The sequence below is a fragment of the Heterodontus francisci genome, chromosome 12 (genome assembly GCF_036365525.1).
Source record: "Heterodontus francisci isolate sHetFra1 chromosome 12, sHetFra1.hap1, whole genome shotgun sequence".
NCBI lineage: Eukaryota > Metazoa > Chordata > Chondrichthyes > Heterodontiformes > Heterodontidae > Heterodontus > Heterodontus francisci.
The window spans coordinates 79,639,661-79,928,018 of NC_090382.1; the positions used below are offsets into that span (position 1 = coordinate 79,639,661).

At 43.5% G+C, this 288,358-nt stretch overlaps 3 protein-coding genes and 1 long non-coding RNA gene across 10 annotated transcripts; 2 read left to right on the forward strand and 2 right to left on the reverse strand.

The window, feature by feature from the left end:
- Positions 1-4,712: 4,712 nt before the first annotated feature.
- Positions 4,713-33,597, reverse strand: LOC137375952 (ubiquitin-conjugating enzyme E2 A-like). 2 transcript variants are annotated; one of them, XM_068043721.1, is made up of 7 exons: positions 33,405-33,597; positions 30,203-30,283; positions 26,112-26,137; positions 24,748-24,837; positions 16,164-16,252; positions 15,260-15,349; positions 7,376-7,510 (listed from the first exon to the last, which is right to left on the reverse strand). In XM_068043721.1, the coding sequence occupies exons 1-6, from the start codon at positions 33,446-33,448 to the stop codon at positions 15,290-15,292; spliced, it is 390 nt and encodes a 129-aa protein (XP_067899822.1). In that variant the 5' UTR covers positions 33,449-33,597; the 3' UTR covers positions 7,376-7,510; positions 15,260-15,289. The 2 variants fall into 2 exon arrangements, with proteins under 2 accessions (XP_067899821.1, XP_067899822.1); XM_068043720.1 differs by lacking the exon at positions 15,260-15,349 and having other exon boundaries at positions 4,713-7,510; positions 33,405-33,595.
- A 1,609-nt stretch (positions 33,598-35,206) lies between these two features.
- LOC137375953 (cyclin-dependent kinase-like 2) lies at positions 35,207-233,123 on the forward strand. Of its 5 annotated transcripts, none has more exons than XR_010976103.1 (14): positions 35,207-35,495; positions 44,972-45,162; positions 48,882-49,076; positions 54,532-54,710; positions 59,149-59,261; positions 83,005-83,144; positions 85,353-85,441; positions 89,360-89,507; positions 98,831-99,438; positions 105,096-105,165; positions 167,019-167,181; positions 213,362-213,399; positions 221,624-221,709; positions 233,022-233,108. XR_010976103.1 is itself a non-coding variant. In XM_068043723.1 (14 exons), the coding sequence occupies exons 2-14, from the start codon at positions 44,995-44,997 to the stop codon at positions 233,079-233,081; spliced, it is 2,076 nt and encodes a 691-aa protein (XP_067899824.1). In that variant the 5' UTR covers positions 35,207-35,495; positions 44,972-44,994; the 3' UTR covers positions 233,082-233,123. The 5 variants fall into 5 exon arrangements, 4 of the variants coding, with proteins under 4 accessions (XP_067899824.1, XP_067899825.1, XP_067899826.1 ...); XM_068043723.1 differs by lacking the exon at positions 213,362-213,399 and adding an exon at positions 226,324-226,380 and having other exon boundaries at positions 233,022-233,123; XM_068043724.1 differs by lacking the exon at positions 213,362-213,399 and having other exon boundaries at positions 233,022-233,123.
- A 3,238-nt stretch (positions 233,124-236,361) lies between these two features.
- LOC137375636 (uncharacterized) lies at positions 236,362-239,699 on the reverse strand. 2 transcript variants are annotated; one of them, XR_010976051.1, is made up of 3 exons: positions 239,335-239,699; positions 238,992-239,154; positions 236,362-237,050 (listed from the first exon to the last, which is right to left on the reverse strand). It is a non-coding gene; the product is annotated as an uncharacterized lncRNA (long non-coding RNA). The 2 variants fall into 2 exon arrangements; XR_010976050.1 differs by having other exon boundaries at positions 236,362-237,100.
- Positions 239,700-259,352: 19,653 nt separating this feature from the next.
- Positions 259,353-282,936, forward strand: LOC137375954 (serine/threonine-protein phosphatase 2A catalytic subunit alpha isoform). The gene is made up of 7 exons (XM_068043727.1): positions 259,353-259,722; positions 273,826-274,035; positions 278,975-279,148; positions 279,559-279,648; positions 279,737-279,898; positions 280,981-281,099; positions 282,093-282,936. The coding sequence occupies exons 1-7, from the start codon at positions 259,621-259,623 to the stop codon at positions 282,163-282,165; spliced, it is 930 nt and encodes a 309-aa protein (XP_067899828.1). The 5' UTR covers positions 259,353-259,620; the 3' UTR covers positions 282,166-282,936.
- Positions 282,937-288,358: the final 5,422 nt, after the last annotated feature.

Sequence of the window (288,358 nt, forward strand, 5' to 3'; positions counted from 1 at the left end):
CTCCTTTATTCAGTTGGGACATATTAATCTTCCCAGCCAAACCTCCATGAGTGACAACCTTCACTGATTCCAGCCCTGTGCTACCAGATTCTGTAACATTTCCCAGCCTTGCCTTGCATGAATGTGTAATAATTCCAGCTCTGTTGTGCTGTTGAGTTCAGCAACTCCCCACTAGCTCCCTTGGACTGTTGTGCTCAGTAAATTCTTCCAGCCAGTTTCTATAATTATGCCATCAATGTTTAAATACAAATATTCTAAAACATGAAAAAAAAAATCAGTGTGATGTATTTTCCTCAACCAATAGCTGACAGAACATTCTCGTTCTCATTATTCTATCAAGGCGCAGGCTGCTGCTAGGTTGAGCCTCCTTTTAGCTTTGCAATGCAATGTTGGAAGTTATTCTTTAGGGGAATGTATTCTCCAGTGAGGATAATTATGCAAACTTCACCCTAATTATCTGCTTTTACTGTTCTTCCTGAATCAAACCAGGAAGCTGAGAGGGTGAACCACTCAGCTTGCTCTTAGAATCCCTTGGCTGGGGTAGCCCAGTGGACACTTGGCATATTGATTTTTGCTCATATCCCTATAGGATAATTCCTCATGCCCCGTGGCAGTTTGACTGGGAAGTTCAGTGGTGTGGAAAAATTAGATCTATGCCTCATATGCTCGTAGCAGTATGCTGCCATCCAGTGTTTCATGATGCTAGTATTCTGTGGGCTCATTACCATCTCTGTTTCTCAGTGAAATGTTTCCTGTGGCCAACTAAGATTCAGGATGAGGAGTTATTAATAAAAAGAAAATAGGAGCAGGAGTAAGCCATTAATCTCTGGAGCCTGTTTTCTCAATCTGTTAGATCATGGTGTCTTGCCTCCTATTTTACAACTGTGACTACACTTCAAAAGTAGTTCATTGGCTGTAAAGTTCCTTGGGATGTCATGAGGCTCATCCTTTCTGTATCTGGTATTTGCATAGTTGCACTTGCCAGCATAGGTCACGGTGTAAAGCAGGAGCAGGAATCCTGGCTGATTTATTTTCACTCAGGCCTGAGATGCTGATGTAAGTTGTAAGCCCAAACTGCTGCCTGGCTGAGAATAACTAGCTCAGTACAGACTGGCTGTATGGCTTAGTGTTACACCATGTGATGTTTTCAGTCAACAGGGGAAATTTAAATATGTTTGGGATAAATTATTGAAGCATCAACACATGAAACTATAGAGTAAATAAAAGCAAGATGCTGGAAATCAAATAAAAACAAAAAAATGTTGGAAATACTCAGCAGGTCTGGCAGCATCTGTGGAGAGGGAAGCAGAGTTAATGTTTCAGGTCAGTGACCTTTCATCAGAAAATATATCAAAATATATATTATAAACTATAGAGTAGTTGGGTACAGGTTTAGCACCCCTTCCCTTATCTATTTCTAAATGGGGGCCAAAAGTTCGGAAAGGAGGGAATGAAAACACAGCAAGAATATTGATACTCGACTGCTATTGTTGACTTCCTAGTGATCAGCTCAGAGCATTATTAACTGAGACCGAACAACAATCAGTCCATGCACCAGGGAGAAATTAAAAGGATTTAGTATGTTAAAAAGTAAACACTCACCTCTTCTCACCTATCCAAGCAATGAAATAATTAATTTTGACTATTGACCAACTGTGAGAATATTTGAGTTTACATCAAAGGAACTTGCCACAGGCGAAATGTCCTTGATTTGTGGCAGGGGTGTGGGGTGGTGAGCAGTGATAAGCTGGGATACATAATGCTAGCTGCCTATTTTTCAGGTAACCTCTCAACTATATGCCATGTAATTGTAGTGAGGCAGAACTCTGTGGCAACGAAGATGTATTCAATGTAGAATTGAGCGACCTACATCATAACAATTGTTGACAGTAAATATGGTTTAAAATCAGGCTGTTCAAAGTTCACTTAAAGTACATTATCAGAAGCAAGCAGCAGTTCATCTAAGTACCTGAGACCACAAAGACCAAGGGTTGGATTTTCACTTTGGGGATAGGAAACGCTTTTGATATTGTTTCCGGGTCTTGAACCTGGCCCCAGGGAGAAACAGTCACTCTTTGGCATTTTCATGGAAACACCCCCTTAATTGCATGGAGAAAGATTCCCAGTTCAATTAAGGGCAGTTGGCAGGAGGGCTCTCAAAGCTGGAGGGCCAGAGACCTTGCAGCTTGAGAGGAGCAGCAGGCTGCAGTAAAGAGTAAGTAACTGAGAGGGTGCTTCAAAGTGGAGGCAGTGAGGCACTGTCTCTCAAACGTTTTTCAAAAACAAGAGAGTGTGGGTGGAAATCCCTCTACAGGGTGGCCTTTGGCTGCCCCAGGCAGGCAGAGAGGGTCGATAGGCTTGTCTGGAGTGCTGCCCTACTAGCAACCCTAACCCCCACAGCCTGTTGCTGGCTGCATGCTTAGAGGCAGTTAAACTGCCCCTTGTCGTGTCAGGAAACTGGAGGCCCACTGGAAAATCCCAGTCAGCCTCCTTTGATTCTGGTTAATAGGGCTCTTAATGAGTGTTCTGGTGAAAGGTCACAGATATGAAATATTAACTCAGTTTCGCTTTCCACAGATGCTGCCAGACCTGCTGCATATTTCCAGCAATTTCTGTTTTTATTTCTTAATGAGTGTAATTGGCTACCTGCCTTGTGGAGACAGGTAGCCCTACCAGCCATGAACCTGCCTTGACAAAAATGGCCAGCACCAGGAACAGGGTCAGGAAACTGGCCAGCTGCCGCTGGTATTTTTGGGCCCCATCCGCCTCTGTTTATGACCTAGGTGGGGCTTGAAAATTCAGTCCCAAAAGTGAGTTTGTTAGCAGAGAAAAGCCAGCACTCTCTGAAAGTGAAATATGCAGACTGGTAGTTTTGAAAAAATAACAATGGTAAAGAGGAAAAAAGATTACGAAAACAGGAGCAAGATGTAAAGGAATATCAATGCATACAGGAGACTATCACAAGGAGGTTTGTGCAAACACAAGGCAAAAGCAGCATCAACATATGCTTGAACTGGCAGAGGCTTAACTGCTATTATCAGTGTAAGAAGGTCCACCACATCCTGTGTATAAACCAATGTGGGTCAATTTTACCATATTTAACTTTAAAAGGGAGAATATAGATGGATTCCTTAATTAAAACAAACCACCAATGGGACATAGGAGTTTGGACAGTATAACTGGGATGAGTGGAAAGGACAGTAAGGCACTTTCTGACTTACAGTGCAGACCATATGATAATTCTTGATTATATTTATGCCTTAGGTATTTAGGAGTAACTTTAAAATCATATAGAAAATGCCACAATAAACTCAAAATTGAAGATTCAGGGTAAGTACAGAGAATGGACAAGAGACTGGTTGAAGGGTATAAAAACAGGCAGAGTAGTTAAATCAGCACGAAGGGTGGGAAAAGTCCTGAGTGGGATGCCTCAGTGCTCAGTGATGGGACAACCACTGATTCTAATTTACAAAAATGACCTCAACACAAATTTACAGATGAGATACCAAACAAGGTGGGAAGTGAAAATGGACGAGGAATTTCACTACAGAAATGGCAAGTTGTTAAAGTAGGCAGAAATATAATGTTCTACATGCAGAAAAGTAAAACAGATGGCACACCTACTCCAACAATGGTCTTGAGTTAGCTATGGATGAAGCTGAAAGATACCTAGGAATTTTAGTAGATAATGCTAAATACATCCAACCAATACTGAGCAATGATGGTGGAGGCAGATTCAATCATGGATTTCAAAAGGGAATTGGATAATTATTGAAGAGAAAAAGTTTGTAGGGTTATGGAGAAAAGGCAGGGGAGTGACATTAGCTGAGTAGCTCTTTCAGAGAGCTGGCATGGACACAACAGGCTGAATGGCCTCCTTCTGTGCTGTAGCCATTCTATGATTCTAAGCCAACAAGATGTTGAATTAAAAGCAAAATACTGCAGATGCTGGAAAATCTGAAATCAAAACAAGAAATGCTGGAAATACTCAGCAGGTCTGGCAGCATCTGTGGAGAGAGAAGCAGAGTTAACGTTTCAGGTCAGTGACCTGAAGAAGGGTCACTGACCTGAAATGTTAACTCTGCTTCTCTCTCCACAGATGCTGCCAGACCTGCTATTTCCAGCAAGATGTTGAATTAGCTCGAACAGAAATGCAAATCAGAGAAGGTAATGATTAACTTTGTGATGTGGTCTGACTGTACCTTGAATATCACATGCATTTCTGATCACCAAGAAATGCAAGTGCAAAGTGCTTTAAGGTTAGTCCCCATTGTTAGGAGAAAAGATCGAAGAAAGCTGGGCTTTTCAGCCTGGAATCAAGGCAATCAACAGGTGATCTTAGACGTGTTATGGGTTATGAATAGATGGAAATGGGTAAAGAAAAAGTTTACCCAAAAAATAATTTTAAACTGCAAGAGTAGAACTTGGAGAGACGTGTTCAGACAACAGAAGTGTACTTTTAAGACTGATGCCAAAAAATATTTCTTCCCACAGGATGATCAATGTGTGGAATAAACTTCCAGTTAGAGTAGCAGAGGGACAAACCCTGGAATCATTTAAGAAACAATCCAATACTACACCAGGTTGATGTTAGGATCTTTTAGATGGATGAATCAAGATAGCAAAACTGACTTCCATAGTTGAAATTATCTTGTAATTTAAAAAAAAAATTCATTGATAAGGAACAGCAATTACAAGATGATACAAGTTCATTATACTTTCAAAGCACTTATATTCGCAAAGTAAAGCTTTTATTTAAAAAAAAAATCTGAAAAAGTGTTTGCATCAATACATATTGTACAACATACAAGCATCATGAAACTGCAGAGCCCAGAGGACTACCAACGTTCTTGCCAGTGTTACCTTATAAAAATGGAACACAAGCCCATCAATTGTTCAATTGTTTCCCAAGCCTCCAAGAGGGAGAGAAAAGAGTAAAAACAAGGCAAAAAAAAAAAAACACTACCTCGGCAAACATCATTACATAGTTGATATCATTAATCACTTTCTGTATAAATCACTTTACATTAAGAGAATAAATCATATTTTTCTTCAGCGAAATAGATGGCAAACAGGTACTACTTTTGAATTACTTGAACAGAATCATAAATACATTTCCTTCACTGACTTCCTTATAAAAAGCACTGTAGAATAGGGTACAAAAATGTTTGATGCACCTTTAAAAGGGAGCTTAAGTTTTAAAAGAAAAAAAATACATCTTTACAAAACAAGGAATAAAAGAAATCCTTTATACAGCATTAACAGAAATAATTAATTTTCACAAACCACAGCAGAAAGTGTAACCATTTGAAAAACATTACAACATTCCAATAGTAACACAACAGGTAATTACAGTAAAGTTAATTACAGCAAAAGCAGAAAAAATTAAAATATTTTCACACACACATGCATCACTAACCAAACTCCAAAGCTCCTCAAACGGATCAATCCTCACCTGGGCTACCAACCTCACTACGGTGACACACCTAGTAGTGGCAAGGCCTGTAACTATTCCCTCCTAGAAAATAAACACAACTTTGGGTGCTTCCTACCAAACACTTACCAATATAGATGCTCTTAATCTTCTGGCTGAGAAAGAGGCTCAGTAGCTGACATTCCTTTAAGTTTGGCTGCATGTTGGGAAAGCCACCCACCATTACTGGGGGGGCGGGGGAAGATTCTATACCAGCATGGCACAAAAGGTATTCATGAAGACCTTTTCAGGCTAATTGGTTGCTGTATCACTTAAAATAGGAAAAAAGGCTGGGGATACTCTAAATATGACATTTTCATTTGATTTTATAAATAATTGAGTTTTTTCTGCTTGTCTAAGTAGTTTTGCAGAGCCGAAACATAAAATGAAACTCTTAGCTTTACACATATACAGAACACCCCCGAGCACAGCTATTTCTTCAATATAGGAAAGAATACCAAAGGTATCCCCATTTATGGTAGCCACTAAATCAGACAATGGAGATGTCAAGAGGATACTGAACATTTATAAGATTACAGCAAATTAGGATTATTGTTCCTTTAAAAACAAATTAGATTTTTTGCTCTCTGGAGCATAGGATGCCCATTATCAGTTGAACAAAAAAAAATTGAAGTAGTATTTAAATTAAAAGCCTCACTTGAATGGGCATCAGAAGATGAGATCATATTTGGCTGTGAAGCTTCTTACCAGCAGATAACCTACGAATACTCACTGCCTATCCAAGCTTGGGTGAAAAACAGACACTTGGTTTGTCAGCACCTGTGGTATCTCACCTCCTAGAAATTAATATTTCAAGAGGGGGAAAGTGAATAATGAAAGGGAAAAGAGAAAGTTTTTTTGCTGGAACAGATGGTCTGGTGTGATAAATGATTTGAAGATCTCTCCCAAACATAACTTGTGTAAACTGACATGTGCATCGAATATATGCAGGCTTTCAATTTTCCTTGGTGCATTCCTGAATTTAGTTGTGCAGAGCATCTACAAATGGGAGATGTATCAAAGTGCGGGTAGGCAATAGTCATCCATAGGAGGCGCAAAGCTACAAGTTATTACAGTTCTGTGTGCACCTGAATAATAGAAGCACCTGCCTTTACCTGATTTACACATTCAACTTTTCTCTGATTTATCTACATGACAAAATGCTGACTAAACACAGCTGCTTCCAGTCACATTCTGCCATTCAGATTTAACAGATGGTAGTTTTCCCATGTGATAAAATAGATGCATTCCCCCCCCACCCCCAAAATAAAATGCGAGATAATGTGGAAAAGTATCCTCCTTTTGGGATCTAGTTCAGCTCAAATGTATTGCAAAACTGCATGAAAAGAAAAAGCCAGCTTACTACCAACCTATAGTGAGATCCACATGCTGTAAAAAGCAGCTCTTCATTAAGCAAATATCACAATAGGCTGTTCAAAGTTGCTGAGCAAATTACGTTGTAATTGCTCTCCTGTTCAAATGTACTTTAGGTGTTACAACTGGTGATCAGGACAGCAGCATAAAATATTGAACTAGAAGTTTAATGGATCCCAAAACCAGGATTTGCCTCCGTGCAAATCAAACTTTGTTGTTAGCAATTCAACACTTCACTCTCACTCGTATCAGTAAGGTGTGAATAAACTAGTTGGTGTAAAGTTGGATCAATGATGATGCCTAAACAAGGAAAGAGACCATAGAGTGTACGAGTTTATCAAATACTGCTTACAAATTCACATCATGCAACAAAAGAACCCTCTAACAGTACAAACGATAAAGGGTTAAAATTCCTTAAGAATGTCAGCAAAGAACGTATGCAGACTCTTCTGCCAGTCTTATGACACTTTTTTTGCATTTACTCAGGTAAAATAATGCATTGGGCAGTTAGCAGAGGATTCTTGTTGCTCTAGGTTAGCAGTCACTCCAGCTCTGCTCTACAATAGCAGATACCCTCTTCTCGTATTCCCGTTTGTTTTCTTGGTAAAGCTGTGCAGCCTGGCTATTTGCTGGACTATTTGGGTTTGGCTCATCAAGTAGGGACTAGACAAGAAAAAGCAAACAGTCTGGGTTAGATTTTGGCATTTCACCTCTGTCATCCATTTTGATTTTTGTTAAAAGTTTTTCTAATAGTAAATAAAGCTTAATCAAATAGAAAGCCTCCTCCCACTCCGCACAATTAGGTGCCCTATATCACTCTGCAACTAAAACAATGGGCAGCTGATTTTCTACCAGGCCTTTGCCAATAAGAATTTGGGACTAATTGCTACAAGATGCATGACATCGCAGGTTTTTATTCCACTTTTACTGTGCAGCTTCCATTTAGCATTTACCCTATGGCACAGTTGAGATTAGAAACTTGGGCACAGGCCCACTATGTTGGGAGACAAATTGGAGAGTGAATTAATTTTTACTAAAAAAGGTGAGAAATGTCAATGTCAGGTAAAGAAACATTTCCAATTACTTTAACTGCATCATGCAAAGGAAATATTCAAATTAGTCAAGTAGGAGGTGATAACTGGGGTTAAGACACCTTGTTAAGACAAGGGAGCTATGCCAAAAGGAATGACTGTATATTTTATATATGATTCTTTAAAACTGAAGATTAGAGTCAAAGCTGCTCTTCCTTCACCAGATACAAAATGAGAGTCTTGAGTGCACTGAGGTGAAGTGTAGCATAAACTAAATGAAGAGTAAAGTTTCAACAAATCTGCTTCAACAATGTACCTTAACCCCACTCTCTGAAGAACACACGCTACTGCACCATCCAGCCATACTAGTCGTGAGGCTGAATTTAGAGGTGGACCCTGGGTAGTTTCATGCACTAGGAGCTAGGCTGAGCCTGTCTCAAACTGATTTCTCTAGACTGGTGGGCAGGGGAAAAGATGGAAGGGGAAAAAAAGATTTAAATTAAATTAAATCAATCTCAAATCAGTCCAGGCTGAATGTGAGAGCCTTTTCTTCTAACCAACAAGATCATATTCAACTTTTTCCATTTCTTTATTTGATAAAAAGTATGTACAGATCATTCTGCCACAATTTTGTTATTGATTTTTTTTTAAAGAAGTCATACGATTAGAACAGGAGCACAAAAGATGAACAAAATCCACACTTTACTGCCAGGTGTTTGAATTTTCAAGTGGAACAGTTTTTTTTTAAAAAAAGGAAAAGTACAATTATCTCTGAGAGAAAATAGTTTGGCTAGGTTCCTAATGGGTATATGACTTCACAGATCAAAACTACCTATCAATGAGCGCAATTCTGGTGACTTAACAAAAGAACTTGCATTTATAAAACACCTTTGACAATCTCAGATGTCCCAAAGGGCTGGATTTTGCGCTGGAGGCAGGGTTCCTGCCTTTTCGTGTCCCCCCACCCCCAGAGATATCCTCCTATTTTTGTGAATCAAAGTTTTAGGAGGTGGGGACTCCCGGTCCTTTAAAGGGACAGGGATCCCGCTTCCAAGAGCTGCCAGCCAATCAGAGGGCTGGTGGCTCAGCAGTATTGACAAGGCCACCAGGAGCAGTGGCCACTTCTGGTACTGCAGAGACCTCAGGCTGGGCCCAGCGGTGGAACTTCGGAACAGAGGTAGATGAGGCGGGGTCGCCGGGGCCAATCTGGAAGGCCCTGGCTTGGGGGGCTGGTATCCCAGGAGATAAAGCTGTTCCCGGTGGGGGTCCTCCATGGGTCCCAAGTTACCCACGAAGGAGGGCCACACTACCTCCCCAAACCCGCAGGGAGCTGCCTCGTTTTCCAAGGCATCCTCCCCGCGTGGCAGTGGGATGAGGCCCTTAATTGGCCTTTAATAGGCCACTTATGGACCTATCCCAGCCCCGGGAAGATCGCAGGGCGATGGACACTCCACACCCCACCCTCCCCCCACGATACTCCCTGCACCTGGCCTCCAAACCCACCTCAGGGGGGGCTAATAAAATGCTGGCCAAAGTGCTTGACAACCAATGAAGTACTTTTGAATAGGAAACAACGTTGTAATGTAGAAAATGCTGGTGCCAATTTGTGCACAGTAAGTCCCACAACACAGCAGTGAGTTTTAGTTATTTTTATTCTTTAATGGGATGTGGGAGTCACTGGCAATGCCAGCATTTATTGCCCATCCCTAACTGTCCTTGAGGAGGTGGTGGCGAGCCGTCTTCTTGAACAGCTACAGTCCATGTGTAGGTACAACCACATTGCTGTTAGCGAGTTCCAGGATTTTGACCCAGCGATAGCAAAGGAACGGTAAGATATTTCCATTTATTGTCAGCCTGGTGTGTGACTTGGAGGGGAATTTGGAGGTGGAGGTGGAGGTGGTCGTGTTCCCAGGTGCCTGCGGCCCTTGTTCTTCTAGTTGGTGGAGATTGTGGGTTTGGAAGGTTCTGCTGTAGGAGCCTTGGTGAGTTGCTGCAATGCATCTTGGGAGATGGTACACACTGCTCCCACTGTGCGCCTGTGATGGAAGAAGTGAACGTTTAAGGTGGTGGATGTGGCGCTAATCAAGCAGGCTGCTTTGTCCTAGATGGCATTGAGCTTCTTGAGCTGCACCCATCCAGGCACGTAGGGAGTATCCATCACATTCCTAACTTGTGCCTTGTAGACAGACAGGCTTTGGGGAGTCTGGAGGGGAGTTACTTGCCGCAGAGTTCCCAGCCTCTGACCAGCTCTTGTCGCCACGGTATTTATGTGGCTAGTCCAATTAAGCTTCTGGTCAATGGTAGTCTCCAGGATGTTGATGGTGGGGGATGAGAGTATGGCATCAAGGCTGCGGTTGTTGGAGGTCAATCATCTCAGCTCCAGGACATCACTGCAGGAGTTCCTCAGGGCAGTGTCCTTGGCCCAACCCTCTTCAGTTGTTTCATCAATGACCTTCCTTCAATCATTAGGTCAGAAGTGGGGATATTCGCTGATGATTGCACAATGTTCAGCACCATTCGTGACTCCTCAGATACTGAAACAGTCCGTGTAGAAATGCAGCAAGACCTGGACAATATCCAGGCTTGGGCTGATAAGTGGCAAGTAACATTCGTGCCACACAAGTGCCAGGCAATGATCATCTGCAACAAGAGAGAATCTAACCATTTCCCCTTGACATTCAATGGCATTACAATCACTGAATCCCCTATCAACATCCTGGGGACCATTGACCAGAAACTGAACTGGAGTAGCCATATAAATACCGTGGCTACAAGAGGTCAGAGGCTAGGAATCTTGCAGCGCGTAACTCACCTCCTGACTCCCCAAAGCCTGTCCACCATCTACAAGGCCCAAGTCAGGAGTGTGATGGAATACTCTCCACTTGTCTGGATGGGTGCAGCTCCAACAACACTCAAGAAGCTCGACACTATCCAGGCCAAAGCAGCCCGCTTGATTGTCACACCATCCGCAAACATTCACTCCCTCCACCACCAATGCACAGTGGCAGCAGTGTGTACCATCTACAAGATGCACTGCAGCAGCACACCAAGGCTCCTCAGACAGCACCTTCCAAACCTCTACCACAAGGACAGCAGATGCATGGGAACATCACCACCTGCAAGTTCCTCTGAAAGCCACACACCATCCTGACTTGGAACTATATCGCCGTTCCTTCACGGTCACTGGGCCAAAATCCTGGAACTCCCTTCCTAACAGTACTGTGGGTGTACCTACCCCACACGGACTGCAGCCATTCAAGAAGGCAGCTCACCACCACCTTCTCAAGGGCAATTAGGGATGGCCAATAAATGCTGGCCTAGCCAGCGACGCCCACATCCCATGAATGAATAAAAAAATTCAGCAATGGTAATGCTGTTGAATGTCATGGGGAGGTAGTTAGATTCTCTCTTGTTGGAGATGGTCACTGCCTGGAACTTGTTTGGTGTGAATGTTACTTGCCACTTATCAGCCCAAGCCTGAATGTTGTCCAGGTCTCGCTACATGTAGCCACAGACTGCTCATTTATCTGATGAGTTGTGAATAGAACTGAACACCGAACATAGAGTCCTTTTGTTTTTGGGTATGAACTGAAATGGAGTAATTGAGCTTAACAACTTTGATTCTAACTAACTGGCATTTACAAATTGTTAAATTATGAAAATCTGACTTTTGTTGCGGTCACAATAAAAAGACTAGTTATTGTAACTTATGTGAACAGTCTCTAGTTTGCAACATGGAACTGTCATATAGCAATTGGCACTTCTGAGTTCATCAGATGTAACAGGGAATCAACTTAAATAAATGTGTGCTGGCAGTGAGAGTCTTACCTGCTGGGATCACATCTTAGGATACCAGGAGAACTACACTGACGATTTTCCAACATATATGGTGATATGCCTTCTCGCCAGTAGCACATATCCATAAAAAATGGACTGGCAGAATTTATTCCAGGTGTTGAGATAACAACCAAACCAAAACTGCTTTGCCATAAGGCACAGGCAGTCTGAATATAAGCAGCTTCACACTCAAACTAAGCACTAATCAATGCAAGCTGTAGCCATAGAAACACTCATACGCCAATCACCTGATTATAAGTAACTGAAGGAGACCCTTTCCGTCCTCAACACAAAATGTGTTGGACTAAAGACAAATTAAATAACAGAACTCTTCAAATCACTATAACATCCAACTGGCACATCCCAGTCAAGATTGTTGCTGCATCCTCTAAGAACATATTTCACTGTCAAGAGTGACTAGTGAATCCACTTAACATTGCATCACACATTCGGTAAGAAGTCAAACTTGATGCTGAATTAAAGTACTAATCTACTATATTCTATATTTATAAAATTTGTAGAGGTATAAACTATTGAAAACATTTAATCATCCAACTATCCAGGGATAAGGGATTACAGTTACGTGGATAGACTCTAGAAGCTAGGGTTGTTCTCTTTAGAGCAGAAAAGGCTAAGAGGAAAATTGATAGCACTGTCCAAAATCATGAAGTGTTTAGATAAAGTAAATAAACAGCAACGGTTTCCAGTGGCTGAAGGGTCACTCACCAGAGGACACAGATTTAAGGTGATTGACAGAAGAACCAGAAATGACACGAGGAATTTTTTTCCCATGCAATGACTGATTAAGATTTGGAATAAACTGAATGATAGGGTAGTGGATACAGATTCAATGCCGTGCCATGGTGGTGGTCTGTCCAAGGACAGATCCTCTGCTGCTTTTCTCCACCCAGGAGAGATAAGCATGACAAGGGAAGTGGGTATATGAAGTGGTTTCCCGTTGCCTTCTTCCGACCAGAATGGGAATTGAACCCGTGCTGTTGACATCGTTCTGAGCCACATGCTAGCCTTCTAGCCAACTGAGCTACCTGCTCCTGACAGATTCAATAGTAGCCTTCAAAATGGAATAGGATAAATACTTGAATGAGAAAAATTGCAGAGATTTTGGGAAAGAACACAGGAGTGGGACTAACTGGATTGTTCTTCGAAAGAGCCGACACAGATCCACTGGGCTGAATGGCCTCCTGCTGTGCTGTATTATTCTATTCCATCAGTGAACATCCCCTCTTCTGTCTTTATGATAGAAGGAAGTTCATTCATGAAGCTGAAGACAGTTGGGCTTAGGATATTGCCCCGAGGGAATTCCTGTAGCCATGATTGGCCTCTTAAAAACTACAACCATCTTCCTTTGTGCTAAATATGACTCCAGCCAGTGGAAAGTTTCTCTCGATTTCCATTGACTTCAATTTTACTAGGGCTCCTTGATGTCAAATGCTGCCTTGACTAAAGGGCAGTCACTTTCACCTCACCTTTGCCCAGCTCTTTTGTTCATGCTTGGACCAAGGCTGTAGTGAGGTCTGGAGCCATGCTGGGCTCTGCCATTTTGGAGGATGGGACGTTTGTGGAGCCTCCTCCTCCTGTTATCTGTTTAATTGCCCACCACCATTCACGGCTAGATGTGGCAGGACTGTAGGGCTTTGATTTGATCTGTTGGTTATGGGGCCCCTTAGCTCTGTCTATAGCATGCTGCTTGCGTTGTTTAGCATGCATGTCGGCCTGTATTGTAGCTTCACCAGGCTGGCACCTCATTTTTAGGTATGCCTGGTGGTGCTCCTGGCATGCTCTCCTGCACTCTTTGTTGAACCTTGATTGGTCCCCTGACTTGATAGTAATGGTAGAATGAGGGATATGCTGGATAATGTGTTTACAAATTGTAGTGAATGCTCAGGTTTGAGCTGCTAGATCTGTTCTGAACCTATCCCATTTAGCATGGTGGTAGTATGACACAACAGAATACAGGGTGTCCTCAGTGTGAAGGCAGGTCTTTGTCCCCACAAGGTCTGTGTGGTGGTCACTTCTTTCAATACTGTCATGGATAGATGCATCGGCAACAGGTAGATTGGTGAGAACGAGGTCAAATAGGTTTTTCCCTCATGGTAGTTCTCTCACCATCTACCTTGGGTCCAGTCTGGCAGACAATAATTCAGTTCCTGGCCAAAATCAGTCAGTGGTTGTGCTGCCAAGCCACTCTTGGTGATGGGTATATGGACATTGAAGCCCCCTCACCCAGAGTACATTTTGTGCCTTTGCTACCCTTAGTGTTTCTTCCCAGTAGTGTTCAACATGAAGGAGTAAAGATCTATCAGTTGGGGGAGGGCAGTAGGTGGTAATCTGCAGGATGTTTCCTTTCCCACATTAGATCTGATGCCATGAGAGTCCGTGGGGTCTGGAGTCAATGTTGAAGCCTGCCAGGACTGCTTCCTCCTGACTGTATACCACTGTGCCGCCACCTCTGGTGGGTCCATCCTGCCAATGGAACAGGATATACCCAGGAATGGTGACAGAGGAGACATTGGTTGAAAGGTATGATACTGAGTATGACTATGTCAGCCTGTTGCTTGACTAGTCTGTGGAACAGCTCTCCCAACTTCGGCACAAGTCCCCAGATGTGAGTGAGGAAGACTTTACAGGGTCGACTAGCCTGGGTGTGCTTTTGTTGTTTCAGGCGCCTAGGTCGATGTCAGGTGGTCTGTCTAATTTTTTTCTTATTCGACTCTTTTGTAGCAGTTTGGTACAACTGAGTGACTTGCTAGGTCACTTCAGAGGGCCATTTCTGTGGGTCTGGAGTCACATGTAGTCCGACCAGTTAAGGATAGTAGATTTCCTTCCTTAAAAGGACATTAGTGAACCAGATGGGTTATGACGACAATCTGGTAGTTTCATGGTCACCATTACTGATATGCCCTTCTACTACTGGAGTTAAGGTACATAATTAAAACAGGATTACAGGAGCTGCCCAGTTTGAGGGGGTGGAAGAAAGGAGGAGTCAGATTATGGGCAATTAACTGGAAAAGGTGCACAGATAATGGGAAAATTTCAAACCAATGATTAACATACTAAATAATATATCCTTGGGCAGAAGCAATATTGCAGAAATAGTTGGAAGCTGGGGAGATGAATAATTAAAATTGGAGCAAAACATGGGTAAAAAGGCATGTGACAAATCTAGGGCAAATACAAAAGAAAAATCAAGCACAATATAGAAAAATAGAAGTAAAAATGATTAGATGGGTATGAAGAAAAGATGGCAAGTAAGTTTTTTTTTTAAAGAAAGGATTTTGTAACAAAAACAGTTAAAGAAAGGGTAGGGCCAATTAAGAGATTAAAAAAAGAAAACGGGGGATAAAAGAATACCAATGAGTACTTTGCCTCTGTTTTCACAAAAAGACAGACAATGGAATGAAAGGATACACGAAGATATGATGGAGCAACTGGATAGTATAACTATAGGTAAGGAAGTAGTACTGAAAAAAGTTGATGAAACTCAAAAGTGGAAAAGGCATCAATCAGCTCTGATGGCACACACCTCAGAATGTTAAGGGACTCGGAGAGAAGACTACAACCTTTCAACCATCCTTGGATATGAAGGTTGGAATGGGGGCGGCCAATGTAACACCTTTGTTCAAGAGGGAGAAAAGGATAGTCAGGTTAACTACAGACCAGTCACTCCAACATCAGCAGTGGATAAAGGTTCTAGGAGCTTAAAATATAGGAAGAAATACTTGCTTAGAAAGACACTCTCCACCTTAAGAACTTCCAGCATGGATTTATAAAAGATAAATCATGTCTCACAAACTTTAAATACTGTTCTTTGATGGATTAATGAAGCATATTAATAGAGAATGCAATGAATGTTATGCTTGGGAACACCACCACCTGCAGGTTCCTCTCCAAGCCACACACCATCCTGACTTGGAACTATATTGCTGTTCCTTCACTGGCGTGGGGTCAAAATCCTAGAACTCCCTTCCTAACAGTACTGTGGGTGTACCTACCCCACACGGACTGCAGCCGTTCAAGAAGGCAGCTCACCACCACCTTCTCAAGGGCAATTAGGGATGGGCAATAAATGCTGGCCTTGCCAGCGACGCTCACATCCCATGAACAAATAAAAAAAAAGTGGATTTTCAAAAGGCATTTCATAAGATGCAAGGACAGAAAGCAAATTAGTGGTTAATGGATGTTTTTTGGATTGGAGGGAAAGAAACAATGATGTTCCACAAAGGTCAGTGTTGGGCCCACTGCTCTGCATAGAAGATATATAAATAAAAGCATTTGATGTGGATTGCCTATGGGGACTAAATATCAATTTGCAGGTGGCAAGAGGAGAGAACAAAATTAACTATGAAGGGGACTTTAAATGACTTCAGGAACACAGTTTAGTTAATTGGGTGAATAGATTAGATAACATTTAATGAGAGAAAAATTACCTGAATAGACGTTAAAATTGATGAAACATCATAGGTTGGGCTCCAGCGATTCTGCAGAATGTCTAAGCATATACTGCCATCTGCATAAACTGAAAATAGAAAACACTGCAGGAAATTTTGTTTCTCACAGTAAGTAGTTGATGACACTATGTGCCAACTGCAGCTGGCTTATTCCTTTGATCTTGGAATACATTGCACAAACAAATGTTGGTTATTGGCCGGGCAGCAACAGTAACCAACATAGTAATATAAGAACATAACAGGAGCAGGAGCAGACCATATGGCCCCTCAAGTCTGCTCCATCATTCAATACGATCATGGCTGATCTTCTGCCTCAACTGCACTTTCCCGCCCACTCCCCATATCCCTTGATTCCCCGAGAGATCAAAAATCTGTCCATTTCAGCCTTGTATGTACTCAACAATGGAGCATCCACAATCCTCTGGGGTAGACAATTCCAAAGATTCAAAAGCTTTTCAGTGTCTACCTTATCAAACCCCCTTCAGAATGTTTCAATGAGATCACTTCTCATTCTTCTAAACTCCAGAGAGGTACAGGCCCAATCTACTCAGCCTCCAAAATCTAGAACTAGGGGGTCACTGTTTAAAAATAACAGGTCGCCCTTCTAAGACAGAGATGAGGAGAATTCTTTTCTCTCAGAGGATCGTGAGTCTTTGGAATTCTCTTCCTCAAAAGGCACTGGAAGCAGTCTTTGAATATTTATAAGGCAGAGGTAGATAGATTCTTGATAAGCAAGGGGGTGAAAGGTTATTGGGGTAGGCGGGAATGTGGAGTAATCTGTTCAGCCATGAACTTATTGAATGGTGGAGCAGGCTCGAGGGGCCTAGTGGCCTACTCCTGCTTCTAATTTGTATGTTCATATGTTAGCCTATAGCCCATCATAGAAGAAGCCTCTTATCCTAGGAACAAATCTAGTGAACCTTCACTGTACCGCCTCCAAGGCAAGTACATCCTTCATTAAGCATGGAAACCAAAACTGTGCACAGTACACTGCATTTGGTACCAGCAAAGCCCTGTGCAACTGCAGCAAGACTTGCTTATTCTTGTACTCTATTCTGCTTGCAATAAAGGCCAACATCTCATCTGCCTTCCTAATTGCTTGCTGTACTTGCATTAGAGCATGGGCTACCTGACCCGAACCAGACGACATGTGTCGGGTTCGGGTCAGGTCAGAGCGTTCTTCCAGGTCCGGCATTCGGGCTCGGGTCAGGTAGGACACAGTGACAGCCAGGAAGTCAAGACTCCAGACTCCGCACAGGTCTGCAGTGAGCGATTCCATCCAAGGTAGAGCACAACCTCTTTAATATAATCAACTTCATTCCGGTGGTCGGGTCGGGTGCAGGAAAAAATCAAAGGACTCGGGCCGGGTCGGATGTGGTTCTGTCAGGCTCTGGTTGGGTTTCAACTGCAGACCCGAGCAGGCCTTTAACCTGCATGTTAACTTTCTGTATTCCTTGTAAGCATATACCCAAATTTAATACCTTTTAAAAAATATTCTGCTTTTCTATTCTTACTAAAGTGAATAACTTCACATTTCCCACATTATGCTCCATCTGCCACCTTGTTGGCCATTCACTTAGCCAGTCTATATCTCTTTGCAGCCTCTTTGTGTCCTCCTCACAGATTACATTCCCAGTTAGTTTTGTATCATCTGAAAACTTGGATACATTACTCTCTGCCTCTTTGTAAATAGCTGAGGCCCCAGCACTGATCCTTACTCCACTACTTGCAGCCTGTCAACTTGTAAATGCCCCATTTATCCCTACTCTCTGGTTCCTGTCTGTTAACCAACTCCACGAGCCCTTATATTGCATATTAATTTTTTATGTTGCACCTTATCGAATGCCTTTTGGAAATCCAAGTATACTACATCAACTGGTTCCCCTTTATCTACCTTACTAGTTACATCCTCAAACAACTAATAAATTTATCAAAATTTCCCTTTCGTAAAATGATGTTGACTCTGTCTGATCATACTATGATTTTCTAAGTGCATTGTTAAATCTTTAATAGATTCCAGCATTTTCCCCAATGAGTGACATCGGGCTAACTGGCCTGCAGTTCCATTTTCTTGAACAGTGGTGTTACATTTGCTAACTTCCAATCCGTTTGAATCATTCTAGAATCTATGGAATTTTGGAAAATCATAACCAGTGCATCCACCACCTCTGCAGCTACCTCTTTTAGAATTCTAGGAAGTACGGCATCAGGTCTTGGGGAATTTGTCGATTTTTAGTCCCTTAGGTTTCTCCAATACCTTTTCTTTCCGGATATTAAATTACCTCAATTTCTTCACTTATATTAGCCCTTTGGTTACCCTCTATTTCTGGTGTGTAATCGGGGTCTTCTACGGTGAAGACAGACATAAAATATTTGCTCATCGTCTTTGTCATTTCCTCATTCCGCATGATAATTTCTCCTGTCTCTGCTTCCAAGGGACTAACATTTATTTTAATTACCCTCCTTTTTATATACTTGAAAAAGTTCTTACAATCTGCTTTTATATTCCTGGCTAGTTTACTCTCGTATTCTATTCTTTTCCCCCTTTTTTTTTTAAAATCAACTTTGTGGTTGCCCTTTACTGGCTTCCAAAACACTCCCAATCTTACAACTATTTTTCACAACATTATAAGTCTCTTCTGTTTTTTCCTGATACTACTTGTCATGCACACCAGAAGTGCGATTATACAACAACCATGGACTAACTGTGAAAAGTTATGAAAAATGGACTTCGTCTTTAAAAAATGAACCTTTATTTTAAAAAGTGAACAATGGTCCAAAATGACCACCGAGGAAAAAGGGATTGGCCTTTTGTGCATTCAAACTGTCTGACAAAGACAAAAGGACAAATCTTCAAAGCTAAGAGGTGTCAATTGCACCCCATACTAAAAATATTCCAAAATTGAATGTCTTCTTCTGAAACAAAGAAGGTGCGAAGTAGCCACGTCCTGGGCCATTGTGCGATCACCATGGGGAAGACATGAGAACATCTCCTAACAGGAAGAGATTGGAGGGTGGCAAATGTGACCCCACTATTTAGAAAAAGGAGGGAAGAGAAAAAACATTGAATTACAGACCAATTAGCCTTACATCAGTAGTGGGGAAAATGCTATAGTCTATAAGAAAGGATGTGATAGCAGAACACCTGGAAAGCATAAACAGGATTGGACAAAGTCAGCATGAGTTTACGAAAGGAATATCATGCTCAACAAATCTGCTGGAGTTTTTTTGAGGATGTAACTAGTAGAATAGATAAGGGAGAACCAGTGGATGTGGCGTATTTGGATTTTCAGAAGACTTTTGATAAGGTCCCACATAAGAGGTTAGTGCAAAATTAAACCACATGGGATTGAGGGCAATATACTGGCATGGATTGAGAATTGGTTGACAGAAAGGAAACAGAGAGTAGGAATAAACGTGTCTTTTTCCGGGTGGCAGGCAGTGACTAGTGGGGTACCGCAGGGATCAGTGCTTGGGGCCCAGCTATTCACAATATATATTAATGACTTGGGTGTGGGAACTACATGTAACATTTCCAAGATGACACAAAGCTGGGAGGGGAATGTGAGCTGTGAGGAGGATGCAAAGAGGCTCCAATGTGATTTGGACAATTTGGGTGAGTGGGCAAATGCATAGCAGATGCAGTATAATGTGGATAAATGTGAGGTTATCCACTTTGGTTGTAAAAACAGAAAGGCAGATTATCTGAAAGGTGATAGATTGGGAAAGGGGGAGGTACAACAAGACCTGGGTGTCCTTGTACACCAGTCACTGAAAGCAAGCATTCAGGTCGTATAGGACTTTGGTTCGGCCACATTTGGAATACTGCGTGCAGTTCTGGTCGCCACATTACCAAAAGGATGTGGATGCTTTGGAGAGGGTGCAGAGGAGGTTCACCAGGATGTTGCCTGGTATGCAGGGCGCTAGCTATGAAGAGAGGTTGAGTAGATTAGGATTATTTTCATTAGAAAGACGGAGGTTGAGGGGGGACCTGATTGTGGTGTACAAAATCATGAGAGGTATAGACAGGGTGGATAGCAAGAAGCTTTTTCCCCCAGAGTGGGGGATTCAATTACAAGGGGACACGAGTTCAAAGTGAAAGGGGAAAAGTTTAGGGGGGATATGCGTGGAAAGTTCTTTACGCAGAGGGTGGTGGGTGCATGGAACGCATTGCCAGTGGAGGTGGTAGACGCGGGCATGATAACGTCTTTTAAGATGTATCCAGACAGATACATGAATGGGCAGGAAGTAAAGAGATACAGACCCTTAGAAAATAGGCGACAGGTTTAGATAGAGGATTTGGATTGGCGTAGGCTTGGAGGGCCGAAGGGCCTGTTCATGTGCTGTAATTTCCTTTGTTCTTTGTTCTAGGGGCAGCAAGCAATTAGAAAGGCGAATGGTATGTTGGCCTTCATTGCAAGAGGATTTGAAATACAGGAGCAAGGATGGTCTCCTTATCTGAGGAAGGATGTTCTTGCCATGGAGGGTGTGCAAAGAAGATTTACTAGTCTGATTCCTGGGATGGCAGGATTGATGTAAGTGGAGAGATTGGGTGAACTAGGCCTATATTCACTACAGTTTAGAAGAATGAGAGGGGATCTCATAGAAACCTATAAAATTCTAACAGGACTAGACAGGCTAGATGCAGGGAGGATGTTCCCGATGGCTGGGGAGTCCAGAACCAGGGGTCACAGTCTCAGGATATGGGATATGCCATTGAATTCTCTACCGCAGAAGGCAGTGGAAGCCAAGTCATGAAATATATTCAAGAAGGAGATAGATATATTTCTTAATGCCAAAGGGACCAAGGGATATGGGGAGAAAGCAGGAACAGGGTATGAATTAGACGATCAGCCATGATTCTTTTTTAAATGGCGGAGCAGGCCCGAAGGGCCAAATGGCCTACTTCTGCTCCTATTTTCTATGTTTCTATGAGAGCGATAACATCATTACCTTAAAGAGAGAGAGATGGAGAGATACATCCTAACAGCTTGTATTCTGGCCAAGCCAGAAAGTATGCCAGCCCTGCTGCAGAATCCTACATTTATATTACATAGCAGTGAAAGCTAAATCTTCAACGGAACCTTCAATCAAGAGAGAGATCTACAATCATCTCAGGCTTGCACCCAGCGAGAACTTGATTTCGAAGAGAATTCAACAGGTTTATTGTAACCTCCCCCCCTACTAAAAGCCACCTTCTTTTTTCCCTTCTCTGTCTCTTCCCATCTGCAAGTGTGTGTTAGAGCGAATGAGTGAGTGGATGCGGTTGCGACAATTTCAGGATAAGGCGTATTGATCAATAAACAATTGACACTTTTTTAAAAAAAAAAACAGGAAAACCTGTCGCTGTCTGTTTATTTGGAAAATAAGACACCAAGAGGCTAAACTCTAATACAAATATACTTGCTGTGGTCAGGTGGGGAGTTGAACAATGGAACCACCAACATCACACCACATAATGTTAACATACTCTTAACTTCCCTAGTAAGCCATAGATTGATCTTTCTCACCGAGTTTTTTTTTTAAATGGTATGTATTTTTTGTTGAAGTTTTTGAATCATTTCATTAAATGTTTCCTGCTGTTTACCTACCATATCTTTTAACTATTTACCCAATCAACCTTAGCCAGTTCTCCCCTCATACCTATATAATTGCCTTTAAGTTTAATAATTTTGTTTTGGGCTCGAGTATGTCACTCTCAAACTTAGCATAGAATTAAATTGTTTGATCATCACTTTTTTCCAGAAGATCTTTTACTATGAGATTACTAATTAGCCCTGCCTCATTACACAATACTAGATCTAAAACAGCTTTATCACTAGTTGGTTCCACAACATATTGTTCTAGGAAACTGTCGTGAAAGCATTCTACAAACTCATCTTCCAGACTACCTTTGCCAATTTGATTTGTCCAGTGATAAACACTGAAGCATTAAGAACCTGGGTTTGTAGTAAAAGAGTTTGTGAGAAGGTGGCAATTAGCAGGGCATGTGTGGCACACTGCTGAAGATAATCCATTGGAAGGTGATAGAGTGGATCCTGGGTGGAAAAATACCACACATAGGCCAAAGCTGAGATGCAGGACTGAATACAGGTAGGCCTGAATGGAAAATTATGGAAATAGAACAGCAGGACTATCAGCATTTTCAAAAAGTTAACTTGGGCGTAAACCCTTTGTCAGAAATGGGACAGTGGAAATGGATAGACAGCCGTGGTAGTGAGTATGATGAGATGGTGCTGTTGCCAGCCTGGGCCAGATTCAGTGCCTAAATAACTTCTAAATTAGGTACCAGGAAAATGCACAGAAGCATAACAGGCATGACCTCCACTTAGTACTTCTTAACAACATGGGTGTGATTGGAACTGCAGAAATTGGAGAAGCATAGGTAAAAATATAAGCCGGTGTTTCACAACACCAGATATTGATACTCCTTTCACCGCATTCTCTTCCAACTCCCTTCAGCTTTAGTAAAATTCCATGATGTGCATAAAGACTGATGTCAAGCACAAAATAAGTTTACTATTTGCATGATGTGATCAGGGTTTTAAAAATTCCCACTACTTCATCTTTCCAAATTCTCTATGAACCAGACCACAAAAATGTTTTCAAACCCATTGAAGGTGATATTCAGGGACTGCACTGCTGTTATCTTCCTTATAAAATTGATATCCAACATTGAATGACACTTGCAAAACCATGGTCAGAAAAGGAAACTCCACGTTCATTGCATTTAGTGTGCCCAGTGGAAGGTTGACAGCTCTCTCTGTAGAGGATCCCACCAACAAAGATTTATCCAAAACCCGAAACCTGGATTGTGCAGTCAGCGGTGCAGTGACAGCGCTCGCAGCTGACCTTGAAGAAAGCTGCCCACAAAGGTCTAGCGATCTCTGTGGCGTGGATTTCCCCTTTCCCAATGGCAGTTTAAATCTGGCACCAAGTCAAGGGGATCTCCAGGCGTCCAGCAGCAGGGTAAGCAGTCAATCACACTGAAGTATTCTTACAGCCGGCAAACTAGGAAGTCAAAAGCTCCGAATCCCATCACTTTTAATTTAAATTAAGATAGTGAAATAAATGACTGGATTAAGGCAGAAACTAATATATTATAAACAAACTTTTAAATATTTTAAAATGTGGATTTTTTAAAAAATGATAATTTATAGAAGGTTTACTAGACTAATACCTGGAATGGGTGGGTTGTCTTATGAGGAAAGGTTGGACAGATTAGGCTTATATCCGTTGGAGTTTAGAAGAGTAAGACCTGATTGAAACATAAAAGATCCTGAGGGGTCTTGACAGGGTGGACGTGGAAAGGATGTTTCCACTTGTGGGAGAATCTAGAAGTAGCGGTCACTATTTAAAAATAAGGAGTCGCCCATTTAAGGCAGAGATGAGGAGAATTTTTTTCTCTCAGAGGGTTGTGAGTCTTTGGAATTCTCTTCTTCAAAAAGCAGTGGAAGCAGAAACTTTAAATATTTTTAAGGCAGAGGTAGATAGATTATTGATAAGCAAGAGGATGAAAGGTTATTGGGGGCAGGTGGGAATTTGGAGTTGAGGTTACAATCCGATCAGCATGATCCTTTTGAATGGCAGAGCAGGCTTGAGGAGCCGAGTGGCCTACTCCCTCTCCTAATTGGTATGTTCGTAATAGAGAAATCTGAAATTCCACAAATGTAAAATCAGCTTTTCAGGGCCATTGATGGTGTTTAAGCAGTAAATATGAACATAGTACACTATTAAAAACCCAATTACACCTCATTCAACATAATGCAGACTTTCTCAACTTTTTTTTTCCCCCCCACAGTGAGACTAACAGTGTCAAAGTGGAAGTTTTCATCAATTCACTGACTGCTTCGGAATTGCACTCTTGGGGAACTTTAACAGCATACACTCTGGAGAAGTGTAGAATCCTCTACCGCCATAGATGGAAAACACTTATTATTCATTCATGGGACGTGGGTGTTGCTGGCTAGGCCAGCATTTATTGCCCATCCCTAATTGCCCTCGACAAGATGGTGGTGAGCTGCCTTCTTGAACCGCTGCAGTCCTTATTGTGTAGGTACACCCACAGTGCTGTTTTCCTCAGTGGAGGGGAAGAGAGGATGAAGCAGAGGAATCTTGAGGGAGAGAATAAAACCTGCAAATTTCCAATCACTGAGCTCCACAGTACTCCAATACACATCATTCAGTTATTCTAGCTTTTAATATACTACATGGTAACAGTTTAATTATGGTCTAGCCAGATTAATTTTCTGGAGTTTTGCTCAATTATCCTGGGAGGTCAATGAAAAAGTTCAGGGAAGTTTATCTTTCTAAAGCGTGATCTGTGGTGGGAAATGGAATGCATCGGGTAGAATACATGACAGGGCAGGTTGTTATGGGTTTATGGAAGGAAAAGGTTCTCACTTATCTAATTCATACTAACTAGGTTCACCTAGGAAGAATGGCCAATTGGGCAAGAAACCCCAGAAAACTGTTGTGGTAGTATACCCCATTATGAGTCAATGACATCTTAAGAAAAAAACATTGAAAAGATATAGATTGTACAAGAATTTACAATACTTACCATTTGGATGGAACATTTTTGACACAAATCTAACAGTTGGAGGCTTATTAGGATATTCCTCTGTAAATTCTATAACCAGTTTGAAAGTACCTATAAACAGAAAAACACATGACTCTCTATTGCACTTAATATTACAAAAAGACCTGAGTTAAGTGAAATAGTCGTTATGAATTAGAACTATTGTTCTCTCATTCAATCCCCCTGGTTTCTTTATATGAGCCAAACCTTTAGGGGTTTGCAATACAAAAATCTTGGAGTAAATACTCCTTCCTACAAAAATATAAGAGGTACATTTTTGCAGTATGAAAGCAGTTGTAAATTTCTATGCATTAGGCACAATGATGCAAATATTCAGGCACCAATTCATAAAGCCTCACTAAAAACCTCTTTTCAAATATGCCTTTGACTCCACCCCCCAAAGTTTCTGTTTGATGTCCAACTTTCCCCTGCAAAACACTGTACAAAATACAATTTACCACTGCAACAAGTACAGATAACGTCCTAAATATAAATCCAATAAGAGAGTCTAACCACCTCCCCTTGACATTCAACATTATCATCGCCGAATAGCCCATCATTAACATCCTGTGGGTCGACACTGTCCAGGCTTGATGGCACCTCCCTACCACCTTAAATATTCACTCCTTCCACCAGTGATGCACAGTGGTTACCGCATGTGCCATTTCCAAGGCACCTCCTAGACCCGCGACCTCTACTACCTAGAAGAACAAAGGCACCAGGCCCATGGGAAGATCCCCACAAAGACAAACGACATGGAAATATATTGATGTTTCTTCATCGTCTTTGGGTCAAAATGCTGGAACTCCCTACCTAACAGCACTGTGGGTGTACCGACATCACAAGGACTGCTGCGATTCGAAAAGTTGGCTCACCAACACTCAAGGGCAATTGGGGATATGCAATAAATGCTGGCCTTGCTAGCGACACCCTCATTCGATATATGTATTAAAAAAAATATTTTTGTTCTTGATATTGCTGCTCATGAAAATGAGTAGCACCAATATGCACACTATCCTTTTCATGTATGACCATTGGGAACTTGTGCATTATGGTGTGTCATGGCATTAGTGTCCTGCAACCTACTTACTATGGAACATCAGGAGCAAAGCACCTTTTTAAAGGGTGTTAAATCAGTCCAGTGACCCAACATGTAAACAGACCAACATGATATATAGTGAGTGTGGATCTGTGTCTTGCAAGATGCACAAGCTACCAGATAGGGAATGACGTGGTGCATGGAATAGAGCAAATTAATTTTCCCCCTTGCTTTCCAACTATTTTTCCAAATTAATTAACAAAAAAAGGATAAAGTGCGTTTACTTTGTTCAGCAATGCTAACTTACCATCTTCAAAAGGTGTTCCTTCAGGCCTAGAAACAGATAAAGTCAGGAGGTGAAAGAGAACAAGCATTAGAAATATTAAAAACACATTAGGGACCAGCACATGCCACCTACATCCTAACAAGTAGAAAATAGTAAGCCAATGAGAGGTTTATATAACATTTTTAAAATCAGTGTGTTAACATATTGTACTTTAATTTGCACAATTTAAGACTGCTCTGCTGCATGCTGTGTGTGAGCAACTGAGTCATCCGGGTTACCTTGACAACAGAGGCCACATCAGCCTCCCACGACTATTCTGAATTGGCTCCAAGTTGTGCCTACCAAGAATAATTATAGTTAAAACTTTACTGGAGCAAGTTTGTAAATATTCCTCTTCTGTTCTGGGTTTCCAGTTGCATTCTTATCAAGATTTGCCCTGGTTAGGCAATTTCAGATTCTAAAAAAGTTAATTTACACTATAACATCAATGATTGGAGCAACTTAGTAACTATTATTACCATTTTTCTTCAACTGTTCGAACAAAAAAAAAGTAGAGCATCCCTCCGTTCCTGAAACTGTTGAATCTGCTGGTACAGAACCATATAGCAGCATTACTTTGTCCCAATGCCTATTTTTCATGTGTAAGCCTGAACACTGAGTGTTGACAGGTCACCCAACTAAGTGACTACCACTGCCAAGACTGATCCAGTCCTCATCCAATACACACATGCACATTCCTCACCAGGAATCACAGGCCTGTGGTCAAGAGTAGCACACTACAATAGGAACAATGAGTCTCAACTGTAGTACCCCAATCCAGCCCAGGGATTGAACATGGGACAGTCTCAGTCAGTATGGTTAACTACCATGTTCATTTACCTGCAAGCAATGATTTAAAAAAAAAGTATTTTGTTTCAATTGAATTGCTGAATTATCTAGACTTAACAAAAATCAAAGTGGAAAATAATTTATAATAGCTGGTTACTTTAATAATTGGTAAATAACAATCACAGGATTCGTGCAAATTTTAAAACAAGCATTTTACAGCTCCCCCCATAATTTGTGAATAAATAAATCATGAAATGCAATACAAAACAGAGATATTGGCCCGGAATTTGTGACGGGAATAATGGCGAGGCTTTCAGTGCTCAATGTTATAATGGAGGAATTCTGACAGCAACTTCTGGAGTACGCAGTTATGAAAGTGCTTCTGCTTTTTGTTAAAAATATCTGTTGAGGAATTCATAGTCAAACCGAAGAAATGTTGGACCAGTTTTTTTTTCAAGTCATCAAGGGGACACTGGAAGAACTGGTTTGGCAACAATATTTACTGGTTGTCACATGATTCAAGTTAAAAATAGAACAGAAACCCTGGTAACTAGGAAAGATGTGGGCAGAGAAATGACAGTCGCACGCCCCTTGACAGGACAAGCTCAGGAGCAGCAGATCGCATCCGAGAGAGCAGCAAACTCGCAAGCTTTTGGTTGTAGTGTCAGTGTTTACCTTCTGGAATGAGATAAAGTTAGCACCTGCTGCTGAAGAAGTGTCATGGAGGAAGAGACCAGATTCTTGCTGAATGTTTAAAGAAAAGCCTGCTAGATTGGTTCTTAGCGCCGCCTGAAAGGCACTGTTCTGAGAGATCTCAGTGACCTGTCTACATGTACTCAGAGGCCCGACTGTATGCCAGTTTTGGAACACAACATATCTCATCTGCCGTTTTCTTCAAAAATGAGCAAGTATTCAGCTCAAGTGGTTTTTTTTTGTCTGTAACAGAGCTCTGAACAAAAATCCCTTTTATTTTTCCGGTTAACTGGTATACGTATGTGTGTGTGTGTGAGGGGCTAAGGTAAAAAAGGAACTTTAAAATTTTCAATCTGTTTGTTTATGCTTCATTACTGGTTAAGACTTGTTTTGTAATAAACTGATAATTTTGCTGTTCATTAAAGAAACCTGGTTAGTGTGTTTTATTCTGGAAAAAAAAAAGTATATGATTGACCATATCATTAAGTGGGAAAATTTAAATGCATGTTGTGACCTATGGAGAAGTTTAACTGGAATAAACAGTGCAGTCCTCCCGCCTCGGTCGTAACAACGCACATACACAAATAAACACGGAAATCCAGTCATTACTGGCAAGAGCGGCAGTGGTTAGCACCGCAGCCTCACAGTTCCAGGGACCCGGGTTCAATTCTGGGTACTGCCTGTGCGGAGTTTGCAAGTTCTCCCTGTGACCGCGTGGGTTTTCGCCGGGTGCTCTGGTTTCCTCCCACAGCCAAAGACTTGCAGGTGATAGGTAAATTGGCTGTTGTAAATTGCCCCTAGTGTAGGTAGTTGATAGGGAATATGGGATTACTGGAGGGTTAGTATAAATGGGTGGTTGTTGGTTGGCAGACTCGGTGGGCCAAAGGGCCTGTTTCAGTGCTGTATCTCTAAATAAAATAAATAAATAAGAGAAGCCCTGCTTATCTGCAGGGTGCAGTATTACAGTCCTTGCTGATAGATTTGACCTTTAAATGACTGCTATGGTGTGAACTTGCCCCATAGATGCACACTAAAAACGGCTGAAAAAGTTAGAACTAGTGCATTGAGAAGTAAGTGAGATTTAACTAGGCGGTAAATGATAATTACTAAACAACCTCTCTGTCCCTAAAAAGTTAATTTTACAACTATTAAATCTCATTCCTTCAGAAGAGATTTTTTTTTAAAAAGTGAGGATTCTTCAATCAGATTGGTTGAAAAGCCTTGATTTTGCTTGCCCCAGACACCATAGATACCATGTAGAGGGGGCTATGCTGGAAAATAAGCAATTAGAAGAAATCTCCACTGATAAGCCCACAAAAGGTCGGTGGGACAGCTGGCAGTGAGGTAAATGGCATGTGACTTCCTTCGTTGCTGAGAGTAAAATCTGGGCCTGGATTACATACCTAACAGGCCAGAATTAGTTCATCTTGGACAAGCAGGTGCTGAGAGGTCTGTGTTCTTTGGCTACAGAGAGTGGAACAAGAAAGACAGCCAAGGTTTGTAGTCCTCACCACTATCCAGAGTTCAGCTGGACTGTGTGCATGTGTGGAGATTGGGAAAGGTCATGATCAAGAACAGCTATAATATTCCTTTTACGAGCTCACAGGTGAAATACGGCCATTTGGTTAAGGTACCAGCATGAGTGAACAGCTTGAGAGGAGAAAATTGGAAATAAAACATGAATGTATTGCTCACCATGTCGGTAAAAGTGCTCTTTATCTGATTCACTATTCTTGTTTCATAATCCTTAAAGCACTCAGCATAAAAACTAAACATATTTTGAATCTGATGCCCTCAAATCTGATCTTTTGTGTGATTTTTTATCTTTAAAGAAAGAAGATATACAAATGCCTTCCAAGTTGAGAACAGTGTGATGGTTCTATTTCACACACCAGCTACCATTAAGATTCCTGTGGGTGGAACTGGTGAATTTGGTAGCAAATTATGAGAAGCTCTGTACTGTGGACTTGCATTGACTAAGAAGTCAGTTGTGAGTGCTTTAAACCCATTTCATGTAGACTTCTTACAGGCAGCAAGCTCTTACTGCATTAGTCTGAGCTATATTTGAACCCAGGTATCAGCAGTGAAACAACTATACATTAACTCACTGCACCACCCTTCCCCAAAATATATTTTAAAAGCTTGAAGTGTCTTGGTGTATAATTATCTATTCTTTGTGTTTAAACTGTAATCTTCAAGTACTGCCTTGCTTTGCACAAGGTCTGCATAATACATGTAAAGTTCTTAGTTAAATGAAGAATCATTTTCTTTTTGCTATTGTTTGCTCCCTCCATCCCACGCTACAATAATCACCCAAGTTCCAATTCGAAGTGCTTACTTAGGGAACACGCTATAATAGGTGAAGTCAGTGGGTGAATTGAACAGAGACCGACGCTTACCATAAAGGATTTAATGAAACATTCTCCCTCTCTTCCAATGGTAGCAGTTATGAATCAAGTAAGTGATTGCTTGAGCCCTGTTCAGTCTTTTCCAGAAAAATGCTGGATGCTTTGGTTTAGCCCTTTCTCTTAGTTAACATTAAAAGCAAGACAACATATAAAACCCCATTCACTCTACCTCCAATTACTCACCCAAATATAACTGCATTCCAGGACATTATATTGTTATCAGAAGGTGCACCACTAACACCAGCCGGAGGATCCTCTTGCAGCCTAGTCAGACACAGTACATTTTAAAACACAAACTTACTACTTCTGATTCATTAATGATAACTTATCATAATAAGGTTTAAACAGAATACTAAAAAGATAATTACTCCACTCTGTGGGTCTTGTTGCACTGTATGAACCACTGCACACAGATTTCCAGAGAGGTATGCATACAACTTGTTGATTAGTCACATCCACTTGAAGTATGATATTCAAAGTCACCCATCCAGAAGTGATTTTCTGATCATAAATGTTGTTTTGTCCAAGAAGTTTTTGGATGCAAGCCATGCAATATGACTTCTCTGTACCAAAATAGGCAAGGCAGAGCAAAACTTGCTCCCAGGCACCAACGAGTTATGCTGAAGGCAACCACTTGTGTGGGTGTAATTCATTATTGTCACTCTCTAACAGCAGATCTCCTAAGATTTTAGACTTGCCATACCCTGCCAACTCCTGTGGTACAGCACAACTGCCAACCAATGCTGCTTGTAGCTCCTAACCATATTTTGTCAGTCACAGAGCTATTTTACAATATTGAGCTATCAGAGGTGAAAAATTTAACTTGTCACATAACTATAAACCTTCTCCATTTCAGTTAAATTATTGATTAGGGTGGCTTTCAATACAGTGCTCACAGACCTGGAGAGAAATGAAAACCAACCCACATCACTCCAGGAATTACTGGAACATCCTCCATGTTCATAACAGTCCTAAAATAGATTCTAAAACAAGTTATTTTTAGAAAATGGACAGTATAAATAAAGGCAGAGCTTAACCACTCATGGGATTAAACAGACTTAAGATCTAGTGCCCTCTTTTTAAAAATGTCAAACAAGTCATTGACTGCTCAATATTGTGTTTAATTTGTGTTATCTTTAAATGTTACAGTTTTAATTGCTTTCACCCAGTTTCATAGTATACTTGTTAAGAGTGGAAGCAGTATACAAAAAGTACATAAAATATCATCCAGTTTTGTTTTTGTGTGTTTGTTTTGTTAGTTATATTTGATTGTTAAATCTTCCTCTACACTGCTCCCATGTCAGGAACTGCATGTGTTAATTGCATAACAAGACTCTGCATTTACATCAAATACTTCCACGTTCGATGTGTCACAGCCAGCTTCAAAGTATAAGTCAAATCAACTCTGCCCCAACAATATAACATAGCCTCACCCCCAGCACAGTGCGAAATTACTTGACCTAATGTAAAGTTACTTTCTCCCCTACTTGCTTCAAACTATTTCTTCTCTTCTTGGAAGATGCAGAAATTGCAGACTGCAGCCTGGGGGTGGGGGGACGTGTGGCGGGTGGACACAGTCTAAAGGTCTGCCCATGTTCAGTGACTGCTTCCTCAAATTTCCCCCTCTCTGTTTGTTACCTCCCTATGGCACCAGATCAGGAGGCCAAAGCAATTGTTTGGGCATGAACCCCAATCTTGTCATCCTACAGAGCTTTAGCATGGTCTGGATTACAAAATTTTGAATAGTTCAATAAAAATAATTGATAAGTCTACAAATAACTGCCCTGGTTAACAAATCAATATACAGACTCCTCTGATGGCTCAAGACAAGACACTACTTCCGAGCCATAAAGACTAGTAGGTCCCAAGTTCAGTCCCCCAGTCTGTACTAAGCTTAAGTGACAGTCAGGCTGCAGTGCCCATTAGAAAAGAAAAGAGGGAAAAAAATACAATCGGCCATGGTTCCCACTCTCGATGGTTCTACTATAACTCCTGCTGGAAGTGCATGTTTGGATGCTGGGGGAGAGAAGGATCACTTTAGTCATCATATGAAGAGAAATTTAAAAATATTGATATTCTAGTTACATCAGTTGACAGGAACACAGTGTACTCTATAAAGAAAATATACAATCAGTCTCACATACACTTAAAAAATGCTACATACCCAGCCAGAGTTTTTTTTAAACTAATATTTTTACAAATAGCACATCATGTTCAACGCTGCCGCTATACTAAGCGAAACATAATTGGTGGTTGCAGATACTTGTGCTATGTCCACTTAAACTGTGAAAACATTCAGCAATTCAATTTGAATGTTTTATTTCCAAATGTGGCTAATATTGGAGGTCATTTTGAACTACATGGCAGTCGGGTGAAGTATTAGCAGTTTTACATTTGTCAATGATGTTGCTTGTACCATGAGGTGATAGAGTTAAGAATCACACCAGAATTGCACTGATTGTTAATCAGTGCAAACATCATCCAGTGTGGGACTGAGCCATCCTGACCAGTAAGGTCTCTGGTTCAATGAGCTGTGTTGAGTAAGCTAATCTCAACCTACTCAGTAGTTCAGGCAGTATATTTGGCTTTAAAGAAATATCAATTTATTTAAGCACCTATAATGATCTCAGGATGTCCCTAGCCACAAAACCTATTTGTTAGTGACCTATGCTAGAAAGTGAGACACAGAATTACACCAGCACATTGTCCATGCTTACTCATGACGGATGGCAATCTAGACAATGCAGCAGAGTATCTGTAGAGCAATGCATGCAGCAGGAAAGAAAATTGGGTGAGTGGGTGGAAGAAATGTACCGCAAAACGTTAGGCACATTTGCCTATAATAATATATACAATCACAAACTAAAACAATATTTCTCCAATTTTAAATGAAATAACTTACCAAATCTATTTTAAGTACATCTATCTTATTAGCTATTGCACGGAACAAAGGAAATGGTAAACCCACACTTACTGGCAGGAACCTAACTTTGTGTTTGACTTTCCTTTACTATGGTAGGAAAACTAAGAGGCAAAAAAAGTCACCAGGATCAGCGCGACTGACACATGTACTGTATTTTACCGGCACTCCACGTATGCCCGCCTGCAGACAGACACTTTCCCAGCACCACAGGTCTGCTGCACCCCGAGTTGTTCCACCACCATCAGGGGCCTGATTCATATTAACTTTTACCGACATCCACACGCAGGGCACATACTGAGCTTGAACAAAACGAGTGGCCTGGCTGACATTGGAGGCCTTACACAAGTACACCAGATTAACCAGCATCCACAGACCGGGCGCGCGCACACACACCCCGAGCCGAGGCCCCGGAGACGCCCGGACACTTGACAAGCTCCCTTCCGCGCCTCGATCCATTTTCACCTTTTAAAGTCCCTCATCAGCCGCCGTCTCGCCGGAGTGGACATAACGTCAACAGTCGAACCACAGCAAGTCACTACGCGGTTATTGATTTAAATGTTTCCAGATTCACAGCAACAAAGAAGCCCAGATCTGCCCGCTCTGTTCCGGCTTCGGCCCAACGCCGCTTCCCACCCCCCGCCCCCTTCTCTCCGCTCCGAGTAAACAGCAACCTCCGTGGCCGGTCGGCACCGTTCCTTCCTGCATTAGCCAATCACCACTCCGGCAGTAACATAACCAACCAATCACTTTGCCAATAAAACTACCACAATGACCAATCACAGTTCAAGACTAATGCACAAATCAAAACCAGCATAGGTACTATCCTATCCAATCATAATTGAGCTACTCACTGACGCCAGCACAAATCGAACAGGAAAAGAGTATTGCAGCTTAGCCCCTTTTCACATGCGGAGGGGGATTTATTTATCTACAGACATTTGTATTTCACTTTTTCTGTGCCTGTCGAAGTGGATTTTTCACACAGCTTGATATGAAATAATGTATTAACTGTATTAAGAAACAAACTCTTTTCTTCAAGATATCTCTTAATCCATACTATGGCCGTAAACATAACTTCACCCCCTTATTGTAGATGAAGCTGTCGCGTCACCCGGCTTCTGACGCAATCGAGGTTTCTGAGAACATCGGGACGTCACTTGGCAACGGGTGGGCGTAGCCTCGGGGAAGGCGCCGGAAGGGCGTGGCCTCGGGGAAGGCGCCGGAAGGGCGTGGCCTCGGGGAAGGCACGGGTGGGCGTGGCCTCGGGGAAGGCACGGGTGGGCGTGGCCTCGGGGGCAGGGGTGGGAGGGGCGTAGCCTCGGGGGAAGGAGTGGGAGGGGCGTGGCCTCGGGGGAAGGAGTGGGAGGGGCGTGGCCTCGGGGAAGGGGTGGGAGGGGCGTGGCCTCGGGGGGAATACGTCGGAGAGGCAGGCGGTGAAAAGCGGTTCTCTCCCTGGCGGAGTGGAGGCAGGAAGTCTTGCATTGACTTTTATAAGCTGTGGTTGGGCTAAGATTGTTAAATATATTCACTGGAGATTGCTGTTTCTCTGTTTAATTATTTTGCAGTAGCAATTTAAAGAGGGAAGTGAGTCCGGGAAGATGAAGGGCTCCAGCCCCTGTACTTTAATCGGAGTAAATAATGATTGTTGTTTAAATTACACGGACATTACACGCCCGGTTTATTCCTGATTTGTTTTAACCTGCCCTTAATAAATAAATACATCCTGTTCAAGAGTTGACCAAATTCTGGGAGTGACGTTTGAGAGATGCCTGTTTAAATGTCCAGAAACAACGTGCAGACAATGAGGGAGTGATTTTCACTCCTGATCATCTGAGTCAGTTTGCAGCTGTGTCGTGTTAATTCTGAAAGGCTGCGTGGGTTAAGTGCGGAGCAAAAAAGCGGAAAGAGGTGACTAATTTATCAAACTTTTCCCCTGCACCTTCTCTAAAGGTGGAGTATTAAAAAGCAGAGGCAAAACAAAAAGTGCTGGAAATACTCAGCAGTATTTGTGGAGAGAGATGCAGAGTTGACATTTCAGAACCTGCTGAGTATTTCCAGCACTTTTTGTTTCAGATTTCCAGCATCTGCACTATTTTGCTGCTAAAAGGCAGAGCCCTGGGGAAGGCAAATTTAAATGAATCAACTCCTGTTGTGTGTCTGGCTTCCTGTTCGGATCCGCGTTCTATAACGCGGGTTTGGGAACTCCAAATTCCATTGTTTGTAGTAACCAAGTGAGTTGCTATGGGAGCGGCTGAGCTCCAAGTTATGAACACTGAGAACAGAAAGACGAGATCAAAACCATTCACAGCAGGACGATGGGTGTGGGATCAACACGTGCCTCTTGAATAAGAGTTGTGTTTACCTCCGGTCGGATTGAAAGCAGAGCAAATATTGCACCCGCTGGGTTTTAGCCACCAACCGAATGGAATTTGTTTGCTCTACTAAAGAGTGATTAAAAAAACACAACTTCACGAATCATCGCAGGATGGATGCGTCTGAGCACCACTTTAAACTAATTCTGGATTTTCAATGATTGGACTCATTCTTGAGTAGGTAGGTTATGTAGAAAGGTCGTTTTACTCGAATGCAGATATTTTATATTTAGGGGAGTTAGCAAGAATTAATTCATTTAAAATACACTGTAGCATCTGTCGTGCATCTACCAAATCACAACCTGTACTGCAAAGGATTGGTATGAATCATAGGACCATAGAAAGTTTACGGTACAGAAAGAGGCCACTTGGCTCATTGTGTCTGTGCTGGCTGAGAAACGAGCCACCCAGACTAATCCCACCTTCCAGCATTTGGTCCGTAGCCCTGTGGGTTACAGCACTTGAAGTGCATATCCAGACACCTTTTAAATGTGTTGAGGATTTCTGCCTCTACTACCCCTTCGGGCAATGAGTTTCAGACCCCAACCACCCACTGGGTGAAAAATTCTTTCCTTATCTCCCCTCTAATTTTTCTACCCATCACTTTAAAGCTATGCCCCCTAGTTACTGACCTCTCTGCTAAGGTAAATAGGCCCCTCACAATTTTGCACATTTCAATCAAACCTCCCCCCAGCCTTGTCTGTTCCAAGGAGAACAACCTCAGCCGATCCAATCTTTCCACATAGCTGCATTTTTTCAGTCCTGACAACATCCTGGTAAATCTCCTCTGTACCCTCTCTAGTGCAATTACATCCTTTCTGTAATGAGGTGACTGGAATTGCACACAGCACTCAAGTTGTGGCCTAACTAATAATTTATAGAGATTTATAATAAGTTATAAAGAGCATAACCTCCCTGCTCTTATATTCTATACCTCAACTAATGAAGGAAAAGTTTCCATATGCCTTCTCAACCATCTTAACTAATCTGTGGACATTCACTCCAAGATCTCTCACTTCCTCTACGCCTCTCAGTATTCTCCCATTAATTGTGTATTCCTTTGCCTTGTTTGACCTTCTCAAATGCATCACCTTACACTTCTCCAAGTTGAATTCCATTTGCCACTTTTCTGCCCCTGACCAGACCAACAATATCTTCCTGCAGCCTATAGTTATCTTCCTCGCTAACAACCACATGGCCAATTTTTGTGTCGCCTGCAAACTTCTTGATCATGCCCCCTACATTTATGTCCAAATCATTAATATATTCCAGAAAAAGCAGGGGACCCAGCACTGAGCCCTGTGGAAAGCCACAGGAAACAGCCTTCCGGTCACAAAAACACCTGTCAACAATTACCTTTTGTTTCCTGCCACTGAGCCAATTTTGTATCCAGCTGTTACATTTCCATGGACATTTATTTTAACCAGTCTGCCGTGTGGGACCTTGTCAAAGTCTTGCTAAAATCCATGTAGACCACATCAACTGCACTATCCTCATCAATCCTCCTTGTTACTTCTTCAAAAACTTCAATCAAGTTAGTCAGACAAGATCTTCCGTTAACAAATCCATGCTGACTATCCTTGATTAATCCATGCCCTTCTAAGTGACAGTTTATCCTGTCTCTCAGAATTGATTCCAATAATTTGCCCACTACTGAGGTTAGACTGACTAGCCTGTAATTATTCGGTCTATCCCTCACTCCTTTTTTAAACAAAGGTACAATGTTAGCAGTTCTCCAATCCTCTGGCACCACACCTGTATGTGAGGACTGGAAAATGATGGACAGACCTTCTGCTATTTCCTCCCTGGCTGCTTTTAACAGCTTGGGGTACATTTCATCTGGCCCTGGTGATTTATCAACTTTCAAGGATGCTAATCCCATTAATACTTCCTCTCTCCCTATGTTTATCACATCCAATACTTCACATCCCTCTTCCTTAACTACAATATCTGCATCATCCCTCTCTTTTGTGAGGAGAGACACAAAGTATTCATTAAGAACCATACCAATATCTTCCGATCTACACATAGGTTACCTTTTTGGTCTTTTATGGGCCCTACTCTCTCCTTAGTTATCCGCTTACTCTTAATGTATTGATAAAACATCTTTGGGTTCACCTTGATTTTGCTTGCCAATATTCTTTCATGCCCTCTCTTTGCTTTCCTAATTTCCTTTTTGATTTCACCCCTTCACTTTCTATACTCCTCTCAGCTTTCTGTAGTGTTGAGTTCTCGGTGTCGGACATAAGCTTTCCTTTTCTGCCTTATCTTACCCTGTAAGCTCCTTGACATCCATGGGGCTCTAGATTTGGCTGTTCTACCCTTTTTCTTTGTGGAAACATGCTTACTCTGAACCCCTTGAATCTCCCCTTTGAATGCCTCCTGCTGCTCTGACACTGATTTAGCTTCCACTTTCGCTAAATGACTCCTAAGCTAGGTAAAATTGGAATTGCCCGAATTGTGAACTCTAACTCCTGTTCTATCCTTGTCCTTTTCCATAATTATGTTAAAACTGACTGAATTATGATCACTATCACCAAAATGCTCTTCCATTGCCCTTCCTTCCACCTGCCCTGCTTCATTTCCTAAAACTAAGTCCAAAACTGCGCCCTCTCCTTGGACTTGCTATATACTGGTCAAAATAGTTCGCCTGAATGCACCTCAAGAATCCTGCTCCCTCAATTCCTTTCACACTAAAACTATCCCAGTTGATATTGTATTGGTTAAAATTCCATACTGCCCTATTGTTTTTGCACTTCTCAGAGATTTGCCTGCATATCTCCCTCTAACTGTTTGGAGGTCCATAGTACACTTCCAGCAGCGTGATTGCTCCTTTTTTGTTCCTTGGCTCAATCCATATGACCTCATTTGATGAACCCTCTAACTGATCATCCCTCCTCACAGCTGTAATTGTTTCTTTCACCAAAACTGCCACCCCCCCTCCTTTTTTATCCACTTCTGTATCGCGTCTGAAAACGCTGTAACCAGGAACGTTGAGCTGCCATTCCTGTCCCTCCTTAAGCCATGTTACTGTAATAGCTATTTTATCATACTGCCACATGCCTATCAGTGCCCTCAGCTCATTTACTTTATTTGCTATACTCCTTGCATTGAAGTAGATACCCTTGACCACTGCCAAACTCTTTTTTTAAATTTTCTAGCCTTTGTTTCCTCTGCCTTCCTGACTAATCCATTAATTTTCTGCCTTCCATTTCCATTTTTGATTTTGTCTCAACTGAGTCTACCCTCAGGTCCCCATCCCCCTGCCAAACTAGTTTAAACCCTCTCCAACAGCACTAACAAAGCATCTCGTAAGGAACTCAGTCCCGGCTCTGTTCAGATGCAACCCGTCCGGCCTGTACAGGTCCTATCTCCCCAGAGCCGGTCCCAATGTCCCAGGAATCTAAAGCCCTCCCTCCTGCACCAACTTTCCAGGCACGCATTCATCTTATTCTTCTATTCCTGTACACACTTGTGTGTGGCACTGGGAGAAATCTGGAGATTACTACTTTTGAGGTCCTGCTTGCTAATTTCTTACCTAGCTCAGTAAGCTCTTTCTGCAGAACCACTTCCCTCTTTCTACCTATGTCTTTGGTACCAATGTGGACCACGACTGCTGGTAGTTCACCCTCCCCACTCAGAATGCTCTGCAGCTGTTCAGTGATATTGTTGACTCTGGCACCAGGGAGGCAACACAGAGCACCAACCAGCTCTACTTCCCAAATGGCTGTAAGTTTTGAAAATTAAATTGTTATAAAGAAAAAGAAACTTGCAATTATATAACATCTTTCAAGAACTGTTGTGGGATTACACATGGATTCAGTAGTGCTAGAGGATGTGAGATAGTTAGAACAGGGTTTGCAGATGTAATTCAGTACCTACATTTAAGTCATACATTTTGTCGTCATTGTATTTCCATTATTCCTTTATCCATATTTATAATGAAACCAAGGGCTGGATATTACGGTGGGCAGGGGGGAGGCCCATCCACTGGCCGAAAGGTCGGTGGCGATCCCGCCTTCGCCGGGCCTGGGGATCCAGACAGAATTTTACGTTCCCCAAGCCCTTACTTGGTCTTGGGTGGGACTTCCACCTCATTGAGGCAGAAAGTCCCGCCTAATGGAGCTGCCGACCAATCAGTGGGCCAGCAGCTCTTAGTCCCAGCAGCGCCACCAGGAGTGGTGACCACTGCTGGGACTACACCCAGGAAGATGATGGACATCCCTGGAAAAGAGGTAAGTTTTTAGGGCCTCACCGGGGCCAATTGGGCGGGACCCGGCAAGGCAAGGGAGGTCGGTTGGGGGGGGGGCGGATGGGGGGTGTGTTGTGCGTTGAAGCAGTTGGGGCTTCGGGGGCGGCCCTCCATCGAGCACTGGGTCTCCGATCAGGAGTGCCCCCCCCCCCCCCCCAGCCTGCCAGAATGCTGCCTACTTTTGTCAGGCGAGTTTTCTGAGGCCTCGGGCACCTGCCAGCCAAACATAAAATACACGTGGCAGCAGGGTTAATTGTTAATTATGGTTAAGCATGGTTAATTAAGTTAATTGGCCACTTAAGGGCCTTGATTGGCCTGGGGCGGGCGGGCTGTTTCTCGCAGCCGCCACTCCGCGTAAATTGTCAGCGGAGGTGGGAGCCGGTCGGGAATGCCCCCCAGCCTCCCACTCTATTTTACGCCATCACACTTTTTTGGGGGCGTGCAATTCCGGCCTAACTCTGTAAACGTGTCACATTGCACTTTCCTACCAGCTGCAGCACCTCCACTGCTGGGTATTAAATTAGAGTGTGCAACGTTTACATAAGCAGTTTCCGTTATAAATGTGGACACAGGAATTTTAATTGAAAAATTGATAGGGCTGAATAGATGAACGATTTTTATATATATATATATATATGATTTTATGTTTAAGAGCTCTTGTCCAATTATATTCTGTTGTTGTGCTGTTTCCTATTGAGTCTTGCATTAAAAATAAATCAAGATGCTGTTTTGGATTTTTTTGGCAAAGCATCTTACAGTTTATGGGTTTTTTACGCCAGATATTTTCTTGGTTTCGGCATCATTCTTGGAAGCAGACCTCACATCCCCTATGATCTGCAGTGCAATATTTTCTGCCCAACAGCATCAGCCGTGGATTAAATGGGAAGCACTCTTGCATCTGAGTCACACTTCAGAGACTTAAGCACAAAAATATAGGCTGACATTCTAGTGGAGCACTGCACTGTAGGAGGTACTGTCCTTTGGATGAGATGTTAAACTGAGGCCCTGTCTGTTCTCTCAGATGGGCATAAAAGATCCAATGGCACTATTTTGAAGACGAGCAGGGAAGTTCTTCCCCAGTGTCTTGGTCAATATTTATCCCTCAATCAACAACCCTAAAAAAAACAGATGATCTGGTCGTCACACCACTGTTTTGGTAATTACTGTGTGCAACTTGGCTGCTGTGTTTCCTATATCACAGCAGTGAGTACACTTCAAAAGTATTTCATTGACTGTAAAAGTGCCTTGGGATATCCAGGGGTTGTGAAAGTTGCTATATAAATGCAAGTTTTTCTTATTCCAATGATAAGATGACACAAGGACCATAAAAATATCCCTTATTCCATACACATCCTATGGAAATATGTTACGTGCTACCACATGAATTCTCCTATCTTGGAAGATGGATTGAATAGGCACTTCACGGTACGGCACAGACTTTGGGCCAGTGGCTGGTTTACTTAAGTAAAACACAGTAATGAATAATATGCTGTTTGAGAATGTATGCCCTTACACTCCTTGGCCTATGAAAACAACAAAGGTACAACGTTTTCTGCAAACATGGGCTGTATGACGGAAGTCTAGCTTAACTCGAGGAAGCTGAGCTGGTTCAGAATTTTAAAATTCAGACAGCCTTTTCCTGTTTTCTGCAAAATTGTACACAACACTGGCAGAGGATCCTAGCAATACAAAAATATTCTAAATTTTTAAAACTCAAGCAATTCATGACAAAATCCAATTTACTACTGCCCTCATACATACAAATCCAAAGCTCCCACAAGAAAAAGGGAAGAAGGGCTTTAAGTTATATAGCACCTTTCATGAACTCAAGATGTCTCGAAGCGCTTTACAACCAATGGATTACTTTTGAAGTGTAGTCACTGTTATAATGTAAGAAATATTCAAATAACCAAATATTTAAACTTTGCCTGCAAAAGTAAATTGCTACCTCTCTTGATCACACCTAACTTTTGTTCTCCACCGGTGATATGCTCCTCCTGCGCTTTGTGGGAAATCAGGGACGCTTGCAGTATCCCTGACGAATGTGTGTGCAGGAAGTGTATCCATCTGCAGCTACTGGCAACCCGCATTACGAAGCTGGAGCTGCAGGTGGTTTCACTGTGGAGCATCCGTGATGCTGAGGACTTCGTGGATAGCATGTTTAGCGAGGTGGTCACACCACAGATAATGGCCGCACAGGCAGAAAAGGGATGGGTGACCAACAGGCGGAGTAGTAGGTGCAGACAGGTAGTGCAGGGGTCCCCTGTGGCCACCCCCTCTCAAACAGATATACCGCTTTGGATACTGTTGGGATGGCCTCCCAGCGGAAAGCAGCAACAGCCAAGTTTGTGGCACCACGGATGGCTCTGCTGCACAGCAGGGAGGGAAAAAGACTGGGAGAGCCATAGTGATAGGAGATTCAATTGTAAGGGGAACAGACAGGCGTTTCTATGGCCACAAATGAGACCCCAGGATGGTATGTGCCTTCCTGGTGCTAGGGTCAAGGATGTCTTGGAGTGGCTGCAGGACATTCTGAAGGGGGAGGGTAAACAGCCAGTAGTCGTGGTACATGTCGGTACCAACGACATAGGTTAAAAAAAGGGATGAGGTCCTGCAAGATGAATTTAAGGAGTTAGGAGCTAAATTAAAAAGCAGGACCTCAAAGGTAATAATCTCAGGATTACTTCCTGTGCCACGTGTTAGTGAGTATAGGAACAGGAGAATAGACCAGATGAATGCGTGGCTGGAGAAAAGGTGCAGGAGGAAGGGATTTAGATTCCAGGGACATCGGGACCGGTTCTGGGGAAGGTGGGACCTGTACAAGTGGGACAGGTTACACCCAGGCAGGACCGGACTAGATGTCCTCGCGGGGGCTTTTGTTAGTGCTGTTGGGGAGGATTTAAACTAGAATGGCAGGGGGATGGGAACCTGAGCGGGGAGACTGAGGAGGAGGAAACAAGGATAGAAACGAAAGACAGGGAACAAAAAGGCAAACGTGGAAGGCATAGAAATGAAGGGCAAGAAAAAAATAGGACCATAGTGCGAAATATTGCTAAGATGACTAAGAAAGTTAAAAAGACAAGCCTAAAGGCATTGTGTTTCAATGCGTGGAGTATTCGCAATAAGGTAGGCGAATTAATTGCGCAAATAGATGTAAATGGATACGATATAGTTGTGATTACGGAGACATGGCTGCAGGGTGACCAAGGATGGGAACTGAACATCCAGGATTATTCAATATTTAGGAACGTCAGGCAAAAAGGGAAAGGAGGTGGAAATCAATACAATAGTGAAGAAGCATATTAGTTCAGAGAATCTTGATGTGGAATCTGTATGGATGGAGCTAAGAAACAACAAGGGGCAGAAAATGTTGGTGGGGGTTGTGTATAGACCCCAAGACAGCAGTGGTGATGTAGAGGATGGCATTAAACAGGAAATTAGAGGCGCATGCAATAAAGGTGCAACTGTAATTATGGGTGACTTTCATCTTAATATGGATTGGGCGAACCAAATTAGCAATAATACTGCAGAGGAGGAATTCCTGGAGTGCGTACATGATGGTTTTTTGGACAAGTACATTGCGGAACCAACTAGAGAACAGGCCATCCTAGACTGGGTATCGTGTAATGAGAAAGGATCAGTTAACAATCTTGTTGTGCAGGGTCCCGTGGGGAAGGGCAACCATAACATGATAGACTTCTTCATTAAGATGGAGAGTGAGCGAGTTGATTCCGAGACTAGGGTCCTGAATCTATATAAAGGAAACTATGAAGGTGTGAGGCGCGAGTTGGCTATGATAGATTAGGGAACATTACTTAAGGGTTGGCAGTGGATAGGCAATGGCTAGCACTTAAAGAGTGCATGGATGAATTACAACAATTGTTTATTCCTGTCTGTAAAGATTGGTTCCAGTACAATCCTTCACCAACTGGCTTTCTAAAATATAATATTGCCTTCTGTAAGGAGACAAACTACAGACGCAGCAGGAGTCCCATGCGCCTCAGGCAAACTGCCATTGTGCTAAGAAAATGCCAGTTAATTTGCATGATAATTGCCTTAATTGGCTTCCCGCTGCTGCCAGGTGGATTGCAGTCCAGGCATGCAGCCCACCCCTGGGAAAAGCAGCCGGAGGCGGGAAAACATCAATAAGCCAACCTAATACACTTTTTAAAAATTTTCCTCTCTTCCCCCCACCTTCCAAACCTGCCTCCAAGGGGCTGGGAAAATACCCCCCATTGTTTCTAATTTATATTTGCTACTTGGAATGAGAAGCTCAGTGCGAACCCGTTGAATGGGCAAACAATACCTAATTGGGAGAGGCAGTTGAACCAGGAGCAGTAGCCTAGAAACTACAAAATGATCTAGTGATATTAGAAGACATGGTACTCAACATATCTAATTACTATAGGACAACAATCAACAACACAAATAAAATGCTGAAATATCTAGCCAAAATAGCAGAGCAAGAGTCACAGGAAGTCAAACATAAACTGTATAGTGCTCTGGTTAGATTACACTGAATATTGTGTCCAGTTTTGACCACCAGCGCACAATCTAGACATTCAAGACACAAGATCCTTAGCCTCAGAGTAATAAATTGTGAGGAAAAACTGGAGTTTGGTTTTCCAGCCTTGAAAGGAGGCGATGGAGAGAAATAACATTATAAAGGGAGATAAGATAGTAAATGGTGTATAAAAGGTAATTCCGGAATACAACTTAAAATTAAGCTGTAATAGTAGGACAACAAGACACAGGTTCAAACTATTGAAAGGTAAATTTAGGATTGATATCAGAAACTTGTTTTCATAAACTGATCAACAAGTGACTCCATGCACTTTTAAGTGGGATAGTGGATGTGTATGGCTGGAATTATTTAAGAGATTCTGTAGTGAAGGCTCTGGATGGATCAGTGAGGGAATTGAGACAATTTACTTTCTTCATCTGTATCAATTTTGTGAGCAGCTGTGACGATGACGAAGCACAGAGCAAGAACAAGGCATCTGTCCATGAAAGAGGAAATTAAATGGGTATATAAGGCTGTTTTATACAATCCCAGCCAACAATGCAATGGACAACATACTCTTACGCTTCCACCAATTTTATTTTGAAAACAGCCATTCCCCTCTGCAGAAGCATTTGGCCATGCTTCAATGCTTCCCATCAGACCACAGCCAGAGTCACTAATTCAGAATGGAGTGCACTGTGGATGAGAACTGCACCTTGCAGCTTTTAACTCTGGGCAGGGGTGCTCCAACATTCTGTAACCCGCACCTCCCTTTATTACTATTATATTTCATAGAGCTGAATAGGAATAAGGTGCTGTTAATTAAACACATATTCCATATGTTTTCACTGACTATAATCCATAACTCCTTATTAACAGCAACATATATATTCTGATACAGGTTAAAAAAAATCAGACCTAGAAATGGAGATGTATGAGAATCTAGGACTAGTGGGAGAGGGTACTTATGGATCGGTAATGAAATGCAGGCACAAAGAGACAGGACAAATAGTTGCCGTCAAAAGATTTCAGGACCGAGATGATGACAGACTGGTAAAGAAAATTGCTGTAAGAGAAATACGATTTCTGAAGGTAAGAGCATGAATTATTATTAATTTGGGGGAAAACTGGAGACTGAGCAGGTAGAAAATGTAATTTTAAAGTATTCGGGTGGATTTATTAAAAGTGAAATAAGTTTTCCCTAATGGATCAGTGGGTAAATGCACCATGTGACATGGTACTGAGTCATGTAAAACAGGAATGTCCTAGGTTTAGCATTTGGTCTATGTTATCAAATGTCAACTGGGACTAGGTGGTGGGTGCTCCGATATTCCTTAGTTCCCTTGGGCTAGAGAAGAGAAATATTAGACCGGGCTTCTGCTTGCTGGAAGTAATGCTGTTGCTGAGGATAGATTTGGGCCTCTTGGAATCGCAACCTACAATTCTCTACACTAATCCCTCACGAAGTATCCTGGAGAAGATGGGCATGTGTTTTTGTAAAACCCCCTCAGCAACAGCAGTGAATTAAGCAATTGGTGACAAGTAAGTTTGGCGTCTGGCATTGAACTTGGACATTGTGAACATCAATGTGACTACTATACTGCAAATTGTTCGCTGTGGGCCTTTCTGCCACACTGAAGGTGGATGCCTGTTATATAGCTGAGGAGGAAACCGTTGAGACTTGTAAGGATAGCTAATGAAGGTCCGATCTAGAGGTTGGCAATGAGAGTTGGATTGCACATTGCTGATGCTGAAGCCTTGCACCTCTGACTGATGGAACCACTGTCAGTCGGTTATAGTGTCTGTCGTGTATTTACAAAAATGGTCACAGTGCACTTATATTTTATGGTGACTTATGTATTGTCATCCAGACCTCATTAATTAGCATTTTAGCTGAGGATATTTTTGGATTAGTAGTTCCAGAATGGCCTGAAGGTTGTTTGTGTGCAAGCATGGATTCCACTGATATCAACGACTCTAAGGTTGCCATGGTACTCATATTTGGAATGAATAGGGAAAGATTACTTCCTCTGGTTTTGGAGAAGTGGTCAGGTCTTCATCACTTTAAAAATATCACTGGGTAGAGAAGTTAGAAGAAATTTCTTTATGCAGAAAGTTGTTAGAGCATAAAATGCTTTATCACAGGCAATGGTTGAGACAGAGACAATTCCATGTTTTAAGGAAAAAAATAGTATAAATACTTGAAACTGGAAAATAGAAGGATGTTAGGAAAGAATGGTGTGATTAACTTCAGTTTGCTCAGCATAGATACAATGGGCCGAATGGCCTCATGGAGCTGAAAACTTCTATGGTGTCATAAAATACTTGGCCAATCTTTGGGTTTTATGAGGGAAGCTGGAAAATGCACCAAATGCAATTTGTGTCATTTTATTCCTTATAATACAACTTAAAATACACTCTCATAGTGATTAATTTTCATAAATCACAGTTGAAGCCATTAGTTTTCAGTTTTCACAGAAAAGCAAAGTGAACTGTGGAATGTGATCCCAAACAATAATAAAAATTGTGAATTCCAAAGAAATAAAAAGGAATTTAACTTATTCAGTTGGTCATAGACCTTTATTCAGGGCTGATTTTCAGTTGTAAGTTGCTTTTTCAAAGGTTGGTTCTTTGCAGGTTGCGTCAACCTTTTCAAAGCTGTTCATTAGCTTTTCTGAGTTTAGTAGGTTATGCTTCTTGTGAGGAGTTTCTGACCAGCAAAAGAGCTCAAAGCTTTGTTTATCTGTTGATAAACAGCAACAATTGACTATCCTTCTTGGGGTGGCAAATGGAGTTGGCTCCAAGATGACATGAATGACGACGGAAGATTAGAATTCAGTCAACTCTCCTTGGTAGACTCTAATTTGCAAACTGAGCCATTCAGGTAGTTAAAACAAAAGCAACATACTCCGGATACTGGAAATCTGCACGACACGTTGGCACAGTGGTTAGCACCGGAGCCTCACAGCTCCAGCGACCCGGGTTCAATTCTGGGTACTGCCTGTGTGGAGTTTGCAAGTTCTCCCTATGTCTGCGTGGGTTTTCTCCGGGTGCTCCGGTTTCCTCCCACAAGCCAAAAGACTTGCAGGTTGGTAGGTAAATTGGCCATTCTAAATTTGCCACTAATATAGGTAGGTGGTAGTGAAATATAGGGACAGGTGGGGATGTTTGGTAGGAATATGGGATTAGTGTAGGATTAGTATAAATGGGTGGTTGATGGTCGGCACAGACTCGGTGGGCCGAAGGGCTTGTTTCAGTGCTGTATCTCTAAACTAAACTAAACTAAACTAAACTAAAATGTTGGAAATGCTCAGCTGGCCGGGCATCTGTGGAGAGATAAACCGAGTTAACATTTCAGGTCTTTGATCTTCCATTTGAACTTCAAACCACAGGTCTTCAAATCTCCAGGACACTGTTCATAATTGACCAGACAACCTGGCAGTTAAAGAGATCTGGATGGGTAGATCTGTCACAGGGGATTGAGATTCTTCCTTCTCGCGTCTGAATATCTCTTCAAGATAATGGCAAAATCACATTAGTATGATCTGCCTTTTTAAAAAATGTATTCATGGAATGTGGGCATCACTGGCAAGGCCAGCATTTATTGCCCATCCCTAATGCCTTTAATAAGGTGAGCCACTTTCTTGAACTGCTGCAGTGTGGTATAGATACACCCACAGTGCTGTTAGGTAGGGAGTTTCAGGATTTTGATCCAGCGATGATGAAGGAATGATGACGTATTTTCAAGCCAGGATAGTGTGTGACTTGGAGGGGAACTTGCAGGTACTGGTGCTGCCATGCACCTGGACAAGCAAAGGGGGAGTTTAAAAAGGGAAAAAAAGAAAGACTTGCATTTCTATAGTGCCTTTCACAGCTTCCGGATGTCCCACAGCACTTTATAGCCACTGAAGTACTTTTGAAGTGTAGTCACTATTGCAATTGCAGGAACCATGGTAGCCAATTTGCCTACAACAAGCTCCCACAAACAGCAACGTGATAATGACCAGATAATCTTCTTATTAGTGATGTTGATTGAGAGATAACTATTGGCTAGGACAACAGGAATAACTCTTCTGTTCTTCTTTGAAAAAGTGTCATGGGAACTTTTATGTTTACCCAAGAGAGCAGACAGACAGGTTTAACGTTTCATCCAAAAGGCGAGACTTCCGACAATGCAGCAGACCCTTAGTACTGCATGGGAGTGTTGGTCTAGATTGTTTTGTGCTCAAGTCTCTGCTGTGGGACTTAAACCTACAATCTTTTGACTTGAGGCAAGAGTGATACCAACTGAGGCACTACTGTGTGGTGACTAGTGCTTTGTGCTGGTAAGCTGTGCAGTTTAGCTGGTTAAATTCCAGCAGTACACCTGTGAACGCTTGGGATTTCCTAAGCCTTGGCTCTTACAAATCTGTCTAAATTCTTTAAATTAGGAAAGTGGAAATTGTCCTTGTGGAGGAAGGGTGTGCACTCCATATCAGGCAAATAGAAACTGTACTTTGGTGGATTTCTCAGTAGTTTGGCTGGAAAACTGTTAAGCACGGTGATTGATTTTCATGCTTGGCTGACTAAATAAAAAGAGACAGCTGGTAGAAGGTGGTGATATCCCCATGAATTCTCTTTCCCCAACTATTTAGTGCCCCTCCTTCTCACATTCCTGCCCAAGATCAAGACCTCGTAGAATGGGGAATTGCAAAGTTCCACTTTGTATTCTGTCTTAACCACCATGGTTCTATTTTTTAGCACAACGTTACAAGTTTCAGTAGTGAGTAATTATGATTTTCTTTATGTACACTTGATTTATTATCTGACAGCAATTTAGGCATGAAAATCTGGTAAACCTTATTGAGGTGTTCAAGCAGAAGAAACGTTTATTCCTCGTGTTTGAGTTTGTGGATCACACTGTTTTGGATGATTTGGAACGGTTTCCAAATGGACTGGAGAGTAAGAGACTCAGAAAATGCCTTATTCAGGTATTAAGGGCCACAGAGTACCTTCACAAGAACAATGTGAGTAAACGCAATTGAGGACACAAGATTTATGAATAAATTGTTTGTGGCTTTGCCCCTTTTGCATTTGATAAATATAATTTTTTTTAATATGTGTATATATGAGACACGTCAGAAAACGTTGCCAAAAATACGATCAAAACCATTGCAATAGGCAGGTTTGTGGGCAGGAGGTGCATGCTCAATGCATGATTTTAAATATATAGACAGAGGATCCTAAAGGAAATTGGATCTGTCAGTGGATTAAGCACACTGCCCCCAAATTTGTTCAGTTCAGTTCAGAGATACAGCACTGAAACAGGCCCTTCGGCCCACCGAGCCTGTGCCGACCATCAACCACCCATTTATACTAATCCTACACTAATCCCATATTCCTACCACATCCCCACCTGTCCCTATATTTCCCTACCACCTACCTATATTAGTGGCAATTTAGAATGGCCAATTTACCTACCAACCTGCAAGTCTTTTGGCTGTGGGAGGAAACCGGAGCACCCGGAGGAAACCCACGCAGACACAGGGAGAACTTGCAAACTCCACACAGGCAGTACCCAGAATTGAACCCGGGTCACTGGAGCTGTGAGTCTGCAATGCTAACCACTGCACCACTGTGCCGCTCAGCTGTCCTACCAGACTCTTGCTGTAGCTTCAGCAGGAATTTGCTGCAGCATTAATAAACCCACCTGCACTCCTACTTACTCTGTCTCTCTGGGGACTTTTCACTAAGCCACAACTCATAGAGTCATAGAGTCGTACAGCATAGAAACAGGCCCTTCGGCCCACCGCATCCATGCCGACCATAATGCCTATCTATACTAATCCCACCTGCCTGCATTAATTCCATATCCCTCTATGCCTTGCTCATTCAAGTACCTGTCCAGATGCCTCTTAAATGTTGCTACTGTTCCTGCCTCCACCACCTCTTCAGGCAGCTCATTCCAGATACCCACTATTCATTGTGTGAAAAATTTACCCCTTTGATCCCCTTTAAACCTCCTCCCTCTCACCTTAAATCTATGCCCTCTAGTTTTAGTCACCCCTACCATGGGAACAGACTCTGGCTATCTACCCTATCTATGCCTCTCATAATTTTATATCCCTCTATCATGTCCCCTCTCAGCCTCCTTCGCTCCAGTGAAAACAGACCCAGCCTATCCAATCTTTCTTTATAACTCAAGCCCTCCAAACCAGGCAACACCCTTGTGAATCTTTTCTGCACCCTCTCTAGCTTAATCACATCTTTCCTGTAGTGCGGCGACCAGAACTGCACAGTACTCCAAATGCGGCCTAACCAATGTTATGTACAACTGTAACATGACGTCCCAACTCTTGTACTCAATGCCTCGGCCGATGAAGGCAAGCATGCCATACACCTTCTTCACCACCCTGTCTACCTGTGTTGCCACTTTCAGGGAACAATGCACTTGCACCCCAAGGTCTCTCTGCTCAAGAACACTCCCCAGGACCCTGCCATTCACTGCATATGTCCTGCCCTGGTTTAACTTCCCAAAATGCATCATTTCGCACTTGTCTGCGTTAAATTCCATTTGCCAATCCCTTGCCCACTTTCCCAGTTGATCTATATCCTGTTGTAACCTTAGACAACCTTCTTCATTGTCCACTATACCACCAATTTTGGTGTCATCTGCAAACTTACTAATCATGCCCCCTACATTCACATCCAAGTCATTAATATATATGACAAACAACAGAGGGCCCAGCACCGATCCCTGTGGCACACCACTGGTCACCAGCCTCCAATCTGAAAAACAACCCTCCACTACCACCCTCTGCCTCCTATCACCAAGCCAATTTTGTGTCCTGACAAACAGGAATATTTAACTCATTATATACTATATATCTTTCTATTAGCTGTTTAAAGGCTTTGGTAAGCTAAAATCCTGATAATGGCTCATAAAACTTTGAAAAATAAAATGACTAAAATGGCAGTGAAACCAGTTAGTAATCGCGTGGCCGGAAGCAGTGGCAGCAAAGGTAGGAAGGGCAATACTGACCCCCTGGTACCTGTTGCTCCATTACTTTAATCATGATTTACTGATTTGTGAGTGTGATTACTGCTGTATGAAACAATAATTCATGGTGCCTACTGATCAATTAAATTATTGATTTGTTGGTGTGCCACTAATTCATATATACTGCCCAATTAATTCATGAATTCACTGGTGCTTACTTTTCCATTAAGTAATTTATTCATGTTCTGAATGCTCCATTAATTTATTTGATGGCATAATTTAATTTGCTTTATGGGATGTGGGCATTGCTGGTGAGGCCAGCATTTGTTGCCATCCCTAATTACCCTTGAAAAGGTGGTAGTGAGCTACCTTCTTGAACTACTGCTCTCCATGTAGTGTAGGTACATCCAAAATGCTGTTAGGAATGGAGTTCCAGGATTTTGATTCAGCGACAGTAATATATTTCCAAGTCAGGATGGTGTGTGGCTTGGAGGGGAACTTGCAGATGGTGGGGTTCTCATGCGACTGCAGACCTTGTCCTTCTAGGTGGAAGAGGTCCCGGGTTTGGACGGTGCTGTTGAAGGAGGTGTGATGATTTGATAATGCGCATCTTGTAGATGGTACATACTGCTGCCTCTGTGCATCGGTGGTGAAGGGAGTGAATGTTTAAGGTTTTGGATGGGGTGCCAATCAAGCAGGCTGCTTTGTCCTGGATGGTGTTGAGATTCCTGAGTGTTGCTGGAGCTCCGCTCATCCAGGCAAGTGGAGAGAACTCCATCAAATTCCTGACCTTTGTCTTGTAGATGGTGGACAAGCTTTGGGGAGTCAGGAGGTGAGTTACTCACTGAAGAATTCCCAGCCTCTGACCTGCTCTTGTAGTCACAGTATTTATTTAATTAATTAATTACTGGCTGCTCCAGTTTAGTTTCTGGTCAGTGGTAACCCCAAGGATATTGCTAGTGGAGGATTCAGCGATGATAATGCCGTTGAATGTCAAAGGGAGATGGTTTGATTCTCTCATGTTGGAGATGGTCATTGCCTGGCATTTTTGTGGCGCGAATGTTACCTGCCACTTATCAGCCAAAGCCTGAATGTTGTCCAGGTCTTGTTGCAAATGGACACAGACTCCTTCAGTATCTGAGGAGTTGTGAATGGTACTGAACATCATACGATCATCAGTGAACATCCCGCTTCTGACCTTATGATGGAGGAAGGTCATTGATGAAGTCGCTGAAGATGGTTGGGCCTCAGACACTAACCTGAGGAACTCCTGCAGCAATGTCCTGGGGCTGAGATGATTGGCCTCCAACAACCACAATGAGCTTCCATTGTGCTATGTATCACTCCAACCTGCAGAGAGTTTTCACCCTGATTGCCATTAACTTCAATTTGGCTAGGGCTCCTTGATGCCAACTAGATCAAATGCTGCCTTGATATCAAGGGCAATCACTCTCACCTCACCTCTTGAGTTCAACTCTTTTGTCCACGGTTAAACCAAGGCTGTAATGAGGTCAGAAGCCAAGTGGCCCTGGCGGAATCCAAACTGAGCATCAGTGAGCAGGTTGTTGCTGTTTGAGTGGTGCTTGATAACACTGTTGATGACACCTTCCATCACTTCCCGTGTCCACTGCTTCATTAATTCATGAATTTACTGGTTCTTGCTTCCTCATTAATTAATTAATTCAGGTCCCTAGTGCTTCTTTAGTTTATTTATTGGCATGTCTGCTATTGCGTTAATTCATTAATTCAATGCTGTTTGTCTTTCCATTAATTTATGATTCATTTGTTCTTCTGCCATTTTACTTCATTTAATTTATTGATTTGTTGGTTGCCTTCTGGTGTATAAATTTCTAAATTCACTACTGCCTACTATTTTGCTAGTATCTACTGCTTCATCAATGTATCAATTTACTGATACTTACAAAGCTGTAATGCCATTGTTGTCACAGGGTTTTGTTGCTTGTGGATTGTCTTGGCTTCTGATGGATCAGATTTCTGTTATATGGTGTCAAAAAATTGTTTTGATTCATAATTTGATTTCTCTGCTTTACTCTATTATATGTTTATTTCAATACTATAGTATTAGTTTCTGTTGTCCACTTTTTTAGGGTATATTGTTATCATGTTCTTTGAGCATATTGAGTTAAAAATATTCAACAGTGCACAGTCTTGACTTCTTTTATGCAATGTCATAGGAGAGCAACTAGGATGTATATATAAAGTGAAGAGCTATAACAGAGTGATTAGGGGATAACAGGGAATGCCCTGGAACCAGCAACTGCAAGAGAATTAACAGTCAGAACCTAATACCCAAACCAGAAAAATGGTTCATTCATGCTTTTGGCTGTTAATACCATTTAAACTCAAATTATCTCAGAGTGCAAGGGAGAAACGGACAGAGGAAAACGGAATAATTGAAAGCAAATTGGGCCAAAATAAGTTAACGACTCAAGCAAAAATATTGTTTTGACAGTCATTGATCTTGCAAACTGAGCACAATACAGTGGAACATTTTAATAGTTGATATTTAGCCATCTTGTGGATTACCATGCAATGAATGAAACTGACTTCTGTGTACTGTTTCACACTGGTGCAAAACATTTAAAGAAAGACTTGCATTTATATAGTGCCTTTCATGACCTCAGGATATCCCAAAGTGCTTTACAGCCAATTAAGTATTTTTGAAGTACAGTCAGTCACTGTTGTGATGTAGGAAATGTGGAAGTCACTTTTTGCACAGCAAGCTCCCACAAATAACAATGTGATAATGAACAGATAATCTGTTTTTGTGTTATTGATTGAGGGATAAATATTGGCCAGAATACCAGGAATAACTCCCCTTGCTCTTCTTTGAAATAGTGCCATAGGATCTTTTATGTCCACTTGCGAGGGCAGGGGCGACCTCAGTTTAATGTTTCATCCAAAAGAAAGCACCTCTAACAGTGCAGCACTCCCTCAGTACCTAGATTTTTGTGTTCACATCTCTAGAATGGGACTTGAACCCACAACTTTCTAACTCATAGGCGAGAGTGCCACCAACTGAGCCACAACTGGCATTATCTATGTTTCCATGTGCCTCTAATTTCCCACAGGGTGAACATCCCAGCTCCTTTGAATTGCCTGTGCAAAGCAGTTAGTGGAACCTGTATATTTCCAATTGAGGGAGGGAGGGAATGTCAATGTGATTTACCAAGATTGGCTGTTCTACATGCTCTTCTAGTAGTTGGTTGCACAATAGGTGCAGAAGAGATATGAGAGTCAGATGACCATCTACACTGTCAAGTCCATTTGCCTCTTACTGTTCTGTGGCCCAATACATTAGTACTAAAGTGCCACAATATCCCTACTGAAGTATGTGCAGTTTGAATAATCTGTTGTGATTTGAAGTGGCTTTGTGCAATTCATTGAATTTGTTTGTCACTTACACAGACAAAATTGGTAAATTATTTTATTCTGTTTTTCCCTGCTTATTTCTCCTCCAGATAATTCATCGTGATATCAAACCTGAGAATGTTCTGGTCTCGGGGTCTGGTGTTGTTAAACTATGTGATTTTGGCTTTGCCCGTACATTGGCTGCACCAGGAGAGCCTTACACCGAATATGTGGCCACTCGGTGGTACAGGGCTCCAGAGTTAGTAGTCGGTGACACCAAATATGGAAAGTAGGTACATATTATAAAGAATGCTTTTCTTTTCTTTCTCTTAGTTCACACAAGTAGAAGAATGTGCAGCTATTCCCTCCAACAGTACTGTGCTATTGAGCCATATAGATCAGGAAGGACCCTTGTTGATCCCTGGTTTGTGCTGAGCTAACTGACTTGAGTCAGGTGCAACAACAGATCTCAATATCCACAGGCTAGAGAGAGGAAAAATCAACCAAAATCTCCAGTCTTGATTACTATCCTGTGCTCTGTGCTGCATGGGCACATTTATGGGACCTCGGGTGAGGAAAACTGGTTCAGGCTCACTGTGATGCCCTTGAGGTTGAATAGCCTGCTGATAGATATTGCCTAGGATCACACATGAAGAATCGTCATTTAGGAGAGAAGAAATAAAGGGCAAAAACCAGAGAACTTAGGAGAAAAAGAACCTTGTGACCTTCTTAAAGTTAGTTGACTTTAACTAAGCTGATGTTGCTGCTGTGAACTGGCCAGAAACTAAATGAGAGGGAATCAGACAGGGAGTCTTGAGAGAGGTGAGTGCAAGGTTGGATAGCAATGAGGCTTTCAAGGACCTTGGACAGAAAGGACAGATTAGATACAGAGCGGTAGATTGAGAAGATAGAGTAGTTGAAAGCAGGATTTTTCAAAGTGAAAATGATTTTGAAAGTGGTGGGAGCAATGCTTGATGATAAGAAGATTGCAATGTTGGCAAACATGGAACTGAGAAGGAGAGCCTAGACATTTAGGACTGGGGTTAGAACATAATAAGGCATCAGACGGGGTGAGATTTATAGGGGAAATTAATCTTGGAAGATGGGAAAGAAACTGCACAGGGTTGAGGGAATTTGGGTTTTGGGGGCTAGAAACAAAGTGCATTATATATTTAAAGTGTGCATGGAAGGACTGGCAGTTTATGGTTGGAGAAAGCAATTAGTGGCAGAGAAGGGGATACAAGAATTTGGTCACAGAGAGGGAAAGGTGGTTCTAAATGAGATGATTGTCAGGCTGGTCATACACCTCATGCACTGACCTACAGACAGGTCCATGGAGTTTTCTATTGAAGGAGAGCATGGTGAGGATAGGAGACCATTTGATATTTAGTGGAGAATGAGATTAGGCGGGGAAAGAGGGCAAAGAAATTGGAGAATATGAGCAAGATGAGTTCACTCTGCAAGTTGTCACTGATGAGGAGATGCTGAGGACAAAGTTTGGGTGAGGTTGGGAAGGAGATTTTGATCTCAGGTGTGGGAAGAAGGATGTAGTGTTGGGTTGCTAGTAGATAATGAGACTTTTGAAGGACAGAGCAATGTTGGTCAAGAGTGAGGCAATCAAATGTGGAGAAGGGTAGCCAAGGCAAGACGTGGAAGTGATGTCATGCTGCCTTAATGAGTTGTGGGTGTTATTTCATTGCTGATCACTTAACAGTTGCGGTGAAGTCTCAGTGCACTAACATAACATTCTGCACCAACAAGTGGTTTCCCCTGACTTTGTTGGAGCCTCCTCTGAACTATGAGTTGATAGACTGCTACCCAGAACAGTGGAGCTTTTCTCTTTTCATTTGGGGTAGGTATTAACTGACAGTAGCTATGTTAACTGGGTAGTTGTTAAATATCTGTGTATGCTATTAGTATGTTTATGCTGTTTTGGGGCAAAGCTGTGTGGGAGATGGAACATTTTCAGCTTTTTGTGCCCAGGACCAGCATCTTATGCTTACAGGCCAGGCATAACATAGGTTTTATGCAGAGTTGTTTTTTGTTGCAGCAATTTATTAAATATCAGAACTGAGGACTCTATGTACACTCTTGATGCTGTGACACTTCAAAATTAAGTGAACATTTGAGACCAGGTGCTGTCTAGCAGCAATAAAGACACATAAAAATGTATTTCATAAACTACAAGTTATGGAAAAGATTAAGGAATGAACCTTATTAATTAGCTAGATGCATTCTATATAATAGTCTCAAGAATAATGATGCTTTCAAGCAAATAGCCTTGTAGAGAACTAAATTATTGTTAATTATTCATTTTATCTCCTTTTTTAAAATGTATTTTGTGCGGTTTTAGCTAATTGTATGCATTGTATGCAATGCTATACTAACTGAAAAGATGTTCAGAAAGCATCTACAGGGTCACAATTAAACTGCTAACTATGCAAAATAGTCTCAAGCCTGCAAGAGTTGACTAATGATGCTGTGTGGGGCAGATGACTTCAGTGATTTTTGTTCTGATTGGTTAAAGCCAAAGTGTAGGCATTAGCTCATATCCATAATTCTACTTTTTGCATTAGAAAATGATGGGTGTAGTGAATTAATTATTTGCAGGAGTGCTCTTTACTTTCTTACTCATATGGCTTATCACAAACTGAGAGATGAATATGCACTAACTCTAGGAACTGGGCAGTAATTTTACATAATTGCAATGATGAAATCTTAACTGGAAGCAAGAGTACACAAAATATGCAGGGAATTTAATTAAGTAGTGCCTGCTTTATGCTGCACTATAACAAATCAAAATGCAATAAAGTATTAAAATTTTTGTTAGGCACGGATGTTAAGGGTTATGGAACCAAGGCAGGTAGATGGAGTCGAGATACAGATCACCCAGATCTAACTGCATGGCACAACAGACATGAGGACCTGAATGGACCACTTCTGTTCCTGTGTTGTTATTCCTGAACTTTAGTAGCAATACTCAACTTCTATACTAAGTTCATAAAGAGAGAGTTTGATACTTCAGGACCTGTAAATGCACCTAATGGCTTTCCTTTTAGGGTCCCGAATTTGAATATCTGTATTTAACTGGAAAAAATTTAATTCTTGATACGCTGAATGTTAACAAGTGTAGTAAATTTCAGAATCCCTGTTAATAACAGTCATCTGTCAATATTGATATAAAGTGCTGACAATTGGGCATTTACTAACAAACTTGAAAAGAAACTAGATGGCACATTTACAAGACTATTTACAAAAGCCTTACAGCTGGGAAGACCACATTCCCAATATGGAGACTAGAGGGCAGAGAATAATTGGATTAGGGAGTGCAGACATCATTCAATCTAAAGCCTGGCTCAGGTATAAAATTAAAACCCGACCCGGGCCTGACACGACCACAGCCAGCCTGAACCTGACCCGGGCCCGAGTCCTTTAATATTTTTTTCGCGCCTGACCCGACCCGACCCGACCCGACACGAATATCCTTCATCTGTTCCGGCAGCATGCTATTCCTGCAGCTGGACTTGTGGGGAATCATGGGTGAGCCTGATCCCGTGACTTCCCAGAAGCAGCACTGTGCAGCCTGACCTGACCCGAGCCCGAATGCTGGACTCGGAATTTCGACCTGACCTCACCCGAACCCGAACATGTATTCGGGTTTGGGTCGGATAGCCAGACTTTAATTCAATCCCCATTTTAAGATCATCATTCTATCCTTATTTTTGTATTGGACCTTGATTTGATTTTATAAATTATAGGTAAATAGCAAAACAAATGAGAGTTTGGGAAGTAGAGAAGGTAAAGTTGGAGCCTAGAAATTTTTCAGTAGTTCATCATGAGGAACTGGGAGCCATGAAACAAATAAATTCTTATGTTCTTATGGTGATGCAACGTCTCACTACTGGCAAGAGGTTGTAATTATTGCTGGACAGGTATGCATAGCTGTTTCCCATTATAACTATGGATGTGTGAACTTATAACAGAAACAGCTGATACAAAACTGTGACAAAAGCATGATAACAGGAAGTAGACAGGAAATACACATAGTTGTAAGATTTTTAATCTGTTACAGATTTATACACAAGATTACCCTCTTTCCTTGAAAACCATACCTTTTAATTGCTTCTTAACAAATTAAAGTACTATTAACTAAGGGTCATTGCATTAAAGTATATTACAAATGTTTGCTTAGAATTTTAGAAAAGTGGAATAAGTTATTGACTGCTCCATTAATTTTAGTTTAGTTTAGTTTAGAGATACAGCACTGAAACAGGCCCTTCGGCCCACCGAGTCTGTGCTGACCATCAACCACCCATTTATACTAATCCTACACTAATCCCATATTCCTACCACATCCCCACCTGTCCCTATATTTCCCTACCACCTACCTATACTAGGGGCAATTTATAATGGCCAATTTACCTACCAACCTGCAAGTCTTTTGGCTGTGGGAGGAAACCGGAGCACCCGGAGAAAACCCACACAGACACTGGGAGAACTTGCAAACTCCACACAGGCAGTAACCAGAATTGAACCCGGGTCGCTGGAGCTGTGAGGCTGCGGTGCTAACCACTGCGCCACTGTGCTGCCCCCAATATAAAATTACCACCTCAATACAGTATGCACATGTGCTAGCTCAAACACACAGAACACTTAAACTCTTTAGTCTTTCAGTTCAAGGATGGTTTCTAAGAGATAACTGATTCCAATAAATTTTTCTTTACAAGACCTGTGGACATTTGGGCATTTGGATGCATGAGTATTGAAATGGCAACTGGAAATCCTTACCTGCCTGGAAACTCTGACTTAGATCAGATCCACAAGATAGTGACACAAGTGGGTGAGTACAAATCAAAAGGCTTAATTATTATTTAAGGTTTATTATGCACTATATTGTTAGTGTGCTATTAGTATAGAATGAGGAAAATAGACTCTGGGTCAAAGCAACAGGAGTTTATTTACAGGGATCTTCCTGCTAGGGTTTCTACATGAACACTGAGTAGCACAAAGTAAAAACTCATAACATCACATCCTGTGATGATGCTTAAGGTCTATATACACAATCTACCCAGCAACAGTATATGTACATTATACTACATCTCCCCCAAAGCCTGACTTTATTCATCAGGTCTATAACGCCGTGGCGTTCTCATTACTCTGCCATAGTGTGTTCTTTTGGTTGTTTGGGGTATTGAGTCTTTCAGTTCTTTTTCCTCACTTTCCTGTGTGTGAGTGGACCTATCAGATGACTCATGTTGTTTGTCTTCACTGTCATCTGGGTTATCTGTTGTTAGTTGTGTCACTGGTTCATCAGCTTTCTCTGGTAGCTGATCCTCCTGATCATTCATCAACTCTTTATTCATATCCTCCTGTACCAAAGATCTTCTATTTCTCCTTATCCATCCTTCGTCTGTCTGGACTAGGTATGACCAGGGATATGGAGATTTTTCCATCACTTCCCCATATTGACCCTGGTCTTTAATCCAAACCAAATCTCCAGGTCGTAGTTCTGTTTGGTTCTTTGCTCTGTAACACTTATCATGATTCTCCATCTTAGATGACCTTTTTTTCTCTCCTTTCTCCCTCACCCTTTCCCAGTCCTTAGCACCAACTCGTGGCTGAAGGGTTCTTGGGAGTGTGGGTAGTTGTGTCCTCAGCCTCCTAACCATTAGCAAATCACCTGGAGCCAGCCCATTCTGGATTGGTCTTGATCAGTAATTTAACAGCGCTAGCTGAAAATCCTTGTTCTTTTTCAACAGCATTTTCATGGTTCGAAACGCTGTTTCTGCTTCTCCATTGCCCTGGGGGTACCTCAGTGAACTCATAACATGAGCAAACCCTTACATTTCTGCTAACTGCTGGAAGGCCTCAATTCACCAATTGTGGACCATTATCAGAGATCACTAGGTCTGGAATGCCATCTGTGGCGAAAATCTCTTTCAGTGACTTTATTACGGCTTTAGAACTTTGGCTATGTATTGGTTTGACTTCAACCCATCTAGAGTAATAATCCATGACAATGAGGAAAATCTTCCCTCTATTTTCAAAGAGGTCCATTCTTGGGTGCTCCCATGGCCTGGACAGAAACAAGAACAACATCAGTGGCTCTCTGGAGTCTTGTCTGGTAGTAGCACATGTAATGCAATTGGAGATCATGTCTTTAATCTCCTTGGAAACACCCGGTCACCATATTGAGTTCCTAACTCTTGCTCGACATTTGGTGATTCCTAATTCCCTTGGTGTAGTTTCCCTAAGATGTCGAATCTTGAAGCTCTTTCATCGTAGACTAGTAAGTCGTCGACAATAGTAAGATGGCTTTGTTGCTCATGATACTTTCTCAGGATTGGGTTATTCAGCATATATTCTGGCTAACCTTCTTGGCAGAACTGTCTTACTTTTTCGCAGACTTGGTCCTATTTCTGTAGGTTTCTAATTTGGCATAAAATTTGAGCAGTTCCCAGAAAATCTTCTGTTATGGCAAAAGCAAAGACTTCTACTTCCTTCAAGAATGAGACATCTCCCAGTTCGGGTACATCACTTGATGCTCTCGATAATGTGTCAACTATCACATGATGTTTCCCTGGGACATATTCAGTTGTAGTGTCATAGCTCATGAGTCATAGTTGAACTCTCTACCCTTGGGGGTAATTCTGTTAACTCCTTGGAACTAAGCAACGTTACTAGTGGCTTGTGGTCAGTTTCAATCTTGACCTTGAGGCCCAGTATGTAGTCCGAAAATTTTTTGCTCGCCTATGCTGCTGCTAATGCTTCCTTTTCAATCACTGCGTACCTTCGTTCTGTCTCTGACAGCGAATGAGAGACAAAATACACCGGCCTGTGTCATCCAACTTGAGAAGGTTACTTTCAGATCAGGAAAAATGTAATCGTGGAATGAGCTAGGTTCAGCAGACACACACAGAAAGTCAGTGGAAGAATCGATTCATTTATCATGATGTGCATAAAATAGCAGAGGATTTTGACTATGGGAGTTTGCGAAAGGAACTGATTTGGGACAAAATAACGGTCAGGGTTATAGACCTTTCTTTTAAATAGTGAACAATGCTCCAAAATGCCTACCGAAGGAAAAAGACTTGGCCTTTGTCTATTACAGCTGTCTGACAGAGGCAAAGGAAACTCTTCAAAGCTAAGAGGTGTCAATTACACCCATCCTACACCCCTGCTGAAATTTTCCCGAATTGAATGGGTTCTTCTGAAACAAAGAAGATGTCAAATGCGATCACCATGAGGGAGAGACCAAAGCGTCTCCCTACCTGGAGGCGAGATGTAACATAACTTTACGTTAAAAAGCAGCCTAGAGAAAGAGAGCGAGAGAGACATCCAGAAAGTAGCATCCAAGAAGCTTGTTTCCAGCAACCCAGAAGGAACCCGCCCTGCTGTAGAATTCTACATCTACGCCTATACATCAGTGAATTATAAGTGATCCACTGTCTTCAACTGAACTTTCAACTAGGAGAAAAATTTACAAACACCATAGGCCTGCAACCAATCAGAACTTGACATCTAAGAGAATTCACCAAGTTTACCATAACTTCCCACAAAACCTACCCCCCCCCACCCCCACCCCCCGCTTATAATTACTTACCCCTTTTTTCCTCTCTATCTGTCTCTTCTTGTTTGTGCGTGTGTACACATGTGAGCGAATGTGTGAGTGGATGCGGTTCCGATAATTTTGGGATAAAGCATATTGATCAATAAACAGTTGATTTTCTGTTTTAAACCTACAAGAAAAACACATAAAACACAAAGCGGTTAAGCCCTATTAATAAAGCACACTTGCTGTTGTCAGGTGGGTAGTGAGCAGTGGGAACCACCCAAACCTCACCATGTGGCTGTGACACACTGCTTAAGAGTTCTTTTTGCTCTTCAATTTCAAGCACCTCTTCAATTTCTTATGGTCTGTATAGGGAATTTCAAGCATACGTCTTCGCATCCACATTTCAAAGGCCTCTATTTTCTGCCACAGATCTTTACTTATTGTCTAGGTTTCTGAGGCATACTGGAAAGTGGATAGAATGTAGCATATGTTATGAGTCTTTTCCTTGTTAAAAGCTTGAACTTTCATGTTGTTAACACATCCTTCATCTTCACAAAATGACTGCTAGCTATCTCTAGTCTTCTGGCATTGCATCTACCATTTTCTGTTATCATTTGCCCTAAACAGACAAACTTATCTACTTGCTCCAGTGTGACACCATCCACTTCAATCTTCACTCTACTTTCTTCAAATGTATTCCTTCTAACTACCATTATTTTTGTCTTTTTGGTATTCGTACTCAATCCATATTCTAAACTTCTAGATTTTACTTGATCTATGATATTTTGTAGGGCCTCTTCTGATTCTGCAAGTAGCGCTGTGTCGTCAGCGTACCACAAGTTTGTTAGGTTCTTACCTCCAATATTTACACCTGGAGGTACATCTAATTCCCTGAATATTTGTTATGTGTATAGATTGAATAATGTTGACAACAGTACACAGCCTTGTCATACTCCTGTCTTCACTTGAAACATATCTGATCGTCTATCTTCAAGCTTGATGCTCGCTATTTGGTCCCAATAGAGGCTCTGGATAAATCTCACATCTTTACTGTCAAAGTGACATTTCAGCAACACATCTATTAGTTTTTGGTGATAAACACAATTGAATGCTTTTTCATAATGTATAAGGCATATGTAAATATTATTTTTCTTGTTAACCTAAGAACAATCTTCAATAAATATCTAGAAATAAACAAGAATATTTACATATGCTTTATAGATTATGAAAAAGCATTTGATCGTGTTTATCACCAAAAGCTAATAAATGTGTCACTGATTGGAATATAAGAGTAAAGAAATCTTACTACATTTATACAGGGCATTGATGAGGCCACGTCTGGAGTACTGCGGGCAGTTGTGATCTCCTTACCTAAGGAAGGACATATTTGCTGTAGAGGAAGTACAATGAATATTCACTAGACTGGTTCTTGGGATGAAGGGATTGTCCTCTGAGGAGAGATTGAGTAGACTAGGCCTATATTCCCTGGAGTTTAGAAGAATGAGAGGTGATTTAATTGAAACATATATAAAATTCTTACAGGTCTTGACCGGGTAAATGCTGAAAAAATATTTTCCCTGGTTGGGGTATCTAGAACATGGGGTCACAGTCTTAGAGTTAGGGGTTGGCCATTCAGGACTGGGCTGAGGAGAAATTTCTTCACTCAAAATGAAGTGAATCTTTGGAATTCTCTACCCCAGAGAGCTGTGGATGCTCAGTCATTTGAGTATGTTCAAGACAGAGGTCGATTAGATTTTTAGGTCTTAAGGGAATTAAGGGATATGGGAATAGTGCTGGAAGGTGGAGTTGAGGTAGAAGGTCAGCCATGATCTTGTTGAATGGCAGAGCAGGCTCGAAGGGTCGAATGAACTACTTGTGCTACTGTTTTTTTATGTTCTTGTGTCAATGTAATTATATTAAAGGTGGATAGACCCAGTTACTTGCGTATAATCCTAAATGCTCTGCTGGGAGATATCCGTATGCACGCATGCATCTCCCCCTTGTATTCCTTTTTTTTTTCTCCTTTTCCCACCGTTTTTACTGTTCCTCTTCCAGAGTCTGTGACTCAAGTTGAGGTATAGTTCCATAGGTGGCAGGAATTCTCCAGTACCTTGTAAAAGTTCAGTATTGATGTTGAGCCTAGAAAGTGAGTGTCAGCAAACTGTTCAACTGTAGATGCATCACAGATTACACTGATCCTGTCTTTATCTAAGACATAAACATGCGTACACACACTCACCCAATCGCATATATGCAGAATTCTGGCTGTTTTTTTTGTTACCAAGGAACTGAAATTAACAATTGAGCCCAACCTCCACACTAGCTGAAATCTAACTCAATGCTGAGAAGAGATTTTGTACCTTTTGTGCTCTGTATGGTTCAGTAACACACCGTGTGGTGCTTATGCTCAGTACACCATTGGAGAGCTATGTTCTTGTGTTTTATTCTTCAAAGTTAGGAGGTAGTCGTTCAGCAGTCATTTGTACAAAATGAACTATGATATCATTAGTGTGCTTCAACCACGCACACTCTGGAACACATTGAGCCATATTATTGTTTATAATAGTTGGGGACATACCTATTGAATTTTGGGAATGACAAATTTGGCGTTTTATCTTCTAACTGAATATTTCATTAATGATATATCTTAATTTTGACACGCCAGGTGAACAGTCAATTGCATTAAGTACAAATGTTTGTGCAGTACTTTTGTTTGTAGATGTGAATGCATGAATATTGCATAAATAACAATATATATTTATGTTCTAATATTTACATATGTGACCAAGTACCTCAGATTATATAAAGCCAGTGCAGTAAACTTAGGTTACAGACTAGCAAGATAACAAAGTTGCTGGAAGTCTTGAGGCTGCAATCATTGTAAACCTCAGTTGGCAGTTTCACTATAAAGTTTACTCTTTATTGTAGAATTGCTCTTTTTTGAAACTCCTGAATACAGCCAGTCTGATGTGTCCATAAATCATGTTTTTTATATGAGTATGAGCCAATCATAAACCATTCCTTCTTTAAAAAATGGAAAAGAAATTCCATTTGCAAACCATAAGAACAATCAGATCGATCAACAAAATATTTTAAAATTCTTTTAAACCGAAATGAGAGTTGCTCACCCTCACCCAGTTAGGAGCTCTGCACCTTTCTAAAAATCGGATTTGTAACGTTATAAACTCATGAAAATAAATCAGAAAAATTACTCATCAGATCTTACAATCCCTCTAAGCATCTTAACTCTTATGGTCCTTCTTTCACCGGAGGGCATTTGGTTTCCTCTACTTTATTCCCGGAGCTTGGACATTTCAGCTGGACTTTGGATCCCAATATTTTTCAGGCCTGGATGCATATGTTCGCATCACCTAAAGAGTTTGCAAATATGATAATTTGTAAACTTCTATTATTTGCCTGACCAAAGAGTAAGCTCGTGAGTTATATATGCAGTCTGAGCAGACTTGAGTATTTTAGTGCTTCACCGAGGGCTGTGGCATGTGGCACAATTGTACTAAAATGTAAATATAACTGGAGGTCCAGCCTTAATCCAAATGGTTCCCTTATTGTTATTTCCCCTTACTACCAAGAGGAGATAGGTTCTCGCTATCTACTGTATTGAATCCCTTTATCATTTTAAACACCTCAATTAGATCACCACCAGGCGAGTCGAAGAGACTTAGCAGTTGGCAGGAAAAAAGACAGAAGCGCAACGGGAGAGCCAACTGTGTAACAGCCCCGACAAACAAATTTTTCTGCAGCACCTGTGGAAGAGCCTGTCATTCTAGAATTGGCCTTTATAGCCACTCCAGGCGCTGCTCCACACACTACTGACCACCTCCAGGCGCTTACCCATTGTGTCTTGAGATAAGGAGGCCAAAGAAAGTCTTCACAGTATTCTAAATGAGGTCTTACCAAGGCTCCATACAACTGAAGTAATATTCGTCATTTTTGAATTTCAACCCCCTTGAGATAAAGGCTAACTTTCCATTAGCCTTTTTGATTTTTTTTTGTACCTGTGCACTAGCTTTTTACAATTGATGTACACGGATACCTAAAATCCTTTGTTCTGCAGGGCTCCTAGTCTCTCACCGTTAAACTACTGAACTGCTCTATAATCGTAGAATTACACAGCATATAAGGAGGCCATTCTGTCCTTCATGCCTGTGCTGGAGCTTTGAGAGAGCTATCCAATTAGTCCCACTCCCCTGCTCTTTCCCATAGGCCTGCATGAGCCTATGACACAAAACTGCCCTTAATTCAGTACGCACAGACAGGCTGAGGATATTGGGGCTTGATTGTGCAGTCCTGGCGGTGGGCGTACAAAAATGGTGGGCGGCACACCGCCGCGATCTTGAGCCCGGCAGCTTATTATCATATGCAGGGTGGCCGTCGTGCTCCCACATGCCCCCTCCCCCCCCCAATCATGTGGCGTAGGCGGCCTTGGTGACGCCATGAATGGCATCAACTGCTTCTGTGCAGGCGCTGGCACCATTTTTAAAGGGCTGCCAACCTGCGAAGAAACTGCAGAGTTGCCCCCACCCCCACCCTACCAACTACACCAAAAATATATATTTGCCCCGTGTCTCTCCCCCCCCCGCCCCACAACTACCAATGCAGAGTTGACCCCTTCTCCCCCCATCTGCACTGTGCAGAGTTCATCCCTTCATTGCCCCACAACTGCACAAGGTGTAGAGTTCATCCCTTCCCCCACCCACCTCCCCCCCCATTACACTAAATATGCAGAGATCCCCCCCTTTCCCACCTTGGTGGCGCAGCTTTCCATGGACTGGAACGTGAAGGCATGTGAGTGCTACCCATCATGCTGAAGATCCAGACCTGCAGGTAAGATTGCTGCAGATTAGATTTTAATTAATGCAAAAAGATAATTTAAATATGTAAAGTCAGGTCCCGTCGCTGAGCGACGGAGGGCCCGCTACGGAGCTTCCCCTTCGGCGGGAAGATCGAGCACGGCAATCCCAGTGTTGGGTTCCATGGCAGCTGCTGCCACTTCGATCTTCCAGCTCTGGTTGTTCCCATATGGGTCTGATGTAGACATTCCAAGATATCCGATCTAAGTGAACTGGGAATGACCAGTCTGTCATTATAAACTAGCAAATCGTCGATGATTGTCAAGTATTTGCTATATCAAACTGAACCCAGGCCGTTCCTCATCCTCGCAGGGTTCTGTGACTGGAGATGAGAACTACCGCACTGTCAGACCGGTTTTTAAAAAAGATCACAAGTCAGTTTCACAGCTGACAGATCCTGATGGGAACAGCAGTTTCTGAACTTCAGACAGACTTGGGGTTTTTTAAAAGACCGTGGAAAACCCAAAATCTGTCTGAAGTTCAGAAACTGCTGTTCCCATCAGGATCTGTCAGCTGTGAAACTGACTTGCGATTTAAAAAAATTACTGATCAAGCATCTGCTGAGCGTTCCCGCTCTCTGCAACTGTCAGAGAGAGGTGGGGGGTTACAGAGAGAGAGGGGGCGGGGGGGTTACAGAGAGAGAGAGAGCGGGGGTTACAGAGAAAGAGGGGTACAGAGAGAGGGGGGCTCCAGAGAGAGAGGGGGGGGGGGCTCCAGAGAGAGAGGGGCGTACAGAGAGAGGTGGGGTACAGGGAGAGAGGGGAGAGGTTACAGGGAGAGAGGGGGTGTACAGAGAGAGAGGGGGGAATTACAGAGAGAGGGGGGGGATTACAGAGAGGGGGGGTTATAGAGAGAGGGGGGGGTTACAGAGAGAAGGGGGTACAGAGAGAGAGGGAGGGGGGACAGAGAGAGAGAGAGGGGGAGTACAGAGAGAGAGGGGGTACAGAGAGAGAGGGGGAGTACAGAGAGAGAGAGGAGTATAGAGAGAAGGGGTTACAGAGAGAGAGAGAGGAGGGGAGACAGAGAGCGAGAGAGGGGGACAGAGAGAGAGAGAGAGGGGGGGACAGAGAGAGGGAGGGAGGGACAGAAAGGAAGGGGGAGAGAGAGAGGGAGGCGCAGAGAGGGAGAGAGAGGGGGACAGAGAGGAAAAGGGGCAGAGTGAGAGGGAAAGGGGGACAGAGAGGGAGGGACAGAGACACACATACATACTGAGTGCGGGGAGAGGGGGGAGAGAGATCAAGGTCTCTCCTGACAGATGGACATCTATCCAGAGTACTCTGAATTGCTACATCAATTGTGCGGGCACAGATTGGCTACTTATGCAAGCAAAATCAATGCCAGGTATGTCACTAAATCAGTTTTCAATATAGTGACAAGAAAGTAAGCCAATGAATTAGTCTTCTCAATTAAAGCTTCGTTACAAAGTTGCACATTTGTTGTTGTTTTTATTAGTAAGATACATTTTTAATGCCTTTATCTTTCGAAATTTGGTCACCGGCCCTTTGGGCCGAACAAAAATCGTAATGCGGCCCTCTGCCCGAAAAGGTTGGACAACCCTGAATTAAAGTATTCTAAACAACAAACATATATACATCAAGTTATTTCTTAGTGTTCAATTTGTCTGCTTTCTCTAAGTACAGAAATAGTCTTTCAGATAGGAAGGTCTCTTAGGTCTGTGATTAGATTTACGAATTTGAGGTTGTGGATCTGTTTGATCAGCTTGATGAGGTGGATTATTAACATCACTCATAGGAAAAGGAAATGTATTCTTATAACCACTATCCTCAAAATATCCTGGTCTGCTCCCTATCAAATGTCTTGCATTCCACTAGCTGTTGTCAGCCAACAGAGAAGCATTTGTACCGAACAAATGTTTAATCTGCTTTGGACCTGATATTGATGAAGCAAGTTTGTGGTCACAATTTGGCAGTTTGATTCAAACCCAATCTGCAACTTTAAATTGTGGTTTCCTTGAGCCTGTACGTTGGCAAAGTATGCTTTTGTTTTATCTTGTTGCTTTGCGATTTCAACTGCTTTCGCTCTGACATCCTTGTTCACTGGCTTAAGCATAGTCAGTGGCATGCAAAAGTTACAACCTATCATAAGTTCAGCTGGTGTCTTTCCGGTCAGAGAGTGTGGGGTGGATCGATATGTGCAGAGTAGGATGTGAATGGATTGTTTGAATATGTTCCCCTCCAACATACTAGATTAGATTAGATTAGAGATACAGCACTGAAACAGGCCCTTCGGCCCACCGAGTCTGTGCTGACCATCAACCACCCATTTTTCTAATCCTACACTAATCCCATATTCCTACCAAACATCCCCACCTGTCCCTATACTTCCCTACCACCTACCTATACTAGTGACAATTTATAATGGTCAATTTACCTACCAACCTGCAAGTCTTTTGGCTTGTGGGAGGAAACCGGAGCACCCGGAGAAAACCCACGCAGACACAGGGAGAACTTGCAAACTCCACACAGGCAGTACCCAGAATCGAACCCGGGTCCCTGGAGCTGTGAGGCTGCAGTGCTAACCACTGCGCCACTGTGCCGCCACTAGCTTTCAGACTTTCCTTTATCACCCTGTTCAATCGTTCAATGTCATCATTCTGTTGTGGGTAGTAGTGTGAAGTCAGCTGGTGATGAATTCTGTAATTTGCTAGGAACTCCATGAACTGACTGAAACAAACTGCGGTCCATTGTCTATAGTGATAGTTCCGGCAAACCCCATTTTGTAAATAATTTGTCCAGAATGTCAATGACTGAAGTAGTTGTAATGGAACTTCTTGTAGTGATTTCCGGCCATTTGCTATGTAGATCATGAACAAGAAGCAAAAAATTTTGATTCCTAGAGGCTGCTTTTCTCCAAAAGTATCAACTTGGAGTTGTTGTCATGGTTTTGTTGGCCATGGGGTCGGTTTTAGAGGCACAGGACATGGTTTAACATATTTTTCACTGAGTGTACAAGCTACGCAGTTCCTTCTTCAATACAGCGATCTATTCCCGGCCACCAAACTGCTTCACAAGATCGTTGTTTCATCTTAACAACACCCGAATGATCTTCATGGGCAAGATGCAATACACATTGCTGTAGTGCCTTTGGGATAACTGCCCGAGTACCACGTGCAGTACAGTTATCACCAAACAACGTGAGTTTGTTACCCACTCTGTAAAATGGGATCAGTTCTTCCCCTACATCACGAGGTCACTCAGTTTTGAGATACTGGCTTACTTGCTGCAGTATGTTGTCTGCTGCTGACTGTCTCCAACACCTGCCGTATAACAAGATTCGTGGTCACACGCGAAATCATAGCGATCACGTAGTCTTTAATGTAGCAAGTTGCTTTGCTGGCGCTAACACTATCTGCGACAGTATTACGGCTAAGCATATCAGCTGCTTGGTCGCATGAACCTGCAAGGTACTCGACATCGAAGTTATACGAAGTAGACGATCTGACCACCTGTAGATGTATAGAGGTCGATGACCTGATCCTGACGTAGCTAATAATGTAGTCAATGCTTGGTGATCGATGCGAAGAATAAACTTTCTATCAAAAAGATACATGTGCCAATGTTCACATGCATAGATACAGGCTAGTGCTTCCCGCTCTCCAGTAGAATATTTACATTCAGTTTCCGACAACGGGCATGACGCATAAGCTATTGGCCATTTGCATCCATCAATGGACTGTGAGAATACAGCTCCAATTGCAGTTCCCAACGCATCTGTTGTGACATACCTTTCCGCATGTGAGCTGAAATGCGCAACCACTGGTGGAGATGCTATCTTCGTCTTTAACGTTTCAAATGCTGATTGCTTTGCAACAGTCCATTCCCACTGAGCCTCTTTAGGCAGAAGTTTCCAAAGAGACTCTGCGATCTCTGCGTAATTAGGGATGAATTTATGATAAAAATTGGTAATACCTAGAAATAATGCCAACTCTTTCACGTTAGACGGTGTTGGAAGGGCGTGAAGGGCTTTGACGTTGTCGTGTGACGTTACTCCAGCTGCTGTCACTCTGTAACCTGGAAAGTCGATCTCAGGTGCCGCAAATATGCATTTGTCCTTGTTGAGCGTCAAATTGTGTTTTAGAAGACGAGTGAGCACCGCTGATAATCGTTGATCATGTTCAGCTTTGTCCCTTCGTGGACAACAACGTCATCAAGTAGGTTGAGCGTCCCCTTCTTCTGGAATGCGCTAGGTGCTAGGAATGTCCAAAGGGCATTCTTCGATACTGAAACATACCTTCATGGGTAACCAAAGCTGTAAGATATCAGCTTTGTTCTGCTAGAGATATCTGAAGATAACTCTGTTGCATATCAAGCTTTGTGAAGACTATGGGGTCAGCAAAATAATGCTGACAGTTCTTGAATTGTAGGAAGTGGATATTTGTCTGATAGCTGACTGCCTTTAGGTCAATGCATAGTCTAAGTTCACCATTTTTTCATTGTGCAATGACTAGAAATGATATCCACGGTCATGAGTCAATTTGTTCAATGATACCGTCTGCTTCTAGTCGTTTCAGCTCCTGTGACTCTTCAGCACGGATTGCAAATGGCAACCGTCTCAAATTTTGTGAAACTGGGAGAATTGATGAGTCTTTGATCTCCCCAAATCCAGTAAATAAGGAAGGATACTGGCGCGTATAATCTGCATCATAAATCCCATTAATGTGCACTCCGGTGAGGTCTTCAAGTTTGAATCCAAGCCTATCGAAAAGGTTGATCCCCAAAAGGCTTCAGCCTTTAGCTACATAGAATGTGAACCTGTCTAAGGTGACGTTTTTGTTGCGTATTGAAACTGTGATCATCCCCGAAACTGGAATGATAGTGTCATCATAAGCTTGAAGAGGCTCTGTTGCAGGAGTGAGAGAGAATTGCGAAAAATACTGATGGTAGAGTTTCTCACTCAAAATAGATACTTTCATGCCAACATCGATAAGAAGTGACACTGAGATGCCTGCGATCTTGACTGAGCACTCCATAAAGTGACCTGGTGCTGTACATTTTGTGATGGTAAATACATGTTGTACCTCACTTTGTGAAAGAGACACCCCCACATGCCGAACCAATGAAGTCTTTTTCTTTGACAACCTGCACATCTTTGCAAAATGGTTCCACTTTAAACATGAGTTCCACTTTTTCCCCTTGAGCTGGACATGGCATTGTGACTTGATGAGCATTTTCACAATTTGGGCCCAGTTTTGAAGGTAACTGACTCTGAGGGGGCACATTTTGATGATGTTGTTGAGGTCTTCTTGTCCTTAACCCTTGCACTGAAGCTGGTTGGGCAAGCTGTGTCTGCAACCCTGAGTCTAACGGTGCATGTATGTGTAACCTCTTTGAATCTAACATGGCAGATTCGATCTGCATTGCCAAGGTTATGGCTTTTTCCAAGGTTAAATCATCATTCTCAATGAGGAGACATTCCCTAATTTGTGGAATTGAAATCTTTTCAATTAATTGGTCACAAATTAGTTTGTTGGTTAGTGTGCCAAACTTACATGTAGCTATCAATTGCTGCAATGCTTTACGTAGGTTCCTACGCTTTCCGCGGTCTGGCTGGGTAATGTCTGCCGACTCCACCCAACTCCTGACTAGCATGTTGGCTCGAGGTCGACCTCGCTGCCCACTTTTTTCAATCCAGTGCCCAATGACCCCTTTTTTAAAAATTCTCTCACGTGATCCTGGACCATTGCCTGGCACCGTGACTTGGAACCCGATCACTGGACCTGGATGCTTTGTTGAAGATCACCATACTACTGTGGTGCAGCCTGAATGCCTCCACAGCTGACTCACCGACTTTCTGTGTCTTCTTCGGCTACTGAGCAGCTCTGAAGCTCATTGCAGTCCCCCAATGAGATCTGCTGTTCTCTTGGCACTACTTCACGAGGTAAGATGTTCTCAGTACTTTCTGGCCATTTTAACTGGTGCCACCATATAGTGTTTTGTTGTTGTTATAGTAGTAGAGTAGTTAGGGCATTCTTGATAAAGTCTCGGAGTCTATATAAGGTCGACTAATAACTCTATTATTTACACATCTCTATTTACACTCTCCTCAAGCCTCTCTAGCTAGCATCCTTTGTGCTGCTACTCTCTTCTTCCAAAGCCTATTACCATGTGACTGTTAGATCATCATCACCACTGTGGGAGAGGTTGCTATCACTGTTCCCAACATTAACCCTGGCTGTTTTTATGAAGTTGGGGCTGAGATCCATTGCTGGGGCTGGGCTTTTCTTTGTGTTTAGCTGAGCAGTACCTGGGAGTCCTTGATTGATGTTGATACTGGGTGCCTGAAATGAAAAGTGCTTCATTCTGCAGCACTAACTTTTGTTACATTGAGCATAAAAAAGTAGAGAAGATAAAACATGAAAAAAACAGTAGCTGGTAATTTCACTTATCTGTCCTGCTTACCATATTCTGACTATAGTCAATAATGCCAATACACGAACCAAGGATAAATTGTTTTACCTTGCAAAGCTAAAATTACAAAGGAATATTACTGGAAAATCCAGCCCAACAAATCTGTACCCCTGACCAGCAGCAGAAATATGTAATATGATATCAAGCCATGAATTCAGGAAAGGTCCAGGTTTGATCCCTGGTCTGTGCTCATTTAGTTGTTCTTCGGCATTTTGCTTTTATTTGTTTTCAGAATGTGGTTGGTGCCAGCACTGCTACATTTATTATTTATTCCATGTTCCCCTGCAGAAAGAAAGAATGCACGTATACAGTGCCTTTTATGAACTCAGGACATCCCAAAGTGCTTAACAGCCAATGAAGTACTTTTTGAAGTGCAGTCACTGTTGTAATGTAGGAAACATGACAACGAATTTGCCCATAGAAAGGTCCCAGAAACAATAATGAGATAATGGCCAGATAACCTGTTTGAGTGATGCTGATTGAGGGCTGAATATTTTCTAGGACACTGAGGAGAGCTCTTCTGCTCTTCTTCAAAATAGTGCCAAGGGTAGATGAGGCCTTGTCCAAAAGACAGCACCCATGACAGGGCAGCACTCCCTCAGTTGATCTTCTACTTTAACCAAGGCACTCCTTGTGGTGATGCTGATCCCACAATAGGCAGTCAGGCTGCTATAATTGTTGTCAGAATCATTGCTGAGGAGGAGAAATTAAAAAGGCCATTGTTCCCCCTCAAGATTACCACTCAGCTACCCCTGCCGGGAATTGGGGATAGCTGCAATGTCTGCTGCAATCATATAGACTGTCTGCACTCACTGTGGCCATGAAGAATGGCTTCTTGGGCAAAGTGCCAGTCTGTGCATGAATTGTACACTTGCAGGATAGGACAGGAGACTGAGGTGGGGTTTAAAACACATAGAGCGGATTTTGCTCTCAACTGCAAACAAATGTACTTATCCATAAACTTTCTAAGGTGCTTTGCAAAGTGTTCAGGACGGGTTGAAAGGGGTGTGGGTGGTTCCCACTGTTGACCTCCAAACTGACCACAATCTTGTTTTAGAAAATGATGTTAGTACCTGAGTGTTTTTTAGGGTCAAATAAACAGACAAATGATAGATATTCTTGTAAGTTTAAAAAATACTATTTAGTTTTACACAATTTTCGAAATGCTCGCAACCTCACCCACGCACACATTCAGTCACGCGTCATTACACAAGAATAGATAGAAAAAGGGTAAGCGGTTTAAAGTTCAAAGTGAGGTAGGCATTCATGTTTTACAGTAAACCTGTTGAATTTTCTCAGGAGGACAGTCTCTTTTAAAGGTACAGGCCTGGATGTTTGTAGTCTTGAACTTGTTGACGTGTTGTAGATTTTCTGGTGGTTAAAACTTCAACTTTGAGGTGGTGGTCACTTTAAGTTCTCTGCTGCAGCAAGTTGAAGTGTCGAATTAGCAGCAGGGCTTCTTTTTTACTTGGCTGGATCTCTTTCACAGCTGCTGGCTAAACTGCTTTCTGAAGGTGTTGGCTTGTTCTCTGTATCTCTGTCTCTCTCCAGAGAGCTACCTTATGAAGTAAAAATCCCTGTCATTGGAGATTCTGTTAGGCGACGCACGACCCTCTCCCCTGTTGTGACCACACAATGGGCCAGGATATGATAACCATGGCTATTGATTAATATTTGAATGGGTATTATTCTCTTAGGATGTTGCTACTTCAAACCCATTCATCCTGGTTTTGGCTGTGAGTCAGATGTCTCCAGCATTCTTTGTTAATCTATTCATGTCAATAGGACTCATTAATATGCATTAATATCTTCCTTTCAATTTCAAAGGGGTTCTCCCCAGAGCTATTTCAGACAAGGTTAATGAATTCCATCTTGGCAGACAAGTTTGTTTATTTTCAGTACAGGACGGATCATGCGACCGCTACTCGATTTTGACTGTTGTATAAGTGTCCATGTTCTTATGGTTTTGTTTAGCAGTTGACTTTTTAAATTCATAATTCTTCCATTTCATTGTTTATTTCATCACGGCTCTTTCCGTACATGACAAAAGGATCTAACTGTTAATTAGCGAGACTAAAAGCACAGCATTCACTATAGAGCATCTGGATCTGTGGGAACAGGGCAAGCAACTATGTAACTCCTTAACCAATCAGATTGAAGAATTGTTAAAGAGCAGTCCAGAGTCTGAACTAGGAAGTGTAAGTTAGAATATTAAATTTGATGGCAGGTCAGCTACAGAAAGAAAAATAAAGAAAGGGAAAGCAAGATTGGATGAAAAGAGGGGTTAAAAAGTATTAACATTTCTTTATCTTTTAAAATCTCTAGCAATAATTAAAATCTGAAGGAATGAGACTCAACACTTCTAAAGAATAATTTTCAGTGCCAGTGAGGTGATTTGGCAGTAATAAAGTCTTACCACACTGTTAAAAGGGCATTTACACTAGTATGGCTAAGAACTAACTTTTTCTGGCGAGTTTACTTCGTATCTATGAGGCAAGCACAGAATTTCACACTGTTAAATGTATTTGGTGGGGAGCCAGATGGTGAGATGCCATTTTCGGGATACTTTTGAAGGAATGTGGCATCTTGGACAGGAACTTCCAGATTTCCCTTTTAACTGTGCATTTACGATGACTATATGTTGTTGGCTGACTTCTCCATAAATAGTGGTGAGCACTGTTAACCACACCATTATTTCCACAGCAAAATCTGGTCCATGAACTACAAATCCAAATGAATATAAAGATAGTGTAACAGAAACCCCATATGCCACATGGAAATATTAATTTCATCTTATGGAACTTTGCCCGAGACTTTTACCGGACATTATTACAAATAATTTTTAAAAAGCAGAACAGAGCAGCTAAAGATGGCCACGAATTTGTACATGAAAAGCCAAAGGCCAACTGGAGACAAAGGTGATTACCCAGTCTAGCTAGAAGAATAGGGTGCTCTCTGATTAAATTACCTAGAATGGTTTTGTCAATGTTGATCATCAAAAGCCATCGACAACCATTGACTTTGAAAGAGCCAAACCCCCCACCACCACCGCTCCCACCCCTACCACCCCTACCAAGTATGTCTGAACAGCCTTGCATTTCAAAGATCATTCAAACAAAGAGGAACAGGAGCAAGTGCTCACTGAGTTGGTAAATTAAATCACTTTGTTTAAAAGAAAAACCCTGTTGCAGTCAAACCAGAGAAGGGGCGAAAGGGGAGCCTGAGACCCCTTCCTCACCTGGTCGTAACAGATGTTTGGAGGCTCTAGGACAGCATTATACCCACAGACAAATGAGAAATTAGAAGTGGGAAATCAAATTGATCCCAATCAAAAAAAAAAACTTATATACAGGTTTCTTGTGGTTTGTTTTGCTAGAATACTAACAGGTCCACATCTGAAGCCAGTACCTTCCCAAGCCAGGGTGAAATAACTTGGGATAAGTTAAAGACCCAATCTATGGAAGAGTTGAGGAATGTAGCTGGGCAGTGTGCGATTACTTTCCGTGCCAAAGCTAAGAAATCCGAAATCCTAAGACTTGTGGCCAACCATTTTTCACTCAGACCTGAAGAGTCAGAGGCAGGGTTGGAATTAGACTGAGACAGGGTAATGTTTGCAAAAATACAGTTAGAGCAGAGGACACTTGAATTGGAAGACAGGGAAAAAGAGAGAGAGAGAGAGAAGAGAAAAAAAGAGAGACAGGAGAAAGAAAGAGAAAGAATTTTCCAGAAGAAGCAGGAGGAAAGGGAGTTACGGCGGCTTGATTTAGAAAGGGGGAGACAGGGTAACCCAAATGAAAGCATGGCCAATATGGAGACTGCACTTAACTCAGGACTGTGTGCTGAGCTCTTAAAGTTCTCCTAATTGATCCCAAGGTTCAATGAGGGAGATGTGGAAGTATTTTTTGTAACCTTTGAAAAGCTTGCTAGACAGTTGAAATAGCTGGCTGAGACCTGGACCCTCCCGCTACAAAGCAAGCTAACAGGAAAAGCCCATGAGGTTTATTCCCTGTTGCCAGATGAAAGTTCATTAAATTATGAACTGACTAAAAATGCTATCCTTGGGGCATTTGAGCTAGTACCAGAAGCAGACTGCCAGAAATTCCAAACCTCCCGAAACAAGCTGATCAAACTTACCTGGAGTTTGAGAGAAGTAAGCAGCTGGCTTTTGACCAGTGGTTAAGGACCCTGAAAGTACAGCCCACGTCTGAAAACTTCAGAGGGGTGATTCTACTTGAGGAATTTAAAAACTTTCTCCCTCTTTCTATAAAGACCCATGTGGAGGAACAAAAAGTGCACAGAGCGAGGCAAGTGCAGTTCTGGCTGATGAGTTCGCTCTCATATACAAGTCCAAACCCCAGGGGAAAACCTTTCCTAGTCACCCCCACAACTCTGAAAAGGAAAAGTGGTGGGAGGGCAATAGGAGCCCAAACAGTCCTGGGAGAGAAAGAAAAGCCTACACACAAGGGGCCCTCCCAAACCAAAAAGAATAGTGCTGAAAGCAGGAGTGAGACCCGGAGACCTGTGTGTTTCTATTGTAACAAGGCAGGTCACCTCAGAGCTGACTGCTGGAAACTACGGGGAAAGCCTGTAGGGTAAATCAGGGCACACCCGCCCAGTGCAGGAGAAGGATCCCTGATGGAAAGCACAGCAGTGCATGCTGTGGCTTTAACTGCAACAGCAGTAAGACCTAGGAAAAATACTGCTGTGAATGCAGGAAAATTTAACGAGATCCCTGAAGGTTATCAGGATTTTGTGTCCAAAGGGAGAGTAACCCCATATCCCTCGAGTGGGGCAAGCAAGCCCATCGTCATGCTCAGGGATACAGGGGCCACCAGATCCCTTTTGCTGGGAAAAGGCATGACTTTTCCCCCAGAGAGTACAGTGAATGTGAGGATGGTAGTGAATGGTATTGGAGGGTAGTGTATGCCCATCCCTTTACATCGGGTGCACTTGGGGTGCCACCTAGTTTCGGGACCGGTAACCTTAGGAATTGTCTCTAGTTTGCCTGTGGAAGGGGTTGACCTGCTCCTAGGTAATGATCTGGTGGGGGCGAAGGTGGTAGCTTCCCCAGCAGTGGTAGAGAGACCGAAGGAGGTCAGAAAGACAGGGCAGTGGTTGGAGACAGTCCCCTGCAGTTCCCCTGATTGTGTAGTGACTCGGGCCATGGCAAACCAGCTACCTCAGAGGAGACTGCATTGGCACTGGAGGTAGATGACCATGTTGGCTGGTTGTCTGAAACTTTCTTTGGGAAGTTAAAGGACCCAGGGAATGGGTTAAATAAATCTTCCCTAGTTAAGGCTCAGCAAGCCGACCCAGTATTAAGGAAGTTAGCACAGGCTGCCCGAACTGAAATTGAAGCAGAGGGAGTCCATGATTGCTACTATGTAAAGAATGAGGTGCTGATGAGGAAGTGGAGTTCTCCTAACAGACCTGAGGGCAGAGTGGACAGTAGCTCATCAGTAAGTGGTGCCACTGAGGTACCATGGAGAAATATTAAGAATGGCCCATGAGTTTACAATGGCTGTACGTGCCGGTGTATGAAAAAACAAAGCCCGCATAAGACAGCAGTTTGACTGGCCAAGACTCCACAAAGATGTAGTGGAGTACTGCAAAACTTGCCACATGTGCCAGATTGATTTAGATTTTTTTTTAGATTTAGAGATACAGCACTGAAACAGGCCCTTCAGCCCACCGAGTCTGTGCTGACCATTAACCACCCATTTATACTAATCCCATATTCCTACCACATCCTCACCTGTCCCTATATTCCCCTACCACCTACCTATACTAGGGGCAATTTATAATGGCCAATTTACCTATCAACCTGCAAGTCTTTTGGCTGTGGGAGGAAACCGGAGCACCCGGAGGAAACCCACGGAGACACAGGGAGAACTTGCAAACTCCACACAGACAGTACCCAGAATTGAACCCGGGTCGCTGGAGCTGTGAGGCTGCGGTGCTAACCACTGCGCCACTGTGCCGCCCGATTGAGGGGAGTAAAATCTGCACCCCTAATTCCTGTACCGGCTTTTGGGAAACCCTCCAGCAGAGGGCTGAGAAATTGTGAGGGACCCCTGCCGAGAACAAAAGGGGACAGACAGGCACAGGTCTGGCAGAGAGTTAGGGAGGAAGGGGATGAAAAGGACCAGAAGGACAGGTTAAAGGAGGGCTGGGAGGATTCCCAAATGAAACCCCCCACTGTCCAGTTAGCCAATCCCAAAATGTTGGAAAAATTAGACCCCACATCCTCCTACATAAATGCGGGCAAAAGGAGCACCCTACCATGGCTACTAACAGCATTCACAGAAACTTGCAGGGAAAGGGAAGGTCTCCAAAAGGGCAGAGAAACAGTGAGGATGATGCCTCACCTGGTCGAAGTGCTGAAGGCAAGTGCAGTGGAATCTGGACAGATACCTATGGGCAGGAATGTCTCAAAGGACATGAGGGAGATTAGCAAAGGGACCTTCCCCACAGTCGGGAGAAAACATAAACAAAAATGCCCTAAAGTGAGCAGCACGTGGATGACTCACCAGGGGCTCAAAACCAATTTATCACCCGATACCACCATAGGGAGAGAAATTAGCAAGGTACTGGAACCTGAAGGGTCAGAACCACATGTTGCAGAAACAGCAGCTAAGGAGTTAAAGCTTGTGCACAAAGTAGAACCTACCCTAGATAATAATGGAAATGTGCAGACACCAAGCTCCCCCAGCGACCACATGTTTATTGGGATGCCCATTCCCAGCTTATTACAAACTAAACCTAAAGAAACATTAAACCCATTGGACAACCCCTAACCATCTCAGACCAACCTTAAGGGAAAAGGGCAGTTTAAATCAGCACTGCTGCTGCAGAGAAAAAACAACTGCAACGACTTTTGTAAGATTTCTGAATGGATGAGAGTGAATGAGAGAATTGCAGTTGTGTTTTCCTGTGATTTCTCTTTTTAACTTCTCACGAAATGCTCCCCATTATCGCATTTCATTTGGTGTGGTATGGAGGTGTAACGGAAACTCCACATGCCACATGGAAACATGAGATAGTCTTAGTGTAAAAGGCTTAGAGGGGGCAGAATTCTTAAAAATGCATACAGGAGAGCTTTTTGAGCCAGTATGTAGAAAATTCTACAAGAGAAGGGGCAGTACTGCACCTAATCCTAGGGAGTGAAGCTGGACAAGTGGTAGAAGTGTCAGTGGGGGAGCATTTCGGGGATAGTGACCATAAGACTTGCAGGTGATAGGTAAATTGGCCATTGTAAATTGCCCCTAGTGTAGGTAGGTGGTAGGGAATATGGGATTACTGCAGGGTTAGTATAAATGGGTGGTTGTTGGTCGGCACAGACTTGGTGGGCCGAAGGGCCTGTTTCAGTGCTGTATCTCTTACAAAAAAAAATTAAATTCGTCTTATGGAACTTTGCCCGAGACTTTTACTGGACATTATTACAAATACAAAGTGATTCCTGATAACGCAGCAGCCCACTGACGTCATCAGAGTGTGCCAAGCTGCGCACATACTCAGCTACATCATGCCAGGACTAAGTGGCGCATGTGCGGGATTACGTCATTGTGTATCCGCGCATGCGCGATAAAGCGTCATCGGGTATCCAGCCCCCCACTCGGCTGGAGGAAGCAGCTGAATGAGAGACTTTGAGGCTGGAGCTCGATCCCCATCACTCGCTCCTGCCCCACTAGCCGCTCTCCCCCCTCGGCAATTTGCTCCAGGCCTTGACGCTTCCTCCTCTTGGCTGCTCGCTCCAGACCTCGCTGCTCCCCTTCCACTTCCCTGGCCGATTGTTCCTCGCTTCGCGCCACCCTGCTCTCCGGCCACTCGCTCCCACTTCCCCCCACACCTCCCGACCACTAACTCTAGGCCACGGCACTTCCCGCCTCTCGGTCACTTGCTCCTACGTCGCCCCTTGCGGCCTGCGTTGCTTCTTCGGGCAGCGCGTGGTGACTGATCAAACATAGGAGCGAGTGGCCGAGAGGAGGGAAGTGGTGCGGTGCAATCTATAACTAGCAGCTGGAGGCAGCGGTGGGGGGGGGGGCGACCGAGGATTGACCGACCGACCGGAGAGTGGGGTGGCGCGAGCGGGTATCAATCGACCAGGGAAGTGGGGGGGGGGAGTGGCGAGATCTGGAGCTCGCGGTTGAGGTGGGGAAGCGGAAGCGGCTGGAAGGGAGAAGGGGGAGAAAGCAACTTGCCGGTGGGGGGGTTGGGGGGGGTGTGGGCGGAGAGCGGCCAGTGGAGCGGGAGCCAGTAGCTGAGTTTGGCTGAAATCAGTGCTGGTCAGTCATATAAATGAATCACGATAACGAATTGGCAGCACATTTTATTCTCTGCCCGATTTTCTTTTCCATCAATCGGATGCCAATTCACTGAATTTCCATTGGAAGATAATCATAAAATTCCTTTTGTATTTCATAGGATTACTGGAATATTAAATGGATCTGAGGATTACAGTTAATATCCTATAACTACATAGCATATTACTGGACTTGCATTCAACTTAATGTAAGGTTAGTTTGCTAGAACGATCTAACCATAAGCATTTCCTGTGATAAATTGAGCAGCACCATCTTTAATTCTGGCAGCTGCCTGAATGTCGCAGACACTGATGTTCCAGTTGAAGAGCCTGCATTTGTGCATGTGCAAGTACTGTGCCACCTAGTGGTTGCATTGTCAGCAAACGCAGCCTTACAAATAATTTTTAAAGAACAGAACAGCTAAAGATGGCCACGCATGAATTTGCAAATGAAAAGCTAAAGGCTGACTGGAGGCAGAGGTGATTACCCAGTCAAGCTCAAACAACAGGGTGCTCTCTGATTAAATTACCTAGAATGGTTTTGTCAATGTTGATCATCAAAAGCCATCGACAACCATTGAGTTTGAAAGAGCCAAACCCCCACCTACCAAGTATTTCTGAACAGTCTTGCACTTCAAAGATCATTCCAGAAGGTGCTGTTTCAAACAAAGAGGTGGCCACATGACGTGACTGCCTGTGTAACTCTGAGAGTTTTTGAATTGTGCCTCAGAAAGTGAGTAACTGAGATCTAGCAAGAATGTCTCTCTCCCTCTCTCCAGCAAAGATCCAGAGAAGTCTCAGCTGCAAACCTACAGATCTTCACAGTCAACAACACAGAGGACATGGATAAAGCCGCTCTTCTGCCTTCCGGAACCAGAGAAGCAAGCCCAAATTGCGCACATGGCCCAGTTCAACTAAAGACACTGAGACTCAGTATTTAAATTCCATTTTTATTAAGGACTCCATTCCAACCTCCCAACTCTGTTTCCTTCTGTAATCTATTTTTGTGTGTGTGTGTGTGTGCCTCTTGTGAATGTGAGCGTGGATGCGTCATGTATTTTAGTAATTTTAACCAGTTTAGAGTGATAAGGTCAATAAACTCACATCTTCCTTGATTAAGCTCAAGAAAACCTGACTGATTGGTTCATTTGCAATTATATATTAGAGGAACGGGAGCAAGTGCTCACTGAGGTGGTAAGTTCAATCACTGTGTTAAAAAAAAGGATAAACCCTGTTATGGTCAAACCAGAGAAGGGGCGAAAGGGAAGCCTGAGACCCCTTCCTTACCTGGTCGAAACTTTAGCATTATAATCTTTAAGCTATATGGTAATTCAGATAAATATAGGTCTGTTTAAGGATTTTTACGGTACTACTTGTTGCAGTCAACTAGCTGCATTGTTTTAATTTGCACTGTTTGTTTTGAACAGGAAATTTAACACCACGTCTCAAGGCTCTTTTTAGCAAAAATCCTACGTTTGCCGGGGTATGTCTACCAGACATCCAAAGACCTGAATCACCAGAAAAGAGACTGTTAAGATGTAATCCTTTGTTGACACTGCTGGTAAAGGTAAAGTATTTGAGGGGGAGACAATTATTAATCAGTTATCAGAGGCATGTGTTCTGTGATTATTCAATTTTCTTAAAAAGGGAATTTAACTCTACCGAATGTCACCTAATTATTAAAAGGAAGATAACTGTGTGCACTTACTGGTTTTCCTCAGTCAGCCATTGTTACTGCTTTGAGACTGCTGAATACAGTCAATGTGGATCCAGTTATTTTCTGTCGAATTACCCTCCCCAATATAGCATCATGACATTCTATTCAAATGACATCATCAGCAGGAATTGTGAGCTATGAGAGAAATATCTTTTTCATTGTGTCACTGGGGGGGGGGGGGAAGAAAAAACACTAGGACTAAAATTTTACTACATTTCCAGCACACTTTCACTTCCCACTGCAATTCTGGCAGGAGTGCAATCGAAGGGTTACAAACTGGATCATAGCCGAGACCTCTGAAGATGGTCATAATTTTTTTCATAAAGGTATTATCAAACCCCTTACAAATCTTTTTTTGTGCGGCAGGGGTGGGTGGGGAGGGGTGTAATCAACTCCACTCTGGAGAGTGGCAGGCTGCAGACATACCACCTGGTATGGGTTGGCAGGTGCCCAAAATGTGTCCCTAGTGTTACAGGTGCATTCCATGAATATTTAAATGACAGAACCTTCCAGTGCTACTACACAGGGATGTGATTCTAGCATGAAAGCCTAAGCATTTTCAGGATCACTATGTCTGGGAGGAGATACTGAGCTCCACAAGTATGATAGAGCGAAATTAACAGTCATACAGATGCATGTGCTAACTTTGCATTGTCTCTGGATGAGCTGAGTGTATTCGTTCCAGTTAAGAGCAGCTCTTTTGTGGGGTGAAGTGGTAATCTTTGTCTTCTGGAGCATAGTAGTCTTTCAAAATCAACTTTACATGCCAGGGACAGAATACAGAATTGTGACAACTGTTTGAAACATCCTATACACCTGATGATCTGTAAGACATAGACACTGACATTCTTGCAGTCATAATCCCAGACATCCTCTTGCTCATGCCCTCACAAACAGACTCTCATTCATACTCACATACTTGTACTCACAATTACGTGCATACTCATAATTACATTCACACTGACAGCGGCATACTTGCGCACATTCCAAAGTCACATTTGCATTCATTCTCATATGCAATCATACTGACAATCATATACACTGCCCTCATAATCATATATTCAGGTGGATATAAAAGATCCTATGACACTATTTGTAGAGCAGGGAGTTTTTGATCTGGCCAACAATTATATCTTAACCAATGCCACTAATAGCAGAATAACTGTTTATTCATCTCATTGTTGTTTTGGGGCTCTTGCTGTGTACAAATTTGCTATGACATAAATAACAATAGTGAATGCGGTTCACAATATTTCATTTTATGGATAGCGTTTTGGAGTGTTTTTGAGAGACATAAAAGAAAGAAAGAAAACATGCATTTATATAGCACCTTTCACAACCTAAGGATGTACCAAAATGGCTTTAGAGCCAATGGAGTACCTTTTAAGCATGGTTACTGTTGTAATGTAGGAACTGCAGAACCAATTTGTGCACACCAAGTTCCCAAAAACAGCAAGGTGACGATGGCCAGATAATTTTTTTCTGTGATGTTGATTGAGGAATAAATATTGGCCACGATACCAGGGATAATTCTGCTGCTGTTGTTCAAAATAGTGCCAGGGGATCTTTTACGTCCACTTTTTGGGAGCAGACGGATTTAACAACTCATCTGAGAGATAGCACCTCTGACAGTTCAGCACTCGCTTAGTACTCCACTACAGCATCAGCCTAGGTTGTTGTGCTCAAGTCTCTGGAGTGGGACTTGAACTTACAACCTTCTATCTGAGAGGCAAGAGCCCGACCAAATGAACCATGGCTAGACCTAATGAGATGCTATATGAATCTAAGAACTTTCTTCACTCTTGTACAGTGAAATTCCCTTTCCAATGTGAGACACAATGGTGAGGTACCTTCTTCAAAATGAATTCTGTTCATGAGTCCTGATTGAAAGTCCTGAACTCCTGGAAAGTCAGCTATAGCTGCTTTTGAAAGCCAGGCTAATTTACCCTCTGTGTGATCTGATTGTTGAAATTGGCACCTTTGGTTACTCAATAACTGAGACATTTACAGGTTTTGCTTGACAGAGGTATTGATTGGAAATTTACGATATTTTCACAGAAATGCTTACAGATGGACCCAGACAAGAGATCATCATGCACGGAGCTGCTGAAACATGAATATTTCACAGCAGATGGATTCTCAGAGAAGTGAGGAAATTTAATTCCAGAGGAATACTATTTTACTGGATATTTATAACATTGCCACTTATTTTTCTCCTAATTGATTAAATAGAGATTTACACATTAATGGGAGTGTAGCACCATAATATATAATTGATTCTAATTTTTTAAAATGATGATTGCATTGGATTCCTTTATTCTCTGCATAGTTACAGTGAGAGGACTCCTCTTTCCAGACCTTCCTAGTTCCTTGCGCTACAAGTTTGATTAGGAAAGTGGCTGGAAGGAAAATAATGCACAGACAGTAACACATGAATAGTGACAACAACTTGAGTCTGTTCTGGTGGTTCTCCTCACATCTCAGCTTTACTGATGAAATGAGAGGTAATGAATCAAAGCTGGGTGCCCTTCCACAGGAGGAAGGAAAAATTGGAAGACTTGTCACCTAAAACCCGACCGGTTCAGTAATGTCTTTCAAGGAAGGAAGCCTATCACCTTTATCCCTTTTGTCTTGCATGTTATTCCAGACCCATATTATCTAGTTGACTCTAAATGCCCTATGAAATGGCTGGCAAACCACTCAGTTGTAAACAATTGGGTTGGCATCCTTCCATCTAGAAAGATGAAGTACATGCAGCAAACAATCCATTTAGGTGGGGTGTCTTCTTTTGGTGCACCTTTGCTGATGCTGTGAAGGCCAATCCTTGAGAGGTTCTGCGACAAGGGCTGCACGTGACGCTGCCAAGTGACGCTGTGAGTTGTTTTTGATGTTGGCGCCTGTTGCCAAGCTGCTGTTGCAACTGGTTGTCATAGTAGTGCACACCAGTCTACAGGATGTGTCGCTATTTCTCTCTTTGTCCAGCTAGTGACTCCAAGGTGCGATGTTCGACATTTAGGGCCTTCATGTCACGCTTACAAGCATCCTTGAAGCCAAGCTTTGGGCGCCCCACTGGTTATCTGGCCCCGGCTACCTCACCATACAGAAGGTCCTTAGGCATGGGACTGTCTTCTATCCTGCTCATATGTCTGATCTGCCAAAGCTGCCTCTATTTGATTAGTGCCAACACACTTGGGAGCTCTGCCTTTAAGAAGGCTGCCACATTTGTGATTTTGTCCTGCCAGGATATACCCATAATGTGTCGCAGACAACAGAGTTGGAAATTATTGAGCTTTTCCTGGTAGCTGTAAGTCGCCCATGTTTCACAGCCATACAGCAAGGTGCTGAGAACACAGGCCTTGTAAACCATCAGCTTGGTCCTAAGTGTCAGCTTGGTGTTATCCCATGTGCGTTTTGCAAATCGGCCAAAGGTGGTAGCTGCTTTCCCTATGCATGTATCAAGCTCCACACCAAGGGACAAATTGTCTGTCACCGTGGACCCAAAGTAGCAAAATTTGATAACCACTTCCAGTGGGGCATTATTTAGTGTGATCAGGGGTGGAGATGCAAAACCTTGTCCCATGACCACAATTGTCTTGACACTTATAGTCAAGGAGAACAAGTTACAGACATGGCAGAGACAGTCCATGAGTCTTTGTAGCTGAGTTTCCAGGTGAATGACTGGCGCAGCATCATCAATGTAGACAAGTTCTCTGATCAGAACGTGATGGTGGAAACAATCACTACTATGTTAATTAATTATAATGTTAATTCTATATCTAACACCAATGACTTGTTCCCGGGATGGCGGGACTGTCCTATGAAGAGAGACTGGGGAAACTGGGCCTGTATTCTCCAGAGTTTCGAAGAATGAGAGCTGATCTCATTGAAACCTACAAAATACTTAAAGGGATAGACAGGGTAGATGCAGGTAAGATGTTTACCCTGGTTGGGGAGTCTAGAACGAGGGGACATCATTTCAAAATAAGTGGGAAGCCACTTAGGACCGAGAGGAGGAGAAATTTGTTTACTCAGAGGGTTGTGAATCTTTGGAATTCTCTACCCCAGAGGGCTGTGGAGTCTTAGTCATTGAGTATGTTTAAAGCAGAGATTGACCGATTTCTAAATACCAATGACATAAAGAGATATGGAGACAGTGTGGGAAAAAGGCATTGAAGTGGATGATCAGCCCTGATCATATTGAATGGCGGAGCAGCCTCGATGGGCTGAACAGCCTACTCCTGCTCCTATGTTCCATCACCACAAGGACAGCTTTGGTTCATGGCATCTGGAGATGGGCAATAAGTGCCTGCATCAACCAGATTCCAAGAGCAAGCAAACAAAAGGCTTACTCTCTGACATGACTTCTCAAAGTCCAATGGCAGAGTTGTGATAGCAGCTTATTTGCCTATTGTCTCTGTCTGGTACTAGCACATGAGTGCCACAGATTAAAATGGTGTTTTATCACAATGGTGATAGAAGTTACCTTTTAGTGTCAGGGTCAGTGCAGAGAGCTTTAGACTCCTGGGCATTGGGACTGGTTCCGGGGAGTGGGATCTGTGCATGCCAGACAGGTTGCAACTCAACAGGGATGGGAGGTCTGCTAGTGCTGTTGGGGAGGATTTAACTTGGCAGGGGGGTTTGGCACCTGAGTGTAGATTCAGAAGGGAGTGAAGCAAAGTTGGAAACTGAAGGCAGAAAATCAGTAAGCGAGTGTGGAAGGCAAAAGAAACAAAGGCTGGAAAATAGACAAGAAAGGAGTCGTTCAGTGACTAATGGTGTATATTTCAATCCAAAGAGTTTAGTAGATAAGGCAGATGAGCTGAGGGCACAAATAGAACATGGAAGTATGCTATCATAACTATTACTGAAACATGGCTTAAGGAAGGGCAGGAATGGCAGCTCAACCTTCCTGGTTACAAGGTTTTCAGATGGGATGGAGAGGGGGGGTAAAAAGGAGGGAGAGTCGCAATATTAGTTAAAGAAACAATCACAGCTGTGAGGAGGAATGATATGCTAGAAGGAGCATCAAATGAGGCCTTATTTGTTGAACTGAAGAACAGAAAAGAGGCAATCACACTGCTGGGAGTATACTATAGACCCCCAAACAGTCAGAGGGAGATAGAAGAGCAAATACGTAGCACACTTCTGAGAGGTACAAAAACAATAGGGCAATAATAGTAGAGGATTTCAACTTTTCTAATATTAACTGGGATACAATCAGCATAGAAAGTGTAGAGGGTGCAAAATTCTTCAAATGCATTCAGGAGAACTTTTTTAGCCAGTACGTAGCAAGGCCAAAAAGAGAAGGGGCAGTTCTGGACTTAGTTTTATGGAATGAAGCTGGGCAGATAGAAGGGGTGTCAGTGGGAAAGCCTATCAGAACTGTGCCCAGAGACCCAAACTATGAGCCAAATATGATGCCCTCGTTGGGTTTGTGGGGGGGTGGGGGCTGCGTGTAGAAGGAGCAGGTAACTCCACTTAGAACCCTCCCCACCTCGACTCCCTAATCATCCTCTTCCCTCCTACCACCTTTCCTGCTGCTGCAGCAGTCCAAGTGTGTGGTCAAGAGCCTTTTAAAAACAAAAGCCTTTGAGCAAGCCTTACGTGGGAAGGAGTGCAGCTGGATCCCTATGCCACTACACCTAGCAAAGCCTCTCTCTGTCCCACTTTCTCCACTGGTCATGATTAGCATCATCAACATCATCATCATGATGGGGGAGAAAGGAGGAAGGCTAAGGGCGCTAGAGATAATAATTGTTTCCTATTGTAAGGAAGCATCTGAGAATTGATATAATGAGGCTGGCAACCTGGGGACTGAAAACATGAAAAGCTTGCTTGGGCTGTGGGAGCTAGTTAGCTGGGAGCAGCAGACTTTGTTTCAATGAATCGGGGTGGTGGTGGATTAATTTCTGCAATTAACATGCATTAAAAAATTGAATCACCAAAAAAATGAATGTGTTAATTGCAGAAGTTAACTGATTGAATGACAGTCCTAGTAACAATTAGTCCACAAGAACTGAGGTTTGTTTGCAGGATCCCTTGAAATACCTTGCTTGTATTTGCAGATTTATCCCAGAGATTCAGGCTCAAGTTCTTAAGGATATGAAAGATAATCCACTCTTGATCAGAAAACGTAAAAACATCAGCAAAGAAATCACAGAATATGAAAAGATGATGTTAACTGTGAAACAAAGTGCTAAAAAGCATGGGAAGGTGAGAATATTTGTGTTCTTTTATAATAATAATTTCTAGTCTCTTGTTTGGATAAACATTTATTGACAGTAGTATTTTAAAAAGTACTGAATGGGCCAATCATTGCTGGGATGTGGGTTAGTATCAAACGCGACTGATGGCGAAATCCTTCTCTTTCTACTGGCTATAAGAGCCCTACTTGCTGTTAATCAAATTAAACAGAATCACAGAATTGTTACAGTGCACAGTATAAACTGAGAGAGGGGAATATGCAGTGAGACCTGGGTGTTCTTGTACACCAGTCGCTGAAGGTAAGCATGCAGGTGAACAGACGGTAAAAAAGGCAAATGGTATGTTGGCCTTCACAGCGACAGGATTCGAGTACAGGAGCAGGGATGTCTTGCTGCAGTTATACAGGGCCTTGATGAGGCCACACCTGGAATATTGTGTGCAGTTTTGGTCTCCTTATCTGAGGAAGGATGTTCTTGCTATAGAGGGAGTGCAGCGAAGGTTTACCAGACTGATTCCTGGGATGGCGGGACTGACGTATGAGGAGAGATTGAGTCGGTTAGGATTATATTCACTGGAGTTCAGAAGAGTGAGGGGGGATCTCATAGAAACCTATAAAATTCTAACAGGACTTGACAGGGTAGATGCAGGAAGGATGTTCCCGATGGTGGGGGAGTCCAGAACCAGGGGTCATAGTCTAAGGATACAGGGTAAACCTTTCAGGACTGAAATGAGGAGAGATTACTTCACCCAGAGAGTGGTGAGCCTGTGGAATTTGCTACCACAGAAAGCAGTTGAGGCCAAAACATTGTATGTTTTCAAGAAGGAGTTAGATATAGCTCTTGGGGCGAAAGGGATCAAAGGATATGGGGGGAAAGCGGGAACAGATTACTGAGTTGGATGATCAGCCATGATCATAATGAATGGCCGAGCAGGCTTGAAAGGCCGAATGGCCTACTCCTGCTCCTATTTTCTAGGTTTCTATGTTTCTATGCAGAAGGAGGCCATTTGGCCCATCGTTTCTGCACCGGCTCTCCATAAAGACAATTCCCTCAGTTCCATACCCCCACCTTCTCCCTGTAACCCTGCACATTCTTCTGTTTCATATAACAGTCTAATTCCCTTTTGAATGCTTCAGTTGAACCTGCCTCCACCACTCTCTCAGGCAGTGCATTCCAGACCATAACCACTCTATGTGCGAATAAGTTTTCCCTCAAGTCACTTTTGCTTCTCTTACCAAATACTTGAAATCTGTGCCCTCTCATTCTTCATCCTTTCATCTCTGTCTACTCTGTCCAGATCCGTCATAATTTTGAATACCTCTGTCAAATTACCTCTCAGCCTTCTAATCTCCAAGGAAAACAGTCCTAACTTCTCCAATTTATCTTCGTAACTGAAATTCCTCATCCCTGGAACCATTCTCATGAATCTCTTCTGTACTCTCTCCAATGCCTTCACGTCTTGCCTAAAGTGTGGCGCACAGAACTGGACGCAATACTCCAGCTGAGGCTGAGTCTTATACAAGTTCAACATAATTTCCTTGCTCTTGTACTCTATGCCCCTATTAATAAAGTCCAGGATACTGTATGCTTTATTAACTGCTCTCTCAACCTGTCCTGCTACCTTCAATGGCTTATGCACGTATACACCCAGGTCCCTCTGCTCCTGCACCCCCTTTAGAATTGTACCCTTTGTTTTATATTATCTATCCATGTTCTTCCTACCAAAATGAATCACTTCACATTTCTCTGCATTGAATTTCATCTGCCACCTGTCTGCCCATTCCACCAACTTGTCTACGTCCTTTTGGAGTTCTACACTATCCTCCTCACAGTTCACAGTACTTCCAAGTTTTGTATCATCTGCAAATTTTGAAATTGTGCCCTGTACACCAAGGTCTAGGTCATTAATATATATCAAGAAAAGCAAGGGTCCCAACACTGACCTCTGAGGAACTCCACTACAAACCTTCCTCCAGCCTGAAAAACATCCATTAACTACTACTCTTTGTTTCCTGTCACTCAGCCAATTCTGTATCCATGTTGCTACCATTCCTTTTATTCCATGAGCTATAAGTTATCTCACAAGTCTGTTGTGTGGCACTGTATCAAACACCTTTTGAAAGTCCATGTACACCACATCAAAAGCATTGCCCTCATCAACCCTCTCTGTTACCTCCTCAAAAAACTCCAGCAAGTTAGTTAAACATGATTTTCCCTGAAGAAACCCTCATTTGTCCATGTGACTATTAATTTTGTCCCGAATTATTCTTTCCAGAAGTTTCCTCACCACTGAAGTTAAACTGGGCTTATCTTTACACCCTTTTTTGAATAAGGTTGTAGTATTTGCAATTCTCGAGTCCTCGAGCACCACCCTCAAGTCTAAGGAAGACTGAAAAATTATGGCCAGTGCCTCCGCGGTTTCTTCTCACTTCCCTCAGTATCCTTGGATGCATCTCATCCGGCCCTGGTGCTTTATTCACTTTAAGTACAGATAGCCTATCCAATACACCCTCTTTATCAATTGTAAACCTTTCTAGTGTCTGAATTAGCTCCTCTTTCACCATTGCCTGGGTTGCATCTTCTTCCTTGGTAAAGACAGAGGCAAAGTATTCATCAAATACCTCAGCTATGTCCTCTGCCTCCATGTGAAAATCCCATTTATGGTCCCTAATCGGCCCCACTCCTCCTTTTACCACCCTTTTACTATTTATATGTCTACACAAAACCTTTAACACTAGCTGCCAGTCTCTTTTCATGCTCTCTCTTTGCTTCTCTTATTTGCTTTTTCACTTCCCCTCTGGACCTTCTATATTCAGCCTGGCAATCTGCACCTATACCTCACCAATCTTATTAACCACACTCCATGCATTCACATACATGCACATTAACCTTGATTTAAGCTCCCTCTCAGGTTCCCATCCCCTTTCCAATCTCGTTTAAACCCTCCCCAGCTGCATTAGCAAATCTCCCTGCGAGGATATTCAGTCTGGGGGTTCTCAATGGTATTTTCTACCTGGTATCTGTCATAAGCACCCTTTTTCTTTTTTATCTTAATCTCTACCTCTTATGTCATCCAGGGAGCTCTGGATTTGTTTGCCCTACCTTTTCCCTTCGAGGGAACATACCTTGACTGTGCCCGAACTATCTCTTCTTTGAAGGTAGCCCATTGTTCATGTACCAGTTTTCCTGCCAGCTTTTGACTCCAATTTATTTGGCCCAGCCTGATTCTTACCCCTGAAGTTAGTCTTCCCCCAATTAATTATTCTTACCCTGGATTGCTCTTTGTCCTTTTCCATAGTCAGCCTGAACCTTATGAAACAATGATCACTGTCCCCTAAATGCTTGCCTACTGATACATGATCCACTTGGCACACCTCACTCCCAAGAACCAGGTCTAGCAATGCCTGCTTTCTCATTGGACTAGCAACATACTGCTATAGAAAAATTTTCTGAACACACTTAGGAACTCTTACCTCTCACTGCCCTTTACACTACTACTATCCCTGTCTATGTTTGGATAATTAAAGTCCCCTATTATAACTACCCTATAATTTTTGCACCTATCTTTAATTTCCCTGCAAATTTGTTCCTCCACGTCCTTCCCATTAGCTGGTGGCCTATAGACAACACCGAGCAATGTAACTGCACCTTTTTTGTCCCTTAGCTCCAGCCAAATTAATTCTGTCCTCCACCCCTCTGGGACATCCCTTTTCTTCAGCACTACAATGCTGTCCTTAATCAATACTGCCACCCCTCCCACTTTTTTTCCCTTTCCCGTCTTTCCTGAACAGCTTTTATCCAGCAATATTTAAAATCTGATGCCCACCTTCCTACTCCAGTTCTCCAGCCACGTGTTCAATCGCTCAATTCTCCTATTCCCTTGCTCACTCGCATGTGGGACAGGAAGTAATCCTGAGATTACTGCTTTTGAGGTCCTGCTTTTTAATCGCCTTCCTAGCTCCCTAAAATCTGCTTTCAGGACCTCATCCCCCTTCCTACCTATGTCATTGGTGCCAATGTGGACCACAACCCCTGGCTGTTCACCCTCCCCCAGAAGAATGTCCTGTAGCCATTCCATGACATCCTTGACTCTGGCACCAGGGAGGCCACACACCATCCTAGAGTCACGTCTACTGCCACAGAAATGCCTGTCTGTTCCCTATCTAATAAATCCCCTATCACTACTGCTCTTCCACTCTTCTTCCTCCCCTCCTGTGCAGCTGAGCCACCTGTGGTGCCACAAACTTGGCTCTGACGGCACTCCTGTGAGGAACCATCACCCTCACCAGTATCCAAAATGGAAACCCGATTAGGGAGTGAGATCATATCAGGGGACTCCTGCACGCCCTACCTGGTTCTCTTAGACTGCCTGGTCGTCACCCATTCCCTATCTGCCTGCATGTTCCTAACCTGTGATGTGACCACCTCCCTAACTGTGCTATCCACATTTTTTTCCTCGCGGATGCATCACAGTGACTCCAGCAGCCGCTCAAGTTCCGAAACCCGGAGCACAAGCTGTTTCAGATGATGACACTTCCTGCAGATGTGTTTGTCTAGGACACATGGTGCGTCCATGACTTCCCACATGCCACATGCTGTACATTCCACTCGGCTGGGCTACCCTGCTATACCTTAACTTTACATACTGTTATAAGTAGAATAGCTTACCAGTTATTCACCAACCAGCTCCTTCCACTGCACTGAAGCAAGAACCAAATACTGGGAGGATGAAAAAAGTAGAAAAAGGGAGCACCTCCTTCACCAAACTCGCCACTCACCAAACTTGTATTTCCACACTCTGCTTGCAATCTGCACTCCATTTGCTGTCTGCACCCAGACCACTGTATTTATACTTTTTGAAGCTGAAACTGCAGCAACCAGATTGGACTAGTCAGCTACTTAACTAAGCAGCTTTTCTGCAGTCGAGCCTATTGATCCCTGCCTAAGACTGGAAGAAACTTACTTCACTTTGTTCACCCTACTTTACTTTATTCACCCTTTCTTCAACCATTAATCACACTCAGAAGAGTGCACAAGGACAGTTGGTTTGGTAAATATAAGTGTCGCACTGGTGCTTGGGGGAGAAAACCTTTTGAGTTAACAGGTAACAGCAGTAACACTAACTAGTTTTGCATCAAATAACAAACTGAGTCAGAAGGAGAATGAGATAGGAAAGCCGGAACATGGAAATATTCTGATGTGGTGAATTTTTGTTAACCATTTGGGACTCCGCCGCCCATAAAAAATGCATTACCATGCTTAAGAGTCTCTAAACCAAGCCACCAATAAGCCATCTCGAGTTGAATTTCTATTCACCTGATAAGGATTGCACATTCTCTGTCCTTAGGGTTTGTATCCCATTTATCAATGTCCAAAGAGCTTAGCTGCAGTTTAGCACAAGCTTAGAAATCCCCAAGTGTAGATGGGGATACTACTGAAATGTGTCCAGCTAAATCTACAAAGCTTAGCAGCACAGAGCACAGGTTAGCTTCCTGGTGCTTATTCAGCTTGGACCCTACCTTTTAGGGCATTGACTTGCATGATTGTTGAGCATAAAGTGGGAAGAATCAAAGTATTCAGTGACAGATCTACACTTCCTGATCCATTTAATGAGCCACGCTGGATACTACAGATCTGCCTGACTCAGGAATTTGTTTATTGAGTCTGGTGGGCAGGATGAGCCACAAGCACTGATATGCAGTCCACTCTGCTCAATCCAAAACTCTGTAATTTATAAATGCCACAGGGGAATGGTTTGGAGAAAAGAATTTTCTACTCTGTGATCTAGATACCTCAGATATTTTATAATATTGAAGGAATAGGGTCACATTTGTATTTTTAATAGGAGATTGATATTTATACAATTAAAAAGTGATCATTTAAGTCAGAGGATTGTATAATTCCACAATTATAAAGTATTTAGTACCAAAAAATGCAAGTATGTCAAATTGGCTGATTTAGATTAGATCCATCACTTAATAATTCACCAAAGTGAAATTTTAGCCAACTGGTTCGACAGAAGTAAAATAGTTTAAAACATAACTTGGATGATGAACTGCGATAACTATCAGAAGTGATATTTTACTGTGGCTTTAAGGTACAGCAGAGATAATTCTTCTTCTTTGGCCTCCTTGTCTCGAGAGACAATGGGTAAGCGCCTGGAGGTGGTCAGTGGTTTGTGGAGCAGCGCCTGGAGTGGCTATAAAGGCCAATTCTAGAGTGACAGACTCTTCCATAGGTGCTGCAGATAAAACGGTTGTCGGGGCTGTTACACAGTTGGCTCTCTCCTTGTGCTTCAGTCTTTTTGCCTGCCAACTGCTAAGTCTCTTCGACTCGCCACACTTTAGCCCCGCTTTTATGGCTGCCCGCCAGTTCTGGCGATCACTGGCAACTGACTCCCACGACTTGTGATCAATGTCACAGGACCTCATGTCGCGTTTGCAGACGTCTTTAAAGCGGAGACATGAACGGCCGGTGGGTCTGATACCAGTGACGAGCTCGCTGTACAATGTGTCCTTGGGGATCCTGCCATCTTCCATGCGGCTCACATGGCCAAGCCATCTCAAGTGCCGCTGGCTCACTAGAGTGTAAATGCTGGGGATGTTGGCCGCCTCGAGGACTTCTGTGTTGGAGATACGGTCCTGACACCTGATGCCAAGGATTCTCCGGAGGCAGCGAAGATGGAATGAATTGAGACGTCTCTCTTGGCTGACATACGTTGTCCAGGCCCCACTGCCGTAGAACAAGGTACTGAGAACACAGGCTTGATACACTCGGACTTTTCTGTTCCATGTCAGTGTGCCATTTTCCCACACTCTCTTAGCCAGTCTGGACATAGCAGTGGAAGCCTTTCCTATGCGCTTGTTGATTTCTGCATCTGGAGACAGGTTACTGGTGATAGTTGAGCCTAGGTAGGTGAACTCTTGAACCACTTCCAGAGCGTGGTCGCCAATATTGATGGATGGAGCATTTCTGACGTCCTGTCCCATGATGTTCTTTTTCTTGAGGCTGATGGTTAGGCCAAATTTGTTGCAGGCAGCCACAATCCTGTCGATGAGTCACTGCAGAAACTCTTCAGTGTGAGATGTTAATGGAGCATCGTCAGCAAAGAGGAGTTCCCTGATGAAGACTTTCCGTACTTTGGTCTTCGCTCTTAGATGGGCAAGGTTGAACAATCTGCCACCTGATCTTGTGTGGAGGAAAATTCCTTCTTCTGAAGACTTGAACGCATGTGAGAGCATCCGGGAGAAGAAGATCCCAAAAAGTGTAGGTGCGAGAACACAGCCCTGTTTCACGCCACTCAGGATAGGAAAGGGGTCTGATGAGGCGCCGCTATGCTGAATTGTGCCTTTCATATTGTCATGGAATGAGGTGATGATACTTAGTAGCTTTGGTGGACATCCGATCTTTTCTGGTAGTCTGAAGAGACCACTTCTGCTGACGAGGTCAAAGGCTTTGGTGAGATCAATGAAAGCATCTGTTGTTCACGGCATTTCTCCTGTAGCTGGCGAAGGGAGAACAGCATGTCAATAGTGGATCTCTCTGCTCGAAAGCCACACTGTGCCTCAGGGTAGACACGCTCAGCCAGCTTCTGGAGCCTGTTTAAAGCGACTCAAGCGAAGACTTTCCCCATTATGCTGAGTAGGGAGATTCCACGGTAGTTGTTGCAGTCACCGCGGTCACCCTTGTTCTTATAGAGGGTGATGATATTGGCATCGCGCATGTCCTGTGGTACTGCTCCCTCATCCCAGCACAGGCAAAGCAGATCATGAAGTGCTGAAAGTATAGCAGGCTTGGCACTCTTGATTATGTCAGGGGTAATGCCGTCTTTCCCAGGGACTTTTCCGCTGGCTAGAGAATCAATGGCAGAGATAATTATACATATATTTACTTCACACAGGACAATAGTGTAGTTCATCTATCCAATCAATTCTCTTGTTCACTTACCATTTATAAAATTAGATAAGGGGACATAATCTTAAAATCAGAGCAAGGCCATTCAGGAGAGAAGTTAGAAAACACTTCTTCACGCACTGGGGGCTGAATTTTACTAGCTCCTCGACAGTGCAGGTCACAATGCGGGGGCCAGTAAAATGCTGTGAAGAGAGGCCCGCCTCGACCCGCGACGTCGAGAAGGGCCCGCCGCATATTACTGGCAGCGGCGGGGACCTCTGTGCGGCTGTAAATTAACATTTAACATATTTAAATAAACTAACCTGTAGGCAGCGGCCATCCCACTCCGATCTTACGGCCACATGGAGTTCCGGGCGAGAACCTGGTGGGGAGGGGGGAGTAATAAAATTTTCAGGGCGGGAAGGGTGGAGGAGCGGGGAAATCAATTTTGATTGGATGTGGGGATGGTGAGAAGGGGTTGAAGGGCAAAATATTGAAGGTTGCGGGGGGGATGTTCGGCTATGTGAACAATCAACTGATGGTCATTTCATTGCCTGGATTGACCATTGGGGAGGTTGGGGAAGGGCTTCCATCATTTATTTTTAAATGTATTACAAGTCGTTTATATTTACCCTTTAACAATTAAACTTATTTGTAAGGGATGCATGCTGTTCTTAGAGTGTGCCGCCACGATGTGCAGTGCGCTCATAATATTCAGCCCTGGGTGTTGAATGTATGGAACTCTCTCCCACAAAAAGCAGTCGATAATAATTTTAAAATCTGAGATCCGTAGATGTTTACCAGCCAAGGTTATTAAGGGATGTGGAACCAAGGTGAAGTTAGGATGCAATTCAGCCATGCTCTCATTGAATGGCGGAATAGGTGCTGGGGCTGAATGGCCTACTTCCTGTTCTATATTCTACTGCATAACCAGGACAGGGATCATACCATGAGAAATGGTCATAACTTCAAACCAAATTAGGAAACTTAAATTTTAATATTTGAGTATTGCTGAAAATAGAGACATGTTGTCGAAGCTTTTCATCTTGCACTCATCAGGACAATCAGGAAAAATTGAATTGCGTACTTCAGTGCAATGGCACCGGTGTGGTTGATTCATTGTTACACATGAGAATGTTTTTCCTCTTGATCTGAGCCTTAAATCAATAACCATAATTGACCGTCAACTGATTTTGCCTTTTGGAAAATTTCACTTTATTTTTTTTTAACTCCAGAGTGACTTCTGCAGCATTTATTTTTTTAAAAAATGAAAAAATGAATACTGGTTAACATTAAAAAAAAACTGATGTGTTCTGGTGGGTTTTTTTGTGCGTTTGAATATTTGAGATCAAAATTAATCCAAGGAACTCCAAAAGGACAGATCGTGTCTAAATTATTTTTTACACTAATCATACAGAATGCAATCTTCTTTTCATATAGGATGCAACAAAGGACAAGGAACCTAAAAGCAGGAAGTACAAACGTACCAGCTCAAAAGCGGAAACAATAAAGGCAGAACCAGTGGATCATCCGACTGTATGGAAATCTTCTCCAATGTCTCAGGAAGCCACACAGGGAAATACTTCTGAAGGAACTGAACAAAAGCATACAGGAGCCGACGGGAAGCATACAGGAGCCGACGGGAAGCATACAGGAGCCGACGGGAAGCACACAGGAGCTGAAGGGAAGCTCACAGGAGCCGACGGGAAGCACACAGGAGCCGACGGGAAGCACACAGGAGCCGACGGGAAGCACACAGGAGCCGAAGGGAAGCACACAGGAGCCGAAGGGAAGCACACAGGAGCCGAAGGGAAGCATACAGGAGCCGAAGGGAAGCACACTGGAGCTGAAGGGAAGCATATTAACTGTAACAAAGCAAATCCAGCAGTCACTTCTCTGAAGGATTTGAACAACAATGGGGAAGCTCTAAACACTACAACAGCTGCCAGCATTCCTCCAATTAGCATGCATATTGGAATGACTACTTCAATGCTTCCCAATAAAAATCCCAATACGGAAACCAATGATATTCCAGTGTCAAATTCAAGGTAACTACTCAGGAAATATGTTCTAAAACTCTATGATCATCAATAATATACCAGTCTATGAATAGATTTCTCTGTGACACTATTAATGACCTTTTATACAATGCTTAGTTGAAATTGCAGAGAGTTGTTAATTTGGCCAGCTTTACCTGTGACTTGCAGCTGGTTAATTTGTTGGCTGTATGGTCACATTGGTAAAGAGCAGGGGAGAACAAAACTATCAATATCCCTGTATAATAACATTCTTTGACAGTGGCCTTGGAGAAGGTCCCAGGTAAGGGAGGAAGTGTGTGGCACACCTGAGACAATGCCAAGGGGGAAAAAATCCTCCTCTCACTTTGATATACCACAATCCTCAGTGCAGCATTTTGTTGCATAATGTCTTATAACTGTATCGAGACAAAAAACATTTACTTCCTTCGCTGAAATTTTACAGACCCCGCAAGAATGGGCTGGAGGTGGGGGTGTAAAATTGTGTGGGAGTTGTGGGGGGTGTCACTCCCACCTTCCCGCCCCCGCTGGTATTTTACCAGCAGCCAGTGGGCAGCTCAAGCTCCCCCAGGAGGCCGCCCAGTAAATTCCAGTGGCTTCCTTGCAGGCTGAGGCGGGGCCCTCCTGATGGGGCACCCTGTGCTCCAGGGAGGGCTCCCTCACAGCCCCACCATCCCCACTGAAATACATTCCCTGCCCCCCCCACCTTAACCAACTTCCTGTGCCTCCCCAGGACCCGGCCGATTGTCCCTGGCGAGGCCCCACAAACTTATCTTTTTCCGGGGCCGGCATCCCTCTTGCGCCTCTCTCTAGCTGCAGTCCCAGCAGTGGCCACTGCTCCCGGTAGCGCTGCTGGGGATTGCGAGCTGCTGGCCTGCTGTTTGGCTGGCAGCTCCTGGAGGCGGGACTTTCTGCGTCAGGGGCGGAAGTCCCGCCCAAGGTAAAATAACGGTCTGGGCCACATAGAATCGTAGGGTGGCTCCCAGGCCCTGCAGAGGCGTGCTCGACCCTGACTTTTTGGCCGGTGGGGGGGGCCTCCCGCCCAATGTAAAATTCTGGTCCTTGTCGTTCATTTGAAGGCCTGTGTTGCAAAAACATAAACTATGTCCTTATACAAGGTTAGCTGGAGCAGGCCCTTATTTACTGGCTTAGTTGCCATTCTACTGACATGTAAGTTTTTTTTATTCATTCGTGGGATGTGGGCATCGCTGGCCAGGCCAGCATTTATTGCCCATCCCTAATTGCCCTTGTGAAGATTGTGGTGGGCTGCCTTCTTGAACCGCTGCAGTCCATATGGGGTAGGTATACCCACAGTGCTGTTAGGAAGGGAGTTCCAGGATTTTGACCCAGCGACAGTGAAGGAACGGCGATTATAGTTCCAAGTCGGATGGTGTGTGACTTGGAGGAGAACTTGCAGGTGATGGTGTTCCCATGCATTTGCTGCCCTTGTCCTTCCAGTTGGTAGAGGTCGCGGGTTTGGAAGGTGCTGTATAAGGAGCCTTGGTGCATTGCTGCAGTGCATCTTGTGGATGGTACACACTGCTGCCACTGTGCGTCGGTGGTGGAGGGAGTGAATGTTTGTAGATGGGGTGCCAATCAAGCGGGCTGCTTTGACCTGGATGGTGTCGAGCTTCTTGAGTGTTGTTGGAGCTGCACCCATCCAGGCAAGTGGAGAGTATTCCATCACACTCCTGACTTTATGGGCGGCGCAGTGGTTAGCACCGCAGCCTCACAGCTCCAGTGACCTGGGTTCAGTTCTGGGTACTGCCTGTGTGGAGTTTGCAAGTTCTCCCTGTTTCTGCGTGGGTTTCCTCCGGGTGCTCCGGTTTCCTCCCACAAGCCAAAGACTTGCAGGTTGATAGGTTAATTGGCCATTATAAATTGCCCCTAGTATAGGTAAGTGGTAGGGAAATATAGGGACAGGTGGGGATGTGGTAGGAATATGGAATTAGGGTAGTATTAGTATAAATGGATGGTTGATGGTCAGCACAGAGTCGGTGGGCCGAAGGGCCTGTTTCAGTGCTGTATCTCTAAAACTAAAAAAAAAACTTGTGCCTGTAGATGGTGGACAGGCTTTGGGGAGTCAGGAGGTGAGTTACTCACCACAGGATTCCTAGCCTCTGACCTGCTCTTGTAGCCACGGTATTTATATGGCTACTTCAGTTCAGTTTCTGGTCAATGGTCGCTCCTCGGATGTTGATAGTGTAAGCTCAATCCTGATTTAACCCTTTGTTTAGTCTGTTAAAATAAAAATCATTGATGTATCGCACACCCCTGCTCATCATAATGTCATCTAATACCAATCTCAACAGCATTTTGATATAACATATGAGTTGTTTACAACTTGCTATCCAATTGAAATACATCAAGTTCACTTGTATAACCCAGCTTGCTTATTGTATCTGCTTTATATGCAGATATAAACAAAACTACAGTTTGAATTCATATTTGTCGGTGAGGAATGTTGGAGTTGAAAAATGGATCACTATTCCACTTTGGCATCAAGTTAGGTACAAAATGGCCTAGATGCAGAGCAAAGGTCTGCCTACTCTGCTCTAAAAAATGTGCTTTTATTTCAACCACAGAAGAGCACCCCCACTACATCAATGTCACATTTCTGTCTCCCACACTTGCTGTCATTATTATCTCTCTGACTGAATTCACAAGCTTCAAGCCAGTTTCTGCCAAATGATGAACAGTTTTGTGCAAAGGCACCATATCCGATAGGAGCTGGATCGATACTGCCCCAAATTCTCCTCAAAGAGGACTTGTATAACTAGGAAAAAAGACTTTCACCTCATAAATCAGGGCTTGATTCAAACCCAGGTCTCAAAGTAGGAATATTGTGCAATGAGAAAGGATTAATTAACAATCTTGTTGTGCGGGGATCCATGGGGAGGAGCGGCTAAAACCTGATAGAATTCTTCATTAAGATGGAGATTAAAGTCATTGAATCTGAAACTATGGTCCTGAATCTAAATAAAGGAAACTACGAAGGTATGAGGCAAGAGTTGGCTATGGTAGATTGGGGAACTTTACTAAAAGGGTTGATGGTAGATAGGCAATGGATAATATTTAAAGAACGTGTGCATGAATTACAACAATTATTCATTCCTGTCTGGCACAAAGATAAAACCGGAAAAGTGGCTCAACTGTGGCTTACAAAAGAAATCAGGGATAGTATTAGATCCAAAGAGGAGGCATATAAAATTGCCAGAAAAAGCAGCAAGTCTGAGGATTGAGAGCAGTTTAGAATTCAGCAAAGGAGGACAAAGCGGTTGAATATGCGGGGGGAAATAGAGTATGAGAGTAAACTTGCAGGGAACATAAAAACTGACTGTAAAAGCTTCTATAAATATGTGAAGAGGAAAAGATTAGTGAAGACAAATGTAGGTCCCTTACAGTCAGAAACAGGGGAAATTATAATGGGGAGCAAAGAAATGGCAGAACAGTTAAACACATTTGGTTCTTTCTTCACAAGAAATGTGAAGGGAACCAAGGGTCTAATGAGGGGGAGGAACTGAAGGAAATCAGCATTAGTAAAAAAATAGTGCTAGGGAAATTAATGGGGTTAAAGACTGACAAATCCCCAGGGCCTGATAATCTACATCCCAGAGTACTAAAGGAAGTGGCCCTGGAAATAGTGGATGCATTGGTGGTTATCTTCCAAAATTTTACAGACTGTGGAGCAGTTCCTACAGATTGGAAGGTGGCAAATGTAACCTCACTATTTAAAAAAGGAGGGAGAGGAAAAAAATAGGAATTACATACCAGTTAGTCTTACATCAATAGTGGGGAAAATGCTAGAGTTTATTATAAAGGATGTGATAGCAGAACACCTGGAAAGCATAAATGGGATTGGACAAAGTCAGCATGGGTTTACGAAAGGGAAATCATGCTCAACAAATCTACTGGAGTTTTTTTGAGGATGTAACTAGTAGAATAGATAAGGGAGAACCAGTGGATTTGGTGTACTTGGATTTTCAGAAGGCCTTTGATAGGGTCCCACATAAGAGGTTAGTGTGCAAAATTAAAGCATACTGGCATGGATTTTTAAAAATTCATTCATGGGATGTGGGCGTCGCAGGCCAGGCCAGCATTTATTGCCCATCCCTAATTGCCCTTGAACTGAGTGGCTTGCTAGGCCATTTCGACGGCATGTACGAGTCAACCACATTGCTGTGGATCTGGAGTCACATGTAGGCCAGACCAGGTAAGGACAGCAGATTTCCTTCCCTAAAGGACATTAGTGAACCAGATGGGTTTTTACAACAATCGACAATAGTTTCATGGCCATCATTAGACGAGCTTTTTTTTTTTAAATTCCAGATTTTATTAATTGAGTTCAAATTCCACCTTCTGCTGTGGTGGGATTCGACCCCATGTCCCCAGAACAATACCTGGGTCTCTGGGTTACTAGTCCAGTGACAATACCACTGCGCCACCGCCTCCCCATTGAGAATTGGTTGACAGACAGGAAACAGAGTGTAGGAATAAACGGGTCTTTTTCTGGGTGGCAGGCAGTGACTAGTGGAGTACCGCAGGGATCAGTGCTTGGGCCCCAGCTATTCACAATATATATTAATGACAGGTGAAGGAACTAAATGTAACATTTCCAAGTTTGCAGATGACAAAAAGCTGGGGGCGGGGGCAGCTGTGAGCTGTGAGGAGGATGCAAAGAGGCGCCAATGTGATTTGGACAAGTTGGGTGAGTGGGCAAATGCATGGCAGATGCACTATAATGTGGATAAATGTGAGGTTATCCACTTTGGTTGTAAAAACAGGAAGGCAGATTATTATCTGAAAGGTGATAGATTAGGAAAGGGGGAGGTGCAACGAGACCCGGGTATCCTTGTACGCCTGAAAGCAAGCATTCAGGTGCAGCAAGCAGTTAGGAAGGAGAATGGTATGTTGGCCTTCATTGCAAGAGGATTTGAGTACAGGGCCTTGGTGAGATCACATCTGGAGTATTGTGTGCTGTTTTGGTCTCCTTATCTGAGGAAGGATGTTCTTGCCATGGAGGGAGTGCAAAGAAGATTTACTAGGCTTATTCCTGGGTTGGCAGAATTAACATATGAGGAGAAATTAGGTTGACTAGGCCTATATTCACTGGAGTTTAGAAGAATGAGAGGGGATCTTATAGAAACTTATAAAATTCTTACAGGACTAGACAGGCTAGATGCAGGGAGGATGTTCCCGATGGCTGGGGAGTCCAGAACCAGGGGTCACAGTCTCATGGGTATGCCATTTAGAACCGAGATGAGGAGAAGTTTCTTCACTCGGGGTGGTGAACCTGTGGAATTCTCTATCACAGAAGGCAGTGGAGGCCAAGTCATTAAATATATTCAAGAAGGAGATAGATATATTTCTTAATGTCAAAGGGATCAAGGGATATGGGGAGAAAGCGGGAACAGGGTACTGAATTAGACGATCAGCCATGATCGTTTTTGAATGGCGGAGCTGGCCCGAAAGGCCGAATGGCCTACTCCTGCTCCTACTTTCTATGCTTCTAGAGGTGATTGGACAACCTTAACTCACTATGCCAATTGGTTTCCTGATACTATGCACAAAAGACTGTCATCCTGTCCCCGTTCTATTTGGGCGCACCAGGTTAAAGTCACGTGGCTTTTTTGTTGAGAAAGTAAACTTGCAATTTTTTTTTTTCTTAGGGCACAAGAAAAAGTGAAGAAAAAAGCAAGCCCTTGTGGCAGCCAGACGGCAGAACCACTTCCAGCCCCAGTAAGTGATTAGACGTGGTGTACTTGCATCAAGTAGGTGTGGTTTACTTGTTAACTCATAAAAAAACATGCTTTTGAAAGTCAAAATACATTCCTCCATTTGCTAATTAGGTTAAGTTTTTTTTTGAAATAGAGCAGACTCACGTTTGCTTTATTTTGCTAAATAAGCAATCAGAAGAAAATATAGTCCTTGATAAACAAGTGACAGTGACTCTAAATGAAGTAGGTGGAATCATATAAACTACAGTACCTTTCCCCACTCATTGTATATAATTAGCAACATCATATTTGTAGTTTTTTCTACACTGGTTAAGAGTGAATATTCTGCCAATCTTTGAATCATTCCCCAGTAAGACTTTGGGCTGGCAACTTGTCTCCAATCTTTGTTGATGCTACCCCTTGGTTTGGCCCACTTAAGGCATGTGATAGCAACTGCTGGTGACTAGGTAGGGTCAGTTCTTCCACACTGTGAGGATACACCTCTGCTCAATGTTTTAATTTGATTGCAAGATCAAGATCAGGAACTCAACATGAAGGAATTTTTGGGTATCTTGTATTACTCGAGCACAGTCTATTAGGGTATCAACACGGTGCCCACCATGTCTGCAACAGCACTAGATTTAAGGTCTTTTAATTTTCCCCAAATTTAAAACAATCTTTCTTTTTGTTTTCCTTAGTTTCTTCTCCTCCGCTGCAAATGTATCATTGCCATATCAGACTAAGAGGCCAGGCAAACAAGCTGTTTCTGAGCCTCTACTGCTGTTCAGAAATATGGCTGTATTAGCCTTTTGATTTGTATATTATCAGATAACTCTTTCTGACATTCTACTTTAATTTCTGGAGTAGTGAGTAATATATTTATAAAGTAAAAAATCTTAATGACATTGACACAACAATCACTTTATAATTAAAGAAAGGGAACAAGCTCAAAGAAGGCAGCACAGTTATGCATTGTGCCTTGGACTGGGTGACCTAGGTTGGAGTCTCAGATTTTCACACCGAGAGTTCCCGGAGGATGGAAATCTGAATTGTGAGAGCAAACCTATTCATCACTTTCCTCATGGATATCCAGACATAGCGGAAAGGAGTTCTGGTGTTTGCATGGATTGCAAGACTACCCTACATAAAGGGAAAAGTTTACTGTGCCCACATCACCTGGCAGGCTCCTTCATACACCACTGTCACTTCCATGAATCATGAACAGATCCATTTTAATGCTCTGTAATTGGTGTGTGACCAACAGCAGCACATTATGCAGGTCTATGTCCACTTTCCTAACAGCTGTTGTGGTTGACTGCAGAGTGCACTGGTAATGGGCAGAATTTCGAATGGTAATTTCTGCAGAGAGAGAGGATGTGGGGCAGGAGCAGTCAAATCTCTTGTCTGAAACAGGTGGGAGCCTCGTGAATATATTTAAATCATGGTCATGTGAATTAATTAAAACACTGATGTCATTTTCTGCCCTTACTGCCTGAGAAATGCCACTTTTTTTCTCCTGCTCCAGAACCATGAGCTGTACAGGTTCTGAGGCAGCCAGTTTAAATGCTACTTAAGGGGATCTTTCAGTTGTAGCTTTGTATCAAATCTTTAAAGACAATTTTTTTGCAATAGTTTGTGGGTTTTTTTCACCATCAAGGTTTTAAAAGTGCTTATAGTCTCTATTGTAGGCCCTGATCTGTAATGAAATTTTGTTATTTCAGCTGTTTCTTGATGGGCATCCTTCTATGAATTCCTCCTCTGGCCGGAGAAACAGGAGGAAGTAGTAAACAGAGCTACAGCTCAAGGGAGAGCGATTAAAACAAAGCATACTTAGAGGAATTCTTACCCTCCCAATCGAGTTTATAGACCCAGAATAACATTACTACAGTTCACAAAGAAAGGAGGCTTTGATTTTCCAGGGAGTCAGTGATAGAATTGTGTCACAGCTAGCACAACCCTGCCTGTTGTAGTCAAGATCACTGTAATCCTGAACTTCTTTGCCTTCAGCCTCTTTCAGACTATCATAAGGGACATATATATGAGCAATATCAATTAGTATGCAATTCATGCTTACATTAAACAGGTGACTGATGCCTTGTCTGTTACAGCAAACACATTTATCACTTTCTCAATCGATTCTAGAAACAGCGAGACAGGGCTTTGGAGTTTGCAGAACTCCCGCAAGTCCAGAGCATAATTTACTGCATGGATATCACCCTCAGGCTCCTTCATACAACACAGACACTCTTACGAATCACAAAGAGTTCACTTTAATAATTTGTAACTGGTGTCTATATCCACTTTCTTAGCTGTTGCCATGATGCTTTTATAGTACATCAGGCATCTATTCCCTATTGTTTGTCCCTGCACAGCAAGTTAAACATTGGTTGCTTGGAGACAAGAGTTATCCCTTGCACATCAGCCTTATATTTCCTGTTAGAAACCTACATTCAGGATTTGATCAGATGAATGGGTCAATGAGAGCCCTCATGGAGCAGACCATTGGTGTCCTCAATAAATGATTCAGATGCCTGGGCAGTTCATGTGGCTTCTTGCAACATAGCCTAGGAAGAGTATTCCACATGATTGCAATGTGTTGAATGTTGCACATCTTTGCACTCAAATGGAGACAACAAATGGAACCACCATTGGAGGAGGGCTGTCTTTGTTTTGAGGGAGAGGACAGTATGAACATACCTGAGAGATGCTGTTATTACTGGTGTTACAGGTTGTTGAGCTGCAATGTCAGTTGAAGTGACCACATGGTCCATGGTTAACTGCAAAGTGTTGATGTCATGTGTGAGAACGTTACACGAGTGGGTTGTTCACTCTACCAGACTATTGAAAGATCCACGGCAGGCAGTCCAATGTCTTCAATAATCGTTGGTGCACAGAAAACAGTTTTTTTTTTAAAATGGTGGGCTGCATTTCTACCCAACAGAATTAGGGTGTGACTGGGCCTCCGGTTAGTGATTTCTTTGTCTTTTCTTGACACTTCATCCTGTTCCTGCTCACTCATGCTCAGTGAATCCCCCAGTGTAGTCATATTACACTCACCATCCATGTCGTGTAGGCTGCTGATTTCTGTGCTGCTGCTCAGCAGGTGATGGTGCATGATCATTAGACTTTTCATCGTCAGTCTGTCTGGCACGAGCATTTCCGTCTAGAAAAAGGAAATAGAGACAAAAGTCAGAATGTAGTTTCAAAGGCAAGCACTTGCAGGGTAGAAATTTGTCTTGGGTGGTGGTGCAAAATGGGTAGTATCGGATTGGCCACCCATTATACACAATGCCTGATATTCAGTTCCATTGCAGTCAATTAATTGTCATGTTCATGAAGTTAATGCATGCATAACTGAAAGCATCAAGTTAACAGAGATAGGGAAGATGCCAGCAACCCCTGCTGTGATGGGCAGATGAGGAGTGTGTTTTGAAAGCTCGCCTCATTCAAGCAAATAAATGGGAATCTGGAAACTGAGAAGAGTCCTCCGTTGACTCCTCTGGCCATCCTGCTCACTTCCCATTGCTTATGTGCTTCCATTGATCCTCATCAAAGAAAGTATTATTTGATAATGCTTTGTGCCAGCCAGTCATGTGCTGCATATAACCTTAATTGACATAAATTTTAACGACTTGGAGCAAATGATATTGCTGTCATTTATGATGGCTTCCACAGGGAAGAGAAGTACAAGTGTGGAAGGAGCATTTCCTGGATCAGCACATCCTACAAAGAAACAAAGAGAGAAGAAATGATTTACAAGCCTCTAGAACAAAGAACAAAGAAAATTAGAGCACAGGAACAGGCCCTTCGGCTCTCCAAGCCTGCGCCGATCCAGATCCTCTATCTAAACCTGTCGCCTATTTTCTAAGGGTCTGTATCACTTTGCTTCCTGCCCATTCACGTATCTGTCTAGATACATCTTAAAAGACGCTATCATGCCCGCGTCTACCACCTCCACTGGCAACGCGTTCCAGGCACCCACCACCCTCTGCGTAAAGAACTTTCCACGCATATCCCCCCTAAACTTTTCCCCTCTCACTTTGAACTCGTGACCCCTAGTAATTGAATCCCCCACTCTGGGAAAAAGCTTCTTGCTATCCACCCTGTCTATACCTCTCATGATTTTGTACACCTCAATCAGGTCGCCCCTCAACCTCCATCTTTCTAATGAAAATAATCCTATTCTGCTCAACCTCTCTTCATAGCTAGCGCCCTCCATACCAGGCAACATCCTGGTGAACCTCCTCTGCACCCTCTCCAAAGCATCTACATCCTTTTGGTAATGTGGCGACCAGAACTGCACGCAGTATTCCAAATGTGGCCGAACCAAAGTCCTATACAACTGTAACATGACCTGCCAACCCTTGTACTCAATACCCCGTCCGATGAAGGAAAGCATGCCGTATGCCTTCTTGACCACTCTATTGACCTGCGTTGCCACCTTCAGGGAACAATGGACCTGAACACCCAAATCTCTCTGTCCATCAATTTTCCCCAGGACTTTTCCATTTACTGTATAGTTCACTCTTGAATTGGATCTTCCAAAATGCATCACCTCGCATTTGCCCTGATTGAACTCCATCTGCCATTTCTCTGCCCAACTCTCCAATCTATTTATATTCTGCTGTATTCTCTGACAGTCCACTTCACTATCTGCTACTCCACCAATCTTAGTGTCGTCTGCAAACTTGCTAATCAGACCACCTATACTTTCCTCTACTTGATATTCAAGATCAACAATGCGTCTTAATCCTTTGGTAGAAACTGCAAATCAAAGCAAAGAACTATTATCTTAATGAAAAAGAGTTCAGCAAATCTTTTATTGTTTTTATGCAAAGATGAAGATATAAAAATAATGAAAAGCATCTGCACAATATATGAGCTCTTGTTCTTTTCCTTGTTCTGAAAAAAGAGCTCTAAGTGCCAAATTAAATTTCAAGAAGGCTGTGTCCCTTTAATAGCAACTCTATGACTGAAAGAGGAACTACAGACTGCAGAGGAAAATGGAAAAATGTGAACAGGAGAGTGAATAGTAAAAAATTCCAACTACAATGATGAGATGCAGACCACAGAGGAGAAATAGGCACCTTATTCTACCTCTCTGCAAAATAGGAAGGGACAAATAAATCTTGCCAGGCACGGATGAAATGGATCTCATCTCATTGAAGGAAGTGCAGGACAAAACACAGCGACACATGCAGGGAGAATGAAATGCAGAAGGAGAGAGGAGAAGAACCACCAAGATGGCACATCACAGCAGCTTAGTCCATCTACCAAAGGTAAGCAGTCTATGTTGCCGTCAATTACCAATAAAAGACACATGACTTTTGTAACCAATGGCAATATGTATCTTAACTTGCAGCATGCCCTTCATAGATAATGCACTAAAATATAATTCTTTCTTCCTCCAAAATAAGGCTGCCATCTTCCACCTCAGAGCAATTACCATTCATCAGCATAAGTCTTGCAAGACAAGAGAGAAGCAGATCTTCCCCAGATTTTATTGGACTAATGCAAGATATCAAGTGCTAAAGGCATCTCCCATGTACCTCAAGGTGTCTGCGAAAAAGACCATTTAAGTCGGCATTTCTACATCAGCAAGGGGGACTGTTTGACATTGAAATGCACTTGAACCTTATCTCAATTCTTGTAGCAAAAATGAATTGGAAGCCTTACGAAGGAAAGCTATCCAAGTCATCAACACTCATATTCGGTCATAGCTGAGTCATTCAACCGGAAGTGAACCTCGTGCTTTCAAGTTTGGTTCCCTCGCCCAGTAAAATTGTCCAGTTGCAGATGAGGACTAGGGCTAGTGAAAGAAGAAAGAAATTTGTAGGTAGTTGCACTTGTTAGAAATTGTAGACGAGTGCAAGAAGATGCTTTCCAGTGGGGCATGCACTCTGCACTCACCATTGGTTATAGACTCAAAAACGGTCCTTTTCCAATTTCTACCCTAAAGAAAGAACTTGCATTTTTTAAGGTGACTTTTATGTACTGAAGATGCCTCATAGTGCTTCACAGCCAATCAATTGCTTTGAAATATAGTCACTGTTGTTCTGTAAGCAAATATAGCATCTGATTTGAACACAGCAAGGTCCCACAGACAGAGCACGAAGATAAATGAACAGTTAATCTCTTTTGATGGAGTTGAATGAAGGATGACTATTGGGCAGTACCCTGGAATTTTACTCCCTGCTCTTCTTTGAAATACTTTGAGGGTAAATTTCCATGGGGGTTCTCTTGCTCTTCTGCCAGAGTTATGAGAAACAATTGTGAACCCCTCCAACCCCAGAACTGTCTTTTATTCATTGATGGGATGTGAGTGTCGCTAGCAATGCTAACGTTAGTTTCCCATTAGATTGCCCTTGAGAAGGTGGTGGCGAGCTGCCTTCTTGAACTGCTGCAGTCTGTGTGGTGTAGGTACACCAACAGTGCTGTTAGGAAGGGAGTTCCAGGATTTTGACCAAGTAACAGTGAAGGCGATATCGTTCCAAGTCAGGATGGTGTGTGACTTGGAGAGGAAATTGCAGGCAGTGGTGTTCCCATGCATCTGCTGCCATTGTTCTTATAGGTGGTAGAGGTCGCGGGTTTGGAAAGTCGAAGGAGCCTTGGCAAGTTGCTGCGGTGCATCTTGTAGATGATACACACTGCTGCTACTGTGCATCAGTGGTGAAAGGAGTGAATGTTTAAGGTGGTAGATGGGGTGCCGATCAAGCAGGCTGCTTTGTCCTGGATGGTGTAGAGCTGTTGAGTGTTGTTTGGAGTTGCACTCATCCAGGCAAGTGAGGAGTATTCCATCACGGTCCTGACTTGAGCCTTGTAGGTATAAAATTTACCCCATTTATATCCTTCTTTAACTCCTTATACTGATTATAAAATCATCTGTTTGTTGACAACTGCCCAAAAGTATGTAATTGAATCTATAAATGTTGTTTATGCCTTACGTATATTGTGTTTGGCAAAACTTCTTTTTCTGTTACATTTCTGTTCAAAACCAATTTCTGAATTAATTTTAGGAGCATCAAGGTGATGCTTCAATGCTAGGGAATGGAATACTTTTTCAACTTTTCTCATCCAATCAGTACCGAGAATTCCCAAGTCTGATGCTGCACAATCCACTACTGAGTAAATATTATTAAACACTTCTCCTAATATCATGCATGCTTTCTCCATAATCTAGGAGAACCTTAACCTTAACCTGGGAGGAATGCCATTGTCAATGTTTTCACCACCCACATGTTATTCCTACAGGCTCCCTGAGTGAGGCTGATAAGTATGTTTCAGTGATAAATATGTCAAGTGTTGACCCATTGTGCAGCCTTATCCCCAGATTTATTTCATTCTGAATTAATTGACTAATCTGCGAAGTAATTTGTTTCAGATAATGTTGTCTATATTTCTGGAAACTATATGCTAGAATCTGGGGGAGGGAGAGAGAACATAACAGAAGAAAACTAGGCAACGTCATCACAGAAACTAGTTGACTAAATATGAGACAGTGGTGTTCTCTGTGCTAAATCAAGTTATGGCTGAGGAACTTGGTGAGGAATAAATATCTTTAAGTAAAAGGTGCTGCTAATAGAAAATAGAGAACTTTTACATTTTGGGGTATTTTCTAACCTCCTTACTCTAGATAATTTTAGTTTTCGATCTCGAATCATTCTCATTGTAAGTCTCAGCACCCCATACCTTTCAGAGTGACTATCCTTGACTCAAAATCTAGGTAAGCTCATGGTAATATCGCTGTGAAATGAACAGCAAACCTTGTCTGATAATTCCTTTTAATTTTCATAAGATCCCACATAAACCCATTGTTTTAAGTTTAAAATATCAAGCTAATTTATTTTTACAGATGAACAAGCACAGAAGAATGATATAATATCTTCTTTCTTCTTTGGCCTCCTTATCTCGAGAGACAATGAGTAAGCGCCTGGAGGTGGTCAGTGGTGTGTGGAGCAGCTCCTGGAGTGGCTATAAAGGCCAATTCTAGAGTGACAGGCTCTTCCACAGGTGCTGCAGAAAAAATTGTTTGTCGGGGCTGTTACACAGTTGGCTCTCCCCTTGCGCTTCTGTCTTTTTTCCTGCCAACTGCTAAGTCTCTTCGACTCACCACACTTTAGCCCCGCCTTTATGGCTGCCCGCCATATAATATAGTTACATCTTAACTGTAGATATCCTTTCACCTAAATCTTCTCGTGGGAAAAAAAATAATAAAAAGATTGCAACTTAAGGAACTAAGCTAACACATTGTAAATAGCATTTTAAAGTTTTTACTTTCTTTAAGTAATATTGAACTGGCCAGTATTAACTGGCTTCTTTCCTGAGATATCAAAATATCTCCTCTTACAGGATTTCCTAACTGCCCCCAGCTTAAGCAGAAGTCTGTTTTTTTTATATCTGATTAGGAATTACTGGAATTTTGAATTCAAAATAGAACTGTCAGTCAAATATAAACTGAACCAATTGCACACTTAAGTTCAAATGATCTCACTCTCTCGAGCTTGTAACTGATGAAACTTGAACACTGTATTGGGATAGGCCTGGCACAACCTTCTGGCTTTAGCTTGTTGCCAAACACCACATGCATTAATGTATTTAAAGGGACATCCATGATTCAAAACTAGTCAGAAATACTTGAATTTTGTCGCAGCAATTAAGGACCTAGTTCCTCAATTGAAGGATATTAGTATAGTGGTGCAGATGGTATTAAAACTGATCTTTATTCAGGTAATGATTGTGTGCTGGCAACCAAGAGAATCTGTTTGACGTTGTCACATGTCAAGAAGGGAGGGTTTGGAGCAAATGTTCTGTACCTGTGTGAACAAGAAAATCTGGAGGAGGCATAGGAAGCAGCCAGACCACTTTCTCCTTAAGGGTGCTGACAGAATGTTGGTTGGCCACCCCAGAATCTCAATATCTGCCCTTGGGATGGAATCCAAGGTGCACGAGGCGTGGGACAATCCACAGTGGAGCATTCACCTGAAGGTAAGTGACTAAAATGCATGTGCAGTCAGTGTATTCCATTTGATTTGCTTCATCAGGTGTTTTAACTCAGAGTAACCAGCATGTTGACCCACAGAATTATGGGAATCAGAAGAGGGGGGCTAGAGGACAGTTCACCATGAAATCTCAGCTGACTTTGATGGCAAGGAGACCACCTTCCAGAAGTAGTACATGGTGGAATAGGAGAAACAATTGGGATACAAAGCATCCAGATGCACCTCCACCCAAATTGAGTCTATATCCAATCATCAAGCCACTAGGAAGGAAAAAAGCCTGTCTAATTCTTCAGGTAAGCTCTCCTCCTCTGTCCCCTGGACATTTCTTCCAAAATCCTATAAACACACCTTGTTAATATTTTAAATCAGGGTTATTTGGGATGTGTGGAGTGTAAGGAATTCATTGGTGTTTTCCATTGGAATTGACCTTATCAAGGTTTGTTTAATCGTAGGTTGAAATATCTAAGAACCCAATCAAAACCTAAATGTCAATTGAATAGGGTGATGCAAAATCAGGTATGCTTGAAACCAAAATAGAAAGAGTGCTTTGTGGACCGAGTTCCAAGTCGGGAATTTGGTGCAATTGGGATCTCTCTGATCAATATTTCTGAAGCTGCAATTTAGATTAACAGTCAGACTCTGACTTAGCACTTTACAACTGCAAGCTGGTTAAGATACCTAGTTAACAGAACCTGCCTGGCAATGGCAGTTAACTTTCAATCAACTGAAAGCACTGCAGTAGAAAGCTGACTTAGCAGTTGTAACTTGGGTGTGGCGGGGAGGGAAAAGGAATATAGTAGCGATATGGGACAGTATAGTAAGGGGGTAGATACTGTTCTCTGCAGCCGAGACTTCTGAAGGTTGTGCTGCCTGCCCGATGCCAGAGTTAAGGACATCTCCTTGCAGCGGGAGATGAACTTGGAATGAGAGGTGGGAGGATCCAGTTGTCATGGTCCACGTAGAAACCAACTGCATAGGTAGAACTAGGAATGATGTTTTGCTGGGAGAATTTGAGCAGTTAGGGTCCAAATTAAAATGTAGAACCTCAAAAGTAATCATCTCTGGATTGTTACTTGAACCATTCCCCAACTGACATAGGGTCAAGCAGATTACAGAATTAAATGCAAGGCTCAAAGAGTGGTGTGAGAAGAAGGGGTTTCGATTCATGGGTCACTGGCACCAGCACTTGGGAAAGTGGGAGCTGTTCTGTTGGGATGGGCGCCACTTAAACCGGGCTGGGATTAGTGTCCTGGTGAATCGTATAACTGGGGCTGTGGATAGGGCTTTAAACTATTGGCCCGGGCGGAGTGGAAATGTGGTGTACAGGTGAAGGTAGATTTAGAAATCTAATGAGAAAAGTCAGCATAATTGAACAGTGTAGCTATGTGGGTAAAGACAAGCAGAGTGGGACAGGAAGGGACAGAGAGTTTAACAGTAATAGCACATCAGCGAATAAGGTCTGCGCAGAGAACAGTAGTAAAAACAATTAAAGGCTCTTTATCTGAATGCATGAAGCATCCATAGTAAGATAGATGAACCAGTGGCACAAATAGAGATGAAAAAGTTTAGATCTAATCACCATTACAGAGACATGGTGACAAGGTGACCAAGGTTGGGAAATAAATATTTCAGGGTCTACAAAATTTCGAAAAGAGGAGGAGTAGCCCTCATAGTAAAGGATGACATAAGGACAGTCGTGAGAAAGGATCTTGGCTTAGAAGATTTAGGAAGTAGAATCAGTATGGGTGGAGCTTAAGAATAGTAAGGGTGAGAAAACACTGATGGGAAGAGTTTATAGGCCCCAACAGTAGTTATACCGTTGGACAGAACATTAAGCAAGAAATTACCGGAGCTTGTAACAAAGGCAATGTAATAATTGTGGGGCACTTTAATTTTCACATAGACTGGACCATGACCTTTTCCTGGAACAATATGTTGTGGAACCACCTAGGGATAGAGCTATTTTAGATCTAGTATTGTGCAGTGAGGCAGGGTTAATTAGTAATGTCATAGTTAAAGATCCGATGGGAAAAAGTAATATAATACACTTGACTTCCATATGAAGTTTGAAAGTGACATACTCCACTCCCAAACACAAATTTTAAACAAAGCCAATTACTTAGGTATGAGGGGATTCATAGAGTCAGAGTTATACAGCGCAGAAACAGGCCCTTCGGCCCACTGTGTTCACACCTACCAAAAAAGCCTATCCATTCTAATCCCATTTTCTGGCACTTGGCCCATAGCCTTGTATGCTATGGCGTTTCAAGTAATCATCTAAATACTTCTTAAATGTTGTGAGGGTTCCTGCCTCTACCATCCCTTCAGGCAGCGTCAGGAGAGCTGGCTAAGGTTGATTGGGTAAATAGGCTAAAAGATATGGTGGTAAGTAAACAGTGGGAAACATTTCAAGAAACAATTCGAAATGTTCAACAAAAGTACATTCCATTAAAGAACAAAAACTCAGTAAGAAAGATCCATCTGTGGCTTTCTAAGGAAGTTAAGGATAGTATTAGATTAAAAGAAGATGCATATAATGTTGCAAAGAATAGTAGTACGCCTGAGGATTGAAAGTGTTTTAGAAACCGGGGTGGGGAGGGGACTTTTATGCTCTCCTCCATGGCGGGTTTGGAGGTAGGGAGAGCATAAAGTTGGGTGGGATGGTGTTGGGGGGTGGTTCCCGCCACTATCCTACCTCTGCCAAAATTTAGTGTGGGGCGGGAAGGCCTGTGAACTGCCTTCCCCACCCCACTGCCAATTGAGGCCCTTAACTGGGCAATTAGCCCCCAATTAAGGGTCTCTTTCCACCCCAGCCACAATCAGCCATGCGGTAGGCTGCCCTGTCGCCACATGGGAAGCATGGCACAAAAAACCATGTGGGCTGCTTCCCTGCTCTGTTGGGGATGGTGGGGGTGGGGGTGGGGGGTGGCGGGGCAGGGGGTGGGGGGGTCCCTTGTTAAAAGGTACTTACTGCCTGAATGAGGGACCTGGCATCAGGAAGGGGGAGCCAGCTGAGGGCCACCCCCCACGGCCTTGCTGCTGACTCCCCTCCCCCACGACCCCAACCCCACATAATTCCTCCTACCCTGACCTACCTGAGGCCTGGCTCCAGCCTCCAGTATGGTCACCTCCAGCAGCCAACACCGCCTCTGCTGTGGCTCTGCTGCTGCCAGCCTCTGATTGGCTGACTTCACGGGCAGGACTTCCAGTGACAGCGCCCTAGTTCCTATGGAACGCTCTTCGCTGTCCGCTGAAGTGTCTGATTGGCACTAAATTCGGCAGGCCTTCCGGAAAAGAGGCAACGCGGGGATCTCTAGATCAGTTTCTTTGGATTTTGAGCTCCCAGCTGCCGGGATAAAATTCCCCCCCAACAAAGGACCACCAAAAAGTTGATGGAAAGGGAAAAATTAGACTATGTTGTAAACTAAGCAGGAATTTTAAAACAAAATTGTAATAGTTTTTGCAAGTATATAAAAAAAGAGTAGCTAAAGTAAACGTTGGCAGAGACAGGAGAAATTATCATGGGAAATTAGGAAATGGCAGAGACATTGAACAAATATTTTGTGTGTCTTCCCAGTAGAAGACACAAGTTACATACCAGAAATAGCGGGTAACATAGGGAGTAAAAAGAGTGAGGAAATTAAGATAATTGATACCACCGGAGAAAAAGTACTGGAGAAATATGCGGAACTAAAATCCGATAAATCCCCAAGACCCAATGTCCCATATCCTAGGGATCTCAAAGAGGTAGGTGCAGAGATAGTGGATGTGCTGGTTATCATTTTCCAATATTCCCTAGATTCTGGAATGATTGTAGGTAGTCCCAGTAGATTGAAAGTTGTTTGGTAGTACAGAACTTGAGTATTGCTGAAAACAGAGACATTTTGTCAAAGCTTTTCGTCTTGCACTCATCAGGACAATTTACAAGAATACCAATGTAAGGGAAAGCAACAAATTTATACTGTATGAGAAGAGAGTGCTGTTTGGTTGGCACATAGACTCTGATTGGTAGATGCATTGCCATGGAGAATGCACCAGTTTATGGTGACTGACAGTTAACTGCTAAGCTTTGTTTGAAATTTAAACCAGGCAGCTTGACTCTGATTGGTCAAGGCATTGCCCTGAGGAAAGAACCAGCGAATGTCTGTCACAGGCTGCCTAAGGCTGTCATTTCCGGCACTGAAAAGTGCCCAGTCTACCTCAGATTAGCCTGGAAGGGTAATGTATCCCAAGAATTTGAGCAACAGGTGAAGCTAGTTGTTTCATGTTGCTACTATGTAGTAGCAACACAATCGTGTCCACCACTAACAGAATGCTGCCGTCAAGCCAAAAAGATGTTCTGCCGATCACATAAATGAGTAATGTGATATATGAATTTAAATGCCAGTGTGATGCTCGGTATATAGGCTGTATATCTCAAAGACTGGCGGATCATATCAAACAACATGTCCCTTCTGCTGTTCGCAATGGGCAAGGTACAGACCATACCCAACCAGCCCATACTTCCAAAACTCAAAACACAGTATCCAACATTGGATGTGATTCCGCAGTTGGACAACATTTGCTAAATAATCCTCAGTGTGCTAAGAATTACTCTGACAACCAATTTAAGATTGTCAGTCAGGCTCGCAGTGTGGCACATTTGCACATACTGGAAGCTACATATATTAATACACAGGGCCCTGTTCTTTGCAGACAGAAAGAACATGTAGACAATTGCGCCTGTTTCAGCTAAACAAAGTAAGTGACAGTCATTCGTTGGTTCTTTCCTCAGGGCAATGCCTTGACCAGAGTCAAGCAGCTTGGTTTAAATTTCAAACACAGCTTGGCAGTTAACGGTCAGTCACCATAAACTGGTGCATTCGCCATGGTAACATCTCTACCAATCAGAGTCCACTTGCCAACCAATCAGCATTCTCTTCTCAGACATAGAAACATAGGAGCAGGAGTAGGCCATTCAGCCCATCGAGCCTGCTCCGTCATTCAATACGATCATGTCTGATCATCAATGCCTTTTTTCCCACACTATCCCCATATCCCTTTATGTCATTAGTATTTAGAAATCTGTCAATCACTACTTTAAAAATACTCAATGGCTGAGCTACCACAGCCCTCTGGGGTAGCAAATTCCAAAGATTTACAACCCTGAGTAAAGAAATCTCTCCTCATCTCTGTCCTAAGTGGTTTCCCCCTTATTTTGGAATTGTGTCCCCTGGTTCTAGGCTCCCCAACCAGGGGAAAATATCTTACCTGCATTAACCCTGTCTATCCCTTTAAGTATTTTGTAGGTTTCAATTAGATCATCTCTCATTCTTCGAAATTCTAGAGAATACAGGCCCAGTTTCCCCAATCTCTCTTCATAAGACAGTCCTGCCATCATGGGAACAAGTCCTGTGAACCTTTGTTGTACTCCCTCTATGGCAATAATATCCTTCCTAAGGTAAGGGGACCAAAACTGCACACAGTACTGCAGGTGCGGTCTAACCAAGGTTCTATACAATTGCAGCAAGACTTCACTACTCCTGTACTCAAATCCTCTTGCAATAAAGGCTAACAAACCATTAGCCGTCCTAATTGTTTTTTGCACCTGCACATTAGCTTTCAGTGATTTATTGGCGAGGACACCCAGGTCCGTTTGTGCATCAACACTTTCTAATCTCTTGCCCTTTAATACTCTGCACATCTATTCCTCCTACCAAAATGGATAACCTCACTTTTTTCCACATTATATTCCATCTGCCACCATCTTTCCCACTCACTAAGTCTTTCCAAATCCCCTTGAAGCCGCATTGCATCTTCCTCACAACATACATTCCCACCTAGTTTGTGTCATCTGCAAACTTGGAAATATTATATTTAGTCCCCACATCCAAATCATTGATAAATGTTGTGAACAGTTGTGGCCCAAGTACTGATCCTTGCGGTACCCCACTAGTCACAGCCTGCCAACGCGAGAATGACCTGTTTATTCCTACTGTTTTCTGCCTGTTAACCAATCCTTAATCCATGCCAGTATATTACCTCCTATCTCATGTGCTTTAGTTTTGCTAACTAACCTCCTGTGGGGTACTTTATCAAAAGCCTTCTGAAAATCCAAGTATATTACATCCACGGCTCCCCTTTATCCCCTTTATGTTAGTAACATCCTCAAAAAACTCCAACAGGTTCGTCAAACGTAATTTCCCATTCATAAATCTATGTTGACTATGTCCAATCAGGTCATTATTATCCAAGTGTCCATTTATCACATCCTTTAGAATAGATTGTAATATTTGCCTACTGCTGATGTAAGGCCAGCAGATCTGTAGTTCCCTGTTTTCTCTTTCCCTCCCTTCTTAAATAGTGGGGTGACATTTGCTACCTTCCAATCTAAAGAAACAAGCACAAACAGGCTTTCTTAGATTTAAAGAAAAAAGGTGAAATTTTATTAAACTTAATCTTAAACTCTAATTCGTTGATGCCTAAGGATACACAAGGCGCCCACGCTAGTATGCATATGCGATACGCACATTCCAGAATCTATAGAATTTTGGAAGATGATCACCAATGCATCCACTATCTCCAAAGCTACCTCTTTCAACACTCTGGGATGTAGAATATACCTGGGGACTTATCAACCTTCAGCCCCATTCATTTCTCCAGTACAACCTTCTTACTAATACTAATTTCCTTCAATTCTTCATTCCACCTAACCCTTTGGATCTCTAATTCTGGGAGATTCCTTGTATCTTCCATAGCGAAGACAGACACAAAGTAATCATTTAGCTTCGCTGCCATTTCTCTGTTCCTCATTATAAATTCTCCTGACTCTGCCTGAAATGGACCCACATTTGTATTGGCCAAATGTTTCCTTTTTACGTACCTATAGAAGCTTTTACAGTACGTTTTTATGCTTTTTGCTAGTTTAAATTCATATTCTATTCTCTTTTCTTTATCAGTTTCTTCGTCCTTCTTTGCTGTATTCTAAAATCCTCCCAATCTTCAGGTTTACTACTATTTCTGGCAACTTTATAGGCCTTTTCTTTTAATCTTACACAATCCTTGACTTCCTTTTTCACCATGGTTGACCACCTTTACTTTTGGGGTTTTTGTGCCTTAAAGGAATTGTTACAACCAGGTGAGAAAGAAGTCTAGGGTTCCCTTTCGCCTTCACATGGTCTTGCTGTATCAGGGTTTTATTTTTAAACTCACTGTTTTTAGCTTCCCCGTTGGTGAATGCTTGTTCACCGCTTTCCAATTATAAGATAAAGAAACAAGCACAAACGGGCTTTCTTAGGTTTAAAGAAGAAAGGTGAAATTCTATTAAACTTAAGCTTAAACTCTAATTTGTTGATGCCTAAGGATACATAATGTGCCCACACTAGCATGCATACACTATACACACATGCAAATAGAGACAGAAAAGAGTAGAAGAAAAAATAAAGTGGAAAAGTTTGAGGCAGTCTCTGAGCAGGGTTTTTTGTTACTGTTCTTCGAGCTCGCTGTAGAGTCCTTAATTGAAGATATGGCCTTGCTTTTTGTTCGGGCCCAGTATTATTCTTAAACCGTGTTCACTGGAGGAGACTTTTCTCTTGGAGTTCCGTGAGAAAGAGCTGGGAGCAGACAAGAAGTCTTCTTCAGTCCAGCTTTCTGCCAGTTTAAAACCTGTCTCTACAATTTAAAACTCCCCAAGTTGGCCAGCAGGGTGGTCACGTGACCGACTGGTTTGACCAGGTCTGTTCTGTGTATTGTATTGGAGCAGGGGATAGCTCCTTTGTTCCCAGCAGTGTCTGTTAATATGCAAAAATGTCTTTCCAGCCGGGGGGCTGGCAACTCCTTGTAACAGGCCTTCTCTTCTTCCCAGCAACAATTAGAAATTTAATGTCCATGTGGCGAAATTAATACGCCTCAGTCTTGGCAGGTGGGGGCCTGCATGACACCTCCACACCCAGGGGAATGAAGTATGATTTGAACAAAGGCACATTTCATTGAAAGAATTGATAGAAAATATATACAGAAAACCATGCATTTCTCTCATTCATTAATAAATCCTAAAGCTTATTAAAACTGTCTTTTCTTGGTGCCAGTGCTGCTTTAATTTCCCCTTTTTGGTATCCCAGTAAACGTGTGGTTCTTTGGGGAAGTTTTTCTTCAGTTTGCCCATTGCCATGACTGCCTAGGGTCTTTGTTCCTGTTGAGATCTTTTTTTTCCCCAGGAGAGTTAGTAGTGGGCGGGCCTATCCTGAATTCTCTTTCAGTGCTTTGCTAAGTCATACAAAGGCTTTTGACTTCAGGGGATGGGTGGTTCCCTTTTTCTCTGACAGTGGGGGAGGATTTTTTCTTAATGTCCCCTTTGTTCCCTGCCTGCAGGTACGTGTGCAGCCTCTACTGCACTCCCTTGTGGCACTTTGACTAAGTGAGGCATCACCCTCACTGTTTCTTTGACCCTAGAGGTCTTTTTGTTTCTGCAGGTTTCTGTAAATGCTGTTAGCAACTCTGGTGGGATGCTTCTAGAGTCTGCATTTACGTAGGAGGATGTGGGGTCTCACTTTTCAAATTTTTCCGGTTGGCTGACCGGACAGTTGGGGTTTTCATCTGGGATTCTGCCCGGACTTCCTTTAACCTGGCCTCTTGGTCACTGTTACCCCTGCCCTTTCTAAACTTTTGCCAGCCTTGTGCCTGCCTGTCCTCTTTTGTTCTCAGCGGTGGTCCCTTACCATTCACCAGCAATCTGCTGGAGGGTCCTCCTAACACCGGTACAGGACTTAGGGGTGTAGGTTTCACTGAAGGTTGGCTTTTCCCCTCAACCTGACACAGGTGGCAACCTGCAGTACTCCACCACATCTTTGTGGAGTTTTGACCAGTCAAACTGCTGTCTTATGTGGGCTTTGGTCTTTCGTATTATGGCATGTACAGCCACTGTAGTCTCGTGGGCCCTTCTCAATATTTCTCTCAGGTACCGTTGTGGCATCACTAACTGGTGAACTATTGTCCACTCCTTGCTCTCAGGTCTGTGAGGAGAACTCCTCATCAGTACCTCATTCTTTAAATAGTGGCAATCAGGGACTCCTTCTGCTTCACTTTCAGACTGGGTAGCCTGTGTTAACTCTTGCAATACTGGGTCAGCTCGCTGAGCCTCAGCTGGGGAAAATCCATTTAATTAATTCCCTAGGTCCCCTAACTTTCCAAAGAAAGTCTCGGGCAGAGACCTGGTCATCTGCCTGCAGTCCCAATGCAGTCTTCTCTGGGGGAGCTGGTTTTATCATGGCCTGATCCACTATACATTCGGGGAAACTTCAGGGGTCCATCCCCTGCCACGGCCCTGTCTCTCTGACCTCCAGCAATCTTTCTTTCAATGCTGGGGGGGCTACCACCTTCACCCCCGCCAGATCATTACCTAGGAGCAGGTCAACCCCGTCCACAGACAAACTAGGGAAAATCCCTACGGTCACCGGTCCCAAAACTAGGTCGCAGTCCAGGTGCACCGGGTGTACAGATACAAGCATACACTGCCGTCCAATACCATTCACCACCATTTTAGTGTTCACTACACTCTCTGGGGGAAAAGCCAGACCTTTTCCCAGTAAAAGTGATCGAGTGGCCCCTGTGTCCCTGAGAATCACAATGGGCTAGCTTGCCCCACTCGAGGGGTAAGGGGTTACTTTCCCTTCAAACACAGAACCTTGATAACCCTCAGGAATCCTATTAAATTTTCCTGTACTTGTAGCCACAAGTTTCCTGGGTCTCACTCTTCCTGCAGTTAAAGACACAGCTTGCTCTGCTGTGCTTTCCATTAGGGTCCCTTCTTCACTGAGCATGTGTGTCTTGAATAACTCTACCGGTTTTCCCTTTAGTTTTCAGCAGTCTACTCTGAGGTGACCTGCCTTGTTACAATGGAAACACACAGGTCTCCAGGTCTCGCTGCTGCTTTCAGCACTATCCTTTTTGGCTTGAGGAGGGCCCCCTGTGTGTCTTACTTTTCTTTCTCTCCCAGGACTGTTTGGGCTCCTATCACCTTCCCACCTCTTTTTCTTTTCAGGGTTGTGGGGGTGACAGAATGTATAGTTGCTCTAAACTATGCAATAATTCTTTGAAGACTATCCATTGTCTAAGCACTGTCATAGCTTTAAATGTTTTTTCCCAATCCACCTGAGCCAATTTGCCCCTCATACCTTCATAATTTCCTTTGTTCAAATTTAACACCCTGGCTTCAGATTGAACTATCTCACTTTCAAACATAATGTAAAATTCTATCATATTATGGTCACTCATTCCTAAAGGTTCTTTTACAAGAAGATTATTAATTAACCCTTTCTCATTACATAATACTAGATCTAGAATAGCCTGTTCTCTAGTTGGTTCCTCAACATACTGCTCTAGAAAAACATCAATAACACACTCCGGAAACTCGTCCTTCACAGCATTAGTGCTCATTAGGTTTACCCAGTCTATGTGCAGATTGATGTCAGCCATAATTACTGTATTACCTGTGCTACATGCTCTCTCATGTCCTGATTAATACCATGCCCCACACTACTGCTACTGCTTGCTGGCCTATAAACAACTCCTGCCAATGTTTGCTGCCCCTTGCTGTTTCTTAGCTCCACTCAAACAGATTCCATATTTTGTTCTTCCAATCAGAGATCCTCCTTACTAATGTACTGATCCCATCCCTTATCAGCGCAATACCACTTCCTTGCCCTTTTTTCCTGTCCTTCCTAAATGTCGCATATCCTTGAATATTCAGTTCCCAGTCTTGGACACCCTGTAGCCACATTTCCGTAATGGCAATTAGATCATACCCAATTATCTCTATTTGTGCCTTTAAATTATTTAGCTTGTTGCGAATGCTCCATGCATTCAGGTAGAGTCCCTTTAACCTTGTCTTCTTGACATTATTCTCTAAGCCTAGTTGATGTTTGCCTTTGTTTCACCTGCCTTCTAATATCGCGTGCTACTTTTCTACCTCCTGTACCAAGTTTACTTCCTTCCAATTTGAGCTACCCCTCAGGCTCCCATCCCCTTGACAAGCTAGTTTAAACCCTCCCCAACGGCACTAACAAATCTCCCTGCAAGGATATTAGTTCGGGTCCTGTTAATGTGTAGCCCGTCCATCTTGTACAGGTCACCTGCCCCAGAACCGGTCCCCATGCCTCAGACATCAGATGCCCTCCCATTCTCCAGTTATGCGTTCAGTCAATCCTCTTATTCCTCTGCTCACTAGCACGTGGCACTGGAAGTAATCCTGAGATTACTGCTCTTGAGGTCTGGCTTTTTAATTTCCTTCCTAGCTCCCTAAAATCTGCTTTCAGGACTTCATCTCTCTTCCTGTCTATGTGAACCACGACCTCTGGCTGTTCACCCTCCCCCAGAAGGATGTCCTGCAGCCGCTCCGTGACATCCTTGACCCTGGCACCAGGGAGGCAACATACCATCCTGGAGTCACGTTTACTGCTGCAGAAACGCCTGTCTGATTCCCAGACTATCAAATCCTCTATCACTATTGCTCTTCTTCCTGCCCTCCTGTGTAGCTGAGCCACCAGTGGTGCCACGGACTTTGCTCTGGCTGCATTCCCCTGAGGAATCATCGTCCTGACCAGTATCCAAAATGGAAAACTGATTAGCAAGCAAGGTAGACTCAGGGACTCCTGCACTGCCTGCCTGGTTCTCCTAGACTGCCTGGCAGTCACCCATTCCCTCTCTGTCTGCATGCTCCTAACCTGCAGTGTGACCACCTCCCTAAACGCGCAATCCACGTAGTCCTCTGCCTTGCGGATGCACAGTGACTCCAGCTGCCACTCAAGTTCCGAAACCCGGAGCTCAAGCTTCTGCAACCGGTGACACTTCCTGCAGATGTGTTCGTCTAGGGCACGTCGTGCGTCTGTGACTTCCCACATGCCTCAGGATGTGCATTCCACTTGCCCAAGCTGACTGCCATACCATAACTTTAAAAACTATTTATTACAATTAGAACTATTTAGTACAATTACCAAGCTTCCTTCTTCACACTCTGTGCCCTCCAGCAACACTCAGTGCAGACAAGCAGCACTGAGTCCCCTGAATTTATGCTCCCTGTAAACAATGCTGTGTCAGCTCTGTTGGAGTTCAGAGACCAGTTTAAGCTAGCTACCTAATTAACTAGCTACAGGTACTCAGAGAGCTTGTACAACTCTCTTTAAAACTATAAGAAACCTAACTTTCCTCTTAACCTCAACAGTAATTTCAACGAATTGCTAAAAGTAAACAAAACAAAAACTAGACTTGAGAGATTAACCCTTAACATCCACTCACTTATCAAACTCCCTTCTTCATACTTTGTGCCCTCCAGCAACATTCAGTGCAGTATTTGTTGCTTTCCCTTACATTGGTATTCTTACGATTTGTCCTGATGAGGGCGGCACAGTGGTTAGCACCGCAGCCTCACAGCTCCAGCGACCTGGGTTCAGTTCTGGGTGCTGCCGGTGCAGAGTTTGCAAGTTCTCTCTGTGACTGCGTGGGTTTCTGCCAGGTGCTCCGGTTTCCTCCCACAGCCAAAGACTTGCAGGTTGATAGGTAAATTGGCCATTGTAAATAGCCCATTGTAAATAGCCCCTAGTGTAGGTAGGCGGTAGGAGAATGGTGGGGATGTGGTAGGGAATATGGGATTAATGTAGGATTAGTATAAATGGGTTGTTGTTGGTCGGCACAGACTCGGTGGGCCGGAGGGCCTGTTTCAGTGCTGTATCTCTTAAAAAAAAAAGACGAAAAGCTTCGACAAAATGCAACACTCAAGATTGGAAGTTAGCAAATGTAATACTGCTATTGAAGAAAGGAGGGAGAGAGAAAACAGGGAGCTACAGGCCAATTAGCCTGACGTCAGTTGTCAGGAAGTGCTGGAATCTATTATTAAGAAAGTCTTAACAATGCACTTAGAAAAGCAAAGTATGAACAGACAAAGTCAACTTGGTTTTATGAAAAGGAAATTGTGTATTGACAACTTTATTCGAGTGTTTTGAGGATGTAACTAGTAGGGCAGATAAAGGGAAATCTTTAGATATAGTAAGCTTCAATTTCCAAAAGGCATTCGATAAGGTGCCAGACAAAAGGCTAATATGCAAGAAAAGGGCTCATGGAGCTGAGGGTAAAATTTTTAGCATGGCTAGAGATTTGGTTAATGGACAGGAAGCAAAGAGTATGGATAAACAGGGCATTTTCAGGTTGGCAGGCTGTAACTAATGGAGTGCTGCAAGGATCAGTGCTATGGCCTCAACTATTTACAATCTATATTAATGACCTGGACAAGAGACAGAGTAATGGATCTAAGTTTGCTGATGATACTAAGCTAGGTGGGACTGCAAGCTTTGAGGAGGACACAAAGAGGCTGCATAAAGATACAGACAGGTTAAGTGAGTGCAACAAGGTGACAGTTGGAGTATAATATGAGGAAATGTGAAGTTAGTCACTTCGGCAATAAGAGTAGAAAAGCAGAATTTTTTCTTTAAAAAGGAGTGAAACTTGTAAATGTTGCTGTTCAGAAGGACTTGGGTGTACTTGTTCAAGGAACACAGAAACTTAGCATGCAGGTACAGTAAGCAATTAGGAAGGCAAATGGCATGTTGGCCTTTATTGCAAGGGGATTGGAGTACAGGAATAAAGAGGTCTTGCTACAATTGTACATGGCTTTGGTGAGACTACACCTGGAGTACTGTGCATAGTTTTGGTCTCAATATTTAAGGAAGGATATGCTTGCATTGGAGGCAGTCACTCACATATTTACTGACTGGGATCCACATTCCCTTGTAGGGTACCCTGTTGGCCTCAAATACTATTCTCTATTGAACAGTTATTTTTCTTCAAATATAACTTAGGCAGTTTGATCTGAAAGTGCTTGCCTGAAATAGGAGCAGTGTTCCTAATTAGTTTTTTCTATTTGGTAAAAATGTATCTTAATTTATTAAGTTATTTCCAAATCAAGTTGAGACATAGCTTGACAGGATGGGCAGAGCTCTCACCTTTTCGGGGATGGGAGGGTGTGGCCATAAAATGGACAGTAGCGGATCAGCCACCCTTGCCACATCCCACCAAATTATCCTTTCCCTCATATTGGGTGCAGTATATAACAGGTCTGCTATTGCCCGTTTTATGCCTTGGCTGCTACTGAAAATTTAATCATAGAACATAGAACATAGAACAGTACAGCACAGTACAGGCCCTTCAGCCCACGATGTTGTGCCGACCCTTTAACCTACTCTAAGATCAAAATCAATTGAAGTGCTTGTTTTAGAATTTAATCTAGGGAGTTGTGAAAAACTTTGGAGCTACCATTTCCCAAGAATGGAAGAAACATGTTTTCTTTTCACCCCCTGCCTTGGCTTGAATCTATTGATTGTGGACAGGGTTGTTTAATACTTAATTGACCTGTAAATACACCCTAGGAAACCATTTGCTCCAGCTATACCTTCACAACATTTGTCATGAGCTTTTACAGATCTATGTTCTAGGATGTTCAGAAATCTTTCCTTCACCACAGGCTTCAGTTATTTTGCATTTAACCTGCCAACATGCATAACACTACATTTACCAAAGTCAAACACCTGCAACTGAATTTTCAGCACAAATGCGGGAAACAGGAATCGAGACTGTTTGAGACCCGAATCCACCTCTGGTGGGAAACTGATTAAAGTCCCGATTTTTCACGTGGATGAGCCCTTGATGTTTGAGACATCTCCAAGCCTGTTTGTGAAGACACTGAGACTAGGATGCTTTGGTGGAGATTGTTTATTGCTTGCCACAGAGCTTATTTCTTCACTCCTAACACCTCCAGCCAGTGCTGGCTGGCTTGTCTACTAAAAATATAATATATAAAAATATATATATTTGAATACAATTAACTAATTAACACGCAGCACCTGTTCACCCTATTATCTTGAACTATCAGGTATTAATCATCCATTAACAGAATTTCAGAGCATAACAGATTCCCCTATTCTTTAAAATTAAATATCTGTAAGAAATAAAAAACAAAACAATGACATTTTTCTTTACCTTATTTATCATTAACTTTCAACAGCACCAGCCATTAACATGCTGTATGTTCCCCTCCCACCACCTTTAAAAAAACTTGTTTAAAGAAAAAGCGATCTTATCGTTTAAAAAATTCACATTTTCCTAACTCATCATAACACAAGATGGCCTTCTTAGAGGACATCCAACAGTTTTTTCGAACAAGCACCTCTTAGTAAAACAATCCGACAACTGATGACTTGAGTCAACCCATCTTACGTTGGAAATTTCTTTCCAACATTTATTTTATACTCGAGATCAATCCTCAACCTCTTTTCTGTGACACTTTTTGTCAAATGGACATTGTTCCAGAGAGAATGGTTATCTATGTAGCATTCTATAGGAAAACTTTTCTCCGATTTCCCCTTATTTGAAAGAGTTCCTTTAAAAATACTTGATAAATACATACCCATTTTGATCGTTTCTATCAGTGCAGGTGTCTCAGCAGCTAAGGTACTTTTAACTATCCTCTATTTTCTTCGATTCCCAAGCTAATGGACAACATTTATCATTTCTTCCCACCAAAAATATAATGAACCCTGCTGCGCTCGAATAATCATAGGGAAGATTAGCCTGTGAGGCATCACTAAAAATGACCAATTTCATCTCTTCTGAGTCACCCAATGCTGGAAACTTGAGTGTACATTTATCAAGACTCAATCTCTTCAACGTCTTATTTGCTTTCAGCTCTTTCCCAACAGTAGCATGATTCAGCATGGTGCTCAATTCTAATACGTCACAGCAAACATCCGGCCTAGTTTGTGTGCACAACTAGTTCAACTGCCCAATTAGACTTCTTAACTGGTCTACTTCTTCCTTGTCTGCAGAGTCTTCCTTTTGTGAGGATCTGGCCTGATTTATTGGAATCCTTTTAACATTCTCTAGGTAAGACTGTTGATTTAGGATTATCCCCAACTTAGTCTGCCTAATATTCGACCCTATATATTTAAAAGCTCCGGAAGCCTGACTTCCAATTTTAAATTCCTGCAGAACTTTATCTACCACAAATTTCGCAAAAGCCTCAGATCCTCCCTACCGAAAATCATCCACATGCATCAAGAAAATGCCTGCTAGTTTTTCTTCCTAGTACCAATAAAACATTGCTGGATCCACCTTTAGCTGAATACAACCGGCTTTTAGTAGGATGGATTAACTGAAAAATACCACACCCTGGATGCATCATTTAGCCCATAAACACACTTGTTTAGCTTCCATAATTTCCCTTCTATATCTCCAGCTTCTTTTGGTGGCTTTAAAAATACTTCCCTTTGAAATTTCTCCCCGTGCAAAAATGCTGCTTTGATGTCAATGGATTCCCATTCCCATGAGTGTGTCACTAAAAGGGCTGGGAAAATCCTCAACCTTGCTTTTCCTGCTGTTGGGGCGTCTACTGTAACTTCCCGGTTGCCTAGTCGTTTCTCAAATCCCCGAGCTACAAGTCTGGCCTTCGCTTTATATGTACCATCAGGAAGTACTTTCTCTGTACAGATCCATCTATGGGACAATGCTGGTTGTCCTCTATCTGGTACCTCTGTGTATACACCAAACTCTCTCCAACTGTCAAGCTCTTTTTGCTTGGCATCCTTTATCAATTTACCTTCTAACTTGCAGGTAGCCACGAGAACTTCTCTGTTGTAAGGGCTCCTACTTCTTGTGGCGCCCCTCGCCTGCTCTCTGGTCCTTGCTCTAGTGAAATCACGTCCCCTAGAGTTCCTATCCCTTTCTGGACTACGACTTGACCTGTCCCTCCTGCAGACAGACTTCCTTTCACAAGTTTGTGACCTTTTCCTTGGACTATGATCAACTTCAGGCCCACTGTCTGAACTTATACTACGTTTTCTGGCCTTCCACATTTTCACTTCCTCCTGCTAATCCATAGGTCTGATATCCTGTCTTGCACATCTAGCCAATGTTTGTATTTCCCTGTGGCTTGTCCTGCCCTTCCTATAATGGTGGCTTCCCTCCATTCACTAGTCCTTTCTGGCATATATGTCACTCGAGTCCCAACCTTCAGTAGTTGACCTTTGGGATAAGTGGCCTTATCTGGATCTTCACCATCACTTGATCCACTCTCAGTCAGCGTATTATCTGCCACAATCTGTTGCTCGCAAAGGTCTGACATATGTGCATGCGAAGTACATGGTGCAGTGGTTAGCACCGCAGCCTCACAGCTCCAGCGACCCGGGTTCAATTCTGGGTACTGCCTGTGTGGAGTTTGCAAGTTCTCCCAGTGTCTGCGTGGGTTTTTGCCGGGTGCTCCGGTTTCCTCCCACAGCCAAAGACTTGCAGGTTGATAGGTAAATTGGCCATTATAAATTGCCCCTAGTATAGGTAGGTGGTAGGGGAATATGGGGACAGGTGGGGATGTGGTAGGAATATGGGATTAGTGTAGGATTAGTATAAATGGGTGGTTGATGGTCGGCACAGGCTCGGTGGGCCGAAGGGCCTGTTTCAATGCTGTATCTCTAAATAAATAAAATCATGTGTACATCATTTGTTCAGATTCTGTCAATGTATAATCAGTGCCAATAAGCCAGGAGGAATATACTCTAACGGTTTGGTTGCCATGTTGCAAAATCACCATTTTGCCATCAGTGCCTATAACTTTTCCTGGGCCTATCCATTCTTTCTGCACTTCTCTTTTGTAATACACCATATCCCAGTACCAAAATTCTTTTCTGATGGCCTAATCCGATACCTCAAAACTCTCCTGATTTTTTCTGAAACCTCCGCCTTAATACATGCTCTTCTCCCTGCATGCATGGCATTCAAATGTTCCACAAAAATTGAACTAATTGTGGTCTCCTCTAAATCTGGGTGATGATCCCACATTATCAAAGGTATTTTCATATTCCTGCCATAAACTAATTGATATGGGCTATAGCCCCCAACCATTTGAAGTTTTTCACATGTACTGCCCACTTGAGAGCAGTAGTCAGCCAAAAATACTGTTGGAGCATTTCGTCAATCACAGCATGATTTCTCTCTCAAATCCCATTACTAAAAAAGGACTTTCTGCTGTCATGGGCATTGCTATAATATTCTTATTGCTATAAATTTATATTGCTATAAATTTTCACACATACTCCTGAACTCATCATTGACAATGGAGGAGAATTTGCCAGTCAGTAACCTAGCCAGTGCTTCCAGTCCTGTTCCTATCCACTTTTCAATTATCTTGTCCGCTATTACTTTTTTGTCTGTACTATAAATTACAGTCGACGGACTGAATCTAGTCGCCACTTCTATAAAGTGTAGAATAAAAATGTTTTTTCCTTTATCCCATACCTTCAAGTCCATAGCAATGGTTCCATTAAAGTCCCTAGCTAATGAGAGACTCACTATGGGTCGTGATAGAATCCTCCTGTATTTTATTTTACAGATATCACATTACTTATCTTCAATAAGTTTAGTGTAGTCATCATCTATTACCCCTGCATCTTTTAACAGAGTCTTCAACCTATGACAAGATGGATGTGCAAACTGTTGATGTAGTTTTGAAATCATTTGCCTTTTCTCCTTTAAATCCCTACCCCAGGATGCCACTAATACTTCTTTAACATCCTGCTTAGAGATGTTGGGTCTCAAAGAATACAATAATGTCCCGACTGTGCAAATCACAAAGCTACAGATTTTCCCCAAAGACAATCGTCTTGTCTTATATCCAATTTCATCCAAGCCTTTTACATAGACGGTTTACTTAACAGCAAAGGTAGATCACTGGATACCACATTCGTACTCCTAAAATGGTTTACTGTCTCCAATTTTACACAGAATTACCACTCTTTTTCGTGATTTCAACTTGTTGTCATCCCCAAACCTAAAACAGTTGGAACTGTTGTATTCTTTGACCTTATTTCGGTCTTTCTTACTTAAAGAATCCATGTAACACCTCAACCAGTCCACTCCACATACTGTGGATGTACACCAGTCTAGTACTGCGCAATTAAAAGAATCTGCGACTAGGACATTCATTACCAGACTGAAGCTTCTCGTGATCAGTACAATTCCTTCCGATTGATCAGGAGCGTCATCCTCACTTTCCAAACCTTCCACATCATGTATCCTCTCAAAAACCCTGTTGTTCTTTTTGTGCAATTCAACACAACACATAGTGATACTTTGAGTCACATCAGAAACACCTGTTGACCATCCCTTGGTTAGTCCTGGGGTTCATCCTTCTACCACAATTGCCCAATTCCTGCCATCTGTTATAGCTGCCAAAAGGGTCTCTATCCTCATTCATTGTGTGTTTCTCCCATCATACGGACACTTGGATGACCTCAAAATGCTGCAAGCATTGTATCCTCCACTTTCAGCATCACCACTAAAGAGCCCATCTGTGTCATGAAAGCTGCCAGAAAGGAATGTTTTCCCAAAACATTTTTTAGGGCATCAGATATCTGATCAAACATCATATCTTTTTCTTTGAATCTAACTCCAGTTAATACCAAGAGCCTATCCATGTTCACTATCCTAGCACAATCCAACAACTTGAAGGCAAGTACTGATCTAGGAACTTCCAAGCAGAATCACTACAACCATGCATATAGTCAAACTCCATAATATATTCTTCTATGGAAGAACCATCTATTTTTCTAAATTTCTCTAAGTCCGACCACGCCTCATAGATGCTCAATAAGTCATCTTTCATATAAATTTTATCAATAAATTTCAAGAGTTTGTCCAAACCTTCCACATCATCCAAATAATGAGCCTCTAGCACAGAGAATACTTTGCCCCTGATCTTGCTTCTGGCAGGAAGTGCAAGGGCTATTCCTTGCTTCCTTTTAGGCGAAGACATAAACCTGTGTCCATATATCAACTTCTTTTTTCCATTGATTGTAAGGTTCGACTTCACAAAACAGCAGTGGAAAAATCATATCCCAACACCATACACGTGGTTTCAGTCATCTTTCCTCAAAATAAAAACCTCCAAATACAGCGTTCTCAAAAAAGATTTCAATTCTAATTTCCTGTCTGAAAACAAATCTTAGTCTCCAATCTTCACTTTCAGACAACCATCCTCTGCTACCAATGTTGGAGAAATCTCTAAGCCTGTTTGTGAAGAAGACACTGAGACCAGGATGTTTTGGTGGAGATTGTTTATTGCTTGCCACAGAGCTTACTTCTACTCTCCAAACAACACCTCCAACCAATACTAATTGGCTCGTCTTTATATATATACACACTTGAATCACAATAAACTAATTAACACTCAACACCTGTTCACCCGATTATCTTGAATTACCAGGTATTTATCATCCATTAAGAGAATTTCAGATACTAACACTCGATTGATATGGAGACAGGTTCCTTGTCCATTTGGAGCCCATGGAGGCGGGTCAGATGAAGTGGGGGGACTGATTTAGACTACATGGCAGCCATCACTAAGGCTGCTGGTTTTCTTAAGGGTGAAATTTGCTGATTGTGCCAATGCCTTCCACAGCACCAGAGGGAAGCGAGATGTCACAGGAGAGCAGGAGGCCTGGCACCTGGGACAAAGTTGCCCCTCATTCCATCGATGCTGCCCTGGAGGCCGAGAAGGAGAGGCGTGAGGTCCTTTTCCCAGAGGGTCGCAGGAGAAGGCCACCAGCCGAAACCCAAGTGGCTTGGATTCAGATAGCTGCCACTGAGTGGCAGAAGCGAGACTAGAAGAACCTGGATCCAGTGCTGTAAATGATTCAACAACCTCATTCATTCTGGCAAGGTAAGTGCAACCCCAAACATCTGGACCAGTCTTAGGGTTTGCACCCTCCAACAGACAGACCGCCTCAGGGTGCATGCTGCTCCTGAACGTGGGAGGGGTGTCTGCCCAGGGCACTTACTGACCTCTCAGAATGGCTCACTGCCATAGTGCCATGGATCTACCACAGGGACATGCAGCTCCTAATAGACAGGGGTAGATGAGATTGGTCACAGAAGACAACCATGCCTTACCTCGCTCTCTTTTGCCCTTGCAGGAGAAACGGGTGCACAGTGTCCGGGAGAGGGCCCAGATGGGAGGAGGAGGGCTGTTCTTACACTGCATCACCCCAATGGAGCAGGCAGCGATGCTGATAACCAGGATAGTGGAAGGCGAGGCAGTTGGGCCTGGCGAGTTGGGACCTCTTGTTGGGCCCGGTGATTATAGAGGGCAATATAGTCATTAAGGGGGTGAAGTGTTCTCTACCCTGTCCAGTGGCGTGTTGCGCACTGAATACATTGGGTAGCCTCAGCACTGCAGCAGCTTCTACTCTCATAAGCTAACTCTCATCATCTCTTAATATGTCTCCCACAGCAGCCTCTCCCCTCCCTCAGTGGCCCAGAGCAGCAAAAAGATGAAGAAGTGCTGTCACAACTTACCAGCACACCATTTACCAACGCCGATGCACTCCCCTTGATGGGTCATGCGCGTGTAGATAGGGTGCCACAGTGTGATAATCATGGCACTAGTGTGCAGGAGGAGGTGCCAGAGGCAGAGGGAGCTATAGGCAGTTCGCCTCGGAGGAGGGAGAACAGATACAGCCCTGCTCAGCTGGGCACAGATGCAGGTCCCCAGGAGTCACTGGAAAGGAGCCTCTAGTTTGAACAGCAGCAGGAGACGTGTTGCTGCATGTCAGAGTTCCCTGAGGTGGTGCGAGGTTTTGGGTAGAGGATGGAGGAGTCCATCCAGCTCATATGTGCCACCATGGCTCAGGGCTGTGAGTACATGAGCTCCTCCATTGAGAGAGTAGCCAAACACATGGAGAGCCATATGTGGCATCATTTGAGTGCATGCAGGAACTGTGCACTGACGTCCACAGGACGCATGAGACGCTGGGTAATGTGGACCAATCAGTGGCACTGATGGTGCAGAGATCTTTGGAGGGGATGCCAGCTGCGCCCCAGCTGGTGTCCTCCACCAGGCAGCTGGAGCATCTGGCAAGGGCTGAGGATATCAAGGAAGAGGATGACAGTGTCACCCCTTATGGGGCACCCTCATCATCCTCGGCCCCTTTGGTCCCTCCGACTGAGGGACTATCTGTGCAGCAGGACCATGTGTCAGAGGCTGCCACTGCAATGATGTAGATGCAGAAGCCTCGGGAGAGGCCTCCACAGGCACATCTATGATGAGGACGATCACCACGTGCATTTCAGCCTCAAACCGAGATGAGTGAGCAGGCTGCCTCCATGTTCTCCGAGGATACTAGGGGAGCGCTGCATAGGATTGGCTAAGCACATCGCATGGAGCACTAAGTGAGTCACTGGGGTGTGTTCCCACTGTCTCTGTCGACTGTTTTCTTCTGTTTGCACTATATAAGTGATGACACTTTAAGGCACACATCTGGGACTCCTTTTATTGCTGCCGTGACAGAAAAGTGGTATGAGATGGTGAAGGAGATAACAGAATCCTCCACGGTGAGGGCAAAACCTCTGGGCAGATGTGCTTCCTTCATTGGCGGTAAGAGATTAGATGTTCCAGGCTGCGTCTTCCATGCACGTGTTAGCACAGCTATCTCAGACTCCCTTCCATGCCATAAAAGCAAAATACTGCAGATGCTGGAAATCTGAAATAAAAATAGAAAGTGCTGGAAATACTCAGCAAGTCTGGCAGCATCTGCGGAGAAAGAAACAGAGTTAACAAAATGTCAACTCTGCTTCTCTCTCCACAGATGCTGCCAGACCTGCTGAGTATTTCCAGCACTTTCTGTTTTTATTCCCTTCCATGCCATGTTCCCCAACCTGGGGTAGAGGGGCTCAGTTTAAACATTCCTGAATCAGGAGATCCCTGACATTCATTGCATCCTCATGAGGCCTACGCGCCCCGAGCCGTGCCCGGCCACCTCTCTGCAGCCGGGGCACCTCTCTGTTCAACATCATCTCCCTCCACCTTCACTTCCTCCTCCTCTCTCAACTCCTGCTCTTCCCCCGATGAGTTGTCTCCTTCCAGGGCCTCGCTGTCCTGAAGGTCTACACATCTTTGGAGGGCCATGTTATGGAGAGTGCAACGGACCACCATTATGACTGAGACCCTAGCAGGAGGGTATTAGAGGGCGCCACCTGACCTGTCCAGGCACTGTAAGCGCATCTTCAGAAACCCGTTGACCTGCTCGATGGTGGTCCTACTGAGCAGGTGGTATTGATTGTATCACCTCTGTACCTCTGTCTGGGGCTCCCATAGATGGATCAGTAGCCATCTCTTCAAGTGATATCCCTTGTCCCCTAGGAATCATCCAGAGTCTTTGGGGGTTGCAGTGAAGATCTGAGGCAGCGTGGACTGGCGGAGGATGAAGGAATCATGGCAGCTGCCAGGAAAGTGAATGCACACATGGAGGAAGCTCTTGTTGCGGTTGCAGACGAGTTGAACATTGAGTGAATGAAAGCCCTTCCTGATGATGAATCTGATTGGGCAGTTGCTGGGTGCCTTGATGCACATGAGTCCACACGATGTTGCCCTGCACCTGGGGGAATCCAGCAATGATGCTGAACCCCACTGTTCTTTGTGCTAGCTAGGCCACATCTGTCGTGAAATAAATGTACTGTCCAGCTCTGGCAAGAGGGCAGCAGTGAGCTGTGAAATGCAGTGATGTGCTGCTATTTGTGAGATCCGCAAAGGTCTGCAGCTGACCCTTGGAACGAGCCAGAAGTGAAGAAGTTCAAGGCCACAGTGACTTTGACAGCTACTGACAGGACATGATGACCTGTGCTGCGAGGTGCGAGGTCTTTGGCGACAAGGTCACAGATGTCTGTGACCATCTGCCTGGAGAGTCGCACTGTCCTGCAACACTGGGTCTTGGTCATCTCCAGGTAGCTCTGTATTCAGCTGTAGATCCTGAATTGAGGGTATGGCCTCCATTGCCTTCCTGCTTCTCTTTCTTCCCCCATGCCCTCCTGCTGCTTGGCATTCCGCCCTTCCTATGGAGGGTGTTGCCCCTCATTCCCACTGGGCCCAAAATCTGACAGTCGTGCCCCCATTGCCAGCTGGAGCCTTTCTTTTGGACAGGGAGCCACCCTACTATAAAAGCAAAATACTACGGATGCTGGAAATCTGAAATAAAAACAAGAAATGCTGGAACCACTCAGCAGGCCTGGCAGCATCTGTGAAAAGAGAAGCAGAGTTAACGTTTTGGGTCAGTGACCCTTCTTCGGAACTGACAAATATTAGAAAAGTCACAGGTTAAAAGCAAGTGAGGTGGGGGTGGGGCAAGAGATAACAAAGGAGGTCTAGATTGGGCCAGGCCACATAGCTGACCAAAAGGTCACGGAGCAAAGGCAAACAATATGTTAATGGTGTGTTGAAAGACAAAGCATTAGTACAGATTAGGTGTTAATACACTGAATATTGAACAGCAGCAAGTGCAAATCTGAAAAAAAACAGTGGGTAAGCAAACTGAACAAACTAAGATGAAATGAAATAAATGCAAAAAAGATTGTAAAAAATGTAAAAAGGAATGTAAAAACAAGGAAGAAAAAATAACTAAAAATGAAAGTAAAATGGGGGGCTGTCATGCTCTGAAATTATTGAACTCAATGTTCAGTCTGGCAGGCTGTAGTGTGCCTATTCGGTAGATGAGATGCTGTTCCTCGAGCTTGCGTTGATGTTCACTGGAACACTGCAGCAATCCCAGGACAGAGATGTGAGCATGAGAACACACCATTAACATATTGTTTGCCTTTGCTCCGTGACCTTTTGGTCAGCTATGTGGCCTGGTCCAATCTAGACCTCCTTTGTTATCTCTTGCCCCACCCCCACCTCACTTGCTTATAACCTGTGACTTTTCTAATATTTGTCAGTTCCGAAGAAGGGTCACTGACCCGAAACGTTAACTCTGCTTCTCTTTTCACAGATGCTGCCAGGCCTGCTGAGTGGTTCCAGCATTTCTTGTTTATATTTAAGCCACCCTACTATGATTGGAAGCCTTGCCCTAGCTCTTCTGCCCCCACGATGCCAGAAGGGTTTGACGACCCCATTTAATGCCCGGGTGTTGATTGCCTACTCTACCTGCCCCCTGCACGGCACAAAGAGCACTTCCTTTCCAAAGGCCGAGTCCCCAAAATTTGACCATCTATGGGGCTGGGGTAATTCCCTGGGGCAGCCATGACCGACTCCCCACTCTGTACCCATCCCATCTCCCTTCAGCTGATCAGCAACAGATGGAACATGCAACCCATGCACCCTCGTGAAAATTTCAACCTTGCCCTTCAACAAGCTCAATGGGCTCTTGAATAACTTAGTTGGCCTTAATCAAGAGGTGGACAGATCACTGTCCCGCCCTCCACCACACACCCACCCCGCCCTGGTGAGCATTGCTGGCACCAGGAGCAGCATCTCAAAACCGAGATGATGGCCGGCCCTGGTATTTTCGGGCCCCAGCCATCTCTGTTCCTGCCCTGAGCAGGGCCTGAAAGTTCAACCCCATTTGTCAATTACGAGCCCAATTCCTTAGCTCATGTTGACCTGCTTATAGCAGTCGAGAATCCTCGATGCTCCTGGCTCTCGCACACATCTTATTGGCTTCTGCAAAATTGCAGATCATTCCCCCATCATCTACATTTAGATTATTAATGGCAATAGTAAGTGGCAATGGTTAGTTCCTGCAGGACACCACTAGTGACTGCTCCCCAAGCAGATCCAAATACATCTATAACCATTTTCTGCCGACAGGCTTTCAGCCAATTCTCAATCCAGTCCAGTGCATCACTACTAATTCCACAAGATTCAATCTTGTAGAGAAGCCTCTTATGCATTACTTTATCTAAAACTTCCCGCAAGTCTACATGGACAATGTCTACATGGACAATGTCTACAGGGCTTCCCTCCTCAACCATCCTGGTGAATTCCTCAAAAAATACAGTCAAATTGGTAAAACAGGACCTTTTTTAAGAACCTTTTTCAATGTCCCTGATGTGGACTTCTCTGTGTAGGTATTCATATAATATATTCACAGTGATTCACTCAAGAATTCTCCCTCTTATTGATGTCAAACTAATGGGCCTATGGTTACCAGGATCTGCTTTATCCCTCTTTTTAATGATTTGAACTATGTTAGCCTCTTCCTAGTCTAAGGAACAGTCCCAGACTCCAGTGAGTTATTAAAGATACGGGCAAAGGGCTCACCCAAAAAAACTGCTATCTAAAGGTTGGTAGGAAACAAAGATTAAATATTCCAGATATTCTTTTCACCTACAAATGCAATGAGTTCGCTAATCACAGCTGTGACAATGGTAAAGGTGGTACCGTTGAACTCAGAGGCCAAATCCACAAGGGTATTATTCTCCAGGATTCACACTACTGATTGCTGTTCAGTGACTCTTGCTGGAAGAGTGCATGTAAACCAAATCAGATTCAGTTGTGATGACACTCATAATTAAATTAGTGGCTAACATTCATTTTCAAGGGTCATTGGTGAATATTGGTTATTTGGGTGAACTACTAAGGGCAGCTGATGCCCAAAGAACTGTACTAGCAAGGACTCAGTACCTTGAGGAGAGGTGGGGTGGGGAGAAAATTGTCAGAGGAATTGATGAAAAGGAAAATAGTGAATACTTCCAACATCTCTAGGGACCATATAGTTATAACAATTTAGTAAGGATTTAATAAGTATTTATTTATCTTAAATTAATTTATTAATTAGTGCTAGAAATGTCAGTTAGAGGGGTGAAGTGCTTCACCCGTGAGATGTGGGAGGTCCGTGACGCTTCCAGCGTTCCGGACGACTACATCTGCAGGAAGTGTACCCAGTTGCAGCTCCTCACAGACCACATTGATCGGTTGGAGTGGCAACTGGATGCACTTAGGAGCATGCAGGTGGCAGAAACCGTCATAGACGGGAGTTTTAGAGAAGTGGTTACACCCAAGGTGCAGGCAGATAGATGGGTGACCGCTAGAAGGGGCAGGCAGTCAGAGCAGGAATCCCCTGTGGCTATCCCCCTCTCTAACAAGTATACCGTTTTGGATACTGTTGGGGGGGATGGCCTATCAGGGGAAAACAGCAGCAGCCAGAGCAATGGCACCATGGCTGGCACTGTTGTTCAGCAGGGAGGGACAAAGCGCAGAAGAGCAATAGTTATAGGGGACTCTATAGTCAGGCGCACAGATAGGCACTTCTGTGGACGTGAAAGAGACTCCAGGATGGTATGTTGCCTCCCTAGTGCCAGGGTCAAGGATGTCTCTGAACGGACAGGGGGCATTCAGAAGGGGGAGGGTGAACAGCCAAACGTTGTGGTACACATCGGTACCAATGACATAGGCAGGAAGAGTGACGAGGTCCTGCAGGGGGAGTTTAGGGAGTTAGGTAGAAAGTTAACAAACAGGACCTCGAGGGTTGTAATCTCGGGATTACTCACTGTACCACGTGCCAGTGAGGCTAGAAATAGGAAGATAGTGCAGCTGAACACGTGGCTGAACAGCTGGTGTAGAAGGGAGGGTTTCAGATATCTGGACCATTGGGATCTCTTCAGGGACAGATGGGACCTGTACAAGAAGGACGGGTTGCATCTAAACTGGAGGGGCACAAATATCCTGACTGCGAGGTTTGCTAGCGTCACTCGGGAGGTTTAAACTAGTGTGGCAGGGGGTGGGAACCAGAGCAGTAGGACAGCAAGTGAAATAAATGAGGGGGAACTAGTAAATAAGGCCAGTAAGACTAAGAGGAACAGCAGGCAGGGATATGTTGCTGAGCACAGCGGGACTGGTGGTCTGAAGTGCATTTATTTCAATGCGAGAAGTATAACAGGTAAGGCAGATGAACTTAGAGCTTGGATTAGTATTTGGAACTATGATGTTCTTGCTATTACAGAGACTTGGTTGAGGGAAGGACAGAATTGGCAGCTAAATGTTCCAGGATTTAGAAGCTTCAGGTGGGATAGAGGGGGATGTAAAAGGGGTGGGGGAGTTGCATTACTTGTTAAGGAGAATATCACAGCTGTACTGCAGGAGGACACCTCGGAGGGGTCGTGCAGCGAGGCAATATGGGTGGAGCTCAGGAATAGGAAGGGTGCAGTCACGATGTTGGGGGTTTTCTACAGGCTTCCCAACAGCCAGCGTGAGGTAGAGGAGCAGATATGTAGACAGATTTTGGAAAAATGTAAAGGTAACAGAGTTGTAGTGGTAGGTGATTTTAACTTCCCCTATATTGACTGGGACTCACTTAGTGCTAGGGGCTTAGATGGGGCAGAATTTGTAAGGAGCATCCAGGAGGGCTTCTTGAAACAATATGCAGATAGTCTAACTAGGGATGGGGTCGTACTGGACCTGGTATTGAGGAATGAGCCCGGCCAGGTGGTCAGAGTTTCAGTAGGGGAGCATTTCGGGAACAGTGACCACAATTCCATATGTTTTAAGGTATTTGTGGATAAGGATAAGAGTAGTCCTCGGGTGAAGGTGCTAAATTGGGGGAAGGCTAATTATAACAATATTAGGCAGGAACTGAAGAATTTAGATTGGGGGCAGCTGTTTGAGGGTAAATCAAAATCTGACATGTGGGAGTCTTTCAAACGTCAGTTGATTAGAATCCAGGACCAGCATGTTCCTGTGAGGAAGAAGTTTGGCAAGTTTCGGGAATCTTGGATAACACGGGATATTGTGAGCCTAGTCAAAAAGAAAAAGGAAGCATTCGTAAGGGCTGGAAGGCTAGGAACAGACAAATCCCTTGAGGAATATAAAGACAGTCGAAAGGAACTTAAGCAAGGAGTCAGGAGGGCTAAAAGGGGTCATGAAAAGTCATTGGCAAACAGGATTAAGGAAAATCCCAAGGCTTTTTATGAAGAGCAAGAGGGTAACTAGGGAAAGGGTTGGCCCACTCAAGGACAGAGAAGGGAATCTATGTGTGGAGCCAGAGGAAATGGGCGAGGTACTAAATGAGTACTTTGCATCAGTATTCACCAAAGAGAAGGACTTGGTGGATGATGAGCCTAGGGAAGGGAGTGCAGATAGTCTCAGTAATCTCATTATCAAAAAGGAGGAGGTGTTGGATGTCTTGCAAAGCATTAAGGTAGATAAGTCCCCAGGGCCTGATGGGATCTACCCTAGAATACTGAGAGAGGCAAGGGAAGAAATTGCTGGGGCCTTGACAGAAATCTTTGCATCCTCATTGGCTGCAGGTGAGGTCCCAGAGGACTGGAGAATAGCTAATGTTGTTCCTTTGTTTAAGAAGGGTGGCAAGGATAATCCAGGAAATTATAGGCCGGTGAGCCTTACGTCAGTGGTAGGGAAACTATTAGAGAGGATTCTTCGGGACAGGATTTACTCCCATTTGGAAACAAATGAACTTATTAGCGAGAGGCAGCATGGTTTTGTAAAGGGGAGGTCGTGTCTCACTAATTTGATTGAGTTTTTTGAGGAAGTGACAAAGATGATTGATGAAGGAAGGGCAGTGGATGTTATCTATATGGACTTCAGTAAAGCCCTTGACAAGGTACCTCATGGCAGACGGGTACAAGAGGTGAAGTCACACGGGATCAGAGGTGAGCTGGCAAGATGCATACTGAACTGGCTCGGTCACAGAAGACAGAGGGTAACAGTGGAAGGGTGCTTTTCTGAATGGAAGGATGTGACTAGTGGTGTTCCACAGGGATCAGTGCTGGGACCTTTGCTGTTTGTAGTATATATAAATGATTTGGACGAAAATGTAGCTGGTCTGATTAGTAAGTTTGCGGACGACACAAAGGTTGGTGGAGTTGCGGATAGTGATGAGGATTGTCAGAGGATACAGCAGGATATAGATCGGTTGGAGACTTGGGCGGAGAAATGGCAGATGGAGTTTAATCCGGACAAATGTGAGGTAATGTATTTTGGAAGATCTAATGCAGGTGGGAAGTATGCAGTAAATGGCAGAACCCTGAGGAGTATTGACAGGCAGAGAGATCTGGGCGTACAGGTCCACAGGTCACTGAAAGTGGCAACACAGGTGGATAAGGTAGTCAAGAAGGCATACGGCATGCTTGCCTTCATCAGTCGGGGCATAGAGTATAAAAATTGGCAAGTCATGCTGCAGCTGGACAGAACTTTAGTTAGGCCACATTTAGAATATTGCGTGCAATTCTGGTCGCCACATTACCAGAAGGACATGGAGGCTTTGGAGAGGGTACAGAAGAGGTTTACCAGGATGTTGCCTGGTCTGGAGGGCATTAGCTATGAGGAGAGGTTGGATAAACTCGGATTGTTTTCACTGGAACAACGGAGGTGGAGGGGCGACATGATAGAGGTTTACAAAGTTATGAGCGGCATGGACAGAGTGGATAGTCAGAAGCTTTTTCCCAGGGTGGAAGAGTCAGTTACTAGGGGACATAGGTTTAAGGTGAGAGAGGCTATGTTTAGAGGGGATGTGCGAGGCAAGCTCGTTACACAGAGGGTGGTGAGTGCCTGGAACTTGCTGCCGGGGGAGGTGGTGGAAGCAGGTACGATAATGACATTTAAGAGGCATCTTGACAAATGAATAGGATGGGAATAGAGGGATACGGTCCCCGGAAGTGCAGAAGGTTTTAGTTTAGGCAGGCATCAAGATCGGCGCAGGCTTGGAGGGCCGAATGGCCTGTTCCTGTGCTCTACTGTTCTTTGATCTTCATACCTACTGATATATGGCTTGAAAAATCCCAGTTCTATTGGGTGTAATTTTATGCTCTCTCCCATGGCAGGTTTGGAGACGGGAAAAGCATAAAATCGGGTGAGATGGTGGGGGCGAGGGGGTTGGGGAACTAAATTTAGTCCGGGGCAGGAAGGCCTGTGAACAGCCTTCCTGCCCCGTCGCCAATTGAGGCCCTTAACTGGGTACTTAACCTCTAATTAAGAGCTTCTTCTGCAACCGCAATTATCTGTGTGGTAGGCAGCCCTTTCGCTGCACGGGAAGCACAGCATGAGAAACCGTGTGGGCTTCTTCCCGGCTGCAGGCAAGGTGGGGTCCTCTCTCGTTCAAAGGCACAATGCCTGAACAGAGGACGCAGCATTGGGAGGGGGGGCCCACTGAGTGCCAGCCCATTGATGGTCACTCCCTTCCCTTGCTGCCAATACCCTCCCGCCCCCACAACCCCCACCCCTCAAGACCCCTCCTGCCCTGACCTACCTTGAGCCTGGTTCCAGCACCGCTCCTTGGCGTCGAGTTGCTGCAGCTACAGCAGCAGCCACCGCCTCTGTGATGGCGCTGCAGCTGCGGGCTTTTGATTGGCTGGCACCTCTGCAAGGCTGGGACTTCTGTCAGTGGAGTCCTAAATCCTACGGAATGTCCGCCACTCTCCAGTTAAGTGCCTGATTGGCACTATATTCGGCAGCCCTTCTATACAAAGCTGACACAAGTATCTCAGCGTCAGTTTCTCCCGACATTGAGACTCCTGCCGCCAGCACAAAATTCCACTCATTGTCCTACTGCCCTGTGCTTACTTTATTACAATTCCACTTCCTACGTTTCTGCCTGGTTAAATTAGAAATTAATTAAGGGGTCTGGAAGACAGTATTGGTTTGGTGATTTTTTTTTATGGGGTGATGTTATTACCAAACTTTGGCATTCAAAGTTAGCATAGAATGCTCCCAGGTCAAGTATAACATATATTACGTGCAGTGTATAACTCTCTGTACACAGCCTTATCAACACCACCAGAACAGGTTAGCTGAGAAGTAAAACTGCCAATACCACAAGGTCAGGAATGAATTGGGTTAAATGCCTTCTACTTTAATGACAGCCTTAGAAGATTATCTGCTGTTACATCACTGTGACATATATGTTCCCCACAGCAAACAGCTTCTGAAAATAAGCCCTATGTGGTTTGATGTTAATGTTCTGAATTTGTCTAGATAGGTCACAATGGCAGGCAATATTCCATCTAACATAATCCACTGCAGGAACTGGTTGAGTAGGCTGGAGGATTGATAGTTTTACTATGTGGTTAAACTCATTCCAGGAGACATGGGAAAACAGATATTTATTTTCTGTATTATGTTTGCCCAATGTAAGATACCAAAAATGTGCTCTATTCGGTTCAGTTTGAGTGTGTTCTATGTTAATAAAGCTGCCTATTAACAATGATTCCTTGCTGTTTTCTTTCTTTAAATGGAAACCACAAAAATCACTAACTTTTGGAAAATCATGAAGGGAGCTATGAAATGTAACAGGATTAATTTATCTCGCAACATGTTAGAATGTTGCCATGATAGCAGAATGGGAGGATGTGCCTTTAGGTTTGCAGTCCTCTACCTGTCAAGTTCATATCTCAATCAGAAAAATTTCCAGTATTTCTATCCAATGATTATATTCTGTTTAAACTCATTTTTAAAGGTACATTCTATCCTTCACCTGTATACAGTGAATCATGACAAAGGAAAGAGTGGGTGATCTGCTTCCAGGCGTCTGCCAATGTAACTTTAAAGGTAGCTGGCAGGAGATGACAAAAATGACCTGAGGTGACTTGCTCTGCTTTTTCCCTTCCTGTAAGCAAGGTGCAATCCATGGCAGCACAATTTTGGAATTTATCTTGTGAAGAATCAATAGTGTAATTTGAAATGACCAAGTATAATAGGGCACAGTGTTGGTTTCATCTAATATTTTGAAGTGAAGTTGGGTTGCAGTCACATGTGTTACGATTACAGGTATGTCCTACTGTGAGGAAGGAAGATCACAGCACCTGGAACCACCACACTGACTGGAGGCATCAGCTCCCAAAGAAAGACTTTAGCTCCAACAGTCCTCCCCTTCTCGTATACAGAGTGGTGTAACCTAGGTTTGCTAGGCCAGATCATTTGCAGGAATTGGTGACGCACTGAGTGCAGGCCTTTCCCCTGGCAAAGTCCTCTAATAAGAAACGAGGCTGCAATCAGGCATAGCCTCAGGACCTACTGCTGTTGTTGGAGAAAAGCAGCTAGAGGCCCCCAAGCCTGAAAATCCATGGGAGGCTGCAAAAGGAGGTTAGGCATATTCTCAAGCCACCCTTGCCTTGCTGCCTGACCCCCTCAAACGCACCAGTATGAGGGGGTCCCAGGTGTAAGGCAAATAATAGCTTCATTTGTCCTATAAAGTCTGGCTTCCGACCTACCATGAGACAACTGAGGAGGAAGGACCAGGACCACCACCTCTCAACATTTCCACAGCTGCCTTTACTGTTCACTTGTTGTAAACTTAGGTGCAGACCAGATCCAGCTCTTTGGTGCAGCCAGCAAATCCTCGGCAGAGAGTTCCACAGTACGTGGGAACTAAACATTCCCAGGCATTATGGGGAGTAATTTGGGCCCTTTGTTTCATTGTTTAGTCTTCCTGTAACATGAGTTTGTTGGAGGTTAGGCAAATGGTGTGACATGTTGTAAGGATTATTTCATTTTGAAACAATTCAAAGACAAATTAACCTTGCTGTAGTCATGTAAACAGAGCTAGCATGCTTACCTCTGAGTCAGAAGGTTGTAGATCCAAGACCTACTCAATGACTGAGGCACATAATCTAGACTGACACATCAGTGCATCACTGAGGGTGTTCCACATTATTGGAGGTAACATCTTATACTTGAGATGTTAAAGTGAAGTTCTGTCTGCTTGTTCAGGTGCATGCAAAAACATCTCATGGCACCAATTGAAGAATAAGAGGGAGTTCTCCCAGTGTCCTGTTCGAAATCCATCCCTTAACCAGCACCACCAAACTAGATTAACTAGCCATTTATCACATTACTGTTTATGGGGCGTTGCTGTGTGCAAATTAGCTGTTGCATTTGCCTACAAAACAACAGTGACCACACTTCAAAAGTAAAGCTGAGGATGTGAAATGCCCAATATTTATTTATTTGGAGATTATATCATACCAATTCTTTCTTTCCTCCTCTTCGCAGTCTCCTAAGAGCAGCGATTTTGAAAGACGTATTGCTAATATAAGATGGGTACACAAGACACAACCAAAACATGCAAGATTCAGTGAGCAAGCTCATTATCATGTGTATACTACTGCTGTTCCCTAAATTCAGTGTCCAGAATTAACAACAAGCTATTTGTACGGCTCACCTATTTTGATTGAAAACTATGAATGTGACGTATAGCAATGCACCACAAGTGAAGAACTTGCATTTTTTTTAAAACTATGCAATTAAGTGACTTTTTATGATTTCCCATTACAGTCACTGACAACGTGTTTTCAATAATGCCACTGCCACCTACTAATTTGTTTCTATTTAATCTCATTATATGGAATGAGCAAGTAATATCCACTGACTGTAATAATTTGGCATGCATAGGACTTTTTTATGAACACACAAGGTGAGGATAAATAGAAAAATGTGCAAATGTCTCTGTGGTACAATACATCAGTCAGGACTGAGCAGAGTACCGAAGAAGGGTCACTGACCCGAAACGTTAACTCTGCTTCTCTTTCCACAGATGCTGCCAGACCTGCTGAGTGATTCCAGCATTTCTTGTTTTTGTTTCAGATTTCCAGCATTTCTTGTTTTTGTGTCTGAGCAGAGTACACGTTGCCAAGCAGATGTTGCACTTCTACATAGTGTAAAATAAAGACATTGGTGTTGAAATTCCTCAGAGGATTAGTTTGTCTCTTGCCATACGTCCAGAGGCAGGCCTTGAGAACTGCTTATAGAGATCCAGTAGTATGCCTTGTAAGGGTGGAACCTTTGGCTGCCTCCTGTGAATGGAAGAGGTGGAGCGAGGGATTGGGACTTCCGCATTCCCCCTCCTTTGATTCACTTGTGAGACCCAGTGTATACATGGAGGCTGCAATGCCAATTGAGCTGTAACATAGCCTTTGCATGGATAGTTTTAGGCCTCACAGTTGGGATCCTGGCCAAGGAATTAGCTTAGCCCTTGAAGAAACAGGAAGGAAATTTTTATTAAATTCCTAGATTAGCCCAAGAGGAGAATGGCTGGGGCCTGAACAACTCCACCCTTCCCAGATGCTGAAGATGTGCCCAAAGTAGTGCCTGCCCTATGGAAATGTGCCCTTCAGCACTGACCTCGAAAACTCGAGTGGATTCAGCACTGGAGAGCATTAGCAGGAGCAATCCTAGCATAAGCACTAGAATCACAAGCCAAGATTTTTGGCCCTATTATGATATTTTATGCACTAGCAGATTACCTATGCCTTTGCTGATGGTGAGTTGAGGATACTTGTTTTCTGATAATTGAGGTGTTATGCCATGTAATGCACTATTAGAGCCACTGGTTTTTGGCGCCCCTTTCCTCATTGTTGTTCTATACATATCCATTTAAATGGGCCAAAGAACTTGATTCTTTAAGTCATATTCAGGATATATTTGACAGCTACGAACCCGCCTTGAAGCTCCACCCCAATACTGAAATAATATGGAACAGTATGGGAGAAAGTTTATTTAGGTTTGTGGAAGTATTTTCCAGTTACATTTGAATGCCTGTTATATTAAATGGTCATCAGTTGTAAAGAAAGATTCTTCCTGTTGTATGGTTCTAAGTGTAATTGAACTCCAGTATCTTGCCCAAGTGGCATTATTAACGTTTGAACCTTGACTGTGTGTCACCAAGTGAGTATCACAGCTAAACCTGACTCTTTCCTCACCCGATATCCGCATTATATGAATGCATTTAGCAGGGGTTGCAAAATGGCGATCAAGATTCACTCACTGGCTGCTTTTTTTTTAATCCTCTTAACCAAAAGGAGCTGAGGTCAAATGTAAGCTCGCTACCAATCCTTTAATTGAGATCAACAAACTTAGCACAGATCGATAGTTGAACCTGGGATTTTTTTGACTGTATGGCACAGTCACTTGTTGGATAAATTTGCTGAGCCATGGGAGGAGTCCACTGGATGGAGATGAGAAGCAGAAACTATGATTGTTCCTTTCCCCCACTTTCTAACCTTGATAAGCTGGTGCCAATTGCAGTGCCCTCTTGTACCCCTAGTTGAACAAAGAACAAAGAAAATTACAGCACAGGAACAGGCCCTTCGGCCCTCCAAGCCTACGCCAATCCAAATCCTCTATCTAAACCTGTCGCCTATTTTCTAAGGGTCTGTATCTCTTTACTTCCAGCCCATTCATGTATCTGTCTAGATACATCTTAAAAGACGCTATCGTGCCCGCGTCTACCACCTCCACTGGTAATGCGTTCCAGGCACCCACCACCCTCTGCGTAAAGAACTTTCCACGCATATCCCCCCTAAACTTTTCCCCTTTCACTTTGAACTCGTGTCCCCTTGTAATTGAATCCCCCACTCTGGGAAAAAGCTTCTTGCTATCCACCCTGTCTATACCTCTCATGATTTTGTACACCTCAATCAGGTCCCCCCTCAACCTCTGTCTTTCTAATGAAAATAATCCTAATCTACTCAACCTCTCTTCATAGCTAGCGCCCTCCATACCAGGCAACATCCTGGTGAACCTCCTCTGCACCCTCTCCAAAGCATCCACATCCTTTTGGTAATGTGGCGACCAGAACTGCACGCAGTATTCCAAATGTGGCCGAACCAAAGTCCTATACAACTGTAAAATGACCTGCCAACTCTTGTACTCAATACCCCGTCCGATGAAGGAAAGCATGCCGTATGCCTTCTTGACCACTCTATTGACCTGCGTTGCCACCTTCAGGGAACAATGGACCTGAAAACCCAAATCTCTCTGTACATCAATTTTCCCCAGGACCTTTCCATTTACTGTATAGTTCACTCTTGAATTGGATCTTCCAAAATGCATCACCTCGCATTTGCCCTGATTGAACTCCATCTGCCATTTCTCTGCCCAACTCTCCAGTCTATCTATATTCTGCTGAATTCTCTGACAGTCCCCTTCAGTATCTGCTACTCCACCAATCTTAGTGTCGTCTGCAAACTTGCTAATCAGACCACCTATACTTTCCTCCAAATCATTTATGTATATCACAAACAACAGTGGTCCCAGCACGGATCCCTGTGGAACTCAGTTAATTCACCACAGACTAGGATTGAATTTAGGACTTTCTTGGTCTGCAGTACTGAATTTCAGTTGGGAGAGGCAACTTTTCCATAGAGAATCATAGAAATCGCAGCACAGAAGGAGGCCATTCATCCTACTGAGCCTGTGGCAATGCTGGATCATTAACTGGAACTATTTAATCCATGCTTTGACAATATTCTTTAATATTGATGATCTAGGAGCCCATCTGCCCTCTCAGGTATATGAAAAAGTACCCATGGTGCTATTTTGAAGAAGAGTGGGGGAATTCTCCCCAGGGTCCTGGCCAATATTTATCCCTCAGCCAACATCACTGAAACAGCTAATATGATCTTTATCCCATTGCTATTTGTGGGCCCTTGGTGTGCACAAATTGGTTGCCGTGTTTCCTGCATTATAACAGAGTGAGGGTAGGGCCGATCAGGGATAGTGGAGGGAACTTGTGCCTGGAGTCGGAGGAGGTAGGGGAGGTCCTTAATGAATACTTTGCTTCAGTATTCACTAGTGAGAGGGACCTTGTCGTTTGTGAGGACAGCATGAAACAGGCTGATATGCTCGAACAGGTTGATGTTAAGAAGGAGGATGTGCTGGAAATTTTGAAAGACATGAGGATAGATAAGTCCCTGGGGCCAGATGGGATATACCCAAGGTTATTACGGGAAGCGAGGGAAGAGATTGCCGCGCCTTTGGCGATGATTTTTGCATCCTCACTGTCCACTGGAGTAGTACCAGATGATTGGAGGGTGGCAAATGTTATTCCCTTGTTCAAGAAAGGGAATAGGGATAACCCTGGGAATTACAGACCAGTCAGTCTTACGTCGGTGGTGGGCAAATTATTGGAGAGGATTCTGAGAGACAGGATTTATGATTATTTGGAAAAGCATAGTTTGATTAGAGATAGTCAGCATGGCTTTGTGAGGGGCAGGTCATGCCTCACAAGCCTTATTGAATTCTTTGAGGATGTGACAAAACACATTGATCAATGGAAGAGCAGTGGATGTGGTGTATATGGATTTTAGCAAGGCGTTTGATAAGGTTCCCCATGGTAGGCTCATTCAGAAAGTAAGGAGGCATGGGATGCAGGGAAATTTGACTGTCTGGATACAGAATTGGCTGGCCCATAGAAGACAGAGGGTGGTAGTTGATGGAAAGTATTCAGCCTGGAGCTCGGTGACCAGTGGTGTTCCGCAGGGATCTGTTCTGGGACCTCTGCTCTTTGTGATTTTTATAAATGACTTGAATGAGGAAATGGAAGGCTGGGTTAGTAAGTTTGCCGATGACACAAAGGTTGGTGGAGTTGTGGATAGTGTGGAGGGCTGTTGTAGGTTGCAACGGGACATTGATAGGATGCAGAGCTGGGCTGAGAAGTGGCAGATGGAGTTCAACCTGGAAAAGTGTGAAGTGATTCATTTTGGAAAGTCGAATTTGAATGCAGAATACAGGCTTAAAGACAGGATTCTTGGCAGTGTGGAGGAACAGAGGGATCTTGGGGTCCACGTCCATAGATCCCTCAAAGTTCCCACCCAAGTTGATAGGGTTGTTAAGAAGGTGTATGGGGTGTTGGCTTTCATTAACAGGGAGATTGAGTTTAAGAGCCGTGAGGTTATGCTGCAGCTCTATAAAGCCCTGGTTAGACCACACTTGGAATATTGTGTTCAGTTCTGGTCGCCTCATTATAGGAAGGATGTGGAAGCTTTAGAGAGGGTGCAGAGGAGATTTACCAGGATGCTGCCTGGACTGCAGGGCATGTCTTATGAAGAAAGGTTGAGGGAGCTAGGGTTTTTCTCATTGGAGCGAAGAAGGATGAGAGATGACTTGATAGAGGTGTACAAGATGATGAGAGGCATAGATAGAGTGGATAGCCAGAGACTTTTTCCCAGGGTGGAAAGGGCTATCACCAGGGGGCATAATTTTAAGGTGATTGGAGGAAGGTTTAGGGGAGATGTCAGAGGTAGGCTCTTTACACAGAGAGTGGTGGGTGCGTGGAATGCACTGCCAGCGGTGGTAGTCGAAGCAGATACATTAGGGACATTTAAGCGACTCTTGGATCGGTACATGGATGATAGTAGACTGAAGGGTATGTAGGTAGTTTGATCTTAGAGTAGGTTAAAGGGTCGGCACAACATCGTGGGCCGAAGGGCCTGTACTGTGCTGTACTGTTCTATGTTCTATGTTCTATAACAGTGACGATACTTCATAGACTGTAAAGCAGTTATCGACATCTTGAGGTATATTACAGCACTGTATTCGAACAATAGTGAATGAGAAAACATATTTGTATTGAGTCTTGCCTGTGTTACAACTGAGGTGGGAGGAGTGCACTGTCTTTTCCAGTTCCACTTCTCCGCAGGTCACAACATATATTTTACAAATGTTTACCCAGTTACCGATTCAATCATATACTCTACTTTTTATCCTAGAATAAAATACACCAACCAGGTTTCTTTAATAAACAACTAAAGTATCAGTTTATTATTAAACAAGACATATCCAGTAACGAAGCAAAGCATTAACACACAGATTGAAATATGAAAGTTCCCTTTTTTCCCTTTTTAAATTCCTCCCCCCTCCCCCTGCCAGCACACACACACACAGGAAAAATACAGAAATTCTCTCTGCAGAGGTCTGTTACAAAAAAATAGGAAAAAAGTATACTTTGGCCAAATACTTGCTAATTCTTGAAGAAAAAAGAGAAGATATGGAAGGGAGTCGGTTGTCCCTTTTGGTTTGGCATCTGGGTATATGGGGAATGGGATCTTTTCTAAAGCAGTTCTTTTCAGGCGGCATTGAGAATTAATCTGGCAGGTTTTTCCAGCTTCTCAGGACAGATGCAGCACCAGGGACTTTAGCTCTCCCACACTGGATCTTTGCAGGGCTTATTCAAAGAGATAGAGAAAGAGGTGAGCTGGGTGGTTTCTTTTTCCTTGGCAGGCAAAACACCAACAATCTTCAAAACAGTTCACACTCCAACAGAACTGAAAACAATATCCATACTTCAAACATAAAGTCAACTTCCTGACCTCCATAAACTGTGACATGTGGCTTCTCTGTGGACATCTTCCCCAGGTCACCAAGGTTTCTGTTGTTTATTGAGCTTAAAGCATATGATTTCCAACACAGCTGTTTTCAACAACATCTCAAGTATCCTTTCAGTGAACTTTGTAAAAAAACACATCTATGGAATCTTTTCAGTTTTCACACACAAGTCCTCAAAAAAGTTTAACAAAAAATGGAAGCACTTTTGTAACACCCACCGCAGGTTTTGATAATGGCTATTACTAGGATGGTAATAATTCAGATAAATCCATTACTTCTCATTCATTATTGCTATCAGTTACTCTTCCCCTCAGTAATCTGTAATTAAATAAATCAATCATTATTTAAAATGAAAATATTAACTATATAAACTTCTTAACAACAAATAAGTTTTTTTTCAAATTTTCCTTGTCTTTTCCAATGCGTGACATGAGGCATGGTGGAGGAGGGAGGGTTCAGACTCTTGGGTCTTTGGGACCAGTTCTGGGTCAGGAGGCACCTATTCAAAAGGGACAGGTTGCACTTGAACAGGACTGGGATGAATGTCCTCGCAGGGAGGTTCACTAATATGGTTGGGGAGGGTTTAAATGACATTGGCAGAGGGATAGGCACCAGCATGTAGAAGTAGAAAAGAGGAATAAGGTGCATAAAGTAGTGAGAGTGTTTTTAGTAGTAGAAAAGGACCATATTGTATGGGAGCAGACTAAGAAGGACCACAAGGGATACAAAGACAGGTTTACAATGCATGCATGTTAATGCACAAAGTGTGGTGAATAAGATTAGTGAGTTCCAAGCACAAATAGCTGTGTGAGAATATGATGTAATGGCAATAATAGAAACTTGGTTTAAAAATGCTGAGGACTGGGCACTTAATACAAAGGATACAAAGTGTTCATAAAAGGTAGGGAAGGGAAAAAGGGAGATGGGGTGCCAGTATTGATCAGGGAAGATATTGTAGTGTTGGAAAGAGAGGATGTCCTTGAGGGGGCAAAGACAATCCATTTGGCTAGAGTTGAGAAGCAAAAAGGGGATGATCACGCTACTGGGGATATTCTATAGGCCTCCAGAAAGTGAGAGAGAGATAGAGGTGCACATCTGCAGGGAAATCACAGCGATGTGCAAGAACGAAAGAGCAGTGATATTGGTGATTAATTACCCAAATATCAATTGGGTTAATGTTAGAGTAAAGGGAAAGGAGGGAAAGTAATTTTTGAATTGTGTTCAGGAGAACTTCCTTGAACAGTATGTTCTCAGTTCAACTAGGAAGGAGACATTGCTGGATCTGGTGCTTGGGAATGAGGCAGGCCAAGTGTCTGTGGGAGAACACTTGGTTAAGAGCAATCATCATATAATAAGGTTTAGAGAAGCAATGGAGAAGAGCAAGGAACAATCTGAATTAGAACTTCTAAATTGGACGAGGGCTAATTTCAATGGAATGGGAGGGACCAGGGTAAAATGGAACCAAAGATTGAAAGGAAAAACTGTAACAAAGCAATGGGTGACCTTTACGGAGGAGTTGCTTCAGGTATAGGAAAGGTACATTCCAACAAGGGCGACAGGTAATGGAACCAAAGCCAGGGTTCTTTGGATAACAAGGGAGATAGAGAATATAATGAAACAGAAAACAATGGTGTAAGATGCCTGTCAGGTGAATTCTTCATGCGAGAACCAGATCAAGTACAATAAGTTGAGAGGAAAAGTTAAGACGAAAATATGATTGGCAAAGAGAGAAGATGAGAATAAAATAGCAGTTAAGATAAAAGGGAACACAAAAATCTTCTCCACCAGCATGTAAATAGTAAGCAGGTAGTAAGAGGCACTGTGGGGCCTGTTAGTGACATAGAGGTGTAGGGCAAGACTGGAAAATTTAATGACTACTTTATATTGGGGTTTACTAAGGAAGAGGATGCTGATAAAATATCAGTAAAATGGAGATGGTAGAGGTAATGGATGAGGTGAATATTGATAGGCAGGATGAACTGGAAAGGCTCTCTATGCTTTGAGTGGATAAGTCACCTGGTCCAGATGGCTTGCATCCAAGGTTGCGAAAAGAAGTGGGAGTGGAGATAGTGGAAGGGCTTACCATAATTTTCCAATCTTCCCTGGATTAGGGGAGGTGCCCAGAGGATTGGAGAGTGGCAAATGTGACACCCTTATTCAAGAAAGGGTGTAAGGATACTCCTAGTAACTACAGGCCAGTCACTTTTACATCTGTGGTGGGTAAGGTTTTAAAAACAATAATCAGGGAAAAAAATCAACAGGCACTTGGAGAGATTTGAGTTAAACAGAGAGAGTCAGCATGAATTTGTAAAAGGCAGATTGTGCTTGACTAACCTAATTGATTTTTTTGATGAAATAACAGAGAAGGTTGATGAAGGGAAAGGAATGGATGTTGTTTATTTGGATTTTAAGAAAGCCTTTGACCCAGTGCCACATAAAAGGCTGGTTGGCAAAATTGAGGCTCATGGAATAGAAGGGTCAGTGTCACCTTAGATTAAAAAAATTGGCTTAAGGACAGAAACAGCGAGTCATGATAAATGGTTTGGGCTGTAGGATGGTAGACAGTGGTGCTCCCCAAGGTTCAAATCTAGGACCAGTGCTTTTTTTGATATGCATAAATGAATTGGGTATTGTAATACAGAGTAAAATTTAAAAATTTGCCAATGATACCAAACTTGGAGGTATGGCAGACAATGAGGATGAACCAATCAACTGCAACAGGACATAGATAGGCTAGCAGAATGGGAAGACAAGTGGCAGATGGAATTTAATACAGAGAAATGTGATGCATTTTGGCAGAAGGGATAGGGAGAGGCAATATAGACTAAATGGTACAGTTCTAAAGAGTGTACAGGGAAGAGGAATATATTGAGAGAGTAGTTAGCAAAGCATATGGGATCTTGGGCTTCATAAATAGAGGTATTGAGTACAAAAGCAGGGAGGCTATGCTGAACCTTTATAAAGCTCTGGTTCAGCCACACCTAGAGTATTGCATCCAGTTCTGGTCACTACACTTTAGGAAGGATGTGAGAGTCCTTGAGAAGATGCAGAGGAGATTTATCAGAATGATTCTAGGGATGAGGAATTCTAGCTTCAAGGTTAGGTTGGAGAAGCTGGGGTTGTTCTCCTTGGAGCGAAGGAGGTTGAGGGGAGATTTGATCGAGGTGTACAAGCTTCTGACAGGTTTGGATGGGGTAGACAAAGAAAAGCTATTCCCATTAGCTGCTGGTACAAGAACTAGGGAACACAGATTTAAGGTTTTGGGCAAGAGATGGAGGGGGGATACGCATCAAGTGGTACTGACCTGGGACTCACTGCCTCCTTCTTAGGCAGTCCATCGAGAGCAAGGATGACTTTCTTCCACTCCAGGGTTGTGGGTCCTTAGGTGACTGAATAGTCCAATTCTGGATCTGCACACTCTGCCACAGGTGGGGCAGGTGGTGTTTGGTGAGGCGAGTGAATGGGATGCTCGAAATTCCAAATGCTCCTTTCGCTGTTTGCACTTAGTCTCTGCTTGGGAATATCGACATTGTTCGAACTGGCTGGCACTGCAGCGGATGCTTCACCATTTTGGGCAGTCTCGGGCAAGAGATTCCCACAAATCGGTGGCGATGTCACATTTTTTCAGGGAGGCTTTAAGGACATCCTTGTAGCGTTTCCTCTGTCCTCCTGGTAGCCTCTTGCCATGACGGAGTTCGGAGTAGAAAGCTTGTTTTGGGAGGCTTCTGTCAGGCATGCGGACGATGTGGCCCACCCAGCGTAACTGACAAGACATGACATGACCAGTGGCTCGATACTGGGGATGTTGGCCTGAGAGAGGACACTGATATTGGAGCGCCTGTGCTGCCACTGAATTTGCAGGATCTTGCGGAGGCACCACTGGTGATACCTTTCCAGGGCTTTGCGATGTCTGCTGTACAGTGTCCATGTTTCTGACACATACAGGAGAGCAGGTAACACTGTGGCCCTGCAGACCATGAGCTTGGTGCCAGGTTTGAGGTCTTTGTCATCAAACAATCTTTTCCTCAGATGACCGAAGGCTGCGCAGGCACAATGGAGGCGATGCTTACAAGGGTGGTGGAAGCGGAGACGATGAATGATTTCAAAAGAAAATTGGTTGGGCTTGAAGGAAATAAACTTGCAGGGCTAGGGGAATGGAGCCTGGGAATGGGACTGATTGGATTGCTCTGCAGCGAGCCAGCATGGACCTGATAGGCTGAATGGCCTCCTTCTATACCATTATGACTCAATGGCTCGATGACTTTGTGCAAATCAAAAATGTGTGATGAATTAAGCATGATAGAAATGTTACAGAAATAGTTGTGATGCCTAAAGAAGTGTGCGCCATATGCATGACTGTTCATAAGGGTACATTGATCAATCACAGAAGAGTTTTTCTCTTTATTATCTCTGTCATCTTCATGGAGTTTGCTTCTGTCCCTTTATTTTTATCCTCTGATTCTCTATATCTAGAGCCATCTTGGAATGTCCTGTTCTGCTACTCTGTTTCATCTTCTGGTCTGTATTTTTTTTTAAACTATATCTTCTATTCTGCTTCTCTCCTGTCTTGTGCTTCTGTTGTTCCTTCTTCCTTTGCCTTGTCTTACACTGGTTTCTTTCTGCTTCTCTTCTGTTGCTCAGCTTTTCTACAGATTCTGCCTGTACTTATTCTCTTTTCTCCTTTTGGGCTGGTCTATCATTGATAGTAAGTAGTCATTGGGAGAAGGGCTTGAATCAGGACCGCAGCCCAATGGGACGTGACATGTTGGATCACTGGTGGGGGAAGGATTTGGTGTATGCTGGATGCAGTGACATCTGGACAGATTCACAGAAGCATAGTAAAGTGGATGGTGCTATGAAGCTGAGCTGAGGTTCCAGAGGATTGAATGATAATTATAATGGTAAGTATGTTTTTGAAGTTTGAAACACAGCTTATAATTAACATTAACAACCAGACCTGATGGAAATAACATGGCCACAGAACCATAAAACTATAAGTTAATGTGACTCAAACAGGAAGTCTCAAAACTTTATATAGAGAGAGCCAGAAGGCTACAACTAGAATTAATTTAGGATTAATTATCCTAATTCTTTTGTTTTTACATTATTCTGGATGAATGTTTTAATTTTGGGTGTAAATAAGTTTTTTTAAAATATAAAGATATTAGTGGAATGCTAATAATTTGCCAGCAGCAGGAGTATTATTTTTAAATAAAAGCAAAATACTGCGGATGCTGGAAATCTGAAACAAAAACAAGAAATGCTGGAATCACTCAGCAGGTCTGGCAGCATCTGTGGAAAGAGAAGCAGAGTTAACGTTTCGGGTCAGTGACCCTTCTTCGGAATACTTATACTAAATACTTATTAAAATAGAAGAATACTCTGCCACAATGCTAACAGTAAACCCATAAGGATAGTCTAGCAATTTAGAAATCTGATTCCAAAATACACAGTATGTAATATTAAGGACCGAACAGGTCAATAACATTGGTTTTAGTTTTCTCCCAACTAACTACTCAGTCAGGGTCTGGACATACAGGGTGCAAAAGTCAGATGTGTTTTTATGGGCACTACAAGTGGCCTTTGAAGTCCAAACTGGCATTCAAGACAAGCACGCACACTTGGTACGCATCTCACCAGATGTCATGTTAGTGAGGTATTATTGTGCAATTAGCATCCGCTGAAAGTATGCAGAGTAACCAGATTATGATGCAAATCATTTGATGCCAACACTGCCATTTTCAAGCTCAATGCTCCAGCTAATGCCATCTCTAAATCACGCATAGCTGAACACATGCTCAGCAGCAGGAAGACTCCCCCTTCTCACCAGTGCTGCTTAAAGGCATTATCAACGACTTTCAGATTAGTTGCTGATTGCATTCTACTGACTGTTGATACATTTGGACAAGTGTTTAGTGCTTTCTAGAGTTCTTTAAAGTGCCTAAGGTCTACGGGGAGTGGTGTGGCGTGTGCTGAAGGAGTTGTTTTTGAATTCAAGGCTCCTGCACGAACCAGTTGCTTCCAGACATGGATGTACTAGCAGGCATCCCCCTTAGAATACAACATAACTGGGAGAATGTACCAAGGCCACTCAGAGCTGGGCAAGCTACCAGAAGAGAGAGGAGGTGGAGGTAGAGAAGGGCTCTCAGAGGGAGGCTTTATCCACTCAAAGTGTTCAGGAATCAACACCTCAACCTCAAAGAGGAACAATGGGCTGAATTTTCGCTTTGAGGGTGGGACTGTTTCCGGGTCCCAAACCTGCCCCCATGGGGGAAATAGTCACTGACCTGGGGCACCCCCTTAATTGGCATGGTTCCCTGTCCAATTAAGGGCAGCAACTGGGCTCAGGAAGCTACAGGGCCAATCAGAGGCCTTCCAACTTCAGAGGCACTGGCTGCTGTAAAAGGTAAGTAACTGAGAGGATGCTTCAACAAGGTGCTTTCTCAACCCCTTTTTCTAAACAATTTAAATAAAAAATACAGAAAGCGGGGTGGTGGGTGGTGGGTGAGTCCCTCTGCAGGGCGGCCTTTGACTGCACTCCCACCCCAGGCAGGCAGGGAGAACCTGCAGGTCTGCTAGGAGCACTGGTACCCCGGCCCACCACTGGGTGCCGACCTCCAGGTAATTAAACTGTCTTCCATCACATTGGGAAACTGGAGGCCAACTGGAAACTCGCTGTCAGCCTCCATTACATATACTTAACAAGGCTTTTAACGAGCCTAATTACCTGCCTGCCTCATGGGAGCTGGCAGCCTTGCTGGGCCCCGAACCTCTGGCTGACATTAGGAATGGGGGTCAGGAAGCTGACATGCCAGCCAGCCTCATAATTTTCGGGCCCTGCCTGCCTCTGTTCCGGACCTTGGCGGAGGCTGAAAATTGAGCCCGATGTGACAGATTACTGTGGTTCAGTAAGCATGTCCTCACTGAATTCTGCTACCTGCTGCAGCCTCAACTGCAACCTCAGAGCAGGACGAGGACTGCATTGCCAGTGTCAATGAAGATCACTGTGGCATGAACTTTTATGCTTCAGGCTCCTTCTGGGCTGGAACTGGAGATATTTGCAACATCTCACAGTTTGCTGTCCGCTGTTGCATAAGGGAGGTCACTGAGGCTCTGTATGCAATAAGAGCTGACTATATTTCATTCTCTCTTACCAGAGAGCAGCAGGTGGAGTAGGCATGCAGCTTTGCGAGGATTGCAGGCTTCCCCATGGTGCAGGGTGATTGCACATACATCATTTTGCGGAAGCCACATGTCAACTCTGAAAGGAATTCCACTCACTCAACATCCAGCTGATGTACCTCCATACATAGCGTATCATGCAGGTTAATGCCCAGTATCCTGGCAGCAGGCATAATGCCTTCATTCTGCGGCAGTCTGCTGTGCCAGCTGCATTTGAGGCATCATGATAAACCAAAGGGCGGTCACTGGATGACGAAGGCTATCTGCTGACGACATGGCTGATGACACTGGTGTGCAACCCATGCGCATACAATGAAAGCCATGTTGTCACACGAAATGTGATCAAGCAGACCTTTGGCATGCTGAAACAATGCTTCCACGGCCTGGACTGCTCTGGCAGAGTCCTGCAGTATTCGACCAAGCCTGTTTCAGGATTTATGGTGGTCTGCTGTATTCTGCACATACTCACCATCATGAGGGCACAGACCTTGCCTTCAGCTATACAGTGAGTGGTGGAGGAGAAAGAGGAGGAGGAAGAGGAAAGAGAAAAGGAGGTACTCTAGATAGCTCCTTTCTGGCCGGGCTGTCTATAAACAACACATCAGACTGCAATCTCAGTAAATGTAACCCCAATTCCCCATTCCCCAACAGATCCCATATCTTACCTTCCCTCTGTCGCTGACCATCACAGCATTCACTTGGCCACAATGCAAAAATTAAAGCCAACACAAATAAATATTTCTAACCAAATTTGTAAATTAAACATGCCATATTGTAGTCAAAAGTCAACTAATCACCCTTGTGCATTCCCTTAGCACTTCCCTTCCATGTGTTTTTGCCTGTCCTAGTGCAGCATGGCTGGTGACAGGCTGCTGACTTTCAGTGGAGGAGGCTGCAGATTGGGATGGGCAATGTCTTCAAGCAGATCTGGGTTTAGAAAGCCTGTCTGCAGACTGCACTATCTTGGCCTGGGCAACAGCAGTCTGGGCTGGCTGGTTGACAGGCAACAGCAAGGGTAATGGTAAGTGGCAGTGGTGGGAGGATGAATGCTGTCTTCCTGAGAGGGGACAACAGATTCATGCTCCATGGAGCCGCTACCATGCCCATGGGGTGGCGCCTCACAAATCCTACTGATTTGTTGGAGGACAGATTGCTGGACTGCTGCGATACCCTCCAAGCCTCTTTGAACACTGGTATTCACAACTATGATGGCAGCAGTCAGAGCTTCCACGACAACAACCTGACCTTGCATGAGAGCAGTTGGAGCTTACATTACAGAAGTCTGAGCCTCCACTGCATCTTCCGGCTTCTGCTGTGCTGCAATGGAAATTGGCCATCAGATGCAACATCATAGTTGGATTCACAAGGGTGCTAATGGAATTGGCCACCACTTCCATGTTGGAAAGGATAGGCTACGAGCTCGGCGCAAATCCTGTGTAAAGCTGGACATCTCCATGTTCCTTGACAGTGCACGCAGGCTTTTTGGTAAGCTTGCCAATGCACTAAGTATTTCATTGTGTACACCCATCGGCCTTCACTTCTAGGCTGCTGCATCAAAGTGCTCATTAGAGTCCTCTGCTGCAGAACTTGTGTACTATCTCACCCTCTAGGGAGCTGCACCTGCGCTATCCTTGCTCATGCCTGTAGGCCACTTGTGCCCAGCTACTCACTACATGCATATCCTGCCTCTAAACTATTCTCTAAAGTGTGCGCAGTGTCAGAATCTGAGCTGGTGACCTCGAGTGTGACAGTGTTTCTTTAACATCACTGTTTTCTTGCTGTTCCACCTGACGCTCTTCCATCATTGGCCAGGTTGCAGTTCTTGGGTAACTGAAAGGAGAAAGGCACAGAGGGAAGGGGAGCAAGATGTGCATGCTTACACCATCTGCAGCTTCTAAATCAGAAGAGATTGTGGGATGAGGAGAAAGTTGGTTGTGAGCAGGAGGATTATGTAAGAGAATACCAAAATCTTCTATGGTTTCAGCCCTGCCGCTGGCCACGGCCTCAACAATGGCCCTTCAATGATGACAAGCACGTCTCCTCCATGGAGGTGAGGACCTGCAAGCACACCTGCTCACTCTGATTGTGTACCACCTTGTCCTGCAAGAGAGAGGGAAGTTTGTCAGTGAGTGTGGTGCAATCTGTTTGGATAATGTGGCTGTCATGTTTGAACAGCTGGCAGCATTTGCAAGTTGTGAGATGTGGATGTAAGGGTGAGGCGAAACTATCAATGTTAGGTATGAGTCCTGAATGATAGAGATTGTTGGTAGTTGAATGCTGGAGGTGTGGTAGATTGAGCAAAGTCTGAGGCTGGTTGTGAAATTAGTAGTATATAGCATTTGAAGATGCATTCACTGGCATTATCCACTCTTGTGTGGTCATTGAACCTTTTGCAGCACCAGTTCCTTCGTCTTGATTCCTGACATTGACCTGCACGGTTATCTGCTCCCATTGCCTTCTCAGAGTTTGTCTCCTGGCCCTCTGTGGGTAGAGCCATTTCTTCTTCTCTGCACTTCCTCAGCCAAGGCCTCCAGTGCAGTGTTGGAAAATCTTGAAGTCTGCTGTCTCCCATGGTGTGCCATCCTTGTGTCTTTCCTATGTTAGAATCCATTGTAGATTGACTTCCAGCACCTGCTTCAGCCATAATCTACCTCCCCTTTATTAGGTGCAGGCTGGCTTTAAATAGTGCAATAACTGTTGCTAGCCTCTCACAATTGTGGTCCCCCTGCTGAGGCGTGCAGCTGCTCAACAGCACAATTAGCGCTGGCTGCACACTACAATCATTTAAATGAGCCAACAGCAGAAAGTTTGCGTGCTGCCAGCATTGAAAGCAACAGGCAAGGGTTAATCACACATCCTGTTCCCCACACCCGTTTTATTAAAGTTTTCATCATTTTAATCGTTGTCTGGAGCTTCTTTAATGTTTAATGTTAATGGTTAGAAATCTTTTAAGAAATTATTTATACTTAAATTGTTCAAAACCAGCTTGCCCCAGAAAAAATGACCGCTGTTAATGCCAGATTAGATGACTGGCTGGACATTTGGAGACAGTTTTTTTCTTAGGATTTAGGCAGTGTTGGCAATGCTGTATTTACTATCTATCCAAAGTTGCCCTGTGATTGTGGTGGGCAATCTGCTCCTTAAACGAATGAAATCCTTATGTTGGTGGTGCTCTCACAATGGTAGGGAATTCCATGATGTTGATCCAGCTTCTTATTGAAGGAGTTGTGAATGCAGTTGAACACCTTGAAGTCAGCAACAGGTAACTCCAATCCTGATTTTATTGATGTAAAGAAGGTCATCGATAAAGCAGCTGAAGATAGTTGGGCCAAGGATGCTTGCCTGAAGAACTCCTGTAGTGATGTCCTAGGGTTATGATGATTGGCCTCCACCAACCACAATCATCTTCCTTCGTGTGAAGTATGACTCCAGCCACTGTAGCACTTTCCTTTTGACCTCCATTGACCTTAGTTTTGTTCGGACTCCTTGGTTCTGCATGCAATCAAAAGCATCTATTCTTACCTCCCCTGTGGTAAGTTTGAACTTTCTTCAGTGTACTTGGGGAAGGGTGACTAATACCTAGCAAGTATACATATGTGTTAAAACTGGATATTATATGAATATTTACAATTCCTATTACTTAAATAAGACTAATGCTTTACATATATATTGAAATTAATTTTGCATATTTAATTATATAATATAATTACCAGTTAGAGGTTTATGCATTTATTTTGCCCATATTCCTAATGCAAGTCTTGCTTTAAGAACCTAAGGAAATGAGAAAGTAGGTCATGTACAATATACACAGTTATTCCACAATTTATTTATTTGCCAAAGCAAGGTGAAGAACCGTCAAATCTGAATTTCTTTCCCTGGCATCCAAAGATAATTGATTGTAAACTTCAACCTCTCAACCTGACATTATAATCTGCATTATTCATCCCTGCCTAGTTGAATTTCAGAGGTGAACAACACACATGGAACCCTAATGTTTTGTAGAGTAATCATGTAGAACTAATCTTAGGTGAATAATACAAAAACATTCAATAATTTAAAAACAAACATGAAGCAGCTTCACTCAGACAAGGCAGCTTTATAGGTCTAAGAAAGCAATGGACTCCAGCCCTTGAATTTGTATCCTAATTGTGACCAAAATTTGAAATCATTTTTCTTTATTGGATGACCTTCAGCCTTTCTTAGTCAGACCCCTAGATTAGAATTATTTTATAATGAGCTGATTATACCACGCTGTGGCATGATACTATCACACATGAATCCTTATCCAGGAATAGAATGATTACTGTACACAGAATTGAATAGGGCATGTTTTTCAAAGAGCCAGGTGTCAGATTTCTACATGCTGTCACACACTAACAAGTTGAAGAAATAAATTATTTTTGTGGAATGTTTGTTTTGCCGTGGTGGGAGCTGGTCTAGGTATTGCCTAGGATTTGAAATAGATTTTAAAAATACCAATTACCTCAAACAGCCAATGCCACTACAGGAACCTTAAAGGAATGGTGCTTTTTTCACCCGTTTTTACTTGTTTCATATTATATCCTTTTCTTCTGAAGGGAATTATTTGCACAATTGCACAAATATCAGACACCCCCAATATCATGTCTAAATGGCCATTCTTCATTTGTGAGCATAATAGACATTGCTGGTATGCTATCCAACTATGAGATCATCCTGTCCTTGCCTGATGTCTCCACGCACACACACTTTCCAGCATGACTCATTTAACAGCAATTAGAAGAGAGTGCCTGTGTTTTTTTTTCTGCCCCAGGGTTTTAGCTCAATTGTTGTGAGCTTGCTGCAGCAATTAGCTAACTCAGCAAAGATTAGGGATCAGTATCATATCACATGTTGTGTTTACCCACTGAGATGTTGGTGGAATTCAACTTTTAATACCTCATTATTTCTTTTACTTGTGTGATCCACTGATTGAGTAATAAAAAGCTTTGATATCAAGATAGTCTATGTTGTGGTGCCACAATGTGACAGAGTACTGGAATATAAAATCACACTTATAGCCCCAGTATTGGTGAGTTCCCATTCTCAGCTGCATCACTACATGAATGGTCTAAGCTGAGGCCTACTGTCTTCCCACAGAGAAAGTATCCTGCCTGCTGGTGGCTGGTTTCTGAAAAGCATTAGTTAAGTTCTGGGAGCAGGTTGCCAGCTTTCTGCCTTGGAAGTTTTAGTTAATTTTAGTTTTTAGTTTTAGAGATACAGCACTGAAACAGGCCCTTCGGCCCACCGAGTCTGTGCTGACCATCAACCACCCATTTATACTAATCCTACACTAATTCCATATTCCTACCACAACCCTACCTGCCCCTATATTTTCCTACCACCTATACTAGGAGCAATTGCTAATGGCCAATTACCTATCAACCTACAAGTCTTTTGGCATGTGGGAGGAAACCGGAGCACCAGGAGGAAACCCACGCAGACACAGGGAGAACTTGCAAACTCCACACAGGCAGTACCCAGAATTGAACCCGGGTCGCTGGAGCTGTGAGGCTGCGTGCTAACCACTGCGCCACTGTGCCTCCCCATTGGAAGTAACATGGAATTAGAAGAATTAATTGAGAAAAGCAATAAAAAATAAATGAAATTGTGGGATGGTCACCTTTAAAGGAAAAATTTTGACAGTTTAAAAACTAATTTTTATTTTAATGGAGTGGAAACGTCTGGCATTCCCAGGTACAATCAGGAGTATTATCAAATTGTAGTGATGTGAACCGATCTCACCACTAGTGACGCGGATTTGTTTTTTCTTTGTTTCAGGCTCAAAATGAGGATACTAGTCTTGGCGAACAACCTGTGCAGATAGATCAAGAACTGAATGGAAGCAAAAAGAAGCTAAAAACAATTAAGACAGGAAAGGAGGATCTCCATTTTCCAGAGCTGACATCAACTGGCCATCAACTGGAAGTGAAGGGACTGGAAGGTACAGAAAGATTCCCCTCTCTAATAAAATATATATAATTATCTGATCTCAGAACTAGCTGGCCAAATCATGTGAGCAAACATTACTGAAGTTGTGCAGGTCTGCGAGGGTGGTGGGAGGTGCTGAAGGTTGATGCAAGGGATGGTGTCTACATGGATTTTAAGAAAGTGCTTGACAAAGTACCACATAAAAGCTGGTTGCTAAAACTGAGGCCCATGGAATAAGAAGGTCAGTGTCAGCTTGGATAAAATATTGGCTTAAGGACAGAAAACATAGAGTTATTTGGTTATAAATGGTTATTTTTCAGACTGGAGGATAGTAGACAGTGGTGTTCCCCAAGGGTCAGTGCTTTTCTGATACACTTAAATGACTTGGATATTGGAATAGAGAGTAAAATTTTGAAATTTGCCGATGATACCAAACTTGGAGGTGTGGCAATTAGTGAGGATGATACCAATGGACTGCAACAGGACATTGATAGGCTGGCAGAATGTGCAGACAAGTGACAGATGTAATTTAATACATAGAAGTGTGAGATGATGCATTTTGCCAGAAGGGATAGGGAGAGGCAATATAGACAAAATGGCACAGTTCTAAAGAATGTGTAGGAACAGCGGGACCTAGGGGTTCTTGTGCATAGGTCTTTGAAAGTGGCAGGATATATTGAGTGAGTAGTTAACAAAGTATATAAGATCTTGAGCTTCATAAATAGAGGTATTGAGTACAAAAGCAGAGAAGTTATGCTGGACCTTTAAAAAGCTCTGGTTAGGCCACAATTGGAGTATTGTGTCCAGTTCCGGTCACCACACTTTAGGAAGGATGTGAGGGTCCTTGAGACCGTGAAGAGAAGATTTACCAGATTTACTTCATCCAGGGATGAGGGATTTTAGCTACAAGGTTAGGTTGGAGAAGCTGGGGTTGTTCTCCTTGGAGCAAAGGAGATTGAAGAGAGATTTGATAGAGGTGTACAAGATTATAGCAGATAAAGTAGACAAAGAAAAGCTGTTCCCATTAGCTGCTGGCACCAGGAATATGGGCCACAGATTTAAGGTTTTGGGTAAGAGGTACAGGGGATGTGAGGAAGAACGTTTTTACGCAGCGAGTGGTAATGACCTGGGACTCGTTGCCAACAAGGGTGGTGGAAGCAGCGATGGTCAATGATTTCACAAAAGAAATTGGATGGGCACTTGAGGGAAATAAACTTGCAGGGCTATGGAGATAGAACAGGAGAATGGGACTGACTGGATTGCTTTACAGAGAGCCAGCATGGACTCGATGGGCCGAATGGCCTCCTTCTATGCCATAATAATTCTATGACTCTATATCACCTTTGACAAACTCTAATCACTGATGTCTTTACTTACTTTCTGCACAATCTGATGAAAAGCATAACACAAGACCCTTGCAAACAAAGATTGTGGAGTAAAGGCCTGCTACCCGGCCCGAACCTGACAGGACTGACGACAGATGTTGGTGTCGGGTGGGGTCGGGCCGCTCTTCCTGGTCCGGCCTTCGGGCTTGGATCGGGTCGGGTTGGGTCTGGATTGGCCACACACAGCAAGGTAAGTGTTAAAAGATAAAAACTTACCTGAGCTGCGAGTCTGGCACATCAAGCAGGGAAACTGAGTCTGTGCAGTGAGCGTGTGAGCATCTCTATGACGTCATCACGCTCATGCTGCAGCTTCCTGAAGATTGGGAGCTGGAAGGTAAGTAAAGGGAGCATTGCAGTGGTCAGGTCGGGCTCGGGGGCGGGTCAGGCTCAGGTCTGGTCAGGCTCTGGGGGGAAAATGGAGGGATTTGGGCTGGGTCGGGCTCAGGTCCCATGCGGTTCCATTGGGTTCGGGCCGGGTTTTTTTGTCGTCACTTGAGCAGGCCTTTAGTGTGGAGACCTGCATTAAATCTGAAGTCAGGTCCAGGAGTATAAAGATCTAATCCATTGCATTATTTAGAACATTTAGGGACAGGGCGGCACAGTGGCACAGTGGTTAGCACCGCAGCCTCACAACTCCAGGGACCTGGGTTCAATTCCGGGTCAACTGCCTGTGTGGAGTTTGCAAGTTCTCCCTGTGTCTGCGTGGGTTTTCTCCGGGTGCTCCGGTTTCCTCCCACAAGCCAAAAGACTTGCAGGTTGATAGGTAAATTGGCCATTATAAATTGTCACTAGTGTAGGTAGGTGGTAGGGAAATATAGGGACAGGTGGGGATGTTTGGTAGGAATATGGGATTAGTGTAGGATTAATATAAATGGGTGGTTGATGTTCGGCACAGACTCGGTGGGCCGAAGGGCCTGTTTCAGTGCTGTATCTCTAATCTAATCTAATCTAATAACCCACCCATCTGGAAACAGACGGGATTGGGTGCATCACTGGATTTATATCTGGCCCAATTTTATTCTCCATTGAAGCCAATGGAGAGTAACATTGAGCAGGGCGTAAAACTGGCATTCCACCCGATCCTGTGGGTTTCCCGCCCAGCGACTTAAGTTAAAATGACCCCCTTTGCATCAGCCAGCTCTTTATGATATAATATGATATAATGTTCTACAAGACCAAGGGGGAAAATTGGATAGAGCCCAAAAACAAGTCCAGGGATCGTGATGCGCAATTAACTTGCACCTATTCGTTCCAATGAAGGCAGCATGCAAAACTTGTACTGCCTACACATTATAATGATTGAAGTATCCAGCCAGTGCTAAGTATGCTGCTGATTGGTTGGACGCCTGAGTAGGGGCTTCAAAATCATGAAAGGCCAGCATGAGTTCAAGCATTACTTAAATCCAGACTGCTCCTCTCAAAGGGTGTATTTTGGCCGGAGGAGGTGCTAAAATTCATATCACAAATGTCTTTGACCTGGGAAATACACAGGAATAGAGCAACTTGTCAAAGAGTGGGCTCCAAGGTTCTCCAATACAGCACCGGTGGCCCTTGTGCAGGAGGTTGACAGGAGGAGAGAGGTTCTCTAGCCACAGGGGACAAGGACACCTGACAGATAAACTCTGAAAAGGCAATGGGAGCAGATAGCTGTGCGGGTCAGTGCCAGTAGCGTAGCCCTAAGGACCGGATGCAGTGCTACAAAAGGTTCAATGACCTCACATAAGTGATCAATGTTAGCGAATGCATCTTCAAATACCACTTTCCACCAACTGCACCTCTAGTCTCACACACTGCTCAATGCAATGCATCCCTTCTCTCACTTACCAACAATTTCCATCAATTATAACTCATACCTAATCATAGCTTCACTCTTCTTCTTAGGTAGTCCCTCAGTATTGAGGATGACTTGCTTCTACTCCAGTTCAATGGGTTCTCAGAAGGCCGATAAGTCTATTGTGTGATCTGCAGACTCTGCCACATGAGGGGCAGGCGGTGCTTGAAGGGTCAGATAGATGAGTAGTTTGGAGGTTTTTGCATTCCCTCCGACACCTCGACTTCGCCTTCGCATGTTCCCGATGAAATCCCTCAAGGTTTATAATGATTCCTGAATGAACTTTCTCCATCTGAATGCTCACGAGCCACTCCCATGAGTCGATGGGAATGTTTTATCTCTTCATGGATGCTTTAGGACGTCTCTAAAGCGTTTCCCCTGTCCTCCTGGGAGTCTCCTGCTGCGACCAAGTTTTGAGTAGAACAGCTGCTTCGGGAGTTTGGTGTCAGGCATGCAAATGGCATGTCCTGCCCAGTGGAGCTGATTTCAGGTGATTAGTGCCCCGGTGCTGGGAAGGTTGGCTTGGGAGAGGATGCTGCTGTTGGACTGCCTTTCTTGCCATGGGATTTGGAGCACCTTGTGGAGGCACATCTGGTGGTACTTCTCTAGCGCTTTGAAGCAGCTGTTCTACTCAGAACTTGGCCGCAACAGGAGACTCCCAAGAGGACAGCGGGAATGCTTTAGAAATTTCCTCAAAACATCACTGAAGAGATCAAATATCCCCGTCGACTTACGGGTGTCCCTGGCCCGTGATAGTTCTAGATGGAGAAAGCTCATTTGGTGATTGTCCAAGTCTCTGAAGCACATAGGAGTGCAGAGGTCACTGTTGCCCAGTAAACCATGATCTTAGTCTTGGGTCGAGATCCTGATCCTCAAATATTATCTTCCTCAGCCAGCCGAAGGCTGAGTTGGCATATTGGAGGCAATGATGAACCTCGTCGTCTATGACTGCCTTTGCTGAGAGGAGCCTCCCAAGATATGGAAAACGAACATACGACCATACGAGCATATGAATTAGGAGCAGGAGTAGGCCACTCGGCCCTTCGAACCTGCTGCGACATTCAATAAGTTCATGGCTGAACTGATTACTCCACATTACCACCTACCCCCGATAACCTTCCACCCCCTTGCTTATCAAGAATCTATCTACCTCTGCCTTAAAAATATTCAAAGACTCTGCTTCCACCGCCTTTTGAGGAAGAGAATTCCAAAGACTCACGCCCCTCTGAGAGAAAAAATTCTCCTCATCTCTGTCTTAAATGGGCAACCCCTTATTTTTAAACAATGACCCCTAGTTCTAGATTCTCCCACAAGGGGAAACATCTTATATGTTTCAATCAAGTCGCCTCTTACTCTTCTAAATTCCAGCGGATACAAGCCAAGCCTGTTCAATCTTTCCTCATAAGATAGCCCGCCCATGCCAGGTATTAGTCTAGTAAACCTTCTCTGTATTGCTTCCAATGCATTGACATGCTTCCTTAAATAAGGAGACCAATACTGTACACAGTACTCCAGATGTGGTCTCACCAATGCCCTGTTTAGCTGAAGCATAACCTCCCTGCTTTTGTATTCAATTCCCTTCTCAATAAATGATAGCAATCTATTAGCTTTCCTAATTATGTGCTGTACCTGCATACTAACAGTCCACATTTTCCAGTATCTTGCCATTGATCTTGATTGAAGGGGAGAGGTATGTTGTGGGTGCTGGTTGGAAGAGGACCTTCATTTTCCAAGTGTTTAGTGAAAGACCCATTTTCTCATATGTTTCAGAGTAGGAGTCGACAATGATCTGGAGCTCAGTTTCAGAGTGAGCGCACACGCAAGACTGAGGTTGGAGTAATTTTGCTTTTGGATTGAAGGTGGTGTAGGTTTGAACAGTTTCCCGTCAGTTCTATAGATCATCTCCACACGTGAGGGTGGTTTGCTGGAGGTGAGGTGTAGTATTGCAGCGAGGAAAATGGAGAAGAGGGTTGGTGCACTGACATAGCCTTGCTTGACCCCAGTCTTGACTGAGGGTTTGTGGTGGTTCCGTTAGTGAGGATCAAGGCTTGCATGTCATCATGGAGGAGGTCTCCAACCACCAGGAGCCATTAGTGCCTGGTCAATTGTAAAGGCCCCCAAACAAGCACCTGCAAAGAAGTGCTTGGCTTCTCCACCAGGAAGCATCGTGACTGGTTTGACGAGAATGACCAAGAAATACTTAATCAAGTATAAGTGCAAAGCCTTTGCAGACTTGAAACTTCACCACACATCCAAGGTGCAGCATAAAACCCGGGACATAAAAAACAAGTGATGGGTAGAAAGAGCGCGAGAGATCCAGCAACTTGCGACACCAACAACATACGCAGTTTCTTCAGTGCTGTCAAGGCAATCTAAGGCCCAAGCACTCAAGGGCCCACCCCACTGCGAGCCAACCATGGAGGAGAATTAATCAAGAACAGGGAGACAGCGAGTTCTTACTGGAAGGAACATTTCGAAGAACTCCTCAATTGAGACTCTGTCTTCGTCTTGAATGTCCTCAACTCCATTCCTCAACATCCCGTCCCGCTCAATCCCTGTGCTACAGTCTGGAGCGAGGTCAAAACAGCCATTCAACTGCTGAAGAGCAACAAGGCCTCTGGAGCAGACGGAATCCCAGCTGAAATCCTGAAACATGGCGGAGATACACTCCTGGCACAACTGCACAACCTCATATCCCTCATCTGGAATGACGATTGCTTCCTGGGGGACTTCAGGGATGCTGTGATTGTGACTGTATTCAAGAAGGGAGACAAGATCGATTACGATCATTGCTAGGATCCTCCTCAATTGTCTCCCAGTGGCTGAAGAGCTCCTTCCCCAGTCACAGTGCGATTTTCGCCCATCGAGAGGCAGCACAGACATGATCTGCACTGCTCGGGAAATCCAAGAAAAATGCAGGGGAAAATGCCAACTGCTGTACATGGCCTTTTTCGACCTCACAAAAGCCTTTGACTCTGTCAACCATGAAGGCTTATGGAGCATTCTGTTCAAATTTGGCTATCCTCAGAAATTTGTCTAACTTCACTCCCCTGATAACAAAAAAAATAGTAGCAGGAGTAGGCCATTCGGCTTCTCAAACCTGCTCCACCATTCTCTGATTTCTGATTCTCTGATCTGATCTTGGCCTCAACCCTACTTTCCTGACTGTTCCCCTTAACCCTTGACCCCCAGAAAGTTCATGAATCTCTACCCCAGCCTCGAATATATTTAATGATTCAGCTTCCATAGCTCTCTAGGGTAGATAATTCCAAAGATTCACGGCGACCATCTGAGAGAAGAAATTTCTCCTCATCTCCGTCTTAAATGGGCGACCCTCCTAGTTCTAGATTCCCCCTGAGGGGAAACATCCTCTCAGCATGTACCCTGATAAGCCCCCTCAATAAGATCACTTCTCATTCTTCTAAATTCCAATGAGTATAGGTACAATCTGTTCGACCTTTTCTCATAAGACAACCCCTTCATCCCAGGAATCAACCTAGTGAACCATCTCTGAACTGCCTCCAATGCAAGTATATCCCTCCTTAAATAAGGAGACCAAAATTGTACACAGGTGTGGTCTCACCAACTTCCGGTACAGTTGTAGCAAGACTGCCCTACTTTTATACTCCATCACCCCCTGCAATAAAGGCCAACATTCCATTTGCCTTCCTAATTACTTGCTGTACCTGCATGCTGACTTTCTGTGATTCATGTACACAGACATCGAAGTCCCTCTGTACTGTAACATTCTGTAGTCTCTCTCTCCATTTAAGTAATATTTTGCTTTTCTATCCTTCCTGCCAAAGTGGATAACCTAACATTTTCCCACATTATACTCCATCACCCATATTTTTGCTCACTCACTTAACCTATCTATATCCTTTTGCAAACTCTTTGTGTCCTCCTCACAACTTGCTTTCCCACCTATCCTTGTATCGTTAGCAAATTTGGCTACAATACACTCTGTCCCTTCATCCAAGTCAATAACATAGATCGTAAATATTTGAAGCCCCACCACTGATCCCTATGGCACTCCATTAGTTACAATTTGCCAACCTGAAAGTTCCCATTTATCCTGACTCTCTGTTTTCTGTCAGTTAGCCAATCATCTATCTATGCTAATTATTACCTCCAACCCCATGAGCTCTTATCTTGTGTAGTAACCTATTATGTGGCACCTTATCGAATAACTTTTGGAAATCCAAATACATTACATCTACTGCTTCCCCTATATCCACCCTGCTTGTTACATCCTCAAAGAACTCGAACAAATTTGTCAAACATGATTTCCTTTTCATAAAACCATGTTGACTCTGCTTGATTGTATTATGATTTTCTAAATATCCTGCTACTACTTCCATAACAATGGATTCAGCATTTTCACAATAACAGGTATGAGGCTCCTTTTTGTATCCCTCCTTTCTTGAATAGAGACATTATATTTGCAGTTTTCCAATCCGCTGGAATCTTCACAAAATCTAGGGAATTTTGGAAGATTACTACCAATTCATCCACTACCTCTATAAGACACTTCTTTTAAGACCGTAGGATGCAAGCCATCAGGTCCAGAGGACTTGTCAGCCTTTAGTCCCATTACTTTGCCTAGTACTTTTTCTCTAGTGATAAGGAATGTTTTAAGTTTCTCTCTCCCTTTTGTCCCCTGATTTTCTATGATTATTGGGATACTTTTAGTGCCTTCTACCATTGTTACAGACAGGATAAGAGATGATAGGGATTGTTGCCCTTTTCTCACCTCTTGACTAACCAAAGACTGTATTTTTTAAAAAAACATGTTCTTTTAATCCTTGAGTGCTTTAATCACAGAATCACAGAATTGTTACAGCACAGAACGAGGCCATTCGGCCCATTTTGTCTGCACCGTTCACCGAAAGAGCAATTTACTCAGTTCCATTCCCCCACCTTCTCCCCATAACCCTGCACATTCTTCCTTTTCATATAACAGTCTAATTCCATTTTGAATTCTTCAATTCAACCTGACTCCACCACAGTCACAGACAGCGCATTCCAGACCTTAACCACTCGCTGCGTGAAAAGGTTTTTCCTCATGTCACTTTTGCTTTTCTGAGCCATTATTTTAAATCTGTACCCTTTCATTCTGCAACCTTTCATAAGTGGGAAGAGTTACTCTCTATCTACTCTGTCCAGACCCCTCATGATTTTGAATACCTCCATTAAATCAACTTTCAGCCTTCTCTTCTCCAAGGAAAACAATCCCAACTTCTCCAATCTACCTTCATAACTGAAGTTCTTCATCCCTGGAACCATTCTCGTGAATCTTTTCTGTACTCTCTCCAATGCCCTCACATCTTTCCTAAAGTGCGGCGCCCAGAACTAGACTTCAGCTGAGGCCGAACTAGTATCTTTTTTTTATTTATTCATGGGATGTGGGCATCGCTGGCTAGGCCAGCATTTATTGCCCATCTCTAATTGCCCTTCAGAAGGTGGTGGTGAGCTGCCTCCTTGAACCACTGCAGTCCATGTGTTTATTAGGAAGTGCTATTAGGAAGGGAGTTCCAGGATTTTGACCCAGCAATAGTGAAGGAATGGCAATATAGTTCCAAGTCTGGATGGTGTGTGACTTGGAGGAGAACTTGTAGGTGATGGTGTTCCCATGTATTTGCAGCCCTTGTCCTTCTAGTTGGTAGAGGTCGTGGGTTTGGAAGGTGCTGTCTAAGGAGTCTTGGTGCGTTGCTGCAGTGCATCTTGTAGATGGTACACAGTGCTGCCACTGTGCGTCGGTGGTGGAGGGAGTGAATGTTTGTGAATGGGGTGCCAATTAAGTGGGCTGCTTTGTCCTGGATGATGTTGAGTTTCTTGAGTGTTGTTGGAGCTGCACCATCCAGGCAAGTGGAGAGTATTCCATCACACTCCTGACTTGTGCCTTGTAGATGGTGGACAGGCTTTGGAGAGTGAGAAGATGAGTTACTTGCCGCAGGATTCCTAGCCTCTGACCTGCTCTTGTAGCCACAGTATTTATATGGCTACTCCAGTTCAGTTTCTGGTCAATGGTAGCCCCTAGGATGTTGATAGGGGGGGATTCAGCGATGGTAATGCCATTGAATGTCAAGGGGAGATGGTTAGATTCTTTCTTGTTGGAGATGGTTATTGCCTGGCACTTGTGTGACACGAATGTTACTTGCCACTTATCAGCCCAAGCCTGGATATTGTCCAGGTCTTGCTGCATTTCTACACTGATTGCTTCAGTATCTGAGGGGTCGCGAATGGTGCTGAACATTGTGCAATCATCTGCGAACATCCCCACTTCTGACCTTATGATTGAAGGAAGGTCATTGATGAAGCAGCTGAAGATGTTTGGGCCTAGGACACTACCCTGAGGAACTCCTGCAATGATGTCCTGGAGCTGAGATGATCGACCTCCAACAACCACAACCATCTTCCTTTGCATTAGGTATGTCTTATATAAGTTCAACATCATTTCCTTGCTCTTGTACTCTATGCCCCTATTAATCAAGCCCAGGATACTGTATGCTTTATTAATTGCCCTCTCAACCTTCCTACCACTATATACACCCAGGTTCCTCTGCTCCTGCACCCCCTTTAATTATCAAGAATAGACAAATGACAGGTTTTTTGTAAGTTTAAAAGAAGGATAAATGTTTATTACACAACATCTGAAATATACGCAACAACACCCACTGTCACACTCATACAGATACACACACACTCAAGAAAAGGTAGAGATTATAAATAAAACATGCGTTGGTTCTGATGATTTTTAAAGAGTTCTCTGTTAAACTTGCTTTTCCCTGGGGTGAAACTTGAAACAGTGCAGGCCTGTAATCTTTTCCCTTGTTCACTGAAGAAAGACTTGGGAGGTTCAGGAAGACAAATGCGCTGGTGCAGACTACACCTGTTATATTCCAAACAAAAGGTCAATGATGAAGTCCTGCTATGATTTCTCAGGTAGGGAGTTCAAGGCCAAACTCCAGTTGCTGCCTACATGTAATTCAAAGCTGGTAATCTTAGGCAGGGTTCTTTCTCTTTGATGGCATAGATGGATCTCCTTTGTCTGCCCAGAATATACCTTTATTAAAGCTCCTTATTAGAAATCTAGTTTCTGTCATATGACCATAGTTTCTCTTTCCATTGTCCTCATAAATGGTTTCTGATGGTGAGGCCAATGTTAGACAATGAACTCCGGGTGTCATTCATCCTCATCTGGTCTTGATAAAGTAAAACATTTCACACCCATTCTTTGGAATTGGAGTTTGGAGTCAAAAAAGTCTGTGACAGTATTGCCAACCCAATCAGTTGGAGAGAAGCAGCCCATTACCACAGAAAGCATCATTTACATTTTAATGATTTCTCGGGGGTGTGTCCAGAAAGGTCATTTGTATTTTAATGACTTCTTCAAGACTTGTCCAGACATGAAAATTAGCTCAAGGTTCTTGTAGTTCTATGTGTATTGGCAGGAAAAGAAAGGTCACTTGATCTCTTTCTCCATTTTGTTTACAAGAAAAGTGTCTGTTTTGGGTTTACTTCATAAGTTCATTTTCTAGCTCATATGTTCAGATTGTGTGAATGTGACACCGTGAAGACAGATTCAAAATGTTTGTTTAAAGTCTCTGCCATTTCCATGTTTCACATTATTAATTCCCCAGTTTCATCCTCTAAGGGATCAATGTTTACTTTAGCTACTCTCTTCCTTTTTGTATATTTGTAGCAGCTCTTACCATCTGTTTTTATATTTCTTGCTAGTTTGCTCTCATTGTCTAAGTACTCCCTCTTTATTTTTTTTTAGTCATCCATTGTTGGGTTCTAAAATCTTCTGCCCTACCACTAATCTTTGCAACATTGTGTGCTTTTTCTTTCACTTTGCTACCATTCTTAACTTCCTTATTTAGCCACAGGTGGTTGATTCATCTAGTAGAGTCTTTCTTTCTCAATGGAATATATCTTTGTTGAGAATTTTGAAATATCCCCTTAAATGTCTGCTAATGTCATACCTTTTAATCTATTTTCCCAGTCCACTTTAGCCAACTTTGTCTTCATATCTTTGTACTTGCCTTTATTTAAGATTAAGACACAATTAGCACTGCTGGATGCCTCACACCCACATCTCACAGCTGGTACACACTTCCAACTTTTTAACAATGACAGCCACATCACCCAAACACATTGCACCACATTCATTGACATGCTTTCCTCTCTCTTGCAGAACAAGGTAGCACACAACCACAAGCAGCAGGAGCTAACTGGTGAGGGACAGGCACAGCTCCCTGTTCTAACCCCAATGCAGGAGATGGTTCTGGTCATCATTGAAGCAGCTGTGACTGAGGCCGTAGCCGGTGGCAGGGCTGGAAGCATCACAGATGACATTATCCTGATACTTAATCCTGCTCACATCCCACTTTCCCCTCATCACAAAATCTCTTCTGATTAGCAAGATGCACATGATGTAAGCGTGCACCTCTTGCTATTTCCCCTTCCCCTCACCAAAACCCTACTCTTGTACCTTTCTCCTTTCAGATACCCAGGAACTGCCACCTGGCCAGGCAGAGGCGTAAAGTAGAAGAAGAGACCAGTCATGATGAAGCACTGTTACTCAATCTCACACTCACAGCCATCAATTCAGAAAGTGGTACGATATGTATTTTACAGGGTAGTATAAAGATGGAATCTGTACATGGTGAGTTGCTGGGCACGAGTGGCATGTGGCCAGGCCAGGAAGATAGGGCAGCACCTGTGCCAGCTTGCTGGAGAGCGAGGTCACATATGAGTTCTGCTGCAGGGAACACAGATGAGGATGTCAAAGGGACAACATACGGGAAAAAGTTGATGTGGGAATGCACACAAAAATGCTTGATGCATTAGCAGGGCTGCCATAAAGCCTGTGGTAACTGTCAATGAGAATGGAGAAGTATGGCACCAGTTTGGCATCGGACTTTGCACAGAGTTTGGAGCCCATCCTTTCCACCATGGAAGTGGTGGCCAACCCAAGGGAGCACTTGCGAATACAGATATACCCTGATACAGCATCTAATGGCCGATGTTTTAGCTACAATTGCAGCCTCCCTACGCGTGAGTGCTGCAGTGGAAGCTCAGACTGAAGTCATACAAAGTCAGCTTGTTACCATGCAAGCACAGCTTGCTGTTGCGCAGGCTCAGAAAGCATCATGGCTGCAGAAAGCATTACTCAAAGGGGCTTGCAGGGTGTCACAGCAGTCCAGCAATCTGACCTCCAGCAGGGAAGTGGCAGTGGTTCCATGGAACACAAACCTCCTGTCCACCCTCAGGATGGCAGCATTCGTGCTCCCAGTATTGTTACTCCACCAGTGCCCTCGCTGTTGCCTGTCAGCCAGCCAGCTCGGACTGCTCCCATCCAGGCCGAGGCAGTACAGTCTTAAAATGGGCCCTCTAAGGCCATCCTGCAAGGCTATCTGCAATCTTCATCACTGAAATTCAGCAGCTTTCCACCAGCCATGCTGCAGCCACTTGGTTAACACTGTGCAGGAGCACTAGATCAGGCAAAGGCACATGGAATTCAGGCACTAAGGAAATGCACAAGGATGATTAGTTGAGTTTTGTATGAAATATTGGATGGTTTGTTGTATAAAGTTGCTTTCGACTGTTTGTTTTGTGGTGGCTTTTATTTCAGAATTGTGGCCAAGAGGATGCTGTGAAAGTCAAAAACAGAGGGAAGGGGAGGTGTGAGACTGTTGTTAAATAGGGAACTAGGATTGTGTTCACTGGAATCACAGTTGTATCAATCAATCATGAACAGCCTGGCTGGAAAGGGGATTTGTTGGTTGCCTCTTCCCTTCTTCTTCTTCCTCCTACTCCTTTTTCTCCTTAGCTGCTTGCCGTATAGCTGGTGGCAAGGGCTGTGCCCTCACGATGGCAAGATTGTGCAGGATGCAGCAGATGGAAATGAATTATGGCACATGCTCTGGTGAGTACTTCAGGGGAAGCATTACATAAGCTCTGCTCAATCACATTTCGTGTGGCAACAAGGCTTTTGTTACATGCATGCTGCCCACGTGTGCTTGAGTTGCACAAAGTCATGAAACATGTGGTCAGTGGCGAGCCCTTGTCGTCCAGTAGCGACCCTCTCATTTGATGTGGTGGCTCAAATACTGATGGTCCAGTGGACTAGCACAAAATAAAGGCATCATAACTGCTGCCAGGATAACAGGCATTGACCTGGGTGATGTGCTGAGCATGGTCACACACCAACTATACCTTCAGGGAGTGGAACTCTTTGCTGCTGCGGTACATCTCTGCATTTAGATGCATTGCCTGCAAAGCAATATGTGCGCAGTCAGTTGCACCCTGAAAGATGGGGAAGCCTGCTATCCTGGCGATGCCACATGCCTGCTTCTCTCTGGAAAGAGACAATGGAAAGTATCCCACTCTCCTGGCATACAGAACCTCCCTTATACAGCAATGGATAACGAACTGTGAGATGTTAGAGATGTCGCACCAATAGTGCCGAAACTACATGTGCTACAGAGCCGAATTTTGCAGAAAGAGATTCCGAAACCTAGAACAAGATGATTTACATATCTTCTTTGTATTTCCATTTCACTGTTAGAAGTTTTCAAAAGTGAAAAATAATGTATGTGGCTACATGGGATCCTAGGATCTTTTTCTTTATATTCGTTCATGGGATGTGGGTGTCACTGGCTCGGCCAGCAATTATTGCCCATCCCAAATTGACCTTGAACTGAGTGGCTTGCTAGGCCATTTCAGAGAACAGTTAAGAGTCAACCACATTGCTGTGGATCTGGAGTCACATGTAGGCCAGACCAGGTAAGGAGAGTAGATTTCCTTCCCTAAAGGACATTAGTGAACCAAATGGGTTTTTACGACAATCGACAATGGTTTCATGGTCACCATTAGACTAGATTTTTAATTCCAGATTTATTAATTGAATTCAAATCTCTTGGATAGTATTCACCACAAATGCAGCGAAACTAATGTTTGTCTTATTAAAGTTAAGGGAGAGTATGTTCTGATGACCCCACTAGAATTATGGCCAGAATTTTACAGTGGGCGGGGCAGGGACCTGCCCACCAGCTGAAACATCGGTGGTGAGCCCACCTCCGCTAGGCCTGGGGATCCAGACTGGATTTTATGCTCCCCAGGCCCTTAATTGGTCTTCAGTGGGACTTCCACCTCATTGAGGCAGGAGGTCCCGCCTAATGGAGCTGTTGACTAATCAGCGGGCCGACAGCTGTTAGTCCCAGCAGCGCCACCAGGAGCGGTGGCCACTGCTGGGATTACATGCAGCTGCAGGAGGAAGATGATGGATGGCCCCAGAAAAAAGGTACGTTTATAGGGCCTTGCTAGGGACAATCAGTTGGGCCCCAGCGAGGCAAGAGGGTATGGATAGGGGGGCAGGGGCCGTGTTGTGAGTTGAGGGCGGTTAGGGCTTCAGAGGCGGCCCTCCGTGGGGCACAGGGTGCCCGATCAGGAGGGCCCCCACCTCCAGCCCCCCAGAAGGCCACCTAGTTTTATCAAGCGGATTTTCTGAGGCCTCATCCACCCACCAGCCAAATGTAAAATACCCGTGGTGGTGGGTGGAGGCATTTAAGTGGCAGTTAAATGCCACTGCCACTGCCCTGCTTAAATTGGCAGTGGAGGCGAGAGCAGGTTGTGAAGGGCCCCCACAGTCTCCCACTCCAGTTTACACCTGCCCCCGCCACCAGCCCGCTCTTTTGGGGGGCGTACAATTCTGGCCTATGTCTCCCTACGTACATGTCTTTCGAAGGTGCAGTGTCCATGGTAGAAATTTTGGCGCCCGTGACTGGTAATTTCAGGCATGAGAAATTTCCCATTAACTTTTACTTTCAACCAGTCAGATTTTTTTAAAACGCAGCTTTCAGTTTCATAGTTGACATGTGTTTAGAGCGGGAACAGCGGCTTCCAATTCGGAAAAGTTCAGGGTTTTCCGGCGGAAAGCCCACCAGGAAAACCCGAACTTGTCCGAATTGGGAGCCAGACACGGATGGAGAAAGGTGCTACAACCAGAGCCATCTCCTATCATGGACCTGCGTTGAATAGACCATTGGAATCTTGAAGATTAGCTTCCGTTGCCCTGACCGGTCAGGTGCTGCCCTCCAGTACGAACCAGTAAGAGTGTCTCATATCATGTGATTGACTGTTGCATCCTGCAAAACATGACAATACAAAGAGGCCCGGAAATGGATGAGAAGGAGGAGCTGGAACACCACTGTACCTCGGAGGAGCACTGGGAGGAGGAAGAAGAGGAGGAAGGGATTGCTCCAGAGGCGGCTGGTGCCCAGACATCAGAGGACTCCCAGCGATGCCATCCCAGACTTCAGGATGAACTGCAGGCTGGCATGGCCACAAGGGCCACGCTGATTCAGCAGCGTTTCATCTGATCACCTCCAAGCCCTTAAGACTGATGATCCCAGAGCTCATCTTCCAGCATGGAGAGCTATCATTCCGTGATGACCTACATCTGTGAAGTCCTATTGCCAGCCATGACCATAGAGAATGAGGTTTCCACTGCTAACATTATCCAACATCACAAAGCATGGAAATAGAGCAATCCCAGGCCTGCACGGCCACCCCACCCACTCTACAAAACTCCATCCCCCTTTTAACATCGATACCACACATGTTAGATTGATCACATAAATGAGTGATATTGTAATGAAAACAAGAGAACAGACAAATGTGGAAAACAGCACCCAGGTGATCCATTAAGTGAAATCAGTCGTGTGATGCCTTTTTTTCCATACCACTTCTATGGGGTGCTCCCCCATGTGGCAGAGGATGAGGTGGAGGTAGCCTGCTCCCTCGTCTTTGCCTCTGACTGAGATGCCCGTAGCTTCTGTCCTCATCTTGGAGGTGCCTGTGGGGAGCCTCCATAGGCTGCCGTGCCTGCGCCATTGTAGGGGCATCCTCTGTCACAGAGTCTTGACACATAGATGGTTTCTGAGTTGGAGGGGGTGAGGGGCCAAAGGGTCCGTGAGGGGTGGTCCCTTCATCTGCCGCTTCCATTGCTTCAGTCCTTTCCTGGTGCCCTTGGATGCTGGATGTGGCCACCGACTGGGATGTAGCTGGCATCCACACCAAACATCTTAGCGCCATCAGCAACACTGAGTGATCTATGCTCCTAGAGAGTCTCAATCATTCTGTGCACATCAGCATACTGCTCCTGCACCCACTTAGAGTGGTGATGCTTATGGCTTTCCAAGAGGTTGCCCAATCTCTCAATGGAGGAGCTAATGTGATCGAATCCCTGAGTCATGACTGAACACATGTGCTGCATGGACTCCTCCACTGCCTGCCCCTGGCTCCTCAAGGCCTCAGGGAACTCTGACAAATGAAAAGGATCAGTAGGGCTTTAAGGCAGCCAGCTCCAGAGACTGAGAGTCAAAGAATGCATTCTCATCGCTGTAGGATACAGCCACTCAGAGACTGAGATTAAATATACGTTGCTGCAATTGACTGTTTGAAACTAGTTGAAAAACTGGCTTTTGAGACACAGTTAACAGACACAGATAGACAGCTGGACCAGCATGAACCTAGCAGAGTTCTCTGATAGTTTAAAGTGAAGGAAGATGAATTTTAGACTGATCACTTTTTCACCCCTCAAAGCAATTCTAAAGCCAAATTGATTCATTGAAAAGTGTCTGCAAGTTGTTGATTGTTGAATTTATTGCTGGAAGAACAGCATCAGTTCAACTTCTGAAAATAAACTACTGACTGACCTACTATTGAAGAATCTTTTTTCCCCCCATCGGACGGCTGTGAGGACTTCAAGCAACCTTGGACTGTTCCACATTTGAAGATTCCACTTCGGCAGGAACGTAAATCTGCAAGGATCCAATTTTTTCTATTTTAAATGTTGTTTATACCTTAGTAGTATTTAAGAATTTAGTTTTTCTAATTAAGCAGTTAATTTGTTGATCTAAAGACACCTGATTTGGTTAGCCTCATTTGGGGGTTGGTGGATGGTCAATTTGGTTGTGGTTTTCTTTAATGTGGAAAGTTTAAAATGATATGTTAGACGATCTTTGGAGGGGCGGGACTGAAACAGTGCATTTCTCCCACCACAGTAGTCAGAATCATATATTTTGATTGGGGGCTTTGACTTGAGTGGCCAGTCGTAACAATAAGAACTTCCCTGGTCTTGGTTCTTGAGGAAGACCCTCCTTGTTTGTGACGCCTGAGGCCCAGCATCTTCGCCCAACAGAGTATTGCTGTGTCTGTCCTTGGTCCTCTGAATGGCAACTGCCCACAGCTGACTCTGCCTCACCCTCCTCTTCCTGCTCATGCATGTTGTGAGATTCAGTCAGTGCTCCCCATTCTAAGCTACTCTTGGGCCCAAGCAAGGTGAGTGTGTCGGCGCTGGTGGAAGGTGCCGATGTATGATGTGACAGTGCTGGTTCCAGTGAGTCTCCCTGCACTGCCTGCTAAGGAAGATGGTGACGATTGTGCTTGAGCACTCTCTTCCCCCTCTGCAACTGGCCCTGTGGGAAACACAATAAAGTGGAAATGAAAACTCGTCCTACTCAACAAGTGTCCCAGCTCAACCAATCCCTTAAGTGACAGCGGTCGAAGATCCACAGCACACATTGGGCAGGAGTCTCCTCCATGTCCTTCATCTCGAGATAGAGCTATCAAATGACTCTGCTGTTCACTGCCTCCCATCTCATCATCCCCTATGGACTGATGCGTTGACACATTAGCAATCTCCAGCGCCCCTTCATCCATCGGGGTCAGAGTGTGGAGTTCACACCACCACCCGTGCGAGTCATTTCCTGTGTGTCGTGGTCTCTCTTTTCCTGCATGACCAGGGGAGAATGCTTAAAGAGTAGGCTGCCCTGCCTCACCTCTTCCAGCATGACAGACAAGTAAACTGCTGTGTTTCTCAGTGTGTCCCTTTCTGAATAGCGCCCAATATCTGAGGGTGACTGCCGTCTCAGTGATGTGACTGGGCACTTGATGTGGCAATGTTAGGGAGAACAATGGACATCCTGTGAGGTCAGTTTGTATGCATGCTGGTGTTTACAGAGTTGGTGACTGTCACCCGGCTGCTGCTGGGCACTCACCTTACCAGACCTTATCAGGTCTTTGAATCACTTTCTGCACTGGACTGACGTCCTTCTAATGACTAGGCTACTGACCTCCATCACCACCTCCATCCATGCTCTCTTTGTTTCTCTCGGTGAAGTTTTTTCTATCTGGACTCTGGAAACAAAGCACCTTTCCTGTCAGACACGAAATCAGTTAAGGCTGCAAGGAAGGCATCCGAAAATCATGGTGCTGCCCAGGGTGCATGCCCATGCCGACGCTCTGACCCTCTGAGGTCCTTGCTGCTCTATTGTGTTACGACTGAGGCAGGAGGAGTGTACTGTTTTTTCTAGTTCCACTTCTCCACAGGTCACAACATATATTTAAATGTTTACCCAGTTACCCATACGGTCAATCATGGACTCTATTTTTATCCCAGAATAAAATACACCAAACAGGTTTCTTTAATAAACAACAAAACTATTAGTTTATTATAAAATAAGATTTAACCAGTAACAAAACAAAGCATTAATACACAGATTGAAATATGAAAGTTCCCTTTTTACCTTTGCCACTCAGACATACACACACACACACCAGTTAACCAAAAAATAAAGAGATTGTCTCTTTGGAGCTCTGTTACAAAAAAAAAAGACAAAAAAAGAGTACTTTGGCCAAATACTTGCTTATTCTTTAAGAAAAAAAGAGATTTGGAAAGATGTCAGTTGTCCCTTTATTCTGGTGTCCTAAATATGCATAGACAGCTGCCACTGGGATCTTTCTAGTACAGTTCTTTTCAGGCAATGATGAAGATCAGTTTAGCAGGCTTTCCAGGAGAAATATGGCATCGGGGGTTTCTGGCAGGCTTTCCAGGAGAAATTCAGCATCAGTTTCTCTATTTCTTCCACTTAATTCTCAAGGAGATGGAAAAACTGCTAGGCTTTTCAAAGAGATGGAAAAGAGTGCTGATGGTGACTGCCTTCTTGGTTGGTTTTCTGCAACTGCCTTCAAAACAGTTCACAACCCCCAATACACTGTCCAAAGTGAAACCAAAAACAATATCTCAAGAGTCAAGCCCCCTGACCCCTATAAGTCTTGACCTGTCACTTCTATATAAACATCTCCCCCAAGATAAATCCTAGACAAAGCATCTGCAATTACATTATTTTTTTCCCACAATGTGGATAATCTTTAAGTGATAAGATTGCAATAGTAAACTCCATTGGAATAGTCTGGCATTCTGGTTTTTGAATTTTCCACAAAGGCAATGGGGTTATGATTAGTATATACCAGTGTCTCTCTGTAGTTGTGGTGGACATAGACCCTTAAGTCCTAGTAATAAGCCTTGGGTTTCCTTTTTCACTGTGGAATATCTTTTTTGGCATTGATTTAGCTTTTTGGAAAAGTATCCCACTGGCCTTTCTGTGCCTGATTCATCATCTTGTAACAGGACTGCACCGACCCCCAGGTCACTAGCATCAATTGCTACCTTGAGGGGCTTCGTGAAATTGGAAGCAGCCAACACTGATTCATGAATCAAAATGGCTTTGAGCCTCTCGAAAGATGCTTGGCACTCCTCTGACCACAGTACCTTGGTTTTTTTTTTGTAACAAATCTGTCAATGGAGCAGCTATAGTACTAAGATTTGGTACAAACTTGCAGTAGAAACCACACATCCCCAAGAACCTCATGATTTCTCGCTTAGTTCTAGGGGTGGGGAACTCCACCAATGCATCTACTTTCTTGGCAATACTTGTCCTTGCCCAACTATATGCCCAAGGTAGGTTAATTTGGCTTTTGCAAATTCACTTTTGACAAGGTTTATCACTAAATTATGTGATTGTAATTTTCTAAACAGAGCTTCTAATTGTTCCAAGTGGTCATTCCAAGTGTCACTGTATACCAGCACATCATCAAGGTAAACCACACAGTTAGAAATACTGGCTACCACTTAGTTCTTTGGTCTCTGAAAAGTGGCTGAGACATTTTTAGCCCAAAAGGGGTGGCACAGTGGCGCAGTGGTTAGCACTGCAGCCTCACAGCTCCAGCGACCTGGGTTCAATTCTGGATACTGCCTGTGTGGAGTTTGCAAGTTCTCCCTGTGTCTGCGTGGGTTTCCTCCGGGTGCTCCGGTTTCCTCCCACAAGTCAAAAGACTTGCAGGTTGGTAGGTAAATTGGCCATTATAAATTGCCCCTAGTATAGGTAGGTGGTAGGGAAATATAGGGACAGGTGGGGATGTGGTAGGAATATGGGATTAGTGTAGGATTAGTATAAATGGGTGGTTGATGGTCAGCACAGACTCTGTGGGCTGAAGGGCCTGTTTCAGTGCTGTATCTCTAAACTAAGCTAAACTAAACTCTGCATTGGAAAAGATCTACTGGTGTGACAAAGGCCGTTATTTCTTTAGCTCGGGGTGTTAAAGGTACCTGCCAGTATCCCTTTAACAAATCTATTTTTGTAAGAAATGTGGCACTGCCCACTCTGTCAATACAGACTTCCAAGTGATGTATTGGGTAGGAGTCTGGCCTTTGTTACTACACTAACCTTTCTGTAGTCTATGCAGAATCTATTTGAACTGTCAGGTTTAGGCATTAACACCGTTGGGGAACTCCAGCTGCTTTGACTGGGTTTAATTAGGTGGTTTTCCAGCATGTATTGGATTTCTGCTTTTACCTGGGCCTGTTTCTCTGGATTAAGCGGTAAGAATGCTGCTATATAGGAAAGGATTCCCTTACATCCACATCGTGTATGGCTAAGGTTGTACATCCTGGCTTGTCCCTACAGACTCCTTTAAATACTGTGAGTAGCCTTGTTAGGTCTTCTTGTTGTTCTGCATCTAAATATGAAAGCATAGTGTCCAAACTCCCTAACAATTCAATGTTAGCTAACCGGATAATAGGAGGTTCAGTTTGAGAATTGTCTAGGCCTCCTTCTGCCTCATCCTCACTATCCCTTTCATCCTTCACTGTCCCTAATACTTGACATACTGATGCTTGCCTATCCATCTCCCGACAATGATATTGTTTCAACATGTTGATATGACACAGCCGATTCTTTTTCTGGTGATCTGGGGTGTCAATCAATTAATTTACTTTACCAATTCTTTTGACCACTTTATATGGACTACTGAACCGTGCTTTCAGTGATTCACCCTGTAAAGGCAGTAATTCTAACACCTCATCCCCTGGTTGAAATGTTTGGGTCTTGGCATGCTTGTCTGCCCGTTTCTTCATGGTTGTTTGGGAAGCTTTAAGATGTTTCTGAGCCACTTTACAGGCTCTCGTGAGCCGTTCCCAGAACACAGATACATAATCTAACACAAAAGATTCATCCCTCTGTTCTAAAAACCTTTCTTTAATTAGTTTTAGAGGACTCTTATCTCATGTCCATAAACTAATTCAAAAGGACTAAAATCGTTCAACTCATTACATTAATCCCTAGTGTCAAACAAAATAAATTCTAGCCCTTTATCCCAATCATGGGGAAATTCATGATAGTATATCCTGATCATCGTTTTGAGGGTCTAAGCGTACCTTTATAAAGCCCTTTGTGTCTGTGGGTGGTATGCTGAAGACTTTTACTGTGTTTTACCTAAATTATTCATGACTTTCTGGAAAATGTTGGACATAAAACTTGAAGCTTGATCTGACTGAATCTCAATTGGTCATCCATATCTAGTGAAGAACTGGGTGAACCTCTCTACCACTACCTTAGCAGAAATTGTTCTCAAGGGAATGGCCTGGGAACCGAGTAGCCATATCCATGATAGTAAGTATATATTGGTGTCCCGCTTTTATTTGCGGTAAAGCTCATATGCAGTCTACCAACCCCCTACTAAATGGTTCCCCAAAAACGGGTATGGGAATTAGAGGTGCCAGTTTTATGGCAGGATGCGGTTTTCCCACACTGCTTATCTTCCCTCTGTCACTGACCATCACATCATCATCTTGACCACAAAGCAAACATAAAAGCCACAACAAAATTACCATTCCAAATCAAGTTTCTAAATGAAGTCATGACATATTGCATGCACACATAAACAAGTTACCCTTGTTTATTTCCTTATTGCCTATCTTCCATGTGCCTTTGCCTGTCCTAAGGCTCCTACATAGTGCCACCCCAATGACTGCAGCACGGCTAGTGGAAGGTTGCTGAATTTTGTTGAATCGAGGAAACTAAAGATGACCTTGGAGGATGACGTTGAGCAGCTCTAGTCCTAGGGGATGGAGAATCTGCCAGCTTCTGCATGAAGCTGGCTGGCAGTTCGGCCTATTAGGGAGGAGGGAGCAGATCCTGGGGAAGAGCCAAGAGCAGATCTGACAGCAGGACAGATAACCTTTGGGTCCCCACAAAATCTTCTCAAAAAGACTAACTTTTCTTGAGCAGCCTTTAGAGGTGCATTTAATGACCACTGGATAGGCTGCTCACTGTTCATGCAGGGTCAAGCATGCACAGCACATGCTCCATCCATTTGTACACTAAAATTGTTATTGAGGTATATAATCCCAATTTGCATATTTAAACAGTTTCCTTCCTGTTTTGGGCAGGGGTCCTGGGTTCCCATTAAATGGTCTGCCTGAATATTGAATCAGGTGGGCAAATGGTGCCCAAGATTCCCACCAGAATTTCCTCTTCTGAGGACAGGTGACAAACAAGCGATTGGCAGCTGAAAATTGCCCCTTACCCCACCGCTAACATGCTTGGTTCCATCCTGACCTCAGCAAGTTGGTCATTTCACATATGTGATCCTAGATAATGAAGTTTGTAAGGCTCTTTTGGGGAACATTGCAGCTGAACTTGATCTTGTCCTCAACTGACATCTGCAAAAATGCACACATCCAGCAAGATAGCAGTGAGAAACAGGAACTCAAGTGGACTGTTTTGCTTTTACTCAAGTGGACTGTTCTCCCCAGTCCAGGAAAGCTGAAGCCTACTTTCTGTAACATGCTGAATACCCAAAGCATGGTGGCAATGAATTGATGGGATGAAATGAAAGATGTACTGAGTATATACACTGTTTATTTTTGGAGGCTAAATGACAAATGAACATTAAACATGGAAAAACCTACTTATGCCTGTTGAATAGGCACACGTGAGGTGTAATGAATTTCGGGAACAATGGACAGGATCAGGAAACAAGCAGAAGCTTCATTGTAATACTGAAATCAAAGGAAGGTGATGCCATTTTTGGGTACACTCTATTTCCTAATGTTCATGCAATCAGAATGGCTGTCTAGAGATCCACCAAATGTTGAAGTTCAATCAATAGGCATAACAAGAAGATTTAGTGGTCACTCCCCTAGCCATTTATACACCATATTCCTTGATTTTCTTTCTGTGCTGTCTCTTACATTTTCAGCAGCCCTTCAGGGATTTTGATCTTCTGCTGATACTGTTTCTCATACAGTTTTATCACCATCACTGATAGTTTCCCAATGAGAATCCCCTTCTGTCTGAGCTTTGTGGAGAAAGAAGAAAACAAGTGGAGGAATGCCAGGCAGGTCAAGCTGCACCATTGGTTTAATAAACTCACCCACCAGTACCCTCACACCTACATCTACAGACAGTGCACACATTGCTTTGTCCGAGGTTCCAACTCCCAGTGGTACTACATAAAAAAGAGCATTCCAGGTTGATCAACAGTCTGCATAACCTGATCTACGGCAATTGCCAATATGCCTTCAACCATATCAGCAGGGCCTGGCACGCCTACATTGGAATGGGCTTCAAAGATTCTGGGATCCTGTCCTTCTAAAGATCCATTATATTATCTTTCATAAATGGCGAGAACACTTTGCCCAAAATCAAGAAAAGAATCGGTGGCTGCAGTTAGTTTTTTTTCCTGTTTTGTTTTGGTGGCTGTTCCTTTGAATCCTGCAAAGCATAATCAGTTTAAAAACTGATGCAGTTTAAATTGTTATGTCAAACCTATCCGTAAACAAGTTTTGTCAGTTTCATGTTGGAGAGATGAATAATTCAAACCTAAACAATGCTCAGTGATTGGTTCAGTTGATATATCATTGATGATTCCCCTTTAAATTATACTGGGTAGATATTCAAAATTAAGGAAGTCCGAGTAAAACTTTCCAGGATATAAAAGGAAGCATTTTGTTTAAATCAAGATTTTGTTTGAAAATCTCAGGGAAAGAACAGATCAGTTTGAAATTCCTGAAAGAGATAAAATAAATTGAATTTCCAAGGAACTGTTTAGATTAATTAGACTGAATGCTGGGACAATTGAAATTTTCAAGACTGAAGTAGATGGATTGAGGTTAGGTAAGGGTAAGAGATAAGGTCAAAATAAATAGGTAAATAGAGTTGAGGTACAGATCCACCATGAGACCTAATAGAATGGCGGAACAGGCTCGAGTACCTACTCCTGTTCCTATGTTCCTAGATGAAGAGCAGCAACTGGCAAGCAACGGGAGTGGACATTTTGGTAGTAAAGACGTTGCCGGTCAAAGGAAAGCTCACCAGCAAAAAGGTATGGTTTCAAGAGGGCCTTATGGGAGACAAGAGGCTGAATCTTTGGGACCACCAAAGTCGGGAACAGAGGTAGGGGAACCCTGAAAATACCGACGCCGGGCAGCATGTCAATTTCAAGATGACGTTCCCAGCGCTGGCAATAATTACCAGGGAGGGGAGAGGGCGGGACAGGAATCCCGTTCTCCTCCCACTTGAGGCCAATTAAAGGTGTTTAAAAGTTTTTTAAGAGCTTGCCAAGGTTTAAGGTTTATATTTTTAAAGGGGCACACAGGTTATCCACGCTTCAGACACAGATCAGCCTATCAGCAGGTAAGGAGTGGGGAGCCAGCCATGGCTGCCCCAGGGGATGAAACTGGCCCCATAAAAGGGTCAGTGGGGCAAAGGGGGACTCGGCTCTTGGTAAGGGGTGGTGCTTTTTTGGATAGCTTTTTCAGATGGCAGAGAGAGTAGGCACTCAGACCCCAGGCTTTTAATGGCGTCTGCAACCCTCCAGCATCACAGGGGCAGAAAGCTGGGGGCAAGGCTGCCAAGGACAACTGCATGGCCACCTGCTCAGAAAAAAGGCTCCAGCTGGCAATGGGGCACAACCCCCGGCATCAAGAGGGCACGGGAGAGGAAAGAAGGGCAGGAAGGCAACGGTGGATCAACACTGGATCTGCTGCCAAAAATGGAGCTACCTGGAGATGACCGAGAACCAGTGCCTCAGGAGACTGCAACTCTCCAGGCATTATTAAGTATCTAGACAGACTGGATAGGAAGGTCCTATTCCCCTTGGTTGAAGGGTCTGTACCAAGGGTAAGAGGTTTAGAGGGGATTCAAGGGGAAATTTTGTTCACCCAGAGAGTGATGAGGATCTGGAACTCACTGCCTCAAAGTGTGGTAGAGGCAGAAATCCTCATAACATTTAAAAAGTATTTGGATATGCACTTTAAGTACCGTAACCTACAAGACTACGGACCAAGAGCTGGAAAGTGGGATTAGGCTGGATGGTTACTTTTCGGCCAGCATGAACACAAGGTCGAATGACCTCCTTCTGTGCTGTAAATTTCTATAATTCTATTTCTATAATTCTCTGACATATTTATATAATCAGTAAGTTGAAATACACCGACAATGGTTTTCAATTTGACCCATGCACTCAATATAAGTTACCAAGTTTCCGGGCGGGTATGGTTACGCTGTGAGCCATGGAGAAGGAGGCCTCGCATACAGGAATGGTACTATTTAGGGTGGCACAGTGGCGCAGTGGTTAGCATCACAGCTGCAGGGACCCGGGTTCAATTCTGGGTACAATTCTGGGTACTGCCTTTGCGGAGTTTGCAAGTTCTCCCTGTGACCGCGTGGGTTTTCGCCGGGTGCTCCGGTTTCCTCCCACAGCCAAAGACTTGCAGGTGATAGATAAATTAGCCATTGTAAATTGCCCCTAGTGTAGGTAGGTGGTAGGGAATATGGGGTTACTGTAGGGTTAGTATAAATGGGTGGTTGTTGGTCAGCACAGACTCGGTGGGCCGAAGGGCCTGTTTCAGTGCTGTATCTCTAAATAAAATAAATAAATAAATAAGATGCCCCAAGCCACAAGGGAATAAGCATTCCCCTGCTCCCTCTGCTTACTACCCCACTAGACAGTCAGGAAATTCAAATGGCCATGAGAAAAACCATGAATACAGATCCAAAAATATAACAGTATTCTTTTAGCAGAGGAGCCTTTCTTAAAATGAAATCATGTCTGTAATTAACTAGATTTTGAGGCTGAATTTTCAGGCCATCTCGAGGGCAGGAATGGAGGCAGTGGGAGGACCCAAATATACCAGTGCTGGCCAGTAGGTCAGTCTCAAGATACTGTTCCCGGCATCAGCAATGTTAACCAAGCAACTCACCAAGGCTCCTTTGACAGCACCTTCCAAACCCACAACCTTTACCACCTATAAGGACAAGGGCAGCAGTTGCATGGGAACACCACCACCTGCAATTTCCCCTCCAAGCCAAACACCATCCTGACTTGGAATGATAGCACCTTCACTGTTCCTTCACTGTCACTGGGTCAAAATCCTGGAACTCCCTTCTTAACAGCACTGTAGGTGTACCTACCCCACATAGACTTCAGCGGTTCAAGAAGGCAGCTCACCACCACCTTGTCAAGAACAATTAGAGATGGGCAATAAATGCTGTCCTAGCCAATGATGCCCACATCCTATGAATGAATTAAAAAAAATGGGGTGGTGGTGGGGTGGAGGCCAGGACAGGATCCTACTGTCCTCCCTAGTGAGGCCAATTAAAGTAGTTTAAAAGCCCATTAAGTGCTTCTTAGAGTTGGACGGTGGAATTTTGAAGGGGTGCACAGGTTTCAGGACATGTCTGTGGCAGATCAGTAGAAGGTGGGTACAGAGTGGGGAGGCAGTCATGCCTGCCCCAGGGAACCACTCTGCCCTCATAAGAGGGTCAACAGGGCAAAGGGAGACTCAGCGTTTGGTAAGGATTGCGTTTGGCATTGCGTTGGTGGCAGGGAGAGTGGACACTCAGCGCTCAAGCATTGAACAGAGTCATCACCCCCTGATATCATGGGGGCAGAAGAGCAGGTGCAAGGCTGCCAATCACAAGAGGGCAGGAAGGCAATCCCTCAACGCAGGATCTACCGCCGAAGACGGAGCTACCTGGAGATGACCGAGCACTGCAGGAGACTGAAACTCTCCAGGCAGATGGTCACCAACATCTGTGACCTCGTCACCAAGAGCCTCGCACCTCGCAGCACTGCTCGCTATGCCCTGCCAGTAGCAGTTAAAGTCACTATGGCTTTGAACTTCTTTACTTCTGGCTTCTTCGAAGGATAAGTTGCAGACCTTAGTCAGAACATAAGAAATAAGAACAAGTATAGGCCATTTCAGCCCCTTGAGTCTGCTCCACCATTCAATAAGATCATAGCTAATATGATCGTGGCCTCAACTCCATTTTCCTGCTCACAACCCCCACCCCCCTCCTCCATAACCCTTAACTCCTTGAAGATCAAAAATCTGTCTAACTCAGCCTTGAATATATTCAATGATTCAGCCTCCACTGCTTTCTGGGGTAGAGAATTCCAAAGATTCACGATGACCCTCAGAGAAGAAATTTCTCCTCATCTTGTTCTTAAGTGGGAGACCCCTTATTCTGAAACTGCGCCTCCACAATAAAGGCCAACATTCCATTTGCTTTCCTAATTACTTACTGTACCTGCAAACTAATCTTTTGTGTTTTATATACAAGGACACCCAGGTCCCTCTATACCATAATAAAAGCAAAATACTGCGGATGCTGGAAATCTGAAACAAAAACAAGAAATGCTGGATTCACTCAGCAGGTCTGGCAGCATCTGTGGAAAGAGAAGCAGAGTTAACGTTTCGGGTCAGTGACCCTTCTTCGGAACAGTTCCGAAGAAGGGTCACTGACCCGAAACGTTAACTCTGCTTCTCTTTCCACAGATGCTGCCAGACCTGCTGAGTGAATCCAGCATTTCTTGTTTTTGTCCCTCTATACCATGGCATTCTGCATTCTCTCTCCATAAATAACATTCTGCTTTTCTATTCTTCCTACCAAAGTGGATAACTTCACATTTTCCCACATTATACTCCATCTGCCAAATCTTTGCCCACTCACTTAACCTATTTATATCCCTTTGCAGACTTTTAGTCTCCTCACAACTTGCTTTCCTACCTATCTATATCGTCAGCAGATTTGGCTACAACGCACTCTGTCCCTTCATCCAAGTCATTAATATAGATTGCAAATAGTTGAGGCCCCAGCACTGATTGTAGCACCCCAGGAGTTACAATTTGCCAACCTTAAAATGACCTATTTATCTCAATTTTCTGTTTCCTGTTATTGGCATCTCGCAAGTGGCTCCACAGCACTGCATCCTGCAGGTCATTGATGCCCTCTTTGCCAGAGCTATACAGTACACTTATTTCATGACAAATGTGGCAGAGGGCATTGGGCTTTGTCATCATCTCTGGATTCCCGCAGGTGCAGGGCAACATCGATTGCACCCATGTGGCCATCAAGGCACCCAGTGACCGGCCAGTGAGATTCATCAACAGGAAAGTTCCACTCCCTCAAGATTTTGCTGATGAGTGGCAAATGTGAGCAAAATGGTTGAGTTTCCCACAAGCTTTACACTGCTTGCAGCAGCACAGCATTCTGTCTGGTGTGAATAAGTACTGCCACAGTGGAAGCATTGCTTGGACAAGTCATGATCCTGTATCTGAGACTGCTGTTGTTGCTTTGCAGTTGGTTGCCGGACACATCAGCAGTGAACACTGTTCACATAGTTGAGCTTAAAGTGCCGCAGTTGCTGTTGGCAGCAGCTGTGGACTTTGAAAGGGATGGGGACCTTGTTAACTCTAGCAGCTCTGACAGCTTTCTGTCTTTCTCACATACTTTTCTGTGTATTTGACTAGAGAGGCAACCAACCTTTCATTGTTTCCTGTAAATCTAAACCAGTGTAACTGGTCCACTTGAACCACTTGATCATGGAAAATGGGACAACTGGAGCAGATGAAAATTATATTATATTGGCTGCAGTTGAGACCAGTGAACTTGGTTCCAGTTGAAAAGTATATTGCTTACAGTTGTGACCAGTTAGACTGGTTTATGGCTTAACACGTTCCATTCGAGACCAGAGTATTAACTTGCAAAAAGCATTCATATAAGTACCACTAACAAGTGAAAATTACCTGTGTGGTGTGTACTGTGGGCATGAAGTGAAGTTACAAACATTCTTGATTGCGCTGTTTGTTTCAAATTTTGTGATGCAGAAAAATGCAAAACACAGTTACAGAGCAAAAACCAAATTAAACACAGTACAGAAATCAAGAAATATGTTGTCATGCAGACCCCCACCTGCCACAAATGAGGCATATTAATTTTGTCATATGAGCATTGATTTTAAATTGTTGCTGGAGTGAATGACTTGTTTGAAGATCACCAGACACTGGGCTGGAAGGGCTTTTGCATATTAAGAGATGCTGCTTGTGGAGACGACGCACTATTTCCTGCTCCAATTAACCCAAATGGATTTTGATCACCAGACATTGAAGGTGTAAGGAAGCACATTCCAGAGACTGCTGAGGTAATACAATCCACAAACCTTGCAGGAGAGACTGTTCCAGAATCACAGAATAATACAGTGCAGAAGAGGCCCTTCAGCCCATCGAGTCTGCACCGATGCATTAAAGACACCTGACCTGTCTACCTAATCCCATTTGCCAGCACTTGGCCCATAGCCTTGAATGTTATGACATGCCAAGTGCTCATCCAGGAACTTTTTAAAGGATGTGAGGCAACTCGCCTCTACCACCCTCCCAGGCAGTGCATTCCAGACCGTCACCACCCTCTGGGTAAAAAAGTTCTTCCTCAAATCCCCCTTAAACCTCCTGCCCCTCACCTTAAACTTGTGTCCCCTCCTAACTGACCCTTCAACTAAGGGGAACAGCTGCTCCCTATCCACCCTGTCCATGCCCCTCATAATCTTGTACACCTCAATCAGGTCACCCCTCAGTCTTCTCTGCTCCAGCGAAAACAACCCAAGCCTATCCAACCTCTCTTCATAGCTTATATATTGCATCCCAGGCAACATCCTGGTGAATCGCATCTGCACCCCCTCCAGTGCAATCACAGCCTTCCTATAATGTGGCGACCAGAATTGCACACAGTACTCCAGCTGTGGCCTTACCAAAGTTCTATACAACTCCAACATGACCTCCCTGCTTTTGTAATCTATGCTTCGATTGATAAAGGCAAGTGTCTCATATGCCTTTTTCACCACCCTATTAACCTGCCCTTCTGCCTTCAGAGATCTATGGACAAACACGCCAAGGTCCCTTTGTTCCTCGGAACTTCCCAGTGTCAGGCCATTCATTGAATACTTCTGTGTCACATTACTCCTCCCAGAGTGGATCACCTCACACTTTTCAGCGTTAAATTCTATCTGCCACTTTTCTGCCCATTTGACCATCCCATCTATATCTTCCTGTAACCCAAAACACTCACCCTCACTGTTAACCACTCGGCCAATCTTTGTGTCATCCGCAAACTTACTGATCCTACCCCCCACATAGTCATCTATGTCGTTTATATAAATGACAAACAATAGGGGACCCAGCACAGATCCCTGTGGTACGCCACTGGACACTGGCTTCCAGTCACTAAAACAGCCATCTGTCATCACTCTCTGTCTCCTACAGCTAAGCCAATTTTGAATCCACCTTATCAAGTTACCTTGTATCTCATGTGCATTTGCTTTCTTGATAAGTCTCCCATGTGGGACCTTGTCAAAGGCTTTGCTGAAATCCATGTAAACTACATCACCTGCATGACCCTTATCTACACACCTGGTCACATGCTCAAAAAATTCAATCAAATTTGTTAGGCATGACCTCCCTCTGCCAAAAGCCTTGCTGACTAACCCTACTCAAATTTTGCCTCTCCAAGTGGAGATAGATTCTCTCCTTCAGAATTTTCTCCAATAGTTTCCCTACCACTGACGTGAGACTCACTGGTCTGTAGTTCCCTTGCTTATCTCTACAATGTTTCTTCAATAGTGGGACCACATTAGCTGTTCTCCAGTCCTCTGGCACCTCCCCCGTGGCCAGAAAGGAATTAAAAATTTGGGTCAGAGCCCCTGCAATCTCCACCCTCACCTCCCACAGTATCCTGGGACACAAATCATCTGGACCTGGAGATTTGTCTACTTTTAAGCCTGCCAAAACCTCCAATACCTTGTCACTCCCTATGACAATTTGCTCAAGAACCTCACAGTCTCTCTCGCTGAGTTCCATATCTACATCCTCATTCGTTCAACACCCTACCAATGTTCTCTGGCTCCACCCACAGATTTCCCCCTTGGTCCCTAATGGATCCTACTCTTTCCCTGGTTATCCTCTTCCCATTGATATATTTATAGAATATCTTGGGGTTTTCCCTACTTTTACCAGCCAGAGCTTTCTCATATCCCCTCGTTGCTCTCCTAATTGCTTTCTTAAGCTCCATCCTACACTTTCTGTACTCCACTAATGCTTCCGTTGATTTGCTCTCTTTGTATTTGCTAAAAGTCTCTCTTTTCCTTCTCATCGTACCCTGAATGTTTCTGGTCATCCATGGTTTGCTCCTCAATTTCCCACTGACTATCTGGGGATCTATAATAAACACCTAGCAATGTGGCTGTTCCTTTTTTATTCCTAAACTCTACCCTAAAGCTTCATTTGATTCCCCCTCCAAGATATCATCTCTCCTTACTGCAGTAACTGACTCCTTAACTAATATTGCAATGCCCCCTCCTCTTTTACCCCCTCCTCTGTCTTGCCTGAAGATTCTATATCCCGGGATATTGAGCTGCCAATCCTGCCCCTCCCTCAACCATGTCTCCGTGATGGCTACTATATCACAATTCCATGTGTCACTCCTTGCCCTGAACTCATCTGCTTTACCTGTAATTAAAGTAGAGGCCATCCATCCTGGTCTTACTCCCTTGAAACTTACTTCTGCTGTATTCCCTCTGACGTGTTTGCTTTCCTGTGTTTAGCTGTGTCCCTATTCTGCTAGGAGTTTGCGTCCCCTCCCCCTGCCAAATTAGTTTAACCTCCTCCCAACAGCACTAGCAAACCCACCAGCAAGGATGTTAGTCCCCCTCTGGTTCAGATGTAAACCGTTCCGCTTGTACAGATCCCACCTTCCCCAGAAACGATCCCAGTGGTCCAGGAATCTAAAACCCTCCCTCCTGCACCAACTCTTAAGCCACGCATTCATCTGTGCTATTCTCCTATTTCTATACTCGCTAGCACGTGGCACTGGGAGTAATCCAGAGATTACAACCTGAGAGGTCCTGCTTTTTAATCTACTGCCTAACTCCCTGAATTCTTGATGCAAGACCTCATCCCTCTTTCTACCTATGTCATTGGTACCAACATGTACCATGACCTCTGCCTTATCACCCTCCCCCTTCAGGATGCCCTGCAGCCGTTCAGTGACATCCCGGACCTTGGCACCAGCGAGACAACACACCATCCTGGAGTCACGTTGACGGCCACAGTAGCGCCTATCTGTTCCCCTGACTATAGAATCCCCTATTATTATTGCTCTTCCTCTCTTTCCCCCTTCCTGTGCAGACAGGCTGCTTGTGGTGCCAAAGCTTGGCTCTGTCCGCACTCCCTGGAGGAACCAGCCTCATCAGCCTCCAAAATGAAATACCGATTTGCAAGCGGGACCCCAGGGGACTACCTGCCTGTTTCTCTTGGACTGCCTGGTGGTCACCCATTCCCTTCCTTCCTCAAGTCCCTTCAGCTGCGGTGTGACCACCTCTCTAAACGTGCTATCCACGATGCTCTCAGACTCGCGGATGCTCCACAGTGTTTCCAGCCACCGTTCCAGCTCTGAAACCCAAGCTTCCAGGAGCTGCAGCTGGACACACTTCCTGCACACATGCTGGTCCCAGGGACTGGAAGTGTTCCTGGATTCCCACATGCAGCAAGTGGAGCAAACCACGGCTTTAGCTCTCCTGCCATGACTAAACCCTTTAAATTGAAAACTTTAGAAGACTGTTATAATAATTTAAAAAATCAACTGTCTTGCTAAAACAATGACTTACAATTCAATCCAATTTGAAAAATACCCACCAGGACTTACTCACCAGAGTGCTGTGCTCTTTGGAAACTCTCAGCTCCCCTCACGCTCTTTGAGGACAGATAGGAAATGAAAGGAGCTCCTCCTCCCTCCTCACCGAACTGCTTCAGTCACAAAACTCCCACTTTAGCACTCTAATGCAGCCTCAAGTCAGCACTCCAGTGCAAACGAACCAAATAAGGAGATAGTCACATGACTAACCTGCTGGGCAACCTGGCGTTTTTTGAATTGTGCCACAGAAAGGAACAGAAGGCAGTGTGCAACTGAAGCTGGAACCAGGAAGCCTCTCTCTCTCTCTCTTGCTTTCTCCCAAGCCACCATACCCACAGAAAACATGTAAACCTCAAGGAAGAAAAAGCTCCTACATTGGGACAAGTTGAAGTGTGAACTGGGCCCCAACAAATTGCAAGACTTACCGGCAGCCAAAGACACCACATTGAATTTAAAAGACTGTAACTACCAGATATTGCCTCAAACATTTCCCCTTTATTCCGTCTACTTTTTCTGTCTCTATCTGCATGTGTGTTTATCGCGTATGCATGCGAGCGTGGTCGTGTCGCATATTCGTAGTCATTAACCGCATTAGAGTTTAAGATTAATAAACTTCTACCTTTCTTGTTTAAATCTAAGGAAATCTGATTGATTTCTTTGCCTTATAATTGGAGCAGAAAACAAGGATTCACTGAGGTGGAGCTAAAAACACGGTGTTTTCAAATTAAACCCTGTTATGGTTAAACCAGGCAGGCTGAGAGCAAACACCTGGACCCTTCTCACCTGGTCATAACAATGTGAACACAGCAACTAAAGTACTAAAATGTTAAATTACAGCTGTAATCAAAATTCAAAACTTAAACATTAATTATATTTAGACTGATGTTCTGAAGAAGAGTCACTGACCTGAAATGTTAACTCTGCTTCTCTCTCCACAGATGCTGCCAGTCCTGCTGAGTATTTCCAGCATTTCTTGTTTTTATTTCAGATTTCCAGCATCTGCAGTATTTTGCTTTTATTATAATTATATTTAGACGTTTGATGGATCGCCAGATTTTGGTCTTCTGTTGAAGTCTTCTATTTTCTCAGAGATGTAATGTTCATCTTACTGAGCTCTTTCTTGACAGATTTCCCAATCAGCCCCTGAGTTTGCAGGTGGTGTGAAGCATATTGTAAAAAAGAGGTAAAGATAAAGTCACAGACTTCCAAAACAGGTGGCAGAGGCCTCCCTGCCAAGCTCCTGTTGAGAGAGATTTGTGATGTTCTGAACTCTAATTAACTATAGACTCTACATGAGGGAAGATTATTCAATGGTTCAGTCTCACTAAATGACTTAAATCATGATGGAGGCAAGTTTAACACTTTACCAAATGTCATAATGATCCATCACCTTCTGCTGAAACCAATAACGATCATCTCATGCTTGCTGGCCTCTTCATAAGAGTCATAAGAAATGGAGCTTGCTGACTCTGCCTGGTTGGTGCTGGGGGTGCAGGCATGCCCGAAATTGTTTGCTTGCGAGGTGCTGGGGGTGCACTGCCCCTCCTAGACATGTCTGATTCTCTTGCTGCAACATGAGGAAAAATAATTGGCATCATTCATATATCAGAGATCAGAGGCCATTTGCACAACTCCAATTTACACCATCATCTGCTTTCGATCAGATAGAGCTATAACGACTTTGATCTTCACCAAGTTCTTGGACAAGACTAAAAGGGCAACAGACAATGGTTTCGGTTTACTAAGTCAATAGAATAAATGCTTAAACAAAATAGCAATAAGCGACAGTAGACAAGCCACTTTCAATCGTTGCTCCTCGAAGCTGCCTGGAGACAGGTGATGTTGTCTTCAGTCCTTTTCTGATGTCTTCTTCTACTTTGGATTCTTCTTCTGTATGAGTCTTCTTCTGTGGTTCTTCGTGTGTCTCTGTCTCTGCCTGTGCATTCTGTGGTTGTTAGGACCCTGCTTTTGTAAGATGGGCGGAGCAGTGGCAAATGAAATTTAATCCTGAGAAGTATGAGGTGATGCATTTTGGGAGGAATAACAGGGCAAGGGAATATACAATGGATGGTAGGACCCTAGGAAGTACAGAGGGTCAGAGGGACCTTGGTGTACTTGTCCATAGATCACTGAAGGCAGCTGCACAGGTAGATAAGGTGGTTAGGAAGGCATATGGGATACTTACCTTTATTAACCAAGGCATTGAATATAAGAGCAGGGAGGTTATGATGGAGCTGTATAAAATGCTAGTTAGGCCACAGCTGGAGTACTGTGTACAGTTCTGGTTGCCACACTTTAGGAAGGATGTGATTGCACTGGAGAGGGTGCAAAGGAGATTCACCAAAATGTTGCCTGGGCTGGAGCATTTCAGCTATGAAGAGAGACTGAATGGGCTAGGGTTGTTTTCCTTAGAGCAGAGAAGGCTGAGGGGGGACCTGATTGAGGTATACAAAATTATGAGGGGCATTGATAGGATAGATGGGAAGAAAGTTTTTCCCTTAGTGGAGGGACCAATAACCAGGGGGCATAGATTTAAGGTAAGGGGCAGGAGATTTAGAGGGGATTTGAGGAAAACCTTTATCACCCAGAGGGTGGTTGGAATCTGGAACACACTGCCTGAAGGGATGGTAGAGGCAAGAACCCTCACAACATTTTAGAAGTAGTTAGATGGGCACTTGAAACACCATAGCATACAAGGCTACAGGCCAAGTGCTGGAAAATGGGATTAGGATAGATAGGTACTTGATGGCTTGCACAGACACGATGGGCCGAAGGGCCTGTTTCTGTGCTGTATAACTCTATGACTCTAAGTGCAAAAACAAGGGGCCGTATTAGTAGGGGATTTTAACTACCTCAATTTTAACTACCTCAATATTAACTGGGATAGTTTTAGCGTGAAAGCGGTTGAGGGAGCAGAATTCTTGAGGTGCATTCAGGAGAACATTTTTGGCTAGTATGTAGTAAGTCCAACAAGAGAGGAAGCAGTTTGGACTTAGTTTTAGGAAATGAAGCTGGGCAGGTAGAAGGATTGGCAGCGGGAAAGCATTTTGGCGGTAGTGATCATAATTCAGTCAGTTTTAACATAATTATGGAAAAGGACAAGGAAAGAACAGGAGAACAGGCCAATTTTACTAAGCTGAGGAATGATTTAGCAAAAGCCGACTGGAGACAGCTACTTGAAGGTAAATCAGTGTCATAGAGTCATAGAGTCGTACAGCATAGAAACAGGCCCTTCGGCCCATCTCGTCCATGCCGACCATAATGCCTATCTATACTAATCCCATCTGCTTGCATTAATTCCATATCCCTCTATGCCTTGCTCATTCAAGTACCTGTCCAGATGCCTCTTAAATGTCGCTACTGTTCCTGCCTCCACCACCTCCTCAGGCAGCTCATTCCAGATACCCACTATTCTTTGTGTGAGAAATTTACCCCTTTGATCCCCTTTAAACCTCCTCCCTCTCACCTTAAATCTATGCCCTCTAGTTTTAGTCACCCCTACCATGGGAACAGACTCTGGCTATCTACCCTATCTATGCCTCTCATAATTTTATATACCTCTATCATGTCCCCTCTCAGCCTCCTTCACTCCAGGGAAAACAGACCCAGCCTATCCAATCTCTCTTTATAACTCAAGCCCTCCAAACCAGGCAACATCCTTGTGAATCTTTTCTGCACCCTCTCCAGCTTAATCACATCTTTCCTGTAGTGCGGCAACCAGAACTGCACACAGTACTCCAAATGCGGCCTAACCAACGTCATGTACAACTGTAACATGACATCCCAACTCTTGTACTCAATACCTTGGCCAATGAAGGCAAGCATGCCATACGCCTTCTTCACCACCCTGTCTACCTGTGTTGCCACTTTCAGTGAACTATGTACTTGCACCCCAAGGTCTCTCTGCTCAACAACTCTCCCCAGGGCCCTGCCATTCACTGTATATGTCCTGCCCTGGTTTAACTTCCCAAAATGCATCACTTCACACTTGTCTGCGTTAAATTCCAATTTGCCAATCCCTTGCCCACTTTCCCAGTTGATCTATATCCTGTTGTAACCTTAGACAACCTTCTTCACTGTCCACTATACCACCAATTTTGGTGTCATCTGCAAACTTACTAATCATGCCCCTTACATTCACATCCAAGTCATTAATATATATGACAAACAACAGAGGGCCCAGCACCGATCCCTGCGGCACACCACTGGTCACCTGCGTCCAATCTGTAAAACAACCCTCCACTATCACCCTCTGCCTCCTATCACCAAGCCAATTTTGTATCCAATTTGCTAGCTCACCCTGGATCCCTGTTCGTACCTTCTGGACCAGCCTACCATGTGGCACCTTATCAAAGGCCTTGCTAAAGTCCATGTAGACAACGTCCATCGCCCTGCCCTCGTCAATCCTCTTGGTCACCTCCTCGAAAAACTCAATCAAATTCGTGAGACATGCTGACTATCCCTAATCAGACCATGCCTTTCCAGATGCATATAAATCCTGTCTCTCAGAATCCCTTCCAATAACTTTCCCACCACTGATGTAAGGCTCACCGGCCTGTAGTTCCCTGGCTTATCCCTGCTGCCCTTCTTAAATAAAGGCACAACATTAGCTATCCTCCAGTCTTGCGGTACCTCACCCGTGGTTAATGATGATACAAAAATCTCTTCCAGGGCCCCAGCAATCTCCTCCCTTGCTTCCCATAGTACCCTAGGATACACCTGGTCATACCCCAGGGATTTATCCACCTTAATGCGCATCAAAACTTCCAACACCTCCTCCTTTGGTAATGTTGATATGCTCCAGGATATCGATGTTCCCTCCCTTGAACTCACTAGCTTCCATTACCTTCTCCACGGTAAATACGGACAAGAAATATTCATTTAAGACCTCGCCCATTCAGAGCAGTGGACGCATTCAAAGGGGAGATTCAATGGGTTCGGAGTAAACATGTTCCCACAAAGAAAAAGGATGGGACAGCCAAATCTAAAGCCCCTTTCATGTCAACGAGCTTACAGGGTAAAATAAGGCAGAAAAGGAAAGCTTATGGCCAACACCGCGAACTCAATACTACAGAAAGCCAAGGGGAGTAGAGAAAGTGGGGGGGTGAAATCAAAAAGGAAATTAGAAAAGCAAAGAGAGGGCATGAAAGAATATTGGCGAGCAAAAGCATTAAGAGTAAGTGGATAACTAAGGAAAGAGTAGGGCCCATAAAAGACCAAAAAGTTAACCCATGTGTCGGGGTGGAAGATGTTGGTATGGTTCTGAATGAATACTTTGCATCTGGCTTCACAAAAGAGGGGGACGATGCAGATATTGTAGTTAAGGAGGAAGAGTGTGAAGTATTGGGTGTGATAAACATAGGGAGAAAAGAAGTACTTATGGGATTATTATCATCCTTGAAAGTGGATAAATCACTAGAGCCAGATGAAATGTACCCCAGGCTGTTAAAAGAAGCAAGAGAGGAAATAGCAGAAGGTCTGTCCATCCTTTTCCAGTCCTCACTGGATACAGGTGAGGTGCCAGAGGATTGGAGAACTGCTAACATTGTACCTCTGTTTAAAAAGGGAGTGAGGGATAGGCCAAATAATTACAGGCCAGTCAGTCTAACCTCTGTCGTGGGAAAATTACTGGAATCAGTTCTGAGAGACAGGATTAATCGAGGATAGTCAGCATGGATTTGTTAAGGGAGGATCATGTCTGACTAACTTGATTTTTTGAAGAAATTACAAGGAGGATTGATGAAGGTAGTGTAGTTGATGTGGTCTACATAGGTTCTAGCAAGGCTTTTGACAAGGTCCCGCATGGTAGACTGGTTAGAAAAATAAAAGCCTATGGGATCCAGGGAAATGTAGCAAACTGGAGACAAAATTGGCTTAGTGGCAGAAAACAAAAGGTAATTGTTGACGGGTGTTTTTGTGACTGGAGGGCTGTTTGCAGTGACGTTCCTCGGGGCTCAGTCTGGGTCCCCTGCTTTTTGTGGTATATTTGGACGGAAATATAGGGGGCATAATCAAGAAGTTTGCAGATGACACAAAAATTGCCGTGTGGTTGATAGCGAAGAGGATAGCTGGAGACTGCAGGACGGTGGTCAGGTGGGCAGCAAAGTGGCAAATGGAATTCCATCCGGAGAAGTGTGAGGTGATGCATTTGGGGAGGTCAAGCAAGGCAAAGGAATACATGATTAATGGGAGACTACTGAGAGGTGCAGAGGAAGTGAGGGACCTTGGAGTGAATGTCCACAGATCCATGAAGGTAGCAGGACAGGTCGATAAAGTGGTTAAGAAGGCATAAGGAATCCTTTCCTTTATTAGCCGAGATATGGAATATAAGTGCAGGGAGGTTATGAAGGAACTGTATGAATCATTAGTTACGCCACAACTTGAGTACTGTGTGCAGTTCTGTGACCTCATTACAGAAAGGATGTAATTGCACGAGAGATGGTAAAGAGCAGATTTACGAAAATGTTGCCAGGACTGGAAAAATGCAGCTATGAGGAAAGATTGGATAGGCTGGAGTTGTTCTCCTTGGAACGGAGGAGGCTGAGGGGAGATTTGACTGAAATGTACAAAATTGTGAGGGGCCTGGATAGAGTGGATGTGAAGAGCCTATTTACCTTAGCAGAGAGATCAGTGATTAGGGGGCATGGATTTAAAGTGATTAGTAGAAAGATTAGAGGGAGATGAGGTAAAACTTTCTCACCCAGAGGGTGGTAGATGTCTGGAACTCACTGCCTGAAAGGGCGGTGGAGGCAGAAACCCTCAACTCATTTAAAAGGTGTTTGGCTATGCACCTCAAGTGCTGTAACCTGCAGGGCTACGGCTCAGATGCTGGAAGGTGAGATTGGAAGGCTGTGTGGTTCGTTTTTCAGTCGGCGCAGACACAATGGGCTAAGTGGCCTCTTTCTGTGCTGTAAACTTTCTATGTTTCTATGATTCTACAAGACCTCTGGGGATGTGTCAAAATTGGGAGCGTTGTCGCATAGACTAGTCAAGCCGGACATAGTCATACTCACTGAATCATACCTTACAGCCGAAGTCCCAGACACCTCCATCACCATCCTGGTGGGACAGGACAGACCCACCAGAGGTGGTGGCACATTGGTTTACAGTCAGGAGAAAGTTGCCCTGGGAGTCCTCAACATTGACTTCGGACCCTATGCAGTCTCATGGGATCAGGTCAACATGGGCAAGGAAACTTCCTGCTTATTACTGTCCTCCCTCAGCTGATGAATCAATACTCCTTCATGTTGAGCGTCACTTGGAAGAAGCACTGAGGGTAGAAAGGGCACAGAATGTACTCTGGGTAGGGGAATTTCAATGCCCATCACCAACAGTGGCTTGGCAGTACTACTACTTACCGAACTGGCCGAATCCAGAAGAAGATAGCTGCCAGATTGGGCCTGTGACAGGTAGTGAGAGAACCAACAAGAGGTAAAACCTGCTTGACCTCGGCCTCACCAATCTACCTGTCGCAGATGCATCTGTCCATGACAGTATTGGTAGGAGTGACCACCACACAGTCCTCGTGAAGACAAAGATCCGACTTCACATTGAGAATACAATCCATCTTGTCGTGTGGCACTACTACTGTGCCAAATGGGAGAGATTCAGAACTGATCTAGCAGCTTAAAACTGGGCATCCATGAAATGTTTTGGACCATCAGCAGCAGCAGAATTGTATTCAACCACAATTTGTGACCTTATGACCCGGCATATCCCTCGCTCTACCACTACCATCAAGCCAGAGAATCAACTCTTGTTTCAATGAGGAGTGCAGGACGGCATGCCAGGAGCAGCACCAGGCATAACTAGAAAATGAGGTGTCAACCTGGTGAAGCTACAACACAGGACTACATGCATGCTAAACAGCAGAAACAGCATGCGATAGACAGAGCCAAGCAATCCCACAACCAATGGATCAGATCAAAGCTCTGCAGTCCTGCCATGAACAGTAGTGGACAACTAAACAACCAACCAGAGGAGGAGGCTCCACAAATATTCCCATCCTCAATGATGGAGAGCCGCAACACATTTGCAACCATCTTCAGCCAGCAATGCCGAGTCGATGATCCATATCGGTCTTCTGTTGAGGTCCCCAGCATCACAGATGCCGGACTTCAACAAATTCGATTCACTCCACGTGATACCAAGAAACAGCTGAAGGCACTGGTTACAGCAAAGGCTATGAGCCCTGACAACATCTTGGCAGTAGTACTGAAGACTTGTGCTCCACAATTAGCTGTACCCCTAGCTAAGCTGTTCCAGTAAAGCTACAGCAGTGGCATCAACCTGACAATGTAAAACTTACCTCCCGGGACTCTTTTGGCTCAGGATTGGCTCCTGACAGATTTTGCCTAATGAGGGAGCTGAAATTGCACCCCTCCCCCTCTCAACTGCTAGCCTTCCTGTTAATTACTAAATCTTGTTGCAGAAGGAAGTGGCATACAATATACGCAAGTGTCAGGTCACCAGCAGGGGTGTACCAAAAATTAAACTCGTCAGACCCTATAAGGAGAAGACCATGAAGCTCATAAGTACTATCTGCAAGGAGCTGGCACTGGCACCAATGGAGAGCTCTCCCACTTCCAGAATTACAGAACAATGCTGCAAAAAGCTCACAGACCTTACCAGGGCAGGCAAGGTGACATACCACACACATTGCCTTCTCGTCCTTATCCACCTTTGGCATTAGTACACGCTTAACTGATTATACATTCTGGCTACAGGATGGGGGTGGGGGAGATGGCCTGGAGCTAGGGATCCTGTACTATGACTACTCAACTCCCCTAATGCTAATTACTTACGTGAAAACCCTTTTCCTCCAGGTTAATAGCCCTATATCACTAACTTAAGCTCTTCCATGCCACTTGACACGCAGTCCTCAACTGCCAGGCTTCCCATCATTTGCTCTATCTGCAGGAGTAATTTGTGCACAATTATGAGAGACGCCACTGGAGGGGGTATCTAAATCTTAAGACCTCTCACACTATATAAGGAGAAGGCCATGGAGCTCATAGGCAGGTACTTTGCTCTAGCAGTGGGAAATGGCCAGGTTCATGGGGTATTCAGGCACCATGTTAGTGACAGAACACCCACACTGTCACCCTGGAATGCCTATGAAACATCAAAAAGATACAAGTTTGCACCCCTTTCTCTGTTTCCTTAATTTCAAACAAAGTAATGCTCACTGTTACGCAAATGTGTTTTGTTGAATGATGATTTTCTTTAATCCACTGACTGAAGATCTGAATTTATATTTTTTGAAAGACATTTTTAAAAAGACAAGCGGCCAGAAAAGTCATCCTTTCAGCTTAAGATGATCACCTAATTTGCAACACTATATCCTACACTGTAACGCATCTGAGGAGAGAGACAAAATGTCTGCTAAGTCACCAACAAGAACCAAGACTCAGGATGTTTAAAGGAACTATCTGTTCTATCAGCAAGAAGAAGAACTACTGCTATATGCTATGTTTGAATCACTGTCATGTGACAAGCCCCTCCCCATCTGTGGTTTTAAGCTGGTCTTTTCTCTGTAGCAGAGGAAAAGCAACTGGACTCTGACATGAGCAGACCCTAAGTGGGGATCCCTCTCTCTCTCTCCATTCCAACTTGAAAGCTTTCAAATCCTGCTTGTTGACTAACCACCTTTGCATTCACCGGCTACAATCAGAAACCCTGTTGGAGAAAATCATACACATTGCTATCTCCAAGAGACTCACCGAAACAGTCATCTCTACCTCTTCAAACTAAAAGCCTCAGGACCACTGAATTCATCTAGAAGCCAGCCGAATCATCAGATTTCACTTGTATACCTTTTGTTTTATGGACTCTAACTCAACCAATCTACCTTTCCCCACTCTGCAACCTATTTGTGTGTGCCTAAACCTCTAATGTGTGTGTGAGAGTGAAAGTTGGCACTTTGTTTATTATTTTATTAGTTTGTTTTAGGTACAGTAAAGTCAACTTCTTTCTTTGTTAACTCAAGAAAACCTGTCCGATTGGTTTTTCTTGTGCTCAGAGCAAGTAAGTAATCAAACACCTACTGAATTGGCCAGTGCATGCACTTGAAGAAAGAATTAAACCTGTTGTGGTCAAACAAGGAGAGGGAAAAGAGGAATCCCTTTGACCCCTCCTCACTTGACTGTAACATCACCCATTCTTAATTTCTGCTGTCAGATTCAACACAGGAATGCCGAGTATAAGTGGAGGAGCATGAATAGATGCACAACTCCCTCCTTGACAACTATGATGATAATGATGAAGAGGGAGATGAAGAAAATTAATTTGGTCCCATGAATTCCTGCAGACACTTTCCTCCTGTATCTGTCCCAACAAACTCCAACTGTGTCAGTTGCTTCTTCACTCCCACAAAACAGCTCAGATACTTTCACCTAGAGGGAATTGCAGCAAATCAGCTTAAGTGCAACTGCTTGGGGCAACCTTGCAGATTGAAATAAAACAACTAAAGGCCTGCAACCCAACCCGAACCCGACGGGACTCTAGGACATCGGGTTCGGGTTGGGTCGAGTCGCTCTTCCAGGTCCGGCTTTCGGGCTCGGGTCGGGTCGGGCCGGGTCCGGGTCGGACACACACAGTCCCTTTTGCTCTGCTGGGAGGAAAAGGGAAGTTGAGTAAGTAAGCGTCAAAATTTGAAGAGCCTTCCTGAGCTGGGAGTCCGGGACGTCAAGGAGGGAAACGTGCATCTGGACTCCACAGACTCTGAGTCTGCGCAGTGAGCGAGTGAGCGTCTCTATGATGTCATCACACTCATACTGCAGCTTCCTTCCTTTCCATCCATCCAAAAGTGGTAAGTACAGTGAATGCACTATAGATATAAAATGAATGCTGCCAACTGGACAAAGTGAACATTCCAGTGGTCGGGTCGGGCGCGGGTCGGGTCAGGAGCGGGAAAAAATGGAAGCACTTGGACCGGGTCGGGCTTGGTCTGTTGGGTTCAGGTCGGGTTTTTTCTTCCAGACCCGAGCGGGCCTTTAAACACAGCATATGCAACAAGTATCAAGGTGGGTCTGGTGCATATCAATCTTTATTTACCTAAATTTCATGCAGTATCTTGCAACGTCTTAAAAAGATGAATGCAGTATCTTAAAAATGAAAGAAAAATGCTGCCATATCATGTGTTTTTCTGAGGCTGCAAAGAATTCTGCAATTTATTTTGGTGGAGATCCGAAGTCCGTAATCTCCGCACTTTCCCTTTCAGTGCTGAAACTTCATCAAACATTTCATTATTGTTTGATTCAAAGAGAAACACAAAAATGTAGGCATCGCTAGCAAGGTTGGCATTTATTGTCCATCCCTAGAATTACAACTGAGTGACTTGCTAGAACACTTCAAAGGGCAGTTAAGAGTCAGTCACATCTGTGCGAGTAAAAGGCATACTGGATTGGACTCACATATCGGCCAGACTGAGTACAGATGGCAGGTTTCCTTCCAGTTGAAAACAAAAAATGCTGGAAATACTCAGCAGGTCTGGCAGTATCTGTGGAGAGAGAAGCAGAGTTAACGTTTCAGGTCAGTGACCTTTCATCAGAACGGGCAAAGGTTAGAAATGTAATAGGTTTTAAGCAAATGAAGTGGAGGTGGGGCAAAAGATAACAAAAGGGAAGGTGTTGATAGGGCAGAGGGTCACAGAGAATAACTGACTAGAAGGTCATGGAGCAAAGGCAAAGGGTGTGTTATTGGTGTGGTGAAAGACAAAGCGTTAGTGCAGAGAGGGTGTTAAATGACAGAAGTCTTCATCCAACATTTTTCTAAACTTTTATGACTTTTCTACTACTCCCCCTCCCCACAAGTCTTTGACTTTACAGATTCAGTCTCATAGGAGGTTTGACAACTCTCCCCGATCTGGTTGTTCCCTGAAGGTGGCAACGCAGGTAAATAGAGTGGTCAAAAAGGCATACGGCATGCTTTCCTTCATCGGATGGGGTATTGAATACAAGAGTTGGCAGGTCATGTTACAGTTGTATAAGACTTTGGTTCGGCCACATTTGGAATACTGCATGCAGTTCTGGTCGCCACATTACCAAAAGGATGTAGATGCTTTGGAGAGGGTGCAGAGGAGGTTCACCAGGATGTTGCCTGGTATGGAGGGCGCTAGCTATGAAGAGAGGTTGAGTAGATTAGGATTATTTTCATTAGAAAGACGGAGGTTGAGGGGGGACCTGATTGAGGTGTACAAAATCATGAGAGGTATAGACAGGGTGGATAGCAAGAAGCTTTTTCCCAGAGTGGGGGATTCAATTACTAGGGGTCACGAGTTCAAAGTGAGAGGGGAAAAGTTTAGGGGGGATATGCGTGGAAAGTTCTTTACGCAGAGGGTGGTGGGTGCCTGGAACGCGTTGCCAGCGGAGGTGGTAGACGCGGGCACGATAGCGTCTTTTAAGATGTAACTAGACAGATACATGAATGGGCAGGAAGCAAAGAGATACAGACCCTTAGAAAATAGGCGACATGTTTAGATGGAGGAACTGGATCGGCGCAGGCTTGGAGGGCCGAAGGGCCTGTTTCTGTGCTGTAATTTTCTTTGTTCTTTGTAATCTGTCTGGGACGATCAGTAGTCTTCATAGGAAGCCTGGGTTGCTGACTTGATTTTTCATTTCTATGGGTTGTAGTATTTCATTTGATTTGGATTTGTTCATCTTCATCTGCATCTTGCAGATGGATTACTGGCTGTTGTCTTTGTGGAATAGGAATGATATTCCTCTGATTCCTTTGTATGTTCCCTTCATTTGTTTATATAACATACGATCGCTGATAGTCCTCATGTTTATGGATTACTGTACCTTCTCGTTCCAGGTCGCGTATCCAGACCTTTTGACCATTGTTTAATTTGGGTAAGCTTCTCACTCAAAATCTCCTATTGTAATTCCGGAATTGTTTCCTTCTGTAGGAGTTTTCCCATTCTTGAACTTTCTCGTAGTCTTAAATCTTCAATCTAGGTATTAACTGATGAGGGAATACTGGAAGCTGTGTTCGTAACTTCCTTCCCAGTAGTAATTCTGTTTCAAAGGAATTGTTTACCTTTGTTTGCTTGACCTTGGTTACCTTTTTAATCAGCTACAGTTCCAAGCATGCATTCCTGCTCAGTAAAGAAAATTTTTGATTGTGTAAGACATATAAGGTCCCTACCAGTTGTCTGTCTTTATGCTGAAGAGTTGCTTGGAGTTTGCCTTTTACTCACAGTTGTGTCCTGCCTGGACTATGCAGCTGAATATCTGCCAGTTGCAAGTAATGTCTCTTCACCCAAGGCTTTTGGTCAGACAATACCGTAACGCTAGCCCCTGTGTCAAGCTTAAAATGCGTGAGGAGTCCATTCACGTAGATGTCTGCTGTCCAGAAATCTTGGTTTGGATTACTGACTTCTCCCAAGAACTCTCCTGGTTCTTTATCTTGTGGGTATTGCTGTACTTGATTCACTGCTGTTTGCATGAAGGTCTTCTGCTTTGTACCTTTAAGTGAAGAAATGTTGCTGTGGCACATCTTCCCATAGTGTCCAGTTTCTCCACACTTAAAACACTCAGCTTTACTTTCTGGGCACTGCCCTCATCTTCTTGGCTCCACAACATTGGCATGGTTTTCCTATGTCATGCGCCTTCTCACCTGTATGTTTTTTCTGTTCTTCAAAGTGTTTCCCTGGCTTTGGTTTAACCAGTTGGATGGGCATTGGACTCCTTCTCATCCATGGCTTGTCTTCAGCTCGTAAGATGTCCCTATTCTGTTTGCGAACTTCAACCTGTCTTAAAATTTGAATGGCCTTTTCTAGTGTAAGATCTTCCTTGCATTGCAACAGGTCTGACAATGATCCATCCACTATGCCAATGACTATCCTGTCTCTGATTAGTTCTGCCTTTAAATCACCATATTCACAACTTTCTGCCAATCTATACAGGTCATTAATAAAGCAGTCTACAGATTCGCCAGTCAATCTGTGCCCACTTGTTAAATTTGTCTCTTTCCAAGATTTTATTGGTACGGGCATTAAAATATTTATCAAATGCTTGGAGCACCACTTTGAATTTATCGGTAGCCTCATTGATCCCTTATCGGACAATTACGTTGTCCATGATCACCCTGCTGAATATAGGAGGCTGTTCACTTGTTCCACTTCAGACTTTCTATGGAGCTGCAAAGCAATTCTAAACCTTCATGATAGCCAATTTTGAATCTGATTGTGTCCTTCTTGATTCTGGAAACTCAAGCATTACCAATTTTGGATCCATATTGCTTTCTCAATAGACTTTTTCGGGTGTTCCCCTTTCTTTAAGAAATTCTGCTTGTTTTTTTCAGGCTTGGTTGCTTTAAAGGAGGTCCCCAGCTGTTTTCAAGAGCTCCCCGTGATTTTAATAGGCATTTTTTTTAGGATTTTCCCCTTTCTTTAATAAATTCACTTTTTTTCAGGCAAGGTTGCCTTAATGGAGGTCCCCAGCTGTTTTTGAGAGTTACCCACTTTTTTAGGGTTTTCCCCTTTGTCTGAGAAATTCACTTCATTCTTTTTCAGGTTTCTTGTCTTAATGGAGCTGTCCCTGCTGTTTTCAGGAGTTCCCTGCTCTTTTAATGGGATTTTCCAGGGTTTTCCCCTTTGAGAAATGCAGTTTTTTTTTCAGGCAAGCTTGCCTGAAGGTGTCCCTGTTGTTTTCGGGGGTTTCCCACACTTCCCAAAAGTTTCCTCGCTTTTCAGGGCTTTCCCATTCTTCGCCCTCACGTTCAGTCCAAGTGAAGGATTGGGTTTTACCCCGCTTTTTTAACTTTCTGAGCACAATGCCTTTAGGAAGTACCGCAAGCTTTTCAAAGGCTTTTAACACGATCCCCAACCGTTGGTATTGTGACTCACCCGATCGCTGGATTCGACTTGCAGGCCACAACACTTCTGTTCTGTGATGCAGCCTGTATTTCTGTGCTTTGACTCATCGCAGTTGCGGAGCTCTCCACAGTCTCTTCTAAAGAAAAGTAGTTTTCTTATTATACCGGGCCAGTATTTATCTTTAAACTTTTTTCTTGTTCACTTGGTGTTTCTTCCAAAGGTAAGGAGATCTTCAAAATTTCCTGGTCACATTCATCGCTATTTTACCATTGTTTTACCATTGTTTTACCATTGCCACCATGTTAGGATTATTGGGTTTGTATTAGCAGCATCATAGGATATCATCGAGTAAGTCTTAGACTTCGATTCTTGTTAACTAACAACTCTTTATTGTTTACAGTTACTATACAGTCTCCATAAGCCACCTAAGCTAGCATCTGTTGTTGGACAAAAGCACTAGGAATCTGGAGTAAGCTGAAGTCAGAAAGTCTTTATTACAAACATCATGCAGGGAAGAGCCTTAAATAAACAGAAGTCCCTTGAAATTTTTCAGTTACAGCAGATTAATTTATACAGCAGTTTCAGGAGGCAGTGTCCCCTTGTTTAATCAACATTTTGTGTCTTTTCCGATGATCACATTTGTGTCCCTTTACTTAATCACCTTGGTGTCTTTTTCCAATAATCACGTTTGTGTCCCTTGTATAATCACATTTGTCCCATACACACAGATAACACAACCACAGAGAGACAAACAATTTTAACACTATGAACCCTGGTAACCCTTTACGTCCCACATCACATTATAAGAAGTATTTCGGGTGCATAGTGGTTTCTGTTTCAGATTCCACTGATGAAACCGTCATTGGACAGGTTATGAAGAACTATAGCATGTTGGATACTGTGCAGTTATCAGGTCGAGCTTGGAATCCAGTGACTCCCAGCTGCTCCAGTAACTGCTTGAGAAACAACAGTTTGTTTTCTAGAAAGGAAAACAATAACCCAGGTGACAATGAAGAGGTTGATATAAAGATTCCAGCTGGTTTGAATGATGTGGAGTTCAATTTTTTTGTGTGGATGGATGATGGTATTGACATTGAATGGTACAGTCATTCAGTGATTATGTTACTGGATTAGTAATCCTGGACTACTATTCCTGTGGATTGGGGTTCAAACTTCACCATGACAGAACTTGACTTCAGTTTTTAAAAAGAATCTGTAAATAAAAAGCTGGTATCAAGTGAGCATGAAGCTGTCGGATTGTTGTAAAAACCTAACTTGTTCTTTATTGTCCTTGAAGGAAACGTAGAATAAGGATGTAAAGGGTTAATACTGAAGACAATGAGAGAGACCCCTCCCACTGCGTGAGCGAAGATGTAACAGTCATATGAGATAGGCTTGAGAAGAAGAAGGCATAGGAGCACGAAAGTCATAACAGTCATCTCATATGACTGTTACATCTTCGCTCATGCAGTGGGAGGGGTCTCTCTCATTGTCTTCAGTATTAACCCTTTACATCCTTATTCTACATTTCCCTCAAGGACAATAAAGAACAAGTTAGGTTTTTACAACAATCCGACAGCTTCATGCTCACTTGATACCAGCTTTTTATTTACAGATTCTTTTTAAAAACTGAAGTCAAGTTCTGTCATGGTGAAGTTTGAACCCCAATCCACAGGAATAGTAGTCCAGGATTACTAATCCAGTAACATAATCACTGAATGACTGTACCATTCAATGTCAATACCATCATCCATCCACACAAAAAAATTGAACTCCACATCATTCAAACCAGCTGGAATCTTTATATCAACCTCTTCATTGTCACCTGGGTTATTGTTTTCCTTTCTAGAAAACAAACTGTTGTTTCTCAAGCAGTTACTGGAGCAGCTGGGAGTCACTGGATTCCAAGCTCGACCTGATAACTGCACAGTATCCAACATGCTATAGTTCTTCATAACCTGTCCAATGACGGTTTTATCAGTGGAATCTGAAACAGAAACCACTATGCACCCGAAATACCTCTTATAATATATAAAAGCAAAATACTGCTGCTGCTGGAAATACTCAGCAGGTCTGGCAGCATCTGTGGAGAGAAAAGCAGAGTTAACGTTTCAGGTCAGTGATCCTTCTTCAGAACTGACAAATATTAGAAATGTTAAAGGTTTTAAGCAAGTAAAGCGGGGAGGGGGGGGGGTGGGGTGGTGCTGGAGATAACAAAAGAAAAGGTGTTGACAGGACAAGGTCACAGAGAATAATTGACCAGAGGGTCATGGAACAAAGGCAAATGGTTTGTTAATGGTGTGCTGAAAGACAAAATGTTAGTACAGAGAGGATGTGAATTGACTGTAAAGCACAAAGCACTCCAAGCACAAACATAAAAAAAACCTTTCAAACAGAAACAGTGGGTAGGCACAGTAGAAACAAATGGACCAAACTAAAAAAAAATAAAATAAAATAACCAAAGAAAAAATAAAAAAATAAAAAATAACTATACATAAAAAGGGGGGCTTGTCATGCTCTGAAATTATTGAATTCAATTTTCAGTCCGGCAGGCTGTTGCGTGCCTAATCGATAAATGAGATGCTGTTCCTCGACTTGCATTGATGTTTGCTGGAACACTGCAGCAATCCAAGGAGAGAAATGTGAGCATGAGAGTGGGGTGGGGTGTTGAAATGGCCAGCAACTGGAAGCTCAGGGTCCTGCTTACGGACTGAGCGGAGGTGTTCCGCAAAGCAGTCACCCAATCTGCGTTTGGTCTCCCCAATATAGAGGAGACCATATTGTGATCAGCAAATACAGTATACTACATTGAAAGAAGTACAAGTAAATCACTGCTTCACCTGAAAGGAGTATTTGGGGCCTTGGATAGTGAGGAGAGAGGAGGTAAATGGGCAGGTATTACACCTCCTGCGATTGCAGGGGAAGGTGCTGTGTGAAGGGGACAAGGTGGTGGAGGTAATGGAGGAGTGGATGAGGGTGTCGCGGAGGGATCGATCCCTTCGGAATGCTGACAGGGGAAGGGAGGGGAAGATGCGTTTGGTAGTGGCATCACGCTGGATGTGGCGGAAGTGGCGGAGGAGGATCCTTTGGATCTGGAGGCTGGTGGGGTGGAAAGTGAGGACAAAGGGAACCCTGTCGCTGTTCTGGGAGGGAGGGGAAGGGGTGAGGGTAGAGATGCGGGAAATGGGCCGGACACGGTTGAGGGCCCTGTCAACCACAGTGGGTGGGGAGTCCTCGGTTGAGGAAAAAGGAAGACATATCAGAAGCACTGTCGTGGAAGGTAGCATCATCAGAGCAGATGCGTCGGAGACGGAGAAACTGGGAGAATGGAATGCAGTCCTTACAGGAGGTAGGGTGTGAAGAAGTGTAGTCGAGGTAGCTGTGGGAGTCGGTGGGCTTATAAAGAATATTAGTAGACAACCTATCCCCAGAAATGGAGACAGAGAAGTTGAGTAAGGGAAGGGAAGTGTCGGACATGGACTATGTGAAGGTGAGAGAAGGGTGGAAATTAGAAGCAAAGTTGATAAAGTTTTCGAGTTTCGGGCGGAAGCAGGAAACGGCACCAATGCAGTCATCAATGTACCAGAAAAACAGTTGTGGGAGGGGGCCTGATTAGGACTGGAACAAGGAATGTTCAACTTATCCCACAAAAAGCCAGGCATAACTAGGACCCATGTGGGTACCCATAGCAACACCTTTTACTTGAAAGAATTGAGTGGAGTTGAAGGAGAAGTTGTTCAATGTGAGAACAAGTTCAGCCAGGCGGAGGAGGATGGTGGTGGATGGGGACTGGTTGGGCCTCTGTTCAAGGAAGAAGTGGAGAGCCCTCAAACTGTCCTGGTGGGGGATGGAGGTTTAGAGAGATTGGACGTCCATAGTAAAGAGGAGGCGGTTAGGGCCAGGGAACTGGAAATCATCAAAATGACGTAGGGCATCAGAAGAATCACGATGTAAGTGGGAAGAGACTGGACAAAGGGAGAAAAGATAGAGTCACGATAGGAAGAAATAAGTTCAGTGGGGCAGGAACAGGCTGAAACAATGGGTCTGCCAGGACAGTCCTGTTTGTGGATTTTGGGAAGGAGGTAAAAGCGGACTTCTTATAATGTTGCTTCATGCTGAGAATGTTGTCTTGATCCAGGAGCTAGATAGTGGAAATGATGTTAGACGATGTAAATTGGACCATTGTGTGTGAAAGATCAAGAGCCACACCATGACGAATGTCATTATCCATCAAAAGCACCACTTTCTTGTGCTGCTTTCTCATTCTGGTAATGTAATGCATTCTCTTCTCATTTTACTACTTCTCATATTCTCTCGTTTTGTGTATAGGTTTGATCAGGCAAGGCGCTGCAATTGTAAATACCATCAGGCTGATACTGTGTTAACAAACCCGGTGATACTTCCTCAGTCCATGCTTTAGTAGTGGATTTGCTTTAAAAATAAACAATATGGGCAGCACAGTGGTGCAGTGGTTAGCACCGCAGCCTCACAGCTCCAGCGACCCAGGTTCAATTCTGGGTACTGCCTTTGCGGAGTTTGCAAGTTTGTGATTGCATGAAACCGGGTGCTCTGGTTTCCTCCCACAGCCAAAGGCTTGCAAATTGATAGGTAAATTGGCCATTATAAATTACCCCTAGTATAGGTAGGTGGTAGGGGAATTGTGGGGATGTAGTAGGAATGTAGGATTAGTATAAATGGGTGGTTGATGGTTGGCACAGACTCGGTGGGCCGAAGGGCCTGTTTCAGTGCTGTATCTAAAAAATAAAATTTTTAAAAAGCATCCTAAATCCCATCGTTCAGACCATTGTGACTCTGATGCATCTATTGGCCAGAATTTTACTCTTGACAGACAGGAGCCTTCCACCGGGCCTGGGATCGAGACCTCATTTTATTGTCCCCAGGCACTTAATTGGTCTGAGGTGGGACTTCCACCTCATTGAGCCAGGAAGTCCTGCCTAATGGAGCTGCCAGCCAATCAGCGGGACAACAGCTCTTAGTCCCAGCAGCGCCGCCGGGTGCGGTGACCACTGCTGGGACTCCAACCCAGCTTCAGAAAGAAGAGGAAGGACGGCCCCGGGAAAAGGTAAGCTTTTGGGGCCTCGCCTGGGGTGATTATTCAGGCCCCAGCGAGGCAAGGGTGGTCGATTCTGGGGGCAGGGGGGTGGGTTGGGCGTTGGTGGTGGTTGGGCCATCAGGAGGGCCCCCCCCCCCAGGCCATCAGAAAGCCACCTACTTTTAACAGCCGGCTTTTCAAAGGCCTAGGCCGCCTGCTTGCCAACGGTAAAATCCCCGTGGCGGTGGGCAAAAGCCCTTAAGTGGCTGTTAACTGGCCACTTAAGGGCCTTGATTGGCCTGGGGCAGGCGGGCTATTCTTGCCACCGCTGCCCCACATAAAATGGCAGTGGAGGCAGGAGCAGGTCGGGAAGGGCCCCCTGAGCCTCCCACTCCATTTTACGTCCCACTACCCCCCCGTCATCACTATCCCACTCTTTGCAGGGGCATAAAATTCCACCCATTGTCTTTCATGGTTTTCAGGATCTCCATTCCTTTCTTCATTGAGGATCCAGGGCCCAGTGGGATGGCAGTAGTTGCGTCTCAGGTCTCTAGCACATACCAGCTCTCTAGTTTTGCACCTCAAAACATGAGACATGGGAAACAACACCAGACTTCCCAGAACAAACTCCAGAGGCAATAGGTCCTTACAATGGGAGGAGGGCCATTTGATTTCCATGAGTTGTTGGTGTATCATCAGCAATTAATCACTTTTATGACACTGGCCTTCGACTGTATCTAGGAAAAACCAAGGTGAAAGAAAGACACATGCAGTCACCTACAGGAAGCTTAATGTTAGCAAAAATAGGCTGGCTTGTGTACTGTTTGGACTTTAATATATGCAAATTGAATGTGCGCTGATGTTGGAGTTTGTTATTTATGATATTTAGAGTCATCCAGGAAAGGGCGGACTTATTTAGTGATGATTATTGGCATGCTCGTGTAGCAGCAAAGTCGACTGATATGTTATCAGAGACCATCTCTAGTATGGTAATTAATTATTCCATGGCCGTAAAGGGGCTGGGGTCAGACAGCATCTCAGACATAGGCAAAACAGCCCATTGGCTTCACCTACACAGGTACAACAATCCAACAATAACCCCACACCTATATGTTCATCAAGTGTTCGTTATACTAGGTTACATTCAAGTTGTTTGAATGGATCAATAAAATTTGTTATTTACAAACTGGTATTTTAATTCCAGGAAAATGCAAGATGCTAAAGAAGGAATTGAGAATCCCTTCATTGGTGACATCTGACCAGGATCAAACTAGAAATGCTCCTCACCAGGTAAAGTGATAATATATAATAATAGAAACTATAAATATTCAACATTTTTGTCAAAAATTCTGATTTTTATAATACTTTTTGCCTTCCTTCTCTCAGCGGGTTCCTCCCCTGGCTGAGTAGGGAGGAAATGCAGCCTCAGTTCTTTGCCAATGTTCTTTTGAAATCAAACTGCTCAAACATTGGTGAGAGGGGTCTAGGTCACTTTCCCTTTGATTTTACTCCCCTCCTTGACTAAGGGTGTGAGGCCATAGGGTATACTCTCTAAAACTTCTGACATTAATATGATATGACATTAATATGTCCTTTAAGGAAGGACATCTGCTGTCCTTACCTGTTCTGGCCTACATGTGACACCAGACCCACAGCAATGTGGTTGACTCTTAATGCCCTCTGAAATGGCCTAGCAAGCCACTCAGTTGTATTAAACCGCTACAAAGTCAATAAGGAATGAAACCGGACAGATCGCCCGGCACCGACCAAGGCACTGGAAACGACAAGGGCAAACCCAGCCCCTTCGACACTGCAAGGTCCTCCTTACTAACATCTGGGGGCTTGCGCCAAAGGTGGGAGAGCTGTCCCACAGACTAGTCAAGCAGCAGCCTGACATAGTCAGACTCACGGAATCATATTTTACAGACCATATCCCAGACACCGCCATCACCATCCCCGGGTACGTCCTGTCCCACCGGCAGGACAGACCCAGCAGAGGTGGCAGCACAGTGGTATACAGTCGGGAGGGAGTTTCCTTGGGAGTCTTCAACATCAACTCCAGACCCCATGAAGTCTCATGGCATCAGGTCAAACATGGGAAAGGAAATCTCTTGCTAATTACCACCTACAACCACCCTCCACCACCCCGCCCCCACCCACCCCCCCCTCAGCTGATGTGTCAGTACTCCTCCATGTTGAACAGCACTTGGAGGAAGCACTGAGGGTGGCAAGGGTGCAAAATGTTCTCTGGGTGGGTGACTTTAATGTCCATCACCAAGAGTGGCTCGGTAGCACCACTACTGACCGAGCTGACCGAGTCCTAAAGGACATAGCTGCTAATCTTGGTTTGTGGCAGGTGGTGGGGGAACCAACAAAAGGGAAAACATACTTGACCTTGTCCTCACCAATCTGCCTGTTGCAGATGCATCTGTCCATGACAGTATTGGTAGGAGTGACCACCGCACAGGCCTTGTGGAGATGAAGTCCCATCTTCACATTGAGGATACCCTCCATCATGTTAAGTGGCACTACCACCGTGCTAAATGGGATACATTTTGAACAGACCTAGCAACTCAAAACTGGGCATCCATGAGGCACTGTGGGCCATCAGCAGCAGCAGAATTGTACTCAATAACAATCTGTAACCTCATGGCCTGGCATATTCCCCACTCTACCATTACCATCAAACCGGGGGATCAATCCTGATTCAATGAAGAGTACAGGAGGGCATGCCAGAAGCAGCACCAGGCGTACCTAAAAATGAGATGTCAACCTGGTGAAGCTACAACACAAACAGCGTAAGCAGCATACGATAAACAGAGCTAAGCGATCCCGCAACCAACGGATCAGATCTCTCTGCAGTCCTGCCACATCCAGTTACGAATGGTGGTGGACAATCAAACAACTATCAGGAGGTGGTGGCTCCACAAATATCCCCATCCTCAATGATCCATCTCGGCCTCCTGAAGTCGCCAGCATCACAGATGCCAGTCTTCAGCCAATTTTATTCACTCCACGTGATATCAAGAAACGACTGAAGGCACTGGATACTGCAAAGGCTATGGGCCCTGACAACATTCCGACAACAGTACTGAAGGCCTGTGCTCCCGAACTGGCCGTGCCCCTAGCCAAGCTGTTCCAGTACAGCTACAACACTAGCATCTACCCGGCAATGTAAAGAATTGCCCAGGTATGTCCTATACTCAAAAAGCAGGACAAATCCAACCCGGCCAATTACCGCCCCATCGTCTACTCTCGATCATCAGTAAAGTGATGGAAGGTGTCGTAGACAGTGCTATCAAGCGGCACTTGCTTAGCAATAACCTGCTCAGTGATGCTCAGTTCCTGACCTCATTACAGCCTTGGTTCAAACATGGACAAAAGAGCTGAACTCAAGACATGAGGTGAGAGTGACTGCCCTTGACATCAAGGCAGCATTTGACGGGGCATGGCATCAAGGAGCCCTAGCAAAACTAGAGGCAATGGGAATCAGGGGGAAAACACTTCGCTGGCTGGAGTCACACCTAGCGCAAAGGAGGATGGTTGTGGTTGTTGCTCCAGGACATCACTGCAGGAGTTCCTTAGCATAGTGACCTAGGCCCAACCATTCTCAGCTGCTTCATCAATGACCTTCCTTCAATCATAAGGTCAGAAGTGGGGATGTTCGCTGATGATTCCACAATGTTCAACACCTTTTGTGACTCATCAAATACTGAAGCAGTCCGTGCAGAAATGCAGCAAGACCTGGACAATATCCAGGCTTGGGCTGATAAGTGGCAAGTAACATTCGCATCACACACGTGCCAGGCAATGACCATCTCAAACAAAAGAGAAATTAACCATCTTCCCTTGACATTCAATGGCATTACGATCACTGAATCCCCCACTATCATCATCCTGGGGGTTACCATTGAACAGAAACTGAACTGGACCAGCCATATAAATACCGTGGCTACAAGAGCAGGTCAGAGGCTAGGAGTCCTGCAGCGACTATCTCACCTCCTGACTCCCCAATGCCTGTCCACCATCCACAAGGCACAAGTCAGGAGTGTGATGGAATACTCTCCACTTGCCTGGATGGGTGAAACTCCAACAACACTCAAGAAGCTTGACACCATCCAGGACAAAGCAGCCCGCTTGATTGGCACCCCACCCACCACCTTCAACATTTACTCCCTCCACCAACAATGCACAGTGGAAGCAGTGAGTACCATCTACAAGATGCACTGCAGCAACGCACAAAGGCTCTTTAGACAGCACCTTCCAAACCCGCGACCTCTACCACCTAGAAGGACAAGGGATGTTTGGGAACACCACCACCTGCAAGTTCCCCTCCAAGCCACACATCATTCTGACTTGGAACTATATCACCGTTCCTTCACTGTCGCTGGGTCAAAATCTTGGAACACCCTTCCTCGCGGCACTGTAGGTGTACCTACCCCACAGGGGCTGCAGATGTTCAAGAAGTCAGCTCACCACCACCTTCTCAAGGGCAATTACGGATGGGCAATAAATGCTGTCCTATCCAGCGATGCCCACATCCCATAAATGAATAAATTTTTTTTAAAATGATTGATACCAAGGCGCAGATTTCAGATTTCACTGCTAGGAGCATGGTTCTACACTCTGCCCAATTTTTCATTCCACTGAAGTCAATGAAAAGTAAAATCTGGTGACATGTATAATGGGTAGTTAATCTGTCATCACCTGGTGGTGAAAGTTTACCATATCAAAAAGCAGAGTGACATATCCCATGTTCTAGCATACTTGGCGATGTGCCACAGATTTCTCAGTACCTCTGGAAGACTGCCACAAAACGCACTTTTTAAATTTAATTTCTTTAATTAGTTTTTTATATCAGATGGAATCACTATCAAGGATTAGGTAATAGCGACCATTTAGTCATTTAGACTCTCACCATTAAGTTGCCTTCTGGTACTAGGAATTGTGATCATCAATAATGCAAAAATTTACCCTGACTGGGCAACTTAATCATCTGTCGCATCAATTTTTAATGTCGCGTCAAGAAACCTAACCCACAATTCTCTATTATTTTTCAGTCCAATTTCCAATAAATTGCTCTTCATTTCCTTTCTTCTCTCAATGGGCAGGATTTTCCCACCGGATTCAGGACACCGACGTCAGAATCAAATGGGGTTCCCACACCCGCAATTGCTGGGGGAGCTATTTTCCCAGAGGCAGCCTCCTAATTGGCTACCTCCATGCTCGTCATCTTAAGGACGGCAGGCGGACACCTGATACTGCGGGCCCACTCAGAGGCTGGCAGCTCTCAAGCCTCAGCAGCCCCAAAATGGAGGCACCCTTGGAGGCATAAATTTAAACTATAAATTGAGAGGGCACAAACAGGCAGGCCCCTCGGAGCAGAGGGGAAGCCCCTCCAGTGACAGTGTTTGGGCCAGGGGCCCAGCCTTTGCTGCTGGCAGCCACCTCTTTGGGGGATGGAGCCTTTGGCTTCGATAGCCCCCCAGCCTGCTGCAGGGAGGCCGTCTCCACTGAGGCATTTTGTCAGCAGGCCCTGTAAGGCACCCCTTGTTGTGGCCTTAATTAGTTAAACTGGCTTCCCGTCTCCGTTCAGCGGGCAGTTGATCTGCATCCTGGTCCACCTTTGGGAAACAGTGGTGGGAATGCGTCGGGGAGCTGTCCCAACATTGGTCCCAACTATTTTCCTTGCATCCCCACCCTCCACCCCCACCTCCAAGCCTGCCACCACGGGCCAGGAAAAGTTTGCACCTGTTCTTGATTTATTAGGAATAGTGTTCCAGATTCAGTGCTGACACTGATTCCTAACTGCATCAATAACTATTGTTTTGTTTCATTATTTAAATGCACTGCAAAGGCTGTAAGCAGAGTATCACTAGAGCTGCCATTTTTTAATTTATACAGGAGCAGAGTGACGTCCACTGGTCGTATCATGAGCTCACAAGGCTGTTTCCTGCTTTGGTACATATATATATATGTATTGAACCACATACATCATGAGTCATTACTATCTTGAGAGGAGGGGAGTAAACTAGAAACAAAAAAGAAATTGGGGATAAAATCCCTGATCTATGCAGAGTTTACTGATCTCAGGGGAAACATGTCCCCAGTGCCCCTGGGTTAGGGTAGGTAAAATTAGTCAGGGTTCCTGCTCCTAATTACGGTCCAGTGAACACTGCTGGCAGTGTGCTTGTGGATGTCTGGCAAGGACAGTGTCAAGCTCACTGTAATGCTCCCTGTGGTGAAATAACTTACTGACAATCGCCATCAAGGTTCGTGGACAATACGAGAAGGTAACTATTGCAAATGACAGCAAATCCCAGCAAGGAGGCAAAGTCTTCAGGAGAGAAAGGGAGGGGAGAAATATTCTGAGACCAGTTGAACATCAGGGTTAATCTTTAGAGAATATTAATCTTCATATTACATTGCTTTCATTTGATTTTTTAAAATGGAGCAGTGCTCTAGTAAAGAATACTGCCTCTTTAAAAACACAGTTAGTGGAAGTATGTGAATTCACAACATATTGCAGTTGGAGGTCACATTTATGCATCAGATCTACCTTGTTTGGCCAGTAGATAGCACCTAAGTCCATACCAATTTCCAACCAGCCTTCTAGGCCCATAGATACACTTATGGGAAAAGTCAATATATATTCCCAGTTGATTGCCAATATCAATTACACAAAGAATGTTTTCTTCAAATGTCTCATAGATAATAGGCAGTGCTATGAACTTACTACCAATGGGCCTCTCTGTAGATAGCTAGCTATGACTGGGACTCCTTACCTTTCAGGACTATAAAGAAAAAAAGGACTTGCACTTAAGAAAGACTTGCATTTTTATAGCACCTTTCACGACCACCAGATGTCTCAAAGTGCTTTACAGCCAATGAAGTATTTTTGAAGTGTAGTCACTGTTGTAATTTAGGAAACACAGCAGCCAATTTGTGCACAGCAAACTCCAACAAACAACAATGTGATAATGATCAAGTAATCTGTTTTTGTGATGTTGATTGAGGAATATTGGCCAGGACACCCAGGATAACTCCCCTGCTCTTCTTTGAAATAGCGGCAGGGGATTTTTTTACATCCACCTGAGAGAGCAGACAGGCCCTCAGTTTAAAGTCTCATCTGAAAGATGGCACCTCCAACAGTGCAGCACTCCCTCAGTATTGCACTGGAGTGTCAGTCTTGATTTTTGTGCTCAAGTCCCGGAGTGGGACTTGAACCTTCTGACCCAGAGGCAAGAGCGCTACCAACTGAGCCACAGCCGACACATAAACTGAAAGTGAACATCTTTCAAGGACTTCAGAATTTAACAATTATTTTTTAAAATCCGATTATTGTGGTGGCTGGTTCATTTTTCTGTCTTTATATTATACAATATGACAAACCCACTGTTTGCTTTGTAATGTTTGTGGGTTTTATGTACGATGACTTTCTGATTTCAGCAAGATTCTCAGAGTTGGGGGGGGGGGCGGGGAAGAGCCAAGTGGATGTGAGGCATTTCCCCAAAGGAGGGTTAGCTAGTTTCCTTGTGATGTGGTGATACGCTGGTACTCAATCTGTTGTAGCTCACATGTATCATCTCACCTGTGATCCCATGTGGGGGCGTTACTGATTTCCCTCATTCTATCAGTGGCACTTAATAGTGGAATTCAGCACTTGTACAGAGATAGAGAAAAAGGTCAGAGGGAGAGTCAAGGTAGAGTATTCTTGTGCACCTCATTGTACTCAGCAGAAGTAGAGTTGCCAGCCATAGGATTTTGAACCAGAAAGTTGTTTTTTGAGTGATGTGTCTGGAAATTTCAAATCAAACATTGCAAGTCAACTCATTAGCCCATCCTACGCTCCACCAGTATCCTAAAACCTGTCCAGTGTTAGGCTTGGCAAAGGTGGTAAACCTAAATCAAAGAGCAGAAGTGGTAGGTGCCTTGAAGCACATTGCCCTTTTGGTCAGGGTAAGGTGTGAGATGGGAGTGACCAAAACACAGAGATGAGCAGGGAAACAATTTCAGAGCTCAAATGGATTTAAAGGGCTATTTTCATCAGGTTAAAATGCCTTGCAAACCACATTCCCTGTTTTATAAACACATGTTTGGAATGGCATCCTTGGTGTACACCACACATCATGGGCTGAATTTTGTGAGGTGGGAAGAAGTCCTGCTGCCAGGACCTAAAGTAGGAGCTAACCATGCTCCAACGGGTGGCTGAGGCGCCCTCAAAGACAGGTAGATTGCTTTGGGGAAGCCGGGGCCAGGCAGGCAGGCAAGCCTTGGTGATCGCGGGGATGGGGGGACTATTCCAGTGGCAGAGCAGCCATTGCCTCCAGGGGATCCCTCCTTAGGCCGTGGCCCATCAAGGAGGGCCACCCCCCCAGAACCTGCTAGGAGGTCACCAGGGTTTACCTGGTGGTCTCCCCATACGGTGGTGGCCCCTCCCGATGCTGATAAAATACCAGCGGGGTCAGGAGGTGACCCTTAACTGGGCAATTAATTGCCTCAATTGGCTCTCCAGTGGGCAGTTGCGCCGCTGAGGTTCCTGTTGCTGTTAATATGCCTTGGCAGCGGGAAGATGCCGGGCTTCCCTCTGGACGCCTTACCCCAACAATGCTGCGTAAGCAGCATGCGATAGACAGAGCTAAGCGATCCCATAACCAATGGATCAGATATAAGCTCTGCAGTCCTGCTACATCCAGCCAGAATGGTGGTGGACAATTAAACAACTAACTGGAGGAGGTGGCTCCACTATTATCCCCATCCTCAATGATGGGGGAGCCCAGCACATCAGTGCGAAAGATAAGGCTGAAGCATTTGCAACAATCTTCAGGCAGAAGTGCCGAGTTGATGATCCATCTCGGCCCCCTCCTAAAGTCCCCAGCATCACAGATGCCAGATTTCAGCCAATTCGATTCACTCCGCGTGATATCAAGAAACGACTGAAGGCACTGAATACTGCAAAAGCTATGGGCCCTGACAATATTCCGGCAATAGTACTGAAGACCTGTGCTCCAGAACGTGCCGCGCTCCTAGCCAAGCTGTTCCAGTACAGCTACAACACTGGCATCTACCCTACAATGTGGAAAATTGCCCAGGTATGTCCTGTATACAAAAAGCAGGACAAATCCAACTCGGCCAATTACCGCCCCATCAGCCTACTCTCAATCACCAGTAAAGTGATGGAAGGTGTCATCAACAGTGCCATCAAGCGGCACTTGCTTAGCAATAACCTGCTCAGTGACGCTCAGTTTGGGTTCCGCCAGGGCCACTCAGCTCCTGGCCATGTGTTGGACAACCCTGATCCAGCCCATGATATGCTGTGGTAAATATCCCAGGAAATGCTTCTTACAGCCTGGGAGACCTGCGCCTTCAAATTTTGCACCGCCATAGTGCTCCTCCACCATTCTGTGTCATCAGCATGGCATAGAGATGCACCCCAAATCCTCAGGAGTGACCAGTAATGGGTCCAGCATGTGGAGAGGAGAGAGACAAGTCAAGGTGAGGTTAACTGAGTGAACAGAGACTATGGGGACTCAGGGAGAGGGCAGCAGATTGGGACTCGGGAGGGTGGTGGCATATTGAGACAAATGCGGGCAGATGGGGACTCAGAGTAGGGGTGGCGTATTGGGATGCAAGTGGGGAGGGAGACAGATTGGGACTCGGTGGGATGGAGTGTGTGGTGAGTGTCTGGTGTGGGGGAGTATGGCAGAAAAGGACAAGTGGGAGACAGATTGGGGCTCGGTGGGGCAGGGGAGTGTGCCAGAACAGGACAAGTGGGTGACAGATTGGGACTCAGAGTGGGGGTGGCAGCTTGGGACTGGGGAACAGCAGATTTGGACAAAGGGCTGTGATGTGGCACTTTGAGACCTGGGTGGGCTAGCAGATTGGGACAGGAAGTGGGAAGAGCAGATTGAAACTCAAGGTGATGAGATTGGCACAGGATGGAGATTCAGGAAATTGTGACTTGGGAAGGGAGATTTAGGAGATTGGGCCAGGGGTTAGAGGGTGACTGGGGGTGAAGCAGAAGGGCTCAGAGACTGAGCAATAGGAGTTGAGCTTGGGGGAGAAGGGGAACTATGGAGTGGGGTCAGAAGAGGGCGGCACAATGGCGCAGTAGGGTGGCACAGTGGCGCAGTGGCTAGCACCGCAGCCTCACAGCTCCAGCGACCCGGGTTCGGTTCTGGGTACTGCCTGTGCGGAATTTGCAAGTGCTCCCTGTGACCGCATGGGTTTTCTCCAGGTGCTCCGGTTTCCTCCCACATGCCAAAGACTTGCAGGTTGATAGGTAAATTGGCCATTGTAAAAAATTGCCCCTAGTATAGGTAGGTGGTAGGAGAATTGAGGGGAGGTGGGGATGTGAGAGGGAAAAATAAGATTAATATAGGATTAGTATAAATGGGTGGTTGATGGTCGGCATTGACTCGGTGGGCCGAAGGGCCTGTTGCGGTGCTGTATCTCTCTATGACTCTATGACTCTATGACCTCATTACAGCCTTGGTTCAAACATGGACAAAAGAGCTGAATTCAAGAGGTGAAGTGAGAGTGACTGCCCTTGACATCAAGGCAGCATTTGACAGAGTATGACATCAAGGAGCCCTAGCAAAACTGAGGTCAATGGGAATCAGGGGGAAAACCCTCCGCTGGCTGGAGTCATACCTAGTGCAAAGGAAGATGGTTGTGGTTGTTGGAGGTCAATCATCTGAGCTCCAGGACATCACTGCAGGAGTTCCTCAGGGTAGTGTCCTAGGCCCAACCATCTTCAGCTGCTTCATCAATGACCTTCCTTCAATCATAAGAACAACAAAGAACAAAGAACAGTACAGCACAGGAACAGGCCATTCGGCCCTCCAAGCCTGCGCCGATCTTGATGCCTGCCTAAACTAAAACCTTCTGCACTTCTGGGGTCCGTATCCCTCTATTCCCATCCTATTCATGTATTTGTCAAGATGCCTCTTAAGCGTCTCTATGGTACCTGCTTCCACCACCTCCCCCGCAACAAGTTCCAGGCACTCACCACCCTCTGTGTAAAGAACTTGCCTCGCACATCCCCTCTAAACTTTGCCCCTCTCACCTTAAACCTATGTCCCCTAGTAACTGACTCTTCCACCCTGGGAAAAAGCTTCTGACTATCCACTCTGTCCATGCCGCTTATATCTTTGTAAACCTCTATCATGTCGCCCCTCCACCTCCTGACTCCCCAAAGCCTGTCCACCATCTACAAGGCACAAGTCAGGAGTGTGATGGAATACTCTCCACTTGCCTGGATGGATGCAGCTCCAACAACACTCAAGAAGCTCAACACCATCCAGGCCAAAGCAGCCCATTTGATTGGCACCCCATCTACAAACATTCACTCCCTCCACCATTGACGTACAGTGGCAGCAGTGTGTACCATCTATAAGATGCACTGCAGCAATGCACCAAGGCTCCTCAGACAGCACCTTCCAAACCCGAGACCTCTACCAACAAGAAGGACAAGGGCAGCAAATACATGGGAACACCACCACCTGCAAGTTCCCCTCCAAGTCACACACCATCCTGATTTGGAACTATATCGCCGTTCCTTCACTGTCGCTGGGTCAAAATCCTGGAACTCCCTTCCTAACAGCATTGTGGGTATACCTACCCCAAATGGACTGCAGCGGTTCAAGAAGGCAGCTCACCACCACCTTCTCAAGGGCAATTAGGGATGGCAATAAATGCTGGCCTGGCCAGTGACACCCACATCCCATGAATGAATAAAAAAAAACACATTACCAGCCCTCTTGCCTCCCAGCCCATCGCCATATGGCTGGCAACATTCAGTCCCGCCAAATTTTACAGACTTTTATTAATATTACCAACAGAAAAAAATTTAAAAACACAACTCTGCCTGATGCCTGAAGTGTTAACAGACTGGCAGTCAGCAAAGTGACACCATTTTCAGATGGATGAATACCTTTTTCTACGTATGGAAACTGAGAGGGGTAGTTTTTGACTTTGTGTGATCATACAAAACAGGTGATAGTGAATGGGCAACCCATTTTCCATCTCTGCTAACAGGCTGCCCATCCACTATCACTCATTTTATATTGTCGCTCAAAGTCAAAATTATCCCCAGCCAGTTTTAAAGTGTGCCTTAAACAAATACCAATCACTCTTTAAAGGTAATTTTACATTGTAATAATGGTTTGATGGATATATCATTATACTGGACACCTGCCACTATTTCTGCCTCTTTATATTTCCATCCACCATTGATCTCTGTCAGATACTGGGCTGAAGCTGAGCTGGAAAAACTGGCAGCAGCTCACAAGTCTCGTAAAAAAGTTGGTCTCTGCTGCTGATGGAACAAAGTGAAGAAGGCAATTTATATTTCTAACACTAATGTCTGGAGAACAGTATTTGCCACTGGCTGCAGTTTCATTATATTAAATGTTGACTTCAAACTGGAGGTTTTGCTCCTTTGGTGTCAAATCATTCTGGAAAGCGTTTCCTGGGTGATGCTTTGTTCTGTCAGCTCTTTGTGCTTTCAAAATAGAGTATGACTGATTGCAGTCAGATGTTTATAGAACATTTTTAAGCAGGAGAGCAATTTTTCATATTATTTTTGGTTTGATTTTTAGGCCACAGGAGATTCACAGAAAGCCAGGAACTCTGCATGTAGAATGCATTGCCCAGGATAAAAGATTTCCATATAATAAAGTCTGCCACTTCTGATAGAAAGATTTGTGTCACATTTATTTTAGCTGAATTAAAATAATACTTTATTGAAAACCCTTTAGTTTCAGCACCTTCTTTCTCTGTCCATTAGGATAAACTACAGAGGAAGACAAAATCTAGGTGTATGCATGCTAAGCACTCACTCGTATTAGATTCTTTGATTAATTGATATATACATTTGATGCAAAACCACCATTTCATGAGGTGTAATGTGTGGCTGTGCTGTGGTCAGGATGATATTAGGAATGTACTCATACATTTTATGGTAAGCTATGCCACTCACCACTCTATTTAGGAGACATTATTGGTACCTGTTGCCTGCTGAATAAGAGCTCAAACCCACACTTGTCAGTTGTCTAACGATCAAATGTCCATACTGATAATGGAAGTTAAGCAGGGGTCAAGTTAGCTCCAAGATTATATGCCTAGTGATGGAAGATTTGAACAGTCAAACTGCTATGATGAAAGTCCTGACCCAGCCAGACCTGCATTCCTCTAAGGCACTGATTATGATGGGTTACGGGGTTAGCAGTGGTGGCTGGGGGAATGTACAGCTCCTACAAAATCTCCAATGGTAATTGCAAAACCTTAGAAACCAATCAAGTCCTCATTCACCCATATTTGTATATGGGTGCCAGAGAGCTGCTGATCTCATGACTAATCTGTTCTTTTATTCTCCTGGACTTGTGCCTGATTCTCAAAATTTGGGTGATGCAGTAGCACAGGTGGAAACTATTCTCAAACAGGCAATCACTCAGAAAACGACAGTTCATATCAATAAGAGCTACAAAAGATGTAATCCTGTATATATTGCATAATGATGATGGAAGAATCTCTGGAGTATTTAGCTTGTTATTCACGGGTGTTATGGATCTCCATAAAGAGCAAAGAATGCAGTTTATAGTGTCATGGGACTAATTGCATCATTGCCACCTGTTTTGTGGTTGATTGTAATGCAAGGATTCTGGCATCATCCATGCAATGGATATATTCTAACGTTAGCTAATGTCTGATATTGATCAATGCTTTCGGATTAAAGATGCATGAACAAGGTGTACTTCCAGTAGAAAGTACTAATGGGCTAAAAGTGCATATCGAGCACTGCTCTGAAGTTTGTGATTATCCAAAAATAGCTCCATAAAAATTAATGAAAAATGCAAGAAAAGGCAGATTTTTAATATGAATTATGCAAGATAGGGGGAAATTGAAACGGTGGTTACTATCCAGGCAGTGAGTCAGCTGCTTGAGCATGGTATGATGAATATTGCAGTGGAAATTTCAGGCTTGTCACAGAGACTGTGACTCAGGTATGGCCTGGCCCACAAAGACCTTTAGAGACAGTCAGCCATCTAACATGCAGCACCAATGACAATGGAGTTCACCATTACCCTTAACACTAATGTCACAGGACTTTTCAAATCATAATTGGGATACCTCAGAATTTGGATACTTTATGTTTACTTTTTAACAGTTCATCCCATCTTTCCATAAATAATAATGAGAAGCAAATATTTAACTCAGTTTAGACAAAAGAATAAAATATAGCCTGTGAGTGGGGAAGAGTGGAAGGAGCTATACTACAGTCAGAATTTTCCATTCTGTTACAGAGGCAAATAGGTGAGTGATAGTGGTGGGAGAAGTGGTGAGAGTTTCAATTATAGGGATAAACAACCTATTTTGCAAGCTTGTACATGAGTCCTGAATAGTGTGTTGCTTTCCTGATGCCAACAACAACAACTTGTATTTATATAGCACCTTTAATGTAATAAAACTTCCCAAGGCACATTGAAGGAGCATTATAAAACAAAGTATAACACCGAGCCACATAAGGAGATATTAGGTCAGATGACCAAAAGTTTGGTCAAAGAGCTAGGTTTTAAGGAGTGTCTTAAAGGAGGAAAATGAGGTAGAGAGGTGGAGAGGTGTAGGGAGAAAATTCCAGAGCTTGGGACCTAGACAACTGAAGATGCAGCCACCAGTGATGGAGCGATTAAAATCAGGGATGCACAGAAGCCAGAAATAGAGGAGTGCAGATATCTTGGAGGGTTGTGGACTGGAGGAGATTACAAGGATAGTGAAGGATGAGGTCATGGAGGGATTTGAAAACAAGGATGAGAATTTTAAAATCAAGACATTGCTTGACTGGGAGCCAATGTAGATCAGTGGGCACAGGGGTGATAGGGGAATGGGACTTGGTGTGAGTTAAGACATGGGCAGCAGAGTTTTCGATGACCTCAAGCTTACAGAAAGTAGAATGTGGGAGACCAGCCTGGAGTGTGTTGGAATAGTCAAGTCTAGAGGTAATGAAGGCAAGAATGAGGGTTTCAGCAGCAGATAGCTGAGAGGGGCAAAGTTGGGAGATGTTACGGAGGCAGAAATAGGCAATCTTAACGATAGAGCGAATAGAAGGTTGGAAGCTCATCTCAGGGTCAAATGTGACACCAAGGTTGTGAACAGACTGTCTTAATCTCAAACTATTGCCAGGGAGAGGGATGGAGTCAGTAGATAGGGAATGATGTTTGGAGTGGGGACCGAAAACAATGGCTTCAGTCTTCCCAATATTTAATTGGAGGAAATTTCTGCTTATCCAGAACTGGGTGTCAGATAAGCAGTTGGATAATTTAGCAACAGTGGACGAGTTGAGAGAGGTGGTGGTGAGGTAGAGTTGGGTTTCGTCAGTGTACATGTGAAAACTAACGCTGTGCTTTTGGATGATGTTGCCAAGAGGCAGTATGCCGATGACAAATATGAGGGGACCAAGGATAGATCCTTGGGGAACATTAGAGGTAACAGTGGGGGAGCAGGAAGTGAAGCCATTGCAAGTGATACTCTGGCTACGATTAGATAGATAAGAACAAAACCAGATGAACAGTCCCAGCCAGCTGGACGATAGTGGAGAGGATTATGGTGCAGTCAACAGTGTCAAAGGCTGTAGACAGATCGAGAAGGATGAGGAGGGAAAATCTACCTTCATGACAGTCACAAAGGATGTCGCTTGTGATTTTGATAAGAGTTGTTTTGGTGCTGTGTCAGGGGCAGAAACCTGTTTGGAGGGAATCAAACAGGGAGTTCCAGGAAAGATGATATTATGACCTCAGTGAGACCATTAACGTTAAAATACGAGATATAAATCCCAGACCAATTTAAAGAATTACACAACAAGATTTCACATTTTAAGACTTTTATTGTAACAACTAAACTAAAAGAAATCTCTATTTGCTAAATAGATCTTTGTAAGCAGCTGATACCACAATTTACAAGGAAAGGTATTTTCATATCACCACATTTATACGTTACACAGTCCTCTTTGATGGCCAAATCTTTGTGGTTAAAAGTCCCAAACTCCTCCCAGTTGAAATAGGTGGATCTCCCAGACCTTTCTCAAAGTCAATTTCCTCTTCGCTCACTTCTCCGAGCACTTTCAACCTAAACGTCCATGAATAAAGAGAGTCCTGTTGGGCTTTTCCTTCTCTGCAAACTTCAACTTTCAAAACAGGCTTAAGTCTTCACAGCCTTTCACTGTATCAGGCTTCTAAGAGCAGGTGTTCCTTCTCTCATTCTCTGTATCTCTATCTCAAGCCTGATATCGCTGGTTGTCTTCCTTTCTTACAGCCTGCTCTGAGGCTGACACTGCTGGTCATCAATACAGCCTGTCTGCCTTCAGAAAATCTGTTAATTTGATCTGGAACCAATATGCAAAGTCCAGAAGTCTGGTTTCACAGAGCCACCTGGGCATTTCTTTGTTTCCAGATGTTAACAGCTGCCAGGTATATTTGCATCCTCAGAACCACTGACTCCTTGTTTACGATTCAAAAGTCTGGGAGGATGAAACTCACTGTCCTTCAGGTGTTACCCCTGCAGTCTCTGTTTTCTAAAAAGAAGTCTTTGATCTGTTGCCTGTTGTCTTGGTAACCAAGATTTCTGTCTTATCCCTAAGCAGAGTGGATGTAAGGTTACCTGACGCCTCAGACTCCATCTTAAACTTTTAAAAATCACAATTTTTAAAACCATAATCATGTTTCAAAGTCCAGCATTCATAACAGATGTGTACAGATTTGGTAGGCGTAACACATTCACGGACTTTGGAGAGGAAAGGGAAGTTGGAGATGAGATGGTGGTTTGCAAAGACAGTGTGATCAGGGTTGGTTTTTTGAGGAAGGGTGATGACGGCAGATTTAAAGAGACAGGGACAACACCTGAAGAAAGAGAACCACTTACAATATCAGCTAACATGGGGACCAGGAGGGGAAGTTGGGTGATCAGCAGTTTAGTGGGAATAAGATCGAGGGAACAGGAGGTGGGTCTCATGGACAAGATGAGTTTAGAGAGGGCACGAGGAGGGATAAGAGTGAAACTAGTGAAAGATGTGAGTTCAGGGCTAGGGCAGTGGGGAGCATTAGAGAATGTTTGGCCAGTGGGCTAGTGGTAGGGAGGGATGTGGCAGAGGCAGCTGATTGGATGGTCTCGATCTTAGTGATAAAGAAGCCCATGAGCTCCCCACACTTATCGTTGGAAGTGAGGGTGGAGGGGACATGGGAGAGGGGTTTAAGAAGATGGCTTGCAGTAGAAAAAAGAAGCCGGGGCGAAGGACATACCGGAATGGCTAGTAAAACCTGTGGAAAGTGAAGGACAGCAGCCAGAAGCCATAGTCCATGTAGGAACCAATGTCATAGGAAAGAGTAGTATGGAGGTCTTTTAGAAGTAGCATGAGGAGTTCGAGCCAAAGCTGAAAAGCAAGACTTAAGGACGGTCATATCAGAATTACTTCCTGTGCCATGCACTGGGCAGATTAGGCAAGGACCGATTAGATCCATTAATGCATGCCTAAAGAGATGGTGCAGGAGGGTGGATTTCAGACTCCAGATATATTGGTATGAATCCTGGGACTGAGGGAAGCTGTTTAGGAGGGATGAACTTCATCTAAAGTAGAGGGGTATCAGTGTGCTTGCAAAAAGGGTAAATAAGGCAGTGGGAGTGGATTTAAACTAGCATGGTAGGAAAGGGAGGAATGCTGAATGGATCATGGGCTTAAAGTAATTGGGAAAGAGGGATATTAAAGGATAACCTGAATAATGTTTATATAAGTGCGAGGTGTTTATGGAATACAACGGATAAGCTGTTGGTACGTAGGGAGAAAATAAATGTTGTAGGAGTGACTAAAGCCTGGTTGAAATCAAAGTGTTGCAGAGTCTTGTGTGTTTTAAGAAAAACCAAGAAGGTAAGATAGGTGGTGTGGCATTATTTGTTCGGACTAGTCACAACAGAGTTGGATGCCAGAGCAGTATTGAGTCTCTGGATAAAACTGAAGGACAGTAAAGTGAAATAGTTAGGCATGGGATCATGCTACGGGCCACAAAATAATCAAGGGAAGCTGATAACAATTCTTTGGGAGACAATAAGATGAATGAGTGCCAAGTATTCAGTGGAAATTCTGGGGAGTTTCAATCTTCCTCATATTATTGCAGTGCACTATTGTGAGAATAGAGAATATGGGGTTAATGTAGGATTAGTATAAATGGGTGGTTGTTGGTCAGCACAGACTTGGTGGGCCGAAGGGCCTGTTTCAGTGCTGTATCTCTAAATATAAATAAATAAAAATAACTCCCCAGAAATATAGGCAACCTCCTCAAAGCATGACACTTCCAGACCTCTTAGCTAAGAACCAACAATGGCACACTTTTGAGAGGCAGGAACATTCACCAAGCAGTCAACTGGCACACTTAAACAACAGGACCAATATCTGGAGTATGCTAGGGTGTTGCACAACACTTCCTGGAGACAGTGAACAGAACAGTCGTGATATGCCTTATGGTGCACAACATAATTATTGAAAGAGTTAGACATATGTTTGTGTAAGATAAACAGCAACAAACCTTGACACTGGAAGAAGAGGAAACAAACATTGATGACAAGGAGCTTGCAGAAGCTTTGCAGCCACAGTAGGAAGCAGCACAGGTCTAGTTAGTTCCAATTAGCAACTGTTTTCTTGACATCTGCCTTTCTGTTTCAGTGGGTATTTTCTTTTTATTTCTGAAACTATTCCACAGTAAAGCAGATAATTAGAATTAGAATTAGAATTAGAACATTACAGCGCAGTACAGGCCCTTCGGCCCTCGATGTTGCGCCGACCTGTGAAACCATCTGACCTACACTATTCCATTTTCATCCATATGTCTATATAATATAATAAGAAAGAACTTGCATTTATATACAAACCTTTGCATCCTCATGGCATCACAAAGCACTTCATAACCAATAAGTAATTTTTGGCAAGTAGTCATTGTTCACTCTTGTGAAGGCCTTCTTTCTTTTGGGGCTTCTCTTGTTCAGAGGTAGTCATGAACAAGTCACTGACGGTAACTTGAGAGCCACATGATTGTTTCTGTCCTTTTTGCCGCAAGTCCTTGTCAGAGGATAAGAATTTATATTGGCTACAGCACTCTTTAAACACAGAACATTGTAGAACCATGAGATCACGGAATCAATCTACCATGGTTATCTGGAGTCAGTCACAAAACAATTGTAGCTAACGTTAACAACATCATTGCTTGAAACATTCCTGAGAGGTGCTCTAACCTTGCTTACTGCATCAGTGTGTCAGCGCCTGAGGTTTCTCCTGCTGATGTCACTGATATTGTATGCTGCCCTATAGCAGTCTGCAGAGAAGAGAACTCCTGTTTCACAACATTGCTCAACTGTTCAGTTGAATGTGCAACAGTAGTAAACATGATTTACGGCGTAGTCAACAAGCCAAATTATTGTTGCACCTTTTGTGCACAGGAAACATCCTCTGAATAGCTGGTCCTTTGAGGTTGGAATCATAAAGCAATTCAGCAGGGCCCATGGTAATTGTATACCTCCACTCAGCAGAAGCCAGCCTTTCTGCAGCTAGCACCTCTACTTCTTCTACACCCATCAGAAGTAAGTTCATGGTCCAGATTTTGCAGTACTAATGGCGGTGAAGCAATCAATGCTCATCGTTATTATGGAGTAAATCGGACAGCGATTTCTGGCATCCACATATATGCTGTTAAATGCAAAGATCTGGAAGTTGCTGTCAAAGATGCGTCACTGCTCCACAGGTTGCACTGTTGCAGTCCTTACCAATAGACTCAGCATTGAAATGGTGTGGACCTGCTCTACTTACTCACTACTTCTCTAGAATATTGCTGAGAAATTTTGGGCTGAAATGAGTTTTAATGGTGAGATAAGTGATAATTACTGCTGACCAACCTCTCTAAAAAAAATTTGTATACGTGTGGAACCTTATTCCATCAGAAGAAAATTAGTTCTGGTGATTTAAAAAAAAATTAAAAGTATTGATGGAAAAAGAGACATGCTGTCGAAGCTTTTCATCTTGCACTCATCAAGATATACGCAGGATGCAAAATTTATGAGATTGCTGATATGGCCAATCTTATAGCATGTGGAACTGTAGCATGGCACTGCCTCGACCAATCAGAGTCGACTTGCCAGCCAATCAGCATCCCTTATCTCATGCAGTATAACTTGTTGCTGCCTTTGAAATTTGACATTCTTGCGTCTGTCCTGATGAGTGCAAGACAAAAAGTTTAAACAGCATGTCTCTTTTTTCAGCAATACTCAAGTTCTAGACCAGCAAGCGACTAAGTTAAAAGAAATTAATTTTTTTTTACTTTCTCTGTCTGTCTCTTTGATCTCTCTCCCTGAATCCCATCTGTATCTCCTAATCTTTATTGTTCTTTCTGTAAATTATTCATTTATAATTCCTTCTTTATACTTCCTGGTTTGGACTCTGCCTGTGGCCTTCCCACCCCCGCTGCAATTTTATGAGCAGTGGAGGAGGTGACAAACAGCCCGCCAACCCCAAGTCAATTAAGGCTCTTAAATGGCCAATTAATTAGCACTTAAAGGCCTCCTCCTGCCATCGCTGGGATAAAAAAAAACCTAGGATGTTCTCAGCACTCAGAGGCTGCCCAGTAAAACCGAGTGGCCTCCTTGCGGGCTGGGGGGGACCCTCCTGATCAGGCTCCCTGCACCCCATGGAGGGCCCCCACAACACAAGCCATCCCTGCGGGAGCACCTCCCCCTCCCCTCTCAACTGCCACCCCCCCCACCCCCCCATGCATTGCTGGGGCCCTGCCAATTGTCCCCGGTGAGGCCCCACACATTTACCTCAATTCTGGGGCCTCCTCCATTGCTGTTCTTGCTGGGAGCAGTTCCAACAGTGGCCACCGCTCCTAGCGGCACTGCTGGGACTGAAGAGCTGTTGGCCGGTGATTGGCTGGCAGATCTTGGAGGTGGGTCTTGCTGCCTCAGAGGGATGGAGGTCCTGCCAGATGCCAAATAAGGGCCTGGCCATGTAAAATCATGGCATGACCCAGGCCCAGCAGAGGCAGGCTTGCCCCCGACTTTTTTCCCAGTGGGCGGGGCCTCTGCCCCGACGTAAAATTCTGGCCTCACTCTTTAGACTTACTTCGTGCATCATTCAAAGTTCCTTTTTAATCCTGCTTTGCTACTTCGCTATCATGTTCACTATTTTGCATTGTATTGCATTTGTAACAAGTTACTTTGAATTCAAGTTTAGTGTAGCAAATTCATCCAAATTTCTAACTTACTTTTTTTTTAGAATTAGAATTAGAACATTACAGCGCAGTACAGGCCCTTCGGCCCTCGATGTTGCGCCGACCTGTGAAACCATCTGACCTACACTATTCCATTTTCATCCATGTGTATATCCAATGTCCACTTAAATGCCCTTAAAGTTGGCGAATCTACTACTGCTGCAGGCAGGGCGTTCCACGCCCTTACTACTCTCTGAGTAAAGAAACTACCTCTCCCATCTGTCCTATATCTATCACCCCTCAACTTGAAGCTATGTCCCCTCGTGTTTGCCATCACCATCCGAGGAAAAAGACTCTCACTATCCACCCTATCTAACCCTCTGATTATCTTATATGTCTCTATTAAGTCACCTCTCCTCCTCCTTCTCTCCAACGAAAACAACCTCAAGTCCCTCAGCCTTTCCTCGTAAGACCTTCCCTCCATACCAGGCAACATCCTAGTAAATCTCCTCTGCACCCTTTCCATAGCTTCCACATCCTTCCTATAATGCGGTGACCAGAACTGCACGCAATACTCCAGGTGCGGTCTCACCAGAGTTTTGTACAGCTGCAGCATGACCTCGTGGCTCCGAAACTCGACCCCCCTACTAATAAAAGCTAACACACCATATGCCTTCTTAACAGCCCTATTAACCTGGTTAGCAACCTTCAGGGATTTATGTACCTGGACACCAAGATCTCTCTGTTCATCTACACTACCAAGAATCTTCCCATTAGCCCAGTACTCTGCATTCCTGTTACTCCTTCCAAAGTGAATCACCTCACACTTTTCCGCATTAAACTCCATTTGCCATCTCTCAGCCCAGCTCTGCAGCCTATCTATGTCCCTCTGTACCCTACAACATCCTTCGGCACTATCCACAACTCCACCGACCTTAGTGTCATCTGCAAATTTACTAACCCACCCTTCTACACCCTCTTCCAGGTCATTTATAAAAATGACAAACAGCAGTGGCCCCAAAACAGATCCTTGCGGTACACCACTAGTAACTAAACTCCAGGATGAACATTTGCCATCAACCACCACCCTCTGTCTTCTTTCAGCTAGCCAATTTCTGATCCAAAGCTCTAAATCACCTTCAACCCCATACTTCCGTATTTTCTGCAATAGCCTACCGTGGGGAACCTTATCAAACGCCTTACTGAAATCCATATACACCACATCCACTGCTTTACCCTCATCCACCTGTTTGGTCACCTTCTCGAAAAACTCAATAAGGTTTGTGAGGCACGACCTACCCGTCACAAAACCGTGCTGACTATCTCTAATGAACTTATTCTTTTCAAGATGATTATAAATCCTGTCTCTTATAACCTTTTCCAACATTTTACCCACAACCGAAGTAAGGCTCACAGGTCTATAATTACCAGGGCTGTCTCTACTCCCCTTCTTGAACAAGGGGACAACATTTGCGATCCTCCAGTCTTCCGGCACTATTCCTGTCGACAATGACGACATAAAAATCAAGGACAAAGGCTCTGCAATCTCCTCCCTAGCTTCCCAGAGAATCCTAGGATAAATCCCATCTGGCCCAGGGGACTTATCTATTTTCACACTTTGATTGGCATCAGTGGCTACCTGCATAAATTGCAACTTCCAGCCGTAGAATCTAATCATGTTCATTCACATTCCTCACAGTGACACTTTTCGTCAAGGGTGACACCTTCTTCTGAATATCTTTACGACTTCACCTGTTTTGTGAGCTCACATTGATCTCCTGCATAAAATAAAAGCAAAATACTGCAGATGCTGGAAATCTGAAATAAAAACAAGAAATGCCGGAAATACTCAGCAGGTCTGGCAACATCTGTGGAGAGAGAAGCAGAGTTAACGTTTCAGTTCAGTGACCCTTCATCAGAACCGACAAATATTAGAAATGTATAATGTTTTAAGCAAGTAAAGTGGGGGTGGGACAAGAGATAACAAAAGAGGTGCTGATAGGACAAGGTCACAGAGAATAACTGGCCAGAAGGTCATGGAACAAAGGCAAATGGTATGTTAATGGTGTGGTGAAAGAAAAAGCGTTAGTACAGAGAGGGTGTCAATTGACAGCAAATTGAACAGCCCTGGCCCCAAGCACTAACATGAAAAAAACAATGGGTAGGCACAGTCGAAACAAACTAAAATAAAATAAACAAAGAAAAAAGTAAAGTAACTAAAAATAAAAAAGGGGGGCCAGTCATGCTCTGAAATTATTGAACTCAATGTTCAGTCCGGCAGGCTGTAACGTGCCTAATCGGTAAATGAGGTGCTGTTCCTCGAGCTTGTGTTGATGTTCTCTGGAACACTGCAGGACAGAGATGTGAGCATGAGAGCAGTGGGGGCGGGGTGGGGGGTGCTGTTGAAATGGCCAGCAACTGGAAGCTTGGGGTCATGCTTATGGACTGAGCAGAGGTGTTCCACAAAGCAGTCACCCAATCTGCATTTGGTCTCCCCAGTGTAGAGGAGACCACATTGTGAGCAGCGAATACAGTATACTAAATTGAAAGAAGTACAAGTAAATCGCTGCTTCACCTGAAAGGAGTGTTTGGGGCCTTGGAAAGTGAGGAGAGAGGGGGTAAATGGGCAGGTATTACACCTCCTGCGATTGCAGGGGAAGGTGCTGTGGAAACGAGATGAGGTGGTGGAGATAATGGACAAGGGTGTTACAGAGGGAACAATGCCTTCGGAATGCTAACAGGGGAAGGGAGGGGAGGGTGTGTTTGGTAGTGGCATCACACTGGATGTGACGGAAATGGCGGAGGATGATCCTTTGGATGTGGAGGTTGGTGGGATGGAAAGTGAGTATGTCTACTAATATTCATTATAAGCCCACCGATTCCCAAGGCTACCTCGAATACATTTCTTCACACCCTGCCTCCTGTAAGGACTCCATTCCATTCTCCCAGTTTCTCCGTCTCCGACGTATCTGCTCTGATGATGCAACCTTCCACGACAGCGCTTCTGATATGTCTTCCTTTTTCCTGAACCGAGGATTCCCCCCCACTGTGGTTGACAGGGCCCTTAACCGTGTCCGGCCCATTTCCCGCACCTCTACCCTCACCCCTTCCCATCCCTCCCAGAACCGTGACAGGGTTCCCCTTGTCCTCACTTTCCACCCCACCAGCCTCCACATCCAAAGAATCATCCTCCGCCACTTTCGCCACATCCAGCGTGATGCCACTACCAAACACATCTTCCCCTCCCTTCCCCTGTCAGCGTTCTGAAGGGATCATTCACTCCATGACACCCTCATCCACTCCTCCATTACTCCAACCACCTCGTCCCTTCCCATGGCACCTTTCCCTGCAATCGCAGGAGGTGTAATACCTACCCATTTACCTCCTCTCTCCTCACTATCCCAGGCCCCAAACACTCCTTTCAAGTGAAGCAGAGATTTACTTGTACTTCTTTCAATTTAGTATACTGTATTTACTGCTCACAATGCAGTCTCCTCTACATTGGGGAGACCAAACACAGATGGGGTGACCACTTTGCATAACACCTCTGCTCAGTGTATAGCATGACCCCAAGCTTCCGGTAGCTGGCCATTTCAACACCTCCACCCCCCCCCCGCCCAATGCTCTCATGCTCACATCTCTGTCCTGGGATTGCTACAGTGTTCCAGTTAACATCAACACAAGCTCGAGGAACAGCACCTCATTTACTGATTCGGCACAATACAGCCTGCCGGACTGAACATTGAGTTCAATAATTTCAGAGCATGACTGGCCCCCCTTTTTTATTTTTAGTTACTTTTTCTTTTTTCTTTGTTTATTTTATTTTAGTTTGTTTCTACTGTGCCTCCCCACTGTTTTTTTTCATGTTTGTGCTTGGGGCCAGGGCTGTTCATTTTGCTGTCAATTAACATCCTCCTTGTATTAACGCTTTTTCTTTCACCACACCATTAACATACCATTTGCCTTTGTTCCATGACCTTCTGGCCAGTTATTCTCTGTGACCTTGTCCGATCAACACCTCTTTTGTTATCTCTTGCCCCACCCCCGCTTTACTTGCTTAAAACGTTATACATTTCTAATATTTGTCAGTTCTGATGAAGGGTCACTAAACTGAAACGTTAACTCTGCTTCTCTCTCCACAGATGCTGCCAGACCTGCTGAGTATTTCCGGCATTTCTTGTTTTGATCTCCTGCATGATGATCTCCAATGCTTCCTTTACCCTCTGTACATTAGACACGCCCTCTTCCCTGTAGATAGGGCATTGCCCTGCCCACATGCTGGCTTCTTTAATTTGTAGATCTTGATCTGTTAATCTTGGTTTAAGCCATCTGCCTTGATTTCTCAATGATTCACTGCACATTCCACAGGTTATTTGGTTTACAGTATACTATTTATAACAGTTAATTGACTGCTTAGTTAGATGAGCTGCATTCTTACAGATACTTTCTGACGGCTGCGCAGTTGTATTTTATTTTTAGCGCTCCAGCTTCCATAACGTAAATAACAAGGTGTGTTCCTGTGAGTGTTTATTAGTTTCATGTACAAAGATAATTTCTCCTCCCTTCTTGTGTAATAAGGTAATACACAAATTAGTGCATATGATGATTTGCTTCAATGGTATCAAACCAGCTGCTATGTAAAGAGGCAATGGCATCAGTGAAGGACAGAACACGGATGAACAACAGCCATGTTAGACAGGGCAAAAAAAAGGGCCTTCAATTTAAATTGAATTACATAGAATTTATAGCACAGGAACAGGGTATTTGACCCAACTAGTCTATGCTGGTGTTTATGCTCCACACGAGCCTCCTCCCACCCATCCTTATCTAACCTTACCCGCATAACCTTCTATTCCTTTTTCCCTCATGTGTTTATCTAACATCCCTTTAAAAGCATCTATGCTATTTGCCTCAACTATACTATAATGGTAAAGTATTCCACATTTTACCAACTCCCTCGATAAAGAATTTTCTTCTGAATTCCCTATTGGATATCTTATATTTATGACCCTTTTTTATTTGTTCATGAGATATGAGCATCGCTCGCAAGGCCAGCATTTATTGCTCATCCATAATTGCCCTTGAGAAAGTGATGGTAAGCTGCCTTCTTGAAACATTGCAGTCCATCTGGTGTAGGTACATCCAAAGTGCTGTTAGGGTGGGAGTTCCAAGATTTCGACCCAGCGACAGTGAAGGAACGGTGATATAGTTCCAAGTCAGGACGGTGCGTGGCTTAGAGGGGAAGTTGCAGTTCTTGGTGTTCCCATGTGTCCGCTGCCCTTGTCCTTCCAGGTGGTAGAGGTTGCAGATTTGGAAGGCTTTGGTGAGTCAGGAGGTGAGTTACTCTCTGCAGAATTTCGGGTTGATAGGTAAATTGGCCATTGTAAAAATTGCCCCTAGTGTAGGTAGGTGGTAGGAGAATTGAGGGAAGGTGGGAATGTGAGAGGGAAAATGGGATTAATGTAGGATTAGTATAAATGGGTGGTTGATGGTCGGCGCGGACTCGTTGGGCCGAAGGGCCTGTTTTGGTGCTGTATCTCTCTAATTTCCAGCCTCTGACCTGCTGTTGTAGCCACAGTATTTATGTGGCTGGTCCAGTTAGGTGCCTGGTCAATGGCAACCCCCAGGATGTTGATAGCGGGAGATTCAGCAATAGTAATGCCATTGCATGTCAAGGGAAGATGGTTAGATTCTCTTTTGTTAGAGATGGTTATTGCCTGCCATTTGTGTGGTGTGAATGTTACTTGCCACTTACCACCCAAGCCTGAATATTGTCCAGGTTTTGCTGAATGCAGTCACAAACTGCATCAGAGGAGTTGCATATGGTACTGAATACTATGCAATCATCAGTGAACATCCCTACATCTGATCTCATGATGGAGGGAAGGACATTCCCTCAACTGGAAACATTTTCTCCATGTGTACCTATCAATCCCTCTCGTCATCCTAAAGACTTCTATCAGGTCACCCTTCAGCCTTCTCTTTTCTGCACAAAAATATATTCCCAGTTCTGGTATCATCCTTGTGAATCTTTTTTGAACCTTCTCCAATGCCCTTTCTATAATTTAAAGACCAGATTGTTCACAGTACTCCAAGTGTGGTCCAACCGTGGTTCTATACAAGGTTAATATAACTTCTCTGTTTTTCAATTCTGTCCCTCTAGAAATGAATCCCAGGTTTGCCTTTTTTATGGCATTTTTAGCCTGTGTTGCTACTTTAAGTGATTTGTGAATCTATTGCCCTAGATCCATTTGCTCCTCTACCCCATTCAAATTCGTATTATCAAAGCAGTATGTGGCTTCCTTATTCTTACCAAAATGCACCACCTCACACTTATCAATATTGAAATTAATTTCACAATCTGCAAGTTTATTAGTATAACCCTGTATTTTGTCTCATTTTTCCTCTGGATTAACCATGCCTCACAATTTGGTGTCGTCAACAAATTTTGAAGTTAAACTTACGATTCCAAATTATTAATGTAAATTGTGAACAATAGTGGTCCCAACACCAAAGCCTGTGGAACATCACTTCCCACCTCTAGCCAGTCTGAGTAGCTACCCTTAACCCTTACTGTCTGTTTTCTGTTTTGTTCCCAGGTTGCTGTCCATTCTGCTACTTATCCCTTGACTCCAGATGCTCTGATCTTTTTCATGAGTCTAACTCATTGAAGATACTGTGAAAATCCAAATATACCATGTCTACTGCATTACTCGTCTCCTATTTTTGTTACTTCTTTAAAGAATTCAATAAGGTTGGTCAAGGATAGATTTTCTTTTGACCTGCTGACTGTTCTTTGTTATATTTTTGGTTTCCAGATGTTTTTCTATTACATCTTTCAGTAAGGATTCCTATCTTTCCTACGCTGAAGTTAAGTTATTTGATCCATAGTTCCTTAGGCTTGTTCTATCTCCCTTTTTAAATATAGGATCACATTAGCTGTCCCCCAGTCCCCTGGCACTATTCCCTTTTCTAATGAATTTTTATAGAAATGCTATAGTGCCTCTGCTATTTCTTTGCCAAATTCTTTCAATATGTATGGATGCAATCAATCCAGACCAGGGATTTTCTCCTCTCTAAGTTTGATCAGTTTATCAATTATTTGCCTCCTTTCTTTCTGAAATGTCTTTATATCTTTTTTGATCTCTTCTTCTAATGTCATGCCCACCTTATTAGTCTCTCTGGTAAACTGAGGGGAAGTAAGTTTTCAATATTTCTGCCATTTCACTGAAATTACCTGTGATTTTATCATGTGGCACTATCCCTATCCTGCTTTTTCTTTTGTTATTTATGTGGCTGTAGAATACTTTACTATTTCTTTATATATATTCCTTGATAATTTAATTTTGTAGATCCTCATTGCCTTCATTTTTTTTACTTTCCTAACTTCTTCATATTCCCTTTTGTCATCTTTCCCATTATTTTTTTTATTTGTTCGGGTGTTGTGGGCGTCAAGGAAAACCCAAAGACGTTTTATAAATTCTTAAAGAGCAAGAGAATAACTAAGGAAAGAGTAGAGCCTATTAGAGATCAAGAAGGTAACCTGTGTGTGGAGGCAGAAGACATGGGCATTGGTCTTAATTAATACTTTGCATCTCTCTTCACAAAAGAGGGGGCAATGTAGACATCATAGTTAAGGAGGAGGAGTTTGAAATAGTGGATGGGATAAACAGAGTGAGAGAGGAAATACTAAGGGGCTTAGCATCTTTGGAAGTAGATAAATCACCAGGCCCAGATGAAATATATCCCAGGCTGAGAAGGGGTAGTCTTGACTTAGTTTTAGAAGCAGGGAGAAAATAGCAGAGGCTCTGACCATCATTTTCCAATCCTCTCTGGCTAGAGGCATGGTTCTGGAATACTGCTAACATTGTACCATTGTTTAAAATTAAGAAGTGAATGAAAGAGTAATTATAGGCCATTCAGCCTAACCTCGGTGGTGGGAAAACAATTAGAAAAAATTCTGAGGAGCGTTACTAATCATCATTTAAAACTACAGGGATTAATCAAGGACAGTTCGCATGGATTCTTTAAGGCAAAGTCATGTCTGACTAATTTGATTTTTTTGAGGAGGTAACAAGGAGCTTCAATGAGCATAGCACATTTGATGTAGTCAACATGGATTTTAGCAAGGTTTTTGACAAGAGCCTGCATGGTAATGCATTTGGGGAGGGAAAACAAAGCAAGAGAATACACAATAAAATGGTAGGATACTGTGAAGTGTAAAGGAACAGAGTGACTTCGGAATGCATGATTCCGACGGTACATTGATAAGGTGGCTAAGAAGGCATATGGTATACTATCCTTTATTAGCCGAGGTATAGAATATAGGAATAGGGAGATTTTGCTAGAACTCTATAAAACCCTAGTTAAGCTACAGCTAGAGTAGTGATTCTAACTCTGGGGTCCGTGAACCCCAGCAGGTCCGTAGAGACTTTCCAGAGGGTACGTGAGATAATGTGAAAGTGCTTACCGAGCAGGGCCTGCCTTATGGGTGGGCGACCACCTAGGGTGCCTCGTCAAGAATAAGCGAATGAGTGGCAGATAGAGGTGGGCTTGGTGCAAGCTGGGAGGCAGTAGCGGAGTATGGCCGTCACATGTGCAGCACAAAATAGACAAGGAAGGAGCACTGAGAATGGCATGAAGATCGCTAGATAGACCAACGGTTAGTAAGGCTGCTGGTAGGCACCAAGTGAATTCAGCCTGGTTCAAGAGAAGGTTCTTTAAAAATTTTTAAACTACATTCTTAAACTCAAAGAAAGGGTGCCAAAATACAGTTCGCCCACAGCTCCTTTTTCCATAAGGCTAGGAAGACAACATACAGATCTGCCTGGAAGTGGAGAATGATTTACAAGTATCATTGTCAAGCATCGCACCAAGGATAGATAGGCTTTGCAGTGAGAAGCAGGCAAAACTATCTCATTAGATACCTGAGTCAGAAGGTTGTGGTTTAAATCCCAATTCAGAACTTGAGCACAAAAATCAAGGTTGACACTTCAGTGCAGTACTGAGGGAATGCTGCACTGTAAGCAGTACCATCTTTCCAATGAGACGTTAAAATGAGGCCCCATCGATAGCTACAGGGTCGGAAGAAAGAAGCCAAAACTGAAATCAGGAAAAGAAGTTGTTATTTAAATGTCATTGCACTGGATTTGTGGAGAAAATGCAAAAAGAAATATGCTGAATGAAATAAGAAAGAACTGGTAGATAATGTACTTGTCCGTACAAGCTGACATAAAAGTGAAGTTTTTGGTAGATGGAACCTTTCTAATGTTCGTTCTTACCTTATATGAGAGTTGTGTTTTTTGATGGATTCTTGGAAGGGTCATTTTGTACATGATTGCTTTATGTGTGAATACATATGATATGCATTGTGTAACATATTGCATTTAAAAGCCATTTGCCAGTCACAGGACAAAATTTTACACGCATTCCTTTGTCAGCCTTCACTACACGTTTTATGTCAGGAAATAGGAAATATAATAGAGTATTCAGCATGGATTTCAAAAGGGAAGGTCGTGCTTGATTAACTTTATTAAAATCTTTGAAGAAGTGACAGAAAGGTTAGATAATAGTAACATGGTAGCTGTAATGTATTTGGATTTCCAAAAGGCTTTCAATGAGATACCACAAAGTAGACTCATAACTAAGGTAAGAGAATGTGCAGTCAGGAGACAAGTAGAAGAATGGATAGCAAGCTGTCTATGAAACAGCAAATAGAGAGTAGGGGTTAAAGCTAGTTACGCAGATTGGCAAAAGGTGTGAAGTGGTGCTCCACGGGGATTGGTGCTGGGACCATTGTCGCTCAACATTTACATAAATAATTTAAATTGGGAATCGGAAGAACAATTTCAATGTTGGTGGCCAACACCAAGTTAGGGGGTGTAGTTAATACAGAGGAGGATTGTGACAAAATACAGGAAGACATTAATAAAAACTTGCAGATTGGGTGTGTATTGGCAAATGAACTTCAATATAGATAAGTATGAGGTGATACATTTTGGTAGGAAGAGTAAGGAGGCCGTATACTCCTTGGAAAATAGATGTCTAAATGTGGTAAAGGAACAGATGTATCTGGAGTCCAGTGGGATGCAGTGGTTTTTGTCGAGGTTCATCCCAAGCAGCTCTGTAACACAGGAGTCTGTGTTCTATGGGCTGTTCTCAGGGACGCACACCGAGACAAACATCAACTGCTGCTGGAGGACTATCAATTCGGTGAAAGACGCCCTTTGGTCTGCCCGAAATTTGCTTGTCTTCCAGCGCAAAGAGTTGTCCACCACCGAATGTTGCAGACTGGCACATTCCAAGGTCCAGGACTACGTGCTGAGGGACGCACTAAAGCTTGGGGCAACCGCAGCAAAGACTCAATGGGGAAAGACCACAGTGTAAGGTCCCCCCACCAAGCTGAACTGAGGGGCTGGATCCATGGGAAACCCCTCGAACTGTATCGGGAAAATTTTGTGTGCTGTAAATGTAAAAATGTAATTGGCATGACAAATGTGAAATGGAAGGGTTGTGAGGCAACTCATGATAGTATTGAAGGAAACTGATCTCCCTTGCAATGTTTGTATTTTTTGGTGCTGTTTAAACTGTTTGGCAATGTAATTTTCACAGAATTTTATGAATAAAGTATATTTTGGAAATAAAAAAAAAGTATCTGGAGTCCAGTGGTCTGCACGGAATGTTCTCAAGGCCCTACGGGAAAAGGAGATGGTGGATCCTGTTGGATGGTTCCCCGAGCAGACCGCCAAAGTCATTTGGCGGAATGCCTCATCACCAGAACTTTCAAACAAGCACCAAGATGTAGCTTGGCTGGTGGTGAGAAGAGCCCTCCCCATCAGATCCTTCCTGCACGCCCGAAGTCTCGCCCCCTCCGTGCAATGCCCCCGCGGTGGCTGTGGTGGGGAAGAGACGGTTGCCCACCTCCTCCTGGAATGTGTCTTTGCAAAGCAGGTGTGGAAAGAGATGCAGTGGTTTTTGTCGAGGTTCATCCCAAGCAGCTCTGTAACACAGGAGTCTGTGCTCTACGGGCTGTTCCCAGGGATGCACACCGAGACAAACATCAACTGCTGCTGGAAGACTATCAATTCGGTGAAAGACGCCCTTTGGTCTGCCCGAAACTTGCTGGTCTTCCAGCGCAAAGAGTTGTCCACGACCGAATGTTGCAGACTGGCACATTCCAAGGTCCAGGACTATGTGCTGAGGTACGCACTAAAGCTTGGGGCAACCGCAGCAAAGGCTCAATGGGGAAAGACCACAGTGTAAGGTCCCCCCACCAAACTGAACTGAGGGGCTGGATCCATGGGAAACCCCTCGAACTGTATTGGGAAAATTTTCATTTGCTGTAAAATGTAAAAATGTAATTGGCATGACAAATGTGAAATGGAAGGGTTGTGAGGCAACTCATGATTGTAATGAAGCAAACGGACCTCCTTTGCACTGTTTGTATTTTTTGACTTGGTGCTGTTTGAAACTGGTAATGTAATCTTTACAGATTTTTATGAATAATGTATATTTTGGAAATAAAAAAAAAGTATCTGGAGTCCAGATATACAAATCACTAAAAGTAATGATGCAGTTTAATAAAGCATTAAAAAAAAGAAAATAATCACTGGGGAACATTTCTAGATGGATAGAATTGAAAATCAAAAAGTTATGTTAAGCTTGTATAGAACCTTGGCTATATCAAACTTGGAGTGTTGTGAACAATTCATGACTGTGTATTATAAAAAGGATATGGAGGTACTGGTAATTATGTTAAAATGATTCACTAAAATGATACTAGAACTGAGATTCTGCCTATCAGGAAAGATTGAACAGGCTGGGGGTCTTTTCTCTAGACAAAAGAAGATTGGGAGGTGACCTAATAGTGATCTTTAAGACTTTAAAAGGTTTTGATAGGGCAGACATAGAGAAGATGTTGTCACTTGAAGGGGAGAGCTGAACTAGGGGCCGTAAATATAAGATAGTCAAAAGGGAATTCAGGAGAAACCTTTTTAACTCAGAAAGTAGTGAGAATGCAGAACTCGTTACCGCAATGAGTAGTTGAGGCAACTAGCTTAGATGCATTTAAGGGGAAGCATTTAACATGAAGGAGAAAAGAATAGAAGGATTTGTTGATCATTAGTTGAAGAAGGGTGGGAGGAGGATCTTTTTAGAAAATTCTTTCACGGGATAGGGGCATCGCTGGCAAGGCCAGCATTTGCTTCCCATCCCTAATTGCCCTTGAGAAGGTGGTGATGAGCTGTGTTCTTGAACCATTGGTGTAGGTACACCCACAGTGCTATTAGGAAGGGAGTTCCAGGTTTTTGACCCAGCGACAGTGAAGGTTCGGCGATATAATTCCAAGTCAGGATGGTGTATGGCTTAGAGGGGATGTTGCAGGTGTTACATACGAATATACAAATTAGGAGCAGGAGTAGGCCACTCGGCCCTTCGAGCCTGCTCCGCCATTCAATAAGTTCATGGCTGAACTGATTACTCCACTTTTCCACCTACCCCCGATAACCTTCCATCCCCTTGCTTATCAAGAATCTATCTACCTCTGCATTAAAAATATTCAAAGACTCTGTTTCCCCCCCCCCCCCGCCTTTTGAGGAAGAGAATTCCAAAGACTCACGACCCTCTGAGAGAAACAATTTCTCCTCATCTCTGTCTTAAATGGGCGACCCCTTATTTTTAAACAGTGACCCCTAGTGCTAGATTCTCCCACAAGGGGAAACATCCTTTCCACATCCAGCCTGTCAAGACCCCTCAGGATCTTATATGTTTCAATCAATTATATGTCCCCATGTGTCTGCTGCCCTATTTCTTCTAGGTGGTAGAGGTTACGGGTTTGGAAAACTTTAGGGAGTTAGGAGGTGAGTTACTTGCCACAGAATTACCAGCCTCTGACCTTTTTGTAGCCACAGTATTTATATGGCTGGTCCAGTTAGGTGTCTGGCCAATGGTAACCCCCAGGATGTTGATGGCGGGAGATTCAGCAATGGTAATGCCATTGAATGTCAAGGGGAGATGATTAGATTCTCTCTTGTTGGAGATAGTCATTGCCTGGAATTTCTGTGGTGTGAATGTTACTTGCCAGTTACCATCCAAGCCTGAATGTTGTCCAGGTCTTGCTGCATGTGGACATAGACTGCTTCAGCATCTGAGGATTCGCGAATGGTACCATGCATTGTGCAATCATCAGTGAACATCCCCACTTCTGACCTTATGATGGAGGGAAGGTCATTGATGAAGCAGCTGAAGGTGGTTAGGCCGAGGACACTACCCTGAGGAACTCCTGCAGCAATGTCCTGAGATTGAGATGATTGGCCTCCAACAACTACAAACCATCTTCCTTTGTGCTAGGTATGACTCCAACCAGCGAAGAGTTTTTCCCTTGATTCCCATTGGCTTCAATTTTGCGAAAGCTCCTCGATGCCGAACTCGGTCAATGCTGCCTTGATGTCAAAAGCAGTCACTCTCACCTGACCTCTTGAATTCAGCTTTTTTGTCCAGGTTTGGACCAAGGCTGTAGAATCTTGTAATTGTAAAATACCAAGGAGGTGTTCTGTTAATCTATATTTATAATGAGCAGGTTACTGCCTCTTTTAATAAGCTAGCATTTGCAGTGCTGCTAAATGTAACCTTATAATGACAATCAAATTTATAATTTTGTGCAGGAAAATACATCGCTGTTAACGGATAATGGTTATTTTGATATGAAGTATTAATCTGTATTAATGGGTGATTGGGTGATTATACCACTTGTTTCATATTTTGCTCTGCTTACTAATGGAAAAATAGATTACAGCTATATTAAATCTGGCTAAATATAGAATTGTGGATGAGTTGAATGAGTAATGGGGCTGCAATATACGCTAGGGGGTTCAGATGACATCACTGACCATGAAAACACAGCCCAAGAGGCTTATGGATGTCACATGAACCCCGAGATTAAGTTGCAGCCTTGTACTCATTCTGTCATGTTTTTTTATATATATCAGCTGATCTTCAATGTCATTCTGCAGGATGAGGATCTGCTCTTTTATCCCATGTACATTATCTGATTTACAATGATTGAAAAAATGTAATTATGTTTTTGATTACACAGCATTTTTATTTATTTATTCATGGAATGTGGGCGTAGCTGGCCAGGCCAGCATTTATTGCCCATCCCTAATTGCTCCTGAGAAGGTGGTGGTGAGCTGCCTTCTTGAACCACTGCAGTCCATGTGGGGTAGGTACACCCACAGTGATGTTAGGAAGGGAGTTCCAGGATTTTGACCCAGCGATGGTGAAGGAACGGCGATATAGTTCCAAGTCATATAGTTCCAAGGCTTATGAGGAGAGACTGAGTAGATAGGGATTATATTCATTGGAATTCAGAAGAATGAGGGGGGATCTTATAGAAACATATAAAATCATGAAGGGAATAGTTAAGATACAAGTAGAGAGGATATTTCCACTGGCAGGTGAAGCTAGGACAAGAGGGCATAGCCTCAAGATTAGAGGGAGCAGATTTAGGACTGAATTAAGAAGGAACTTCTTCACCCAGAGGGTTGTTAATCTATGGAATTCCTTGCCTGGTGAAGTAGTTGACGCTTCTTCAGTAAACGTTTTTAAAGCTAAGGTAGATATCTTTTTGAACAATAAAGGAATTAAGGGATACGGTGAGAGCGCGGGTAAGTGGATCTGAGTCCACGAAAAGATCAGCCATGATCTTATTGAATGGTGGAGCAGGCTCGAGGGGCCAGACGGCCTACTCCTGCTCCTAGTTCTTATGATCTTATGATCTTCCTGATGGTTGGCCCAAAAGCTCTCTTAATGCCATCATACATTCCTCTGATGTTTCTGGTGTCGGAGGCCAACTGAATACGACTGCATAGGTGTTGCCAGTAGTCATTTGTGCAGCGCCTGGCTGTTCTTTGTGCAGCGCTTCTGGCTACTTTAAGTGCTACGGACGTTAACTCGCTGGGGGCTTTCTTGTAGTTCAACAGTGCAGTGTGCTTAGTGGCTATGACTTCCAGCTCTTCAAAGTGAGATTGAAAACAGTCTGCATTCTGCTTCACACGTTAGCCATAGGTGGTCATTGCTGAGTCATAGATGGCGCCTCTGATGTGGGCCCACTTGGTCTCTGCATCCCCTGTCGGAGTGTTTTGAAGGGGTTTTTCAAGTGAATTTAGAAACTTATGTAACAGCTGTGGATAAGAAATTCTGTAAGTGTTGATGCGTGGGCGGCCCTTCTGCTTGGCGTGATGTAGCTTCTTTGGTTTGAGTCTAACTTTGCTGCACACCAGGGAGTGGTCTGTGTCACAGTCCGCACTGTGGAAGCTGTGTGTGATTTGGACACTGTTTATAGAGGCTCGCCTTGTGATGATGAGGTCCAGCTGGTGCCAACGACGTGATCTTGGGTGCCTCCATGAAACCTGGTGACAGAGTTTAGTATGAAAGAACGAGTTGGTGATGCAGGGGTTGTGATAGGTACACAACTCCAACAGTCTCTGTCCATTCTCATTCATCCTTCCAATGCCATAGGCAGGAGGGCCATGAGTCATGGTCGGCCCCAACCCTGGCGTTAAAGTCCCCCAGCAGGACCAAATATTCGGTATTGGGAATGCTACTAATGATATTATGGAGTTCTGTGTAGAACTGGTCTTTAACTTCAGGTGGGGAGCAGAGTGTTGGAGCATAGATGCTGAGTAGGTGTACTGGACCAGAGGCGGTGAGCAGTCGGATGGACAGTATGCGTTCCGAGCCATTTGAAGGTGGCTCTATCAGGCTGAGCAAAGAGTTTCTGATGGCGAAGCCCACTCCATGCTGTCTTGGTTCTTCAGGATCCCTACCCTGCCAGAAGAAGGTGTTGTCTTGCTCTCTTGGAGATCTGCTCACAGGGAGGCGTGTCTCCTGAAGTGCTGCAATGTCCACATTGAGTCTACTGAGCTCGTTGTTAATGATGGCGGTCTTCCGAGAATCATTGATTTGTGTAAGGTCTTCCGACAGGCCAGGACACATAGTTCTGATGGTCCAGCTTGGTAAACGAAGGGCTGGTACCTTCTTTCCTTTTTTTGTCATGCTGTTTGGTGCGGTGTTAAAGTCCACTTGTCAGGCAATGACCCTGAGCTCCAAGCACCCATTGAAGCAGGTGGACTGTGGCAGAACAAAACCTTATGTTCATATAACTCTTTGATAAAATAACACCTCTACAGTGTAATTACTGCACATTAGTACAGTCCAAATCACATCACACCAACGCCAAACACACAGTCCAACTGAGGGAAAGTGACATGGATTGTAAAACAATTTAAATGAACAGAACAGGGACTAAAAAGAGGAGACTCAGTGGAAGACTATTAGTTACAGGAAAGCATACAGTGGCACTGACCACATCAAATTGTGATGCAATTATGCTCGCTGCAACAGAAAAGGTTTTTTTTGCACGACAGCACTTAAAACCTTTTGCAACAACTTTTTGTCAGTATTTTGCTGATTTTTAAGGGACTTGTATGGAAATAATGATAAAAGATAGCACATGAAGTGATTCAAATGAATGAAACTAGTGAATAATAGAAATGAGAAAATATAAATTCATGCTCAATTTTTCTTGGTATTTTATACTGCTGTTATGATACATGAAACTGACCTCAGGATATTCCAATCTGCTTTACGGCCAATGGAATACTTTTGAAGTGTCCTCAGTGTTGCAATGTAGGGAAATGGGGATGCCAGTTTGCACATAACAAGGTCCCACAAACAGGAACAAAATACTGACCAGATTATCTGTTTTAGTGATGTTGGTTGAGGGATAAATAATGGCCAGAACATCAAGGGAACACCACCGAACTTCCTTGAATAGTTTCATGGGATCTTTTACATCTACCTGTGAGGGCAGAAGTTTAATGTCTCATCCAAAAGTTGGCACCTCCAACAATACAGCCCTCCCTCAGTACTGCACTCTCGTGTCAGCCTAGATAGATTATAGGCTCTTGAACCGAGGACCTTTTAACGCGGGGCGAGTGTTCCACCAGTTAATCTGACACCTCAGGAAAAATAAATAAAAACATTAAGCGAACTTAAAGAGCATTGGGTCTACTATTTCAACGATAAATGTCATTGCGAGGAGGTGGATTTGGTGCCATTGAAACTGGTAGCTGAAGCACTTCTACACTATCTAAATGGAATTCCAATTCTCCTGCAGAATATGTATGTTATAGGAATGCGGAATCCATTTCCCAGCAATTCAAACTGAAATATTTAGAAAGCAGAAGTGACAATGTTCTTTCTATGTAATTATTGAACTTAACTCTAGGTTGCTTAAGTCTCCAGAAGTTCCAAAGGTAGCCTTTGAGCAGTCAAATAGTTATGAGCCACAAGCAGCGTGAGGCTCCCTCCTGAATTTTGAAGTGAGACTTTCGCTTTGCTGTGCAAATGAATGCACCCCAAACTAACTCCCTCTAAGGACTTCACCTAGAAATGAAACCTTTCGAATTCGTTGTCAATAAAGTGCAGCATTCATAAACTAAAACTGCACTAGTCATCTTTTATATCAGTTGGATGTGGTGGGGACGAGGAAAGTTTAGTGGCCACAAGCAGTGATGCTGCAGCGCCTGCGCCGCCGCATCGAGAACGGGAGCTCCTGTGAAGTGCGCTCCGCTTCGATCTGGAAACCGGAAACCAGGGGAAGGGGAGGCGGCAGTGCGGCTGCGCGGAGATCACTGCAGGCTGGCGGCCATTTTGTGGGACACAGAGCCGGAGGGAGGGAGGAGGAGCGGGACTGGGATCGGATCCCAACGCCAGCTCGCCGCACCGGCTCAACAGCAACACATTCACTTAGCCTTTCAACCGCTGGGCTTTTGTTTTTTTTTAAAGTTATTTATATTTTTTTAAATAAAGGGAAAAAGGGGGAAATTGTTCCTTGATATATCCGCGTCTGCCGTCCTGTGTGTGTCGGTGCTCCAGCGGTGATCGGGTAAAGCGAGCGATGGATGAGAAGGCGTTCACCAAGGAGCTGGACCAGTGGATTGAGCAGCTCAACGACTGCAAGCAGCTGACGGAGAGCCAAGTGAAGACGCTATGTGAGAAGGTGAGGCTGTGAGCCGGCGTTGGCTTAACCTCTTTATACAAGCGGCTGTGGCTCGATGAGTAGTGTTCACCCCCTCCCCCAAACCGGGCGGCCTAGTCTTGTCGGAAAATGTCGGCCGACTCTGATTTAAAGCTAAACCGGCTTTTCAAGAAGGGTTCCCCCGTTCCTTAGTCGAGGATTGTAAACGATCGATCCACTGAAGGGTTGAGAGTATTTGTTTATTTACTGCGATTTTCAGGACCGGGAAACCGACATTTGTTTGCTACAGAAACTAAAATCTTTCAGTAACGCACCTAAAATGGCGCCTTCCGGCGCTGCGCTTCCAGCTGCTGGAACCAGGCGCAGTGAGCAAATAAATCCATTCCAGTCTGAGATAATAGCTTCAAATATAATTCCCCCCAGCCACCAACCCAAATCAACATAGCCAAACACCGGATTTCATTTCCCACTATATAACTGCATCCTGTGCACAATATACTATAACATTTTGGAATGGGTGTTTTATCATCTTTGCCTTTCACTTCGTGATCCTGAAAATTGTAATGTATATTGGGACAGCTCGTAAATTCGGCACCAGTGTCTTGTTTACTCATTAGTTAATCTAGATTTTTTTTGTGTACATTACGGAAAATGTATGATTGTTTATTATTTTGAATACGTAACCGGGAGAGGAGGAAGTGAACGGGCACTCAGCAAATCTTATTGCCTAACCAAATGATCAGATATCACATAAAGCATCTAGAATGGATTGCACGGCTGAAAGGAAAGAAAATGGCCTTTTGCCGTATAAATTATGGTGAAGTACTTGTAGGGCTTATTAAAATATTAATCTTAGCACCAGATATTGTATATTTGTGCTGAAATAGGTTATTTTGTTCTAATGGCTTAACCATTTTCATACCACACTTGGTTCTTTGGAGTTTTAGGTATGCAAATTTATTACTTGGGCGTAGGTAATTTTGGCACTGAATGCTGTTCATTCAGTTATCAATGGTTGCATCCTAGCGCTTTGACGTTATATCATTAAGCAACAGTGCTTGGTATACAGGGAGGTGTGTATTTTAAAAACACATTGACGTCATTGAAGAATGGAATGCACATGCTTGCATTTTCAGTGCATTGTCCTGTTTCCTCATAGCTTTACTTGAAAACTATTAACGCCAGCTTTTTGTATATTAGCACATTTCAGCAAGATCCATCATGCTTTTTTAATAGCCCATTGACAGGATATACCTGCCATCTTATTTATTTATTAAAAAGAACTAACATTTGACCAGAAAATAATACAATTTCTGGCACGAGCTGTCATTTCTATTGAATTCTAAATTCAGGATGTGATAGGCAGCCTCAAGAATCCAAATATTAATCACATCATGTAACTGGTAGTTTTGTATTCTCAAGATTTTTGTTGAACCATTTAAACAATATTGAGGGTTTTTGTGTAACAAGTTGGTTGAATGTGCCTTGGTGATGTGGCTTTGCATTTTGATGCCTTTGAAGTACATATTTTTTCCATGTGCACATGTAGTGTATTCAAAAACTGTGCCAGAATTAATTCTGACCTATTTGATCTTGGCAAACTCGGGGAGAGGTTTGACCATTTAGTATCAGAGTCAGTTTTGTCCTGGAAGTATATTTTTAATTGTCTTTTTGGGTTGGGGCATTGTTATTATTGTGGTGAAATGTATCAAGAGTGGCTGTGCTGGTAGAACATTTTGTTGCCAATAACTCCAAATGTAATTTCTTCTGATTAAAATAGTGAAATTTCTTCATGTTGTTGCTGTTCAGCCAAGACCATCCTTTTTCTCCTCAGCTCACGCATCAACTTGCAATTAAGAGGCTGGTGGATGACCCTCCAATACCACTCGACTGGCCTTTTACACAGCTTTATCCACATGGCCGAGATTTGGAATACAACAATCTAAACAAAAACAACAGCAGCAACTTCTATAGCACTTTCAATGTAATAAAACGTCCCAAGGCTCTTCACAGGAGCATTATAAAACAAAATTTGACACCTAGCCACATCATAAGATATTAGGTCAAATGACGAAAGGCTTGATCAGAGAGCTAGGTGTTAAGGGGTGTTTTAAGGTGGAAAGCCAGGTCAAGAGGCAGAGAGGTTTAGGGAAGGAATTCCAGAGTTCGGGCCTAGGCAACTGAAGGCATGGCCATCAGTGGTGGAACGATTAAAATTGGGGATGCTGAAAAGGCTGGAATTAAATGAGCGCAGCTATCTCGGAGGATTGTGGGGCTGGAGGATTACAGAGATGGGGAGAAGCCACGCCATTGGTGAGGGGTGTTTGAAAACAAGGATGAGAATTTTAAAATCAAGACGGGTTGCTCGACTGGAAACCAATGTAGATAAGTGAACACGGGGTGATAGGTGAACGGGAATTGGTTTGAGTTAAGACACGGGCAGCAGAGTTTTGGATGGCCTCAAGTTTACATCGGGTAGAATGTAGGAGACCAGCCAGGAGTGCGTTGGAACAGTCAAATCTAGGGGTACCAAAGGCATTAATGATGGTTTCAGCAGCAGATGAGCTGAGATGGGTGAACTTGGGCAGTGTTTTGGAGGTGAAAGTAGGTGGTCCTAGTGATGGTGCAAATATGAAGTTAGAAGCTCATCTTGGGAATCAGAGCTACATTCCAGCAATGTAGTACCTATGCATTATTGGTCTTATACACTAAGAATACTTTTTATTTGTAAACTTGGTTTTAATTTTATGGTCTAGATTTAAACAACCTGTAGTTAAATTCACTGCATGTATGTTATTGGGTCATTTAGATGAGCTGGCCCTATCTTCAATTCCTGGTCTGTTTTGGCTGTTAACTTGATTGCTGATGAGGATTGACAAATTGCTTTGATATTCCTCAACTAGGGAAGGGAGCAATATTGTCAGGCTGCTGGCATCAGCTTGTGCTTTTTGAGTTATTAAAAAGAAAAACATGCTTCATCATGAAAGATGAATCAAATTTTTTCTAAGGCAACTTTTGCATGGGAATGTGGGTGTTTCATTCAGGGTATAGGTAGTTAGCAAGACCAAGATTGTTTGATGGAGATCTAAGGAACACTTGATGGAAAGATTCAGGGATTGAGCCATTGTATTGAGAGGAATGGAGGATATATGCACTGAGCATTCAATCCTAAGGAAGTTGAAGGTGGAGTGAAATTGTCAGCAAAGAGTGGATGGGTTGGATAGATTAGAGGAGATTTTTAATGTAAAGATTTAACATGAGACTTTGAAAGGGACTTGGGATAATAGACATGCCAGTTGACATGTTAAACCACTGTAATGTTCTTCAAAAAACAAGCAAATACTGTGTTTGTATATTTGACCAAACAGCGTCTATAAGAGTTATGCTTGTGTTTTTATAATGCAGTATGAAGAAACCAATGGCTTTATAGTCAAGATCCTAATTAAGGAAGGCTATCAAAATGTATTGCATATTGTATTGGTAAAGTAAATGCAGATTATCACTTCAAAGTAATCTAAAGGATTCGAATTTAGTGGCATCTATGTCAACAATGAAGTTACTATTGATACAGTTTTGGAAAGAACTTTATTCCAAGAGTGCTAAATGTTTAGAAACATCTGCTCAGTGAGGTAGAAAAGAAGTGTTGGGGTATTAGAGGACTGAGTTTTGATAGACTAAGTCATCAAATAGAAATTTGGAAATTTTAAAGTAGGGAAAGCATCCAGAAACCTTGAAAGTAATGGTTAAGACCCTTTAGCTTCAAACTGCAGACTACCATAGAAACTGAGTTTTTTTTAATTAAAACAAATTTTGCTGTCACCCTAAAGCTTGAAATTTTAAAATTGGCTGGGTATAGTTTTTATTTTGATCATAGAATCTGTGTTTGAATGCAATTTTAATATCGTGAAATGGCCTGCCTTTTACATAGGCTTAAGATTTGAGTTGAGCTGGTGTTATCTGTCAGAGAGGAAAAATGTCAGCCTTCATTTGGTTGCTAGTGCTTTTTCTGCTGAGAACATGGAGAGATGACATTTTCCTTCAGATAATTTTTATCTGTAAAGATATAATAATTGTTAGAGCTGAGGCTTTTGTTACTGTAAAGGTGTAATAAGTAGTGTGTGGTTTAGGACCAATTATTAAGTGGCATGTCTCATGACTGGAGAGGGGAGGAGGAAGAACCAGGGAATGTCTATTGCTTGCTCTTTGTCTAATGTTGAGCCAAGGTGAAGTGCTTTCCAGCATATAACCCTGCAAACTTCAAAGCTCAAAGGACAGAGGAATCAAATTTTTCCTTGGACAAAAGGCCAAACTCTACTGTTCTGTTTTTAGTGTCAAATTATGACATTGGGAAATAGTGGTGTCATAGTTATCTTACTGGGTTAGTAATCCAGAAAATGAGTGTTCAAAACCCATGGAAATTTTAGAATCTGAATTTTTTTTTAAAAACTGGTATCAGTTTAATAAATCTATCAGATTGTCTTGAAAACCCAACTTGTTCAGTAATATTCCTTAGGGAAAGAAACCTACTGCCCTCACATTGTGTGGCCTATATATTATTTCACTCTTACACAAATGTGGTTGGCTTTTAGCTTTCCTCTGAAGTGACCTGTCAAAGCTTTATAACTGCAACAGTTCAAAGATGGCAGTCTACCAGCATTTGTTTAGGGCAATTGTGGGCTGACAATGAGTGACAGCTTTGCCAAAAACTCCCACATCTGAGAATGGACTTAAACTAAAAAAAAAATGGTTTTATTTGAATGTGTGTTTAATGAGTTTAATTCATTGCTATTTCCATGAGTACAAATTAAAGGAGTTTTTTGGACTGCTGATGTGCTTAATTTTTTCCTACAGTTGCCCCATCCCCCCAAAAAACACACTTCTCAGTAAGGGGAGAAGTAATAAAATTCATACAGCTTTAAGTCTTTTATGTTCCTAAGTCTTAAGTGTTGGTTTGGCTCAGTTGACAGTAGGATTGGGGCAATGTTCCCTCTAAGCTGAGCGGCTACATGCAAGTCAGCCCCTTTATGTTACTGTGTGAGCACGGCCATGCAAAAAAAAAATGAAATGGCCCACGCACTTAAACGAATCAACTGTACAATACAGAAAATAAATTAGAGGGTTCATTGTTAAGGTTTGTCGTGCAGGCCCCCACCTGCCAAGAATGAGGCACGTTAAATTTCAAAGTGTTGCTGGGAAGAGAAGGCCTGTTAGAAGGGCTGCCAGACACTTGGCTGGAAGACATTTACAGACCACTAGGGACAAGAGAGGTTACTGCCCTTATTCATTTAATCTACAATGGACTTTGAGCACCAGACAGGGAAGTGAATTCCAGGCCCTGCTAAGATGATACAATCTACAGAGCCAAGATGTGGTCAGACCAGTTAGTCACATGACTAATCTGCTTGGCATCCTGGGTTTTTCTGAATTGTCCAAACCGTTTGAACTCACTGTCTGTTTGCTCCTGGACTGAGAAGACCCCTCCTGGCTGGCTTGCCACAACCTGTCTGTCTGCTCCCATCTCTTTATCACGGAACTCCAAATCCACTGAAGACACATGAACCCCAAGGGAGAAAAGTCTCCTACAGCAAACAAAGTTTAAGAAGAATACTAAGCCCCAACAAAAAGCAAGATCTACCTACAATCAAGGACTCTACAGTGAGCTCGAAGAACCCTAACAAAAACTCTTCCGATATTGCCTTAAACTTTTCCACTTTATTTTTTCTTCTCTTTTCTGTCTCTATTTGCATGTGTGTATCGCGTATGCATGCTAGAGTGGGTGCGTCATGTATGTGTAGACGTCAACTGAACTAGAGTTTAAGTTCAAGTTTAATAAATTTCAACTTTTCTTTAAATCTAAGAAAACCTGTTTGTGCTGGTTTCTTTGTCTTATAATTGAAAAGCGGTGAACAAGGATTCACCAAGGAGGAGCTAAAAACAGTGTGTTTAAAATTAAGCCCTATTACAGTAAAACCAGGTGACGGCTGAGAGGCACCCCAGACACCTTTTTCACCTGGTCGTAACAAGGTTTCATGCCCCATTCTGACTTGCATACAGAATCAAGGCCTAATACTTAAGGGATTGGTGGAGCAATAGAAGTACCACCTTTTGGATGAGACATTAAGCCGATGCCTTTTCTATCTCAGACTACGAAGTGTGCAAATTGGCAGTTATGTTTTCACATATATTAAACTGGATTTCAAAAAGTAATTCAGCAGATGCAAATTGCTTTGGCTGTCCTGAGAGGCTTGATGAGGTGCTGTTCATAAATTCTTTATCCATCGTCTCCTAATAAAGGAATAAATGGAGTTAAATATTTGAATGCAGCAATATCAAGTTACCTCAAATCCAAATTGAGTGCACTGGGGTCAGAGGAAACTTTTAGCTGGCTGCTTATGGATGGACTATATTGAACTGCTTGGATGGATGCAAGTGTGTTTGCTAGGGACCAAACAAGTTAAATGACTGTGATAAAATGTCTGTGGGTCTATATTTCTACCTTTGCTGGGTCAGGTTCATGCTAATGTTATGTATGTTTCAAGAAGTCTTCCTAAAATTGGGAGCTTGTCGCATAGCCACACTTATCAATGCACTATGCAACCACTTATTTTTGTTAATTACTGATTTCCATTTGTTTGAAGACCACATTTTCTAAAGAAATGATCTGATTAAAGAGAATTTTCTATTCTGTTTAATCTGTCGAGAAATTGCCTAGTTTCATCAACTTCAAAGAAATATCTTCTTTGAATCACTGGAATTTTGAGGTTTTAGTGTCATTTTAAAATCTAACCATAAGGTTAATATTTAAACTGAAATAAGTATTTAGTCATGCTTATGGCTTTTTTAACATAAGTGGACTGAATTGCTAGATTTTCTCTTGCATCCATCTTTCTTTCCACTAATAGATGTTTACTTGGGAAGCAGGGCAGGAAGCCTTTGTTTTGTTTGGAGGAAAAGACGAGGAATGGTATTGAACGTGGCTTGACTAGTGCAAGGGATCGCTTTTTATTAGTGGATAGCCACCAGCTTCAGTTTGATACCTGTTACAACTCCTGGATCTGTGCTACTTTCTAAGCAGTAATTTCACAATGTTCAACATTTTCCAGGAAAATAGATACTGCATTTTTACATATCCTACTAATAGAAAGCCCTTAAAACACTTCCCTCCTTGGTTTACTGTATTAAGCACTCTACTTGTATGGCTGTCATGTTTTTAAAAAACTGGATTTGACAATGTTGCTGACTTGAGCAAAGAAAGACTGAGGAACATAAGAACAGGAGTAGACTATTCACCCCCATGAGTCTGTTCCACTATTCTATTAGGTCATGGCCAATCTGTAACATCTGACTTTTCTCCAAATCCTTGTCTAACAAAAATCTGTTGAACTCAGTTTTTAAAATTACTGTTGATTCAGTATACACAATACTTTGGAAAGCTGCTGAGATAAATGTTTCCTGATTCAATCCTAGCTGAGCTAGCTCTTATTTTGGAATATAGAAACCTAGTAGACCTATTTGGTTTCCAAGCTGAGTTTTTGAGCTTATGCCGCGTAACATTTGTGCCATACAAGTGCCAGGCAGTGACCATCTCAGACAAGAGAGAATCTAACCATTTCCCCTTGATGTTCAATGGCATCACCACCACTGAATCCCCCACTATCAATGTCCTGGGGGTCACCATTGACCAGAAACTGAACTGGGCGAGCCGCATAAATGCTGTGGTTACAAGAGCAGGTCAGAGGCTGGGGTTGCCTCGGCGAATAACTCACCGCCTGTCTCCCCAAAGCCTATCTGCCATCTACAGGGCACAAGTCAGGAATTTGATGGAATACTCTCCACTTGCCTGGATGGGTGCAGCTCCAACAACACTCAGGAAGCTCGACACCATCCAGGACAAGGCAGCTTACTTGATTGGCACCCCATCCACCACCTTCAACATTAACTCCCTCCATCATCGACGCACAGTGGCAACAGTGTGTACCATCTGAAAGATGCACTTCAGCAACTCGCCAAGGTTCCTTCGACAAACCCGCAACCTCTACCATCTAGAAGGACAAGGGAAGCAGATGCATGGGAACACCACCACCTGCGTTCCCCTCCAAGCCACACACCATCCTTGGAACTGTATCGCAGTTCCTTCACTGTCGCTGGGTCAAAATCCTGGAACTCCCTTCCTAACAGCACTGTTGATGTACCTACACCCCAGGGACTGCAGCGGTTCAAGAAGGCAGCTCACCACCACCTTCTCAAGGGCAATTAGGGATGGGCAATAAATGTTGGCCTAGCCAGCGATGCCCCATTCCATCAACAAATTAAAAAAAATTTGAAATTGCTGTGCAAGCTAGTTAGTATCTTTGCTACAGTGGTGTAGTGATCCAATGTAATACAGTTCTTCTGAAGGACTTAATATCTCGACAAGTCAAGCTATGTATTCAGCAGCAAACCGTATGACACTAAACACCTGGATTCTCTGCATGTGTACACAGAAGTTATTTGGTCTGTGGTTAAATGCTGCAAATGTTAAGATTTTGAGTGGTATGGAACAATCCTGTTGCTTGTGTTTTTAAACAAGATTTGAGATAGCTTTGATCTGTCTAAATCTGTTCATTCATTAGGTGTAACAGATGACACTGAATTAGTGAAAACTCAGCAGCTTCAGACCTACATGTGACATCACTTCACACTATGTGTTTGACTTACTGATGTTCTCCATGGTGGCCCAGAAAGACACTTGTATAAGGATGGACAATGAATGTGATCTTACCAGTGTTGCTTATATACTGAGTGCTTGCTTTTTAAAAACTAATCAATATAATTGAGCTGTGGGCTGCATTGAATAATTGGCTAAAATCTTGCAATCTTCCCTGGATACGGAGGAGATGCCAGAGGATTGGAGAGTGACAAATATGACACTTTTATTCAAGAAAAGGTATGAAGACAGTCCTCGCAATTACAAGCCAGTTAGTTTTAACATCATCAGTGGATAGGTTTTGGAAACAATCGGAAAATATCAACAGACACTTGGAGAGGCTCAATTTAATTAAGGAGAGCCAGCATGCATTTGTAAAAGGCAGATCAGGCTTGACTAATGTAATTGAATTTTTTGATGAAGTAACAGAGAAGGTTGAAGTGAATGCGGTGGTTTTTGAGAAAGCATTTGATAAGGTACCTATAGAAGGCTGGTTAACAAAATTGAGGCTCATTGAATAGGAGGGTCAGTATCCAATTGGATAAAAAATTGACTTAAGGACAGAAAACAGTGCGTCATTGTAACTGGTTGTTTTTCAGACTGAGGGACAATCGTGTTCACCAAACGTCTGTGCTGGGACCTTGCTGTTTTTTTGCTATATATAAATGACTTGGATCTTGGAATACAGAGTAAAATCTCAAAATTTGCTGATGACACCAAACTTGGAGTAGTGGCAAACAGTGAGGATGATGTGAACTGCTTGCAACAGGACATAGACAGGCTAGCAGAGTGGGTGGACAGGTGGCAGATGCAATTTAATACTGACAAGTGTGAGGTGATGCATTTTGACAAAAGGAATAGGGAGAGGTAATATATACTTAATGGCACCGTCCTAGCGGGACCTAGGCTGCATATGCATCGTTCTTTGAAGATGGCAGAACATATTGAGTGAGTGGTTCGAAAAGCATATTGAATTTTGGGCTTCATAAATATAGGAATTGAGTACAACGGTAGGGAAGTTATGTTGAACCTTTATAAAGCTCTGGTTAGGCCCCAACTGAAGTACTGTGTCCAGTGCTGTTCACCAGACTTCTGGAAGCCTGTTAGGGTGCAGAGGAGATTCACCAGAATGGTTCCAAGGCTGGAGGATTTTAGTTATAAAGTTAGGTTGGAAAAACTGGGTTTGTTCTGCTTAGAACAAACAATATTGAGGGGAAATATAATAGATGTGCGTAAGATTATGACAGGCTTAGATAAGTTAGAGAAGGAAAAACTGTTCCCATTTATGAATGGTACAAGGGCTAGGGGACACAGATTGAAGGTTTTGAATAAGAGATGCAGGGGAAGTATGAGGAAGCACTTTTTTTACACTGGGTGGTAATGACCTGGAACTTGCTGCCCATAAGGGTGGTTGAAGCAGAGACAATCAATGACGTCGAGGAATTTGAATGGGCACTTGAGGGAAATAGACTTGCAGGGCTACAGGGATAGAGCAGGGGAGTGGGACTGACCGGATAGCTCTGTGGAGAGCCGGCATGGACTTGCTGGGCCGAATGGCCGCCTTCTGGGCCATAAGTAAAAGGTAATTGATGCTAATTTCACAGTAACCACTTTTGTAGCTTTACTGTTTAGCTCCTTGGTTATATAATTATTTTGACTTGGCATTACTGATTCTGAGCAACTGCGAGAGAATAGGTAAATGGCAAGTTTTGAGGCTGAATTACGGATTGCCATAATTGGTCTTTTGACCACACCACAGAAACTAAGAATACGAATACACTTGCGTTGTAACTGCTGGTGTGTGTTTTTTTTATAAAGCTCAGTTCTCAAATAAATGCCAAGAGTTCTGTCTTATGATTGAAGACAGATTGGTTGATATAAAGGGTTTTTCAAACTTGAATGATGTGAACCCAGGACTGTCCAAGCTGTTTTAATGGAACACTAATACTATAGAGCTCATGTGCCATATACATTTTAAATAATGTTTCCATTAATTTACATACATCTTAATCAGCAAATGCAGTTCTAATTTAGAATTTAGCCCATTCCAACGCTCTGGGCCCATGACATTGTGAACAGGGTGAGTCTAATGGAAAAAAGGTTATGGTATGGACACCTATATCATAACCAGATCAGAACACTCAGACCATCTTGACTAAAAAGCTAAATTCTGTTCCATTGTGTGACTTTTTGGAAATTTAGAGGTAAAGAAATTCTTAGTGGTTCAGAATCACTCTGAAAATTTCACACAAACTAAATACACACAGTAGTGCTTTTTTTTTTGAACCAACTAAAGTGTATCCCAAAGCTATAAATTCATAATGTTTGGAAAAATTGTAAAATACTGAATAATGACGTGACCATGGCACTTGACTTTTAAGTCAGTCAAAAACAATTAGAAAGGCAAATTAGACCATTTTGTTCGGACAGTTCACATTTTGTGCCAAATAAGGTGGGACTAATCTGGTTTATCCTTCCATTGAAAAAGGTACTACATTTCATTTTGTGACAGCTAAAAACTGGTAATACTTGCTTGACTAGTGTAGGTGAATAAGAATAATAGAATAGGATTTTCCAACTTTTTGGGAGTTTAGTGTTTCTGGATCGATCAGAGGGCCAGCTGGTCTCAAATTCAGCAATATATTGATGTCATTGGATGTTCTTGAAAATGTGTATTGCCATTTGTTTACAGATGTCGCACTTCAGTTGATTTCATAGCCCCATTGACTGATTTATGGGATTGCATTTTTAACCATACTATTGGATGATCCTTGCACTCCTGTGTAACACATCTGTCCTGTGCATTACATAGAAATCACAACACGAAAGCAGGTTGTTCAGCCCAAAAAATCTCTCTTGGTGTTCATCCTTAACATAAGCAATAGTCCTTAGTCGATACGTCTGCTCCGTTCCCTTTATTTCCATCTCCTTCAGCCACCTATCTAACCTATTCTTAAATATTGACATGGTCTCTAAGTCACTAACTCTGGTAGTGCATTCCAGAGCCTCGCATCGCTTTCTGACCTGCTTTCTGAAATTTTTCACATTTAATCTTGTGTCTGTGTCCTCTTGTTCTAGACTCATCAACCACTGGAACCAATGTACCTCTTATCTATTCTGTACCGTCTTTTATTATTTTAAACACCTCTATCAAATCCCCCCCCCCCCCCACCCCCACAATCACCTGCTTAAACAAAAATAGTCCACTTTTTCAATTTCTATTTCGTCATATTAGGCAACATCCCAGTGAATCTGCACCATACCCTATTTATTGGCTGACCATTCTTCCTGTAAGGTGATGACCAAAACTACACTCAATATTCCAGTTAGGGTCTTACAAAAAGTTTATATAGAGTCACCATTACATATCCGCTTTTATATTGTACATCTGTTGTGATAAAGCTAATATTACATTTGCTTATTTATGACCTTATCCAGTTGAGGTGTTGCTTTTAATTTCTTTTAAATTTTTAATTCCTTGTACGTAAATTTCTCTGCTCTTTCATATCATCCAGTCTTTCCCTCGTCAAAGTATAATAATTACTTTTATTTTCTTACCAAAACGTAGTACTTCATGCTAACTGACATTGTACTCTGCCACTTTTTTGCCCATTTCACCATCATATCAATATCCCCATTTAGTTTCCTTTTATATTCAATTATTTGGTATGCTTCCTAATTTGCTGCTATTTGCAAATCTGGACACCAATTCCTCTAGATGTATGTATGCATCATTGATGTACAGAAGTGGTTGCAGAACAAAACCCTGCAGGATACCACTATCCAGTTCACCACTGCTTTGAGGAACCACTCTTAGTTCTCATCTCTTTCCTCCCTTCTAACTAGTTTCTCATTTTCTATCCTGCCTCTAAACTCCTCCAATAATTTCTATATTTACGATTTTTGTTGAATATTATTGACTGTTTTCCTTTTGATACTTGGAACTAACTTTTGAAAGTTTACAAAGGAGATCCCTTAGAGTGGGAATTTTCCTGGGGTTTCCTCACACCAAAAATCTAGAAAGCCACTAGTTTACTGGCGATCTGTTGAAGCATCAGTCAAGAAATGCCAATCCACCAATGAATCATTCTAAAATAAATTTGGATCTTTGGTGGCTATGTTGTACTGCTAGCTTATAGTAGGACATTTCCTGACAACTGGTAATGAGTCTACAACCAAAGGGGAGAAGTGTGTTACTGCATAATTTTGTCTGAACAGTGATGAGAAAGTTTCCCTAGGCCACAGTTTGCATCTTTTAGTGATGGAGATGTAGGAGTTGTTGAAAATGTGTGCACATGGTTTTGGGATTTAAAAGATGAAATAAATAAAAAATTTTATTCCCAAACTATTAAATCAGCTGTCCAATAGGTGTCATAAACTAAATATTCACATCATGATTATTTTGTATTAAACAGCTTTAGCCAGCAGTGAAGCCTAAAAATAGTCGTGAGTTGGCACTCTTTATGCTGGATCTCTTGACTAATTTTATCACTCTAAAAATATTCATGCTGGTTAGCAATTCATTGAATTATCAAATATTTGAAGGTCATGGGATTTACAATATCTTTAAAAGCCCAGGAACCCTCAATTGGAAAGTAAAATGGGTGAGGGAAGGGGAATCTGGCAAATCATTTTTTTTTAAAGTTTGAGAGAATGATGTACATAATCTTGGCAATCAGCATCCATATTTCTGTTTAAAGGATCTACTAGTTGGTTCCTGGTTAGCTTTAATTTATTTATCTCCTCTTCAACTGAGATGTGGAAAGTTGCTTGCTTTCCAGGCTTCTGCCATGGTAACTTTGTAAGCAACTGCTGTTGGTTGGGAAGCTCTATTGTTCCCTTACTATCTATAGGGAAAGTGCAGTGCCAAGCATCCAGTAGGCATGGCAGGCACTGGGAATTTATACGAATGAATGGTGTAGCGGAATAGCACACCAGCATGGTGACATAAGTTCTTTTAAAATAAAATTAACTTGGTACTCGCCAGTTGAGAGTAAACAGTACTAATGACCGTTGATACAAATATCTATTATCTATACTTTTGCCACCTGAGTAGGTTATTGTACAATGTCTATTTCTGTGAATTGTGTTTTAAGACTCATGCATGTTGGGTTAGACTGATTAAGCTTATTGAACTATCAAATATTTGAAGGTCATGCATGTTTTGAGATTTCCTTCAGTACTTTTTTCACCTAATGGTGAAAAAAAATCTGATTTTCTAGTTATGGGATTTTTTTTCTTGCCATTGAGAATGAGAACTTCAAAATACAAAGTGTATCTTTAAATACTTTAACCTTAAAATTAATGTTGGTCATGTCGTCTCACTTTTTTTTTTATCTTGCAATGCTGACTATTGATAAAATCAGCAGCTGCATTGCTGTATTTAGTTGTGTCAATATCTTTTGAGCTAATTTCTTCAATCTTGTTTTTTTGTTTAGGCTAAAGAAATCTTGACAAAAGAGTCAAATGTGCAGGACGTGCGATGTCCTGTCACAGTCTGTGGGGATGTCCATGGGCAATTTCATGACCTTATGGAACTTTTTAGAATTGGAGGCAAATCACCGGACACAAATTATCTTTTTATGGGAGATTATGTTGACCGAGGTTATTATTCAGTTGAAACAGTTACACTCCTTGTAGCTCTTAAGGTATCGATATTCTTTTGTTTATAAAGGGTTAAAGTTCTAACATTTTCTGATATTCTATGAAGTCTGCTTTTCTGTAAGATATAGCAGATTTGGTACTGCAAATTTTGTACTAACTAGTATCTTGAAATGTAAGTATTTTGGATAGTGGTCTGTGGTTTCTATTTTTAGTAGCTACATCATTAAATTAAAGCATTTGTAGAACACTGCTCTAATATTTTCCATTGAGTTTGTAAAGTAGAGCTCTTGGGTATGTAGTGATCCAGGCAGTCTTCTCTGTTCTTATTTCAGTATGGCATGGAGGGATAGCACATTACATAGTATTTACAACACAAACAGGCCATTCAGCCCAGTAGTTCCATGCCATATTTATGCTGTACACAAGATATATGGAACTGTTGAGTCGAATGGCCTTTGTGTTGTAAATACTATGTAATGTGCTACCCCTCTATGTATGTATGTGTGTATATATAATACATTCGCCCAGGCATGCGCCATGGAGAGGTCACTCCATAGTTGCCTCACAGCGACCGAAGGAACACGGAAGGCAGTAGTTACGGGTTGCCTTTGTCGGTGGGAGAGGTCATTGCACCTCATTGGACAGCTACCGCCCGCCTCAAACCGGGCAGCCCCCGGTCAATAAGGTTCTGTCCTGCCACAGACCACCTGCTTCAATGGGTGCTTGGAGCTCAGGGTCGTTGCCCGAAAAGCGGACTGCAACACCGCACCAAACAGCACGAAAAACGGAAAGAACGTACCAGCCCTTCGTTTTGCAAGCTGGAACGTCAGAGCTGTGTGTCCTGTCCTGTCGGAAGACCTTGCACAAATCAACGATTCTCTGAAGACCGCCATCATTAACAACAAGCTCAGTAGACTCAATGAGGACACTGCAGCACTTCAGGAGACACGCCTCCCTGCGAGCGGATCTCTTAACAGAGCAAGACGACACCTTCTTCTGGCAGGGTAGGGATCCTGAAGAACCAAGACAGAATGGAGTGGGCTTCGCCATCAGAAACTCTTGGCTCAGCATGAGAGAGCCACCTTCAAATGGCTCAGAACGCATACTGTCCATCCGACTGCTCACCGCCTCTGGTCCAGTACACCTACTCAGCATCTATGCTCCAACACTCTGCTCCCCAGCTGAAGATGAAGACCAGTTCTACGAGGAACTCCATAATATCATTAGTAGCATCCCCAATACCGAACATTTGTTCCTGCTGGGGGACTTTAATGCCAGGGTTGGGGCCGACCATGACTCATGGCCCTCCTGCCTTGGGCGCTATGGCATTGGAAGGATGAATGAGAATGGACAGAGACTGCTTGAGCTGTACCTATCATAACCTCTGCATCACCAACTCGTTCTTTCACACTAAACCCTGTCACCAGGTTTCTTGGAGGCCCCCAAGATCACGTCGTTGGCACCAGCTAGACCTCATCACAAGGCGAGCCTCCTTAAACAGTGTTCAAATCACACGCAGCTTCCACAGTGCGGACTGTGACACCGACCACTCCCTGGTGTGCAGCAAGGTTAGACTCAAACCAAAAAAGCTGCATCACTCCAAGCAGAAGGGCCACCCGCACATCAACGCGAGCAGAATTTCTTATCCACAGCTGTTACATAAGTTTCTAAATTCACTTGAAAAAGCCCTTCAAAACACTCCCACGGGATGCAGGGACCAAGTGGGCCCACATCAGAGACGCCATCTATGAGTCAGCCATGACCACCTATGGCAAACGTGTGAAGCGGAATGCAGACTGGTTTCAATCTCATTTTGAAGAGCTGGAACCTGTCATAGCCGCTAAGCGCATTGCACTGCTGAACTACAAAAAAAGCCCCCAGTGAGTTAACATCTGTAGCACTTAAAACAGCCAAAAGCGCTGCACAAAGAACAGCCAGGCGCTGCGCAAATGACTACTGGCAACACCTATGCAGTCATATTCAGCTGGCCTCAGACACTGGAAACATCAGAGGAATGTATGATGGCATTAAGAGAGCTTTTGGGCCAACCATCAAGAAGATCGTCCCCCTCAAATCTAAATCAGGAGACACAATCACTGACTAATGCAAGCAAATGGACCGCTGGGTTGAGCACTACCTAGAACTGTACTCCAGGGAAAATGTCACTGAGACCGCCCTCAATGCAGCCCAGTCTCTGCCAGTCATGGATGAGCTGGACGTACAGCCAACAAAATCGGAACTCAGTGATGCCATTGATTCTCTAGCAGCGGAAAAGCCCCTGGGAAGGACTGCATTACCCCTGAAATAATCAAGAGTGCTAAGCCTGCCATACTCTCAGCACTCTACGAACTGCTTTGCCTGTGCCGTGACACAGGACATGCGTGATGCCAATATCATCACCCTCCATAAAAACAAAGATGACCGCGGTGACTGCAACAACTACCGTGGAATCTCTCTGCTCAGCATAGTGGGGAAAGTCTTCCCTCGAGTCGCTTTAAACAGGCTCCAGAAGCTGGCCGAGCGTGTCTACCCTGTGGCACAGTGTGGCTTTCGTGCAGAGACATCGACCATTGACATGCTGTTCTCCCTTCGTCAGATACAGGAGAAATGCCGCGAACAACAGATGCCCCTCTCCATTGCTTTCATTGATCTCACCAAAGCCTTTGACCTCATCAGCAGACATGGTCTCTTCAGACTACTAGAAAAGATTGGATGTCCACCAAAGCTACTAAGTAATATCACCTCATTCCACAACAATATGAAAGGCACAGTTCAACATAGCGGCACCTCACCAGACCCCTTTCCTATCCTGAGTGGCGTGAAACAGGGCTGTGTTCTCGCACCTACCCTGTTTGGGATCATCTTCTCCCTGCTGCTCTCTCACGCGTTCAAGTCTTCAGAAGAAGGAATTTTCCTCCACACAAGATCAGGTGGCAGGTTGTTCAACCTTGCCCATCTAAGAGCGAAGACCAAAGTACCGAAAGTTCTCATCAGGGAACTCCTCTGCTGACGATGCTGCATTAACATCTCACACTGAAGAGTGTCTGCAGAGTCTCATAGACAGGTTTGCGGCTGCCTGCAACGAATTTGGCCTAACCATCAGCCTCAAGCAAATGAACATCATGGGACAGGACGTCAGAAATGCTCCATCCATCAATATCGGCGACCACGCTCTGGAAGTGGTTCAAGAGTTCACCTACCTAGGCTCAGCTATCACCAGTAACCTGTCTCTAGATGCAGTAATCAACAAGCGCAATCAACAGACTGGCCAAGAGAGTGTGGGAAAATGGCGCACTGACACGGAACACAATAGTCCGAGTGTATCAAGCTTGTGTCCTCAGTACCTTGCTCTACGGCAGCGAGGCCTGGACAATGTATGTCAGCCAAGAGCGACATCTCAATTCATTCCATCTTCGCTGCCTGTGGAGAATCCTTGGCATCAGGTGGCAGGACCGCGTCTCCAACACAGAAGTCCTCGAGGCGGCCAACATCCCCAGCTTATACACACTACTGAGTCAGCGGCGCCTGAGATGGCTTGGCCATGTGAGCCACATGGAAGATGGCAGGATCCCCAAGGACACATTGTACAGCAAGCTCACCACTGGTATCAGACCTACCGGCAGTCCATGTCTCCGCTTTAAAGACGTCTGCAAACGCGACATGAAGTCCTGTAACTTTGATCACAAGTCGTGGGAGTCAGTTGCCAGCGATTGCCAGAGCTGGCGGGCAGCCATAAAGGCGGGGCTAAAGTGTGGCAAGTCGAAGAGACTTAGCAGTTGGCAGGAAAAAAAACAGAAGTGCAAGGGGAGAGCCAACTGTGTAACAGCCCTGACAACCAATTTTTTCTGCAGCATCTGTGGAAGAGTCTGTCACTCTAATATTGGCCTTTATAGCCACTCCAGACGCTGCTGCACAAACCACTGACCACCTCCCGGCGCTTACCCATTGTCTCCCGAGACAAGGAGGCCAAAGAAGATGATATATAATACATATCTCCTCTGCATCGGATGTTTTAATGTGACTACATTGGCATTCTATTTCATTGTGACACTGGGATCTGAGAATCTTCACTTGGTGATTTAACTAGTTTCTTAGAAGCTGTCTCATTTGGCATTGCACCAGTAGGGAAACACTAAAGTTTTTTAAATAAAAAAATCAATGCAGTTAGATTTCCATATCTGTGTAGTTTAAAAGCTATAGATGACACTTATGCCGTATGTCACCGAAATAGAACTACTGCTTTCTAATCTCGGCTACCTTGAGAAAATATGGCGCTGTTTTTGCCGATGATGGTTACAATAACATTCCAAGGTGCTTCAAAGCATTATAAAACAAAGCCGCAAAAGGACATATTAGGTCAAGTAACCAAAAGCTTGGTCAAAGGGGTAGGTTTTAAGGAGTGTCTTAAAGGAGGAAAGCGAGGTGGAGAAGTGTCGGGAGGGTGTTGGGGCTGAGGCAATTGAAGGCACAGCCACCAATCGTGGAGCAATTAAAATCAGAGATGCGCACGAGGCCAGAATTAGAGTGCAGACATCTTGGAGGGTTGTGGGGCTGGAGGAGATTACAGAAATAGGGAGGGGTGAGGCCATGGAGGGATTTGAAAATAAAAGATGAGAATTTTAAAATCAAGACATTGCTTCACTGGGAGCCAATGTAGGTCAGTGAACATGGGTGATCGGGTTAAAACTATATCAAAATAATTTCCTAGGGCTGAGTCGAAAGTGCAGGTCAAATTTCAGGTGGGATGTAGCAATTTAGGATGGCTAAGTGCGAATAGCATTGGTTTCTTGGGGAATTAAATCTGCTTAATTTGTGTAGGTTTGAAAAAAATCTGCATTTTTTTACTATATGAAGATCAGTTTGAAACAGGTGCAGAGGAACTCAGCGTTTGCCTATATTAAGCCGTGAGGAATTATAGCATTCCATTTTCTGATTAGACATTGATGTCTGTGACTTCACTAATGTACAGGTGATTTGTTTCAGGTGCGTTATCGTGAACGTATCACAATACTTAGAGGGAATCACGAAAGCAGACAAATTACACAAGTATATGGCTTCTACGACGAATGTTTAAGGAAATACGGAAATGCCAATGTGTGGAAATATTTTACAGATCTCTTTGATTATCTTCCGCTCACTGCCCTGGTTGATGGCCAGGTGAATAACTTTTCAATATGTGTACATAACCCAGGGCCAGACTCTGAAGTCTATTTGTGTAACTGGTGTTTTATAGGACCTATGACTTAAAATTGGTCATTCACAAGTGAAAGAAAAATGAAATTAGATTATCAAATAAGCTCGTAACTAATGTGATTCACAAATGTCAACGTGTATGTTTATTTACAGTAGATGCCAAAAGATTGCTTGCAATAGTGCAATACCCTTACCTCCTGTTCACACAATGTACAAACCCATTGCCATGATTTTGAAAGTACAGTTATTTGTATACAGATATGTTTATATCAATCATACCTGTTGCAGTATTAATTTCTGAATGCTGAGGTAATGTACACTTTCAGACTGGCTCATGTCTTTTTAAAAAATGGTGCTTCTGCTTTTCTTCTTAGATTTTCTGTCTCCATGGAGGCCTTTCTCCTTCTATAGATACACTGGATCACATCCGAGCACTTGATCGTCTTCAGGAAGTTCCACATGAGGTATGCTTTCTGAATTGTTAGCAGTATTTACTGCCTGGATATTTAATGAAAATGTTGGTTGTCACAATTTTTCTTCCTGCATTTTCAGGGTCCAATGTGTGATTTGCTATGGTCAGACCCAGATGACCGTGGAGGTTGGGGTATTTCTCCTAGAGGTGCTGGTTACACCTTTGGTCAGGATATTTCTGAGACTTTTAACCATGCCAATGGCCTTACATTGGTCTCACGAGCTCACCAGCTGGTAATGGAGGTAAAAGGCACTTTTTAATACTTTACGTCTGTACCTAGTGTACACTCTTGCATTAATTAAAGACAAATAACATTAAGTGGTATGCTTAAAACCTAAGGAAGTGAAATATGACCCTGTCGCAACTAACATATGAAAATGCTGGATAGAATAAAAGCAGTTGTTCCATCAAGCCTTCCTACTTGTAGTAGCTGGAGCATCATGACTAGACACTTCTTAACATTGCAATTGCCACCCATTCCAGCTTCATCTTGAAGACATGCAGAGTTAACATACACTGCACCAGCTGACAATGCATTCTAGAGGCTCACTACATCTAACATCCGGTCTGTTCCTACTTTTGCATAGTCCTCCCCAATTTGTCAAACGGTATCTCTGCCGGCTGTTTTAGAAATCTCTATCCGGTTGCCTCCAAATCTTTGTTGTTCTAGAGAAAATAGAATCACCTCTTAAGCCCATCCGAGTAACTAAGGTTCTTTAAGCTAGAAATCATCCTGTTAGCTCTCCTCTGAACCTTTCCAAGGCCACTATCATCTGCCACGTGAGGGCACAAAAACTGGGCACAGTACTCCAAATGCGATCTAATCAGCTATCAAATGGTGCCCTTTTGATTTGAAATGAATAGTTTCCATTACTACACGTCACTCTTCACTTGCTTAAAACCTAATACTTTTCCAACCTTTTCCAGTTCTGATGAAAGGTCACAGACCTGAAATGTTAACTCTGCTTTTCTCTCCATAGATACTGCCTGACCTGAATATTTCCAGCACTTCCTGCTTTTATTTCAGATTTCCAGCATCTGCAGTACTTTGCTTTTAGGAACATTTTCTCCATGTCTGGCTGCAACTGAACACCTTAACTTATTGTCTGATTTAATGTTGATTGCCCCAGCACAGCGTGGGTCAACTTTTCTCCTTGTACAAAAATGCATTTTATTCTTCTGTCCCAATTGAGAGGGAAGATGATCAGATGCAAAGAGCATGTAAAAAAAAAAACTGAGGTTGTAGTTTGGAATTAGGCAATACCCCTTGAATCGCTGAATCAGTTTTGTTACGGAATATTAATAATGGAATTTCTGTTAATAGGGTTACAACTGGTGCCATGACCGCAATGTAGTAACCATCTTCAGTGCTCCAAACTACTGTTATCGTTGTGGAAATCAAGCTGCAATAATGGAACTTGATGATACCCTTAAATACTCTTTGTGAGTATTTGAAACTTAAATGTTGTATATTGCTATTTATAAAAGTTTTATTAAGACACTAGTAATCAGTAAAATTGTTTTTTATTTTACCTTTTTTAAAAATGAACTTCTATGAAACAGTAAGCTTTGGCATCATTGGAAGTTGCGTGAGAGGATTAATGAGAGCTGAACAAACATACCATTTTGAAATGAGAAAATTGCTGACCCAATGTGTATCAGCGATCTTCTAGTTTTCATTCTGTTAATTCAGCCCCATAACACTCTTGTGATGAGTTCTCCAAATCATTTTAGCTCTCTGTTTGTGGTTGACCTAAATTTGTTATGGGATCATTATTTTTAATGCTAAGCATAGCGCTAGAAAGCAGATATGTTTTTTTACAGTATGAAATACTTCAGTTTATCTTTTCCTGTGAGTTGTAACTCCGTACCCTTGTTCCTCATTCACTTATTTATGGCAAAAATATTTTACTATTTATGCACAGTAAAGGTCAAGACTTCAGCTTTGACTTGCCCCTTTGCTGGCTGCTCCTGTCTCGGCACTGCTCCCACTAGCCATGTTGATGTTGCAGCTTTATGCCTGCCCAACACTGCCTCTCTTTCCCACCCCCCCACCCCCCCCAACAAGTCTCTGGTTTCTCTTCTTCCCTGCACCTCAATCTCCCGACTTGAAAGGGATATTTTCTCAGGACTTGGATCAGTGGCACTTTTAATTTAACCTTCAGCATGACTAGAAGTTGCTTGTGTTAGTTTTAAGAGTAAATCTATTGACATATATATTTAGCTCTTGCTTTTAGGGATGAGGCAAGTTTGTTTTCTAAACTTGCTTGTTTCCTAACCTAATCTCAACTGTCAATGCCAGATGGCCAGATTTGTGTCCTGTTCTGTAACCAGTCGCAGTAGCATTTGCATCAGAATTTATGTAGCAATTGATTTTAAGTTGTGCTTTCAAACTGCAGATTTGAACAACATATTTATTTTTTTCCACTCCAATAGCCTGCAGTTTGATCCAGCGCCTCGTAGAGGTGAACCACATGTTACCCGCCGCACCCCAGACTACTTCCTGTAAAGTCTTCTTTGTACAGTATTGCCATGAATTAAAAATTGGCCTGACAAAATTGGAAGAGCAACAGTAACTTCAAATTACAAAGTGTCTCGACCATTCAGAAACCTGCTGTTTTCACGGACCAAAAGACGTGCCATAATAAATACAAGCCTCAGTCTGCAAATATCACATTGTTCTTTTTGAGCACCAGTTCGTCAATGCATGCTGATGTGTGAAAGTTATGGGTTGAGAGCCATGGTTTGAGCCTAGGCCTGTTTGTAGTTACTTTTGCTTTTTCTAGAGATTGCAGAGATAAAGATGTAAACATTAAAACCTGCACCTCGTGATAATTTTTCATTTAGCTATAGCGTTACTAAGCATGACTTGTAGATAAAAAAAAAATAGCAGTAAACAATCAATGGAGCTTAAAAGAACATTTGAAAATACAAAGGCCTCTTTATTTGTGAGAGTACTGAAATCTTGTTTCAGGGAATTCTGTTTAATTTAATTTCTGTCTGCTGTTTTTCCAGTTATTTTGTCATAATGTCCATCTCTGATTAGTTGTATGGAACAAATCATTCTTTCCTCTTTACAGAATCATGACAGAGGTCTGCTAACTTGCTGTTTTTCATAATAAACTTGACCTAAGAATTGAAATACTTCAGATTTTAATTGTATTTGGGATGTAAGACATAATGCCTTTATGTAAAATGGCTACACTAACATTTGAGTTTATAAAAGTGTATGTGTACTGAAGGCTCCAGGTTAAAATAATAAAGACTGAAATTACTCCTACAGGGTTATGTTTGTACATTTGAGAGCATACTGACCAGGCACACTCACATCTCTTCAGTTTCCCAATAAAACGTGACTGGAAATGGAGGAAAATCCATAATATGGTGCAGAAGTATCCCATGTGAAGTTATGTAAATTCACTGTCAGTTAACTGCTGTAATTGCTCTTGCATGTGTTATAATTCGTTTTGAAGCACCAAAACCACAGTCAGTATTATAGTTCCTCATATAAAAACAAGAAATGCTGGAATCACTCAGCAGGTCTGGCAGCATCTGTGGAAAGAGAAGCAGAGTTAACATTTCAGGTCAGTGACCCTTCATCGGAAGGGACCCTTCCGATGGAGGGTCACTGACCCGAAACGTTAACTCTGCTTCTCTTTCCACTGATGCTGCCAGACCTGCTGAGTGATTCCAGCACTTCTTGTTTTTATTTCAGATTTGCAGCATCCGCAGTATTTTGCTTTTATTATAGTTCCTCATGATTTTCTTAAGCCAGTCCTTCCTCCAATTTTTCCCTGATGATAATTTATCAAAAGGATTGATGCCCTGACTTCCAGAGATAGAATATTCACTAATTTAAATTAAGTTAAATCCAACACAGTTCAATCTCAACAAAAATACACAATCCAGCCTCAACTAAAATGTTTACCTCTGCCTGTTTTAGTGGTTATGCTAGGTTTTTCTTTTCCTGGGATTCTAATCATAGCTGTATACTGTTATATTCTAGTTGGGCAGAGCAAGACTTGTTTTTGCTTTGCCAGGTGATCCATTAATTCACGGGACCATTGAATTTGGTTGAAGTGCCATATTCCTACAGTGCTGTCTTTCTGGAGGTTTTAGTAGTGGCTCTCCTAATATTTGGATTTATTGTGTGTCAGTCGTTCTTTGCATGTGCGTCTGCTCTTGTTCTATTGTGTGTGTGTGTATGTGTCTGTCTCCCACAGGAATTTGGTGGATAAAAATGTAAGGGGAAGCTAGATAAACACATGTGGGAGATAGAAGGTTATGCTGATAGAGTAGTGGGTGGAGACTTGAGTGGCGCATGGGCCAGTTGGAATGAATGACCTATTTTGTGCAGTACATTCTATGTAAATCACTGTTTTGCTGAGTTGCAGGATCAGAATTCAATCCTGTTTTGTGCTGTTAAAATTTCAACTAGAACAGCAGTCAGGCCACTGCAGGTGGCCTCAGCATCTGGGGTTAGGGAGGGTAAAATTGGCCACTGTGCACTACTCCGAGTGCTTGTTTGTTTACAGATGTTTGTGCTCAGCTGTGATGAAGGAGCTCAATTTCACACTAATGCATGAAGAATGAATTTTTTGTAGACCACTGTACCCCATCAATTAATTTTCTAAGTAGTAAGGACAGAAAAAAAATGAGGATAGGAAGTAACCCATTATTGCATGATTGAATAGTAGTAAAGCTATTAGTTGGATGTAAGCTGAAACCAACCTTGTCTTTGATCCGGCTGCATGATTTGTTCGTTCATCTACAGTAAGTGTTTGCAGTTCGAAGAGCTTTGACTCAGTGTTGTTGAACTGGAGTCTAAGCTGCAGACACTGCGACACATCAGGGAGGGGGAAAGTTACCTTAGGGTAGGGTCTTCTGATTTGGTCAGGGACAGGAGAGTGTGGCTGTAGCTGAGGCAGGTAAGGGGACCCAGAGTGCAGGAACCTCGGCCTTTGCAATTGTCCAGCAGGTTTGAGGATCTTTCAGCTTGTTTGGATGAGAGTGGGGCTGCAGGGTGGATGAGCAACCTGATCATGGTGCAGGAAGCCACTCAAGTGGAGGGAGAAAAAAGGAATGTAGTGGCAGTAGGGGACAGTATAGTTAGGTGGATTGATACTGTTCTCTGCAGCAAAGACCGAGAGTCCAGACAGTTGTGTTGCCTGCCTAGTGCCAGGGTTCGGGACATCTGCTCAGGGCTGGAGAGGAAATTATAGGGGGAGGATCCAGTCATCGTGGTCCATGTAGGTACCACTGACATAGGCAAGACAAGGAAAGAGGTTCTGCATAGTCAGTATGAGGAACTAGGTGCCAATTTAAGAATCAGAACCTCAAAGGTAATCTGGATTATTACCTGAGCCACATGCAAATTGGCATAGGGCAAATAAGATTAGAGAAATTAATGCATAGCTCAAAGACTGGTATGGTAGAAGTGGGTTCCAGTTCATGGGGCACTGGCACCAGTACTGGGGAAAGTGGTGGCTGTACCGTTGGGACGGTCTATGCCTGAACCGTGTTGGGGCCGGTGTTCTAGCCAGCTGCATAACTAGGGAAGTAAGGTTTTAAACTGAATAGTGGGGGCAAGGGATCAAATTTGGGAAGATATGGTAAATCCAGGAGTAGAGACCAGGCAAGAGCGGAAGGTATTAATATGGGAAATGATAGACTGAGACAGGACGGGACAGAACGTACAAATCTAAGAGTAAATCAACAGATAAGGCTCGAGGTTACAAAAATAGTAAAAGGACAAAACTTAAAGGCTCTGTATCTGAATGCATGTAGCATTCAAAACAAAACACATGAAGTGAGCGCAAGTAGAAATAAATAGGTACAATCGGATAGCCATTATAGAGACATGGCTACAGGGCGTCAGATTGGGACCTGAATATTGAAAGGTAAATGACATTTAGGAAGGACAGGAAGCTAGGAAAAGGTGGAGCGGTAGCTCTGTTAATTAATGATGGTATTAGCGCGATAGAGAGGGATGACCTAAGTTCAGACTAGGATGTAGAAGCAGTTTGGGTTGAGATGAGAAATCATAAAGGCAAGAAGTCACTTGGAGTGGTGTACAGGTCACCTAACACTAACCATACTGTAGGGCAGGGTATAAAGGAAGAAATAATGGCAGCTTGTCAGAAAGGTATAGCGATAATTATGGTGGGTTTTCACCTACGTATAGACTGGAAAAATCAGATGGCCAGAGGTAGCCTAGATGAGGAAAACATGGAATATTTTTGGGATAATTTCTTGGAACAATACGTCCTGGAGCCAACGAGAGAGCAGGCTATCCTAGACCTGGTATTGTGCAACGAGATAGGATTAATTAATGACCTCGTAGTTAAGACGCGCCGAGGTAGCAGTGATCATAATCTGATTGAATTTTACATTCAGTTTGAGGGAGAGAAGAGTGGGTCCAAGACTAGTTGTTAAACTTAAATAAGGGCAATTATGAGGGCATGAAAGCAGAGCTAGCTGAAGTGAACTGGCAAATCAGGTTAAGGGATAGGTGAATAGAGATGCAGTGGCAGACATTTAAGGGGATATTTCAGAATACACATACATTTCAACAAGAAAGAAAAATTCCAAGGGGGGGCCCGCCATCTGTGGTTAACTACAACAGTTTAAGATAGTATCAAACTTAAAGAAAAAGCTTATAATTGTGCAAAGATGGGAGGCAGGGCAGAAGATTGGACAGAATATTTTAAAAAGCAAAGAATGATTCAAAGATTGACAGGGAAGGTAAAATTAGAGTATGAGAGAAATCTAGCTAGAAATATAAAGACAGTAAAAGTTTCTATAGGTATTTTTAAAAGAATTTTAAGGCAGTGGTAGATAGATTCTTGATAAGCCAGGGAGTGGAAGGTTATCGGGGTTAGGTGGAAATGTGGAGTAATCAGTTCAACCATGAACTTGTTGAATGGCGGAGCAGGCTCAAAGGGCCAAGTGGCCTACTCCTGCTCCTAATTCATATGTTTAGTTCTTGTAACTGAATGGTGTGCCTATGAACTTGTATTCGAGAAGCCTAGCCAACGCTACTAGTTGTAATTGAGGATGGGAAGCTTGGTTGAAGTATTTGACCTGGTGCCCTTCAAAGATCAGATCCTTGATTTGTTTACTGTATTACTTATCTGTGGTTTGCTTTATGTAACAGCAACAGAAATTTCTCAAGGTTAGAAGCGTCCTGGAAGCAAGTAATTGTACTAGGCCATTATGTTGATTTATGGCCTCATTCTCTCCAGAGTAAGCATGTAAATACTGTCTTACCCATGTGGTGGCACTGCAGATATGATAAAGTAGACCAGCTGAGGGAATAGTGTTAGAACATTGTGCTAACACATGGATTGTATACCCAGACCAGCTTTGATCTTAATATTGTCTGTAATGGGTGGAGGAAGAGAGTTAACAATTTTCATTTACTTGTATTGGGAACAAGATGGTTTATAATTTGAGATGTGTAAAGACCAGAACATTGTTTGGTTTCTTTTCAGTGTTCACATCCATTGTGATCCCGGGTGGACTAGGAGAGTAATAATTCAACAGATAGTTCTGTGAATTGTATCCTCTAATTAGGACCTTTGTTAACATTAACTGTCTTATGCAACTGTGGACTTGGTTGGTTTGTTTTAGTGTCGCTGGTTGAACATAAGCTGAAGCCGACCTTGTCTTTGATCAGGCCATGTCATTCATACATTCTTCAGTTCTTGTAACTGAAGGGTGTACCTACAAACTTGTATTCTGGAAGCTTAGCCGACTCCAATAGTGATACATTCCAGCTATAATGTAGTTATGTATCAAAAATAGACAATGAGCCGCTCTACATGTAATCTTTTATTATAAAGATAACCAACCCTTTTACTAGGCGTTGTGCATTACATCATTACAGCAAATTTTTGGAACTAGAATTTACCAGAATTGCAAATGTATGTTAGTTGCTTTTCAATGTGGTGGCCACCCCTTTTACAGCATTTGGTCAGTGATAATTTGCAGTTTTTATTTTTTGTGGAACTATTTAACTGAAATTTGTTGAACAAATAAAAGAAAAAGACACAATTCTTGTGTGTGCATGTTGTAATCTGGTTGGCGAGATACCACACATTGTTGTGAGCACTGCTAAACTGACGTGAGATTGGTTTTACTATTGATGGAAATATCTGGCCTTGCTGCTCAACCCGAGTGTGAATATGACTCCAGGTGAATTGAAAGATGGAAGAGAGTGATGAAATCCATTTTCTTTGCCCGGATTAAAAGAGCAGGAAGAATGCTTGATGAGGTAGCCACCTGAAAGATTTCTTACTCTTCACACCATTTTCTTGGCAGGAAATTCCACAGTTCCATTGAGGATGAAAATTGTAACTTTTTTTCAAATCCGTTGTTAAATCCTACACCTGGGTCCATAATATCAAGCCAGTATTAGTATAATATATATTAGGGTAATTTTAGAAGCCATAATCCAGGACAAAATTAACAGCCAGTTAGACAACTGTGGATTAGTTAAAAGCCAGCACAGATTTACTAACGGCAAATAGTGTTTAACAAACTCGCTTGAGTTTTTTGATGAGGTCAAAAAAGGGTGATGAGTATAATCTGGTTGATGTGTACGTGGACTTTCAAAAGGCATTTGTTAAAGTACTACATAATAGGCTTGCCAGCAATGTTGAAACCATGGAATAAAAGGGAGTGGTAACATGGATATGAAA

Excerpts from the sequence above, each read along its gene's own strand:
- LOC137375954 (XM_068043727.1), top strand. The coding sequence starts at position 259,621 with ATGGATGAGAAGGCGTTCACCAAGGAGCTGGACCAGTGGATTGAGCAG. Across the intron at positions 279,649-279,736 it reads TTCAGGAAGTTCCACATGAG|GGTCCAATGTGTGATTTGCT; the intron begins GTATGCTTTCTG and ends CTGCATTTTCAG. Across the intron at positions 279,899-280,980 it reads CTCACCAGCTGGTAATGGAG|GGTTACAACTGGTGCCATGA; the intron begins GTAAAAGGCACT and ends TTCTGTTAATAG.
- LOC137375953 (XM_068043723.1), top strand. The coding sequence starts at position 44,995 with ATGGAGATGTATGAGAATCTAGGACTAGTGGGAGAGGGTACTTATGGA. Across the intron at positions 49,077-54,531 it reads AGTACCTTCACAAGAACAAT|ATAATTCATCGTGATATCAA; the intron begins GTGAGTAAACGC and ends TTTCTCCTCCAG. Across the intron at positions 85,442-89,359 it reads GCAGATGGATTCTCAGAGAA|ATTTATCCCAGAGATTCAGG; the intron begins GTGAGGAAATTT and ends TTGTATTTGCAG.
- LOC137375952 (XM_068043720.1), bottom strand. The coding sequence starts at position 33,448 with ATGTCCACTCCGGCGAGACGGCGGCTGATGAGGGACTTTAAAAG. Across the intron at positions 30,284-33,404 it reads CTGATGAGGGACTTTAAAAG|GCTGCAAGAGGATCCTCCGG; the intron begins GTGAAAATGGAT and ends GTGTCTGACTAG. Across the intron at positions 16,253-24,747 it reads AAAAATGTTCCATCCAAATG|TTTATGCAGATGGCAGTATA; the intron begins GTAAGTATTGTA and ends TTCTATTTTCAG.